We start from the raw sequence: 259,197 nt of genomic DNA, 5'->3' as shown, positions 1-259,197 counted from the left end.
GGTGCAGCATCTGACACGCTCTGGATGCCCAGGCCCTTCCTTGGGAGCTGGAGAGTGAGGATGGACAGTAGGGACTGTCCCTGGCCAGCAGCCCAGGGCGATCCTCGTGTATGAGGGCGGCAGGGCTACACACTGCTCTCTATTCATTTTAGTCTTGACGCACCGTGGGATTTTAGATACATTTTTGCTGCTAGATGATAACTGCAGATACCTCATTTCTCCTTTCCACTCTCCCTCTTGGGAGAGGTACAAGCCACCCAGGACAGCTGGTGGAGCCCGCCGCCGGATGGGACCTCTTCTCCTCTGGCCGTCTCCAGACTGACCCCGTGAGTGCCTCCCCTCAGTTCAGCCACTGTCTTCTCGCACTCCACCCCATGCGGCAGCCTCTTTCCTGCTTCCTCTCCCTGTCTTTCTCCATTCTGAACACTGCAGCTGGGATATAATTTGCATCCTGTAACGTCCAGAACTGAGTTACGTGTCCCAAGACACTGCCACACAGGAGTCTCGTTAAGTTCCAGGGTCAGGGTGTAAAGTCATGCCTGGGATAAAAATGGAGCGTAATAAAAATTCCTCTCCAAAACCCCGAGGAAGGTACCTTGCTGATCGCGAGGCCCAGTGCTTCTGCTTCCTGCCCGTGTGGGAACAGGTCTCAGTTTTCTTTGGGTGAGCCCCAGGAGAAGTGATGGACCTGCAATTCGGGCTGTGTTGTGCAAACAGCAGGTGTCAGACTCACACTCAGGCGAGCCACTCACTTTTGAAGAGGTCCTGGGGACGTGAGACAGGCCACAGGAGCAGCAGGGGCTTGAGCTCACCTCAGGCCCTTCTCCTGGCTGCTCAGCGGATGGAGGGACAGGCGTTGTTTAGTCGCCAAGTCGTGTCTGACTCTCTTTGACTCCATGGACTGTGGCACACTAGGTCTCCCTGTCCCTCACCATCTCCTGGAGTTTGCCCAAGTTCATGTCTGTTGAATTGGTGATGCTATCCAACCATCTCATCCTCTGGACCCAAATAACTTAAAATTGCTTTCCTCATCTTTTTTTTCCCTCCCTAACTTTTTCAGACAAATACCACTGTGTTTGCTTAAATGAAATATGTGTGTAATACCAGATTTCTGTACCCACCCCCCGAAGCCAGCACAGCTGTACACTGCATCACAGTTCCCTCTTCCTATTTGTCTTTTTGCTAGACTGTGAGCTCCGTGAGAGCAGGGCCATATCTGGCTTGTTCATCGGGGTCCCCCATCCGGGTTCCATGCCTGGCACCTGGCAGTTCCCCCCAACACAAGGCTGACTGTGTAAATCCCCAGCTTCACAAGGGACAGCTCCATTCTCTGAAGGCCTGGCCCTGTCTTCCAGGCCAGTCCTCATGGTTCTGCCTTGTACATGCAACACATAATGTTTTGTTTTCCCCTCTAGCAGCCTCTGAAGAGCAGGCATCTTCATGTTCTGATCTCCGTTCCTCTTACCAGGTCACTCCAGAGTGATGCCTAAAGAGTGTTTGGGAAAATGAATAAATTGTGGAAACCCAACCAAGCTCTGGCGTTTTTGTCTGGCAGGCTGGTCTGCTTCTAGCCAAGACTTGTTTTTCAGTCGCCCAGTTGTGTCCGACTCTTTGTGAGTCCATGAGCTGCAGCATGCCAGGCCTCCCTGTCCCTCACCACCTTTTGGAGTTCACCCAAGTCCAGACTACTGGATTCAAAAAAGGGGAACGTTATCCACAAGTGCATAAATTGCACTCTCGTAAGAATCTCATTAAGGAGGTCTCCGTGAAATTCAAATCTTAATGATCTGGCTATATATGAGCTGAAGCTTCCCTGGCTTTATATAGAATTTGCTGAAGAGTCATGTAGCTAGTCTAGAATATTTTTTAGAAAGCATTCATTTGCATCGAGGACTTCAGGAAGGGAAGCGGGTAGGTGGAAGAGAGGCCTCAAAGAGACAGCTCGGCCACTTCTTAGCATCCGCTCCAAGGGGTAAGGAAGTGACGGTAGCCCAGAGGGCACAGAGAAACAACTCATTCCTGTCTACGGTCTTTTTGCCAACAGTAGCCTTCCTGCCATCAGGCTGGGCAGTTTTAAGAGTTACAGTGAAATGCTAACAGGCAGTTTGGATGAAGGTTAACAGAAAATGACAGCTTCACAGATTAATTAATTGCTGCCCAAATAAGTTGATGTATAAGTCTTTACTTTTAAATCTAACATAACAAGAAGTAAACTAGAAGTGAACCCACTTTTTTTCTTTTTAAGAACTAAAAGGACAGAATGTCTTAGATCTTGAGAACAGCATACTGGCTTCAGGGCAGACTATTGTTGTGTAATCTGACAAGCAATAATGTAGAACTTTTCTTACATGTTTATAAAATAAATCTTAAATACTGTAGCTTTTTTTTTTTTAATGAAATTCTATGAATGTTTCACAGAGCTTTGATGTTCTTGGGAGCAGTTAGGGAAACGCTCGCTCAACAACTTATTTCAAATAGTTATGAGGCATTGCAGTGGGCTTTTTTGCTCTGCTACAAACAACTAGGGTGTGGGTGGTCTTTAACACACCACAGTAAGCACTCAGCCTTGCGGTTCTTAGCTGGTTTTGTTAGAGCGATTCTAGAGGCCCTTTCTGGAGGACAGTCTTCAGTAGTTGACGTTCTGTGTTACCTCAGACTGTCTGTCACCCCCGCCCTCAAGTGTTGGTTAGTCAGAGCAAGAGAGCACACCATTGAAAGGAGAGGTGACACGGCCTTCCCGTCCCTTCCTGGGGCCTTCGTGGGTTTAATGCGTCAGCTCTCTTCATTGGCAAGGGCTCCTCAGAGGACCCGTGCGTTCCAGGGGGCAGCCAGCCCCTTTTGCTCAGGTAGAATGTCTTCTGAGGGACGGTCAAATAGGGTGGCAGCTGGGGCTGGGCCTGGGGCCCTGGGGCCTCATTCTGGCTCATCTACAAGCTGGAAAAGACCAAGCAAGTCCCGTTACTTCTCAGGACCTCCGTGTCCCTGTCTGTCAGATGACAGGCTTGACGGGGACGTCTCTAGGTTTCCTTCTAGTGCTAATGTGAGTTCTAGGATCTTTGCTGAGCTTTCCCAAGGAGCATCTGGAGTGGAAGTTGGACAGGAAGGAGTTGGGGACAAGCAGCAGACATTACTTGGCCGACAGAGTTGCATCTAGTCAAAGCTATGGTTTTTCCAGTAGTCATGTACGGATGTGAGAGTTGGATCATAAAGAAAGCTGAGTGCCGAAGAACTGATACTTTTGAACTGTGATGTTGAAGAATCACTCAGACTGCAAGGAGATCAAACCAGTCAATCCTAAAGGAAATCAGTCTTGAATATTGGAAGGACTGATGCTGAAGCTGAAGCTAGAATACTTTGGCCATCTGATGTGAAGAACTGCCTAACTGGAAAAGACCCTGATGCTGAGAAAGATTGAAGGCAGAAGGAGAAGGGGGTGACAGAGGATGAGATAGTTGGATGTCATCACTGACTCAATGGACATGAGTTTGAGCAAGCTCCGGGAGATGGTGAAGGACAGGGGAGCCTGGCATGCTGCAGTCCATGAGGTCACAAAGAGTTGGACGCGACAGAGCAACAACAAGATGCCTAAGCCCTTGGATCCTTGGTTCCATGACCCAGTGCAACAGCACCACCCACCCCCGCCCGCCCAGCCCCAGTTATGGGGCTTGTTCCCTTTCACCAGCACACACACACAGATGTTTTAATAAGGGAGATTTTTTAGGAGGTAGCCCATGTCTTAGTCAGCTCAGGCTGCTGTAACAAAATACCATGGACTGGGTGGCTTAAATAACAAATTTATTTTCTCAGATATTGGAAGTAGAAGATCAGGGTGCCAGCAGTTGGATTCTCAGGAAGCCTCTCTTCCTGGCTGGCAGACAGCATCTCTCTGTGGGCTCATGTGGCCTCTCCTTGGCACATGAACTTGGAGAGAGAGATGTCTCTTGCTCTTCTAAGACCTCCAAGCCTATTGGATTAGGGCCCTACTAAAGGCTCTGTCTCTAAATGCAGTGACCTTGGGGGTTGTGGCTTCAACATACAAATATGGGAGGGGTGACCCAGTTCTGTCCATGGCATCCAGGAATGCAAGGATCCCAGTGTCTGTGTGGAATGAAGTCCCTGCTTTTTAAAGGCTCACGGACTGGGAGGAGTTTAGACCCATGGGTCTGGAGGCAGTAGGGTTTGTAGTCGTTCAGAATCCTGGATCTGGAGGAAAACAGTTTTGTTTGAATCCCAGATTGGCCACTTATTAGCATGTGAGAGAGAGAGAGAGTGTGTGTGTGTGTTCAGTCACTCAGTTGTGTCCGACTCCTTGTGACCCCATGGACTGTAGCCCCCCAGGCTCCTCTGTCCATGGGATCTCCCAGGCAAGAATACTGGAGCAGGCTGCCATTTCCTATTGCAGGGGATCTTCCTGACCCAGGGATCAAACCTGTATCTCTTGCCCCTCCTTCGTTGGCAGGTGGATTCTTTACCCCTGGCACCATATATGATCTGGAACAAATTACTTAGCATCTCACTGAGCCAGCATCCTGATCTGTAAAATCAGGATAACCGAGCAGGGTGGCTGTGAGGGTCAGACGGGGGCTTGTGTGGAAGGCCCCTGGCTCTGAGCCTGTGCCCGCCCTGGACACTAAGTCAGTGGGAGTGATTACGACTGCTTTCCAGTCTTCCCGGTGCCCCTGTGCCAACTCTGCTCTCTGCTGCAGTGCTGCCTCTGGCCTCAGTAACATCCTCGCTCTTCCAGATGTCCTCTTCCTAGCGTCCTAGGACTCAGAGGTAATGAGTCATTAGAAATGCTGCATCTGGGGGCGATGGCCCAAGACTATGGGGACAGCCCCCCACCCCTGGTGAGTGTGGACAGCATGCTTTTTACTCGCTCGCCAGACAGATCATCAGTCCTTTTACCCTGTGCTAAACACGTGTCCTCTATCCTCTAACTTTAAACTTCTTACTGTGATATAATTTAACAGTCACAGAATAGTTTTGAGGGTAGAACAAAGCTCTTTTCTTCCTCCCCTCTTTCCCCCATTAGCCCTTATCCCCCCCAACCATGAACTATTTGAGAGTTATTTGCATACATGTGTAACTTTACCCTCTAAATATTTTAGTATACATTTTCTAAGAACAAGGACTTTCCTTCATATGACCACAGTCATGTTACCAGATTCAGAAATTGTGTAATTTTATTCCCCGGTGGCTCAGACACGGTAAAGAATCTGCCTGCAATGCTAGAGACCCAAGTTCAATCCCTGGGTCGGGAAGATCCCCTGGAGAAGGGAATGGCAACCCACTCTAGTATTCTTGCCTGGAGAATCCCATGAACAGAGGAGCCTGGCAGGCTACAGTCCACGGGGTCGCAAAGAGTTGGACACAACTGAGTGACTAACACACACACATCTAACAATACGGTAATATCTAATCTGTGGTTCATGTTTCAGTTTTGTCAACTGTCCCAATAATGTTTGTTTAAAGCAATTTTCTTCTGATACTGGGAGTCAATTCAGGATCACACACTGCACTTGATATCCTCTCTTTAGTCTCCTGTAGCCTGGAACAATTCCCTTGCCTTTGTTTGCCTTTTATGATAAGGTCATTTTTGAACAGTTCAGTCCAGTTATGTTATAGAATGCCCCTCAAGTTGGTCCCTTAACATTTGTTTAAAGTAAAATGTACTTCAGAAACCATTTTCACATTTCTTTAAGATAAGTAAGTAGTTCCTGAATGCCTTGCACTAGGCTCTGTGAGTTGGAAGCATGATATAGCCTGGCTGTGCCTTGGGACCTGAAGTCTGGGTTTGTGGGCAGTTACTGTCAGAAGGACTGGAAGGGCCCCTCCATGCTCATGACTAGCCGTCTGCTGTGTAGGCACCCACAAGCTTGGAAAACGCATCTCAGAAGGATGCAGGCCAAGTCAGCATTCTGGAAGACTCCAAAGATGCAGAAAATGGCTCCGCGCCTGTTTCAGCATCCTCTCATCAACTTTGCCCAGCCTCCTGAGGCGTCCCAAAGTTCACACTCCCAACCAAAGGCCTCATTCTCTTGGAAGCCTCCAGTGGGCACAGTTCTGGGTTCCAGCCTGTCCCTAATTCTGCTCCGTTCTGTGGCCTGGGCCTGCTCTCTCCCTCTCTGGGCCAGTGGTGGGAGAGGAGCCCCTCCTTGCTCTGCCAGGCGCCCCTGGAGCCGGGGACAGGGAGGGAGAGAGGTGCCGAGCCCGGAGTGTGGGAAGACAGCCAGGACCCCGGCCCATGACAGGGTTAAGCCACCGTGGGACAATCTTCCTTGTGACCGGGCGGATGACTCATCAGACCCAGAGCTTTGCTTTCGAAGCTGTTTAACCTCTCCATCGGGTGGTATGTCGTGTGGAAAACGGTGAATCGTAATCTCAACAACCGTGTAACATCCGGGAACTGTCTTGCTAGGTAGAGGCATTTTGTCAGAAAACGCAAGCAATGTAAGACTGTTATATGACCTTAGTCATTACAGAGCTTTAGCCAAGCAGGCTTTCATCATGAGAAACAAGATAAAATTGATTTTCATCTAGTCATTGAGTCAACACCATTGTCTGCTGTGGGTTTAAGTTTCCTTTTTTAATATGTATTTGTTTGTATTTAATATGTATTTATTTGGCTGTTCCAGGTCTTAGTTGCAGCATGCAGGATCTTCATTGTGGCATATGGAATCTAGTTCCCTGATCAGGGATCGAATGCCCCCTGCATTGAGAGCATCGAATCTTAGCCACTGGACCACCAGGGCATCCCATCTGCCCTGTTTTAACCTTTATAATAACACTGCAAAGTGCTCTTCCTGGGGATGCAGGCATCCACGTGAGAGAGACATTTTGATTGTAAATGAATTATAATGAAATAAAATTGAAAATTCAGTTCCTCAGTGACTGGGGACATTTAAAGGACACAGTAACCACAGTTGGACTGTGTAGGTCTAGACACTGATCGCTGGACTCCGTGGGACAGCGCTGCTTGGCACAGCCAACCAACTGGGAAGCAAAGGTGCGGGAGAGACTTCTGTGACAGACGTGGGCACACATGGAAAATCTGACAGATCGTGAAGTTGGCATTTATATGCAACTGCAGGCTGTTGGCAGTGCAGTTCTCTGGGCTTCTGGGCTTAGTCAGAGATGTGCTAAAAGATGCGTGGAATTTCACTTCTGTTCTGGTAGCCCAGATATCTGTTAGGTTAGTTCCACACCATGATACTGTAGTCAGGATATAAAGAGAATGCAGCTGTGGATTAAGAATCCCCCTGCCAATGCAGGGGGCATGGGTTCAATCCCTGGTCCAGGAAGATCCCACAGTGCCACAGGGCAACTAAACCCACCCGCCACAACTACTGAGCCTGTGCCCTAGAGCCGGAGAGTCGCAAATAGTGAGCTCCCATGCCGTAACTACTGACGCTGGCATGCCCGTGCTCATGCTCACATACGGAGCCCGTGCCCCGTAATAGGAGAAGCCACGGCAAGGGGAACTCCGCGCACTAAAACTAGAGAGTAGCCCCCGCTCGCTGCAACCAGAGAAGACCTAGCACAAAAAATAAATAAAATTATTTTTTAAATTAAAAAAAAAAAAATGAAGAGAATGCAGCCAAGGCTGAACGGAGGCAGTGATTCAGTCAGTGCCCCGGGTCTTTGCCTTCACCTGGCCCTCCGCAGTCTCAGGACCTTGAGTGTGGAGGCGGGTTTCTAGCTGTGGGGGTGCTTCCTGTGGGAGGGACCCCGGGCCAGGCTCTGGGGTTGAGGTGGGTGGTGGGTGATGGAGCAGGGCAAGGGGGCTGGGCCTCGTCCACGAGGATGCTGAACAACACACCGCTGGATTCATGCTGCTCCTGTACCTCAAATACCTGCTCCTGACGTCATCCGGCCCTGTCCCCAGGCCAGACCTCGGCTCCCAGTTCCACAAAAGTGGTAGAGGTGGGGCAGGGCTGGCAGGTGTCTCTGGGCTCCCAGGACCCAACCCTCCTCTGCTGAGGAAGCCACGCAGCCCGTCTGTCTGTGGTCCTGGCCTGTGGGTGTGCCTCTGTCCCCGCCTCCTGCCTGCCGAGCCCAGGAGCCCAGGAGGGAAGCTGAGCCCTCGAGGCCCCGGCCGTTGCGTGCGCTCCCGCCAGGATGTGGCTCCTCCACTCTCTGCTCTGCGTGACCAGTAAGTCGGCCTCACCCCTCGGCCCCCACGGGACTGCCGTGTCCTCAGCTCGGCCTGTCCGTTTGTGTGTCTGGTGGGGCTCAGAGCCCGAGGTTAGAGAAGAGGTGGGGCCTGCCCCCCCCCCCGGGGGACGCTTTTGCTCGGCGGGTGAGACCCCCCGGGGCTGGGAAGGGCCCCTGAGGCTCCCTGTGACTTTGGACTCCTGGGGCTCTGCCTCCTGTTCCTCCTGCCACCTCCCCTCCCCATCGTCCCCTTCCCCTCAACCAGGCAGCCCCTCGGGTCTGTGCCACGCTTCTCCTCAAGAGTGTGCAAGCCCACCCGCCCAGCAGAGCCCCCTGCTCTTACACAGGAAGGGTTTAGCTGAGGAGGGGGTAAGGACCCTGTGAGCAGGTGAACGCTGATGAGAGATGATGAGAGATGGTGGGCTGTGGGGTGGAGGACGAATGCAAGGGGTGGGGGGCGCTGCTTCCTGTTCTGACGTTAAGGCCCTATGAGAGCCTGTGTGGGGGAGGGGGCGCTTCCTCTCCACACTGCCTAGGGGGTCCCTTGCTGGCCTTTAAAATGCCCGTGGAAGCCCCTGGGAGCAAGCCAAGCCAGGAGCCCTCACCCACCTTCCAGGCCCTAGGGAGGAGAAAAAGCGTGGTCAGCGAGCCCTGCTGGGGGCCGGGGGCGGGGGCCGGGGGGCTGCTCAGATCAAGCCCAAGGTCAGGTGGTCCTGCTTGGGGATCTGATAGGACTGCTGGGAGCCTCCTGTGCTGGTCAGAAGCTTGATGGAAGAATAAGACTGGGTTATCAGGCAGATGTAACTTCAAGGGTCCTGGGAGCTATTCTCCCTAAGGATGGATGGGGGCCGCCAAGTAGGCCAGACAGTGGCTGAGAGCTGAGGCCAGGCTGGGAGGGGGCTCAGAATTACTATTAGCACCCACCACAGGGCCAGGCCACCCAAGAGGCCGGCCAAATGTGCACCAGCAAAGCGTTCATTTCTGGACTCTTTTTAATATTTGATTATTTTTAAAAAATCAAAATAGTTATCATGGAAAGATCAAAACTGTTGAACTTCCTTTTCCTTATTTTACAGTTTAGACTTCCCTTTATTTTCAGTTACATGTGGTGTGTGGAGAAGGTCTCATGCTTCTTTGATCTTGCATCACCAAGCGTGTCCATAGATAACGTTTAGACGAGACCCTGGTCCACTCCCTCCCAGTGTGGAAGAGGTGACTGAGGCCCAGACAGGGGGAGTGACTGGCCATAGTTACAAGCAAGTGCTGGTGGAAACGAGGCTTGAGCCCAGGCCTCTGCCTGCCTCCCGGCTCTAGAAGCTCCAGATACCCATGGCCTGGGACACCAACCCTGGTGTCACTCCGGGCTTCTGCTCGCCTCTCCTATAGCCTCTGGAAAGATCAGTTGTCACCCCAGCACCTTTTTCGGCAATGTCAAGTCACATGAGGTTTACAAAACCCCTTCTGAGGTCAAGGCACCCCCCAGGTGGATGGACAGCAGAGAGCAAGATGGAGCAGGGTTGCAATGAGACCCCTGAGCCCGCTGCTTGGCTATGCTGTGGGCCAGGGACGAGAGCAGGGCCCCAGCAGCACCAGTGTGAGTGGCAGAAATGGAGCCGTGACAGTTCTGCTCCAAGAGTGAGGTCCTGAGACTTAGGGGTGTACTAATCAGGAAGAGCTTCCTGGAGGAGGTGAGACTGGGGCTGAGTCTTAAGAGCTGGAGAGAGTCTGAGAAAGTGACAAGGAGAGGCCAAGGGAGGGCATAGGAACCCCTCAGACTGTGAGCCCAGGCCCTGCATCCTGGCTGCACCGCCCTAGGCTGGAGAGAATCCCGACTGTTCCTGGTCTGACCTTCCACCCTTCCCACCGTGGCAAAGCCCTGGAGCTGTTCCTTGCAGCCTGCTACCCCTGGGTCAGTCTTCACCCTGACTCATTCAGTGACCACAGCCACTCACTTCTCCTCCCAGGCTCCTAGAGATTGCATCTACATAGCTCGGGTGAAGAAGGGAACTCTGCTATGGGTCTATAAAACTTTACAGTGGTACAGGAACCAGAAGTTCAGGGCTGGCTTTGCTGTTGTATCAACTTCAGGCTGGAGCCTGGGGGCCGTCTGGGTCCTGCTGGGGGAATCAGGGAGGTGTCAGACCTGGCTCTGCCTGAGGCGCAACCCCAGACAGTATGGCAAGTCTGTGATGGAAAACCTCAGCCACTGAGGGTGGAGGACTGTAGTGTTCCAGGTGGCCCGTAGGATGGGGGAGGTCCTTAGCAAGTGCAGACAGGTGGTGGGGGAGGAAGGGAGGTTCTCTGCAGGAGAAGCAGTATGGACAGAGACCCCTGTGTGAGGATCCTATTTAAGGAGACACAGGGTGAGATCTGAGTGGGGACCAGAGGGCTGTCTGCCCTGATGTTGCCTGCCCCCCACAGCCAGGCCACCCTGGGCCCTAGAGGGAAGCAGGCCACACGCACACCATGACCCTCTGTCCCCAGCTGGAGGGCCCACTAAGGACACCTTCAGGCACCACATGGGGATGGGGAAAGTGTCCCCTGGCAGAGGGGTAAGACAAATGCAGTGTGCATGGGCAGGCCAGGTGTGGAAGGCAGGCCACTCGGGAGCCAGACACCTCTGACCTCCTCTGGGAGGCTGGTTTTCGGGGAGTGTAGACAGGGGCCATGCAGGTGGCCAGGGTGGTGGTGGAGAGTATGGAGGACCCAGAATGCTAGGCTAAGGGAGCTCCTGCTTCACCCTGAGGGCAAGGGGAAGCCCAGTAGGCCCCAAGCCCAAAGGTGACCATGAGACTTGCCTGTTGTGTAGAAGGCAGTGTCCTGGAGGAAAGGGAGGCAGAGAGGCCCATGAAGAGGCAGTTGCCGAGGTCCAGTCCAGAGGACTTGGGGCAGGAGGGTGTGGGGAGGAGGAGACACTTATGGGGAAGATTTAGTAGGAAAATCCACGAGCACTTTGCGTGGAACCCAGCCCAGTCTCCTCCAGACCTGCTGGCCGTGGTCACTGGGTAGCCTGTGAAGGGAGTCGGAGGGCAGGTGTGAGGTTTGGGGCTGAGATGATGAGGCTCAACTTTAAGGGCCCAGGTGGGTGAGTGCAGGGTGAGCCGCCCCATGGGACAGGCAACCTGCAGACCTTTCTGCGTGCTCTTGGCTGGGCATCAGTACAACTGAGTCTAGTCCTAGTTCTATGGCCCGGCTTCTTGCTTAACTTGGGGAAACCATGCCCCCCAGGTTCAGTTTGCTAGGCTGGGAAACGTACTTTAAGAATGTGGATTTAGACGACCCAGTGTGATAGGGGAGAGAGGGGGCTGGTGGGGGGCCGTGGGGCTGGCAGGATGCAGCAGGGTCTGACTCAGCAGGCCCATGTGGCTGAGGCAGCCTGGGGAGGCGGCCCTGTGGGTGGTGTGGTGACAGACTCTGGGTTCAGCCGGGCTCTCATCCCTGACAGCACTGGAGGGGGGCTTGACTCTCAGAGAACACGGCGGGCCCTCTGTGGTTAGAACACTGACATCAGCGCCCACCTCGGAGCCTTCGGTATGTCAGGCCCTGCACACGGCATCGCCCCGCTGGGGCACCCGGTCCCACACCGCAGCTGAGAAGACGGCAGTGAGGTGACCGCAGGTCCTTTAGGGACTCCGTGGCAAAGCGGGCACTGTTTTCCTCCGGGGCTCGTGCTCGTTTCTCTGAGTCTAGGGGGGAAGTGGGAAGGGTTGGGGGGTCCCTGATGGATGCACAGTCTGGGAAAGAGACTGTAGCAGCGGCTGGGGGGCAGAGTCTGCTCCGGCAAGGCAACCCACGCCTGGTGGACCCCAGGCACCCGCTGTCCTTCTGAGAGAGCTCAGTGGACCCGTTCACACACCTACACACACACACACACACACATGTGTGTGTGTGTGTTGTCAGCTCAGTGGACCCAGTGACACCCTAGTACGCACACACACACACACAGCCTACACAATTGTGCATGTTCTCAGCTCAGTGGACCCACTGACACATCTACACACACACACACACACACACACACACGCACATATTCTCATTGACCTAATTACCAGCTCGTTAACCCAGAGCTCTGCCCCAGTTCTCAGCTGCTGGCACAACAGGGAGCCTGGTCTCTATTTACACCAACACCCTTGTCCCCAGGGCCTCCAGCTGTTACTGAGGACCTTAGAATGAGGCAGACCTGGGCCCCAGACACAAATTTCAATTTGCTGATGGGCCACAAAGCAATCCCCTGACCTCTCTGAGCCCCAGCACCTGTGTATGGTGCCTGGAAGAGAGCAGGTGGGCCAGGAAGGCGGCCGTGAGGGTTGTCTCCTCCCCTCTCCCACCCCTCAGAGATTTTGAGCCAAGACCCTTCAGTTAAAGCAAAAAATGGGGGTGCAGGGGTGGAGATCAGAAATCTCTGGCCCTATCTGATGTTTCTAATCTGGGCCTGGCACTGTGTCAAGTGGGGCTTTGTGGTTGGGGGTGTCATGGATGACAGATCAGATTACTGTCTGGGGGAAACAAAGTTCTTCGCAGATCACTCTGACCCAGACAGGATTTAGTCAGAGCCAGACAGAGACAGCCCAGGATGCTGAGGGGGTTCAGAGACCAGAAGGGCATTCTGGTCAAGAGTCTAGTTGGCTCCTGGGGCAGGGAGTGCCTGAACAGGGCCCCAGAGGATGGGGCAGAGCTGGGAGAGTGATGAAGAAGGCACATGAGGCAGAGGGAGCCGCCCGTGCAAAGGCCCTGTGGTGGGAGATGTGCAGAGGGTACCTAGGAGCTGGAGAACGGAGCAGGCAGAGGGGATACTGGGCTGGGCAGGGAGATATCACGGATGTCCGGGAAGGAAAGCAGACTAGACTTGTCACAGGGGTTTCCATTCATGTCTGTGAGTCACACAGATGGTAAAAAGGGGAAAGAAGGCCTTCCACGCACTCCTTGTAAGAAGTGGGTAGTTCTCACTTCACTCTTTAGTTGTTTTTTTTTTTTTTAATCTGTCCCATTATTTTAAAACAAGTTTTATTTTAGCACATGATATATTTTTATGAGTCACCACCCATCATTCTCGGCAAGGCAGAGGTATAAAGGGAAAGCAATAAAGTACAGATTTTGTGTTAGGCTCAGGGAAGAGGAATGAGAATTGAAAGGTGAGAGCAGACACTTCCCCTTAGAGGGAGCCTGCGCCTTCAGGGTTTGTAAGATTGGTTTTTAACAGTCCAAGCGTGTACAGAAATGAAGAAAATGAGGGGACTTCCCTGGTGGTCCAGGGGTTAAGACTCTGCACTTCCACTCCAGGGGGCACGGGTTCAATCCCTGGTTGGGGAAATAAGATCCCATATGCTGAGTGGTGCGGCCAAAAGAAAAGAAAATGATATTAGTAAACCCAATATGCCCATCACCCAGATGACACAGCTATCAAGATCTTGTCACACCTGCTGCATTGATTTCACCTGTCATCTTTTTGTTTGCTTTACCAAAGTATGTTAAAGCCTTGATGCTCACAGTTTGGTCTGGGGACCAGGTGCAGCCTGGCATCACTTAACCAGTCTATTAGACTGGGATCTCAGCCCCACTCCCTCACGTCCTGAATCAGAACCTGTATTTTAAGAAGATACTTGGGTGATCTGTTTGCACTTTCATGTTTCGGAAGCTTTATTTGAAGGAAAATCCCCACCATCAGTCATTTTACCCTCAAATGCTTCAATATGAGTTTTTAAAGTCCAGGGGATATCCTCTTAGAGTTGCAATGTTCACATCACCTAACAAAATGAACAGTAATTCTTTGTTAACGTCTAATGTTGTTGCTCAGTTGCTAAGCCGTGTCTGACTCTTTGTGACACCATGAACCGCGGCACGCTAGACTCCCCTGCTTTTCACTGTCTCCCGGAGTTTGTTCAAATTCATGTCCATTGAGTCAGTGATGCCATCTAACTCTCTCATCGTCTGCCGCCTCCTTCTCCTTTTGCTAATACTCAGCTTGTATTAGAATCTGCCCGACTGTCTCCACATGTCTATTTTTAACAGTTGATGAGTTCAGATCAAGAACCTAACAAGGCCCAGACATCATGTGTGGTTGCTATGCCTTTCTTAGTCTAGAGGGGCCCCCTTGCTCATTTGGGCGTCTGTGTGTCTTTTTCAAATCTTTGCTTTACTGAAGAGCTTGGACGCTTGTCCTGCAGAACAAATCCTCATGAAATATTTGCGTGTTTGCTTCCTCTCTGAGTGATTTATCCTTCAATCCCCTGTATTTCCTGAACCTTGGAAGTTAGGGCTAATGCCTTCATTAAATGCAGGTTTAATTTTTTTTGACGAGCACACTTTATACCAGCCGTCCCCAGCCTTTTTGGCACCAGGGACTGGTTTCATGGAGGACAACTTTTCCATGGACAGTTGGGGTGAGGGGATGTTTTCAGGATGACTCAAGCACATTGCATTTATTGTGCACTTTACTTCTACTATTATCACATCAGCTCCACCTCAGATCATCAGCATTAGATCCTGCAAGTTAGAGACCCCTAGTCGAAAAGATCAGGAGGATTTTGCCATTCTTCCTGCATTTCTCTTGCTCCTTTTTTTGGTTTACCTTTGCTGAGGTATTTTAAAGACTTGCTTCTTGCTGTGGTCTGATGACTGGCAGCCTGGACATCACATGGGAGCTGTTAGAAACGCAGATTCTTGGGCCCCAGCATTCTTCCTGGGAGCCACACTAGGAGGCACCCACGCCTGGGGGACCCACTCTTAGGGGCGCTAAGATGAACTAGTGGGCTGGGGGTGTCAGTCTAAGTGTGAAGTGCTCTATCAAACTTTCATCCAACTAGTTTCGTCCATTGATGATTGTGGCCTGAATTAACTGTTGTATTTCATTATGACTTGCAAAATTGTATGCTTTTTTTGTTTTTGACTGCATTACATGTGGAATCTTAGTTCCCCAACCAGGGATTGAACTTGTGCCCCTGCACTGAAAACTTGGAGTCTTAACTCCAAATTAAGACTTAAATCCAAATCCACTGGATTGCCAGGGAGGTTCTGTAAAATTCTGTTTTTATGATTCTATTATTCCTTCCCCATTTGTTAGTAATGATTCTTCCTTAAAGAACTTTTTCTCACCAACTAAGACTGTTTGGTGACCCTGAAATGTAGCGCATACAGGAAAGGCAAGAAGATTGTTTAATACTTTCCCTTTAATAGTCGATTTTCAGAGTTAGGGGACAATGACCTCATTACTCCCAATGGTGAACAATGTAGTGTTTTGATTTCTTTTGTTTTTGTTTCCTCTTGGACACAACTTGGCGACTGAACAGCAGCAACAACTGTCTTTTAAGTGTCATTAAGAATCCCTGGATTTTTTATGTATTAAATGTGTTTCAGACACTTGCAATTATTATTGTTTTTTAAATTGAACTATAGTTGATTTACAATATTGAGTTAATTTCAGGTCTACAGCAAAATGATTCCATTATGTTGGGTTGGCCAAAATTCTTTCAGGTTTTTCTATAAGACATTACACATATACATTCTTTTTCGTTATAGGTTATCACAATATACTGAATATATATATGGTTCCCTGTGCTATACAATAAATCCTTGTTGTTTATCTATTTTATTTATGTATGTGTGCTTCATTCATGTCCGACTCTTTGCAACCCTATGGACTGTAGCCTTCCAGGCTCTTCTGTTAATGGGATTCGCCAGGCAGGAATACTGGAATATAGCAGTGTATTAATCCCGAACTCCTAATTTATTCCTTCCCACCCCTGTGATTATTATTTTTTAAGGTAGGCTGTTTTTTGAAGACACACACAAAAACGAACAAAGTCAGAGCAGTGAATTTTCAAATTAAATCAAAGCCACATGCTGATACCCATTTCAAGAAACAGAACATTACCAACATCCATGAACACCTCCTATGACCCCCCAGTCATGACTTTACCCCCAGGGTAACCACCCTCCTGACTTCTAATATCATGGATTAGTTTGCCTGTTTTGAACTTCACTTAAATGAAATTATACGACATGTTCTGTTCTGTCCCCAGCGTTTTTCACCTGACATTGTGTTTATAGATCTACCCGCCTTGTCGCCAGTTATTGTTGCAGATCACTCTGACCCAGACAGGATTATACCTGTAGGGTATTCCACTGGTGAATATACTGCGGCTTGTTGGTGGATATGTGGGTTGTTTGGGGTTATTATGAAAAGCGAGGCTGTGAACATTCTTGTACATGTCTTTTCATGAATTCATGAACATATTTCTATTGGATTTATGCCTCAGGGTAGAATCACTGAGTCATGAGTTATGCATATACTCAGCTGTATTTGATAACAGCCAAACGATTTTCTAAAGGGCTTGTACAAATTTACACCCCCACCAGCACTATGTGACTATTCTAATGGCTGTACATTATTGTTAACACTTGCTATTATCTTTTTCGGTTTAGCTATTCTGGTGGTTACGTAGTGGTATTTTTACCAAAAGAGCGTGTGTGAGGTCTGGCTGCTCGCTGCTCAAAAGCCAATAAACAGGCCAAGTAGGTGGAAAGGAAAGTTTGCTTTGTTTCAGATGCCAGTAGCTGGAGGGTGGGGGGAGGTGGATGTCTGTCCAAAGTCCGATCCCCACCCCATCCCCGGCCACCAGTGGGGCAAGAGCTTTTACAGACAGAAGGACGGGGTGCTGGGGGCGGCTACATGCAGAAACCGCACAGTCAGCTCGATGGTCACCTTCAGATGGGTCATCGGTGGTCTGACCAGTGACGTCTTGATTGTTTTAGGTACAGTTAATCTTCAGTTCCAGGGTCCATTTGTTCCCATTTCCTTGTGGCCAGTTCTTGGAATTGTGGCAGGAGTTGTCCTGGGTACAGTCTGGTCATCATGTACATCATGTCCATCGTAACTCCTCTGCCTGCTGTATCTAGAAGACAGCTCACAGGACACGGCTCAGAGTATTACCCACAGCCCTTGAGAAAGAATTAAAGGTCCTTGACTACGCTTAATGACTACGTTATTATTGTCTAGTCTCCTTTGACAGTTTCCCTTTGATTTTGCATTTCTCACTTCTCAATAAAACTTATTCTTTGACTAAACTTTTCCACAGACAAAAAAGGCAGGCAGAGGTGTCAGGGTGGGGGGCAAGGAGCCGTAAGATCTTGCTTTGTTTCAGCATCACATAACCTCAGTTTGCCTTTCTGTGAAGTCTAATGATGACTTCTCATATGATTCCTGGCCATTTGAATAGTCTCTTTTGTGAAACGTCCTTTTCTCTGTTAGCTTACATGCCTTTTTCATATTGATTTGTAGGAACTCTTCACAGATTCTGATATAAATCTTCTGTCAGATGCTTTTGTTGCAAACATCTCCTCTCTCTCTCTGGCTTGCCTCGCTACTCTTCTGATTAACAGTTCTTAAGTCTAATGAAGTTCAGCTTATCAATGCTTTTCTTTATAGCTAGTGTTTTTTTTTGTGATCTGTTTAAAAAGTATCTGTCTACCCTGAGGTTCTTTGTTTTCTCTTAAAAGCTTTCTTATTTCACTTTTCATATTTAGATATATGGTCCATCTAAACCCACATTTAAATCTTCAGTTCATCAGGAATTGACTTTTTGTGTCTAACATAAGTCAAGATTAATTTTTTTCATTGTTGATATCCAAGTGACTCAGCACTATTTATTTAAAAGATCATTCTTTCACCACTGTTCCTTACTGTCACCTTTGTCCTAAATTAAGTGACCATATGTTTTTGGACTCTCTGTTTTATTGATCTATTTGTCTATCCTTATGCCAATATAAATCTGTTTTAATAACTGTAAGTTTATAATAATCTTGATAAATGATAAATCCAAAAATTATATTCTTCTTCTTCAAGAGTACCTGACTATTCTTGTCTATTATGTTTCTTTCTTTCTCTCTTTTTTAAACGTCAGTTCTTTCTTTTTTAAAAAATTAATTTATTTCTTAATTGGAGGAAAATTGCTTTATAGTGTTGTGTTGGTTTCTGCCATAGAACTCGAATCAGTCATAATTATATTGTTCTTTGCATTTTCACATAAATTTTTTAAATGGCTTGCTAACATCTCCGCCCTCCCCACAATAATTTGCTGGAATTCTTTTTAACTAATCAATTTTATTTTCTTTATTTATTTGGCTGCCTTTATTTGGGCTATGAACTGTAGCCATCAGTTCCCTCTGTCCATGGGATTCTCCAGGCAAACAGACTAGAGTGTGTTGGCTTGCCCTCCTCCAGGGGGTCTTCCTGACCCAGGGATCGAACCTGCATCTCTTTCATGTCTTCTGCATTGGCAGGTGGGTTCTTTAAAATTACCGCCACCTGGGAAGCCCTAAGTTGTATGTCTTAGGCTCTGTTCTGATGTAGTCTTTTCTTTCATATTGGTAATTTCTATGTTCTCTCTCTCTCTCTTTTTTTCTTCTTTAATCAGTGTTGCTAGAGGTTTATCAGTTTTATTACTCTTTCTAAAAACCAAGCTTTGATTTTCTCTATGTAGGTTAGTTTTCTATTTCCTTGATATACTCATATCTTTTTTCCTCCTGTATTCTCTCTGAGTTTGATTTGCTTTTCGTTTAGCTTTTTGAGATGGAATATTAGATAACTAGTTTTCAGTTTTTCTTTCTTTTTTTTTAACATATGCATATAATGCTGTATGAAATGTTTCCTCTAAGCACTTCTTTAACTGTATCACATAAGTTTTGATTTGTCCTATCTTAATTCTCATTCAGTTTGAAATATTTTAAAGTCTCCATTTTTGACCTTACATTATTTAGAAGTACATTGCTTATTTTCCAAGAAGTTCAGATTTTTCTTGCTTTCTTTTTGTTATTGATTTTTAGTTTAATTCTACTATAGTCAGAGAACATACTCTGGATTATGTAAATCCATTGAATCTTACTGAGGTTTATTTTATGACCTGGCACACTTATGGTCAATTTTGATATTTTATGTGTACTTGAAAAAAATGTTTACTTTGCCATTGTTGGCTATAATATTCTGTTAGTCAGTTATATCAAGTTTGTTAATTGTGTTGTTCAGATCTTCTAAATACTTACTGGGTTTGGTTTTTGCTTTTTTTTTTTGGTCTGCTCTTATACCTAATATGAAAGACTTGTTAAATCTTTTAGTTCAATCAATTTTTGCTTTATATAGTTTGAAGTAATGTTATTGGAGACATACATATTTTAAATTGTTATATCTTCCTTAGGGAGTGAAGAACCACATAGTCGTAAGTTTTGTATTTCTTTCTCTTCTTTAGTTGAAAGAATAGTTTATACCTATCTGTTGCTTAAGGATTTTACTTGGTTCCTAAAATCTCTACTGCCAAGTGAAAAGCCATCAATCGGGGGAAAAAAAAAACTTCCATCAATTTTTCAAAGGAAAAATTGTGATGCATTCCAGCCACCCCAATATCTGAATAACTTTTAATGATGGAAAAATTTATAAATTTACAAACAAAACAAGTGTATATTAAAAACCCAATCATTTGAATATAAAATTACAATTTACAGATACAACTTATTGTAATGAAGGTTTGCTGTCCTCATTTAGAGGAGGAAATGAAGACTTAGGGGTGGGTGGTGGAGGATGGGTGTGAGGGGGTCATTACTGAAAAAGTACATTTTCCTTTCTGTACCATTTCTTTATTGTTTTTTAACTTTTGGGGGACCCATGGCCATCTTACATTCAAACTCCCTTTAAAAATAAAGTCACAGAGAAATATTTTGAGGCCAAAATAAATACTAAACCTTAAAATCACTTCAAGACACATGCAAGTATCTTGTGCACTCAGTAGCCTGTAGCGTCATAGAAGATACTATCTCTTCAGCATATCAATGGGCATGCATATACAAAACAAAGTATTTGAGGTTTACCCAAACATTGCAAGCAATGCAGACTTGTTTCCTATGATATTGTTGGGCTAGAAACTCTCATGTAAGTAAGTTGGTGCATATGTTTTTGCCTGAAAATGTAATGTCAGAATACACTTCCTTATAGCATGTTTATTTGGTGTATTCAGGGGTGAAAAAAATCATCGTATCAATGTAAAAAAAAGGAATGTCCTTTTTCTAAGTGGCATAGCTGGGAGCGCCCTGGCAGTCCAGTGGTTAGGACTTGGTGCTTTAGCTGCCAGGTCCTGGATTCAGTCGCTGGTTGAAAACTAAGATCCTGCAAGCTGTGGGGTGTGGCCAAAGCAAAAAAAAAAAAATGAGCGAAACTCGAGAAGTGGCATAGCTTGTCAAGAGCCATTGTGACAAAAAGTTGTTAACTGAGCAGTATTTGAACAGATAAGTCTATAGACTGAGCTTCACTTTGCCTTTTTTCCCCATGCAAACATATATTGTAATTTTAAGCAGTGGCATAGCACGGCCAAACTATGCTTTTGAAAATTCTTTCTGACTACTGGTATGGAAAGGATGTACCTGGAGGGACAAATCTGGAAAGAGAAAGTCAGGAGATGAATGAATGTGTCCAAGCAGGAGAAAGTGAGGTCAATGGGGCAGAACTGAGTGCCTGAGGACACCAAATTGCATGTGAGAATTCTGAGAATGAAAAAGTGGTATTTCAAACCTATGGGAATAATATAAGCTATTTGAGAAGGAATGCTGGGACAGTTTCATTTGGGGGGAAGAAAAATTAAAGCTGGATATATGCAAAAATAAAATCTAGGCAATTTCATGGCGGTCCAGTGGTTAGGACACTGTATCTTGACTACAGGGGATATGGGTTTGAACCTTGGTCAGGGAACTAAGATCCCACAAGCTTCATGGTGCAGCCAAAAGAAAAAAGTCTAGATGAATCAAAGATGTAAGCACAAAAAAATGAAACAAATAACATACTGGAGAAAATAAGAGTGAATTAAAAAAAAAAAATCTCTGGTGGGAAAGCATGACCCAAAGCTCAAGTGACACAGGACAAATAATTTGACTACATAATAAACGTAGGTTTGGGAAAAAATAAAAGGAAGTCGAACAAATAGCTAAGTAACACATTGACAATTTCTTTTGGAAAAAAAAGCTCTTGTATATTAAATAAGAAAACTTCCCTGGTGGTCCAGTGCTTAGGACTCCAAACTTCTACTGTGGGGGTGCGGATTCAATCCCTGGTCAGGGAACTAAAGATCCCACATGCCACGTTGTATAGCCAAAAGAACGAAAAAGAAAACAATGAAGATCTCTTTAAGATGGGTAGTGTATATGAATAGACAGAAAACAACTTATAATAAGAAGCTTGACTTCACTCCTAATTAAAAAGTAGTTTTGGAAGAAAATGATGAGATACTCTTTTAAAACAAGGATGAAGAGGTCTGCACAGTCAGCTCAAGCAATGCTTGAGGGACTATTGTGGGAAATAGGCCTTCCATTTTGTTGTTGGAGCACAAATTGGCACAGCCTCTTTGGGGAGCAATCTATCCATATCAATTCTGCCTCCCCAAGTTTTCCCCCCCAAATTTTTAGTGAAGAATTTCCAAACATACAGAAAAGTTGAAAAACTTGTGCAATGGACAACCACATATGACAGACTTGACAATGTACAGATTTTACAATATATACATTTTTGTATATCACATATATGTAAAATATGTGATAGTGCAAATACAACAAAATGTTGACAATTGTAATTAATGTATATAGAAACATTTATTTATATCCATCTCTATATAAATTAGCATCCATATATATATCCAGCTATCCACCCATCAAGCTGTCTTACATTTTGATGTCTTTCAAAGTAAATTGTAGGCATTAGCACAGTTTATCCCTAAACATTTTAGCATACCTGTTAACTAGAATTCAATATTTGCTTATGGTTCTTTTTTTTTATGGTAAAAGTTACATAGTGAGCCACACAAATTTTAAGTGGATCATTTGATGTATTTTTGACAAATGCGTGTTTTTGTAATCCAAATGCCTATAGAGATGTAGGCTATTTCCAATACCCCAAAAATCTCTCTGCCCCTTTGCAGTTAATTCCCACCCTCACTCTCACTACTCCAGGCAATATTTTTTGCTACAGTTTTTTAATATTTATTTTCCTCTATTTATTCATTTCAGCTGTGCCTGGTCTTAGTTGCAGCACATGGGATCTTTAGTTTTGGGGACTCTTAGTTCAGCATGCGGGATCTAGTTCCCTGATCAAGGATTGAACCTGGGTTCCCTGCATTGGGAACTCAGAGTCTTAGCCAGCTGGGGAAGATTCACCCATCTTGTTGTGCATGTCGACTGTCTGTTTCTTTTTACTTCTGAATAGTATTCCATTGTCTGAAAATATCCATTCCCCAACAGATGGTCATTTGGGTTGCTCCAGTTTGGGACTGTTAGAAATAGGTATTTTTGAGGATGTATCTTTTCTCTTGGGTCAATTGATGGAGACGTATGTAGACAGAATGTATGCAGGTCCTCTCCACTGGGTCCATAGCCTATTTTAACTTTGGTACCTGACACAGTGATGAGCATGTGCTCCGAGGCAGGTACAGAAAGTGAACAGTGGGAGGTATGAGAAGGTGGGAAGTGCTCTGGGACAGAACCAAGGAAGGCCTCCTGGAGGAGGGGGCCTTGGTACCAACATAGCTTGGTTTAGTAGGAGGGTCAGGGGTTCTGGGTCAGACATACCTGCATCCCAGTCCTAATCCTATGGAAAAAGACCCTTGGTTGATGAGCGGGGGTTGGGGCGTGGGGGACTTCCCTGACTGTCCCTGGTTAAGACTCTGCCCTTCCACGGCAAGGAGCACTAATTTGATCCCTGGTCAGGGAACTAAGAACTTGTATGCTGCAAGGAATGGCCAAAAGGAAAAAAAAAAGAAGACCTTCTGGAGGAGGGAGCCTTGGTAGAGACACAGCTTGGTTTAGCTGGAGGATCAAGGGCTCTGGGTTAAATGTGCCTGTGTTCCAGTCATTCTTATGAAAAAAAAAAAAAAAAAAAAAAATCCCTGGGAGTCCTGCTTTTTCCATTTGTAAAGTGGGGATAGTAGCATGGCAGGAGGTGACGGAATAACGATGCCTCTCCTGTTCATTGTTCTTTCCTCCTCAGGCCTGGCTCCCCTGGCCGCCTTCAATGTGGACGTGGTCCGGACCTGGGTGACTCCCGAGGGCGGTGACCTCTATGTGCTGAGCTCCCTTCTGCATCAGGACTCCAGCAGCAAGCAGACCTGGTGAGCGGGTGGGGGTTGGGCAGTGAGGACCGAAGGGTCCTCGGAGAGCTGGAGAAGGCCCCAGTCAAGGCTGCGGCAGCCTGCTCCACAGCTTGGGAGAACCCCTTTCAGAGGGGCGTGCAGGGGAGAGGCCGTGAGCCCAGGGGCAGTCCTTGCAGGCTGGCCCCTCACCTCACCCTGGCCTCTCCTGGGGTGGAGGAGGGGGAGATTAACAACCTCTCTTAAAATACAGTTTATCAAGGCTCTTTTGTCTCTTACAAAAGTAACACATGCTCAATATAGAAATTTTGGGCAGTGACAAAAAATATTTTTTAAAATGGAAATTATGAGGCAGGCGGGCATAGTGGTTACGGGCGAGGCAGGCTGTGGGTCTGGCCGCCGTGGTTGGGTGACAGCTTCGCTCTGTATTTATAGCAAGACACTCAACCGCCCGCCTCAGTTTCTCATCTCTGCAGTGGGGGTGATATTTTCCTACTTCAAAGCAAAGACTGTTTGAGTTAATGCACATTAAGGGTTTGACACAATTTATGGCCAAGTTTAAGATCAATACACATCACTTTGTATTTTAAACATATCATCCATACCCACCCAGTAGATAAGCGAAACATTTTGTCTGACAAACATTCTGTTGGCCAGGATGTGGTGAAGGAGGAACTTGTGGAAATGAGAGTTGGTATCATCCCCCTGGGAGAATCATTTTGCTGTATCATGAAGGTCTGAGGATGCACATGGCCTTTGACTTGGGGATTCCACCCCTAGATACCAACCCCGGGGATAATCTCAGGTACTCATAGAGGTATTGATTGTGACGCTGTTTTGAAATAAGCATCGTCGGAAAGTGAAAGAAATAAGGTGTGAATCATCTAATGTGATACCAAAAGCTGGTAAAATGAATGAATCAAGTGCAATGGTTATGAACTGAGTCAATCTCGAAACATATTGTAAAATGGAGAAGGCAGGTTGTAGAATGATTTATACCATGGCCCTTCACTCCACAAGCATTTATTTATTTTAAAAATATTTATGTATTTGGCTGTGCCGGCCCTTAGTTGCAGCATGTGGGGTTTCTGCTTGGAGCATGGGATCTAGTTCTCTGATGGGGGATTGAAACCAGGCCCCCTGCATTGGGAGTGTGGACCCACTGGACCACCAAAGTCCTTCCGCAAGCATTCATAAAGAGCACCTACTGTGTGCCAGGCCCTGAGGGTACAGTGGTGAACAAAGCAGACACAAATCCTTATGCTCAAGGGAGATAGACAATAAGCAAGTAGATCAGATGTAGATTCTATCAGCTGGAGGTAATGGTGGTGTGTAGAGACATGTCTGGTTTTAGAAGTTTTGCAGTGAAGGGTCACCACACACCCTCCAATGTCCCCTGTTGTTGCCAAGATGACATTTAAAGCTGCTTTATCTTGAGACCAGGGTTCACTCAAGGTTCCTGTGTTGCCTGTCATTGTTGTTCCTCTTTATCTACAGTAGCCCCTCCTCTCCCTGTCTTGTTCGTGATGGTCACAGGGCTCTTCCTGTGTTTGCTCCAAGGCCCAGCTGCCCCTGGCTGGTTCCCTAACCCCTCATCCCCACCTCAGTTGCTTTTCTTCTGGTCAGTGGTCCAGGGTTTCCTGCCCACCCAACACAGCTGAGCCATGAGCCCAGGGTCCAGACGGCTTTTGGGGCAGAGTCACTCAGGGGGTCGGACTTGGTGGAGCTCTGTTTGGTGGAGGATGGGTGGGCAGTGATGGCCCCTGAGGCAGCCTCATAGCCCTGAACTTGGGCCATGACCACACCAGCTAAGCAGTCTCGGACCCCCTGCTTGGTTTCCTCATTGTCCAGTGAAGAGGCTGGTGACTGTTAGATTTAAGTGGTGAGGGCAGGGCCCATTCACTCATTCATTCATTCGGCAGTAATTATGGGGCATCTGCTCAGGGCCAGGTAAAGCCTGGGGCATAAGAGAGAGGAGACACAGTCCCTGCCCCCAGGAAGCTCCTAGGCTCTTGTGGGAAAAAGACCCATTGGTCAATTACAGGAGGAAGGATAGCTGCTCTGTGGGGATGTGCAGGGCTCTTTGGTGACATGGAGCCACATGTGTCCTTCAGTCAGAGGATATGCAATGTCACTGAGACGTAGGGGCTGAGTAGGAATTAGAAGGCATAGGAGAGGGAGTCAGCATAGAGCTGGGCGTCAGGGCTGAGAGCAGCTTGGGCAGAAGTCTGGAAGCCAGCCTGAGCAAGTCAGGGAGCTGGGAAGTCGTTGGCTGCTGAGGCCGAGCACAATGAGAATTGGATGGAGGAAGTGGGCTGTGCTCCATCCCCCTGCACGAAAGGTGTGGGGAGCCAGAAGGGCTTGAAGCAGGGAGGGCGGTGAGAAGGTTGTTAGGAATGTTCTGGCTGCAGGAAGGTGAATTAAAGGTAAGCATTGCTGTGTTTTGTTCTGATGAAGTTCTGCTGCTGCATTGTTGCACAGAAAACTGCACCTGGCATCAGCCTGCCGCTCAGCGAATGTTCACGAAGTGAGCCACCCATATAAGTCACGTCCATACAAGAGGCTGCCCCCCACAAGCCCCCTACAGCCATGCGCTCCCTACCAGGCACATCCTGGGAAAGAGTTAACCCCTGTCCCCACGTGCCCTCCCCCGCCCTCCCCCCTTCCCCGTCTCCATAGACTGGCTTTGCCTGTTCTTGAACTTATCATTAACAAGGCATATGGTCAGGCTTCTCTCCCTCAACACCCAGTCTAGGAATTTCATCAGTGTTGCCTGCGGCAGTGGTACCCATTGTCATTGCTAGAGTTTTCCCGTGTGGGAACAGTGCTGATGAGAGGTGTTCTGGCAGTTTCCTTGGGCTATGACAACCAGCACAGCTCTGCATTTTCTTTCACTGGGCATCTTTTTTTATCAGGCACCGGAGCGCCCAGCTGTGGAATTGCTAGATCATGGCTTCTGCACTGGGTCAGCGTTCAGTTTTAACAAAGTTTGCAGTGCATGACATTCTGATTGCTCCCCCAGCTCATCAAGGTCAAGGCTGGGTTTCAGCCCGAGTTATCAGTGACTGTCTTCTGCCCAGCCCCCCTCCCACCAGTACTCCAGCAGAGCCCTCACCACACCCACTTCAGGCCCAATAGACTTTAACCCCCTTCTCTCAGAAGCTGAGCCGAAAGCCCACAGTGGAGGAGGGGTCTTTGAAGTTCCCAGAGCAGAAGGCTCTGAGCCACCCACCCACCCCAGGGCTGGAGGAAGAGCCCTCTTGGGCTCAAGAAAACCTCCGCAAACACCTGCTAGAGCAGAGAGGGGCTCAAAGGTTTGAACATGCAGGGGAGGAGGATGTGGTGGGAGGCACTTCTGGGTTTCAAACCTTGGAGCCTGAGACCATGGGCTGCTCACAGGACAGGAAATACATTTCTTGCTGTCTGGGCCACAGAGGAACCAGCTGGGGTCCCTGGGCAAGGATGACGCGTCCCCCTTTCCTTCATGTCATTTCTCTGTAAGATGTAACAGCCAGAGCTGGCAGCATCATGGACTTAGCTTCTGCAGCTGGTGGTATGGAACATAAAATAAGGCCTTCCCCTGGGAAGTATGGGAATAGATTCTGAGTGAGAGATGGATGAAGGCAGGAGATGGGCTGCATTCAGCCCAGGTGTAATAGGGTCCCTGGGGCTATTAGCTGATGGTGAATTCAGTTACAGTTTAGTTTGCCAGTCCCTCGGTAGATAAACCTGGAGATCAAGAGACCACCCACCATGGAGGGGCTGGTTAAAGGGGTGAGCAGCAGAAGCAGCTCAGACTGGGCCCCAGGCCATGGCATTGCATGACTGTGATATGAAAGGCAACCTTGGGTTCTGCAGTGTGCAACCTGTGCAACTGTACATGGTAGTTCAACCAGAACTCACAGTCTAAGTGGGAACAAAAGTCAGGGATAAGTGTAGGTGTCCAGGAGTGAGGGCTTCCTAGAAGGCTTGGAAGGGGTCAAGGTGCTTCTTCTTTTGGGAAGTCTTCTTGAGGAGCTGGTTTTTAGGAAGACTGTTCTGCAGGGAAAGGAGGTGAAAGGCACTGCAAGCGGAATTAACAGCTTGAGCCAAGGCCTAAAGGAGGAAAGAGACCTGAGGCTATTCCAGGCCTGCACCTACACCTTAAAATGTGGTCTGGGTTAGAGCCCAGTTCTGAGCCCACCTTTGTGGGGGAGCAGAGAATAAGGTGCTGGGCCCAGGGCTGAGGCTTGGGCTGGGCAGGGTCTGAGAAAGAAGCAAGGTTGCTGAGCAGGCAAGCTAATTTGGGGGCTCGGATTTAAGCCCACAGAGCTGAGCTTCACACTGCCCTCCTCAACCTCACTCTACACTGGCCCGCTCACCTGCTGCCTGGACGGTCATTCAATCATCACTCAACAAATATTTACCAAGCCCCTGCTCTGCACCACATTCCAGCCGCCTTAAATAATACAACAAACAAGATAGACAAGATCATTGGGGAACTTATCATCTAGGGGGAGAGAGAGATAATAAACAGTAAACAAGTGAACAGGACGCCATCAAACAGGGACAAGTTCTGGGAAGGGAATGAATGGGCTGATGAAAAGCAGAGAAACTGGGTTGTAATGTGAGGCTGGTTGGAGAAAGCATTTGTGACAGTTAAGTGAGGCCAAGGAATGAGAATGGGCCGGGCTTGGGAGAGGAGGGGACAGCAAGGCAGAAGGCCCAAGCCGGCAAAGAGCTGGGGGCAGCCTAGGAACTGCAGCCAGCCAGTGTGGAGCTAGAGCTTGAGGAGCGAAGGAGCTGGAGGCGAGTGTCAGGGTTGGGGAAGGTGCTAGAGGGTGCAAGGCCCTGTTGGCTGCAGCGAGGAGTATGGACAGACTGTCTAAGGGCATGGGAGGTTGTTGATGTAGGGGAGTGATGTGGTGTAATTTACAAGACTGAATTTAAAAAAAGAAATAAGTTAGGAGGTTATTACTACACACCAGGCGAGATGATGGTGGCAGGGGAAACAGAAGAGATGTTCTCTAGGTATAATTTGGAGGAAAAACCAGTAGGGTTTACTGATGCACTTGATGGAGGGGATGAGTGAAAAAAATGAAGCAAGGGTGCCCCCCAGGCCTCGGAGTCCAGAACGTGGTGGTCAGGGGTGACATGCATATGTGGCGGGGAGATGGAAAGGTTTAGTTCAGGCTCAGGAGGACAAGACCATAGTTCTGTTTTGGACATTCTAAATTTGAGAGACCTGTTAGACAATGGGCAGTAGGTAATTTATTACTTTCCTAGGGCTGCTATAACAAAGTCACCACAAACGTGGGACTTGCCTGGTGCTCTAGTGATTAAGAATCCGCCTTCCAGTGCAGGGGACAAGGGTTTAATCCCTGATCAGGGAACTAAGATCCCACATGCTGCGGGGCAACTAAACCTGTGTGCTGCGTCTACTGAGCCTGCGAGCCACGCTAGTGAGTCCGTGTTCGGTAACAAAAGATACGGCATATAGCAACTAAGACCCGACACAGCCAAAATAAATATGTTAAAAATTCACAACAAACTTAAGTGGCTTAGAACAGGACACATTGGTACAGAAACCACAGTCCAGTGGTTAAGACTCTGCCTCTCCAATGCAGGGGGCACAGGTTTGACCCCTGGTCAGGGAACTAAGATCCCATGTGCTCTGTGGCCAAAAAGAATAAAAAACAAAAAATAAATTTATTATCTTAAAGTTTTGGAGGTCAGAGTTCTTCACGGGTCTTACTGAACTAAAATCAAGGAGTTAGCAGGGCTTTATTCCTTTAGGGGCTCAAGAGGAGAATCTGTACCCTCACTTCTTTTACTTCAAGGGACTGCCTGCATCCCTTGGCTTGTGGCCCCCTCCTCCATCTTTAAGGCCAGCAGTGCCTCCCTCTGATAAGGACCCTTGTGATTACATTGCTATGTATGCTTAGTCGCCCAGTCATGTACAATTCTTGGCAATGCTTTGGGCTGTAGTCCACCAGTCTCCTCTGTTCATGGGATTTTTCAGGCAAAAATACTGGAATGGACTGCCGTTTTCCTCCTCTAGGGGATCTTTCCGACTCTCAGATTGAACCTGAATCTCCTATGTCTCCCGCATTGCAGGCGAATTCTTTACCTGCTGAGCCATTGGGAAAGCCTGATTACATTGGGCCTACCCACATAATCCAGGATAAACTCCCCGTCACAAAATCCTTAACTTAATCACATCTACAAAGTGCCTTTTGCCATAAAAAGGTAGCTTATTTGTGGGCTCTGGGGATTAGTACGTGGACTTCTCTGGGAGTGGTAGGGTCATTATTCTATTTTATTATAGCTATGCTGAGCTGGCTTTTTTTTCTTCTTTTTTCCAAGGATGAAGCTAATTTTTATTTATTCTTATTTTTATTATGTTTTGGCTGTGCCACAGCATGTGGTATCTTAGTTCCCTGACCAGGGATTGAACCCTCACTCCTTGCATTGAAAGTACAGAGTCTTAACCATTGGACTGTCAGGGAAGTCCTTCATTTGGCTTCTGGTGGAGGAATCCTAGCATTGCACATATAAAGATGGAAATGTCAGCATTTGTAGGTGTACTGAAGCCAGCGACTGCAGGGGATCAATAGGGAGAGTGTGTAGTGAGGCATACAGGGACCCACCCAGCCCAGGTGACATTTAGAAGTCAGATAGCAAAGGAACAAGCCAAGGATTGGGAGAAGGAATAGTGAGGGAGGTCAGGGGAAATCCAGAAGAAAGTGGTTTAAGGGGGAGATGGTCCCTTAAGTCCAGGGCTGCTGAGAGGTTGAGGAAGACGAGGACAGAAGGTGTCCCTTGGACTTGGCAATATGGGAACCACCGCTGACCTTGACAGGAGCCCTATCGGGATGGAAATCAGCTTGGGATAAGCTGGGGAGGGCACACACACAGTATAGATTTTATTATCCTGTCAACCATGAAAGATAAAGTGAATATCTTTCATAACTTCCTAAAATGTCAAGTAACAAGAGGTGAGGAAGTGGCAACACAACCTTGTTTCTGGCCCCCAACCCACCGTAGCTCATCATGACCTGTCTGAGTGTGTGGTTCCCTTTCATAAAGCCCTCTGTGGCTTCCCACTGCCCTTGGTGTAAAACCTTGGACTTGCTTCCCTGTCACCCTTCCCCAATGCCACCTACTCACAGCCCTTAAGACAGAGAGACGTCCCTGTCGTGGGGCAGCTCTTATCCTCCCTGAGTGGCATGGACCCTAAGAATATTTAGGCTGACACTCTCTGTGTCTCTCTGGGCTCTGGGTTGGGGGCAGAGTTGGCCATTGGGAATCACGTCTCCTGAGGCTGCCTTAACCAAGCCGAGGTGCCCAGAACTTCCAGTTCTGACCAGTCCCCGGGAGAGGGGGCACTAGAACGTTCTTCTCAGGAAGCATGGTCACTGAAGCCAGGTGGGGGCAGCCCCCTCCCCCGCCCCAGCAGCCACTAGGAAGCCAGCACTGCTTGCAACAGAAACAACTGTGCTTCTGGTGGCTTCCTGGAGCCCCATCCCCACCACCACCATCAAAGAGCGGAGAGTCTTTATTTACCACCAGTATCACCCCATGTCTGTCAGGGTGGGCCAGCAGGCAGAGACGGGAGGTATTTAGCCATTGCCTGCTAGAAACCGTGTGAAGGTTAAAGCCCGTGCCTCCCTTGAAATGCAGATCCACTGTCCCGGGCCGGGAGCCTGCCTGCCTGTCCTGGTCTGGTCTTTTCCATGGTTTCCCAGATGGGGAGCCTGTGGGTCTGTGGGCCTGGAACGGAAGGACCGAGCCCGCGCAGTGGGGAGAAGACAGGGGATCACTGACAAGCTCGATGCTTTGCTCAGGCTCCTGGTCACCAGCCCCAGAACCAGCCGGACAGCAAAGCCCCTGCATCAGTGTTCTCTCACCCAGGATGAGCTCCAGTGCCAACCAGTAGGTGAGTCAGCCCCCACCCCGGGGAATGCTCCCAGGACCTCCTTTCTGGGAATCCCACTCAACCAGGCCAATCATTCCAGCCCCGGCCCCACCTAACCCGGTCCCTCCACCATAGACTCCAGCACAACAAGCCTTCCACCCTGGAGCCCAGTCCCATCCCTACCCAACCCTAACCCCTAACCCATCTTTAACAGACCCAATTCTAACAATGAAAATGAAATCCAAAACGTATGGAGTGTTCACCATGTCGCCTGACACTCTGTTACATGCTTCGTGTACTTTTAATTCTCAAAACCACAGCCTTTTACAGAAGAGGAAGCTACAGTTCAGAGGAGGCCTCTGGCTTCCAGTATGACTAACGTCACATATCTGGGTAGTACCAAAGATGCGAACCCAACTCCACTTGATTCCAAAACCCAACCTACCCCAGCTCATTGCACCTCAGTGGGACCCAACCCTTCTCCCTCCCATCTAACTGCGGCCATCCTGTCGTCCAGCGTGCTGTTGTTCAGTCGCTAAGTTGTGTCTGACTCTTTGCAGCCCCATGGACTGCAGCATGCCAGGCTTCCCTGTCCATCACCATCTCCCGGAGCGTGCTCAAACTCATGTTCACTGAGTTGGTGATGCCACCCAACCATCCCATCATCTTTCATCCCTTTCTCCTCCCACCTTCAATCTTCCCCAGCATCAGGGTCTTTCCCAATGCATGGGGCCTGCCATATATTAAGTGATCAATAATGCTGTTTGAATGAACAAAGGAATGGACCTCATTCACTCGTTGACCAAATACTCCCCATCCCACCCAGTCCAGATGAAGGCCCATCTTTGCTGACGACCACTCAGCCGTGTGGGGTGGAGTCCTAGACTGTGTGGGAGGCCCTGTGTTGAACAGCCTCCATCTCTGCCTCAGAAGGGACATGGTCCAGCGTGGTGGCTGAGTGACCCGTGACTCAAATATGAGAGTCTACTGAGGTCCACAGTGGGGAGGGAGGGGAAGGAGCTACACTTCTGCCCCTGGGGTTGTGGGGCAATAAGATTCCCTGGGGACAGGACCTGGAGAGGGGAGGGTTCATCAGACTCTATGGCCAGTCCCTCAGCCTCTTGCCCTCCTCTCCATGCGACACACACATGCCAGCTACAGCTTCTCTGCCTGCCTGCCCACCAGCCCAGGGTCCCCTGAGGACCAGCAGCAGCTCTCAGTGTTTCTGGATCCCTATCACCATCTGTCGCAGGCCAAGCATAGAGCAGACATCGTGGGGCACATGTGGAATGAGACACCGAATGAGCCTGGGGGAGAGGCTTGTCCTTGAAGGCTCCCCCATCCAGCTTCTAGAGGCTGCTCTGAGTGGCGAGCTGGTCCTCATGGGGCCTTGACCAAGATGCCCCTGTGGCCGCCACCTTGGCCCCTAGGTTGCCTCCCAGCATCCTTACCCCCTTACCTGGGCTTCACTGTTTCAGAGCACGTCCCCGCTCCAAAGGGGAGGTACCAGGGAGTGACGGCTGTCCGGAACCACCACGGTGTTTTGGTGAGTGTGTGTGGCATAGGGGATGGAGGGCCTCAGGGAGCTGGTGGTGACCCTTGTGGTTGACCCCTGTGGATACTAGCCCTGGCTGATGTGTTATTCTCAGGGCTGAGCCCCGCTATATCATTGATCAACCCCAGGGCTGATGGTGGCTCTGACCTGGATACACTGTGTGACCCAGCACACTGACGCTGGCACTGACTCCTCCTCCCCCTGGGGAGGGGTGAACAGGCTGTTCTGTGGCCCCTGCCTGGTTGAGGCTCTGGGTTCTGCATGGGGGTGTGGGTGTGGCCTGAGTCAGGGGTGACCCAGGCTTTCCCCTTCTTTTTTCCACCCTTCTACCAGGTCTGCATTCAAGTGCCAACCCGGCAGCCCCACAGCCTCAGCTCAGAGCTCACAGGCAACTGCACCCTGCTGGCCCCTGACCTCCGTCCCCGGGCCCAGGTCTATTTCTCCAACCTTGGTAAGGACTGGACCTGCAGTGGCCTTGGACAGCTCTGAGGGCTCTCCTGGGGTCTGCAAGAAGAGGCACCAGCCTGTGGTAGATGCAGAGGGACACAGGGGCCTGGAGAGGGCAGGGCAGCCTTGGGCCCCCCGTGAAGGGAACCAGGGAGAGCTGAGTGAGGGCTGGCCTGGAGGTGAACCAGGAAGCCATCTGACTCTGAGCTCTTCCATGTGGACTTTTTAAAGAAAAATTTCTGGATCCCAACACCACTGTGGATGCTGGAGACTGCTCCAGGTACAAAAAAGGCAGCACAGAGAACACAGCCAGGAGGCGACGGGATGTGAAGTTGGAAGAGGAGGAAGAGGAGGAAGAGGCAGCTGGTGAGAAGAGGCAGATCTGGGCTGCTCCCAGAGGCTATCAGAGCTGACCCCCTAGGCTAGCGACCTCCAGGGGTGAGCTGTGCCTTTTCCAAGAGGTGGGGAGCAGTGACTGGATTATGCAGGCTTGACCAGTCCCAGCTCTGTCTCCCCCCATCTTACAGATGGGGAAACTGAGGCCCAGGGAGCAGGGGTGCTGGGAGAGACTCACACAGCATCAGAGCCTGAGCAGGTTCTGGCTCTCTCTGCCTCTGAGACAAAGGCTTCACTCTTGGGAGTGGCACTTGAGTCCTCCCTGAACTGAGCCTTCAGGGCTTGATTGGGTGGGTGCCCTTCAGAGCAGGGAGAGCTGCCCTCACTCCAAACGCCACACCCACTCCTAACCTGCTCCCTGTCTTGGCCCAGGCACTGAGATCGCCATTGTCCTGGATGGCTCAGGAAGCATTGAACCCCCAGACTTCCAGAAAGCCAAAGATTTCATCTACAACATGATGACGAACTTTTACCAGAAGTGCTTTGAGGTGGGCTTCCCTTAGAGCTGGATTCACACAACTTCTGGGTTGTCTACCACCATTGTGAACAAACTGCTTCAAAACATCCACCAAGGATATGTTCTCCTTCTGTGGGTCGGCTATTCAGTTTGGGCTCAGCTGGGTGGTTCTTCTGCTGTTCTTACTTGGAGTTAATTCCTGCAAATGCAGACACCTGCTTGACTGGACCCTAAATTGCCTTCACTTTTCCGGGCCATGTGTCTATAACAGCCCAGCCCAACTCTTTCATGGCAAGCACTTTCCAATCCTCTGATTGCATCACATTTGCTGATGTCCATTGGCCAAAGCAAGTCACCACAGCCTATCCTGGAGTCAATGTGGAAGAGGGGGCTACACAGGGACGTAGATTCAGGGAGAAGCCCATGATTCACCAGGAGCCATTACTATCACACCTTTCTCCACCCCTACTGGCTTAGAGGTTCCCCTCTGCCTGAGCATCTCCTCCTGCCCAGAGACTAGGAGGAATGAGTGGATTCTTCCACTTCTTCCAGGGGGAGCCATCTAAAGGGTGGGGGTAGCCTTGAGCAGCTTTGCCAAACTCCTCCCCTCTTGGCCCCTGCCCTGCAGTGCAGATTTGCCGTGGTGCAATATGGAGAAGTCATCCAGACCGAGCTTGACCTTCTGGACAGCCAAGACATTACAGCCTCCTTGGACAGAGTCAAGAATATCACTCAAGTGAAAAAAGTCACCAAGACTGCCTCTGCCATGCAGCACGTCCTGTGAGTTATCTGTAGACCTACTGGCTGCCAGCCTGTGGCCCTGCCCAGAGGCTCTGAGACATCCTGCTTGGAGAAGGTGGCTGGACAGGCTATGTAGAGGACAGGGTCAGGGTTAAGGCTCTTCCTTGGCTAAAAGGGAACTGTGAGGTCTTCCAATCCAGCCTTGGCTGATGGATGATACCCCAGGACAGTCCTCCAAAAATTCTTCCAAAGACTTCTCCTGTGAGCAGCAGTGGGGCACAGCGCTTACCAGAGGAGTGAGTGGGCAGGCTCCCTGGCTTCAATCCCAGCTCCAGTTTGCACTCATGAGACTTTGGGCAAGCTGTTTAACTTCTTTGTGCTTCAACTGCTTCACATTAAAAATGAGAATCATAGGGAATTCCCTGGTGGTCCACTGATTAGGATTCTGCACTTTCACCGCTGAGGTCCAGGTTCAATCCCTGTTTGGGGAACTAAAATCCTACAAGCTGCGAGGGGTGGCCAAATAATAATAATTGTACTTGCCTTATAGGAATTTTGAGGATAAATGGGTTAAAATATGTTCAGTGCTAGGTTTTCCCTGCTGATTCAATGGTTAAGACTGTGCACTTCCAATGCAGAGAGCATAGGTTCAATCCCTAGTTGGGGAACTAAGATCCCACAGGGTGCGACCAAAAAATATATATATATATGATTCTTAACACAGTGACTGGCACATACGTGCTATGTAAATCTTAGCTGCTGTAATTAATATCATTATTAGTTTGACATACACACAAGGAATAGACTCCAGTGCTGTCTTCTGGTGTCACCTGTCTGTTGGGAGCAGGTGAGGGCTAAGAACACCTGCGCTGTGGTCTTACCTCCGTACCTGTGCTGCTGTGTACCCAGGGACATCACCACCCCTCTTTGGGGCTCTGTTCTCCTGGGAGGGCTCCTTAATCCTCTTTGATTCTAAAACAAGCCAGTGAATAAAACCTCCCCAGGGCTCAGTCAACTGTCTGGCAAAGTTCTCTCCCTTTCCCCCTCCCCGACCTAGAGATAACATCTTCACACCAAACCGAGGCTCGAGAGCAAAGGCATCCAAGGTCATGTTGGTGCTCACTGATGGGGATATCTTCCAGGACCCCCTCAACCTCACGACTGTCATCAATTCCCCAAAGATGCGTGGTGTTGAGCGCTTTGCCATTGGGGTAAGAGCCAGAAGCTGGGGATATCTCGTGACTCTGTACAGCCTGAGGCAGTGAGGAGCCAGGGTTCCTCAAAGGGCATCAGAAAGCAGCTTACCCAAACCCTGCTCCAGTCACAAACACCAACTTCTCTCAGCCCCTGTGTCCCATGCTCCCCACACCCCCAATCCCACTCAGGGTCTTCCCCCAGATGGCTCATTTCCCACTGGAGGTCACAGCTTACTCTCCCAGAAGGTATGGGGAGAGCACTGGATACCCTGGGAGCCCTGGGAGGGAAGGTTCCTGGAGGAGCTGGTGCAGAGCTGAGTCTCGGAGGACAAAAGGAGCCACTGACCTAGTGCCCGGGGAAGGCTGGAAGGACTGCAGGCACAGGAGACAGCGTGAGCGGAGGTGGGGGGCCCTGGTGTGCTCAGGAACATACAGGTAGTGTGTGGGGAAGCAAGGTGACGGGAAAGAAGGAAGCAGGTGATGGGGGGCCCTGAAGGCCAGACGGAGGGGCTCAGCTCTCTCCCTGGGCCTTGAGACCACTCACAGTGCTGGCCCAGTGACCTGGGGCCTCTGTGCAGGTGGGAGAAGCATTTAATAAAAGTAAAGCGTACAATGAGCTGAAGCTGATCGCCTCGGACCCTGATGAGGATCATGCCTTCAAGGTGACCAACTACATGGCTCTGGATGGGCTGTTGAACAGACTGCAGGAGAGCATCATTCGCGTGGAAGGTGAGGCTCCAGGGCCCTGGCCACCCTGTGGCGGCCCCCTTGGCATTCAGCAGGAGGCTCAAGGCCCGCCCTCCAGCCGCATCCCCATCTTCCCTCCGTGTAGCACTCTGGCAACTCCCCTCACCTCTCTGAGCCTCAGCTGTTCCATCTCTAAAAATGCAACAACTGACAGGGGGAAAGATGGGGGGAAGGAATAGTTAGGGAGTTTGGGATTGACGGGTACACACAGCTATATTTAAAATGGATAACCAACAAGGACTTACTTACTGTATAGCACATGGAACTCTGCTCAGTGTTATGTGGTAGCTGGGATGGGAGAAGGGTTTGGGGGAGGAGAATGGATACATGTATATGTATGGTTGAATTCCTTCACTGTCCACCTGGAACTATCACAACGCTGTTAATTGGCCATACTCCAATATAAAATGGAAGTGTTAGTCGCTCAGTTGTGTCCGACTCTTTACAACCCCATGGACTGTATAGCCTGCCAGGCTCCTCTGTCCTTGGAATTCTCCAGGCAAGAATACTGGAGTGGGTAGCCATTCCCTTCTCCAGGGGAATCTTCCTGACCCAACGATCGAACCCAGGTCTCCCGCATTGCAGGTGGATTCTTTACCATCTGAGCCACCAGGGAAGCCCCCAATATAAAATAACAAGTTTAAAAAATCAACATAAAAAGGTAACAATAGTCCCAACCATTCTCGGCACTCCCAAATTCTGTGAAGCTCTGATGAGAAGCTCTTTCTGTGCTGGAAGAAGGGTGGCTGGGGAATGGTTCCTGTTCCCAGAAGCTCACCAGGGAAGCCCCCAATATAAAATAACAAGTTTAAAATATCAACATAAAAATGAGAAGCTCTTTCTGTGCTGGAAGAAGGGTGGCTGGGGAATGGTTCCTGTTCCCAGGAGCCACCAGGGAAGCCCCCAATATAAAATAACAAGTTTAAAAAATCAACATAAAAAGGTAACAATAGTCCCAACCATTCTCGGCACTCCCAAATTCTGTGAAGCTCTGATGAGAAGCTCTTTCTGTGCTGGAAGAAGGGTGGCTGGGGAATGGTTCCTGTTCCCAGGAGCTCACAGATGAGGAAACTGAGGCCCAGGAAGAGGAAGGAACAGCCCAGCCTACTTTGCCAGCAGCTATTAAAGCAGGCCCCTTGATCTCCACCCTGACTTGGTTTTTCCCTTCGCCTTGACTCACAGCAGGCTCACTGGGCTTCTTGGCTTTCAGGCACAGTTGGAGATGCCCTCCACTACCAGCTGGCGCAGGTTGGGTTCAGCGCCCAGATCCTGGATGAGGTATGTGGCTGATGGGGCACCAGGGACTCCTAGGAACTCAGGGTCTCCCCTGCCCCCACCTGGCTTACAGGGTCCTCCTGGAGTGAGGCATCTGAAGGAGCCGTTTTAGGACAAAGGAAAACACTTCTGTGTGCTCACCCTAACCTGGACCTGTGTGGTCAAGGAGAGAGTGACCCTGTTTATAACGGAGTCATTCCGTCCTGTGCTCAAGGGTTAAGCAGCTCACTTAACACAGATTGGGAACCCCCAGGCCTGGGTGGGTTTGCCCAGCAAGCCGGCTACTTCTTCTCACTGGAGGCCCTGTTCCCCACTGATGGCGTGGGATACAGGCTGTGAGGACACGGTCCACGAGTGTGGTAGGAGCATGGTTAGCATGTCACTCAGCACAAATGAGCCTTGGGCGCCAGGCCCAGATGTGCAGCCTTGGGGGAGATAAGCCCCATTTTGCTGAGCCATACTTGTTTAATGTGGGCTTCCCAGGTGGCTCAGTGGTAAAGAATCTGCCTCCAATGCAGGAGACACGGGTTCAGTCCCTGAGTTGGGAAGATCCCCGGAATAGAAAGTGGCAACCCACCCACTTCAGTATTCTTGCCTGGGAAATCCCATGGACAGAGAAGCCTGGCGGGCTGCAATCCATAGGATCACGGGAAGAGTCTGATGTGACTGAATACACATGCACGCCCTTTTTTAACACTCAACATCTGGGACCCCAGGTTGGATTTCTGTGCCAGGGGCTGCTGGTACTGGAGGGACAGCTGCCCTGGTGTAATCCTGGGTACAAGGCCGACACCCAGCGTTTTCCTCTCACCTTCCTCCTGCGTCTCTGGGCGGGTGGGCACTGATCTCCACCACCCCCTCCCCCAATCCCCTGCAAGGTTAGCTGTGCTGGCAGGTAGAACCGCGGCCACCTTGGCTGGCCCTGAGTCCCTCCCGCTCAGATGGCCTCCAACCCTGCTCCCCTGCAGAAGCAGGTGCTGCTCGGAACCGTAGGGGCCTTTGATTGGTCCGGGGGCGCACTGCTCTATAACACACACAGCTGTAACAGCAGCTTCCTGAACCAGACAGCAGTGGACACCAAGTCTGCGCAGTATGCCTACCTGGGTGAGGGCGGGGCCCGGAGGCTGGCTGGGAGGGGCGGGGCCCAGAGGCTGCCTGAGAGGGGCGGGGCCCGGAGCCTGCTTGGGAGGGGCGGGACCCGGAGGCTGCCTGAGAGGGGCGGGGCCCGGAGGCTGCCTGGGTGAGGGCGGGGCCCGGAGCCTGCTTGGGAGGGAGCGGGGCCCGGAGGCTACCTGGGAGGGGGCGGGGTCCGGAGCCTGCCTGGGTGAGGGGCGGGGCCCGGAGGCTATCTGGGAGGGGCGGGGCCCGGAGGCTGCCTGGGTGGGGGCGGGGCCCGGAGGCTGCCTGGGTCGGGGCGGGGCCCGGAGGCTGCCTGGGAGGGGCGGGGCCCGGAGGCTGCCTGGGTGAGGGAGGGGCCCGGAGCCTGCTTGGGAGGGAGCGGGGCCGGGAGGCTACCTGGGAGGGGGCGGGGTCCGGAGCCTGCCTGGGTGAGGGGCGGGGCCCGGAGGCTACCTGGGAGGGGCGGGGCCCGGAGGCTGCCTGGGTCGGGGCGGGGCCCGGAGGCTGCCGGGGTGAGGGGCGGGGCCCGGAGGCTACCTGGGTGGAGGCGGGACTTGAGTAGGGACGCAGGCTGTGGTAGGGTTCCTGGTTGTTCATATGGACGAGGGATGGACCCTGATGCTGGTACCAAAGTGCCAGGTCCTGGGCCGCTGCCTAGGGAGGCGGGGCCTCTCCATTAGTAATAGTGGTGAGTGAACCTTCACCCGGTCCTCAGTCTTCATATACTGCGTTTGTGATGAACGTGGGTGGTGCACGTGTGTGGAGAGCATTTTGAGTGAGGCTGTATGTGTGGTAATGTGTGTATATCACTTCTGTGTGGCGGAGCACATGGGTAAGTGGGAGCCACCACTGATGATTTTTAAGAGGATGAGATAGTGTCTCCAGTTTTGCCCCGCTGCCCAAGCTACTTGGAAGGCCTGACTGGGAAGGTGGGGAAGAGTGGCCTGGTGGGAGGTCCCGATCACAATGCCACCACCCCACCCCGCAGGTTACTCAGTGGCCGTGCTGCACAAGGAGAGTGGCCTCTCCTATCTGGCGGGGGCCCCACGGCACAAGCAGCGGGGGGCTGTGTTTGAGCTCCAGAATGTGGGCAGAGAGACCAACAACTTCGTGCCAGTGCTGGAGGGCGAGCAGGTACCTGTTGGAGAAGGAACCCCCTCGCCACCATTATTATCGATGGGGATCCAAAGACTCCAGAGGGAAAGGAGTGGGCTCCAGGGCACACAGCAGGTGGGGGACCCCGTCTGAGCAGAACTCAGCCTCAGCCCCGGCTCTGTGTGCCTGAGTGCCAGCTGGTTTTCCCCATCGTGGGGGATCCAGCTGTGTTCACTCAGCCTCCTTTGTTATTCCGGTGAACATGCTGACCTGGTCTGACCCAAATCTGATGGTCCAGGAAGAACACGAGCAGGGGTCTAGACTTGCCGAGGGGTCTGGTGGTGGTGGTGGCAGTGGGGGTGGGGGGGGTCCCTGGCACTCCCCATAAGCTGCAATCCCCCTGGCCTGTAGTTGGGATCCTATTTTGGCTCCGAGCTGTGCCCTGTGGATGTCGACATGGATGGCATCACAGACTTGCTGCTGGTGGCGGCCCCGTTTTACCACATTCAAGGAGAGGAGGGCAGAGTCTACATGTACCGTGTGAACAAGCAGGTTAGAGATCTCCGTCTTCACAAGGTGGCTGAGGCTGTGGCCGCTCAGCCTGGGGCTGAGGTGACAGAGGCTGGAGGCGCCCTGGCCCTGCCTGGCACTGGAGGGCGGTGATGGGGAGCTCAGGGTGGATGCCTGCCTGGTGGGGTGGCTGCTCCCCTCCATCCCCTCCCCCTCTTTCTTATTTTCCCCACCCCACCATCTCATGTTGATGATGATGACATTCCACATAGCTGCACAGTTGACAAAGCATGTTTTATTTGTGATCTCACTTGTTTCTCATAGTAACTGTGGGAGGTGGCTGTCACTCCCATTTTACAGATGAGGAAGCTGAGGCTCAGTGATGTTTGAGACTTTCCCCAGTTTACAGAGCCAGTGTGTGATGGAGCCAAGCCAAGAAGCCAGGCCTCCTGATCACCAGTCCAGTACCCCAATTGTGGGAGCAGAGGGGCGAAGCTCTGGGTCCTGGACTGCAAGGCAGCAGGACCCCAGCTTCACCATTCACTCACTGTGTAAACTTGGGAAGGTCTCTTGCCTTTTCTGAGCCTCAGACTCCTGGCTGGAGAGTCAGAATCAATGAGTCTTTGAGCCTGCCTCCCAGGGTGGCAGTGGGGTGGGACCTCACTGCCTCCCTGTCTTGAGGGCTGAGCTGCCTCTCTGCCTTACAGAATGGCTCCTTCTCCTTGGCACGCATGCTGACTGGGCACCCCAGGCTAACTTATGCCCGATTTGGCTTTGCCATGGCGACAGTGGGGGATATCAGTCAGGATAAGCTCACAGACGTGGCCACTGGGGCCCCCCTGGAGGACTTTGAGGCAGACGATGGTGCAGGCTTTGGCAGTGTGTACATCTACAATGGACGTGCTACCAACCAGCTGAATGACCTCTCTCCCAACCAGCCACAGGTGACCTCTTGCCTCTACTCTGGGACTTTGATCTTCCCCAGATATGAGGGCCTGAGACCCGAGCCAGCTCCTGTCCTAAGTGTCAGGCAGGTCCCAGGGGGTTGAGACAGCCCAGGGGGGACAGAAGTCACTGGGAGGTTCTCACCTCCGCATCCTTCCAGTGGGGCTAGAGGTTGTGGCAATATCTATCTTCTTTCCTGAACTCTGACTGTCTCCTTCTTTGGCATTCCTGACCTTGGACCTGCCCCAGATCCTCTTTCCTCTCTCTGTCCCTTCTCTGGCTCCTGTCCCCACACTGCCCCCCGCCCCACCCCATTGCATAACCCTCACCCCCCTGGACTCCATTGCCAAATTCCACACTATATCTTTTATGGGCACTGCCACCCACCTCCAGCTGCAGTTTCTCTCCAAGCTTCAGTCCTGTGTGTCCAGCTGCTCCTGAGCCTCTCCCCTGAATGGCCTCCCGCATCTCACTCCCAGGATGCCCCACTGAAAGCACCCTCTTCCCTGATACCTGCTGCTCCTCTGGGCCTCATCCCTCCACTGCTCACAGCAGAAACCTGGGCTAATCATAGACCCCCAGCTCAGCCTGTCAGCCTCCACGTCCTAAAGATCTCACCATCTTCCAAATCCAGCCCCTCCTGTCCATCCCCATCACCTACACCCTGACTCCTGTTTCCTCCCCATCTTCCGCCCTGTGTCTACAGTGGGGTTCTGAAATGTAATTCTGTAGGCACACCCCAGCCCCACATCAGGCCTCCTGGCACCCAGTCTCCCCTTTCCCACTGCTCTGACCCCTGACTGACCCCCTGCTCTCCTTACCCTCTCGGTCAAGCCCCAACCCCTTCAAGCCTCTGTTCCAATGCCACTTCCCCTGGGAGAAACTTACTTTTTCTTCCAGTGCCTCAGTGTCCCTGGAGCGGGCCAATCTGTTGACTGAATAAAACTAAAGGAAACCCCTTCCCTCCCCGACACCCTGTGTTTCTCCCCCACAGAGGATCAGAGCCTCCGCAGTGGCCCCAGGACTCCAGTACTTCGGCACATCTGTGGCCGGTGGCTTAGATTTCAATGGCGATGGCCTTGCTGACATCACCGTGGGTGCGCTGGGCCGGGCGACTGTACTCCGGTAGGAGTCTGCCCTGCCTTCTGGGCAGCTTCACCCCGTTGCCCTGCCCTAAATGACCCCAAGAAGACACCAGGCACTGATGGGAGGGAGTGAATGCGCTGTTTAAGAGCATTGGCTCTGTCGAACTGGGTTTGAACCTCAGCTTGCACTTAGGTGTGTCCTTGGGCAGAATCTCTAAGTCCCAGTTTTCTCATCTATAAATGGGAATAACAATGCACCTGCTTCACAGTAGCCTCTAGTCTCTATTACCTTATCCTATTTTATTTTTAACATACCTTTTCCTGCACAGAGGATTTTCCTGTTGTTTCTTGTTTATTTGCCAGTTGCCTGTTTTCTCACCAGAGCCAGGCTTGTCTCTTTCTCTGCTATGTTCTGAGGACTCAGAAGAGCACTTGGCATATGAGAGATGATCAGTAAATATTCATTGAATGAATGAAAGAGCCAGACACCGATCCAGAAGTTCTGTGGTCACTTCTCATGTGCCCCTTTGCTGTCTTACGTAGCTCAAGACCTGTGGTTTATCTGAAGGTGTCCATGAACTTCACTCCCAAGGCACTGCCCATTGGCTTCAGCAGCAGTGTGAATGCGTCTTTGTGTTTTGAAATCAACTCTACAACCCTAGCTGCTGAATCAGGTAACAGGCAGTCTAGCTGAACCTGTCCAGTGCTGTGGTCACTCCTTGTTGACTTCAGTGGGGGAGGGGACAGAGAAAGAGGGCTGGGTAGGGCTGGGGTGTTATGAAATCCCTCTATAAGATTTTAGTTCCTTTGACCTGTTGTTGTTCAGTTGCTAAGTCGTATCCGACTCTTTTTTGACCCCATGGGCTGCAGCACGCCAGGCTTCCCTGTCCTTGACCATCTCCTGGAGTTTGCTCAGATTCATGTCCATTGAGTCGGTGATGCTATCTAATCATCTCATTCACTGCTGCCCCTTTCTTCTCCTGCCCTCAATCTTTCCTGGCATCAGGGTCTTTTCCAATGAGTCAGTCCTTTGCATCAGGTGGCCAAAGTATTGGAACTTCAGCTTCAGCAACAGTCCTTCCAATGAATATTCAGGGTTGCTTTCCTTTAGGATTGACTGGTTTGATCTCCTTGCAGTCCAAGGGACTCTCGAGTTTTCTCCAACAGCACATTTTGAAAGCATCAGTTCTTTGGTGCTCCTTTGACTTTAGCTTCAGTTTAATGGGAACCGCCCCAGAAAAGGGTGACCTGTTGTTAAGTCCACATTCTGAAGGAGTCTTTCTGACCCTCTTGGGAAGAGGGGCATTGAATCCCGTCCTCGGGTTGAAGGGTTGGGTTTCTGAAAGAAGACTTGGAAAAAAGGCAGGCACCTCTCCATCTCCAGCTACTGTGCCCACGCCTGTGTGTGTGTGGTGTCTCTCCTCTTTCTCTCTGATTACATCTTCTCCCCTTCCCTCCCTCCGCCTTCTCTCTAGACCAGGGGGACTGGATAATCTACTGGAGGCCTGGCTTCCCTTCCCATCCCCTTAGCTGGTGCTGGTTGGGAGACCTTCTGGAAGGCAGAGGGTAGGCATGACTTTCACAGCCCAGGTACTTACTGCCAACCCAAGGGGTCTCCTCCAGCACAAACCCTCAGCAACAGTCCCCAGGGCTTCGTCTCTCAGTCACCATCCCCGAGAAGTCACTCTACTTCCTGCAGGTCAGAAAGCGCGCTCCCAGGTGGCCTGGCTTTCCCAAAGGAGTCCAGGGTCAAGTCTGATCATTAGAAAAGGGCAGCCCGGTCGTTTCCAGCTGTACCGGCTGAAAGTTTGGGGCCACGGAGCCTGAACAGCATCTGCTGGGAGGTCGTATGACACTGGGCAGGTGTCCTTCACTCTCTGCGCTTGGCGTTTTGCTTTGTTTAATATTTATTTATTTTATATATTGTTGGCTGTGCTGGGTTTTCGTTGCCATGTGGCTTTTCTCTAGTTGCAGCGAGTGGGGACGATCCTCTAGTTGTGGTGTGTGGCCTTCCCATCGTGGTGGCTTCTCCTGTTGCAGAGCACAGGCTTCGGGGCACTCAGACTTGGCTCAATAGTTGTACCACAAAGGCTTAGTTGCTCCACAGCATGTGGGATCCTCCTGGACCAGGATTGAACCCCTGTCTCCTGCATTGGCAGGCAGATTCTCTATGACTGAACCACCAGGGAAGCTGGGGCCCCCGTTTTTGTTCTCTACAGTTAGGGTGTTGGCCCAGGTAATCCACAAGGTTCTTCCAGCTCAGCTATCTTCAGCTTTTACTCTATGGTCTTTCTCTCTCCCTTCCTTGAATCTTTCCTCCTCCATATTTCCCCCCTCAATCGCAGCTTCCTCCCTAAAAGCCCTCTTCCCAAAGGGAAGACTGACTTAGCCCTGAGGATGTTCAGCCCCACGTTTGGGTCTGGGGCACTGAGGGACCCTAACCAGGGGACAGAAGACATGAGAAAAGTAACTTTGAAATGAAGAAGGAACTGGGGAAAGTGCCTGTGTGGGGGACACCAGTCAGGAGGGGCTCACGGGGGGCCCTCAGTCTAGAGTTTGACCTCCCTGGCTCAATCAGAAAGATCTGATCTTCATTCCCAGGCCTTGGTGGGACCTCTCTGAACTTCACACTGGACGTGGATGTGGTGAAGCCGAGGAAACGGCTGCAGCATTCAGACAAGAGGATGGATCAGAGCTCCCTTAGGGAGTTGGGCAGGGGGCCCCGTCTCTGTGAGTCCTTCTCGCTCATCCCCACAGACGGACAGGTGAGTGGAGGAGTTTCCAAGAGTCCAGAGGGGTCTGTTTGTACTCTTTTTTTTAGGGTTGCTTTGTTTCATTGTTTTTTTTTTTAAATTTTATTTTATACTGGAGTATAGTTGATTAACAGGGGTATCACAGTGCTAAAGAATGCGCCGCCAATGCAGGAGAGGCAGGAGATATGGGTTCCATCCCTGGGTCATTGGAAAGATCCCTTGGAGAAGGAAGTGGCAACCCACTCCAGTATTCTTGCCTTGTGAATCCCATGGACAGAGGAGCCTGGGAGCTAGAGTCCATGGGGTTTGCAAAGAGTCAGACACGACTGAGCATGCACTCATAGTTGGTTAACAGGGTTGTTTTAGTTTCAGGTGTATAGCAAAATGATTCAGTTGTACATACACATATATCTGTTCTTTTTCAAGTTCTTTTCCCATTTAGATTATTGCAGACTATTAAGCAGAGTTCCCTGTGCTGTGCTATATAGTAGGTCCTTGTTGGTTATCTATTTTATTTTATTTTGGCCATGCCACGTGGCATGTGGGATCTTAGTTCCCTGACCAGGGATCGAACCTGTGTCCCTTGCAATGAAAACTGGGAGTCTTAACCACTGGACTGCCAGGGAAGTTCCCAGAGGGGGTCTGTACTGTTGGGAAAAGAACTGAGATGCATGGAGTGAAGTACAGGGATCCATACACACAAATGAGGCAACTAAAACAACCATAATAGATCAAGAATCACATGATGGTGTGGGAGATGGGGGTTATGTTACAAGAAAACCAAGTTAAAGCAATCTACAGAGATTGAACACTAAGTAAATCTCTGAGTTTCCTAGAAACTGGACAAAAAGGGAAATCCTCTGATTGCTGCCATTTTCCTTGCTAATACATTGGGAATAACAGAGTTCCCTCTCACATCTGATAACAACGGTGGGGCAGAAGGCCCTTATGTGAGACAACATCAGAAAACCTGAGTGAGGCAAAGTAGAAATAGAAAGACAAAAGTTGTTATTTACAAAAGTTTACTCCTGATAAGGTGCCTAGAAACCTAGGAAAAGTGTATTTGTCAGGACTCAGAGTCTGCCAGCACCCAAAACTGTGGACCTCAAAGGATCATGTATTCCAATAAACTCATAAACTATGCTTCAGACCACACATCTGTTCCAACATCAGTTCTGGTTGTTAAATGGATTAAGACTTCTAGCAAGTCTGTGACTTCCTTAAAGATAAGCATAGCTACCTTTTCCAGCCAAGACTCTTGCTCACCTATTCTCAGGTGTTCAAAGCTCCCGCCTGGAGAAAAGTCTCAATAAACAAAGAGAATGGCAAGTGGCATCCCAGGCCATCTCCTGGTCTTCAGGGTTCTTTTGTTTGTTTGTGTTGGCTGTGCACCACGTGTGATCTTAGTCCCCCCACCAGGAACTGAACCCATGACCCTTGCACTGGAAGCACGGACTCTTAACCATGGGACCTCCAGGGAAGTTCTGGTCTACAGTTTTTATTTTTCTAATATGTCCTCTGTGCCACTTCAAGAAAGATCTTTGTAAACATAGCTGAGACCATGACTCTTCCTCTTTTTGGCACCCCTTTGTTCTCTAAGTCCAAGCTGGAGTTTAACTCCTGCTGGCCAGAACCCCTCTGTGACTAGGGCAGGAACCATAAGAAGTTAGGCCTGAGGCCATGGCAGATCAGGGGAGGTTTTCCCAGTGCTCTTGGCAGCCTGGCCTACTTGGAAGAGGCTTAGGACTCCTAGCTTAACCCCTTTCATTCTTTAATATTGGGACCACATCAAAGTTAAAAGTATTCTCTTTGTCATCTTCTCCCCCACGTCCAACTCCAACCTCGAATTCCTTGGTGACTGCAGCTGTGTCAGGAGGACTGCTTCTCCAACATCACTGTCAAGGTCAGCTACCACCTCCAGACCCCTGAGGGCCAGATGGACCAACCCCAACCAATCCTGGACTTCTATGCTGAGCCCTCCGCCATCTTCCAGGTGACTTGGCTAGGACCAGACTCCCCCAGGTGCCACCCCTGTAAAAGTCCCTGCTCCCTTATCTCCAAAGAATATTTAAGTTGGGAGGGTCTTCAGACAATGTTTAGGACCATCCCTGCACAGATGGGGATAATAGAGCTCCTGAGATGGTGTTAATTTGCTTAGGACCTCACTGGTGGGTAATACGGGTCTCCAAATGACTCCCAAGGCTGGTTCTTTTCTGTTCACAAAAGGTGCCTGCTACATATTTAATGAAGCATATGGATACTTGGCACAGGTCTCTGATAATGGTGTGGTAGAAGGCCTGTGTGGGGACTGGACTGGAGCCCATCTGCCCCGTACACAGAAAGTCACACTGGGGCTATCTCCCTTTGTAATTAATAAGTATATTATGAGGAGATGCTTTGAGATTACATTTGCGTGTGCTTAGTCACTCAGTTGTGTCCTACGCTTCGTGACCCCATGGACTATAGCCTGCCAGGCGCCTCTGTCCGTGGGATTTTTTCAGATAAGAATACTGGAGTGGGTTGCCATGCCCTCCTCCAGGGGATCTTTCTGACTCAGGGATCAGGAAACTGCATCTCCTGTGTCTTCTGTATTGCAGGTGGATTCTTGACTTGCTGACCTATGATGTATCCTGTTTAACATCCATTCAGGATTCTTATCTTAATCAATGATTACTTTGATGCTTCAACAAAGAGATTAAAAAAAAAAAATTATCTGACTGTGGAAATGGGTGAGGGGAAATTATTTGGTGTTTAGGCACATAGATGGGCTTACCAGGTGGCACAGTGGTAAAGAATCTGCTTGCCAGTGCAAGAGATGCAAGAGATGTGGGTTCAATTCCTGGGTTGGGAAGATCCCCTGGAGAAGGAAATAGCATCCCACTCTGGTATTCTTGCCTGGAGAATCCCATGGACAGAGGAGCCTGGCAGGCTATAGTCCATGGGGTCACAGAGTCAGACACGACTGAGCAGCAGCAGCAGCAAGCACAGAGATATTTCCAGAGAATGAGCTCTAGCCGGGAGCTTTTAATCCTACTGAAAGAGAACAAGCGGCTTGGCTATATTAAAAGCAAAACTTAAAAAAAAAAAAAAACCCTCAGTTGTTGACCCAGTCAGATAGAGCCCCAAGCTCTGACTAATGCAATCTGCATCTCCCTTCTCTGGGCAGTGTAAATTTTCTTTCTTGCTCTGGGCTCTCACTCTAGCTCCAATCATGGAAACAGTCCTTGTGTAAAGCTACTGTGATGGTCTCTGGCTGCTGGGAAGATAAATGCAGTGATTCCCTAGGTAGGGAGCTGGCTGTGTCTCCTTCATAATAAAAAATAGACCTGCTCCTTTAGAAAATGTGACTTTGCAACCTGAGCTGGAGCTTTTCAATCTTACCTGGATCTTTTGGGCCCACTGTGATTTCTGAATTTGTTTGGTGTAGGCAAGACTGCAAGGGGGAATATTTAACCTACAGAGAAGACTAGCCATGGGGGTAGAAGAGCTCACGGGACTGAACCTTGACAATATTCGGTTAGGTACCCACCCCCCCAAATTAGTCCCCTGCTGTTCCCGCTCTGCTTAGGAGAACTAAGGAGGCTTTTCTTCATATGGTTTCACCTACCCCCAAATGTTCAGAGTAGTGAGCTGTGAGTGTTGCTACTTAATTAACATAATATGCAAGTGACAGCTACTCCTGCCATTTCACAAAGGTCACCCTGTTTTTGACCTTGGCCAGTGACCTGATGCATGGTACCTGTGTGGTGGGACCAGCACACCCCACGCCTGACAAATCCAGGAACGGCACAGTCACACCTCTCACAGCCACGTGGACACAACCTCAGCCTGTCAGCCTCACCCGCACTTCTCAGAGTCAGCGGAAGGGACACACATGTCCTAGGGAGAAGATCACGAAGCAAGGCCTCTGGGGACAGCGGGCTCCCTGGGCTGACGCTGCCCCCCTCTGTCTGCTTACAGCTGCCCTACGAGAAGAACTGCAAGAATAAGCTGTTCTGCGTCGCGGAGTTAGAGCTGGCCACCACCATCTCCCAGTGAGTTGAATCCAGTCGTCAAGGTTTCTGCAGTTAACTCTCCTCCTGAAGGCTTACCGGGCAAACCCCTCACCAGGATCACTCACTTCCTCCTCTTTTCCCTCGTAGCCCACAAAGGGCTTTTGCACTAATTGTATCATTGCTTCCCCAGCCACCCAATGAGGGAGGCAAGACAGATTTGTATTCTTATGTTATGAATTTGGGAAGAGTCAGTAGTTGCAGGCCTGCATGAGATCCCATGATCATTGGATGGACTTACACCCAGATTTCTTTCCATAACCCACTGTCCCTCACCCCTAGGACCCCCTCACTTAGAGATAACCTCTTCCCTGGCTCACCACTTAACCAAATTACTTAATTCATGACATACTTAGGGAGCATCTCCTCTATGCCCAGCACTCTAGGTGCTGGGAGATACAGGAAGTCCCTCCTTCACTTTCACAATTTTGCTTACGGAGAGAAGATAATATGTAAGTCAACTTTGTGTTGAAAAGATGTACTATGAAGAAAAAGAAGACAGGGAAGGTGGGAAGGAAGTGCCAGGGATGAGGTTGGGGTTGCGGTTTCAAACAGTGGTCCGGAAATCGCTCATGGAGAAGGTGATGTTTGGGTTCATGGAAGAGCAGGTGGAGGAATGAACTCTGTGGGTGTCGGAAGGGAGCGCACCCGTCAGTGCCCTGAGCTGGGCGCTTGGAGGTGGGAGGAAGAGGCCAGGACACCAGAGTGAGTGGAGGGGGCTGCTATTCAGTGGCTAAGTCTTGTCTGACTCTTTGTGACCCCATGAACTGAAGCATGCCAGGCTTCTCTGTTCTTCACTATCTCCCGGAGGTTGCTCAAACTCATATCCATTGAATCGATGCCGTGTGAGGGGAGGAAAAATCACATGTGGCTCCATTTGCATGAGGACTTTTACTGTGAGCCGGGAAGTCAGAGGAATGACATGACCATGCACTTTCAGAGAATCATTCTTTTTGTGGGGTGGGGGGAGCTGCTCTCCCCCCCACATAGCTGTCTTTGTTCCTGCGCTGGGGCTCTCTAGTTCCCCTGCACCATGTGGGATCTTACTTAGTTCCCCGACTAGGGGCCAAACCCACGTCACCTGCATTGGAAGGTGGATTCTTAACCACTGGACCACCAGGGAAGTCCCAATAGGATCATTCTTGCTGCTACGTTGAGAACAGACTGTAGGAGCAGAGGTGGAGGCAGGGCGATAGTAGGGAGCTATTGTGATAACTCGGGTGAGAAGTGATATGACTTGGGCCAGAGTGGTAGCAATGAAGGTGGTTATATTTTGCAGTTAGAGCCCGCAGGATTGGATGACAAATTGGATGTGGGGAGTGAGAGAGGGGGGCCTAAGAAGTCTTTCAGGGTTCCAGCCCGAGCATCCAGAACTGTGCAGTCCAACACAATAGCCTCTGGTCACATGTGGTTATTTAAATTGAAATGGATTAAAATTAAAGAAGATTTTAGTTCCTTAGTTGCCCTAAGCACATCTCACATGCTCAATATCCACATATGGCTAGTGGTTTTGAGCAGCACAGATATATAATAGGTCATTTCCATTACTTCAGAAGTTCTATTGGAACATGCTGAATTCTAGAATGATGCTGATGCCAAGAACTGAATTGGGAAAGCTTTTGGAAGAATGGTTTTGGAAGGCAAGGTGGGGAGGAGAGGTCATGAGCTTGGTAATTTTTTAAAATTGATTTTTATTGGAGTATAGTTGCTATACATTGTTGTGTTAGTTTCTACTCTACAGCAAAGTGACTCAGCTATACAAATACACGTATCTCCTCTTTTTTGGATTTCCCTCCCATTTGCCTTGTAATTGTCTATCATTTCTGTTGTTATTATGATTTGTTGTTGTTTAGTCGCTAAGTCGTGTCTGAATCTTTTGCAACCCCATGGACTGTAGCCCGCCAGGTTCCTCTGTCCATGCGATTTCCCAGGCATGAATATTGGAGTGGGTTGCATGAGTTTGGTTTTGGACATGTGGTGGTCTTAAAATGCCCCTTACCCCCACACCGAGTGCTGTGTGCGGAACATGGCACTGATGGCTGGTTGGCTGAGTTGGCATCTCTGAAGAAGAGCTCTGTTCTGAATCCTGAGAAACCTTTTCATAGACACTTGCAGGACTTGTGTTTCAGATGTGGATAGCTTAGCACTGCCCGTCTCAGTCATGGAGGAGCCAAGTGAAGGCTTTTGAGTGCTTTGGAATCCAGCCTAACAAGATTTGTTTCTAACAGGGAATTCATTACAGCCCCTAAAGCCCTCCCAGTCAAGTCCTTGTGGAATAGACTGTGAAACAGCTGGCCCTACATCACCCCCTAGTGTCCACAGCTGGCAGTCTCCCCTTTTTTTCCAAAGTATTGAGCCTAATCCTCAGCATCCAAATGCCTCAGTGGTTTGACCTTTTTTGTGGACGTGAATCTCCTGAAGAATCTAAGGTAAACTACAGACATTTGTCTTTAGAAGATCACACTTACAAACATAAAGCGTTTGCATTCAGGGAACTCTGAAACTGTCCCTGGACCTTGAGTTAAGAATCCCTGGTACATATTCCAGTGACTCTCAGATCTCTCTGCTGAGCTCTGAGACAGGACACCCAACTGACATTTCAATGTCGCTGCCTCCCTGTCCTCTGAGAACTTCTCATCATGTCCCCGGCTGAGCTCTGAGCCAGGACACCCAACTGACATTTCAATGTCGTTGCCTCCCTGTCCTCTGAGAACTTCTCATCATGTCCCGGACTGAGCTCATCTGGTCAGTTTCCACCCTCTGGTCTCCCACTGTGTTCTCTCCATCACGACTAGCCCCACTGGGTCATCTAAGCTGGAAACTCTGAAACTGAAACTCAGGACACATCCTCGATCCTCTTTTTTTAAAAAAAAGTTTTTTAGATTTTGGCCATGCTCATGGCATGTAGGATCCTAGTTCCCTGATCAGGGATTGAACCGACACTCTCTGTACTGGAAGCACTGGGCCTTAACCATTGAACTGGCAGAGGAATCCCCAACTCCTGTCTCTTTTGTGCTCTGCTTGCAAGCATGGCCTTATCACCCTCCCCGTCGCCACGACTACTGTCTCATTTCAGGTCTGTGTCATCTCCCAGATGAATCCCCACACAGGCTCTGTGACTGCCGGCTATCCTCCTCAGCTGTGATAAAAAAACAAAAATGACTCAATAAGACACAGGTCATATTACTCCCCAGAGCTGCACATTCTATTTTAAGACCTTTCAGATGGTTAGAAAGTTTCCTTCGTATTGTTAATGTGTTTCCCTGTAGATCTCAATTACTGAGAGTGGTTGTACACTCCAGGACCCCAGGATGCCTCAGCATGAAGGAAGCCCTCACCCGTCCCCACATCTTCTCTTCTCCATGCTGAACAGGCTCATGTCTTAACTCACAGCCTGTAACCTGCAAGGGCCAGGGGGATTTTGTGGTGGGAAAGCTGAGGCCAAGGCAGGGGTGGGGGGCAGCATCTGTCCCCCGCATGCTGTTTCTCTTGCGTTGAGTTTCTGGCACAAAGTCCCCCATAAATGTACGTGGAATGGATGAATTTATGTCTCAAAGTTCATTGCCTGGGGTCACAGTGAATTGGTGGTAGAAAGAGGATTTAGATCTGATTCTCCCAACTCCCTTTCAGGGCTGTTGGACCTCAGGCATGTGAGTGAGCCTCCCCTGCCTTCTGTTCCCTTCACTGCAGCACAGAGAGTAACCATACAAGTTCAGAGTTATCACCAGGATTAGCAGAGAGTGTGAGACATTTAACACAGTCCCCAACACACGGCAAATACTAAATAAATGGTCATGTCACACAGCAACTGAGGTGGGTATGGAAGTCCAGGTGCTTGCTTCTGTTGTGGGGAAGAAGATCTAGGCTAAATGTATCCTTTAGGCAATTTATCTAAGAAGTTAAGAAGGTGCTGTTGCATGGCACTGAGGTTTTCACAGATTAAATAAACTGGTAACATTTATCTCTTTGGCTGCCCTGTGCAGGCAGGAATTGGTGGTGGGTCTCACAAAAGAGCTGACCATGAACATTGGCCTGACTAACTCTGGGGAAGATTCCTACATGACAAGAGTGGCTTTGAATTTCCCCAGAAACCTGCAGTTTAAGAGGATACAGAAGGTAACTATGATAACAGTTTTGGAACCACATGGCTCATGACTTTCCCTTCCCGCATCTCTGCTTGGTTATGGAAACCTCCTAACTCTGCCTCCTGCCTCATCCTCGTTCATCCAATAAATGATAATTAACTAGACAAATCCCCTCTAATCCAACAATAAGCCATGGATCCAGTCATATCATTCTCTGCCTTAAACATCAATGGTGCTATTTTGCCACCCAATCAGTCCTTCTGCCTGCAGTCTTTCTTAACTAGAGTTCTGAGAGAGAAATAATCTATAATAAATTAGCTTGACTGGAAAGTAAAAGTCTGCTCCGCCTTTCATCAGCCTGGGAGCACAGACTCAAAGCCAGCTGCAAGATACCAGAAAACAGTATTTCTCCCAAGGACACCCTGCAGCTGTAAAGTATTGTAACACTGAAATATTTTGCTCTCTAAAATCATAGGCAGTCAGAAACTTTGCTGTTTGAAGTTATATCTGTAATTATGAAACCATCTTACTGTTGCCTGGAGAATCTAAACTGTTTTGACAAAGAGAAGCATTCTCATTTTCCATCTGAGACTTGAAACTTCAGATAAAATGTTTCTCTACACAGCTTTTCACATTCACCTGAATGGATTCCAAGAAAATGGCTCTTTGGGTCCACTTTGCAGCCCAGAATTGATGTTGAGTGGCCCTTTTACACATAACCCTCGCTTTTTCTTTTTTCCCATATGGACCATTTTTAGTCTTTATGGAATTTGTTACAATATTGCTTCTGTTTCATGTTTTGGTTGTTTGCCTGCAAGGCATGTGAGATCTTGGCTCCCTGACCAGGGATCAAACCTGCACCCCCTGCATCTGAAGGCAAAATCTTAACCACTGGACCATGAGGGAAGTCCCATCCCTGCTTTATTTTGAGCCTATAAAACACTGCTTTGTTTATATTTCCCCAAATTCTAACTTTCCCCAGAATCTTTTAATAACTATCTTTTCCTTTGTTTGGTGAGATACACCACAGTGCAGTTTTCCTCACTCTAATGAGTCAACAAACCTGGCTTTGTCTTACACGGGTGTGTCCCTGGTGGTTTGAGGCTGTTTGAGCTAGGATAGCACCCATTACATGCCATGATCTCCTAAGCATCTAGAAAGGAACTAGACCCACCATCCTTGGGAGAATTAAAAAAACAGTGGTCGCTCAGTCATTTTCCATATTCAGTGGTCCAGATGAGGAAGCATGGCTGAAAAAGGCTGTGTGGCAATGCAGGGGGCCTTCCATTGGTCCAAGGTTCAGTTCAACTGTCTCCTTCCCCAGGAAGACTGATTCCTCCTGGTTGGACCTCATCTTTCTCTACTGCTTGTTTCTGTGCTGCTCTCCCAGAACCCCTCCTGAGGCCTTGTGTTTAAATTTGTCACCTATCTGGTACTGAGCCCTTCTGCCCAACTTGTGGAGACGAGGACAAAGACTGGCTTATTTGCATCCCCAGCTCCTAGCAGGGTGTCTGGCATGTTGTTGTGAGGAAACTGAACCTTTTCTTTTTTTTTTGCCTTTTCAAAACCACTTCTGTGTTAACAGCCTCCTTCTCCAGACATTCAGTGCGGTGACCCTAAGCCAACTGCTTCTTTCCTGGTCATGAACTGCAAGATTGGTCACCCCGTCCTCAAGAGATCATCTGTGAGTCTTTTTCTTTTTTTTTCTATTTATTTGGCTGCTCTGGGTCTTAGTTGTGGCATGCAGGATCTTTTAGTTGCAGCACTTGGGATCTAGTTCCCTGACCAGGGATGGAATCCTGGCCCCCTGCATTGGGAGCTCAGAGTCTTAGCCACTGGACCACCAGGGAAGACCTATGAGTCTGTTTTGATTAGCTGACTCTTCTCAGTCCCCTAGGGCTGGTGTTTTCTACTTCCCAGGCTCATTAGAATCTCCCGGTTGCAGTGTCCACACTTTCCTTGACTATATCGTCATTTGTAACAGCGTAAAGCTGCCCAGTGTGCTCTGGAAGTAGGGAGCAGTGGAGGTGAGGGTACAGTCACTGAGACAAGGTTGGCTCACCCCGGTACAGCAGAGGGAAGCTGGGGGTGGTCTGGAAGGTTATTAGCCCTGAGGGAAGGCCTTGACCTGCTACTGATGATCTCTGTGCTGCGGGAGACCTCTCAAGAGGCTTCCTTGGCTGTAAAAGGGGAATAGTGCTGTCTGCCCTGCTCACCCCATCCTGACACTGTGTTATGTGGAATAAAAGGAACTTGAAGCATGCTGTGCTATAGAAGCATGGAGTATTGAATTACATTTTCCAGGTCTGTTTAGTTAATAGGAAGCAGTTTGAATTGTGAGTGGTATAAATGGGAATCAATCCACTTTTTTTTTTGTTTAACTAGGCAAACTTTTCGTTAGTTTGGCAGCTGGAGGAGAGTGTCTTTCCAAACAGGACAGCCGACATCACTGTGATGGTCACCAAGTAAGTCATCCCTGGGTCAAGGGAGCCTGGGCTGTGGTCTTGCAAGAAGGCTCCCTCCCACGCGTGTGCGTGAGCTATGACTCCTCACTGCCCCAGAAGGGAAGCCTCAGGGAGCCCCAGGAAGGCACCTGTGTCCCCACAGTGACCTGGCTTTCCCTTGTTATCAGAGATACTTAAAATATTCCTTTATTGACAAAGTAAAACTATGGTATAGTCTGGCAGACTGAGTTTTGCACTGGAGTGCTCATTTTGGTTCATCTAACCTCAGAGATCCTCTGTCTTCTGCAAAACCTCTATGTTTGGGGTAAGGTGGGGTACACAGTTGGTAAAGTTCTCAAACAGGGGTGATTCTACTCCCAGGCGCAGTATCTGAAGGCATTTTTGATTGGCATGAATTTGGTGGGGGGTGTTATTGACATCTAGGGGGTAGAGACCTGGGATGTTAACATCCTACAATATATAGGACAGCCACTCATAAAGACTTTCCTGGCGCTATATGTCAATATTGTCAAGGCTGAGAAACACTGTCTTTTTGGGCACACCGTGCAACACGCAGGATCTTAGTTCCCCGACCAGGAATTGGAACTCATGCCCCCTGCATTGGTAGCGTGGAGTCTTAACCACTGGACTGGCAGAGAAGTCCTGGAGAAACCCTTTTAAAATCAGTGTTTCTCCACGTCTGGTCTTCCAGCAAGTCTTCTGCACTCGGTTTATCTCCGAGTCTTTTCTATCTGACCCCCAGTGATCCTGGGGAGCCAAGGTAAGCAGCCATGTATACAAAGCAGGGGTGCTATAAACTGACACTCTTATTTCCTAGTTCCAATGAAAGAAGGTCTTTGGTCAATAAAACTCACAGCCTTCAAATCAAACATGCCTTCATTGCGGTTCTTCCCAAGTAAGTACTTCCGGGGGGCCCCACACCTGTGGGACAGCTTCAGGCATTTTGTGGGTGGGTCTAGTGGTCAGGGTGGATGTGGGCATTGCCCTTCCCTGAGAGGAGGCTGCTTAGAACCCAGGCTCCCATTGATCTCTAGGGCACTAACTGTTAGGTCCTAGAAACCTTGTGGCTGTAATCAAAGGAGGAACAGTGCCAATAGGTCTTGATACCAAAGGGAACTGATGGGATGCTAAGGAGGGAAGAGAGGACTTAAGGGATTGGGAAGAAAGGAAGAGAAAAAGTAAGGCCCCCCTGAGGAATGATACAGACACAGAAGCAGCCTGAAGAGACCGAATTCAAATATTCTAACCTGATTCCAACTGCCCCACCACTGCTCAACATTTTGCTATTCAACATTGATCTCTCTTAAGAATCAGGGGCCCTTTTAGTGTATCCAATTGATAGCACTAAGATTTATTTAAAATGAGAAAGGGGCCCTGAGGCCTAACCCATGTCCTCTCAACTGCAGACCCTCAGTGACGTACATGAACATAAACCAGGGGTCTTCCCACCACAAAGAGTTCCTCTTCAACGTAAGTGCTCTGCTTATCATCGCAAAGCCAACAGGTGGGAAAACAACACCAGCCGTGACTTTCTGCTTGGATTTTACCTTGTAGATACATGGGGAGAACCTCTTTGGAGCCGAGTTCCAGCTGCAAATTTGTGTTCCAGTTAAATTACGAGGTCTCCAGTTCCTAACAGTGACGAACCTGACCAAGACTCAGGTACATAGAGGCGGTTCTATATCACGATCACATCTCTTTCCAGAGTGACTATGGATTCGCAAAGGTATAAAAACTAGAACTCTAGAAAAAGATGAGTTAACCTCGGAATGCATTTTAGGAGTAAATTACCCAAGTCATATTCATAAGGAATATTAACTATTCAGCCCAAACTGACATTTCAATTTTTCTTCCCTTGATGAAAAAAGTAAGCAAAATTCAACCTTTTTAGTAGCCACGGACACATTTATTTTCCTTTTGAAAATTATGGATAAATTCTGCTTCTCTGTGATCAGCAAATGAGACTGATAAACACGTGGCACTTCTCCCTATAAATCGTCTACCATCTTCTCTTCCTCGTCTCCCAGTCTGTACGCCCGGGACTCTGCTCTGGTACAGCCTCTTTGCTCTTGGTTGACTCATCTGTAATGTGGTTCCCAAAGCCAGCCTTATGACACCTACAGCAACAGGCTCTTAGCAGTGTGACAGCTGAGGCCTTGGGTGTTCCTGATTTTCCTTTTTTCTGTTCAGGTTACACAAAGTGTCAAAGCTCAAAAAGGAAACTGTGGAAAGAAATTTACAAAATGAAGTCTGCTGACAGAAAAAGGGCTTTTCAGTTGTAAACGGTGTTCTCACATATAGTTTATTTTTAAAGAATATTTGTTAAGTTTAAAAATTTCAATTCCAACTTGGAGACAAAATTCTTGTTTGAACAGCTGATTGGAAACTTGTAAGAGCAGGAATCCCACCCTGCTGTGGGGACAAAGGTTAAAAACAGAATCAGGGGCTTCCAGTCCCACGCCCTCTCCTTTGGGGTGGTCGGAACCCACGGCTTACTGAAATAGACTGTGCTGGCAGAGCAGGTCCGTGGCAGAGCTGAAGTTCAGCATAGTCTGATAGAAATGCTGGATCTGTTTCTTCATTCGCTTCAAGGCTGGGGTGTTATGTTTGGACTTGAAGGTCATCTGATTCAGGATCTTATCTGTGAGGTAATGTAGCCAGAGCACGTTGTTATATGGGTGATATTCACCCCAGCAGTTGTTGTTTTCTTTCCTCATCAGCCTGTAGATCTCAAACTGGTAGTCACCTTCTCCCATAAACAGGTCCTCGTCCCTGGAGATGTCACAGAAAACCACAATCCCATCCCGCTCCAAGCGGGACAGGGTGTAGTCGATGATGTTGACTTGCAGCCCTCGGGTGGGGATGGAGCTCGTCTTTCCGTTGAGGGTGTAGTGGAGCTCTTTGAGGCTGGTCTTCTTTAAGAGCACGTTCCCCCAGTGCAAGTCTCGGTGCTCAAAGTGCAGAGAGGCCTCGGCCACGGCAAGGGAGGCAGTGATCTGGTGCAGAATGCTCTTGGCAGTGGCAATGGAGGACAGCTTCTTTCTCATTTGCTCTAGGTCGATCCCTCCAAACTCAAATTCCAGCACGATGAAGAGCTGGTCTTCCCCAAAAAAGTCAGGCCGGTCGTTTGCAGACCCTTTGGTTGAGTGATAGTGATCCCAGGCTTGGAGGAGCAAGGGAGGGTAAGAACCTTGAACACAGTGTACCGAGTTCAGCCCAATGAAGCCTTCTGTGCGGTTGCATGCCTCATCAGACAAGAGGCTCAGCTCTTTGGAGATGATGATTTCTGGCAGGATTTCCTCAAAAGTTTTCTGGTGAGCTCCATTGACTAAGTCCTGTCCTTCGATAGCAATGATTTTTAGGGCCACAGGTGTGTGGTTAGCAACTGTTTGAAACACTTCGCCAAACACCCCTTCTCCGATCTTCTCACAGCATTCTAGTTTTTCTTTGGAGAGGTAGTCGCTGAAGGGGATGGGACCCACCTGATTGCATTCCCCATAAAGCTTTTCTGCATCACATGTCTTTTTGTCTGTGACCTGCTGTGTCTTTAAGGGGGTTAGCAAATACATAGAGGAGGAGTGCCAGGGGGACAGAGCACAGCTTGTTCTGTTCCCAACAGGGTGGTGTGAATATTCTGACATGAGGGACTCAGACAGAGAACTGGCCAGGGTGTTGCAGCTGCACACTTCAGACACAGCTGTCACGATCTTCTTCTTGTGGAAACTGAAAGAGGCTCTGGTTTTGGTCCAAGAGCAGGCATTCTGTAAACGAGTCAGGTCCTGGGTGACACAAGAATCGTCTTCCATCTTTTGGCCTTTTGTAACCTGGCGGTGATGGAGGAGGGAGGTTTCTGCTGTCCCTTGATGCTTCCTTTTTCGGCTTAGCCTGGTTCTCTCAGGCCAGTTGCTTTTCCCAGGTGCGATTCTGCCCTTGCACCCACGGGCCTCCTCGTATTCTATCTGGACAGACTCTTGAGACTCAATCTCTTGACAAGAGTCCTGGTCTGTGGACCTCTTCTTACACCTGCCTGATAAACCTGGGCTCTCCAGCCTCCTCCCCACCAGTTCCCTGTCATGGCAAAACTCCTGCAAATTCTTCCCATCTGTCCCAAGCTCAGAATCCTCAGGATTTCCTGAGTCCAAAAAGCTAAAGAGAGCTGACCTGAGGCTGGCCTGGGCTTGGTGGGCCAACCTGGTGAGCCTGCCTCCTCCTATCGCTGCGTCCTGGGAACAGGGGAGGGGTGCCTGGTCCAGGGAGGCTTCTGGGAGATGGAAGTTGCTCGGAGCTTCTGAGGCTGCATCCAGAAAGGTGGAAGGGTCGGTACAGATGCTGTCTTCTGGCGCAGGGAACCCGGGGCCGGGAGAGGCCGGAGAGCTGAACAGGGAGGCACTGGTGCCCAGCTCGCCGCCGTCCCTGGGCTGGCCGCACACACTGATGTCCGGGCTCAGGCAGCCCGGGTTGCCGTTGGGAAAGGATGGCGCTCCTAGAGGGCCGCAGGGGGTGCTGCACTTCTGCGGGCACCGCGGTCGCAGCCTCAGGCGTCTCGGGGTCGCGATCTGACTCGGCCGGCCCTTGGCGAGTCGGGCGCCAGCGCGCCTCCTCCGCTGACCCACCGGGCTGCCGGGGAAGTCGGGGTCGTCAGGATCGTCGGAGACGACAGACTGCGAGGGGCCGCCACTGCTGGCGTCACTGCTACTGCTGCTGAAGAAACGCTTCCGGTCCTGCGGCGGGAACCACTGTACGGCTGCCAGGCCCGGCCGCCGCCGCGGCCCCCCGCCGCCGGCTGCCCCGTACGTTCGGAAGAGCCCACTCGCGGGTAGCGGGAGTGACGCCGCCATGACCGGCACCCGCCAGGCAGTTCAAATGCTAACACCGCGAGACTTCCTCGAGACGCGGATGCGCCTGCCCGCCGGGTCCTAGCGCGCGGCCGTCTCCGCAATCACGAAGGATCTCGCGAGAAGTGGGAGGGGGCGGGTAGCTATGGCGGTTTGGCTTTTTCATTGTGTTGCAGGGATAGACTGGGATGGTTGTCGTTTCAGGCCCACACCGTGTGCACTCAGGCTCACAAGGACGCTTGTGGGAGCGATCTGGTTCAGGTGAGCGCAGTCATCCCAAAGACCGGAGAGAGGGGGTTAATGGGGGAGAGAGGAGGGCCTGAAGCGGCTGACGTGAGACGCCGGGATTGTACTTTGCCGAGGTTTCCCCTGAAAGCACAGGCCGAGCGTTTCTGAGGCGCCCCTTAGCCTCTTCTCCGGCTCACGTTTGCCAGGGTTGCGGCTTTGCTGGAACCAAATGAGGGCAGAAACTGCTCACACCCTTTATTCCTCAACCTTGAGGTTGTCTGTGTGCTAAGTGTTAAAATTCCCAGCTTTTCCATCCCATAAAGAGATCGTGCTAATAAACACTCATCCTCTTCCAGCATGTGGAAGAATGGCATTCAGTGAGCTGTAAGGTCACCTCGGATAAAGAAAATGTAACCGTGGCTGCAGAGCTCTCCTTGAATCAGGCAAAGCAGGTACTTAAGATTTGATTAATCCTCGTTTCTCGGGCATCTTCCCTGGAAACGATAATATTAATAGCATCTCCAAATATAACGTGTCCAAAACAGGTCTGTCGATCCACCTTCTGCTCCAGCCTGTTGCTTCCCCAGTCTCTCAGGGTAACTAACTAGGGTAACTTACCAGTTGCTTGCGTGCTCAGGGGTGTCCGACTCTGCGTTCCGGCGGACTGCAGCCCACCAGGCTCCTCTGTCCATGGGATTATTCTGACAGGAATACTGGAGTGGGTTGCCATTTCCTCCTCCAGGGGATCTTCCCGAACCAGGGATGGACCCAGCATTGGCAGGCGGAGTTTTTACCTCTGAGCCGTCTGGGATGCCCTTACACTGCTGTCTTACTGGGAACTCTAGGAATTCCTTTTGGCGACTACTTTTCCTTAAAAAAAAAAAAAAAATTTTTTTTTAAATTATTTACTTATTTGGCTGCACCAGGTCTTAGTTGTGGCTTGCAGGATCTAGTTTCCTGACCAGGGATCCAACCCGTGTTCCCTGAATTGGCAGCTCCCAGTCTTAGCCACTGGACCACCAGGGAAGTCCGAACTCCTTTTTCTTACATCCCCTTATCTGTTCCAGCAGCAAACTCTGTCATTCTACCCCATCACCATCCCCAAATATATTCTGAATCCATTCACTTCTGTCCATCTCCACTGCTCCTGTTGTGCAGGTCACCACCTCTTGCTGGATTCCCTGCGGTAGCTTCCTCCCTGCTTTTCTTGCCTGTGCTTTTGCCATGCCCTCCACAGACATTCTTCATGGAACAGCTATCTTTTAAAAGCAAACACTATGCCACTTCTCTGCTTTAAAAAGAAAAAACTGTATACACTTAGACTGAAATTTGTCTTTTTCAGTGGTGCCGCAGACCCTATATCTGGTCTCTGCTTACTTCTCCATCTCCTAATACTTTCCTCTTCCCTGCTTCTTAGACTCCAGCTTGCCGATATTGTTCTAGCCACTGGACCTTTGTACTTGCTGTTCCTTCTGCATGAGATGGCTTTTCTCCTAGATCTTCATGTGTGTGCTTTCTTCTTCTTTTTTTTTTTTTTTGCTTTCTTCTTATATTTAATTCACATGTTACCTTCTTAGTGAGACTTTCCCTGATCACTCATTCAAAAGTAGGAACTAAAAGTCAAGTTTAACCTCTTGTGATGATCCAGGTGAGAATGATGGGATCTGAGCTGAAGAAGTAGCAGTGAGGATGGAGGAAAGGACAGGTGTAAGAGAGACTGAAAAAAAAAAAAAAGAATCATCAAGAAGTGACTTGGGGATGGGAGTGTGGTGTGAGGTAAAGGGTAAGGGAAAGGAAGTTGAGGTTTAACTAGGTTTCTGGCTTGGGAAACTTAGTGGTTGCTGAGGCCATTCATTAGACATGAGGAATACTGGAGAAGGAACACATTTAAAGGGAAAGATGAGAGGGGAGGGGTGGTTTCCCTGGCAGTCCAGTGGTTAAGACTTTGCCCTCCAGTGCAGGGGGTATAGGTTCGATCCCTAGTTGGGGAACTAAGATCCTACATGCCTTTCGACCAAAAAACAGAAACGTAAGGAATGATGCTGTCCAGGAATTGTAAGTCCATTTTTTTTAGAAGTCTATTTTAAATCAACTATACTCCAATTTTAAAAAAAGTTGACTCCAAAAAATAAAGGTACAGTAGGTCCATGTCTAAAATATGTTTAATTTTTTTTCTCCCCCATCTTATAGTTACTAAGAGATGTGACTGAGCTGCAGATCCTTGGTGAAATATCTTTCAACACATCTCTGTATGAGGGACTCAACACAGAGAACCACAGAACTAAGGTAATCCCCGGCTGTTTTCTGGTTTTCTGGGTGTTGTCCTAGCAACCTGTGCCTGGTTTTAGTGCCCCTGTACAAACAGGCACTTGCTATTGCCCTCTTCCTGTTTCAGTCGTATCACCTCTGCTCTTGACTCTGCAACCAGCTGTCTCCATGACCTTGAGTTACTCAGCTTCTGCCTAAGTTTTTCTGTGTCTGAAATGAAGCAACTGAGTAAGAGGCCTAAGCAGAGGAAGTCTCGGTTGTTATAACTAGGCTGGAATCAACACCTATGTATACTTTGATTTGAAAAAATTTTTTTAAATTTCCTAGTTGAGAATTTTTTTTTATTATATGTATTAACTTGCTTCCTAGTGTGTGATACCAGTGTTTAGTTACAGGGTCCTACGGTTACAATACTCATGAGCGCAGAATTCTCTCATAAGTCTTAAACTAAGTCCTGGAACCCTTGGATTCATTTTGCAGAGGTTTTACATGTGACTGCAAGTCAGACTGACCTTTGTGATCTGTGGGCTGAAGACTGTGTGTGCCCCGCCGGGGCTGTCGTTCTTGTTGACACTCGCCTAGGCGGCTGCTGGCGCTAAAAATGGTCCATCTGTGATCTCTTTAGTGAAGCCTGAGTGTCAGAGGGTGAGAGTGGATCGCTCGCATTAGCTCCTCTGATTTCCTCCCTGGAGGAGCGGAAAGGCACAGTTCTCTAGACATGTCAGAAATAACATTTCTGTTTATTTTTGAGTGTGTCTGATACAGAAAATGATGTGGAAGAAAGAGAAGTGTCCCCATTATATCATTGCACAGATTAAAAAAAAAACAGAAAAGCAAGAAAATCCAAGTCTTATGCAAAGATCCCAAATGAAAAATAGTGATTCCTTCACTCCCTGTCTCTCACACCCTGGATTCCCTCCTCCCCAAGGGAGTTCCTGTTAACAGTGTCTTATATGCACATTCTTAAGTCATTTATTTACGTATAAATGTTCCCCCTTTACTTAACTGATGCTTTTATGTACAGTCCCCATGATGATTTTCCTTTTTTAAAATTCAGTACCCAAAGTTTTAAGTGCATTTCAGCTGCAAAGAAAAAAAATCCTCCTGCTAACATGCCTTAAAGGCCTCTTGTGTTTATCTGGGGATGGAGGCAGACCAGTGTCAGTGGCCAGGCTACTTCGACTCTTGGGCTCTCCTGACTATGTGCTGGTGATGCCTTCCCTTGTGGCTGGCCCAAAGGAGCCACCTCTCCCAGCGGTACATTTTCACATGGCAGAATACAGAATAGGAAGCCAAGAAGTCAGTAGCAAAAGGAGTTTTTCTTCATACGCCTTCCCTTTTCTTTCTTTTTCTCTTTTTCAGGCCACATGCACGTGGCATGCGGGCTCTTAGTTCCCCCACCAGGGATTGAACCCGTGCCAGGTTCAGACTCTCTGTCTCACACACACACAACCAGAAGGTCACAGTCTCCTGGCGAACTTCTAGATAGGAGACCAGAATAGTTTGTATAAAGTATTTTGGTTATCAGATCGCTTTCCTGTCCTCTGGTTTACCCCTCCCCCCACCCCACCTCCAGTTTTTGCTCTCTTTGTTTTTTGGAGATTCTGTTGCTATATCTGCTCAGAGATTCTTTCCTCACCATGTCCAGTCTACTGATGAGTGCATCGAAGGCATGTTCCTGTCACAGCAGCTTTTCATCTCTGGTGTTTCTTTCTGGTTCTTTCTTAGGGTCTCCATCTCTCTGCTTACACTGCCTGTCCGCTCTTTGTTCTTGTGTGTCTGTTCTATCCTTTGGAGCCCTTAGCGTATTCATTGTGGTGGTTTTAAATTGCCAGTCTGATAATTCCGACCTTCTTGCCATATCTAGTTCTGGTGCTTACTCTCTCTCTTCAAATTTTGTTTTTTTGCCTTCTGGTATACCTGGTAATTTTCTTTTGATAGCTAGAAATGCTGTACCAGGTAAAAGGAACTTCTGTCGACAGACCTTCATTAATGTGTGAGATGTGGGGGAGGGGAGGTGCTCTGTGGTTTTGTGATTAGGTCTCAGTCTTTTAATGAGCCTGGGCCTCTGGCCTGTGAACTTCCTCACCATTTCTGTGTTTTTCAACCCCCTTAGGTGGGACAGGATGGCTAGAGTGGGCTTGAGTTGGGCACTTCCATTCCCCCAGAACAGTTAGGCTCTCATTATATCCAGCAGGTTAGGCCAGGGTTAACTAGTTTCCCCTGAGCCCAGTCGTTGTTCAGATCAGAGTTCTTTGGCTTATTTCAGAGTGGTTCCTTACCCCCCCCCCCCCCCCCCCCCGCCAGAAGTGTGAAGGGTTTTTTCTCCAGCACTGACTGTGGGAACCTGGTCTAGCTCCTGGAGTAAACCTCACCCCAGTGGCTGGGTTCCCTGGAGTTTGTAGCACGAGAGTCATCACTGTTGTGCTTAGAGCAGTCCATCAGTTGCAGTTCAGGACTTCCTTCCCTGGCGGTGGGGAGCCTCTGTCTCTGTGTCCATCTGTCTGTCTGTCCCTCTGCTCTTGGTGGCAGCAGGTCTGCCTGGTGTCCTCCCCTCTCTTAGGGATCCAAGAAAAGTTGTTGATTTTCCAGTCTGGTCACCTTTTCCCTTGTTAGCATGGAGTGGTGACTTCCAAGCCCCTTGCATGTGGAACCAGAAACTGGAAATCTCATTAGATAATTTTAAGTACTCCATCAGGAAAGGTTTAGCTTTTTGCTTTACTGTTGTCAGTCTTGATCAATACACGGTATGTTGCCAAGTTCTCATATTTTGCTTCTTAAAATAATGTGGAATTTTTACCTCATTTTGCTTCACCTGACTTACAGGGTGATCTCTGTTTTGTTGCAGATCACTGTCATCCTGCTGAAAGATGAGGAGGCGTATTCTCTGTTTCTCATCATTAAAAGCAGTGTCGGGGGCCTTCTGGTTTTGATCGTGATTATAGTTATTCTAGTCAAGGTCAGTTCCCCCCACGTTCATGAAGGTTCTGGTGTTGGACAGAATTCTGCTTAGAGAGCCAGCCCCTGACCTCGAACAGTTACCCTAGCCTTGTGACCCCTTTTCCTTCTTCCTTCAGCCACACACCTGTTGAGGCAAATGAATCAAGACAGCTTCTGTCTGAAAAAGATCAAGATCTAATTGAAGAATTGGCATACAGAGATATTTTCCTAAAAGGGACCTGATGTTCCTTTCCTATTTAAATCCTTTCCTTTCCTTCCCCTGATTTAATGTTCAAACTCTTTCACTGCTATTCAAGGCATCTAATGTCTGCCTGTACTCTCTCCACCCTCGAGTCTTGCTTTTTTTCCTCAATACACTGAACTGAAAAGCTTTGTGTCTCTGTTTGCAGTGAGGCTCTCTATACCCGCCTCCCAAGCCCTTTCCTTCTTAACTTGCTCTCGCTCTTCCCTTAAAACTCAGCCCAGAGATTCCTGAGTCCTCTGAACTGACCTTTATGCTTTTCTCTTGAACTGCCCTCTAGAAACCCTTCCAAGAAGCAGTGGTTATACTGTGTTGTCATTATTTCTCTTCTCACTAGATTGTGAGCTTCTTGATGTGTAGGGAGGCTGTACTTGAACTCTTTCTCTCTTTTACATAAATAGATCCAGTACAGCTGAAACTGTAGTACTTAGCAGAATTAGTTGAATTAAAAAGGTGAAAGTGGGGTAGGGGTTCAGAGGAAGGTGGAAAACCACTTTTGACTGGGGACCGAACACAGAATGCTTGTGGGAAGGCAGTATTTAAGATGGGTCTCGAAGGATTGGATCATCTGGGGCGACTCAGAAGAAGCAGAGGAGCACTGGGGATATTTGGCAACGAAAAGATAAATGGTTTTCTAAAGCAGGTGGGTAGCTGAGGCCTGTAATTGGTCTTTCCTCCCTTTGTTTTAGTGTGGCTTTTTTAAAAGAAAATACAGAGAGCTGAACTTGGAGAGCATAAGAAAGGACCAGCTAAAATCAGAGTCTGCTGGAACAAGATAGTTAGGAGCAGCTTCTTCATTCATCCGGAGAGAGTATCAGCCAGTCCTGAAGCTTCTAGAGACCGGGTGTTGTACAGACGACCTTCCCTTTAGGATGACCAAGTGCGGAATGTAACAAGTTGTTCGTGGAGTGTTTTTTAACCATACGTTGTCCCCAAAGTGCCTGTGCATTGTGCAGAAAAGAAACCTGGGAAACATTTGGTGGTAAATAAAGTTAAACTGTTTTCTTTACAGAAGTGCCTTTAATATGCAAATATGATATACTTTGTGATCCTCCCCCCCGCCCCACCCCAGAGGAGGTTATACAGCATCTCCCAGGCTTACTTGCCTAAGAGCACTTTTTTCATGCCATTTCTATTAACATCTTCCAAAATAGTCTTCCATGAAGTACATCTTTGTGGGGGACAGTGGTCAGAAGCAGTTCCTAGTCTGGCATTTTTATGATCGAAGGATGCAGTCTGTTATTTCAAGTTAGGCCACGAAAAAGCACCCCCCAGAACAAAAGTAAAAAGTAGAAAAACAGGGTACCCAAACAGGAACAAGGAGAGGAGACCAGGACTTTGTTCTGCAGTGTCTGCTTAACTTCCTGTGCGGGTCCTCGCCGGGCTTCCTGCTGAGTGACTTGCTCAGGGGACCTTCGTGTCTCAGTGAGAGACATGCTTGTCCACAGGGGGAGGTGGAACCTGGCCTGGGAGTTGGGGGCACCGAGATTAGGGCCTTATTACAGGTTGACTTTGCTCTTTGTATCCTTATTTCATTTATATGCCCCATGCTGTTAAAACTTGACCGCATCTCTCCACTCTCAATCATGCAGTGGCACAGTCTTTGTTTTCATGGGTGATAAATATCATTGCAAACAAGCGAAGCAGGAGTATATAATGTAGAAAGCAATCCTGTGATCTCTCTGTGTTCTTTATCTAATTCAAGTGCTTTCATTATTTCTTTTTGTTTGTCTTTGGCCAAGCTGTGAGGCTTATGGGATTGCAGTTCCCCAACCAGGGATTAGATCCTCACAGTGAAAGGGCTGAGTCCTAACTAAGGGCCACCAGGGAATTCCCTGGACTCTTTCTTCATAGCTTTTCCATTGACTTCAAAGTCCTGTCTGCACATAATGGTAATTTGGAGTCTTTCTGATATTTATACTTTTTCTCATCCTTATTTCTCTAACTAGGACTTATGGGGGTCTAAGACATTACCTCTGTGCCTGACTTTTTAAAAAAATAATTTTTTTTTTTTCCACTGTGCTGAATCTTTGTTGCTGCGTGTGGGCTTTCTCTAGTTGCAGCTAGCAGGGACTACTCTCTAGTTGTAGTGCACATGCTTCTTATTGCTTTGGCTTCTCTTGTTGCAGGGCACAGGCCCTAGGGCACGAAGGCTTCAGAGTCGCAGCTCATGGGCTGTAGAGTAGGGGCTCAGTAGTTGTGGCACATGGGTTTAGTTACCCCTTAGCATGTGGGATCTTTCTGGACCAGGGATTGAACCAGTGTCCTTTGCATTACAAGACAGATTCTTAACCACTGAAGTCCTGACATAACTTTTATATGTACTGGGAAACCAAAACTCTGTATGACTCACTTGATTGTGATATTTGCTTTGTCATAGTATCTGGAACCAAACTTGCACTGTCTCTGAGATATGCCTTTGAAGGAAAAGAAAGAAGTAAATTTGCTTAGATATTTCTCTGTTGTGTGTCCAGGTTTTCATTATTACAGGTAACTTGCAGTCTCTGCTTTTATACTTGTTCATTGCAAATAAGATCTCACTGTGTTTGTAACAGTCAAGTCTTAAATTGACTGCCTATAAGCTATTGACTGACTGGGCCATGATTGGATTAGACCAATGTCCTGCTCAGGAGACTTCATAAGGGATCAGTCCCTGAGGAGGAAGAGACTGAAATGGAGACATGGTTGCATTTGTATAAATTCCTGAGCTGTGACTTGGGCTGCAACCTTGTCTTTCTTCCAAAAGATGCCTGTCAAGTGCCAAACCTTTCCCATTTCCTGTTCACCCTCCTCTGCCTGGGAGCAGGACATGCCAGAGCTTACACAGATCCAAGGACAGTGGGTCATGCCACAGGGCCACTGTCCTGGCCAGAAAAGGACTGAGAAGGGGCCAGCTGGACACTAGCATGGGAGAGGTGCCCCTCCAGTTTCTGTTTTCATTTCCCCAATACAGGCCTGTGAGTGCTCATTCAGATAACCTTGTTCTCTTACGATAACATCTGAACTTTGAATTTGATCGTTGGAGGGATGAAATAAGCAGATGTGAAGAAGTGAAAGTGAAAGTTGCTCAGTCATGTCCCACTCTTTGCAACCCCAAGGACTATACAGTCCATGGAATTCTCCAGGCTAGAATACTGGAGCGGGTAGCCTTTCCCATCTCCTGGGGATCTTCCCAACTCAGGGATCAATCTGTAATAAATTGGTCAAACTTTTTAGGCCCAGTTAGATTTTTATTCCATTCGGCCAAGCCCAGTAGTCTAAAATGATTTGTGCTAGTGTGTTATTTCATGCATTTTCTCTAATATCCATACAAGCAGGGATATTTGGTTAAGATCAGGGTTTAGGTATTTTGGGGTCTCCTAGCCCTAATTATTGGGTTTCCCTGGTGGCTCAGAGGGTAAAGCATCTGCCTGCAATGTGGGAGACCCGGGTTCAATCCCTGTGTTGGGAAGATCCCCTGGAGAAGGAAATGGCAACCCACTCCAGTATTCTTGCCTGGAGAATCCCATGGACAGAGCAGCCTGGTAGGCTACAGTCCACGGGGTTGCAAAGAGTCGGACACGACTGAGCGTCTTCACTTCACTTCAGCCCTAATTATTACCTTGTAATAGTGCCAGAATTTTACTGTTACTTTAAGAACAGCTCCAGTATATGGAATCAAGGGACTCTTAGTTACTCCAGGAAGAGCAGTTGTTCAACTCTCAAGGGTTCAGAAGGTAGCTGGATGCACCTAAAGAGACAGTTAGCCCAACTCCAGTTGACTTCATTTTGATCAGTGGAAGGACATTTCAAAAACTACATAAGTATCAATATTACTAAATGTATATTCATTCTCATAGTAAGATCAGAGTGAGAAGTGAAACTTGGCCTTAGTCGCGACCTCACCCCATCTTGTGCCCCTCCTTAGAGGATGAGGTGAGCTGGTCTGGCATGTATCTTCCAGGCCATATTCTGTGCTTTTGTAATATTCACATGTACATATATACAGGAACATAGGTTTTTGGGGTTTGGGTGTGTTTTACAAACAAATAGGATCATAGCTTCTACCAGTTGTGCTTATTTGTGACCATTTGTCAGAGATAAAACACTGATGCTGGATGCAGGGTTTCGGGGTGCTAATAAGAGGCAGTACCTTGGGTTAGCATGTCTTTGGGGAATCAGTAACTTAAATTTGTACAGCTCATTGCAATTTGTAAAGAAGCCCTTTCAGCTTTTTCCGAAAGTGGACTTAAGCACATTTTGGTAATTGCCGCACAATGCCAAATAGCTTTCTGGAAGGACTGAACCGTACTACCTGGTTAATAGGCAGCATGAACATACTTGAGATCTCTGTTTCACTATACTGTTTAATGGGTATATAATCATGGCTTTCCTTTCCTTTTTTTTTTTAAATTTTGGCAAGCTCATCTATTTTGCCATAAAATGAGATGACCTTCCCCCCAACTCCCTGCGTTTATGCTCTACTTTTTCTCTCTTGTCCAGTTAAAAGGTAGCCCTGGTGTTTCCTCATTAGCTCTGTCTGAATTGCATTGCCTTGTGGGATAGAAGAGGTGCATTTTTTCCTCTAGATTTCAAAGCCTCTGGGCAAGTACAGGTGATCCGACTTAGAATCTGAGAGCAGTGTGCTCTCCAGAATGGGGGAACTGAGTTTCATAGATCCTTGGTGGGCATGAGGAAGACGTAGTATCACTGGAGGTCTGTCTAAAGGAAGAGCTCTTCCCATTTATCAATACCATAGAGAAGACAGGACCACTGTGCCAGCCTCCAGGAAAGCCAGCTGGAAGCTCTGCTCCCTGTCCCTGCACCCCAGGAGAGGAGTCTAGGTCTGGCTGGTCCACTCCTGGGACCCTATAACCTGCCGCAGTACTGAGTTGTGGGGTTACTGAAGGTGAACTCTCTGGGGAGGCCTCTTCTGTCCCAGGCCTGGAGAGGGGGCCTGGGCCAGCCCTGCCCAGAGTGCTGGCGGATGTTCTGAGCTCTTGGCCTTGGGTTCCTGAGTCTGACTAGTGTTCTATTCTGCAGTAATTTTTCCTCTCTCTAGAACTAAGGTCTGAGATTAAAGTTGGACTGCTGAAGGGGGAGAAAACACCACTGGCCCACTTTGGTTCTGCAAACCTTTTAGATTTCCTAGACTAGGAAAGGCTACCAGTCTTAACTCCTGGGTTCTGCACTGGGGCTTGGGGTCCTTTGCCTCTGAGATGAAGAACTCATTGTATTGTAGCAAGGTAAAGACACTCAGACCTCTAGGTCAGAGGTTTCTGACTTTTTTGTGTGTCACAGACTCCTTTGGCGATCTGGTGAAGCCTAGGGACGCCTTCTCGGATTATTTCCCAACCTTTTACTATGAAAAATTCTCAAACGTACAGAAAAAATTTTACACCGAACACCTGGCTTGTTCATTAACATCTTACTATGCCTGCTTTATCACATATTTTTCCAGCTATCAATCCACCAGCTTGTTTTTTTATTCTATTTTTAGTTTTTCTTTCTCTTTTTTAAAAAAAAACATGGAGTGCTTTACAATTATGTGTGTATCCTTGTGCATGGGTCATGTTAATCTCTGTATCATCCAATTTTAGTAAATGTGCTCCTGAAGCAGCACAGCTTGTTTTTAAATATATAACAGTTTATAAAGAACCAGTTATATTGAAACACAGTGATCAAAATATTTTAAAAATTTTGTATCTCCATACATGTGTTCTTGATTAATGCATTAAATGCATTAAAGCAACAGGTCTGATAACTGTGCTACTTTCGAAGTAGTGATGAGCTTAAAATGTTTTTTAAGGCATACCTATAATGTGATTGGAAAATATCTATAATTTCTTTTAATATTAAGATACAGGTACTGCCAAAAAACAAAAAAAGATACAGGTACTACCAAACTCCTGTTGTCTGCATTTGTAAATGAAGGAAATGTTAGATTTCAGATGAACAGTAGTAAAAATAAATGTGGAACACTATCCACCCAGCTTCACAGGCCTCCTCCGTATATTCTGGTCCACTTAATAAGAACATCTGTTCTACCCCAGGCTCTGTACTTTGACAGCTCATCTCATAGTCACTCCAGGCCCCATTAGCTGTTTCATGGAGGAGGAAACAACTTGCCTGAGGCCTTAAAACTAGTTTAAGGAAGAACCTCCAGGTCTAATGTTTTTCCACAAAAGCTTCATTACAGATGGGCAAGGCATAGGTTGGCGGAGTGGAGGTTTACAGGCTTTGCTGGGGAAGAGGCACAGGTGGATTTCAGCTCTTCAAGTTCCCAGGCTGCAGGTGGGATGCTGAAGGTGCTGCTGCTCTGGTCCTGGGAATCAGCGTTTCCGGCAAGCTCTCTGAGTGATCTCTGATGCAAGAGCCACGCCCTGTGAGACACTAGTTAGATCAGAGTTTGTTCATCTGATTACACTTTGTCAATGGGTAGCACAAACTCGGAGTCTTGATGACTAAGAAGTTGCTTCAGGAGACAAATTTAACATAATGCTCTAGCAGAATGATCTCTGTTGAAATCTTGAAGAATATACACTCAAAATAAAGGCTTACTCACTGTACTCTTGACACTTCAAATGTGCAGGCTAATGGGTAGAGGCAGGATGATCAGGAATCAACCTTCCTGAGCAGAGGCCCTCTCTCCCTCCCCCACCCTCCCACTTCTCTCCCGGATGATCATCTATCTCATTATAGGCAGGTGGGGCAGAAGTGGTAAAGCCTTTCCTGCCCTCACAGCCCTACAGGACAGATGAGATAGCACTCAGCTGTAACTCCTGGAAGAATAGATCCTGTCCTTTGGGAATTCAGAGAAAGAGAAGGATCCAGGAAGCCTTTGTGAAGGAGACAGACGCCTGTAATCAGAACCTTGAAGCCACGGGGTGCTGAGGAGAGACCGGCCTGAGCAAAGGCCCGGGGGTTGGAAAGTGCAGGATGTGATGAAACTGTCAGTCAACCCCCCTGAAGCTGGTGTGCTTAACGGGCTTGTCAGGCCAGAAAGGCAGGCGGGGACAGTGACTGCAATAAAAAGGAAGAGCCTAGGAAGGATTGAGCGCAGGAGCTGCGGAAGCCACACCCACTCTCAGGGTTCACAGGAGGATGTCCCACTTGCTGTGGGTTCATCACTACAGTCCTGGGAACTCAGGGCGAGAGAGGAGGGGATGGACCAGGGTGACTGCATGCAGGTTGTGGGGAAACCCCTGCAGGGAGCAGGAGCAGCAGCGAGATCAGCTTTCTCTACCATGTACCATGTTCGAGCTGGCGTTACTTAGAAGGTTTGGTTGACTTGAGTTTGAACCTTTGTCCTTTTCAATACCAAGTGGACCGGCATTTGACAGTTTATTCTTTTTTCAGTTTATTAAGTGCCACCTCAGTGGAGTTTTTCCCCAGGTCACATTCTGAGAACTGAGTAATGAGGAATAACCCATTAATTACAACAGGTCACCAGGCTGCTGATGGACTTGGAAATGCTTCCCACAGAGACGGGCTTCCTTCTTCCTGTTGACTCTTTGAAGCAACATGAATAATATATCTGCTGTTTCTTAAATGGACCACTAATGTCTATTAATGGAATGTGTTTATCACAACAGGACTCTCCAGAGCAAAAGAAGAATTAAAGGATAAACTGCTTTGTGAAACCCTTTCCATGCCGCCATGCCTTTCCCACTCTTGTCCCTCCCAGGTCATCCAGCATCCTTCAGGCTCCGAAGCAAGGGCTCTCCTTGCCTTGCGATGACTTCCTTTTGTGTCCTGAGACAGATTGAGATCTCCTGTCTCAGCCCTTGGCTTGAGCCCTCCTCTCCTCTGGGATGGGAAATGAAACCTTGTTTGTTAGGTATAAGTAACCTCTCCTCCAAAGACCAGATTGTTCTATGCAGTTTGTGTTTCCTCTTGTGCTTCCTTTAATTTTTTGGAGAATACATTCTGAGTTTATTTTACAATTCCCCATCACTTCACTGCAGTTACCTTAAATTATCCGAGACAGCCTTACGAACCAGGTGAGACTGGTCAGTCCCTTCACGGCCAGTTCCTTTCTTTTAGGTGGACGACACTCGTTACAATGAAGCATGATGTGGATGATTTGGGGGGAGGAGAAAGGGGTGTTGACTATTCACCCTGACCGCTGACTTAACCATTTGCTAAGCTGATAAACATTCAAACAGTAATGGTGGCGAAGATCATTTGAACAGGGTGCCTGGTGAGATGGGTTTAGGTAGAGACTGGAAAAACCATCACTCAAAGACAGCAGGCAGTTTTCACTCAAGTGGCTGAATTCATCTTGGTTTTGGAAGTATCCCTGAACTTGGACTTCTAGTAATGCCAATGCAAAAAGCAAAGACCCCTTCTCCTGCTTGGGGTACAATGGGGATTAGATCTGAACTTGGGGTGGTGAGCCAGCCCCAGCCACAGTGGAGTTAGATTGCAGATACTTGGGTTTGCAGCTCAAGGGAAGTATTTTTCACGTTGTTTTGACCTTGGCCCACAGGAAGAAATGTATTACACGTCATAATGTCATAGGCACACACATACTTCAAACAGAAGTTTCACAAAACTGTCTACCCATACTTCCTTAAACACACTCTGATGTTTTTTTTTTGTGTGTGTGTGAATATGCTGGTTGGAACCCAGGAAATTGCTATCATGACCCACTAATGGGTCTGGATTTAGCTTAAGAAGCTGTGAGGGTGCCCACAAGGGACAGTCTGGCCCCAGCTCTGAGAAGAGCCCTTTCCCCTCTGGATGTCCTTCGCGTCGTCTCTAAAGTCTCTAGAGAGTTCTGTCAGAAACTGCAGCCTGGCCTTGGCTGGGCCATGGAGAGATCAGGAGGGGCTGCCCACATTGGAGGGCAAATGAGCAGGCTGTCAGAGAGCCTGAGAGCCATGTGAGGGAGGGCTAAGGAAGAGGCTGGCAGGAGAGGGAGGGAGTACACGATGCGTCCTCAGTCATGTCTGACTCTTCGAGACAACATGGCTCCTCTGTCCATGGGATTTTCCAGGCAAGAATACTGGAGTGGGTTGCCATTTCCTCTCCAGGGGACCTTCCCAGCCCAGGGATCGAACCCACGTCTCCTGCATCTCCCGCAGAGGCAGACGGATTCTTTACCACTGCACCAGCTGAGAGGCCCTGAGGGAGGGAGGGAGGCCTGGTGACAATTCCTAAGCCTTTCTGCCAGGATGATGTCAACTTCCAAAATCCCCAGTCATAATGCAGCAGCTGGAATCCTCTTTGGGTTTGAAAAAATCAGGCCTGAATTCACTCAACAAACATTGACTTATTTTATGGCAGGCACAACGTGGGGTGCAGAGATGCCTAAAGGCAAGGTCCCTGTCCTCCTGGAATTTATGGCCTTAGAGGGGGACACAGGCAATAAGTAAATGAGTGATAGGGCCTCTAAGGGAATAAGAAGGGGTAATGGGATAGAAAGTAGTTGGGGTGGAGGCTGCTTTAGTGAGTGGTAATAAGAACAGGCTTTTTTTTTTTTTAAAGGAACTGGCATTTGAGTTGAAACTGATGAACAGATGCAAAAATCTGCTTCCGAAATGGCAGTTTGAGAGCAAAACACAGATTCCCAGGCCCCATCCTAGTTCTAAGGGAATGACAATATTAGGTGCAGGGCCCAGGAATTTGCATTTTTCTTCCAAATGATGCCCAGGCTCACTAAAACTGGAGACCTGCTGCCCTGGGGCGTTTACTTTGAGAGAAGATCACACCTAGTGAACTTTAGGGTCCCTTCCAACTTCTGACTCCCAGAGCCTGTGGTTCAGGGAAGGGACTTCTCATTGGTGTGTGAGAGCCAGGCCAGGGAGAGGGGCAGGTCAGACTGCAGGATGGTAATGCCTGAGATGCAGAAAACAAAGCGTTCACAGCCCAACACACACATGCACTCGAAGCCCGCCCAGGACCCCGAGGCTCTCTCTGAGGCCGCCCCATGGTCCAAACCTGATCTTTTCAGAGGTGTTCTCATCTCCGCTCGCACCACCTCTAATTTAATTTCACGTGTTGTGAGGGTGACAGATTTAGCAGCTTAGATTAGGTCCCCGCTCTTGCCTTGGGAACATTTCAAACAGTTGGCACCCGCCCTCTCTCCAGGCATATTTTAAGATCCCAGGCCTCGGTTGCCTGTCTCCCCGCCCCCACGCCACGCCACCCCACCCCTCCCCTCCTCCCTATCTTGGCCCCCAACTGCCTGGGAGTGCGGGGTTTAAACCGGCCGCAGTTGCTGCAGTAGGAACACGCACCTCGTTCCAGCCGACGCGGTAGCCGAGGGTCTGACAAGTCTAGTCTCCCCCAGCTTGCTCTTTATCCCGCCCGCCCGCACTTCCTGTGCTGTAGGTTCCCCCCCACCCCCGCCCCGGGGGCCTCAGTTTCCCCGTCTGTTCAGGAGGAGGAACCCCCGGGGTTTCTTTGGGGGGCGGAGAGAGCGGGGTTTGCTTCCAGGGAAGCCCCTCTCAGCGCGTCCCACCCGCGCGGCCATCACCCGGAGGGCCGCCGCAGAGCAGGGCGGGCGGCGGCCTGGCGCTGTCACCGTCAGGGGAGGAAGCGGCAAGGTCGCGGTCCGAGGTCCCCGCCTGGCCTCCGGCGGAGCCGCTGCAGCCTCGCCGGCAGCCGGCCCCCGCGCGTTAAGCCGTGCACCCGGCGGCCGCGGGGCCCACGCTGGGGGCCGGGCGGGCGGGGGCAGCTCCATGCGCCACACGTGCGGCCGCGCGATCGCCGGCCAGGTGAGCCGGAGCCATGGGGCAGGCAGGCTGCAAGGGGCTCTACCAGTCGCTCTTCGACTACAAGACGGAGAAGTACGTCATCGCCAAGAACAAGAAGGTGGGCCTGCTCTACCGGCTGCTGCAGGTCTCCATCCTGACCTACCTGGTGGTGTGAGTTCTCTGGGGGCTTTGGGGAGCGGGCAGGGTCCGCTGGGGGCGGCAGCGGTGGCCTCCGGAGCTTGGGAATTGGTGTGTGGGCGCCTGGGGTGCCCTGTGACTGGGGTCTGGGACTGCTTCTGGAGGGGGCCCTTCTGGTACCCGTGGGTGTAAGGGTAGGGGCTAAGGAAGGAGGCCTCCACTCCCCCACCGGCTCAGGAGGTGATGAGATGCGCCAGGGGTCCTGGGTCCTCCCATTTCTCAGGCTTTCCGTGGTCAGCTCCTTCCTCAGGGCTGGGGCCCCAGCGTTAGGGCTTTGGGCAGAGGGTGAGGATGCAGGGGGCTGGGCTTCAGCTGTCCCTGCCGCCTCCCTGGGCCTGGTCTGGACTGGCCCAGGCCCTGGGTAGGTTATTTATAATCACTGAGATCAGTGCCAGGCTTGGGGCTGGGGCAACTCATGAGCCTGGCGTGTCCCTGCTGGTCAGCTCGCCCCACCCGGGACTGGCCTCTCTGGTATCCAGCCGGGGCCGGGGGTCCTGCCGGGATCCCTGGATCCTCCCTGGCACCCACCTCTCCTGCCCCGCAGGAGCCGGCACCATCAGCTGAGAGGGCAGCTCCTTGGGGTCAGCCAGGGGTTCAGAGCCCTCGCCCCCAAGCAGGGAGGGGACAGGTGGAGAGGAAATGACACCAGAGAGCTGCGATGCGGATGCGTCTCTTTTACTCCCTCAGCAACTGCTGTGGAGTCCCTCCCACTTTTTGCCCCTTTGGGAGGGCAGCCCTGACCTCACCTTGCTCCCACTGGAGGGCTTCATCCCTGAGGCATCTGGCTGTCTCCGCCTGAAGGCTTTTCCTTGGTGTTGCTCCTCAGCCAGGGGTCTCTTTCACACCTGGCTTCTCACAGGCTCCTCCCCAGAAATCCCACAGTGTAATTACATGCTCTTTCAGGGGATCATTTTGTTTAGTGTCTGTGCTGACTCCCTGCCATTCTGAGCGCCCTGAGGATCCTGGTTGGTGCCTGCTGTACAGAGAACTCTTCCTGGCACCCCGGATGGGCAGGGCGTCCTGCGGGACCTCCGGAAGGCGGTTTCCTGCCCTCTGCTTGCCTCAATGTTTCCAATTTTATGGAAGGGGCTCTAACTCTAACAATCTCTAACTAGCAGTAACATCAGTAATAAGTTGATGTGTTGTGTTCATTGAACTTCTCCTCTGTGCCTGGTACTCACTGTACTAAGCAATTTACATGTCCCATCTTATTAAAATATATATATATATATTTATATTTTGATTAATTTGTACTTACAGAAAAGTTCTAAGAGTACTACAGACTTTTTTTAATGCCTTTCACCCCGATTCCCCCAAATGTTAACGTACTTCATTTGTGTTGTCCTTACCTGTTTCTCTATGTGTGTATGTGTATATATGTGCAGTTTTTTCTGTTGAGTAGGTTGCAGGCATGAAAATTTAGAAATTAACACCGAAATAATATTATCACCTAAGCAATAGACCTTCTGTAAATTGTCCCCTAAGTTACCTTTATAGGAAAAGAAAATCTGATACCATGCCTTGTATTCAGTTGTCATATCTCCTTTACTCTGGAATCACTCCCGAGTCTGTATCTATGACTCTGACGTTTTTTAGAGTACAGGATCTTTTTAAAACCATTTTTAAACCCACTCCAGTATTCTTGCCTGGAAAAGTCCATGGACAGAGGAGCCTGGCGGGCTGCAGTCCATGGGGTTACATGACTGAGCATGTGTGCACAAGGGTGGAGGGAGATGGGTTGGTAGCAATAAAGTGGTAGGACTGAAAAAAAAAAAAAAAGAAACAACCATTTTTAAATTGAGGTAAAATTCATATAGCATGTAATTCATGATTTTAGCCATTTTAAGTTATATAGTTCAGTGGTTTTTAGCACATCCACAGTGTTGTACAGCCAGCACCATTGTCTAGTTCTAGGCTGTTTCCATCACCCTCAAAATAGATTGTATCTATTTACAAGCCATTGCAATTCTCCCCTACCCCCATCCCTTGGCAACCACTTAATCTACTTTTTGTCTCTCTAGATTTGCCCATTCTGGACTTTTCATATAAATCAAATCATTACAACATGTGGCCTTTTTTGTCTGGCTTCTTTCACTTAGCATCATGTTTTCAAGGTTTATCCATGTTGTAGCCTGTGTTAATGAATCATTCCAAGGGCTGAATAATATCTCATTGTATGCAGACACCACATTTGTTTATGCATTCATCTGTTGGACATTTGGATTGTTTTTACTTTCTGCCTATTATGAATAATGCTGCCAAGAACATTCACGTGTCAGTTTTTGTGTGGATATACATTTTCCATTGTCTTGGGTACATACTTGGGAATGGAATTGCTGGGTCACATGGTGACCTTTTGAGCGTCTATCCAGCTGCTTTCCACAGCACCTGTACAGCTGTACATTCCCGCTGGCAAGTCCCGGTTTCTCTGCATCCTCACCAACACTTGTTATTTTCCATTTTTTGGACTACAGCCATCTTATTGGGTGTGAAGTACTGTCTCATTGTGGTTTCTATTTGCATTTCCCTAATGACTAAAGATGTTAAGCATCTTTTCAGGGGCATATTGGCCATTTGAGTGTCTTTCTTGGAGAAATGTCTATTCACATCCTTGGGTGCTAAGTTGCTTTAGTTGTGTCTGACTCTTTGAGACCCTATGCACCATGGCCTGCCAGGCTCCTCTGTCCATGGGATTCTCCAGGCAAGAATACTGGAGTGGGTTGCCATTTCCTTCTCCAGAGGATCTTCCCAATTCATATCCTTAACTCATATTTAAACTGGATTATTTGTCTTTTTTACCATTGAGTTGTAAGACTTTGTATATTCTGGGTACTAGACCCTCATCAGATATGTGACTCACAAATATTTTCTCCCATTCTATGGGTTGTCTTTTCACTTTGTTGATAGTGTCCTTTGATGCACAAAAAAAGTTCTTAATTTTGATCAAGTCCATTATTTTTCTCTATTTTTTTCCATTTGTTGCTTGTGTTTTGGGTGTCAGAGTATAGAATTTTTAAAAAAGATTGTTTCTTTACTTTTGGCTGCCCTGGGTCTTCACTGCTGCACACAGGCTGCTCCCTAGTTGTGGTGCACAGGCCTCTTATTGCGGTGGCTTCTGCTGTGGCGCTCAGGCTCTAGGCCATTGTGGTGCTTGGGCCTGGTTGCCCCGTGGCACGCAGGGTCCTCCTGGACCTGGGATTGAACCGGCGTCTCTTGTATTGCAAGGCAGATTCTTAACAACTGGACCACCAGGGAAGCCCCAGAGTGTAGGATTTTGCGCTTTAGTTTTGTAGAGTCCCCTCAGTTTGGATCTGTCTGAGGTCTCCTCGTGATTAGTTCTAGGTTGTACCCCATGCCCCTTAGTTGGAGGGAGGTGCCGTTAGCCCTGTGTTGACCCCCGGAGTTCACTGGCTCGCCCGAGGTCATGTGACAAGTTGGGGTGGGCGGGCTGCAGGGCAGCAGCAGCCTCTTCCTCCTGGGGCCGCTTGTCTCCTCCACTGTTTGCAGGGCTGGCTTTCAGGCAGCGGTGGGAGTTGTGACTCCTGCCCAGGAAGGGTGGAGCCCCAAGCCTGCCCCCTCTGCACTCTGGGGGCCTGGGGAGACCTCCTGAGGACAACGCGAGGCTGATGACCACCTGCTTGCCCCTCCCTGCAGTTGGGTGTTCCTGGTGAAGAAGTGTTACCAAGATACCGACACATCCCTGCAGAGCAGCATCATCACCAAAGTCAAGGGCGTGACTTTCACCAACACCTCGGAGCTGGGGGAGCGGCTCTGGGATGTTGCTGACTACGTCATCCCACCCCAGGTCTGAGCCCCACCCAGCACAGGGGGACCCAGCTGGCAGGGTCTGGCTCTGGATGGATCATGTGGGAAGCTGCTTGGGGACTCAGGGGCCTCCACTCACTGTCTTCCTTGGCCTGTGATGGCTGCAAGGTTTGCAGACAGACTCTGCCCAGGTCCTTCCCCCCGCACCAAGCCCCTATACTCCTTGACTGTGCCTTACGGGGCTGCTCTGTTTGCAACAAACCCTGAGCTTCTTGAGACCAACTGGGACCCAGAGACTTTCCATGTCCATGTGAGTCAGAAGGTCTGACAACAAAAGCCCCAACTTTATATTGGCCACTGCCCCTGGCAGCAGTTCCCTGGCCTGATCACAGTTCCCGGGGCCAGGGCTGGGCTGTCTCCTCACTGCCTCTTCTCTCTCTCCTTCTAGAGCTCAGGTTGGACCCTGGGGGCTGAGGTCAGCATGGTTTGGGGTTGTGGGCATGAAAGAGACCCATCTAAGGATACCTGCTCAGGGACTCCAAGGCCAGTGGGCACGTGGGTGGGATCCACTGATTTTGTGGACCCAGCGTTTGCAGTACCCATGCAGAGGCCCTACCACCTGCCAGGCAGCTCTGGGAAGGAGGGACCCCAGACAACAGGAAGGGGCTCCTCAACCCCTTCTGGTTTCTCAGGGAGAGAACGTCTTCTTTGTAATCACCAACCTGGTCGTGACCCCCAACCAGCGGCAGGAAACCTGTGCTGAGGTGCGTTTTGGTCCTGAGAGCAGGGTGTGGGGATGGGAGAGGTGCAGGCAGTGTTTGGGGTCCACCTCTCTACTGAAGCAGGGGCTTCTACCCCTCCCAGGGCCCCTGGGGGAATGTGTGTACCGGTGTGCATACCTGCATGATTCGGGGGAGAAGCAGGTTCCCAAGGCATGTGTGGCCCCAGGCAGGGAGGAGCCCCTGTCCTCCCCCTGGGGTGGGATCTGGCTCTGAGAAGGGGTACCCCTGCCCAGGCACCCTCTCTCTTGGCAGAGTGCAAGCGTTCCCGATGCCCTGTGCTACGAGGACAGCGACTGCCCTCCTGGGGAGCCTGTTGCGGCTGGAAATGGTGAGGCCTGGAGCGGCCGGGGCTGGGGGTTGGGGAGGGGCTGGAGCCGGGAGGTTCCTGGCACCGTCCTTGTCCCCCTGCCTCTGCAGGAGTGAGGACGGGCCGCTGCCTGCGGGAGGGGAGCGCACAGAAGGGCACCTGTGAGATCTTCGCCTGGTGCCCGGTGGAGACAATGTCCAGGCCGACGTGAGTGGCTATAACCTCGGGACCCTGAGGAGTCACCCAGTCCTGGGCAGTGGGTCCCAGCCTGATGGTGGAGACACGTCCACTCAGAGTCCTCATTTTGGGGGGAGGAGCCGGGACAGCCCACAAAGGCCCAACGACCACTCCAACATGACTGAATTAACTGTCCTTTGCAAAGGCTTCAGGGCACCCAGGGGCAGGCAGTCTTCAGCCTCAGCATGGAGCAGGCAGGGCCCCCTGAATAGGCCGTCCTGCCTTTGTTTTCAGGAAGCCACTTCTGGGCGAAGCTAAAGACTTCACTGTTTACATAAAGAACTTCATTCGTTTCCCCAAATTCAACTTCTCCAAGTACGTGGGCCTGTGTGCATGGTGTGTACGTGACGCTGTGTGTGAATGAATCACTGGACATTGAGGGGGCACCCTTTCCTCTGCTGTGGCGGCAGGGCTCTTACTGAAGGATGTTGGGGTGGAGGAAGTAATCAGGACCAGGGTAGGGGCTAAGTCAAGGGCTCATCCGGGCTGGGCAAGGGGTCCGGTGACTCCTGGGTCAGGCCCAGTTTCTGGCCTGGGAACAGCAAGTCTCACCTTTATTCCCCTGGCTCTTCATGGCCTCCACCCAGGACCAATGTGCTGGACACCACAGACAGAACTTTCCTGAAGTCCTGTAAGTTTAGCCCCAAGAACCCCTACTGTCCCATCTTCCGACTGGGCTCCGTGGTCAGCTGGACGGGGAGCAACTTCCAGGAGATAGCGGTGCAGGTGGGTGGTATGTGCTCAGGGAGCCCTCCCCAAGGGCCGAGGGCTGTGGGCTTGGACTCTGCAATGAGGAGGGATGTGGAGGAGGACCCATGGGGGGAGCCGGCCCTGCAGTAACCTGCCCAGGGACCTGTGCTCTCAGCATTGGCTGTGATGCACAGTCAGCCGTGCTGCACTTGCTGAGGGGCACACTCGCACCTGTGTTTGGTTCTACGTCCTCGGGGCATCAGCTGAGACCAAGCCAGGAGCCCCCATGGCACCCTGGCTCTGCTTTGAGCGGCCAGTGCCACAGTAGGGGCTCGCTCCGGTCATTCCCTTCTCCCTGGGGTGTGGAGCGGGAGATGTGGGCTGTGGGTCATGCATTTGTCTCAGCCACTCCAGAGGTGTGAACCCTGGGCCTTCCACCATCCTCCCGGAAGGATGCTGCAGTGGAGCTGAGCCCTTACCCGAGCTCTCCATGAAGAGCTGGCCTGTGACTTCTGTCCACCTCCAGAAAGTTCTGTGTCTTGATTCATGTCTCTTTTGCATCAAGGGCGGTGTGATAGGAATTCAGATTGAATGGGACTGTGATCTTGATAAAGCGCCTTCTGAATGTTACCCTCGCTATTACTTTAACCGTCTGGACAACAGATTTTCAGGAAACTCTATCTCTTCTGGGTACAACTTCAGGTAACTGGGGCTAAGCCTGCCACATTATGACCCTGTCCACATTTCCTGTCCTTCCCTGGGTGCCAGCGCTATGATATCCCTTCCTGGGGGTGGGTGTCAGAGTGGGAGGTGCAGGGAGGCAGCCAGGGTGCCTCTGGGAAAGGAGAAGGATCTGTCACGGCTCTGGACTTGCCCTGGAGCGGAGGGCTGGGTCAGGTCCATCAGTGCCTGGTGGCCCCAGGTTGGTCCAGCAGTGGTGGGAAAGCCTTCACCCTTTGGGGACTGTCTGGCAAGAACTTCGAAGATCTGAACGAACCTTTAATGTCACATAGCAAGAGGGTCTCCAGTCTTTCCTGGGGTTGCTGAGAGCCAGGGTGCCGGGGTGGGTGGAGGCAGCCGAAGGCCCAGGCAGGCTGAGCCGTGTCTCCCCCAGGTTTGCCAAGTACTACCGAGACGCAGCCGGGGTGGAGTTCCGCACGCTGTTTAAAGCCTACGGGATCCGCTTCGATGTGATGGTGAATGGCAAGGTGTGTGGGTGAGGCTCCCCTTCTGGGAGGGTGGGCCATGCCGGGGGTGTCCCGGCTGGCTCTGGTGGAGTCCCTGGGGGTCCCGCTGTGCCTCACCCTACCTTGTCTCCCTGCTTCAGGCTGGCAAGTTCAATATCATCCCCACGATCATCAACGTGGGCTCAGGGGTGGCACTCATGGGAGTGGTGAGTACTTCTCCCCTCCCCCTTGACCCTCTGAGAGCACCGCAGCGGGAGGGGGCACTGCCCAGGGGAGAGAGCTGTCCCAGCGCTCCAGAAGGAATCAGAGCTGGGGAGATCAGTGCGGGATGGGGCTGAAGAGGACTTCCTGGGATTTCACACTCCTCTGGCAGCCCCCGGGTGTCAGCGCCTGCCTGGGATTCTCTTTCCAGAGCTAGAGAGGCTTCTGCCTGTGGCTCGGCAGCTGGGGGTTCTCCAGGATCCTCCGCAGCCTTGTCTCCACTTCCACTAAAATGAGGCAGCTCTGGCAATATACAGGGCTTCTCAGCCATGGCCCTGTTTATATTTTGGGCCAGATAACTTTTTTTGTGGGGTGATCGTGTGCGTTGTAGAGTGTTTAACAGCATCCCCAGCCTCTCCCCATGAGTTGTCAAAAGCAACTTCCCCCACAGTTGTGCCGGCCAAAAATGTCTGCAGCCATTGCCAGACTGCCACGAGTTGTGATTCACAGGGACTAAAAAGATGAGAGGCAGGCAAGTTGGGCTGTAGTCCTTCCTCAGGTCTGTTCCGAACTTCAGCTGGGCAGAGGGGCCACGTGAGGGGAAGCAGCACTGGCGGGCAGGGAAAGGGTTATTCCTGATCTTTCATGCCCCTTTGTTTTTTTCCTGAAAGTGTTTTAAAAACAAGGGAGTTATCGGTGAGTGGCTTGCATCCACCCCAGCGAGCCCCTTGTTGAGGTTTCTGGCAGCTTTGTCCCTGGTTCCTCTGCCTGGGAGGTCACAACAGCTCCCCTGGAGGCTTCCAGGAGGACCTAGGACTGACTTTTTATTGAGATCAGAAACACCATGTCCTATAACAGGACTCAGGGAGGCCATGCTCCTGAGAGATGAGTCAGTGGATGAAAGTGGGCTCCAAGTGACTCCTCTTTAACTGCAGACAATATTGTTGGGGAGCCTGTATGTGTGCACATGTAGAGAGGGGCCATGTTCAGGCCTCTTTCTTATGATGTGCATATATCAGAACATGGGGATCTGGGACATACCTGTGGACTGAGGGTAACGGGAAAAGTGGCAGAGGCTGGGTGGGGGTGGGAGGAGTGTTCTCTATGGAACAATGAATTGATAACCCTTTTGACATCTGGAGGGGGGAAGAAAAGGTGTGCAGTGCCCAGGGTCAGAGAACCAGGTTCACCTGTGGGACTGTCCATCAGTCCTCTCCCACCCCCTCCGCTGTGCTCTGGGTGCAGTTGCCCTCTGGTGGAGGAGACCGGTATTTGCACCATCCGGTCTGGTCTGAAGAGCTCATGTTCAGGTGTCAGTGGGTCTGCTGGGTTAGCTCAGGCCTCCTCCTCTTTCCTTGACCACTGCAGTGGTGTCCTTGCTCAGATACCCTCCAATCCATGTGACTACTAGAGGGATGTTCCCACAATGCTGCATTTCTGTGTCCTGCCCGGGTTCCCAGGCATGACAAGCTGGTTCTTTGCTGAGCTTTTTTTCCTTGTCTTAAATAAAATCCAATTCAGACTCAAGACTCAGCCCAGAGGACCCTCCCAGACCGAGTAAAGTTCCATCTTCTCTCTGCTTCTCTTCCCATGATGGGACAGTCGCTCATCATTTACATGCTTGTCTCCTGCACCCGGGGAGGGGGGGTCCCCCAAGGGTGTCATTGTCTTCCCTTTCACTGGTGAGCGCTTAGCAAACACTGGCTGAAGATGTGGTTCCAAGGGGTCCAGGTAGTGCGGGGGTGCTTGGCCTGACAGATCAGATGGACCACAGGCTGACTGGCTGCACCGTGGGCCAGCTTTGTGGCCTTGGACAAAGGAGCCTCTGAGCTCAGCGCCCTCATCTATTGGTGTCAAGTGGCCCGGCGCACTGAGTCAGGGACCTCTGCTCTTTTACAGGGGTCTTTCTTCTGTGACCTGGTACTCATCTACTTCATCAAAAAGAGCCACTTTTATCGAGACAAGAAATACGAGGAAGTGAGGTCAGTTATGCTTCCTCCCAGTGGCCCAAGGGGAGCCCACTAGGTCAGCGTTTCCCTCCATGACTCAGAACCCTGACCCTGGTTTTCTGTTGACGTCTGTGGGGCAGAGGCAGGGCTGAATGCCGGGAGCTGTCTTGGAAGGGCTGGGGAAGGTGGAATGTTCTGAGTACCGGCTCTACAGAACTGGATTCTGCTTCGGAGCAGCCAGCAGAAGAGAAGGCCACCAAAGGCCACGGGAAGGAGACCTGGTTTCCAGGCCTCCTTGGGCCTCAGTCTCTCTGTGAGACAGGAGTGTTGGTTTACACAGAGTGTCTTCCAGCACCTGTAATTTTAGGATTCTTGGACTTGGTGGTCCTGGTGGGCTGGGGCTGAGGGAGGCTGGAGTGGCAGAAGGAGGAAAAATAAATGGAGCCCCCCGCCACCCGCTCTGGAGGCCTATTTCCAGGCTCCCTTGGGCAGTGGGCTTGGTGGGGTTTGTGTGTGTGTTCAGAAGAGCGGACCACAGTTTGAGTGGGAAGTCCTGAGGGCTGGGCGGACAGGAAGGGGCAAGGGGCTGTGGCCCAGGCCTTGGGGAAGGCTTTCTGGAGGAGTGGGATGGGAATGCAGCTGGTGGGCTCAGGACAGGCACTGGGTGCTCCCTCAGCCCCGCCACACCCTGGGATGGGACAGGGGGCCAGCCTGCCTCCTCTGCCTGGACTGACCCCAGCCCTGGTTCTCAGGCTGAGCCCTGAGCCCTGACTGCACCTGCCACCCTGCAGAGCTGCTGGAGGAAGAGGGGTGGCCCCTGCAGGGCAAGTGGCACGCCAGTCCCGGGAGGGGGTCATGCCCAGGGCCCACGGGCCAGGGTAACAGGTCATGTCCTGCCCAGGGACCTAGAGGTCCTCGCCCAAATGGCAGAGTCCTCACAGCAGAGCGTGGCCCCGGACGCAGCGGGGCTGGCGGAGCAGCCAGAGGTGCAGGATGAAGGCGGCGCCCAGGAGAATGGCTGTGTGTGTGGGCAGCTCCTCCAGCCTGCCAGGTGAGCGGCTGCTCAGCCAAGGGCCACGAAGGAGGCCCGTGGAGACGGCCCAGCTGCCACCGCACTCCCTGCTCCGGGTGACCTGGCCACAAGGCAGGGTGCCGGGGACCTCACAGAGCCCATCCAAGCTGGACTCTGGGAGGAGGGGTGCTGGTGGTTGGCGCTTTAGCTCCTCCACGATCCCCATCATCCCCCAACACCCCTGAGTGACCACAAACCTGTCTGCCTGCTATGCTGTCCCAGCGTTACAACAGTAATGTACTAACATTCACTCAGGCTTTCTCTGCTGGGCACTGCGCTGAGCCCTGTGAACTCATTTCAGCAACCTAACGAGATGGACACTAAGAGCCCCTGTTTTACTAATGAGGAAAGTCAGACACAGAAAGCTCAAGTAACTTGCTTCAGTCACACGGCTAATAAATGGCAGAGTTGGGACTTGAACCTGGGCAGCATGCTCCTAGAATCCAGCCCTTCTCCATCAAGTTATTTGACCTTACTGAGCCCTTCCTTCCTCTACTCCTGTCAGAGCTGCCTCCCCTGAGCTCCTCTGATGTGGACATTCTGGAGCTGCCCGAGCCTCAGGATGGCGGTGGCTCTGTTGACAGGTGGCCTGCAGGCCGCCCTGCCCTGGAACACGGCCCCGGGTAGCCTGGCAAGGGAGGCAGCCCTGGGGCCTGCTTTGCTTCTGCCTCACTACTGCGCCTGGCCCTTTCTGGGCTCATTTACCCTTTGATCTAGGGGTGCTGGGCACAGGGGCCCCTCTGGCTCAGTGAGTAGGTTTCCCTGACTCTCCTCTTGTCAACTGTGTCAGAGGGGTTCACTGACCCGGGCTGGGTACCATCTGCCTTGCGCGTTCATTCTCTGCTGACTCAGTGACTGGCAGCCTCCAGCGGGGAGTTGAGCGTGGGCAGGGGGAGAGAGAGAAGTGAGCCAGGACGAGAGGGGAGGCACACAGAGAGAGGTGAGCCAGGACGAGAGGGGAGGCACGCAGGGAGAGGAGTGGGGAGAGAGAGGTGAGCCAGGACAGAGGGGAGGCACGCAGGGAGAGGAGTGGGGAGAGACAGAGGGAGAGAGAGAGGTGAGCCAGGACGAGGAGGGGGGAGGCACGCAGAGAGAGAGGTGAGCCAGGACGAGAGGGGAGGCACGCAGGGAGAGGAGTGGGGAGAGAGAGGTGAGCCAGGACAGAGGGGAGGCACGCAGGGAGAGGAGTGGGGAGAGAGAGGTGAGCCAGGACAGAGGGGAGGCACGCAGGGAGAGGAGTGGGGAGAGAGAGGTGAGCCAGGACAGAGGGGAGGCACGCAGGGAGAGGAGTGGGGAGAGACAGAGGGAGAGAGAGAGGTGAGCCAGGACGAGAGGAGGGGGGAGGCACGCAGAGAGAGAGGTGAGCCAGGACGAGAGGGGAGGCACGCAGGGAGAGGAGTGGGGAGAGACAGGGGGAGAGAGAGAGGTGAGCCAGGACGAGAGGGGGGGGGGGAGGCACGCAGAGAGAGAGGTGAGCCAGGACGAGAGGAGGGGGGGGAGGCACGCAGAGAGAGAGGTGAGCCAGGACGAGAGGGGAGGCACGCAGGGAGAGGAGTGGGGAGAGAGAGGTGAGCCAGGACAGAGGGGAGGCACGCAGGGAGAGGAGTGGGGAGAGACAGAGGGAGAGGCCGGGGGACCTGCCGGGCAGGCCTGTGCCAGCAGCCCTCCCACACGCTTCCTGAGCGGACTGCCACTTCCTAGGTGCTCGCCTGAGCTCCTTCACGTGCGGGAGGGAAGACTGGTTGCCTTGCTGGTCTTGGCAAGCCTCAACTGTTGCTGTGGGTTGGGGGGGGCAGTGCTCAGGAGGGCCCCCCACCCGGAGGAGGTTGCCGCTCATTGCTGGTCCAGCTCCAGAGGCCTCAGCCCGAGCATCTCTGGTGCCTGGGCTGCAGCCAGGAACCCCGCAGACTGCACTCTATGCCAGTCCTCACTGCCTGCAGCGCTGCCTGCCCGAAGCGTCTGCGGGCCGAGTCTGCCCTCAGGGAGACCATCCCTGCCCCAGCCGTCCTGTGTGCCCCCACCCGCCCACACAGGTCTGGCCACCAGGGGAACGGAAAGGTGAATGTGGAGCAGCTGCAGAGCCTGCAGACCGTGGAGGCGTAGCCAGAGGCGTTGGCTGAGAGCAGATTTGGGAGCAGAACTGTCCACACCTCTGAAGTGGGAAGAGTCCCGTCATCGTCCATATGGGACCGGGCTTCCAGGGACAGCACCTCTCCTGAACTTTGGGATCTTGCTACAAGCTTCTTGTTATGTGTGTGGGGAGAGGGGCCTCCCAGTGGGCATAGTGGCTCATGCAGAAGAGGCCCTAAAGCACATTCAGTTACCCATTCATCCATGTGGTAAACAGTTTTTGATGCCGGCTGTGGGCTGGGCCCGTCCAAAAGATGCTTGAATGGGACACTGACCCGGCCCTCAGAGGGGAGCACTCATCTAATCCCCTTCAGAGCCGACGGACATGACAGCTAGGCCCCACACTCTGGCCTGCCTCCAGCCACTAGCTGAGACCTGCACCATTAGCTCTAAAATCCTCAGAGCAATTGATGGCTCCTCAGAGAAGGACCTTGGCCAACACCCAAGTGGACATTTGGCCTTGCCCCTAGGGCTGAAATTTAAAGGTGGCCATGGAGGCAACTGGGAAAGGACTAAAGTGCTGGACCTGTGAGGAGGCAGCCGGCCATGAGGGGAGGAGGAGAGCCTCCGGAAGCCAGGGGACAGTGTCTCATCCTGATAGGAGATGCAATTGCCTGTGTGGTTGGGCTCTTGCTGTTCTGTGGAGCTTGTGTTTCCTTGCTTGGCTTCCCTTCCTCTCTCTGAGGCCCCATCTGAAGGGATAATGAGATGATGGATGGTGCTCAATGTCAAGTGGAAACAGTTTAAGTAAGTTGGTCCTTGACCCCCTCCCTCAGTCGCTGTAAAGCACTGCTACTCAATGCGTGGTCCGTGGACCTGCAGCACTGGCATCACCTAGGTGCTTGTTAGAAATGCAGTCTCAGGCCTTTCCCTCATCCCCCCAAATCAGAACCTGCATTTCAACAGGATTCCCAGGTGATTCATGTGCACGTGAAAGTTTGAGAAACAGTGCTTGAGGAGATATGCAAGGCCTGGTTCTGAAAAGGCCCGCTTTGGCAGGTGGTGTCAATTTTCGGGTCACACTGACACTCAAGTTACCTCGAGACCAAGCAGATTCCCTCCTTCCCTGCCCTGTGAAAGTGACATTATGCTCAATTCATTCAAACTATTTTGAGTAGGTCATACGTAAATGATTCAAAACTTAAGAGGTACAGAGGAACAGAAGTGAAAAGCTTCTCTTCCACCCGTTCCCCGAGGAAACCTGTGCTACCAATTCCAAGAGGCTCACCTGTCTTGCTGAGAATCCACTGGGTTACTCAGGAAACGAACATTGCCGCCTGCAGTCAGACCAGGTCTCTGCTGTCGGATGTGATGGAATGTGCTGGGCTGAGAAGCCCCTGCGTGAGGGGAAGGGCCTAGAGCTCCACCACTGTTGCTGGAACCACCGGGCGGCCAGGGCCTGCGGCGCTGCCTGTGCCCCCGCGAGCCCCGATGCTGTCTGAGCACCTGCCCTGCCTCCAGGGAGCATCCTCTCTGTGAGGACCCTGGCTCTCCTCTGCCCAGAGCAGGCACTTAGCCCCCTTCCCCTGCGGTCTTTGACGAGAGGGTCAGAGGGGCGTGGTCCCCAGAACAGGACCCCTTGGAGAACAAGCAGCTCCTCCCCCTGGGCTTCCAGGCGACCTGTCAGTAAGCCCAAACTGCTGCTCTGACAAGAAAGAGAAACGCAGGTGATCTGCTGTGGTGTCTCCTTCCTCTCTAAGGCAAACCCTTGGATTTGATAACACAGCATGTTACCTTTATGTCTGGAAGGGATCAAAGGGCAGGGGTCCCAGCCACTTAGAAGTTGGTCTGGTTTCATTTAACCTGTTTTTGGAATCGCTTGGCAGCAGCCACATAATTTGCAGACAGTTGTGCTATTTGTTTTATATTGGAATGGAAATGTCTCCCTACAGTTATTCATCCAGTCAGTAAATATTTATTGAGTACCTCTTGTGTCACGTGTTGGTCTAAATGCTGATGACAGTGGCAAGCGGCACAGAAACGGTCCTGCTCTCAGGTGCTCAGTGTCTAGGGGTCACACATCAGTTACAAACAGGATGGGATGCTTCGAGAGTCCTCAGTGAGGCGTGGCCAGATTTCCACAAGGAAGTGACGTGAGTTGAGATCTGAAAGGTTAGTGGCAGTCTAACTAGGTGATGGGGAGCATCCAGGTCAGGGAACCACACACAGAAAAGACATAAGGAGGACTTAACGAGGAACTGGATGAACAGTGTGCCTGGAACAGCTTCTGTGACGCTTTCATCAAGTGGGCATGCATTACTTTTAAGGGTTACCCCTTTAAACCTCCTGCCATAGACGACTTGTTTCTTCAATCCAGCAAAACCTTCCTGGTGGCTTCCCCACTACATCAGGGGCCCCATGCACAGATGGCCCAGTGACCCCCATCACAGCTTCTGGATAGTCACACATAGCCAGTTCCCTGGCTTTTGCACAGTTCTTCCCCCCCGCCCCCTGCATAATCTTGACCCCGAAGGGGAAAGAAGAGGAGCAGGAATCTGAGCACTTTTCAAACTTGGGAAAGCCCCTTTCCCTCTGCGCAGGAAGATGACCACGCCAGCCTCTCAGGATCTGTCCATGCTAACATCTCAGTATCACAGGAATTGTCTATGGTTATGTTCAAGCCTTGGCCTAAAAGCCATCTGCCTGACAATCAGACTTATTCCATGCCTTTGGAGTACCATGATGCTGGCCAACAGGAAAGTTTTAAATTAAGTGCTATTAGTGTGACATGATGGGGACCGGCCACTGAAAGAGTGAGTGCCCTTTACTCCTGACGCGGGGTCATCAGGACTGATCCGTCATGGATGCCTTTCTGTGGCCCCCCCACAACCCAACTCCATCAGTTCCTCTCTCAGGGGCTAGCTGCCGCTCTGGGGACCAGTCATAAACGGAGACTGTGACTTCCTCCAGGTGTCTCTGAGTGCCCTGGGAAGTCCTTACATCACCCCACGTGGAAAGGCATCTTGGATGTCTGGTCTACTTGGTTCCAACCTGCCCCTCTCCTCCCCTAGTGGTACAACTTTCCTCAGAGCATATTCTCCAGGGGAGTCAAGAATGCTCTCTACAAAAGACACCTTTCTTCCAGCTCTCTCTCCTTAGGCCCATTCACAGAATTAAAGCGGGGAGGATGGCAAGCACTTTCTGGGTCCTGCCCAATACATGCATTCTCTGACATTTTAATTTGGCTACAAGACAATTTAAAAGGTGTTAACTTTAAATGTACTCTTTTTTTATCTTTCATATTTTCACAGACATCCCATGTTTTAGAGGAAAACATAAAGACATGACCAAAAGAGGCAGACACAAGAAACACTTAGTGAGCAACATATTACCTTCCTTACTGTCTTTGCAAAGAAATTCAAATTAAAGTAAGGAAACTTCTTAAATGCGCTAACGTTAAAGGTCCAGGAAGGCACTGATAAAACTGGTACTTAGCATTTAGAATCAGGTTTTTAGCTTCTGCTCTAGTAGATTAAACTTCCTCAAAATAATACAGACATGCACTTTTATTTTTTTATAAAAGTGAGCATCTCAAACAATCTTCCTGCCTAGCAATAGAGGAAAGGTTAAGTAAATCAGATCACTGATTTACTCACCAGTAGGACTCACTCTACTTCTCCCTTACTCGGTGTCAGGACCGACCCCTCCCCACTGAGAGTTCAGAGGTGGTCACTGGAAGACGCAGGCAAAGCTATCGCCTCAGCCACTTCTTAGCTTCATGTGAAAGCATCTGGTACAGAACCCAAATGGGATTCAGGAGGCCTGTGCCTCCGCTGTTGGTCACAGGCCACCTATTATCTGTAAAAGGGGACTTGGCTTCAAGTTTTCAGATCCCCTTCTGATCAAAAACTGATTCTTTTTCTTAAAGTCCCAATCTGATCACATCACTTCTAACTAAAACGTTCAAAGGCTCCCCCTTCATATGTTAGTATAAAGGTCAAACTGTAATTGAGCAAGACCCTATGTGGCCTTCCCAGGACAGACTGTCCGCTACCTGCCTCCCGTCTGTAGCAGCTTCTGCCTCTGAGCCTTCCCTGAGTTCCAAAGAATTAATTTAATCAGAGAAGTGAGAAAATGCAGAAAGAAATGAAAACCATCAAGGAAGACAAAATAACAATAGGCCAATGATAAGTCCAGGACCTTCAGATCCTTCCCAGGGACTATAGATAATATTTTGAGCCATGTTTTTTGAGCTGTTTAGCAGATACTGGAACCCTCACCAGGGGGAAGTTAACTGCATGCTGCCCACAAGCACGCAGACCCCAGATGGGTTAGAACCATTTGGTTGATGGTGTCGACTCCTGGTCACTTCGAGAGCAACCAATCAGAAGAATGTCCTCAAGTTAATTACACACCCTGAAACCCTCTCCTTCACCCTATCTCAAAAAACCTCTCCCTGAAAGCTGAAAGTTTTAGGCCTTTTGAGCACTAGCTGCCTGGTCTCCTTGCTTTTTGCCTGTGATAAACACTGCTACCCGGTGTCAGCAGATTAGCTGCATTGTGCATGGGTGGACCCAAGTTTGGTTTGAAAGCAGAACTCCCCACTGCAGCCTACCTCACAGCCTCTTAACTTCAGACCCAGGTCAAAGTCCTTCCTTCCCAATCGCCCTCACACATGCACTTTCTTGCACGTAACCCCCTTCTTCACAATTTTGAGTCTCAATTGTAATGTTATTTCTTCAAGGAAGCTACCCAATTCCGCCCCCACCCCCAATAATCTGGACTAGGTTTGGGGCTCCTCTGTACTCTCTTCATAGTTCTTATCATAATCTATTTGTGATATCAGGTAGCAGTCCTGGTGAGTACAGTGGTAAGAGCATCCCCATCTATTGGGCGGGAGACTGGTGATGATTCCCCCACAGGGAGGCAACACACACAGTGATAAAGAATCTGCCTGCTAATGCAGGAGTCGCAAGAGACCTGGGTTCGACCCCTGCATCAGGAAGATCCCCTGGAGAAGGAAACAGCAACCTGCTTCACTATTCTTGCCTGGAAAATTCCATGAATAGAGGAGCCTGGTGGACCACAGCCCATGGGGCTGCAAAGAGGGGTACATGACTGAGGAACTCAGCACCTGGTAACTGAATTACAAGTGTAAAGTAACAAGTGTAAAAGGTACAAGGTACAATGCCTGGCATATTTGTTGTTGCTAAGTCGATTCTTCTGAGACCCCACAGACTGTAGCTTGACCTGCTCTTCTGTCCATGTAGGGAACACTTAATATTCACTGTTACTAGTTCTCAGGATGTTAACGGTAAGTTCTCTCCTTGTTTAGGTCCTCCTATCCTCTCTCTTGGAGAAGAAAATGGCAACCTACTCCAGTACTCTTGCTTGGAAAAGCCCATGGACAGAGGAGCCTGGTAGGGTACAGTCCACAGGGTCGCAAAGAGTCGGACACGACTGAGCGACTTCACTTCACTTCATCCTCTCTCTGGGTGGCCTATGCGTAAATGTAAGGAATCAAGATAGAAAGCTGAGGCCCAGTCCCAGTTCTCCCGGATTCTGCACCCCTGACAGCCAGGGGCTATGCGACAAGGGAGGGAAAAAACTCCACAAAGGGTCTCACGCTTCATTTAATCTGAAGAACTGTACAGGCTCTTCGTCTTCAGATATAAATTATTTATAACGTTACAGAACAAGCAGCGATTCCAACAATTTAAAAACTAGGTAAATCTACCCGGTGTTAATTTCTGGCAACAGTCCTCCCGATCTGTTTTTTTTTAAAAAAGTCATCCCTGCCCCCGTTTCAGTAGACGTGCACCATGCCGTAGAGAAATGTCCAGAACAGGACGTAGGTGAAGAGGCCTCCGATGAGGCCCCCTGTAAAGAGAGGTCTTCGCGACTTAAAATATTTGTTCCACCTCCTTCCCGCCTTGAGAATTAAAAGCAGGGAGAGCAAGATGGAGGCGAGCAGGTAGAAGATGAAGCCGTAGAGGCCGGTGAGGCCGAGGATGCCGGCCGTGGCCCCCGACAGAGCCGACACCGAGGTCCGGCAGTAATCCAGGACGGCGGCGTTGCCCCGCACAGCGGCCTCGCTGATGAACGGCGGCCCTTCCCGCTTGGCCACCACAGCGGCCATCGCACCCTCCCGGGCTCAGCCTGATTTCTCGTGGAGCAACGCGGGGCTGTGGAGAGAACCAAGTTACAAGTGGCGCCCAGAGCATGGCGAGTTTGGGTTCACGCCGCCCCTCCCCCTGGGGCCGCCGAGACCCCGCACCCCTCGATCGAAAGACGCTAAGAAGGTTGAGAGCTCGGGGTCCCGGCGGTACATCTACATTTCCCGCCCAGACTCGCTCAGTTACCTGGAACCCAGCCGCGGACGCGGTCACTCGACGTTCCCTCAGAAAGCCTCGGGTATGGATCCCCGCGACGCCATCTTGCGCTGGAGGATGCTGGGACAGCCCAGGCTGCGCAGGCGCCTGGACCCCGTGCCAGCCTTCCGACTCATGCGCAGTGGTAGCCCCGCGTACGCTCCACCGTCCCCTGATTTTCTGCGCACACGCCGTGACTTCCGAAAGCCGAACAGCGCTCCGGTCGGTGATTGGCCGGAGACTTCATAACTATTCATAAGGGGGCGGGCCTGGTTGGGCCGCCTTTGTTAACCGAGAGAGGGCGCGGCCGCGGGTATTTTCGCTGAGGGCTTCTCTAAGCTACGCTTGGCTACCAGATTGGGGTCGAGATGTCCTACGTCCCGGGCCAGCCTGTCACCGCCGTGGTGGTGAGTGCGCTCGCGCGGGCTCCTCCTCGTCTTGGCTTCCCCCCACTTTGCAGATAGGTAAACTGACACCCCAAACAGGTTGACAGAGCGTCGAGCGGGGCTCTTGCAAACTTGCAGCCAGAGCTCCGATTCCCACTCTACCTGAGCCGAGCCACGGTCTTCCCCAGCCATGCAACAGAAGTGCCTGGGACCCAGAAACCTCCTGAAGAGCCAGAATCCAGGCCAGACCCCGCGTATTACCGCCGCCGCGTTGGACTTTTCTCAGCCAGCCGGGGGCAGGGAAGATTGTGGAGAAAGGCTCCGGCTGTGGAAGTCTAGGAAAGCGCCTCTTTCCTGGATCTGTGTCCCCAGCTGGGCAGCTGCGAGGGGCGGGCGCCGACCCCGACGTCTGAGTCGCAGCCTCTGGAATGAGGAAGTGCTTCCTCCGCTCTAGCCGGCGCCGCCGCCCAGAGGGAGGCTTGGGGGTGGAGGTGGCCGGGGCCAGCGTAGCAGCCAGACCCTCACCCCTCCTGTGCAGGCTTTCCTACTCGGACCCACCGCCGCCCGGGCCAGAGTGAAGGTTCATGCAACGGGCTCGATCCTGATCGATCTTTCTCTGGATTCCCAGCCCTTGGGGCAAAGTCCAGGCCCCCTAGCTGGCACCTGGGGCCTGAGGAGAACTTTTGGGGTCCGCTCAGACCCTACTCTCCTCCCTTGGCTTGTCTCGGGTGCCAAGTACCATTAGAATAGGTAAAGGCAGGCGGGGACATTAGAGCCAGATATTAAAGCCACAGCCGAATGGGACCTGCAGGCCCCACTCTGTGGCTGAGGTGGGGAAACTGAGACCTAGAGAGAAGTCTGGTCATGCCTAGTTGTGCAAAGAAGCCCTCAGAAAGGAACCAGGTCGCTGAGAAGAAATGCCTTCTGGGCAGGGAACGGGTTGGGTGGAAGTCCCGGTGCTGGTGACTCCTGCAGTCAGGTGGTGTGACCAGGGAGCCACTGATAAAGCTGACATTTGAGGGTGAGCTTAGAGCACCAGCTCCAGCCTGGGCTGGACCTGTTGACAGCAGTCCTCAGCTTCACCTTGGCTGCACCAGCCTGCTTCTTCCAGCTCTCTAGCTGCCCTAAAGAGAAGGGGTCAAGTTTGCTCCTTAGTTGGCAAAAAAAAAAAATGGGTGCAGGTGGGGAACCAGAGAGGGGCAGTAACCTGCCTGACCTCGCCCAGCAAATCAGTGACAGTACCTTATCTCCCAGTCTTAGAGCCTGTACTTTTTTCTGACCTTGGAGTGTGTCAAAGGTGTGCAAAGGTGTTTGTCAGAGGAGGTGGAGGCGGGGCCGGAGGAGCGCACACGTTTGGGCACGAGGACGTAGGTCCAGTGGGCTGCAGGTGTCATGCTTCCTACAACCCCTCTCTCACATATCATGGCTGGTCCCCGGGCCTTCCTTAAAGCTTTAGGACCTTGACCTTCCAATTCTTCTCATACTAGGAACATGTCTGAACACAGTGGGTGGGGTCTGGCCTCTCCCTCTTGTGTCTTGGATCGAGGATGGGGTGGAAGAAGCTCCTCCCTACCCCGTGCCCTCTCCCATGTAGTGAACATTTTGGCTTCTCCTCTGAACTCTGGCTTCGTAGGCTGGTCTGCTTTCTGGACCCCTGCCTGGAGCGCTCCTGGCTCTCCAGCTCAACATGCTCCTTCCCCTCTGGGGTCCCCATCTGGGAGGTGGTTGTGTTCAGCCAGGCCAGGTGGCCGGCCCGGTGCTTCCCTTGATGCTTTTCTGCCACAAGTAGACTGGAGTCTGTTTTTCATTTTATTTTAAATTTGGCTGTGCCTGGTCTTAGTTGCAACATGTGGGCTCTTAATTGTGACCTGCAGGATCTAGTTTCCTGACCAGGTACCAAACCTGGACCCCCTGCATTGAGAGTGAGGAGTTTTAACCACTGGGCCACCAGCGAAGTCCCTGGAATCTGTGGATCTCTTTCTTAGTGGCTCATGTCCCCTGGCCTCCATATCCCACCTTGGTGAGACATCTGTTCCCCTTCTGCCTGAGTGGTCGTTCTAGCGTCAAATCTGACTACGATCTACCATCACCCAGCCCTCCCCAACTCCTAAGAGCTCCAGTGGGCCCAGAATCAAGATCAGGTGGCCAAACTCCTGGTCAGTCCCAAGGCCTGGTGCAAATGGTACCTCCCTCTGAAGCCCCTCTGGTCCAGATCCAGTCACCTTTTGCTTTGTTTTTTTTCTCTTTCTGTTAAGACTCAACTTTGGAGGTGGGGCTGTCTGGTTTGGCTCCCAGCATCTGGTGACCGGAGGTGCCTGCTGAGGACTTTGAAAGAAGCTTGGCACAGATGGGAACTCCCAACCTTAGAGTATGGTGGGAGAGCTCTAGATCCCTCCTCTGCCTCCTGCACTGCACAAGTCAGGGCCTGAGGCTTAGGGAGATGCCCCCTCCCTCCTGTCCTCCTCAGCCTTCTTGATCTGGGCTCAGCCTCATTTCACCTCCCAGTTCCGGTTCTGCACTGTACACTCTGGTCTCGTGGACATGTATCCACAGCACCTTCAAGCCTCTGCTACTGTTCCTTTGGCCAGGACAACCCTTCCTCCTTTCTGTGCAAGTCCAGTCTCTGCTTTTCCCGAGCATCTCCTGGCTTGCCCTGGACAGGGCTGGCTCAGCAATCTGAACTGGCTCAGGCAGGTGCCTGAATTTTCTTTTTTCAGGGCCTGACCACTCCTGCCCTGTGTGGTTCCTCCCTTAGGACACAGGAGCCCATCCAGAGCAGCCACAGCAGCCTGGCTTTTGGGCCAGGAGGGGCTTAACATGTGTGAGGAAGGCTGGTGCCTGAGGCAGAGGAAGCTGGGAGAGGTTAGGACGGAGAGTTGTGGGGGTGACTGGTGTGTCTGAGTTCTGAGTCTCAACCCCCCAGCCTCCCAGCCTGGTGACCAGCTAGATTCCTGCAAGAGGCCCTGGGTCCTGCCCCCAGGGCATGGCTCCGAGCCTACCCAGCCGCCTGAGGCTGCTGCAGGGGTCACAGACCCCATTTGCTCTCCATACCCACTCATCCCCAACTCGTTTTTTTAATCTTTGCCAGCAAAGAGTTGAAATTCACAAGCTGCGTCAAGGTGAGAACTTAATTCTGGGCTTCAGCATTGGAGGTGGAATTGACCAGGATCCCTCCCAGAACCCTTTCTCAGAAGATAAGACGGACAAGGTGAGCTGGACTAGGATCTGGGGACCTCTCTGTGGGGCACAGAGGCCTGAGACAGTGGGCTCTTTGCTTCCTGGGCCTTTGCAGAAGGAGCAGACCTCATCTCTCAAATGGTCCTCTTTTAAGAAGGTCCAAGAAAAAAAAAAAAAAGGAAGGTCCAAGAAATGATCTGGTGGGAGTAAGTAGGGATGGGGTGGGGGGAGAATAGGCCTCCCAGCACTAGGAAGGCCTGCTCAGACGGAGCCCAGGTGGCCAGCAGGGGTTGGAGTGTCTGTGGGGCTTCCCTACTTCCCCCTTGGCTGTCTTAGCATGGGCTGAGTGTGGGATAGATGGCTAGGAGTATGCTCTACTGGGCTTTGCTCTATGGCTGGGAGGCCAGTCCAGTGACCCCAGGGATTGACGTGGGCTGCCTCTTCCCAGGGCATTTACGTCACACGGGTATCCGAAGGAGGCCCCGCGGAAATTGCTGGGCTGCAGATCGGGGACAAGATCATGCAGGTAACCAGTGTCCCGAAGGAGGAAAACAAGGCTTGGGCTGGAGGGTGTAAAGCCCTCGGGGGTGGTGGGGCTGCCCCTGCCTACCTCCCTGGGCACCTGGGAGATGCACCGAAGTAGTTTAGAAGCCTGTGCTGGATCCCTCTTGTGTGTGTGTGTGCATGTGCCCAGCCCAGGGACATCAGCTTGGGCGACCCAGGCCCCCCAGAGCCTGTCCTGTTTTCAGACCCCAGAAAGCAGTGACCTGAAGCGGGCTGTGTTCTCTCCCTGGGCCAGGTGAACGGCTGGGACATGACCATGGTCACACACGACCAGGCCCGGAAGCGCCTCACCAAGCGCTCGGAGGAGGTGGTGCGTCTGCTGGTGACACGGCAGTCGCTGCAGAAGGCCGTCCAGCAGTCCATGCTGTCCTAGCAGCTGCCAGGGTCCCTGACTCGAGCCTGGCCGCCCTTTGTACAGTGACACCACGTCCATGCTCTGTCTGTCTCTCGTCCTGGCTTCTGCTCATTGCTGGATCCCTGCTCAGAAGGGCAAGAGCAGATCCCTGGCCCGGCCTGATCCCCTCTCCCACCACTGGCCCAAGGCTCTGGGACCATCTCTTCCCCTTGGATGCTGAGGACTGGTAACAGGGCCTGGAGCCGAGTCACAGTCAGTCTGCAGTGACCAGTCTCAGCCCTCAGCCCCTGCTGCCTAGCCACAGTAGTGCCCAGGCCATCAGGGGCCCCACTTTCTGATAGCACCTCGTAGCTGAGATGCACAGGGCTTGGCCCTGCCCCCGTTTCTCAGCTCCGCAATGTCTGTGCCCCATGCTTTCCCCTGCATTCCTTAGAGGGGACTCGATTCACTGCCAGAGACACTACGATGGTCTGCCTGGATGGAAGCCACGCAGGCTCTTAAGTCACCCATTTCACCCCCACTCCCCAAGGGGCGCTGGCCTCCCCCAGGGTTCACCTGCTTACAGGATTTAGACGAGGGTAACATTTCAGGGCAGTTTTCAGGATTGCCATTTTTCTCTATGCCTGTGGGTTTAACTTTTATATTTTTTTAATCACAGCTTTGATACAAAGTGTTTTTTATCTCACTCTTTAGAGGTGCCAGTTCAACTTTGGAATTTAAGCTTACTAATTCACACGTGGGAGCTACTCTTAGTGAGGGCACTGGCCTGACTTTGGTTACTGTGGAAATGGGGCAGTGGGAAGCTGCCCTGCATCCTGTGCCCAATAAACAGTGCTGGAATTCATTCATCAGGGGTCTTTGCTGAGACAGTGGGGAGGGCTACTTGGTGAACTGTCAGAGGGCTTTGGCCATGGATGAAGCCCATCTATTCCCAAACCCACTGATGCTGTACTGGGCCAGGGCTGCTCTGTGGGAATGTCTGAGAGTCCCTTCACTGGAACTGGACCAGGGAGACCCCCACTACCCTTGTGTAACCTAGCCTCAGCTCTCATTGGCAAGGGGCCTCATGGACACCAAGGACAGACATATATCCCATAAGACATTAGAGAACTCATTTTATCCATGCCAGGGACACAGGCTGTGGTTTGATGGGATGGGAGTGAGCTGGGGGGCACTGTGCCCTCTGCCTGGCCCAGGACTGGTTGCAATACTGGCTCTGGGAGTTGCTGCCACTCATGGACCCACCTAGCCCAGGCAAGTCAGATTTTTGCAATCTCCCATCTTTAAAGAGTGTTACCCAACCACACGCTGGGTGGCCCAAATAAATCAGGCATGTGGGCTTGGTCAGGCTGCACTTTCTGCTTTAGAGAAACAAGTTCCTAAATTCCTTGATACTTAGTATGGCAGGCTAGAGGAAGAATCTGGAAGATTTATCACCCCCCTCCCCTGCCTCTTCTCCCACATACCCTTAAAGAACGCATCCAGCCCTTGCTTATGGCCACACAGCTGGACTGCCATGCCCTTGGTCATGCAGATGGTCCCTCTGGGACCAGCCTGGCCCTGAGCATCCAACAGTGCCACCCAGCAGGGCTCCCCGGTGACACACCAGGTTGGCACACAGCCATTTCGGGATCGGTGAACTTCAAAATGCCACGCGTTTCTATACAGTGGAATGACAGGCCGTCTCCCTGAGCCCTAAGGACTTGGTTCAGAAGCCAACACACCTGCCTCCTGCATCTGGCAAATGCTCAGTGTGCAGAGAGGAAACGAACCAGGTTTAATTGAGGACAGAAGCCCCTCGTTCATCTCATGGATCGACAAGCTCGAGGCATGGACAAGGCACATCCACCTCCCCTCCTGCCACAGGCAGGACGACTGCTTGGGGTGGGAAGGGAGGGGCTCTGGGGTCAGGCGGGGCCCACAAGGAGTGTGTGAGGTGGTCTCAAGTCCTTTGAGGCTCTGGAACAGCCACAAGTTGGTGAGTCTCAGGTCGGAGTCTGGGAAAGTGAGGGAAGGGGGCTGCTCTCACCACTTGGCAGGTCTAACATGCCTCTAAGGCACAGACTGGTGTGTGTCTATGTGTGTATGTGTGTGTCCTGTCCTCCAAACTCGGTAAGGAGCGCGTGTGGGGCCCGAATATGGGAAAGTGGAGGTAGGCAGAGGCAGAAGAAAGTAAGCCACTCACTTCCAAAGCATCCCTCTGAAAAATTCCAAATGGCTCGTTAGTGTGATAAAGATCCGGAGAGAGCTGGATGTGAGCTCGGTTCCGAACCAACCTGTTGGGCACCTCAAGGCTTGGAAATACTGGTTCTTTACAAGAGCCTGGCTGGGGCCACCTGGATGTAGGATGAGTGTCCGCACAGGGAGTGCTCAGAGAACGCAGCCTTCAGAGGAGGCGCCCCAAGGCCTAACCCCAAAGTCCTAGCCCCTCTGCCACCAACACCAGCATCTCCGGGTCTATCGGGCACAACACTGGCTGCTCTGTCTCTGAACACAGCAGTGGCAGCAAGGCTCCCTTGACTCTCCCAGCTGCCAGGTCAGTCCTTCAAGCCGCTCCCAGAAACACTGGTTGCTTGGGTGGTGGGGCAAGGCCTTCAGCTCCAAGCTCAGTGCTCAGTCCTGCCTGGGACGGCTGCCAGAAGCCCTGTGTGCTGCCTGAAGCCTTAAAGAAAACAGAGATGCGGCATCAAGATGCAGGAGGGCCAGGCGCCAGACTGGAAAGGCCCGGGGCAACAGACCTCTGGGGAGACCAGGAGGGGCCGCCAGCTGTCAATCTCTGCACACAGTCTAGGTGCCTATCCCAGAGGGAGGGTCCTCCCTGGCCTGGGAGAGTCCAGGATGAAGGCAGGCTGGTTCAAGTTTAAGGCATCTGGCCTTGAGGAAGAGAGTGCTTCTCCGCATGGAGCCAGCCCAGCTCTCCAGACCGCTTCTCCAGCCTTCCTGATGGAAACTTCCCCACCAGGGCCTGGGCCTGGGCTCTTTCCACTGGTTCCCGGGGAGCTAGTTCAGCTGGTCATACCCTGGTTTCTTTCTGTACAAGCAGAAGTGCTGGATGAAGAAGACAACATCGAAGATGATGGAGAAGATGCCGAGGCCAAATTTGGTTGGGTCTCCGAAGATCAGTGTCCACTGGTCTGTAAACAGCCAGAGGGGATGGGATGGGTTGTGGTTTTAGGTTGGCCGCTGCTCAAACAGCACGCGGGGCTCCATGGTGGAGTGGGGGTTCCCTCCTCTGCCCAGGAAACCACAAATTCTCTAGCTGCCAAATCCCCTAGGCAAGGGACTTCCCCGGTCAGTTCAGTGATTAAGAAGCCACCTTCCAATGCAGGGAATGTGGATTCAACCCCTGGTTAGGGAACTAAGATCACAGTCTGCCAGGCTCCTCTTTGTCCATGGGATTTCCCAGGCAAGAATACTGGAGTGGGTGACCATTTCCTCCTCCAGGGGGTCGTCCCCACCCAGGGATCAAACCCAGGGCTCCTACAATGCGGGCTGATATTTTATCATTGCCCCACCTGGGAAGGCCACAAACGGACAGCCAAGTAAATTTAGAAATGCCCCCTCCCTGAACCTCACCCAGGAGCCTGGGACTGGCTAGGATTCCAGAGTGGGGGAGGGGTGGTTCCCAGGAAGCCCCGCCCCCACCGCCCGGCACCTCCAGCCATCCAGGTGGGCGGCAGCCTGCTGGCTGACTCACCGTTGTTGTAGGACTGCAGGAACATCTGGAGGAGGCTGAAGCTGCCCCCAGTGAAGTCCAGAAGCACGTTGCCAATGCTCCAGCCCTCGGTGCTTTTGTAGTGAAAGTTCATGTAGGCCTGGGCCAGACAGACAGAGGGCAGTGAGGGGGCTGAGTGGCGGCCTCTTGCACCCTGTGACTATGTCCAAACAAGAGTGGCTCTCATGCCTCCCACTCCTGTTTGGACCTCAGCCCCCAAAACACAATGACCTTTGGACTCGGAGCTGCAGGCACAGTCTGGGCGGGTCCTGGAGTCTCCTCTGTGAGCCAAGCGGACAGAGCTCTCCTCTCCCCCTCCCAAACTCCCCACTCCAGCCAGGGGGATGGGGGGAGGAAGAGGGGTGTGTGTGGATGCTCTCTCTCCATCTTCATCCTTCTGTATATCCTGGCTTTCAGGCAACTCTGATTTGTTTCTTCTCACCTTCAAATGGAGATTCTCCCCAAACTCAGCCAGGACTTCATGTTGGGCTTATGAACACAGCCTGGGAGGTCTGATGACCTAGTTTGGAATCCCAGCTCCACCATGGGAGCTGTGTTACCTTGGGAGAGTGACTTGAATTCTCCTAGCCTTAGTTTTCCCACCTATAGCGTGGACTTCACTCCTTCCCCAGCCCTGCTGAGGCTCTAGGGCTTCCACCTTGGGCTTCCCAGGTCCAGTCCACTTGGACATCACTCCTCTTCCAGGTCCTCTCCCAGCAGCCACCTGTCAGGCCCCCTTCTTGGCCTCTCCCACTAACCTTCATGCTTGCTGCCACCTCTCCAGTCCCGGATGGTCCCAGACATCTCCAACTCAGGCTCCTGCCTCGCAGGTTTCCCAGGCCCAAGCCTTCCCACACTCAGGACTGAGGCCCTACTTCCCCCAGGCCCTTCCCCTACTCTGAAGCCTCCTTCCCAAGCCCCCTGGGCCCCGATCCCACCTTCCTAGCTTCACACTGCTCCACCAGCAAGGCCTCCTCCGACAGTGCCTTTGTGCAGAATGCACTGGCCCGGAGTGGCCCCTCCCCCAGTCCATGGAACTGAGTCCTGCTGATCCTTAAGGGTATGGCTCTGTTTCCATGCCCTCCAGGGGACTGGCCCTGACTCTGGCCAAAACGTTCTCCTTCTTGAGTCCCTGGAACAAAAGGTTCCCTGTGCTGGGGAAGCGAGTTAAATGAGGCCCCAGATTCATGAGTAGAGCCTGTGGTTGTCAGTTCTTTCATACCTGAACTGGTTCTAGGCCATTCTGGCTGTGGCGGAAGCTGTGTGTGACTCTCAGTCCCTGACTCTGAGTAGGACTGTCTTGAGCACTCGAGGGAGGGTGTGAGGGCCCACAGGGAGGACCCTGGGTGCTGGTGGGCTGCCTCCTCCCAGCTCATCTCCCCAGTATCCTCAGGGACATCAGTTGATGGTCATGGGCAGCGGTGGTAGGGCGGTGGGCAAGATTGAAGTCATCAGAAAGGTGGCAGAGGAGAGAGACGAGAGTGATCTACATGACCCCTGACTCTCAGAGCTGAGCGTGAGTCAGAGAAGTGCCACCAACTTCCCCATGGGATTCCTGGGCCCGGGAAAGAGCAGGCAGAGGTCACAGCTGGCTTGGTGTGATGTCCCACTCCTGCTGGGCTCGCTGGCCTCCTCCTAGTAGCTTTCCAACCCATATCTCCTCGCCCCAGTCAGAAGCTGCCCCCAAGAGATCCGTGTCCCTCTCATGCTAACAGCGGGCAGACCTCAGAGGTACCTGTGGAAAATACTTGACCAGCGTCACTGCCAGCTTGATGTAGGAGAAGCAGAAGAGAAACTGCAGCCAGGTGGTTGCCCCGACCGCAGCCATGATCAGGGCGATGAGCGTGAAGAGCCAGGAGAGGACCAGGAAGCTGATGGCTGGCCAGGACACACGCTGGGTGCCTCGCTGGGGATCAGAAGCAGGGCGGGGGGTAAGGGAGGGACATGGGTGGGGTGGGGGTGGGGTGCGGAGAGCCCAGTACCACCCACACCTTGTCACTATCAGAGCCTCTGGTTCCATCCTTCTTGGACTTAGCAGAGCCCTTTTGCTTCTTGCTTGCATGCTGCAGAACTGGGTCCCTCTCAGAACCCACCAGCAGTGAGGGATGCAAGGACCTGGCCCCCAACACGTTGGAGGCCTGGCACTTCACCCCAGCCCAGGCTCCTTCGGCCACCCGAGGGAGCCTGCTCAACTCTGGAATCTCTCCCCCACCTGTGTACCATTCCCCAAAGCAGGCCTCCCTCATATAACTTTCTCAGCAAAGGGTAAAAAAATCCAGAAGGTTCGTGAAGGTCGGGGCCGAGCAACCCTGGCTGACCTTGCAGGTGGGAAGAGAACTCCTCAGGGGAAGTGGTGTACCCACAGGGCAGTGAAAGAGAACAGTGACATCAGCGATGCCCTGAAACACGCACTAACACCGTTCTTCCCTGCTGAGACAGTGGATGGTGGTCCTCCAGCGACATAGCTGTGCCCAGGCTCCCAGCTCGGCCCTCCAGGGCCCCCCTCCTGTTCCCTCCACAGCCATCCTGGCCACACCCACCTGCTCACGGTTCCTCTAGCTGCACCCTGGGCTTCACAGGTCTGTCCCCCTGCAGGGGTGGTCCACCCTGGCCCTCTTCCCCGTCACCACGGAACATTATTCATCCCATGGACCACAATTCAGCGCCCTCCATCCCCCTCCTCCCTGCTGAGTCGTGGGGCCCACAAACTGCCCGTGTTCTCCCTGCCTGCTCAGCTCTCAGCCTGCTGGGTCGTCACTGCCTCCCTCTGTGTCCCTCACCGCAGACCTGGGGGCGCCCGAGGGTTTGGGCTCACAGGGCCCAGCATGGGGTCTGGTCTATGACCCAGGAAGCAGATGTGAGTGGACGGACACATTTCCCTTCTGGGGGCTTCCGTGTCTTGTGGAAAAGGGCAGGTGGGGGCTCGGGCGGCACAGGCTGCAGCAGGGGCCGGGGTCGCCGCTCACCTCATACAGGAGGCATTGCGCTATGACGACCAGGGTGAGGGCGACCGCGTGCAGGCTGAAGAAGACGTCATTACTGTCCACGGGGTTCACGCCGTTGGGGTATTTGAGAAGAAACTGCTCCTGGGTGGGGGTGGGGAGAAGCTGGGGGGTGAGGGGCAGCCTGGCCACCGGCCAGCTTGGTAGGACTGCGGGGGCGGGCAGGACTGTACCTTGATGGAGGATACCCAGAAGAGGCCGATGTTGAACACGCTGTAGGCCACGAACCCCATCAGGTTGAGGGCCACAAAGTCGAAGCTCAGACCCACGACACTGGGGGAGAGGGGTGGGGAGACAAAGCAGGGTGGGGGGTGAGACTGGGGGCCGCTGGGGCCTGGAGGGCACAGAGCTCCCAGCACCTCGGGAGGAGGGCCTGGCTCCCCAAGGAGAGCACAGTCCTCAGTCCCTCTCCACGCCCACCCCATGCCATCTGACCCCCTCCTCCTCCTGGGACTGTCTGGAGGCCTCCGGCAGAGATGAAGTGCCTCCCACCAGCTCAGCAGCCCCTCAGAGGCCCATGTGCCTTGTTGGCCTCATGCCTGAAGCCTGGGTCTTTAAAATCAAGGTGGGCCAACTTTCTTCTCCAACTTGACACGAACTCCCCCAGGGCTGCAGGGACCAGGAGCACAGCGGCTGTGGGTGAACCCCCCTACCTAGCCCCTTCTCCATCTCAACTGAGAAGCCCCATTTGGTTGCTTTCAGAGAGTGGGGCTGAACTGGGCAAGAGACCAAATGCCCAGCACTGCAGCTCTTACGTGGGCTCTTAGAACTTTCACATCAGACCCCTTTTAAGAAAGGGCAGGGATGCTCGCTTCGGCAGCACATACACTAATGAGAGAACAGCATCGAAACATGTATATTATCAAGTGTGAAACAGATCGCCAGCCCAGGTTGGATGCATGAGACAAGTGCTCGAGGCTGGAGCACTGAGATGACCCAGAGGGATGGGATGGGGAGGGAGATGGGAGGGGGGTTCAGGATGGGGAACACATGTAAATCCATGGCTGATTCATGTCAATGTATGGCAAAAACTACTACAATACTGTAAAGTAATTAGCCTCCAATTAATAAAAATAAATGGAAAAAAAAAAAAAAAGGGCAGGGGCTTCCCTGGTAGTACAGTGGATGAGGATCTGCCGGCCAATACAGGGGACATGGATTCGATCCCTGGTCCAGGAAGATTCCACATGCCAAGGAGTGACTAAGCTCATGTGCCACAACTGCTGAAGACAGTTCTAGAGCCTGTGCTCAGCAACAGGAGAAGCCTGAGCACTAAAACAGAGTAGCTCCCACTTGCTGCAAACAGAGAGAAGCCCATGTGCAGCAACAAAGACCCAGTGCAACCAAAATAAATAAAATAAAATAAAAAAGGCAGGGGTGGGTAGGAAGACAGAAGAGCAGAGGGATAGGTCGGAACCCAGGCTGCCTACAGCTTCATTGGAATGCTCCTCCTACTGGCCCCAGGTGAACCTGCTTGTAAAGCTCCGTGGGTTACCTTTTCCGCCTCCAGTTGGTGATCACCTGAGGGTAGAAGGAGACTGACCAGGCCACAAAGTAGATCCAGCCGATCACCTGGTTGATGATGCTGACGACATTGCTGTGGATCACCAAGAAGCGTATCCTTGGGCTAGAGAGGACATGGGGACCGGGATGAGCTGGGGCTGGGTGTCTGGAGGAAACCCCTCACACTGGCACCGGCTCCCTTCTCATCCTTTAGGGCCCACACCGGCGGAGGCCAACCTACCTGGTCTGGTTGGAGTGATTTCCATGCAGATAAGCGGTAACTTGTCCAACACTTTGAGATGTCACTCGAAAAGAGGTATTTGTTGTTCCGGGAGGCACCACTACCTGTTAGAAAACTGAATCAGGTCCAGAGCCCCGTAGTTATTGGGATCTTAGTGAACGTCCAGTTCCAAGCTATTTGCTAGGGAATGGAGGGACAGGTCACACAAGCCCCTGCCTTCTAGGAGCTTCCTAATAGGAGGGAGAAATATTGGGCCAATCAGCTAACCGGAATTCCCCCTACTCCAGTGTTAGACTTTATGAGCAGAAGGGCCCTCCCCTGGCTTATTTCTGAGGGAAGGTGGGAGAGCTCTCTTCCTCTCACTAGGTATTTTATTTTGGACAAGTTATTTGAGCTCTGATCTCAGTTGACCTCAGTTTGCTCATCTGTAAAAGGGAATAACACAAGAGTCTACCTTACAGGGTTGCTCTGAACGACGTGATGTCCATAAAGCTTATGGCACCGACACAGCAAGTGGTGAACTGTTTACCATCACTACTACCCTACGATGACTGCTATTAACTCGACTTCCTTTACTGTGGATGGCTTTTCCAGATCCACAGAGGGATGTGTGCCCCACGCCCAGCCTGGCTGCCAAGAGACAAACCAGAAGAGGTGCAACACATCAGACACTGCAGGGAGAACACCTTTACTCTCATTTCTGTCCAATCTTCATCGAAAGCTCTGCTCGGCCTGCCTGTAGTATCTGACCTCCCCATCATGCCTCCTGCTGCTCTCGACTTCTGAGTGAGGCAGCGAGCAGGATGAGACCTTCACTGGATCACACTGTCCCCCTACTCCCATCTCTCTGTTCCCTGGATTGTGCCCGGGCCCCACCTTCCACCCATGTCGTGGGCACCATGAAGATGTGGCTCACTGGCTTGCAGTGGCTTCTTCAGGGACCCTTGAACATGTCTTTCGGCTCATAACCCCTGAAATCAGGGGGCTTTGGTAGGACAGTTGAAATGGTGCAAGTGGCTGCTGCAAAGCCTGGGATCCAATTTGTGGCCAGTGTGTTGTGAGCTTCATTTTCATGAAGCATACTGCTCTTGGCTCTTTTATTTTCCTGTCTTCATCAATTCTTACTTTTAGCAGGTTTTGCTGGCAACATTGTTTGTCTGTTTCTAAGTGGCCACCAAGTCCCTTCTGGAACTAGGCATCTGCCCTGTATCTGATCATGTGTCAATACTGTTGGCTTGCTCAGGGGCTCAGAGCATATTTGCAGCCTATTTCTACAACCACTCAGGGCCTCCTGCTGAGCCTCAGGGCTACCGCTTCATTCCTGTGTTTATCTTCTTTCCTGTGTTTATCTTCTTTCCTGTGTTTTTTCCCTCCCTACTGATTTTTTTTTTTTAAACTAAGTTGACTGGTAATTGGCTCAAATCCTCATAAGGTGGAAGCAGTGTTTATTAAAAGATTAATGTATAAAGGCTATAAATAGTTATTATTATTATGCCAGACAGCCTCTGGCACTGGTTTTTCCAGACACTCAACCAATGGAATCCCAAAAGGGAGCTTTGCAAACTTTAATGTGGACTCAAATCACCTGGGGACTCTTACTCATATGCAGATTTTTAATCAGTAGGTCTGTGATGGGGCATTTCTGAAAGGTTCAAAGGGGGAAAGGTAGATTAGGAGTCTGGGATTAACATGCACACAGTATTGTATTATATATAAAATATATAACCAACCAGGGCCTACTGTATAACACAGGGAACTATATTCAATATTTTGTAATAACCTATAAGGGAAAAGGATCTGAAAAAGAATATATATAAGAGAATATATCTTTGTGTGTATATATAACAATCACTTTGCTGTACATATACCTGAAACTAGCACAACATTGTAAATCAACTATACTTCCATTAAAAATAAAATTAAAAAAAAGTTTTAGAGCAGAGACAATGCTGCTGACCCATGGATGCTCTTTGAGGAGCAAGGTCTTAAAAAAAACCATCTTAAGAATTTCTTCTACATTCTCAGAATCATTTCTGCCTCATATTTTTTGCCATCATTTTAATAATTCCATCTTGATGCATAAAACATCCATTGTCAAAGAGACTAACAAAGCCCCAAATCAGAGATTTCTAGAATAACAAGTCAGGGGCAGCCCCCGGTATAAAAACAAGGTGGCCTACTTCCACAAGCACTTAGTCAAAATGTGGTTTGTTATCTAGTCATTTTCTACCCATTCTGTTAAGATTCATTACTTACTTCATCAGGGAGCTGAAGGATAGTAACGTTTTTTGAACGAAATGTGATTTCAAAAGTTATCACCAAGGTTGCATTTAAAGGGCACCTGTGGAGGACACAAATCTGGTTACTGCTGAGAAGCTGGACTCCTTGAGGTCTCAACCCACCCTCTGGATTTTGTGGTGGGCCTGGCATATCTCAGGCAATTAGGGTGACTTAGGGCTATGTGCTTAGCCCTGGGAGCTGGAGAGGTGGGGTCCCTTTGCCCAAGTGAGAACACAGCTAATGGGAAATAGTCTGTGAATGTCACACGAGGTGTTCAGAGGCCGACAGGACCATGGCATTTGCCCTCCTGGGAAAGACTTCCGAGAAGGGCCAGGCAGCGTCCCCAGAAAGTGGTGAGACATGTCTGAGTGGGAACAGCCTGTGGGGCTCAAGTCTGGGCTGAGGCCTGGAGTTAATCTGGAAGGGGGTGGGAAGCTGCTCAAGGATTCTGTGCTAAGGGGGATGATGTGTTCTATTTACAAGGTGTCAGTGTGCAGAAGTGGCAGCATCTGGGGATGGGATGCAGGTCTGTTAGGACGCCTTGGTCCCAAAGCTCTGGTTTAAGATCAGACATCCTAGGAGAGGTGAGGAAAAGGGAGAAGGGTAAAGAGGGGAAAAAAAAAAAACAACAACTAGGGTTCCAGATCTTCATCTCGGGGCATCCTCACGGTTGGGGGGCACAAGCTGGGGAAAGCAGGGAAGGGTAAGGAGGAGGTGGGTTCTCTGGCACAATCTGGACTAGGTGGGCACCCTTGTGTGGGAACCAGCAGAGGGCAGCTGGAGAGACTCTCAGATGAGGCTGACTGGGAGCACTGCACAGTGGGATACACCCAAGGGAGCTGGCTGTCATCTGAGAAAGTGCTGCCAAGTGACTCAGCTCCTTCTCCCAACCTCCAATCAGTCAGTTCAGTCACTCAGTCATGTCCAACTCTTTGAGACCCCATGGACTGCAGCATACCAGGCCTCCCTGTCCATCACCAACTCCTGGAGCTTACTCAAACTTATGTCCATTGAGTAGGTGATGCCATCCAACCATCTCATCCTCGATTGTCCCCTTCTCCTCCTGACTTTAATCTTCCCCAGCATCAGGGTCTTTTCCAATGAGTCCATTCTTCACATTAGGTGGCCAAAGTATTGGAGCTTCAGCTTCAGCATCAGTCCTTCCAATTAATATTCAGGGCTGATTTCCTTTAGGATGGACTGGTTGGATCTCCTTGCAATCCAAGGGACTCTCAAGAGTCTTCTCCAACACCACAGTTCAAAAGCATCAATTCTTCGGTGCTCAGCTTTCTTTATAGTCCAACTCTCACATCCATACATGACTACTGGAAAAACAATAGCTTTGACTAGATGGACCCTTGTTAGCAAAGTAATGTCTCTGCTTTTTAATGTGCTGTCTAGGTTGGTCATAGCTTTTCTTCCAAGGAGCAAGCATCTTTTAATTTCATGGCTGCAGTCACCATCTGCAGTGATTTTGGAGCCCAAGAAAATAAAGTCTGTCACTGTTTTGATTGTTTCCCCATCTATTTGCCATGAAGTGATGGGACTGAATGCCATGATCTTCATTTTCTGAATGTTGAGTTTTAAGCCAACTTTTTCATTCTCCTCTTTCACTTTCATCAAGAGGCCCTTTAATTCTTCTTCACTGTCTGCCATAAAGGTGGTGTCATCTGTGTATATGAGGTTATTGATATTTCTCCCGGCAATCTTGATCCCAGCTTGTGCTTCATCCAACCTGGCATTTCACATGATGTACTTTGCATATAAGTTAAATAAGCAGGGTGACAATATACAGCCTTGACATACTCCTTTCCTGATTTGGAACCAGTCTGTTGCTCCATGTTCAGTTCTAACTGTTGCTTCCTGACCTCCAGATTTCTCAGGAGGCAGTCAGGTGGTCTTGTATTTCCATCTCTTTAAGAATTTTTCAGAGTTTGTTGTGATCCACACAGTCAAAGGTTTTGGCATAGTCAATAAAGCAGAAGTAGATGTTTTTCTGGAACTCTCTTGCTTTTTCAGGGATCCAACAGATGTTGGCAACTTGATCTCTGGATCCTCTGCCTTTTCTAAATCCAGCTTGAACATCTGGAAGTTCACGGTTCACATACTGTTGAAGCCTGTCTTGGAGAATTTTGAGCATTGCTTTGCTAGCGTGAGAGATGAGTGCAATTGTGCAGCAGTTTGAACATTCTTTGGCATTGCCTTTCTTTGGGATTGGAATGAAAACTGACCTTTTCCAGTCCTGTGGCCAACGCTGAGTTTTCCAGATTTGCTGGCATATTGATTGCAGCACTTTCACAGCATCATCTTTTAGGATTTGAAATAGCTCAACTGGAATTCCATCACCTCCACTAGCAATCTTCAGGACTCTCTTCAAATATTTAGAGCCCTGCAAAGGACTGCTTTGAAGTCCAGCATCAACTGCTGGTCACTCAAGGAGCTAAGAAAAAGGCTCATGTGTCTTCCCCCTCCCACCAGAAACAAGGTTTCATCAGTTGTTGGGGGGAGAGAGAGACCTTGGGACCTCGATCTGCAGCCCAGGGCCGCTGTCTTTCCCTGGCTTGTCTTACTGTGAAGAGGCAAGGGCATCACACTTAAAATATGAATATAGTGAGCAGGGGTCAGCCCTGACCCAGCTGTGGGGCAAAAGGGCTGGGCTGAGGACAGAGCTGGGCCTGGGAAACTTACGGGAGGGAGATGCTGACGCTGGTGGAGCTTCCGTTTTCCAGCTTCACGATGGGAGGTACAGAGAAGTCAACTGTTGACTCTGAAACAACCCAGATCAGTAACATGAGTCATTATGACTGCGAGCTCAGGCCCACGAGACACTGGGAGGAGGGGCCCTGACACTTGAACTTATGCTTCATAACCACCTCTACCCCCTAGGTGAAGATTCCTGAGGTTCTAAGAAGCTAAGTATGTGACTGACTGGGAAATGCCCTCTTTATGCACTTTCTCCTTCTGCTGCCAGAGACAGAGGGAGACACAGGCCTGACCAGGAGATGCTGAAGCTTATTCCTCCCCCACAGATGAGCTCTAATGGTCTGCAGGAGTCACCCAGAAATAGAAACCACGGAGCCCAAAAATTGGTCACAAAGGAATTCAGCCACAATCTGGGACTAGAACACGTGGGCTTAAACCACCTCTTCAGATGGAAAGCACAAGGGTTTCCTCTGTTCGTGGAGCTAAAACGGCTCTGCAGAACCAGTCCTGCCCCTTCCTGTAGTTTCAGAGAGACACCTGTGGCCCAGTTAACTTGTTTCTAAAGAACTGCCTTTGGTTCCCTGTAAAAGCCCAGCTCCACCCCATTCACTGATCCCCTTCTGGAGGCTGACCCTGCTGGGGACTTGGGGGAGACTGATGAACAACACAAGAGTTTCACTATGGGAGATTTCTTCTTGGCATTAAGATGTTAGCTCAGGAGGAGGTAGACAGACAGGCCTCTGGGGTGAAGGAGGAAGCAGGTCTGGGAGGCCAAACACTCCAGGGCAATTTGGGCACAGGAGTTACCACGGTCTTTTGGACTCTTCCTGGGTTCTCCAGGCAGCCCCGCCCCGTCCCTGCCCCCACCGCAGGTGTGTCTACTTCACTTCCCTCACCTGGGGGGCTTCAGGGTGACTCACAGCCTAAGGTGTGATTGTGAATCTAGACTGAGCCGGGAATGGGGCCCACAGGGCAAAGCAGGTGCTCCATTTGAGGAACAAGGTTCCTTCCAGGGGCGGTGGCTGCAGGTGAGGCCCAGGTCTTCCCCTCCCCAGACCCCTCAAAGGCAGAAGATGAAGAAATGAAATTTTAGATGCTCAGGTTGGGAAGGAATTTAAAAGTTCCCTAATTTGACCTCCACTGTCTGAGCTCCTTCTCAATACTCCTTCCTGGCAGTTTCTCTTCCTCTGGTTGGACACCTGGGCCAGTGGCAGAGTCGGGGAGGGAGATGGGGAAGAGGCAGGGAAAAGGAAGAGTAAACTCATCTCCCACAAGGGAACTGGCCAGCTTGAAACTCACACTCTGGGGCCTGGCTCTGGGCCCTCTCAGACTCTATTTGAGTCACCTTCTCCCTGCCAGCCCCACATGTGGATGCAGATACAGGCTCTGTCCTCAAAGGACATCTTTTAGCCCAAGATGGGAGGCAGTTAGGAAGCTGGCATCATATAGTATCCTAGAAAAGCACGTTTTAGAGTCTGCCCTGGGGCAGAAGGCTCTGGATACCACATTGAGAGCGCTGAATCCTAACCACTAGACCACCAGGGAAGGTTGGATACCACATTGAAATAATCAAATGAGACTCCCTGAAGGCTCCTCCAAGAGCCTTTGCTTTTTAAAAACAAATCCTCATTGGCATCTCTCCCACTCCACACCGGCCACTGCCGCTCTCTAATTACTACACCAGTGAGAGGTGGGCAACGTGACGCCTACTGCAGACAGAAGAAAGCAGAGAATCCCAAGGGGGGAAGTGTGGTGTCCACACAGCTCAGAAATGGTAGAGGCAGGATGCAAACCTAGGGCGGCTTCCGGTCCAGGGCTCAGGTCCTTGCCAGTAGGTGGCAGCACTTCCAGATTCCGCCCACAGCCGGCAGGGGCGAAAACCACCACCGGTGAGTGAGCTCACCGTAGGTCCTCCCTGCTGTTCAGTCACTCAGTCCTGTCTGACTCTTTGCAACCTCATGGACTGCAGCACGCCAGGCTTCCCTGGCCTTCACCATCTCCTGGAGTTTGTTCAAAATCATGTCCACTGAGTCAATGATGACATCCAGCCATCTTATCCTGTCACCCCCTTCTCCTGCCCTCAATCTTCCCCAGCATCAGTCTTTTCCATTGAGTCAGCTTCCTGACCACTCCCCAAAGCAAAGACAGGCAGGGCAGAATGAAGTCAGAAGCCCAATTCTAGCTTCTTGATTTTATGGTGGTTTCTGACTTTTCCTTTATGACATTTAGGAAAAAAGACTCAGTGACACAATGCAGCAGGGGTCCCAGTCTCATTACTTTGTGGCTGTGTGACTTTGGGAGAGACTTCTACCCTCTCTGGGCCTGTTAGCCCTCTGTATAATCTAGTAGCAGCAGCTGAATTTTTTCTTCTTTCTGAGGGCAATGAATTAGCATGACTAATGGAACTTTATTTAAAGCAAGCCAAGGTGCATGCGTGCATACTTTTGGGCCTTAGTCCCAGAGAATATGACCCAGCAGGTCTGGAGTTGGGTCTCTGGCATCCATACTGAAGAACACCGGGCTCCACGGTGTTCTTTCTTTCTTGGAAGAAACCTCTTCTTTCTCGGAAATTGCTTCCCCACAAGCAATTCCCAACAAGTCACACCTTCCCCACAAGGTGTGACTGCAAAGTAACATGACTGATTGTTTAACAAACCTGGAAGAGCTGATCAGATGACCAGTGTTTGCTCAGAGACTCAAGAGCCCAAATGACTAGCAGTGGAACCACTGTGCGTAGCTCTTGGCAAGCTTCGGCAAGGGTTTGCATAGTTTGTGCAAGGTTAATTTGGAAACTTTGGTTGGGGGTTTTAAGATGTATTTGATTTTTTTTTTTTTTTGGCCACACTGTGAAGCTCATGGTATCTTAGTTCTCCAACTGGGTACTGAACCCAGGCACCTGGCTGTGAAAGCATGGAGTCCTAACCACCAGGGAACTCCCAAGATGGACTATTTAAAAAATTATTTTCATTTATTTTTTGGCCTCATTGAGTGGCATGCAGGATCTTAGTCCCCCAACCAGAGATCGAACCCATGCCCCCTGTAATGGAAGTGTGGATTCTTAACCACTGAGCTGCCAGGGAAGTCCCTGTATTTGATTTTTGACAACAGCCAGGTGATCAAAATAATGGGTTTGGTGTCCTTGGAGGATTTACACAGCTTTCACGGAAAGAATTTCAGCAATGTTTGGGCAATAGAAAATTGATGGTATGATACAGGCCTTTAAAGGGCCCCGCCCTAAGGTCACGCCTCACAAGGATACATAAACCCTGATATGTTTTCCAACAACCAGCCCAGATTCTGTAAGGCCCCTAGCCCTGCTGAGCCCAGTTCCTCTGTCTTTCTCTAAGGGAAGGGCTCTGTACTCTTACCAGGGGATGCTGGGCAGGCTCCTCAGGTGTTTTTGCTTGGCAGAACCGGGTAACAAGGTGGCCACCTCAGCTGCTTCTGCAGCATCTCCCAGGACCCATAAGTCCCTCTGTGAGGTCCATGGGGTGGAACACAAGCTCTTCTCTACAGACATTATCCCAGACTTTTGGAGCTCCACAGTTTGACATTGGTGGTACAGAAAAGGGAAGAGGGCCCCCAGGGCAGAAGGTCAATTATCTGTGAACCATCTGGCTCCCTGTAAAACTCCTGGACTCCAGACCTTGGTCTGTTCTGCTACCTGGGTGGCCACCTAGCCAAGGGGCAGGTGGACACATGCTGTCTGGATGGTCCCGAACCTTTGGCTGCAAACAATTAAGGAGGCTACTTCCTCCATTTCCCTCACAGCTGATAACCCATTTCTAGACTTACCACATTTCTCTATGAGCTGCAGGGGGAAAAGGATAAAAATAACCAGCCACCTCCTTATCATGTTCCTCGATTTCAATGAACTAGGAAGAAACACAAAGAGCAAGAGAAGTTCAGGTTAAAGTTGGATCTGCCTAGCAACAAGTGGACAACAAGTCACCTGGTACCATGCATGGACAGTTCATAAAGGACTTTCACTTCACACCTGTGACCTCACGGGCTCTGCATCACCAGCTTGGAGAAGAGGACCCCAGAGAGGATCTGTCTTTCTTTGATATGTGGGGAAATGGGCTCTGAGAGGCTCAGTGGGTTGTGTAAGGCCCTACCCTGAGGAAGTGGACAAATGCTGAATTTTTCCCTCTTCAACTGTTTTGTGCAACCTAGACAACAGAAAGAAAGATGCAGCTGTATTGGCTGGGGGTTCTTTTATTTTTCAGAAGATATTAAAACTGTAGTCAGATATTTGACTCCATGAACCTTTAAACTTTAAGGAAAATTTTTTTCTTTAAATAGCTTTATTTATTTATTTTTGGCTGTGCTGGGACTTCGCTGCTAGTTGCAGTGAGCGGGAGCTACTCTCTTGTTGCGGGGTGCGGGCTTCTCATTGTGGTGGCTTTTCTTGTTGTGGAGAACAGATTCTAGGGTGAGAGGGCTTTGGTAGTTGCACCATGTGGGCTCAACAGTTTCAGTTCTTGAGCTCTAGGGCACAGGCTCAATAGCTGTGGTGCATGGGCTTAGTTGCTCTGCAGCATGTGGGGTCTTCCCGGATCAGGGATCAAACCCCTGTCTCCTGCATTGGCAGGCGAATTCTTTACCACTGAGCCCCCAGGGGAGCCCCAAACCTTAAGGAAATCAACTTTATTTCCTGTCCTGGGAGAAGCGTCTATAGGTTAATGCCACCAACAGACCCTTGATTAGGACTGTTTCATTTGACAGGTGTCACTTTTCTGGGACCAGCAGGGATCACTGACAAAGGGGACCTGGTGTGGAACAAACCCCAGATCAGTCCTGGAGCAGTTTATTAGTTAAGTGAAGATGGGTTGCTGTGTACCCATAACCCCCACGCATGAGAGGTGAACCAAAGGTCAAGATGGGGCAGATCAGCGTAAATATCCATAACTTGGTTTCTACATGCTGCTTCAGTGTACAGAACCTTCCACACCCATCTCCCCACTCTCTGGCCTCCTCTGGGCACCTTGTCCTTGGCCCTGTATCCCCATGCTCCCTTCTCCTCTGCTTTCTGTACCCTGACCTGCAGGAAATTGCTCTCTGGTCTACGTGGAATGACACCCCCACACCCCCACCCAACCTTTTCTTGCCACTTTCTGCTCTCCACACCTGCTGATGTCCTCAAGCTCAGGGTTTAGTCTGTTTCCCAGGGCAGATTCTGCATTTTCTTTGAGGACTCAGACGTGCAGAATCAGGCCTAACTGGCTCCTCCTTCATTCCACAGGAGTGGAATGTAGACTGAGGACCTCAAACTCTTGGACAACAAAAGTTCCTTGCTCCCAAAGGCTGACACATGTGGGAGGAAAGACATCAGGAGAGAGAGAGACCTTGAGAGATATGTGGCTGATTAAAATGTTTGAAAAAGATCAAGTTAATAATTACACAAAAACTCGTGTCTTCCAAATGCTACAAAGTATAAACGGAGAATCTCATCATGATAGGCTCTGTGTGACATGCCGCTCTTCCTATGTGAGTTCTATATTCCAGGCCTCCCCCAGATGCCACCTGCTTCAAGAAGTCTCCCACTCCCAATCCCCTCCCCGGGGCTTCCTGGGGTCAAGGGTCTCCTGAGGCAGCTCCACTTGGGCAGGTATCTGGTTAATCCTGTCGCCTGTTCCACCATCTGGAACTCCCTAGATCGTCTTCTCTTGGAGAAGTAATACAGAGAGTGACAAGGAATGTGTGTCCTAAAGAGTGACTGCACAGGTTTGAAGCCGAGCTCCCCATTTATTAGTTGGGCTACTTTGGGGCGTTACTTGACCTCCTCAAGCTCCAATTTCCTAAAGTGAAAACGGACAGTGGAAACTAAATCACAGGATGTAGATGAAAAATGAAGCACGATTTGTGGCCCCTTCATGCATGCATGCATGCGCGTTCACAGCTGTGTCTGACTCTTTGCCACCCCCATGGACTGTCTGTAGCCCGCCTGGCTCCTCTGTCCATGGGATTTCCCAGGCAAGAATACTGGAGTGGGTTGCCATTTCCTCCTCCAGGGGATCTTCCCCACCCAGGGACTGAACCCATACTTCCTGCATCTCCTGCAGTGGCAGGTGGATTCTTTACCACCAGCCACCTGGGAAGTCCATAGCCCTTTTATAAGCAGTATTAGCAATTTCAAGAGGGAGAGGCTGGTAAGAAAAAACGGTTGAGAAACAATGCTCTTAAGTATTGATAAATACAACCCTTGTTGAGGGCACTTAGCAAGCTCTCACAAGGCATACGTTGTTATTTTCCTCAATATTGTTGAAAGAGGCAGGGTCCAGTAGTCCTCGCTTCCTCCAGACTGAAAGCCTCGGAGAGCGGAGTCGGGTTTCGTTAGCCCCACTCGCCTTGGAACCCAGGCCGGTGCTCAGCACCTCAAAAAGAGTTCCTGAAGTGGTCTGTCCTCTCAGTGTCTCCCCTCTGGAAAGCCATCTGCAAACTGCCACCGGATTCAAGCGACAACTAAGCAGAAGGCGGGGAAAGAGCGCTAACCTGCACTGGAACGGAGCCTCCCAAACCACCTTGGCAGCCCGGTGTCCCCTGCCTCCGCTCGCTACTACCAGAGCCCTTCAACCCGGGGGCTGTCCGGTGCCGAGAGGCCGGGACTGGTGGGCGGTGAAGGAACCCTGGCGCGGCTGAGGGAGGCTGGATGCGCGGCAGGCTGCCCAGTTGACTTGCTGTGTCTCTGGACCTCAGCGGGTCCGCCTGGGAAATGAGGCGGGGAAGGCGGGGGAGGCTGTCTGGGCCGCGTCGGCTCTCACCTGAGGTCCTCTAGGCTCAGGGCACTCATCAGATAGAACGCGGCAGTCTTCTCGGACTGTACCCGCTTCCCGGGGCCGACTTGACATACTGTGGGGCTGGCCAGAAGTCACCTGACCCGAGCCGCCTGATTCGCGGACTACGGGCCTCGGCGCGATGCAACCTGGGAGCTGTAGTTTCCCCGGTTCGCAGTGCGACACCGGGGGGTTGGTAAGAAGCGGAGGGGCTCAGGCAACTTGGCAGGGTATATGGGAGGGCTAAGTCACTGTTAGGGCCACAGGGGCTCTCGAATCTTCTAGGGCCTGTCCGGGAACTCCGAGATACTTTGGAGAGCGAAGCTGAAGCCTCGGCCAACATTGCACACCCTGCCTTGCGGGGCGGGGCCTCTAGGTCCTGTCTTCCCCGCGGATCCGCCTATAATTGGGGCCCGTCGTGTGAGTGCGCGGAACTCAGCCCTCCTCAACCAATGGGAAGGCGAGAATTCTGTGTGTTGGGCGAGGCTGGAAAGATTGGGAGGCGAGGGCCCGCCTCGGCGCCTAGGTCCAGGGTGAAGGGTGCTGGCGCGGACGCTGTCATGGCTGCACGATCTGTCACTCTCGGCATCGACCTGGGCACCACGTCTGTGAAGGCGGCCCTGGTGGAGGCCGCGCCCGGCGACCCTTCCGAGTTCGTGGTACTGGCGAGCTGTGCCCGGGCTGCTCGGGCCGAGACGGCGGCCCAGAGCGCGGCGGCGGGGCCCCAGGTGAGGCAGCTCCCTGGGGCCGCGCCGCCTCCAGGAGCCTCCGGACACCCTCTCCCTCCTCGATGAAGTCTCCCTGACTGCTCCAGCCTGCCTGATTTCTGCCTGCCTGATCTCTGCCTGCCTGATGCAACTCCCTCGATTCCATAGCTCTCTTCCCAGGAGCTTTCCCACCTGCTGGCACCGATCTGCCCACTCTCGGGCCTTCTTTGGGAGCCTTGCCCTCGGCGCTAGATCCCCGTGCTCTCTGCCCTTCACCTTCTGTACGCTGACCTGTGGGAAAATTGCTCTCCTGCATATGGAGTGATCGCAGGCCGCCTTCTCATTCTTGTGGCTCTCTGCTCCTCACATCTGCCTCCTGTCCTCAAATTCAGGATTCACTTTGTTTCCTAGGGCAGTGTCTCTGTTTTCCTTGAGAAATCAGATGCAAAACCAGGTGTAACCTGCCCCTGTCTCATCCCACAGGTATAGATTGTGGGTGGAGGAACTCAAACATTTGGCTAGCAAAAGTCCCTTGACCCCAAAGGCTGAGAGAGCTTGGAGGAAAGACATTAGGACAGGTCGACATTGAGAAGTTCAGATTGATATTTCTACACAAAAACTAGTGTCTTGTGAAAGCTACGAGACAGAAATTGAGAATTTCACCACAGCAGGCTCAGTTGTAAGAGGTGGGTTCAGAAAGGATGTTAATCCTCAGAGATGGAGTCCATTCATTCCCTGAAAAAGGTAGCTCAATGTTCAATTTATTGATAATAGAAATTAATATCAAGGAACTTTCTTTGTAACCTCATGACTTTCTGGATCTCTGCTTGTTCTTATAATTGAAATAGATAACCTCTATGGCCACTTCCGGCCACAGACCTCGATTTTCTGAGCCAAACTCCATTCCCAAGAACTTTGTTTTTCACAAGCTCTTGCTACATAACTGGGCTCAGTTCTTTAGGGTTCACACTCCATCTTTTTTTTTTTTTTGGCTGCACTTTGCATCATGTTGGATCTTAGTTCTCCAACCAGGGATCAAACCCAGGCCCTCCTCAGTGAAAGCATAGAGTTCTAACCACAGGGCTGCCAGGAAAGTCCCCAGAGTCCATCTGGCTCAGAAGCACTTCAGAGGATAAAGATTTCAGGATCACATTTTCACAGAGTCTTTCAAAATTAATTTGGTTGGAGCATCAGGGCATTTTAGAATCGTTATCTCACTTCATGGACCTTGACGTGGAGGCAGCATCAGCTTGGACCCCGTCAGTGTAGCAGAGCAGCAGAGCCAAGATTCCAGGAAGTGGGTTTTAGGCAGTGCCCTTTTTCTCTTGAGATAGTGCCACATCTTGGCTGTAGACACAGGGCCACATTCCCTGCTTCCTCCAGTGTTCAGCATGCTGTTCTCTGTTTACAGGCACACGCAGTGCTCCACACCTGCTAAGGAGGGGTTTAGGAGATGTTCATAACAGCCTCCTCCCTTGCATCCTCCACATGTGTGTTGCACTCTGGGACAAACAGCACTATTGTAATTTCACCTGGAGCAGGATTTCTCAACCTTGGCACTGTTGATACTCGATGGCTGGATGATTCTTTGTTGTGAGGGGCTGTCCTGTACGTTGTAGGTTGTTTAATAGCATCCCTGGCCTCTAACCCATTGCATGCTGGTAGAACTGCCCCCCCCCCCAGTTGCAACACCCCCAAATATCTCCATATTGCCACATGCCCTCAGGGGACAAAAATCACCCCTGGAGTAAGAATTACTGACCTATAGAAATACCTGATGGTTCTGTTCCATCCTCCTGTCCACATTTCTCACTCTTTAGAAACATTGTGTACTCCATGGCCAAATTTGGCAACTATGTGGAAGGTCAGACTTTTAGCTCTTTGCAAATTTAAAATAGCAGGATTTTTGAGGGAAACTCTGTCTACCCCCTTTTCTTTGGCTGTGCTGCACAGCTTGTGGGATCTTAGTTCCCAGACCAGGGATCAAACCCAGGCCCACGGCAGGAAAAGTGCCGAGTCCTAACCTCTGAAATGCCAGGAAATTCCCTCTGCAACCCTTTCTGTGCTATTAATTTTTCCTTCCTGGGTCTCCATTTCCCCATCTGTAAAAGGAGTGGGGAGGAGGAGGGTTGAATGAGTTCTTAAGCTCTTTTTTTCCAATCTGAAGTTCTAGGATTTGATCTAGATTTAGACAACGTGATATTTTGAACCAAGGAATGGGGGCAGCACCTGTCTTGTTACACTGTGGGTGTACCCATTGTCTGTCCAAGAATTACTCCCCCATCACACTCACCACTAAAACTTGCTGTACACTGACTGTCTCCTTGTCTTCACTCCATTCAGCCTGTTCCCCTCCTCCGCTGTCCCCATCCACACAGCTCACCCACTTTGGGCCATATAGAGAACAGCTTCTCTGTTCTGGGTTCGTAGAGAACTGACGGCCACGTGGGAACTCTGTAAACCATCACTGTCCGATGGAAATGTGAGCCTCATGTAGTTTTCAATTTTCTGGCAGCCACATTAAAAAAACAGTAAAAAGGAACCCTGAAATTAATTTTCATTGCCTATTTTATTTAACCCAATGTATCCAAATGTATCATTTCAATATGTAATAGTATGAAATTATTAATGAGAGATTGTGCTTTATTTTTTCCTACTAAATCTGAAATCTGGTGTGTAGTTTTTGATGTGGACTAGCCTTGTGTGGCTAATCACTGCTGGGTTGGACACGGCAGGTGTAAACAAATGTCTCTTCCCTGCCTCCTTCTTCCTTTGCCTGCTGTCTTAGTTCTTCCCTCCTGGGGGATCATGCTGATCTATGCAGTTCCTCTCTGCCCAGTTAGTTCTCCTGTAGTCTCTTCTGCATAAAAAGTCTTGTTAGGAGACTTCCCTGGCAGTCCAGTGGTTAAGACTCCAGGCTTCCATTGCAGGAGGCACGAGTTTGATCTCTGGTCTGAGAAATAAGATCCCCCGTGCCGAGTTCAGTTCAGTTCAGTTGCTCAGTCATGTCCGACTCTTTGTGACTCCATGGACTGCAGCATGCCAGGCTTCCCTGTCCATCACTGACTCCTAGAATTTGCTCAAACTCATGTTCATTGAGTTGGTGATACCATCCAGCCATCTCACTCTCTATCATCCCCTTCTTCTCCTGCCTTCAATCTTTCCCAGCATCAGGGTCTTTCCTAAGGAGTCAGTTCTGTGAATCATGTGACCAAAGTATTGGAGTTTCAGCTTCAGCATCAGTCCTTCCAATGAATATTCAGGATTGATTTTCTTTAGGATTGACTAGTTAATTGACCACACCATGCCGAGTGGTTCGGTGGTCCAAAAAAAGAGCCTTGTTAGGATGTGGGGCTGCCTCCTCAAGAAAATGCTCTGTTCTCCCTGCTCATTCTTTCCCCCATCCTACCCCTCCTCACCTTCCTTCTTTCTAATCCTTTGGTCATATCTGTTTGGAGCCAAGAACTGCCACAGCCCAAGGCCAGCTGACAGATGAAGCGTTTGCTCCAAGGAGGGGAGGCCTGCAATGCCCCTGGAGCAAATTCTGGCCCCTCAGCACATTTAGGAAATGCCTGCCTGAATGTGATCGGAAGCCACCACTAGCGCCTGTTGTCAGTGCTTTAGACCAGGAAGGCTTTCTTCTCTTTCTTTTTGAAAATAAGTTACAAGTGTTTTTATTTAAAATTTATTTATTTATTTATTTGTCTGCACCAGGTCTTGGTTGTGGCATGAGGGATCTTCAGTTGTAGCATGCAAATTCTTAGCTGTGGCAAATGCGATAGAGTTCCTTGACTAGATCTCGAACCTGAGCCCCTGGCATTGGGAGCTCGGAGTCTTAGCCATTGGACCACCAGGGAAGTTCCTAAGAAACCTCTCTTGTCTATGTCTTTCCTGCTGTGTTCCATCCTTTTCCTACCCCAGCGTTCTATATACCTTGCCTTATTTCTCCTTGCAGCACATCTTTCTTGTGTTTTCCTTTCCTCCTGGACTATAGGGCTTCCCTGGTAGCTTAGCTGGTAAAGAATCCACCTGAAATGCAGGAGACCCCAGTTCGATTCCTGGGTCCAGAAGACCCCCTGAAGAAGGGATAGGCTACCGACTCCAGTATTCTCGGGCTTCTCTGGTGGCTCAGTTGGTAAAGAATCCGCCTGCGATGCCGGAGACCTGGGTATGATCCCTGCATTGGGAAGATTCCCTGGAGGAGGGCATGCAATCCTCTACAGTATTCCTGCCTGGAGAATCCCCATGGACAGAGGAGCCTGGCGGACTACAGGCCATGAGGTTGCGAAGAATCAGACACGACTGAGTGATTAAGCTCAGCACACAGCACAACTGGACTGTAAGTGCCTGTAGGGCAGGGCAGCGCTTTTCTCAGCTCAGACTGTTCCACAGCAGGGGGCAGAGCCCGGCCATTGGTTGATCTTGAGCTGCAGCGGCTCCTCATCAGTAAGTGAAGCTGCTCAGTCGTGTCTGACTCTGAGACCCCACGGATTGTAATCCATCAGGCTCCTCCTTCCATGGAATTTCCCAGGCAAGAATGCTGGAGTGGGTTGTCATTTCCTTCTCCAGGGGATCTTCCTGACCCAGGGATCAAACCCGGGTCAAGCCCTCCCTCATCAGTAAAGGGAGGAGTAGAACCTTGCCCGCCACATTCCTGCTCCAGGAGGAGATGGTGGAGACCCCTCAGGCCCACATCTCACCCCTGAGGCCCAGTCAGCAGGTCCTGGAAGTGACCTCAGGGGAATTAGCTAGGCAGCCCCCACGCAGGAAGTCCCTGCCGCCTCTGCCCTCCTCTCCTCCCTTGTGTGCCTCTGCCCAGCCTGTCCTATTCTGTTTCCAGGGGCAAGAACAGGATGTGAGGAGAATCATCCAGGCCCTCCACGAGTGTCTCGCTGCCCTTCCCCGGGAGCAGCTCCGGAAGGTCTGTGGCATCGGCGTGTCAGGGCAGATGCATGGAGTCATGTTTTGGAAAACAGGCCAAGGTATGCTGGGCTTGGGGGCAATCATGTTCTGTTAACAGTCACCCTGTGGGCATGGGTTCTATCCCTGTTCTGGGACTAAGATCCCACATGCCTCCAGGACAAAAAAAAACCCCAGTGTTAAACAGAAGCAATATTGTAACAAGTTCAATGTTGTTGTTGTTTAGTTGCTCAGTCATGTCCAACTCTTTTGCAACCCCATGGACTGTAGCCTGCCAGGCTCCTCTGTCCATGGAATTCTCCAGGCAAGTATTCCGGAGTGGGTAGCCATTTCCTCTTCTAGGGGATCTTCCCAACCCAGGGATCGAACCCGCATCTCCAGCATTACAGGCAGATTCTTTATCACTGAACCACCAGGGAAGCCCTATAAAGACTTTAATAATGGTCCACATTGAAACAAAACAAAGCAAAAGCAGTCACCCTGTGATCTTCGATGGCCTCAGCCTGTGGCGCGGCTTAAAGCAGGAATTTGGTTCCCTGGCCAGAGACTGAAGTCGGTGAGGCAGTGAGAGAGCTGAATCCTAGCCCCTAGACCCATAGCCCGTGACAAGGTGCTGGCCTGTCAGCTTTGTAGAAAGGAATTTCCCCAAAGATACAAAACGCAGTGAAACAAGCAAATTGCTTGTTAGGAGGAAAAAGGGTATGTGTGGATAGATGCACGGGTGGGCTCAGGGAAAGAGTTGTGCCCCCGTGGTAGTTTGAATCACTTATATGGGGCATTTCTTCTGGGTTTCCTCTGGCTGCTAATCATCTTGCTTTGCCATGTTTAGTTTATCTCAGGGTCCTCCTCTGTGTGCGTGCGCATCTCTTAGTCAAGATGCATTCTAGGGAAGAGGCCTATGGGAAGGTTGACATCACCTACTATGGGGTGGCACTCCCTCCCTTTTTGACCCCCGAGGAGCCTTTTTACGCATGTGTAACTGGGAATGTCTCCTTGACCTCAGGAACAAGAAATATGCGGTCTCTCTCTTTCTTTTTTGGCTACAAGGCATGTGGGGTTGTGGGATCTTAGTTCCCAGACCTTAGTTCCCATCGGTCAAACCCATGCCCCCTGCATTGGAAGCATGGAGTCTGAACCACTGGATTGTCAGGGAAGTCTCGGTCTCTTATTAATCTTTTATCTGAACAGGGTGCAACTCCCCTTCGCTCCTGCTATTATCTTCATCTTGGAGTGTCTGTCCACAGGGGACAAACTCCAGCTGCTCAGCCTGGGGCTCATCTATCTTCTGCCTCACCAGTAACCAGAAACGTGCCGTCAAAGACTCTCTGTGAAGGGTCAGGCTGTCCTCTTGGGTTTTGTGAGCATCCTGTCCTGTTCAAAGATGAAATAAAGTGAACTGTCCACTCACACATTATACATGAACAGGGAGAGGGTGAAGAGTGAATCCCTTCTGATTCTCTGTTGGATTCAGTCGAGAGGATTTTTCATAGCTTTCTCTTTCTTTGTACGGGTATCTTGGAACATCAGTGCCGACACCAAGAGATTAGTGTAGCTTCAGATGTCAAGACACAGAGGAAATTTTTCTGCATTTGAGCATAGTTTTTGTTTTTTAACATCATCACAGATATTTGTGAATTTTCAGTTCCATGTCCTTTTCATGGGCACTGTTGCTAAGCATTATTTAATTGGTTATTTATTTCAAAAGTTCTGCCACAGTGTAGATGTGGGTGGCTTGTTCTCTTTGGCCTCCAGGAGGGGAATTAAGCCAGAAAAACAGCAATGAGCACTTTGCATGCCAGGTGCAGAGCTTAGGGTGTTACCTGTGTGATCTCATCGAATTTTCCCAACACCCTTATGACATAGGTGACATTATTGTCCCTCTTGAGCAGATGAGAAGTGGAGGTTCAGAGAGATTATAAAATAATATGCTCAGGGTCATATGACAGCAAGTGGTGACTCCAGCTTTCAAACCCAAGTCTGTCTGACTTCAGACACTGAACTTTGAAAGGTCTCTGGGAAGACCAGAGCCACAGAAGCTCAACGAAGGGAGGAACAGCCCAACAGAATGTCCAAGGAAGGAAGGATCATGCTCCTGTAGGAAGTGGTGAGCTTCTGTTATGGCAAGCATGAAAAAAATTTTTTAAAAATTCTAAAATGTTCGGGGCTTCCCTGGTGGCTCAGTGGTAAAGAATCCACCTGCCAATGCAGAAGACATGGTTTTGATCCCTGGTCTGGGGAGATCCCACATGCTGCCCAACAATTATACCTGTGCACCCCAACTACTGAGCCTGTGCTTTAGAGGCTGGAGGCCCCAACTTCTGAGCCCACTCCCCTAGAGCCTGTGCTTCTGCAACAAGAGAAGCCACCCCAACGAGAAGCCCACACACTGCATCGAAGAGTAACCCCCGCTCTCCGCATCTAGAGAAAAGCCCGTGAAGTAGTGGGTAGCCTTTCCCTTCTCCAGGGAATCTCCCCAACCCAGAAATTGAACCAGGGTATCCTGCATTGCAGGCAGATTCTTTACCAACTGAGCTATCAGGGAAACCTCGATGAAGACCCAGCACAGCCATAAATAAATAAATAAAATTATATATATATATAAAAGTTCTACATAGACATAAAAGTAGGGAGAACAATGTTGTTATGAACCAACACACACCCATCACCCAGCTTCAAAAATATCAACGTTTTACTGCAGGTGTTTTAAGCAGAGGATGGTGGCTACTGGGGGAGGGGTGGTAGTTAAGGAGATCTGAACGTGGGATTCACCCCTCCTTTGCCTGGAGGATCAGCAATTCTGATTCCCCTAGGCCAAGTGAGTGGCGACCTGCTTTTGAGCAGCTTGATGGGGGTCTGGTGATGCAGCCTTTGATCAGTCCCCAGGATAGGCCTGGGTAAGTGCAGAAGCCAGCCCAGGCTCTCCCCCTCCTCTTCTCTCATTGTCTGCCCATCGTCAGACCAGCAGGGCCCACAGGGGCTGCTTGGCTCCGATCAGTAGCAAGAGCCAAAGGCCGGTCAGGGTGTTAGTGCTGACCTCTCGGGGAGAGTCTGGGTTGTAAAAGCTTTTTAAACTCCTTAATTTTGCATTAATGAGAATAAACATCCTTTTAATACTAAAACCCTTCCCAGAGAGGACAGCAGAGATCTAATGATTGTGGTCTGGTCACACGCCTTCCCTTCTGCCCATCTCCTGGACTCTGTAACAACCACACAAACCATTATCCATATGGGCGGAGAGAGCTTCTTAATATTTCATGGAGCCCGCCTGCCCACCTACTTGGTTTGGTTTCTGTTTATGGGGAGGAGGAGAGCCACCATTTGAACCATGATGATAACCCGCTTAGCGGAGCAAGTGAAATCCTATTTGAGATCAAGTCGTTCTGCTTTTAACAGTGGCCATAATTTGGTTTGATTTCAGAATCTGCAATACTTGAGGCTCCATGCTGGGCCCCACAGGAGACATAGGAATGGGGATTCAGCCCTCCTCTGCCAGGGCTCACTCAAGGCGGTCAGCACAGACGGACACCAGCAACCCGAGCAGAGAGCTAAGTGCCTCCATGAGGGCACAGGCGAGCCCATTGGAGGAGAGGAGAGGGAGTGACTAGTGTCTTTTGAGAGGCCTGTGGTTATGCCAGTTTCCACATTCCATATTCAGGCTCAGTAATGGCAGGAGACAAGTGGGGATCATAAAACCAAGCTAAAAGGCCAGCAGCAGGCAGGGAGAACATTTTCACTAGTGTATAGTAGACAAAGGATGAAGCTGGGGGCCTATGAAGAATGAGTAACAAAGAAAGGACCAATGGCCCTGTGGACTAATGGGCAAAGGAAACCAATAGGCAGATGCTAGAAGAGAAAGTACAAATAGCTAATAAGCACTTGAAAAGATGCTCAGTGTCACTATTAATTAGGGAAATGCAGATGAAAATGACAGTGAGAAATCATTTTTCTACTCATTGGATTATAAGAAATCAGTTTGAGAATGTCAAGAGTTGGCAAAGGGAGTGGAAAATTGGTTTTTTAAAATACTGTTCCTGGGAGTTTCCCTGGACACCGGTTTGATCCCTGATCTGGGAAGATCCCACATACCTCCCAGCAAGTGAGTCCGTGAGCCAGAGCTGTTGAGCCTGTGCTCTAGAGCTCTTACCACACGTATGTTGTAAGGCTAATGTGTAGATTAAATAAACTAATATTTTGAAAGTGCTTTGAACAATCCCTGGTACATGGTAAAAACTCTGTTTTATAACACAGACAAAATAAAAATGATAGTCCTAGAAGTTTTTTAAAAAGGGTCAAAAGAGTTTTGGAAGCAGATAAAAGGGTTGAAAAAAAAAAACAGCTGCAGATGTCCAGTTTTAGTGTAGGGGTTAGACTCCCTGTTTTAAGCAGAAATGTGGCTTTGAGGGTAGATTACCCTAAGGGGGGCCATCCCATTGCCCGCTTACCCCTATTTTCCAGGTGAAACTTAAAAAGGTTCAGGTACATACATTTGTGACCACTTCCCTGCTCTACTTCTTTTTCTGTTTTTAAAAATAACTTTTATTGGAGAGTAGTTGATTTACAACGCAGCAAAGTAAATCAGTGATCCATATACCTATACCACTCTTTTCTGGATTCTTTTCCCATATAGACAATTACAGAGTTTTGAGTGGAGTTCCCTGAGCTATACAGTAGGTCCTTATTAGTTATCTATTTTTTAAAAATAAAAATCTTGTTTATTTGTTTGGCTGCCCTGGGTCTTTGTTGTGACATGCAGGATCTCTGATCTTCATTGTGGCATGCGGAATCTTTTTTTTTTTTTTTGTCTAAAAGACAATTCACTGTACACATTTTATTTACAGTTTTGTACACTGTCTTAATATGAATGTGACCGCTTTTCTACTTGAGCCAATTTTTTAACCAAAGCAAAATAACCTAAGTAATACAAAGTGTTAAAATACAGCATAAAGATACAAAAACAGAATACTAATTCTAATTAGGAATGTAATTATGATGTTACCTTTTTTATAATCCACAATTAAGTTTAGGAAATCACACAAACATAGATCACTGATTTGAATGAAATGCATAAATTTGTAGCAAAGCGTTGTAGTTTAAGTTACAAAAAAAAAAATTACCAAAGAATGCACAAAATAAATGTTTATTCCACCTTTGTGTCATATTCCTGGATCCTTCACCAATGTTACATGAGAAAGAAAAACTAAAGCAAAACAAATGAAAAACTGAAATCAGAATCACTGATGTTATCAAGTAGGGAAACAAATTAAAATCTAGCAGCCATCAGCAAGAGTACAGTACAGATAATGCTGTAAAAAGAAACAAAGAAAATTGCCAGAAAACCGTATGCATCATACTCTTTCAAACCAGCAAAATATGCTCCTGCATACAATGGAACGTAAACAAAATCATTCTCTTGTAAGGTATAGAAATGCAAGTTCTTCTTTTTTTTTTAATATTGTAGATGGGTCAAATATGTTTGTAATGGTTATTTCTATTAAGCTATTACAGAGTGGGCCAGGAACACATTTATGGATTCTGGGGATGATGTGTATTGTAATTCTTTGATTGGGATAATGGACAATCTAGCCAAAAAAGAAAATATGAACACAGAAGTACAAGACAAAGGTGAATGAGACTTCTCTCATATCTTAGCAACATTTAGATGGAAATGAAATTTAAATGCAGTCCACTCTGCTTTTGAAGAGGCTTTGGTTCAGCTCCCAAATCTCGATTGCTTGATGAAGTCTCCTATGAGAATACTCAGAAGGTGTCTTCTTAAACAACAAACCTATTTTTAGTGGTGGAGCCATTCTTAGTAGCTGTGTCTGCATGGGACTGATAACCAATCACTATCTTTGGAGGAAGTCCTAACCTTTCCTTGTATACCCTCCCTATATGTGTGACAGCTTCTCTGTTTTCACATTCAGTAGTCCATACTGCTATTTTATCACCTTTAGCTCTACCGTTAACAACAGCTCCACATACATCATCACTGTAGTCATCAAAATATTCTCCAATAAGGCACAGCAGTGTCTCTGGCCAAACACGATCGAGGTCACTTCCTCTCTGCTGTTTGTTCAGTGTAATTAGCTATCGTCCTCCTCGTTTGTTTTTCTCATCTTCCCACATAGGCTCAATACCATCCTTAAAAAGTGAGTAGTCACAGCCAGGCATTAAATTACTAGACAACTGGATATGGTTGTAAAGAGCCCAAAAGTCTTCAACAGTATCAAACTTAGAGATCGATCGAAGGTTTGCTTGCCAAGTTTTGCTTTTATCATTTTTAAAAAACCAGAGTGCCCATCTGTTCTGTAAAGGGTGTTTAACATAGCGTTCTGGGTTAGCAACCTCCTGATTAGATTCTGTTTTCTCTTCCTCTGTAGGCGGGGGATTCGGAGTGGGAGTGGTTTCCGGTTCCACAGTCGCCATCTTAGATCGATCTGCTATGCGGAAACTTTAATTCCGCATGTGGGATCTAGTTCCCTGACCAGGGATCGAACCCAGGCCCCCTGCTTTGGGAGCATGGAGTCTTAGCCACTGGACCACCAGGGAAGTCCCCAGTTATCGGTTTTATATATAATAGTTTGTATTTGTCCATCCTGACCTCCCAATTTATCCCTTCCCTTCCTCCTCTGTAACTATATTTGTTTTCCCCATCTGTGACTCTATTTCTGTTTTGTAAATAAGTTCATGGGTACCATTTTTGTTTTTTAGATCCCACATATAAGGGCTGTCATATGATACTTGTCCTTCTGTGCCTGACTGACTTCACTCACTGTAACCATCTCTAGGTACATCCACTCCCTGCTCTTCCGGGTCCTGTCCAGGACCCGTGTGTGTGAATAAAGCATTGTCACGGGTGATGAAGTCCGTCCTGTAAGGTCACTAGCAGGGTCGTCTCAAGGACATGCTGCTGCCCATCAGTGGCCCTATTCTCCTTTTTTTGTCATCTTCCTTCCAGGCTGTGCATGGACAGAGGCAGGGACCGCCCCTGTGTTTGAGCCTAGAGCTGTGAGCCACCTGGTCACATGGCAGGACGGCCGGTGTAGCAGCGAGTTCCTGGCTTCTCTGCCGCAGCCGGAATCCCATCTCAGCGTGGCCACGGGGTTTGGCTGTGCAACCATCTTCTGGCTTTTGAAAAATAGGTAAGGACGACTGTTCTTTGAATCAATGATGGATTTTCAGGGGAATGAGAGCAGCTAGCTGATGGCTCAGTGGGTAAAGAATCCACCTGCAGTGTAGGAGGCACAGGAGACGTGGGTTTGATCCCTGAGTCAGGGAAGATCCCCTGGAGAAGGACATAGCAACCCAGTCCAGCATTCTTGCCTGGAAAATCCCATGGACAGAGGACCCTTGAGGGCTACAGTCCATGGGGTTGCAAAGAGTCAGACACAGCTGAGCCCAAGCACTATGATTTTGATGCAGGAGAGTGGCTAGGGAGCTGTACCTCTAGCCGGTCATCATCACTCCACACTGGACTGTCCCTTAGTGAGCGTGGCCCTGTACAGGATACAGTCTCAAGACCTAGACTTGGAACCACTGCTTCTTCATTTTGCAGAGGGGGCTTGTTGGTTATCCGATTCTAACCCAGAGGGGAAAAGAAGGGGCCAGAGAGGGTAAGGGAGTTGCCAATGGTCACATGATGGGTTCATAGTGGGGTCAGGACTGCTCAGAATGGTTGATGTCCTGCTTTCCCAGGCATGATGTGTCCTCCTATGAATACCCTCCCCTAAGGCTGACTCCGGCCAGCTTGGCGTGGAGGCGTTTGGAGGTCCTCACCTTGGGAAGTTCAGCTGTGGGATTCTGGTTGCTGCCCAGTTATGCCATGTCTAGTCCACACCGCCCTCAGTTAGCTGCGACTCATGCCTTTCAATCAATATTAAACCACGCTGAATTGTTTTGGGTATGACAAACAGCCCGGACTTCCTCAAGTCCTACGATACAGCTGGCACCATCCATGACTATGTGGTTGCCATGCTGTGCGGCTTGGCGAGACCCTTGATGTCCGACCAGAATGCTGCTAGCTGGGGCTATTTCAACACCAGGAGCCAAAGCTGGAACTTGGAGATGTGAGTATAACCTTACAGGCTGGCTTGAGGCTGAAAGGTAGAATCTCTGAAGCGGGAGCTTCAGTGGGGCGTTCCCATCTGGGGATAGTGGAGGATGCCATGAGGCCAAGAATCAGGTTCCAACAGACCCCAGTCTGTCCAGCCCCTGGGCGTGGGTGGGCCTGACCATAAAGTGAAGTCTTTGGGGAGGGGTGCTGCCACCACGCCACACTCTCCTGCTCCTCCACTGTTGCCCGGGCCTGGGGTGCCCTCCCCGGTTCTTCCTGAATCCCGGACCCAGCCCGTAGATGCTAAACGACAACTTTCATTTTTAAATACATTTTATCTCATTTTTTTTTTTAACTTTCTATTCTATATGGGAGTGTAGTTGATTAACAATGTTGTGTTAATTTCAGGTGTGCAACAAAGTGATTCAGTTATACAAAAACATGTATCTGCTTTTTTTTTTCAAATTATTTTCCCATTTAGGTTGTTACGTAACATTGAGCAGAGTTCTCTGTGCTGTGCAGTAGGTCCTTGTTGGCTTTCCATTTTATTTTATTTATTTTTTGAAGTAGAAAAGGATAGCTTTATTGCTTTGTCAGGCAAAGGGGTACACGGCAGGCTCCTGACCGTGAAAATTGTGTGTCCCTCAGTTATCCATTTTAAAAATAACAGTGTGTACATGTCCATCCCAAACTCCCTAACTATCTCTCCCCACCACCGTTTTATATATATATATATATTATGACACAAACCTCTAAAAGCATTTCATTTATTTATTTTTTAATCTTTAATTCCTTTTAATAATGGTTTGTATGCATAGAGTTGTACATCTTTTACTAAATTTATCGTAGGTATTTGACTGTTTTTGATAATATTTTAAATGCATTTTCTTTTTTAAAATTAATTTTTATTATAATATATTTAAAAGTAGGGTTAAGAAATGGAAGGAGTAGGCTTGAGGGATACCTTTTAAGTTCTTTTGAAACAATCATTTGCCTTTTCAGGTCCAGAGGTCCATAAATTCACTTCCTCCAGGCCCCAAATTCTGAGCTCTGTAATAAAACAAAAAGCGCCTGGTAGTTCAGGTAAAGGACTTTCTAGCATGTTTTATGAAATTGACAGCCCCATGTTCACTAACCCTGAGTGGTGACTACGTTTGGTATTCAGGAGACTGATGGGTTTGACTTTGGTTTGGCCTGTGCTAACCAACTGTGACTTGGCTCTAAAACTCTGACTGCCCCCCTCTGCAGAGTGTTTGTGCGCCCCTCAAACACAGGAGGGCAGATGCCGATCTGCTTCTTAGCCAATCCTTTCTGATCACCTCTGCTTAAACTGGTTATGTTCTTCCTTGGAAGGCCCATCCCAAACTCTTAAAAAACTCAAGACATCTCATGGTTTTAAAAAAAGGCGAAAGGGCCCTCTGTACACTGGATTCTGCCCTCTCTCCTTGAACGTGTGTCGCAGGGCACTTTTCTTTGCTCAGTTTCCTGGAAGCAACAGGAGACGGAAGACCCAGCACCAGGTAGATAGGCTGTCCACTTTCGATTTGCAGACTGGCGGCCGCTGGCTTTCCCGTCCAGCTGCTCCCAGACGTAGCGGAGCCTGGCAGCGTGGCAGGAAGAACTTCGCAGGCCTGGTTTGAGATCCCAAGGGGGACGCAGGTGGGCGTGGCCTTGGGTGATTTGCAGGCCTCCGTCTATTCCTGCATGGCCCAAAAGACCGATGCTGGTAAGTCTTTCTTTGGTTCTCTCCTCAGACTCTACCGGGGACTCATAAGCCTCAGCTCTGTGTGAGGGTCCGAGGGGCACACATAACCAGCCATCTCAGTGTCCTCTTGACCGTTGTCCTGCAAGCATGAAAAATACCTTCGGGACTTCCCTGGTGGTCCAGTGGTTAAGACTCAGTGCGCCCAATACAGGGGGCCCAGGTTTGATCCCTGATCAGGGAACTAGATCCTGCATGTTGCAACTAAGAGCCCACAGGCCGCAATACAGTCCAATAAAAAACAAAAGAAACAAACAAAAAACCCCACCATCATCCCTACAGGTGAAGCCCCTGCCCAGGGAGCTTATCATCTAGCAGAACACGCTCAGCCCTGAGCACGGCCAGTGCCTTTCTTTTCTAGGGCCAGGTGAGGAAAATGACTCTCTCTAGTTGGCTGGTTTCTGTGTGTCTCCATGACCAAGGAAACGTATGAGTAGATGAGGGTTTTTGTTACTGTGTGTGTGTCAATGAAAGTTCTCTTGGATCTGATTAGAAGTGCAAATATTCCTGTATTTGGTGTGAGAGAATCACAGAGAGGTGGAGGCTGCCCTTCAGGGCAGAGGGGTTGGCAAAGTTTTCCTGTAAAGGGCCAGGTAGTAAATATTTCAGGCTTTGTGGGCCATTTAGTTTCTGCCACAACTACTTAACTGCTGTTGGGGCAGAAAAGCAGCCTTAGCTAATGCATAAGTGAGTGGGTGTAGCTGTGTTCCAATAAAACTTTATTTATAGAGGCTGAAATGTGAATTTCATAAAATTTTCATGTCTCATGAAATAGTCTTCTCCTTTTCATTTCTTTTCAAGCATTTAAAAAGGTAAGAATATCCCACCGGAGTTGTAAAAGGGTGCAGTCCATCCTAAAGCAGATCAGTCCTAGGTGTTCACTGGAAGGACTGATGTTGAAGATTAAACTCCAATACTTTGGCCATCTGATGTGAAGAGTTGATTCATTTGAAAAGACCCTGATGCTGGGAAAGATTGAGGGCTGGAGAAGGGGATGACAGAGGATGAGATGGTTGGATGGCATCACCAACTCAATGGACATGGGTTTGGGTAGACTCCGGCAGTTGGTGATGGACAGGGAGGCCTGGTGTGCTGCAGTTCACGGGGTCGCAAAGAGTCAGACATGACTGAGTGACTGAACTGAACTGAACTTTGGAAAACAGTCTGACAGTTCTCCGAAAGTTAAGCATGGAATTACCATGACCCACAATTCCACTCCTTGGTGTATACTCAAGGGCTTTGAAAACACGTGTCCACACAAAAACTTGTACACAATTTTTCCTCATAGCCATATTCATAATAGCCAAAAGTCAGAAACAACCCAAATGTTCATCAACTGATAAATGAATTTTTTAAATGTGGTATATCCACAGAGATAACATGTTACAACATGGGAAGGAAAGTGAAAGGCCACATAGTGTATGATTCTATTCCTGGGAAATGTCCAGAATTGAATAGGCAAATTCATGGAGACAGAAAGAGGATTCATGGTTGTCAAGGACTGGGAGTGCGGGTTGATTGCTAACCTGTAAGGGATTTCTTTCCAGAGTGGTAAAAATGTCCTAAAATTAGATCACAGTGATGTTTACCTGTGTATATACTATATACAGTGTATATAGTGAATATACTAGAAAGCACAGAACTGTACACTTGAAAAGGGTATATTTTATGGTGAATTTATTTGAATTATAATACATCACAATAAACTTATCATTAAAAATGATATATATACAAAAGCCACTCTTAGCTCCTAGGCCATATAAAAACATATGGCCAGGCTGGATATTGTCTGGGGGCTGTCATTTGCCCCTTCTGGGGTAGAGTAGACCTTGGACTTTGGGCCTGCCTGCCCCAGCAAGGTGGTTGCAGACTGTGTGTTTCATTTGATCCTCAAGGCAACCAGGCTGAGTGGGCCCACTTTGAGAGCCCATTTGTTATCAAGGGCCTTATTATCAAGGGGAACAGAGAATTCATTCATCGTACTTGGGTTTTCTTTGTCATCACATCTTTTTTCCTCCATCAGTTGGAACTATTACAATTCAAACTTTAGTTTAAAAACTGATCAGTAGTATCCTTTGTTGTTGTTGTTGTTGTTTAGTTGCTAAGTCATATCTGATTCTTTGCAACCCCATGGACTGTAGCCCTCCAGGGTCCTCTGTCCATGGGATTCTCCAGGCAAGGGTACTGGAGTGGGTGGTTCCATTTTTTTCTCCATGGGCTCTTCCTGACCCAGGGATAGAACCTGTGTTTCTTATGTCTCCTGTATTGGCAGGCAGGCTTTTCTTTTTTTTAACCACTAGTGCCACCTGGGAAGTCCAGTTGATTTATTTCAATTAGTCTCTGCCTCCTGAAAGGAGGAGTATCCAGAAATTTGTGACATACTTCCCCAGCCCCATTGTGACTTGTGGCCTCTGAGTTAGCCCAACAGGCCTAACTTCTGCTTTCCTCGGACCCCAGTTCTCAACATCAGCACCTCAGTTCAGCTGGTAGCCTCCATGCCTTCAGGATTCCAGCCAGCACAGACTCCAGACCCCGCAGCCCCAGTTGCCTACTTCCCGTACTTTGACAGGACTTACCTGGCTGTGGCAGCGTCACTCAATGGGGGCAACGTGCTGGCCACGTTTGTCCACATGCTGGTCCAGTGGATGGCGGATCTAGGTAAGGGTGGCCCACTCAGGGGTGTGTTCTCTGCTTGTCCCTTCTGTGTGGCAGTGTCCTGGTGCTGAATGTGCAATAAGCTTCTAGATTCATCTTTCAGACTCAAACAGGTTCTGGCACATTCCTTCCTTCTGTACGGATCTGAGCTGGCAGCCTTCTTTACTCTCATCTTCTGAGCTGCCATTGCCTACTGTCTTTTGAGAGTACTACTTCTAACCTTGACTGCAGAATATCCTGATAATTTGCCCGCTCTCTCTCGCCCCACTGGGTTACTTTCTAGGTCAATAAGCCTCGGGGTCCCATGTATTTGAGATTTGCCTTATTTCTTTTTTTCCTTATTTATTTGGCTGCATTGGGTCTTAGTTGCAGCACATGGGAGTTAAATGTGTTACTGATGAGACTCTACAGTGGCTTTTGGTTGGAGGTTCTCAGCACTGGAAATACTGTCCTACTCAGAAATGCTGAGTATTTGACTTAGGGAAGGGGGAGCCTGAGCATGGGATTTTGTAAAAGTTCCTCAGGTGGGACTTCCTTGGTGGTCCAGTGTCTGAGACTCTGCACTCCCAATGCAGGGGACCCAGGTTCAATCCCTGGTCAGGGAATTAGATCCCACATGCTGTCATAACTAAGAGTTTGCATGTCATAACAAAGATTGAAGATCCCACGTGCTGCAACTAAAACCGGGCACAGCCAAATAAGTGAATAAAATATATTTTTAAAAGTTCCCCAGGTGATTCTGATGCTCTCACGTGGTGGTAAGCACTGATCTAGAACCTTCTACTCAAAAAGCATGGTCCTCAGGCCAGCTGCACTGGCTTCCTCTGGGAGCTGATGACAAATGCAGAAGCTGGGGCCCCATCCCAGGCACAGTGAGCCAGAAGCTGTGTTTTAATAAGATCCTTGAGTGATTCAGAACTCCAAGCTCTGGTCTAGACTGGTGGTTCTCAACCTTTGCCGAGGGGCAGGCTAGACTGTGGTCCTGGGATTTCTCTGACACCGCTAATAAGTCTAATAGTAGCTGTGATGATACTTACTGATCAGTGTATGCATTTGGCCCACTTGGGACCAAGCATCCCACAGCTGTGGGATGGTTAGGACTCACACAGCATACAAGATCTCTCCCTGAAGGCTGGGTTGGGGTGGGCAGTAACAGAGCTGGCTGGGGTCTGGGGCTGAGCACAGTCAGCCAGACTGTGTGAGTTCTGAGCCAGGAAGCAGCCCTCTACAGTGAGGAGGGGCAGCAAGTCAACCCATTCCTGCCCCCCTGGGAACTCTATAGCCTGCAGCGAGGGGGTGCCTGAACTCACACAGACCTTCTCTGTCCCTGGCAGGCCTGGAGGTTGAAGAATCCATGGTGTACTCATGCATGATCCAGGCAGCTGCCCAGCAGAGAGACACCTGCCTGACCATCACTCCAACAGTGCTGGGCGAGAGGCATCTGCCGGACCAGCTGGCCTCAGTGACCGGAATCTCCTCCTCTGACCTCTCCCTGGGGCATGTGACCCGGGCCCTGTGCAGAGGCATCATTCAGAACCTGCATTCAATGCTTCCATTTCAGCAGCTCCGGGAGTGGGGCGTGGAGCGGGTGATTGGCAGTGGGAGTGCGCTGTCCAGGAACGAAGTGCTGAAGCAGGAGGTGCAGAGGGCATTCCCTCTGCCGGTGTCCTACGGACAGGATGTAGACGCAGCTGTGGGGGCCGCTCTGGTCATGCTCCAGAGAAGCCTTAGCCAGCAGAAATCCTAGCACATTTGTTGGCCAGAGTACTGTTGCAAATTTTTTCTAATTAACGTCCCTGACCCGATCTTGGGGGTCACCCTTTTCCTGGACAGCTCTGTGGGCAGTTTTTAAGCAATGCTTGTTCTTGGGGCCTCAAGAGTCAGCCTTTGGGGCACACACTCATAATGCAGCCAGGAATCATCAACCAGATCCCAAATCAGTGCCTTCTGAAAGAAACTCACCTGAGAGCTGGTTGCAAATGTAAATGTGAGAGAGAGAAAGAAAGAAGGAAGGAAAGAGAAAGAGAGAAGGAAAAGGGATGGTAACCCAGCATCTTGGTCAACAGGGTCACCTGTGATTCATCTGTAGACAAAATAAATGTGGGCTTCAGACACCAAATATAGTCTGGTGGCTGTGGGCTCCAACTAAGAACACCCCATTCTATGTTCTCACAACACAGCTGGTTGAAGGCACAGAAGAGGGAAGGAAAGGTGGATGATGCGACCAGCAAGGGGGACAGATGCTGTATAGCCCCACCATTCAGGCATATTGTTCCCAAGAGTCTGGCCAGGCAGCAGAAAGACCCTTGTCTAGGAGTGTGTCTGTGCAGCAGTGTGTTTTTGCCCCTGCACATCCCCAGGAGGCCTTCCAAGGGGAGGGATGCAGCTGTATGTGCTCCTGCCAGAGAGAAAGCAGAGAGAACCCGTTGTCCTGATGCCCCAGGCTGGCGCTGCTGCAGAACTGGGTCTGGGAGGTTGGACATGGCTCTGGGAATCCCATGCATGGGCTCTGTCCCATGCAAAGCCCTGCCTGCCCCACAGTTCTACTGAGACAAGCAGCTGGGGATCACTCAGGAAAGTCATGGAATTTTTCTCTCGGCCAGAATGAGTCAACACCATCATTTTGAGAGAGAAGGCACTTTGGGATGTACCAAAGGATAGCAAAAAGCCCTGTCCATCGGGAGGAGGACGTCAGGGAGGCAGCCTGTCTTGCATTCCCAGAATTCTTGGGGTGGACACTGTAAATATAGGATCAGGAGCTGGATAGGTGTCCTGCAAAGCACTGAAACTCTCTTTCCCCTTTCTGCATGTCCACTGTATCTCTCAGGGCTGAGCCTTGCACAGTCCAAGCTTGTTAGCTAGCAGTTCTGCTGCTGTTTGTCTTGCCAGTGGCCTGGAGCCTCTGCAGCAGTTTGGGTACAGCTTCTGCGGCTTCATTTCCCAGTCTGAAGTAATAAACCACTCACTTCTGCTCCCATGCTTAGGAGGTACCAGCCTGAGCCTCAGCTGAGGAACTGGGTCATTAGCGCTGTTTTCCAACATCCTGATCTTAAACGCAAAGTAGGCTTGGACTTCCCCACCTGATTTGTTTCAGTCAGTGAAACATCAGCAGAAGTGATAGCATATGGTGAACGATGTTGGATTCGTGATCTCTGAAGAAGATTTATTTTCAGGACCAGGGACCAGGCTTGATCACTTAAGAGATTTTGTATAGCAGAGTTTTATTACAGTGAAAAGGGACAGAGAAATCTTCTGAAATAGACATCAGAAGGGGGATGGAGAGTTCCCCCCTTGCTAGTCTTAGGAAGAGAGTTATATACTTTTTAGTTGGTTATTGCAGTAAACCAAAAGAATGTCTCAAGTTTGTAGACCCACTCCCACAATACACATTTTAAGATAACAAGATTAGAACTAACAATAGAAAGATCTTACCAGACCCATTCCCATAATACACATTTTAAGATGACAGGATTAGTCCGAAGGTTCTCAAGAAGGAGAAGTATGTCCTCAAGCAGGATACATTGTTGCCATATTGGTACAGAGTCCTACATTGGTACAGAATTTAAGGGAAAATATATCCTTGAGCAAGATGAGTTGTTTTATTGTGTAATCATCAGCTCTGGGCTTAAAGAAAAAAGCATTTTTTTTCTCCTCCTTGAGAACTCCAGACCCCTACCTCAAGAGCCCTAGGCCCCTTTTCCTCCTCAGGGGCCCCAGACTTATCAACCTACCTAGGAATTGACTCTCTCATTCCCCTCTTTTCTTTTAGGAGAATTATATTGCCAAGGGAAAGGGGCATCATTTTCATCCCATGACCACTTCCTGCTGTTGAGGAGCATCATCCCTAAATTGTTGAGGCAACATATTCTCCTAACTCTCATATTGAGGGTCTCTGACCCAGGGGCCTCAAGTAACAGTTGGAGGAGGTTGTGGCACTTGTAGGAGCTTGAACAACCATTTGTAACCTAAAAGCTTTCCGATGGCTAGAAACAAACCCCATTTTACAGTTACAGATGTAAGGCAAAAGAGTAATTAAACCAAATTAAAACATAATCAAAATTAAAAGTAACATTATGTCCATAGTTAAGGTACAATATGTTATACCAGTCCATCTTAGGATCATTAGATATCATCAGATCAAGTAGAGCATCACATATGATTGTTGTCGGTGAAGGTATTTGCAGAGTTGAAGAACGTCCTTTCCCTGAAGTAGAGAAACCCACCGTGGGAAGGCTTCAATTGATGAGGATGTTGAAAAGCTGAAACCTGAGTCACATGGTTAATTCTAAAGCTTCAGGATATATGACAATATCTGTGTGCAAAAACAGTCTGTCATAGAGACAGTTCCTTCTTGGGGCAGTTCAAGCCCTCATTAAAGCTATGGGTAAAACTTTAAACCAACTGTCTTGTGTTTCCTGAGTTAGCTTACACAGATGCCTCTTAATAATGTCATTAGCCTTTTCAACTTTTTCTGAAGATTGGGGTCTCCAGGAACAGTGTAGGTGATATTCTATTCCTAGAACTTTCGACACCCCTTGACTTACAGCAGCTTTAAAGGTGGACCATTGCCACTCTGAACTTTAGAGTTTAAGATCCCACTTACACCATGAGTAAGATTTCACCCATTCCTTAACCTCGGGCTTTAGGGGACACTGCTTTTGACGTGGAAATAAGTGAGGGTTGTTGAGCTTGATAACAATAGGAACAGTATTTTGTGCTTGACTCAGTTTTTTCATCAGCCCAAACTTTTACATTTTGTTCAGTTAAAAAGAGAGGGTTCCATATTCATGAAAACAGAGGTCTGGACCCGGAAGGGGTGGGGGAGACTCTGGCACAATGAGAAAACAGCAGAGAGTCCCAGTTTCAGCTTAAGGGACAATTGAAATAATAATGTTTGGCTCATCCAGACAGTCCCATTATGGTAGTGGATCAGGAGGAAAGTGGGCCAGGGGCTTCAGTGAGCACAGAGAGAGTTGCCCCAGTGTCCAAAAGAAAACTGACTGATTGGTTCCCCACAGTTTATTAATACCTGGGGCTCCTCAGGTGTTATTAGGACAGGGACTTGTGTGGGGATCCCTGGGCACCTTCAGTCTTGATTGTCCTGAGAGTCTGACCCCTGGGGCGTATGCCTCAGAGGGCAATCTCTTCTCAGGTGTGGTCCTTTACAGACCGGACATGGACCTGAGGGGCTGCTTAGATGCCTGAAGGCAATCCCGCTTAAGATGCCCCTCCTTTCCACAGTAATAACAAGCCTGTCCCTTTTCACCTGGGTTCCTCTGGGCATTTTTCTCAGGCTGTTTCAGAGTGGATCTAACAGCCATTGTTGGGGCTTCAGTCTTTTGCCTGGTTCTTTTTTTCCTCCTTGTATTCTCTACCATAATATATCATCTGAGCCAGCTGCAACAGCTCTTTCTAAAGACTGATTTGGTCCAAATGCCTATTTTAATAGCTTGCAGCAGATATTTGGAGCTGAGTGAGAAATGTATCTTTTAAGATTATTCCTTCTTCTGCATTTTCAGGATCAACATCAGTAAACTTTCAGAGAACCTCCCATAGTCTATCTAGGAAATTTACCAGGAATTTCCTTCTCTCCCTGTTCTATGTCAGCCAACTTAGCATAGTCTAAAGTCCTAGCACACCCTCGCTTGAGTCCTTCAAGAAATGGTGAGTCACAAAGGGATAAACAGCAACCAAGATGTCCCTTCTGAGTGTCACCACGCCAGTATATGTGATAGCAAAAGGGTTGGCCAGTGAGGAAAAAGTGATGTTTGTTCTCAAGCTACTAGGACCAATCCTTCCAGGTCATTTCCACAGATTCCACAAAAGGAGTATCTAGGGAATTGATAGAGAAGCAATCAGAGAGTCTTCTCTGGTCTGCTAAGAGCTAGCACTACCAATAGAAGAAGCCCATTGCACTTCCAATATGACCAGATCCTGCAATTCCTGGTCTGGGTCCTCATGGTCACCAGCAATGCTTCTATCCACATAGATTGGAGGCAAAGCCGTGACAGACTCACTTTCAGGTTGCTGGCCCCTGAGGCAGGCAGCCAAGAGAGTGACCTCTAGCCTGAGAAACAATTCTGGAGCTAGAGCTCTGCCTTGCCCTGAAACTGCTGCTGGAGCTAGAGTTCCGCCTCATTCCTGAATGTGCCTCCCAGCAAGTTTGGGGTTCCCCATGACTACCAAGCTTAGGGTCCAAGTAAAAGTACACTGTGATGGCATGGATTACAGGTCCCTTGAAAGCCTATGGTCTGACAGGTTAGGTTAATAGTTCTAATTCCCCACAAAATTATGAAGTGGTCAAAGAGACCAGGAAAAGTTGACCGAGAAAAGGAAAGTTCGGTACACACACTTCGCCCATTTCTGGTCACTCCCCTCTCAGGGAGGTTGGGTGTCTCTTTGCATTGGCAGGTCGGTAAAAACCCCCAACACGGCTCCCCTTTTGGGGGCTGCCTTCAGTCATTATGAGGCACCGCAAAACCACAGAGCAGGGCTCATCACTTACTTCACGCAGGGCGTGTCATTCATTCATACAAACACACCATGGAGTTAGTCAAGTAGAGCAGAAAACGTGTATACTGAGAAAGCAGAGAGGATAGAGCTCTGAGTGTTCTTACCTTGTCCTGAAGATCCCGGACGAGCCCCCAAGATGATAGCTGAACAATGCTGGATTCACGATCTCCGAAGAAGAAGAGTTAGCTTCGGGACGAGGGACCAGGCTTGATTACTCAAGAGTTTTGTATAGCAGAGTTTTATTACAGTGAAAAGGGACAGAGAAATCTTCACTGACATAGACATCAGAAGGGGGATGGAGAGTGCCCCCCAGCTAGTCTTATCAAGGCCTTATATACTGTTACCAGATCCACTCCCACAACATACATCTTAAATTAACAAGATTAGAACTAACAACATATAGGTCTCACCAGACCCACTCCCATCATATACATTTCAAGATGACAGGGTCAGTCAGAAGGTTCTTGTTAAGGAGAAACATGTCCTCGAGGAGGATACATTGTTATATTGACTAAGACAAAGCAATGTAGAAAAAAACATTTATCCTTTTCTCCTTGAGAGCCCCATACCCCTTTCTCCTTTTCAAGGGCTCTGGAACATTTTCTCCTCCTCAGGGACCCCAGACTTCTTATAAACCTGCCTAGGAATTGACTCTTTCAGAAGTGTGTCACTTCCAGGCAGAAGCCCTTTGGAGCAAGTGTTGAGATTTGCCACACTCCCTTCCCTTTGCTGTAAGTGACCCCAGGTGTCCCAGAGAGGAGGCTCTGCTGGCGTGGGTCCCATGTTGAGGGCAATGTGGTGTAGAGCCCTCACCCAGTGAGTGACTTGAGGTGTGACCAGGAAATAAACCTTTGACGTTTGATATTGCTGGGATTTGGGGGCTGTTTGTTACCACAGCTTCACTTAATTTTTCCTGACCGCTACAGCCATGGTAGAGACTGTGCCTGGAAAGTCAACAGCATAGACCCAGATGAATCGTCTACTCAGCGCTGGGGGTTCTATCAGGCACAGTGATGTGTTGTTGAATTCCCATCACTAGAGAATGAAATAAATGCCATAACAGGTTTACCCACATGCCAGGAAGGAGGAGCAATTCATTCTTCATATAAGAAACATGGAACTAAACCTCAGAGAGTTTCAGTCCATTGATACCAACACCAGTTAGTGTTAGAGTGCCTGTGATGGACTGGAAGCTAATCTAGACTCTACTTGTTTGAACTCATTTGATTGTCATGATAATCCTAGAAGGTGGGTATATTATCCCTGTTTCACAGATGATGAAACCGAGACACAAAAAGTTAAGTAACTCACCTAAGATCACAACGCTAGGATTCCAAACCCAGAGCCCACTTTCTTCAGCATTCTAGGCAGCGAGATCTGGCTAGGGAAATGTATTTATGTCCAAGTGATCGGCCTGACCAGGGCGTGATGAATTGTCTGGTGTCACCTGGTTGTAGGGCAAATGCAAGGGTGTCGTGGGAGTGGTGGCTAGGAATGTTGGTAAAGGTGGTGGATGCTGGACTGAGGGTTTGGACTTTTTCCTTGTAGGCAGCGGGGGGGAGGGGGGTGATTGGGGCTTCTCGGGCTTTGGGAAAATAGTCAGCAGCATGGACTCTGAATTGGAGGCTGAGTGTTACAGGACGTGGGTCCCAGTTAGAGGGGCCAAGAAAACAGCCTGTGAGAGACGGGGAGTCCGGAACCAGCCAGGGGCAGAGGAGTGAACACCAGCTCTCCCGCTGCTCACCTCCCTTCCCAGGGCCACACACCTCCCCCACCTGGCTCCTTTGGCCTCTGGCTACATGCACATGACATTTATGTGTCTTTCATATTCCCTGTATTTTTTTTTTTTTTCCTCAAGAAAGCCCCTTGGTGGCAGGGTCCTTATTAGGTGTTCTCTGCCTTCTCCTCCTCCTGCATCTGAAGTTGGGCTGATGCCCACCTCACAGGGCAGAGCCCTATGCCTTGTCTGATGTCACTGCTGCAATCCCCCTGCAGCGTATGTGTCACTGGTGACGACTGTATCCAGGGCTTCCCTAGTGGCTCAGGTCGTAAGTAATCTGCCTGCAATACAGGAGACCCAGGTTCAATCCCTGGGTCAGGAAGATCCCCTGGAGGGGAGCATGGCAACCCATTCCAGTATTCTTGCCCTGGAAATCCCATGGACAGAGGAGCCTGGTGGCCTAGAGTCCATGGGGTCACAAAGAGCTGGACATGTGTGAGCAACTAGCACACACACACCCACCCACCCACACACACACACACACACACACACACACGACTGCCTCTAGGACACAGCTCAGTGTTTGCTCTTGGCATGACCTCTTGGCCCCTGGCTTTGGTCGGTTACAGGGAGCCCCACCCTGTAAGCCTCAGAGAGAGCCTAGCAGGTCTCCCTCCTTATCCATCCCAACCTCCTGGAGGGCACAGACATCTTATTCTCCCTCTTCACCGCTCTGGGCTCACAAAGTGAGCTTCAGGAAGGCAGGTCGGTTAAGCCCGACTGCTTCTCAGGCATGATTAGATGAACAGGCTACATCTCCAAACTGAGAGGTTCTTGGTCTAGAGATAATCATTGTGTGACTCATGAAACATTAAGGAAATCTTGTTGTTTTTTTTTTTTTCACCAGAAAACAATTAGTCACCACCTCAAGCTAATGGCCGGATGCAGCTTAGCAGTCAGCAGATGCAGGCTGAAATAATGAGATGTACAACCCCCAGGGCCGCCCAGAGCTGTACCAGCTCACAGAGCCCATTCACATGCCTATCCCCACTAATCCCCAGCAAAAGCCCGGAAAGCAGGCCGGGCAGGTGCTCTCACCTGTTTTGTGGCTGAAGAAGCAGGCCTGGAGCTTCAGCTACCGCCTAAGTTCATGGAGCTGGTGTCTGGCGAAGCCGGGCCTCTTCCCTCCTGCCTCCATTCTCTTCCTGCATCCCTGACCCTCCAGCCGCTGCTTCCCGCTTCTCGCTCTGCTCTGGCTGCTCCCCAGGGCCCCAGGTCTGCAGGGCAGGGCTCAGTTGCAGGGAGCCAAGAGGGTGTCTGCTCCCTCCCCAGCTCAGATGGCCAGCTCCAGCTGTGTCTGCAGCACACAGACCCCTCTCACAGATCCTCATCCTCCATGGGAGCTGACTCACGCGGGTCCCTGGGGACACTCACACATCAGCCAAATGCAGAAAAAAGGTCATTTTCTTCCTGGTTTGCTGTTTTCCCTCTGGATCTGGGACCCTGAAGCCATTCAAAATTTGGGAGGCAAGATTTATGAAAATCAGGATGAGATTTAGAAATCTCAGGGCAAGATTTAGAAAGCTTGAGACAAGACTAGTAGTGTCATCACTGTCCTTGGGTGTTACAGGCACCTACAGTAGTGCCTTCCCTAGTCTTTCTGGGCAGGGTCTACCACCTGCTTCCCACCTGGCTCTTCTCAAGGTGCCAGGCTGACAGGTCTGGACTTTAGCAATCAGGCTGTTTTAGCACAGTGGAGGTTGCTTATTTTTAGCTGTGCCAGAAAGTCTGGGTTCAAATCTGAGAGGAACCCAGGTGAATGAAGAAAATATATTAGTCTCCCATTGCCAGGGTCTCCCATTGACAGGGAAGCCTGGCATGCTGCAGTCCATGGGGTCGCAAAGAGTCAGACACGACTGAGCCACTGAACTGCCAGGGTCAGTGTGCCCCATGGTGGTAATGTAGACAGAGAACTTTGGCCATTAAGGATGCCGGTAATTTTAGCCTAGGCCACGCCAGACTTGGCTCAACCACGTGCTGTGAGACCTCCAGCACTTTTCTGTGCTGCCTCTGGTCCCCATCAGACTGGAACTTGGAGGGGGCGCCCTTACAAAAACGTGATCTACTTACAAGGAGTTTTAATGGATACATCATTACATAGATCCAAGAACACTGTGTTTCAAATAATGACTCAGAAACCACACTAATGGTGGCAAGGCTCAGTCCTGAGGTCTTGTTCCAGTGCTGTTTTATGAGCTTCAGTGGAACCACTCCGGGAAGGCGCTGTTCGGATAAAGCCAAGCCAGCATGCACCTTTGGGAAAGGAATGGAGCTAGGCTTGGAGAAGGGAAACGGATGCCAGAGACTGTCTCTCCCTGGAGCCACTGAAATCTGCAAAGTCAGATACAAACATCAGAGAAGTTAGAGCCCAGTACAAGTTTTAGGAAGCTCCAGGTGAGACAGTTGTCACTGTCCTTGGGCAGTTTGCATGGCCTGTCTGCTCTTTATTGCTTCATCTGTCAAGTGAGCACAAAGTTGTATTCACCTCATGAAATTTTGCAAGGATCAGATGAGATAGTGCATATAAATTGCTTATCCCAGTGCCAGGCACTCTGCCTGCCTTTATTGTTGGCACTGTGACCAAAAGCACCAATAGTTCCAGGAAAGCATCCTTTGGAGGAGGTGGGATTTGAATGATAGAATCTCAGCATCTATAGGTCTCACCTGCCACCTGGGTCCAATGGGATGGGTCTTGAGCAGAGGGACGGCAGGCACCGTTAGTGTGGCTGTGGAGGAGGTGTGTCTAGGTGATAGGAGGGGTGGTCCACAGTGGGGGAGGGCACTGGGGCTGTGAACTCAGGGTGCCAGGTGGAGGGGTGGGGCCTTGTTGGGTAAGGGGGCAAGATCAGGATGATGTTTAATGTTTTTCGTCGGCACCATGTGGCCTGTGGGATCTTAGTTTCCTGACCAGGGATTGAACCTGAGTCTCCTGCATTGGAGTGCAGACTTTTAACCACTGGACCGTCAGGGAAGTCCCATCCATTCATTTTTAGATGTTCTGCCTTAGCCCAGACAGCACAGGCAGAGGAGGAGAGGACGAACTTGCTGGGCTTGGGGGCCAGAAGGAGGATGGTGGGTTTTCAGGCAGGAGCGTGGAGGGAAGGGGACGTGGGGGGTGGGGGAGTGGAGGCCACCTCGGGAGGTGCTGAGGGGAAGGAGCTCAGGGAGGCAGGGACGGAGCTCGGGGGAGAGGGCTGGGCTGGACCCCCGGGTGAAGCAGTCGCTGTCTTGGGAATGTCAGATGGGTTCTTGGAGGGGTGAGAATCTCAGAGGAGGAGGAGGTAAGGGTCCCTGTGTGGAAAGAAGGGCTTGGCGACCTGAGAGCAAGGAGATGGAGAAGGAGCTGTCAGGGAAGGAAGGGAAGGGCCAGGATTTCTCCTGCATCTCTCGGAGCATGCACAGTACCACGTAGACTCCAGGATGTCAGCTGTCAGTACCTCTGTTGCGAAGAGAACACCTTTAGTGATGTGTGCTATCCTCACCGGAGGCAGAAATCACTTTGGAGACTAAGGGGCGGTCGAGGAGTAACCCTTTCCCTCCCCACCCCCCTTTCCTGAACATTGCTCCTGGGCTGGCCAGTGTTCTCAGCACCTCTCCCAGGTATGTCCCACCTGCGCCCGGGGGCTGCCCGCGGCTGGGCCCCCAGCTGGGCCCAGGCTGTGTGTGAGCCAGGGCTGTACCTCATCCAGTGTCCGCACATCACGGTCTCCATACTGAAGTGTATTTAATTCTCTTGATCTGTACATTTAAAAGTGATTAAAATGGTAACTTATGTTGTACATGTCTTATCACAATTTTCAAAGAAAAGAATGAATTCCAAGTTTCAGTTTTTAAAAATTTTTATTGGAGTACAGTTGACTTACAATGTTGTGTTAGCTTCCTGCTATAGGGCAAAGTCAATCAGTTATATATACATACATACATGTTGATTTATTTATTTATTCATGTATTTAATTTTTTTGTCTGCACCATGTGGCATGTGGGATCTTAGTTCCCTGACCAGGGATTGAATTTGCATTTCCTGCACTGGAAGTGCAGACTCTTAACCACTGGACTATCAAGGAAGTCCCATCCATTCTTTTTTAGATTCTATTCCCATGTAGGTCATTAACTAGTATTGAGTAGAGTTCTTTGTGCTATATTGTAGGTCCTTATTAGCTCCAAGTTTCTTTTAAATTGAAGTTAAAATGGCATCTATCAAATGACATATATGAAAAAGTATGCAAGCAAGGGACATGGCATGGCATAGTGGAATGGGCCCAGCTTCCTTACCCAACCACCAGTGTGACCTGGGCAGTCATTTAACTGCCAGAGGTCACAGATTTCTCATCTGTAACATGGGTATGACAGGCTCCACCCTCCTGCCGTGCAGGGCTGTGGGTTGGTAAGAGCTCTTGGTAAACTGTAGAGAGTCATGCAGGACCATGTGGTGTCTGTGCTTCCATCCTGACTCAGGGGTCAGAGCTTTTTGCCATGGACTAAACTTTGCGTGAGCATTCTGTCGTGTCTGACTCTTTATGACCCCATAGACTGTAGCCCTCCAGGCTCTTCTGTCCATGGGATTCTCCAGGCAAGAATACTTCAGTGGGTTGCCATTTCCTACTCCAGGGGGACTTGCCAACCCAGGAACTGAACCCACGTCTCCTGCATTGTCAGGCAGATTCTTTACCACTGTGCCACCTGGGAAGCCCTAGTGAATCTCATACAACCTTATAAGGTATGCACCTGGAAAGACTTTGAGGTTTTCCTCAGGCAGTTTCTGGAAGGGAATTAAGCCCTATTGGACATAATGAATTTTTTCCTGTTCCTTTAGGGTCATACTGGGAAACATTAGAAAATAAACCCTCATCATTTTCGGTGTTCTGGGGTTCCAGGAGGAACCCCAGTTGAGAAAGGCTGGACCTGACAGACCCAGAAGTGCCCTGCTGCCATTCTTACCCCAGATTGGGCGCACGGAGAATGAGAGGCCCTTGAGAGGCAGGGACTGGCTCTGGGTCACTCAGGGTTGGTGGCAAAGGCAGCACCCAAAACCAGGAGGTCCCTGATTGGCAGGTCAGGATTGTGTGGTGGGTGACATGACCCTTTCCTTTCCTTCCGCATTTGGGAAATGCAGCGGTGTTGGAGCCCTGGCTTTGAGATCTCTGGTCACGCTGTTTGTTGAGCTGTTACCCCAGACCGCCCTGTCTGCCAGGCTAGTGGGTCTGGGATGCCCAAGCACCTCCCTCCTTCCTTGAGAGCTGAAGTCACCAGCTCTGGCTGGTTCTGGGCTGCGTGTGGCTGAGAGCCCTGTGGCCCTGGCATGGTTGGAGGAGGGGCAGCGGCTAAGTGGTTTCTGAAAAAAGGGCAAAAATGATGGGAAAGGCTTTGGGATCCTCTGGGAATCGGAGCCTCGGCAACAGCAGCTGCTACTGTTGCTGGAAACATTTTCCTTGAGTGTCAGAGTGCACCCGCAGCCCGTCCCTGCCAGTCAGAGCAGCCGTGAACCGGGGAGGGGCCGAGGACCCTCACGGAGGCCGGGCAGGGGCGGCTCTTCTCGCCACACCAGTTCAGCTCTCCCTTGGAGCAGAGCAGCCTTCAAGCTAGCCGCACCTGCCGGGTCTGGGGTGTGCCTGCGTCCAGCTGGTGAGTCCCTTTTGTAGTGGGATGGCCAATGCAGACATTTGCTTTCAGAAATGGCGCAGTGAGTCGTCTAAAGCTGGGCTGTGCCTTTTCTAGCTGTGTAACTATGGGTCCTTCAATGAGCCTCTCGGCGCCTCATCTGAAAACTGGGGGTAATAACAGTGGCTTCCTCAAAGGCCGTGGTGCACTTGGCTTGCCTAGTTGTGAGCACTTGGTAAGTGACGATGGAGGCCGCTATTATCTGTGCCGGGGGCATCCTGGGGCCAAGAGGCTTTGGCTGCAGCAGAGACTGGCAGTTGGTTTGTGGCTGGAGGATTCAGTGTGTAGTCCTCTCTGGAGTGAAGGAATTCTGGGCCAGGAGAAAGGAGCCCTGGATTCTTGTCTCACCTCTGTTTTTGATTGGGTTCCTCCGCTCTTCATCCATGGGTTGCAAAGTCCCCAGCTCTGCATCCCTTCTTCGGAGATGCTCAGGTAGGATACTGGGATGAGCATGATCAGGGTTGGGCCCTGGACTGGCTCCCAAAAGCCTGCAGGGTGGCCAGATGCAGATGGGTGCTTTGGGCAGAGAGGTGACAGGGAGACCTGTATCCCAGGATGTCTCACCTGGACTGGGGAGAGAGGAAGGGAGGCTTGTCCCAGCTGGTAGGCAGTGTCCTTCCTGGCTCTGGAGTTGAGAAAGACCCTGAGACCAAACCAGGTCTTTGTTGGGAGGGTCATTTTCTCAAGACCACCCTTAAGTCCAGATGGGTGAGTTTGTGAATCTTGTGTTAAACAGAACCACCATCTCCATCAAACACCCCTAAGTCATGGAAATTCCCCCATCTCTGTAGCATGTTTGACTCTGACAGGGGCATGGCTCTGGGGCTCCCCTGCTGGGCACACCCCAGGCCTGGCAGTGCGAAATATCTTGTCCCTGTTCACCTTCTTAAGTGTTGCATCGGCCACTCAGTCATGTCTGACTCTTTGTGACCCCATGGACTGTAGGCTGCCAAGCTCATCTGTCCATGGGATTCTCCAGGCAAGAATACTGGAGTGGGTTGCCATTTCCTATTCAAGGGGATCTTCTCAACCCAGGGATCAAATCCATGTCTCCTGAATGGCAGGTGAATTCTTTACCATCTGGGTCACCAGAGAAGCCCGTTCACTCTCCTAGTCTGGAGCAATTGACCCTTTAGTCCCTGTCCCACCCTCTGTCCAGGGAGAAGCTTGGTTTCGAGTAGGGAATCAGTGCAGCACTGCAGGGCAGATTCAGAGTTTGTTGACTGACTGACTGGGAGCACTGTGTGGGCTGCTTCATACTTACCGCGTTTGGTTAGATCAGGACCTGTCAGAGAAACAGGCAAAGCTGCAGAAAAGAACGTCATTGAAAGGTTTGTGGTGGCTTCTGCTAACGGGTGCTCTCTTGCTGTGTTGTTAAAGCTGCTGGTTGGGGAGCAGGTCTATTCCTGGTTCTATAGCCAATCTTGTCCAAGGGGAAACATTCCTGGGAGACCCAGACCTGGCATATGGCCTGGGCCTTATTTGTTTTGAGGTTTTCAGCTTCATAGAATGCTTGTTTTGAGCAGGAGGGTGCTACAGAATTGGGGTTGCTGAGTGGAAGAGCATTGTTCCCACCTGCCTGGTCCCAGGGATGGGTGGACCAGGTTTGATTGGCCTCTGGGTCTTAGTGTGAAGTCTGGGGCTGAGTTTAATGGCTGAGAAAGAGTCCTGAGCCTTTGGGAAGGGTGGTAGAGTGCTGAAGAGGCTCTGGGGCCAGGGATCAAATCCAGGTTCCACCTTTTCCTAACTGTGCGTACCTCGGGTGGGTCATATAATTGCTCTGTGCCTCAGTTCCCTCATCTGTAAAGCATTTAGTTCTTAGAGATGTGAGAATAAAGTGAGTGAGTGCATATGAAGGGTTAGAGCAGTGCTTTCCTTTGCATAGCACACGCTCAAAGCATCAACTACTCTTATTCTCAGTAGCCTCCTGCGCCCTTTAGTTGCCAATAGGCTCCCCCAAACTACGAACAGGTCTTGATGGGAAGTTGTCTCCTGGGAGCACAGATTGTGCCCTGTGTCCCTGCTTCTGAAGCTTCTCATGGCTTCCTGCCATCAGAGCAATAATGCCCACATCCTGCTCCTTGGCATTCAAGGCCGACAGCCATCTGGTTCTGATCCCACTGGCTTCTTCTTCATCACTTACTCTGGGGCTCCTCATCCTCTCCCCTAGTCCCAGCCCAGCCTCGTTTCACTTCCAGGCCCAGCTCATCTGGATGCTGTCTTCGGCACTCCGGGCCCTCCTGTGGTTCCCCTTGCCCCAGCCAGCCTCTGGTTTCTGTCTCTGATGGGGTCTTGGTCCTCTCTGTGGCCGCAGCACTGGGCTGGCCACCCGGTAGGGTCAGTGGGTGAAGGCTGAGTGACGGGATGCATGCGTGGGTGTTGGTTGGAAGTGGGGCTTTGTGTGGCCAGGCATGCTTCCTGCAGCAAGGTTTCTACCTGATGGATGAATCAGAGAAAGACTCAGGCCCTTCTGAATGCAAAACAGGCAGGAGGGGAAAGGAGCCAACAGTCAGCATCTGTCCTGCTTGCAGGTTGTGAAATGGTGAGACTGCCTTTTTTTTTTTCCTGCGTGAATCTGTGCATCAGATCACAGCTGATCTATTGGCGCAGTCCAGCCATGTGCTCTGAGTTTTCACTGCCTGAACTTTCACTTGACCATGCAGGCTGAAGAAGCCTTCCATTCCTTCAGTGGCTGTTTTTCCAGAATCCAGCCGCTGCTGGAACATAAATCTCTCTAACTTCGGGAGCTAGAAGGATCTGTATCTGACCTCGCTCATTTCCCAGCACAGCTTTTTCACATAAAGAGATGAATCAGGCAAGCTTGCTGCCCAGGAGTTCACAGGGCCGGGGGGAGAGCGACGGGTAGAAATTGCTAGACTGCAGGTTCGTGGTGCTTGGGGGGTCATGAGGATGGATGAAAGGAGCTGGGCCACCCTGGAGGGGGAGGGAGCATCATCAGTGCAGAGTTAGGGGGCGTGAGGAAGTGGCATCAGTGGGGAGGTGGCATCTGAGAGGTGATAGGGTTTGGACAAGAGGAGAAGAAGGAAAAAGCACTGCATGTGTAGGCACCATGGAGGTCAAGGCCCCTGAGATGTGGGACATCACTGGGTACTAGGGAGTGACAACGCCCATCTGGGAAGGGATGAGTCACAGAAGAGGTTAGGGAGTAGAGAACTGTAGCAACACAAGTTTACAGCCACAGGTGCTGGCACCAGCTCCCACTATAACTCCAGGGCTTCAGATGTCCAAGGCCCATCAGCCCCGGATCACTTAAAGTCTAAACATTCAGTCCCAGTTCAGTTCAGTTCAGTCACTCAGTTGTGTCTGACTCTTTGAGACCCCATGGACTGCAGCACGCCAGGCTTCCCCGTCCATCACCAACTCCTGGGGTTCCCTCAAACTTATGTCCATTGAGTTGGTGATGCTATCCAACCATCTCATCCTGTCATCCCCTTCTCCTTTTGCCTTCAATCTTTCCCAGTATCAGGGTCTTTTCCAATGAGTCAGTTCTTCGCATCAGGTGGCCAAAGTATTGGAGTTTCAACTTCAGCATCAGTCCTTCCAATGAATATTCAGGACTGATTTCCTTTAGGATGGACTGGTTGGATCTCCTTGCTGTCCAATGGACTCTCAAGAGTCTTCTCCAACACCACAGTTTGAAAGCATCAGTTCTTTGGTGCTCAGCTTTCTTTATAGTTCAACTCTCACAGCCGTATATGACTACTGGAAAAACAATAGCTTTGACTAGACAGACCTCTGTTGGCAAAGTAATGTCTCTGCTTTTTAATATGCTGTCTAGGTTGGTCATAGCTTTTCTTCCAAGGAGCAAGCGTCTTTTAATTTCATGGCTGCAGTCACCATCTGCAGTGATTTTGAAGCCCAAGAAAATAAAGTCTGCCACTGTTTCCACTGTTTCCCCATCTATTTGCCATGAAGTGATGGGACCAGATGCCATGATCTTACTTTTCTGAATGTTGAGCTTTAAGCCAGCTATTTCACTCTCTTCTTTCACTTTCATCAAGAGGCTCTTTAGTTCCTCTTCACTTTTTGCCATAAGGGTGGTGTCATCTGCATATATGAGGTTATTGATATTTCTCCTGGCAATCTTGATTCCAGCTTGTGCTTCATCCAGCCTGGCATTTCGCATGATGTACACTGCATATAAGTTAAATAAGCAGGGTGACAATATATAGCCTTGACGTACTCCTTTCCCAGTTTGGAACCAGTTTGTTGTCCTGTGTCTGGTTTTAAATGTTGCTTCTCGACCTGCATACCAATTTCTCAGGAGGCAGGTAAGGTAATCTGGTATTCCCATCTCTTTAAGAATTTTCCAGTTTGTTGTGATCTACACAGTCAAAAGCTTTAGCATAATCAATAAAGCAGAAGTAGATGTTTTTCTGGAACTCTCTTGCTTTTTCTATGATCCAACAGATGTTGGCAATTTGATCTCTGGTTCTTCTGCCTTTTCTAAATCCAGTTTGAACATCTGGAAGTTCTTGGTTTATGTACTGTTGAAGTCTAGCTTGGAGAATTTTGAGCATTACTTTGCTAGCATGTGTGATGAGTGCAATTGTGGGGTAGTTTGAAAATTCTTTGGCATTGCCCTTCTTTAGGATTGGAATGAAAACTGACCATTTCCAGTCCTGTGATCACTGCTGAGTTTTCCAAATTTGCTGGCATATTGAGTGCAACACTTTTAACAGCATCATCTTTTAGGATTTGAAATAGCTCAACTGGAATTCCATCACCTCCACTAGCTTTGTTCATAGTGATGCTTCCTAAGGCCCACTTGACTTTGCATTCCAGGATGTCTGGCTCTAGGTGAGTGATCAAACCATCATGGTTATCTGGGTCATGAAGATCTTTTTGGTATAGTTCTTCTGTGTATTCTTCCCACTTCTCCTTAATATCTTCTGTTTCTGTTAGGTCCATACCATTTCTATCCTTTATTGTGCCCATTTTTGCATGAAATATTCCCTTGGTATCTCTAATTTTCTTGATGAGATCTCTAGTCTTTCCCATTCTGTTGTTTTCCTCTATTTCTTTGTATTGATCACTGAGGAAGGCTTTCTTATCTCTCCTTGCTATTCTTTGGAACTCTGCATTCAGATGGGTATATCTTTCCTTTTCTCATTTGCCTTTAGCTTCTCTTCTTTTCTCAGCTATGTGTAAGGACTCCTCAGACAACCATTTTGCCTTTTTGCATTTCTTTTTCTTGGGGATGGTCTTGATCACGGCCTCCTGTACAATGTCATGAACCTCTGTCCATAGTTCAGCCCCAGGATGCTTCAAATGTACTAATTTTACAAAATAACAAAAAGTGCAAAAAACTCCCTACACACTCAACAGTTCCAGCAGCCAGGTCAAAGAGCAAAGGCAGGCAAGTGCATGACTGGTGGCAGGGACACGCGGCACCCGAGGGACCATGCAGTGTGGGCACTGTGGAGTGTGAGTGTTGGTCTCCGCCAGCCACCTTGTTCCTGGGAATGCAAACTGCTTGGCTCTTTGGGGCTGAGCCATCTTCATCGCTGAGTTCCTTCCCAAATGCATAGCCAGCAATAAACTCTCCTTCCGGTTTCCCCTATTCTGATCTTGGGGGAGTCAGGGCAGTGGTTAGCATCCCCATTCTACAGATGAGGCAACTGAGGCCCAGAGAAGATGAGTGATCCATCCATCCTGGTGGATCCAAGTTGGGGGCTCTTCCATCTCTGGAGGCTGATGGACAGGGGTCTGCTAGGTTTGCTCCCCACTGGGGCCTCTGGGGTGGGAGTTACTACACCCTGAAAGCTTTCTTTCTGGAAGGCTGGGAGCAGCAGCTGTTGGACTTCTGGGGGTTCCTGCTTCACAGGGGCCTTTGCAACAAGTGCAGTGGGGGCCAGGGTCATGCAGTCCTCCAGCTGGGAACAAGCCTGATCTTTGTGGCTGCTCACAGGCTGCCTCCTGGGCCATGGAGAATCTGGCACGGATGAAGAAATGGGGGAGCTCAGAATCACAGGAATCTCAGGACCTGCCTCAAGAGGACTCCTGCCCAGACCCCCTAGATGGAGACCCTAACTCCAGGCCAGCTCCAACCAAGCCCCACAGCTTCCCCACGGCCAAGAGCCGCAGCCGGCTCTTTGGCAAGGGTGACTCGGAGGACACATCCCTCATGGACTGCTCTTACGAGGAAGGCCAGCTGGCATCCTGCCCAGCCATCACCATCAGCCCTGTAGTCATCATCCAGAGGCCTGGGGACGGCCCCACCTGTGTCAGGTAAGCTGCATGTGAAGCCCCACCTCCCTTTCCACCAGGAGCCTAACTGGCCCAGCTGGCTGAGATCCCAGCCATGGAGACTCCACGTGGTACTTGAGTTTATGGGCAGAAGGTCGTAGAGCTGGGGAGCCGAGGGGGCCTCCAGAGGTCGCCTGGTCCAGCGTCTGTACTCACAGAAGCTACAGGACGTGTGGCCTCACATGCTGGCATGTATGCTGATCCTAGCTGTTGACTGATCTCTGGGTCCAGTCTTTGAAGGCGCACCAGCCTCAATCATGTAGACTTCAAGTTGGAAAGCTCAAGGGCAAGACGCTCTTAAACAGAGTACAAGACCGCTCCATTGAGCATTCAGAAACCTCCCACCACCTCCAAGGCAGGACAGGGGCTCCCCCAGGCTGGCTGACTCCCGGGGCCCTGTGAGGAAGCTCTTTCACTTAGCTGAACCCCTGTCCCCAACCGCCTCCAGGCGGGCAGAGAAGAGTGAGTGGCCTGGGTGTTGCAGGCAGTAGTGGCTGCAAAGATTTTCTAGCTGATGCCTACAGACAGAATGGAGGTACATGTGCCCCACTGTTCCCTGTTACAACCTGGACCAGCTCTGAAGGTCTCAAGGCCAAGGGGAGACCAGAATATGAGACAAAGTTGTTCTCTGGTCCACAGGCAGCTGTCCCAGGACTCCGCTGCCACTGAGAACCTCAAGCTCTATGATCGCAGGAAGATCTTTGAAGCAGTCGCTCAGAATAACTGTGAGGAGCTGGAGAGCCTGTTGCTCTTCCTGCAGAAGAGCAAGAAGCATCTTATGGACAGCGAGTTCAAAGGTGGCCCCGAGGCCGTCGGGTTCCCGGGAGGCGCCTCCCTGAAGCGCCTGCTCTGACCCCCTCTTTGTCTTGCAGACCCAGAGACAGGGAAGACCTGTCTGCTGAAAGCCATGCTCAACCTGCACAATGGGCAGAACGACACCATCCCCCTGCTCCTGGAGATTGCCCGGCAGACAGACAGCCTGAAGGAGTTCGTCAACGCCAGCTACACGGACAGCTACTACAAGGGTGAGGTGGCTGGGGCCAGCATGGCTCTGCCCACAGGATCTCCTGGAGCAAGGGGGCACCCTCACACCCCGAAAAGTCTCTGAGCCCCTTACTCCCTTTCCCAACCACTGAATCAGGATCTCCTGGTCCTGGGGGTTCCCTGCCTCTCCTACCTCTGGCTTGCTGCTCCTTGCTCTTTGGCAATTTTGAGTCCTTCAGCTCCCAGTCTGGTGTTCCCTGTTCCTACTCCTGCTCAGGGACTCCTTGGGCATCTTTAGGGGACCCTGGTTTCCTCTGTTGGGGGAGTCATCCCACACATTCTGTCCAGGCCCTCCCTCAGCACCTGGCCAGTCACCCCCTCAGGACTACCAGCCCCAAGCCAAGAGCATGCATCCCTCACAGGCCAGACGGCGCTGCACATAGCCATTGAGAGGCGGAACATGGCGCTGGTGACCCTCCTGGTGGAGAACGGGGCCGATGTCCAGGCTGCGGCCAACGGGGACTTCTTTAAGAAAACCAAAGGGCGGCCTGGCTTCTATTTTGGTAGGGAGACCATGTGGTAGACACTTAGCATCTTGGAAGTTTGGGGTGGAGACAGAGGGAGTTGGAGGCCGGGTGGTGCAAGGGCCAAGCCAGTCTCTTTCCAGGGAGGCCCACCGTGTGCCTGTGGTTGGCTGCAGGTGAGCTGCCCCTCTCCCTGGCCGCGTGCACCAACCAGCTGGGCGTCGTGAAGTTCCTGCTGCAGAACTCCTGGCAGCCAGCCGACATCAGCGCCAGGGACTCAGTGGGCAACACGGTTCTGCACGCGCTGGTGGAGGTGGCCGACAACACGGCGGACAACACCAAGTTCGTGACGAGCATGTACAATGAGATTCTGATCCTGGGGGCCAAGATTCACCCTACGCTGAAGCTGGAGGAGCTCACCAACAAGAAGGGGCTGACGCCGCTGGCTCTGGCCGCCAAGAGTGGGAAGATCGGGGTAGGGATGGGGGTGGGGTCATGCCTGAGCAGAGGATGCTGTGGGAGGGGGTCTGCCTGCCTTCCTGAACTTCTGGCATCAGAAGAAGCTGCCACATCAGCCTGTAGGGGTTAGAAGGGTGGGGGGCATTAAAGTAAGCCAGAGGAATTGTGAGGTGCTGAGCAGAAGCCAGCAGCACACATATGGCCAGTTCTTTTCTCTTTCCTATACTATTTTTTTTTTTAACTTTTTATTTTGTATTGGAGTATAGCCAATTAGGGCTTCCCAGGTGGTGCTAGCAGTAAAGAACCTGTCTGCCAATGCAGGAAACAAGAGACATGGGTTCGATCCCTGAGTTGGGAAGATCCCTTGGAGGAGGGCATGGCAACCCACTCCAGTATTCCTGCCTGGAGAATACCATGGACAGAGGAACCTGGCGAGCTGTAGTCCATGGGATCGAGAAGAGCTAGACACGATGGAAGCAACTCAGCACACAAGCATGCATAGCCAATTAATAAACAGGGATAGTTTCAGCTGAACGGTGAAGGGACTGAGCTGTGCATAAACACGTGTGCATTATCCCCCAAAATCCCCTCCCATCCAGGCTGCCCACATGTGGCCATTTCTGATTTTCAACTCTGAGCATCACCAACAAGCCATGGGGTGAGGGTGGGTTGAGCCGAGAGTGAAATGGAAAGAGAAATTGTTGGTGTTTCTCCATGGAAGATAGGACTTCTAGGTGGTAGGGAGTCCTAATGGGGTAGGACAAGCTCCCAAGTCCGTGATGATGTCAGGCCATGAAAGGCTGAAGGTGGGGCTGGGCAGCTGGGAATTGGGGGTGAGGTGGGAGTTTCTCAGTACCAGGGGATTCTGGGAGCTGGTCCCTGCCCACACTGAGTCTCTTAGGATGAGAAGCCTGGCTTTATAACTTTGGTTGTATTTCTTGAATTTTCTTTATTTCCTTTGGGCTTGAGGTTTTCTAGAGGGGACCACTGCAGTCCTTCACTGAGAACAGGGGGGCCAGATGTGATCAGGTGATAGGTCTGAGGCATTGGGCAGCTTGATCTAGAAGGCAGTTAAGAGATTGCTGAATGTGGGTGGGGACCCTCTTGGGGCTTGGGCAGGGTCTTCAACGGACTTGGAAGCAGAATTATTCTTGGAACAGAGCTAGTGGCCCGGTGGGGATGCAGCCTGTGCAGGGCCTCAGGCTGGCCTCTAACAGGTTCTTGTGTCCCTGGGGCAGGTCTTGGCTTATATTCTCCAGAGGGAGATCCAGGAGCCTGAGTGCAGGCACCTGTCCAGGAAGTTCACCGAGTGGGCTTACGGGCCCGTGCACTCCTCACTCTACGACCTGTCCTGTATCGACACCTGTGAGAAGAACTCGGTGCTGGAGGTGATCGCCTACAGTAGCAGCGAGACCCCTGTGAGTGGACCGGGGCCGGGACCCAGCTTCCGGTCTCACTGCAGGGAGGGCTTCCGGTCTCACTGCAACCCAGCCCCCTCTCCAGCCCCTGGTCTGACTCTGCCTGTCCTCCCATCACCTGCTACCTGGGGCTTGTACCCTGCCGCCTCACCTCCCCATTTATTCCCACTGAATGTCTTCCTGTATCATACACTCAATGCATGATAATATTACAATAAAACTTTAACATTTCAAAAGTACATAGACAGGAATCTTCCATTTATACCACACGAAAACATGTAGCTTCATTTTGTTTATATAAATGGGATCATACTATATATAGTACAGAACAACCATTTTTTTTTCAGTTAATAGCATGTCTTATAGACAGTTTTATATCACCACATATAGGTCTACTTTATTTTTAAAAAAATGACTGCAAATATGGGGCTTCCCAGATGGCTCAGTGGTAAAGAATCTGCCTGCCAATGCAGGAGATGTGGGTTCGATCCCTGGGTTGGGAAGATCCCTTGGAGAAGGCAATGGCAACCGACTCCAGTATTCTTTTCTGGGAAATCCATAGACTGAGGAGCCTGGTGGGCTACAGTCCATGGGGTCACAAAAAAGTTGGGTACAACTCAGCAACTAAAGAGGAGCAGTAGCACTTTAAGTATAGGGATGGGGGGGGGAGTAAATATCCATAGGAGGACATTTGAGTTATTTCCAGCTTTTTCCTACTACATGCTGCAGGTTGTTTGGCATGGGCTTGAGAATTTTTCTATGAAGGACACCTGGAATTGGAATTGCTAAATCAGAATACATGTCCTCCAAAAAGATTGCATGAATGCACTTGCCTACCATCAGGAGGTACACATCTACCCAAATCCTTGCCAACCTGGGTATTACCTTCCTTTTTTTTTTCCAAAACTAGTTTGAGTCCATGGAGCCCAAACAGCTATTTCATTGATGTCTTATAATTCTTGTTTTCTTGATTGCTGTGAGGTTGAGAATTTTTTCATATGTTTTCAACCATTTGTATTTCTTTGGTAGAATAGGAACATTCATTATCCTTTGCCATCTCTTCTACTGGACTATTTGCCTCATCCTTTTAGTATGTAGAGGCTCTTGTTATAAAATGAATTGGTCCTTTCTCTGCTGCACATGTTTCAGATGTTTTATTTTCTCCTAGTCTCCTAGTCTCTTACAAAATTCATTTGCATCATTTGGGTCCATCTTAGAGTCACTAGTCCAATTACACCTCTTCTTCACTGCTTCACTGCACAACAGGGGTTACACAACTAGAGGGTGGACCATTCAAGGAGCGTGCTGGTCCAGACCTGCGACCCTCTGCTGCTGCTCAGGCCAAGGGTGTGGTCATTCAGAGAGTGGGTATGAAGAGTCCCTGGGGCTGAAGGGGGCCTGCAAGGCGGACCTTACTGGGAGGAGTGGGCCTCACCTCTCTTTGCTTCCCGTAGAATCGCCATGACATGCTCTTGGTGGAGCCACTGAACCGCCTCCTGCAGGACAAGTGGGACAGATTCGTCAAGCGCATCTTCTATTTCAACTTCTTCGTCTACTGCTTGTATATGATCATCTTTACCACGGTCGCCTACTACAGACCTGTGGGAGGCCGGGTGCGCCTGAGGCTCGGCCCTCAAGGGGGAAGAGGGGAGGGGATGAGTGTTCCTAGAGGGCCCCGAGACCCCGGACCCCGGCGGGGCCCAGGAGACATGGAAGGGTCGCCTGCAGATCTTCTGTTCCCTAGCTCAGTCTTCCTTCTCCTGGTTGTCCTGCACCTGCTTCGTGTTCTCAGCCCCTTCTTCGGCCCCCTTGATCTGAGATGCTGAGCCCATGGTCGCTGAGGTCCTGACTGTAGAGGGGGTGAACTAGGCTGGAGAGGATGCAGGAATTAGGGGGCTGGAAGCAGCTCTCCACTCGGCTGGGTGTCTTCAGGGTTGTGGGTGGTGCAAGCCCTGAGCACATTGCCAACTCTCTCTCCTGCCTGCTTTTCTTCATTCATTCACACATGATTCATTCCCTGGACACAGACTTTGAGCACTTCTTCTAAGCCAGGCCCTGGACCATGCATCAGATCAACCTAAGATCAGACTTTTCCTGCTATCAGAAGCCATAGGCTACCTCAAGTTTCTTAACTGAGTCCTTCATTCAATATCCCAGCACTTAACTTGCTGCCTTTATTTCCAGGGTGCCTTGCTTATAAATTTGGTTGAAAAATTCAACTTCCTAGTTAGGTGGAATCTGATTTCTACATCTATTAAGGCCATCTAGTGAGTTTACTTTATTTATTTATATTTTTGGCCTCGCTGAATGCAAATGAGATCTTAGTTCCCCAATCAGGGATTGGACCTTCATTCTCTATAGTGGAAGCACAGGTTCTTAATCACTGGGCTGCCAGGGTTGACTTTAAGAGGAAAGAGAAATGTGCTAATGAAACGAGCTAGTGAACTAGTGCTTATGAAATATGGATGGTAGGCTGAAAGGAAACCCACTCTAGAAAACTTGACTGAAAGACAAGGACAACACACACATGCATATTGTGTGACCGCACTCCTTTCAGCATCTGAGGGAAACCTCGACAGTCCTGGGAGAGCAGGGCTTCATCACAGGCTGTGGGAACAGCAGGAAGCACATGGCAATGTGTCTGTAAGGGGGCTTCCAGCTATGCCAGCACTGTCCTCCTCGCCAGGCAGAGCTCTAGACTAGAGCATCATCCCAGAGACAGCACAGGACATCAAGGATGCTCCTCTCACCACCTGGAGGCTTTCCTCTTACCACTTGGGAATCAGGTCCTGTCTCCTTGCAGGTGTCCCCATAGTAATGCATTGTCTTTGTTTGGGTCTCTCCTGATGCAGACTAAGCCTCTCCGGAAAGGGCTGGGTCTTAATCACAAGGCTTTGCACCTGGTAAATGTTGGTTGAATGAATGAATGAGTGAGTGAGTGAGTGGAATCATTAATCTCTTTGTCCTTTGCAGCCTCCCTTTAAGCCGAAACACACTGTAGCGGACTATTTCCGAGTCACTGGAGAGATTATTTCTGTGGCAGGTGGTATCTACTTTTTTTTCCGAGGGGTAAGCATTCCTTCCCACACTGTGAGTTTCCATTATCACCTAAACAAAAAACCAAGAGACTCATTCAGTGCTCACCACTGTTTTAAAAACCTTTTTATATTGTATTGGGGGTGTATCTGATTAACAATGTGAGAGTTTCAGGTGAATAGGGAAGAGATTCAGCCATCCATATACATGTATCCATTCTCCCCCGAACTCCCCTCCCATCCAGGCTGCCGCATAACATTGAGCAGAGTTCCCTGTGCTATACAGTAGGTCGCTATTGTTTATCCATTTTAAATATAGCAGTGGCTCCCCCACTTTTTAATTCATCAACCATGTAATGGCCCTGCTTGAGAAACTTAGAGATGCATAGGTTAAGATGAGGACCCTCAGGCATTTACGGCTGGGGAGGGGGTACTGTTATGCCCAGTGTATCCCCCTGCAGACGCAGGTCAGTCACACTTGAAGACAGGCAGTCAGGGCTGTCCACTGAGTGTAATATTTAATTACAGAGGTAGAGTGCAAGTCTCTTTAAGAGACAGGACAGTGACTGGTAGCTGTTTAATTAATTGAAACAGTCCAATAAAGCTCAGAATAATGAAATATGTATATACTGGAACCATTTTATTATTTATTTTTAAAAGACCCCCCTTTTTTTTGGCCACGCCATGTGGCTTGCGGGATGTTAGTTCCCTGACCGGGGATCAAACCTGTGTCCCCTGCAGTGGAAGCATAAAGTCCTAACCACTGGACCACCAGGGAAGTCCCCGGAATCATTTTAACTAAAATCCCCAAACATGCATATTCCTGGGCCATTCTTCGAATACATGTGAGACCACTGTTTCATGTACAAAGGATTCTGAATGCAGAATTTGAGATTATTATGATTTTTTCCCCTTAATCTTTTTGATCTAAGCCACACCCTGTTTTTTAGTAACTCACCTTTAAGGAGTCTTTCCTAATCATTGGACTCCGCCTTCACAGAAACAACCATATTTATTTTCACATTCATGGTTTATATTATTGTAAAATACGAAACTGCAGTAGCAAGTGCAGTGGGTAAAAAAGCATTCTTGGTAAACAGGATTAACCACTGGGAGGGCATGGAATGTGTGAGTGTCCTGGAGAGGAGCATTCACCATGGGCATCAGGCAAAATGTTTTCAGAGAGTGAAGAGCACTGGTTTATCCGCTGAGTTCAGTGGAGGCTGGTTAAAGAACTTTTACTTTAATTCAAACTTAGTTAGAAAAAGCACAAATTAGAAAGGAGGGGAAAAAAATCGCCCAATCCCATCTTTCAAGCATGGCAATTGATACTATTTTGGTGGTTTTCCTTCCCATCTTAACTTCTAGATACAGTTGTAATTTTACTCTATTTAATAAAATTCTCCTGACGGAGTCATACAACATTACCTCATTAGCCTGACCCAGGCTGTTCCACTGTCTTCATTATCTTTGTTTTGCTGCACTTCCATGGTACATCAAGGTGCTGTTTAGAAAACATTCTGGTTGCTCAGTGTTTAACCTTTCCTGAGATCTTATTCTCTGTTTATCTGCAGATTCAGTATTTCCTGCAAAGGCGGCCGTCACTGAAGACCTTGTTTGTGGACAGCTATAGTGAGATGCTTTTGTAAGTGATACTGACTCTTATGCCTCTGTAGCAGACAGCATCTTTTGGCCATGAGACCTGGGATGACAGCAGTCAGCTCGTTCTCACTCATTCTCTCACATACACTGGGCTTGGAACCTAGTAGGGCTTCACAAACATGTTGAATGAATGATGGAAGGCACCCAGTAAACCTTTGCTGGGTGAGTGAATACCGAGAGTCCACTCTGCACCAAGTATGTTCCAGGTACTAGGGAATGACCAACCTGTTCCCCAGCCTCCTGTGGTCTACAGTCAGAGTTAGATGTACCCTTGTTCGTCTTTTCCATCTTTTTATCCATCTATCTGGGAAGGGATCATTGAGCAGACCCTGTCTGGGATTACCCAGGTGTCCTCTAAGCCTGTCCAGGCCTCTGATAGGCAGCCAGCACCTGACTGAGGAGCAGAAAGGACACCTTCCCTGGCTCTGCTCCTGAGTTTGAGGATGTGATCTGCAGACTCCACCTGTGGTTTTTTGGGAGCGCACAGCCTGTTCTCACGGGCCTAGGCCTCCTAGATTCTCTGAGGTCCGTGAGGTTACTGTTCCCAGGAACTGGATAGGGAGGTAGTTGGAGCTAAAGCCCTGTTTTTCAGCCTGTTTTCTTTGTTGCTTTTAGATTCCTTTTCTTTTTTTCCTAATTGCTCCTCCCATGAAATCGCTTACCACAGATATACTGTATATCTGTTTATGTACTGTATTTATTTATTTATTTACTTTTGGTTGCGTTGGGTCCTGCTGCGTTCAGGCTTTCTCTAGTTGCAGCGAGCAGGGGCTACTCTCTAGCTGTGGTGCAAGGTCTCTCATTATAGTGGTTTCTCTTGTGGCAGAGCACAGGCTCTAGGCGTGTGGGCTTCAGTAGTTGCAGCACACGTGCTTAGTTGCCCCGTGGCATCTGGGATCTAGTTCCCTGACCAGCGATCGAACCCCTGAGCCTGCATTGGCAGGTGGATTCTTAACTATTGGACCACCAGGGAAGTATTGTCTTTATATCTGTGGATTGTGTGTGAAGAGAATAAGATTTTGCACATCCACCCCTCCTCTTATCCCCCCACTGGCACCCGGAACTGATTTTTGCCTCTTTGGGACAATATCAGTCCCACTGAGACTCATGAGCTAAAGGAGGTAGGATGGCCATCCCCTCTCCCACCTCCCCCTGTGGCCTTTGAGGGGAGGTTCTGGCATCTTGGGGCTTCCCAGGTGGCGCAAGTGGTAAAGAACCCACCTGCCAATGCAGGAGATGTAAGAGACGCATGTTTGATTGCTGGGTCGGGAAGATTCCCCTGGAGGAGGACATAGCAACTCACTCCAGTATTCTTGCCTGGGGAACCCCCATGGACAGAAGAGCCTGGTGGGCTACAGAGCTGAACGTGTTCTCAAAGAGCTGAACACGACTAAAGGGACCTAACATGCATGCACGCCAGGCATCTGGGCTCTTGTCTGTGAGGGCGCGGCTGTGGACAGGGCCTGCTGTCCCTCCTCCTCAGCTTCATGCAGTCGCTGTTCATGCTGGCGACCGTGGTGTTGTACTTCTGCCGCTGCAAGGAGTACGTGGCCTCCATGGTGTTCTCCCTGGCCATGGGCTGGACCAACATGCTCTACTACACCCGCGGCTTCCAGCAGATGGGCATCTATGCCGTCATGATCGAGAAGGTGGGTGCCAGTGCCCCAGGGCTCCTCCGCAGAGCCTGATTACCTCCAAGGGGTGTGGGACCCGGCCCCACAAACTCCATCCATCCTCTCTGCATTGTCTGGGAAGGTCCTGCTTTAAGACCCACTTTCCCAGAGAATTCCCCAACAATCAGGCAATCTGGCCTTGACCCAGGGTTGGGGGCTCCCTTGAAACTTGACCCCCACCCCCCACCTGCCAGGCTCCCTCTCCCACCAGAAAAAGGCCAATGTGGGGCACTGTGGTAAGTCCCTCATGACTCTTGAGCTGAAAACCACCGAAGCAAACCTAGCTGTCTGTCCTCTGATACCACTTGGGCTCAAGAAAGACCCCCCAGGCTGACACAGCCCTAGCACTTGCCTTGGCCTCTCCTGGGCCTGGAGGAGGGTCTGACAAGGCCACTCTCTCCTGCAGATGATCCTCAGAGACCTGTGTCGCTTCATGTTTGTTTACGTCGTGTTCCTGTTCGGGTTTTCCACAGGTAACCGGTGTGGTCAGGGCTGGTGGGAGGCCAGGGCTCCTGCTGACCTCGGCTTCCTGAGGACTCTGCAGGGTTGTGTGGGGAGAGGCCCACTGGGGTGTGTGTCTGCAGGTGACAGAGCAGATGGACAAGGAGCACACTGAAATAATAGTAGTAGGAGAACCTGGAAATTGATTCATAAAAGATTTTAGGTCACTTTAGAGGTGTAAAGTGCTGCTTGCCTGTGGTATAGTTGCATCTTGACTCAAAAAAGTTTTTTTAATTGATTTGTTTTAATTGGAGGAGAATTACTTTATAGTATTGTGATGGTTTTTGCCATATATCAGTATGAATTGGCCATAGACTTACATGTGTCCCCGCCCTCCTGAACCTCCCTCCCCACCCTAGTCACAAGATGTCTGTACTCTTTGCCCAGATTCCCCTACTTGTTTTACCACATTTAAAAAGTCACTTTCTCTTCCCACTACACACACATACACACACCACACACACGTACACACACCACACACACGTACATAGTGTAAGCTTAGTCGCTCAGTCGTGTCCGACTCTGCGACCCCATGGACTGTAGCCCACCAGGCTCCTCGGTTCATGGGGATTCTTCAGGCAAGGATACTCGAGTGGGTTGCCATGCCCTCTTCCAGGTAATCTTCCCAACCCAGGGATCAAACCCAAGTGTCCTGCATTGCAGGCAGATTCTTTACCGTCTAAGCCACAAGGAAAGACCAAGAATAATGAACTGGGCATCCTATCCCTTCTCCAGGGGATCTTTCCAACCTAGGAATCAAACTGGGGTCTCCTGCATTGCAGGCGGATACATACTACACTGTACTTATAAAAAAAGACAGAATTGCAGATATGATCAGTCCTTTACCACTAAATACTTCAGCGTGTATTTCCTGAAAATGAGAACATTCTCTTGCATAAACACAGCATAATGATCAAAACCAGGAAATTAACATCAATACTGGACTATTAGCTAATCTTCCAGCCTTCTTCAGATTTCACTAATTGTCCTAATAATGTCTTTTATAGAAAGGAAAATCCCAGATAACACATTACATTCACTTGTCAAGCCTGTTTAGTCTCCTTCACTCTGGAGCAGTTTCCTTAATCTTTCCTTCTCTTTTGTGACCTTCACATTTTTATTGAGTAAACGGCAGTTTTTTTAGTGTCTCTTGGTTCGGGTCTGGCTGAGGTTCCTTTGGCTTCCCTGGTGGCTCAGAGGTTAAAGTGTCTGCCTGCAATGCAGGAGACCTGGGTTTGATCCCTGGGTCAGGAAGATCCCCTGGAGGAGGACATGGCAACCCACTCCAGTATTCTTGCCTGGAGAATCCCATGGACAGAGGATGCCCATTATGTCCCTTCACAGTTAGATTCAGGTGCGCATTTTTGGTCAAAATATCAAGGAAGGAATGTATGTTTTCCTTATATCAAGTGTCCCATGATGTCTGTCTGTCCCTTTCTAATGCTAACTTTGTGGTTTTTTAAATTAATTCCTTTATTTTGGGCTGTGCTGGGTCTTCATTGCTACACACGGGCTCTCTCTAGTTGCAACGAGCAGATTATGACGAACTGATAGTTCTGAAGAAGTGCAGTCCCTTTAAATTCACACAAAGACGCCACATGGCCTAGCCAGAGTTCCTGCTGTGGACCCTCTTGGGGAGGTGGGTGGGCGGGTTGGGGACCCTGGGGTCTTAGGCTTCCATCTGGCCACACGTTCCCCGTGCCCTCCAGCGGTGGTGACACTGATTGAGGATGGAAAGAATGACTCTGTGCCGGCTGAGTCGTCACCACACAGGTGGCGAGGGCCTGGCTGCCGGTCGGCCCACAGCTCCTACAACAGCCTGTACTCCACGTGTCTGGAGCTGTTCAAGTTCACCATCGGCATGGGGGACCTGGAGTTCACCGAGAACTATGACTTCAAGGCTGTCTTCATCATCCTGTTGCTGGCCTACGTGATTCTCACGTACATCCTCCTGCTCAACATGCTGATCGCCCTCATGGGCGAGACGGTCAACAAGATCGCTCAAGAGAGCAAGAACATCTGGAAGCTGCAGGTGGGTTGCAGCACCAGGGGGTCAGCTGCTCTGGCTGCTGCTCAACACAGCTGGGTGCATGGGAGACACTTTGGGGAGGGGGCAGACAGCCCAGCCAGACCGGGGGCTCGGGCAGCAGCCTCCCCCTCCGTTGTCTCCCCTCTGGCTCCCCCCACAGGGATGCTTGCCCGGGGTCTCCAGCGGGTGTTCGTAAACTCCATGTCTATGGAGCTGGGCAGTCCCTGGGAGGAGGAGACAGAGGCTTCAGCCCCATGGGGTGCCTGTCGCAGAGGATCTCGGTGTCGATTGGGAACCAGAAGCCAGACTCTGGGAGCAGCTAAGATGGGATGGGCCCTGAGAGCTGTATTTTTTTTTTTTTTTTTGGACTGTGCCGGGTCTTAGTTGCTGCACACAGCATGCAGGCTGTTAGTTGTGGCATGTGGGATCTAGTTCCCTGACCAGGGATTGAACCTGGACCACACGAATTGAGAGCGCAGAGTCTTAGCCACTGGACCACTAAGGAAGTCGCCTGACAACTGCATTTTTGAGCTGCCTAGTCCACCTCTGCCTTCCCAACTAATAATAAAAGCATCATTCTTACTAAGTAGCACTGGCTCTACACCAGGTACTGTTCTAAGTGTCTTACTTACAAGCCGTCTTTAATCCTATAACACTGCTATTGAGAGGGCACTCTCACTATCCCCGATTTTGGATGAAGGCACTGGTTTCCCAGGTGGTGCAGTGGTAAAGAATCCACCTGCCAGTGCAGGAGATGGAGGAGATGTGGGTTCGATCCCTGGGTCGGGAAGATCTCCTGGAGTAGGAAATGGCAACCCACTCCAGCATTCTTGCCTGGAGAATCCCATGGACAGAGGAACCTGGCGGGCTATATGGGGGACCCCATGGGGGTTGCAAAAAGGGTCAGACACGACTTAGTGACTAAACAACAATAACAATAACAGAGGCACGGAGAAGTTAGCTATCTGTCTCCAAGGCAACCAGTAAGCAGCCCAGCCAGGACTCAGCCCTGGGAAGTCTCACCCTCGAGGCTCTGCTCATAAGTGCTACATTATGTTGCCCTTTGTTGAGCTCCTCTGGGAAGGGTCTGGGGTTGGCTGCGTCTGTGCAGGTCTGAGCGCCATCCACGGAGTGTGCACCTATTGGGCTGTGAAGACCAAGCCTGGTGTGGAGGGTACTAGACATCCATCCTGGAGGCACAGGGACCCGAGAGACCCTGAAGACACTGATCTTGGCACGGGCAGCCGGGGTGGCCCCTGGATGATCCCTCCACCCTCTGCCTTTCGTGTCTTCCTGCAGAGAGCCATCACCATCCTAGACACGGAGAAGAGCTTCCTCAAGTGTATGCGGAAGGCCTTTCGCTCAGGCAAGCTGCTGCAGGTGGGGTACACACCTGATGGCAAGGATGACTACAGGTGGTGTTTCAGGTAATTTCTGAGGCAGGGATCAAAGCTTGGGGGATTCGGGGCTCAGCTGAGGATATGGGGACCCAGCCAGAGCTAGCTATGAGGACAGAGATCTGCCTCGGTGCTCACCTGTGGGCGTGGGGACCCACCCAGAACCAGCTGTAGGTACAAGGGCCATTCTGGGGCTTAGCATTAACCTGGGGGAACCACCTAGAGTCACCTGTGGGAACAAAAGCCTTCCTTAGGGTCTCTTGGGACCAGTCATGGTCCCCTGTACCCACAGCCAACCCCAGGGCAGCCAGCTATAGGTACAGGGGCTGCCCTGGGGTTGGCTGTGGGTACAGGGGACCCATCATAGATTCCAAACTGTGGGACCCACCTAGCCATCAGAGTCAGAACAAGGAATCCAGTCTTTAAAGTCCCTGGGCCCTAAGGTGTAGTCAGAGGACACATCTTCAGAGGTGGTGTCCAAAAGGCAGGCCCCCTCCTCCCCGGAATTCCCTGGGAGTTCAAGTGGTTGGGACTCTGTTCTTGCTGCCGCGGGCCCAGATTCCATCCCTAGTCAGGAAACTAAGATCCCGTAAACTGCTTGGTGTGGCCGGCTTCCCAGGTGGCGCTAGTGGTAAAGAACCTGCCTGCCAAGGCAGGAAACACCAGACACGTGGGTTTGGCCTCTGGGTCGGGAGGATCCTCTGGAGGAGGGTTTGGCAACAGCTCCAGTATTCTTGCCTGGAGAATCCCATGGACGGAGGAGCCTGGTGAGCTACCGTCCACTGGCTTGAGAAGAGTCGGACATTGACTTAGCACGTACGCCCTTGGCAAAAGCAAACACAAAAGGCAGGCCCCTCCGGGCCCTCCTCTTACCAGCTGTGTCTCCCCGCCTTGGTCTGCGCCCTGGTCTGCTGGGGCGCTGGGACCGCGGGTCTGTGGACCGCTAGCTCCCTGCTGCCCCATCTCCTCCCCCTGCAGGGTGGACGAGGTGAACTGGACCACCTGGAACACCAACGTGGGCATCATCAACGAAGACCCGGGCAACTGTGAGGGCATCAAACGCACCCTGAGCTTCTCCCTGCGGTCAAGCCGAGGTAAGGCGCAAGAGGAAGGGGGGCAGGTGAAGCCTGGGGGCCCCCACCCCCTGGAGCAGCCTCAGGGGTCAGCCACCCGCACACTCGGTCACAGGCGCTCACGCATGCCTGCACAGCCCACAGCTCCACGGCCCCGTACCTGCTGGCTCTGCCAGGGACCCTGGTCATCAGTGGCCCAGGGGAGGCTGTCAGCCCACATCCAGCCTCCTGTGAGCTGCCCTGTCTCCTCCCTCCCGATTCTCACTCCCAGCGTCTGCACTCAGCAACGCGAGGCTTACGGACACAAACGGGGACCCTCACCTGGCTCACAGGCAGGCAGGCAGGCAGAGGAGGGAAGAGTTGGGAGCAGAGGAGCCCTGTGGAAAACCACCACCAGAAACCAGCCCTTTAACCCGTTAACGGTAAACGTTTTAAGAGTAGACATGAAATGAAAGGTCCAGGGGAAGATACTCACCTAAAAGTGAGGCAAACCTAGTCTCTTACATTGGACATGTTTTGAGTTATAATTACAACCCTGCACTAATTCTTTTAGCTTTTTAAAAAAAATTGTGATAAAATATATATAACATGAAATTTGCCATTTTAACCATTTTTTTTCAAAGCATACAGTTTGGTGGTATTGATTATATCCACGATGTTGGGTAAGCATCACCCTTATCTATTTCCTAAACGTTTTCAAGATTCCAAACAGACATTCTGTACCATTCAACAATTAATCCCATTTCCCCCTCCTCCCAGTTCCTAGTAACCTCTAACCTACTTTCTGTCTCTAGGAGTTTTCCTATTCTGAGTACTTCATATGAGAGGAATTACACAATGCTTGTCCTTTTGTGTCTGACTCAATAGCTCTCCATTGTATGTGTATACTGTATTTTATTTATCCATTCATCTGTTCACTGACATTAGAATTGTTTCCATCTTTTTGACTGGTGTGAATAATGCTGTGAACGCTAGTGTACAAGATTCTTCTTGATTTTCTGCTTTTCAGTCTTTGGGATGGTAGTGGAATTGCAGGATATATGTTAATTTTATGTTTAACTTTTTTGAGGAACTGCCAAACTGTTTTCCAAAGCGGTTGAATCATTTTACCTTCCCACCAGCAATGTACCAGGGTTCCACATCCTCACCTACAACTTGTTATTTCCTGTTTTTGTTTTGATTATAGCCATCCTAACATGTGTGAAGTAGTTTCTCACTGATTTCCATTTCCATCACGACTAATGATTTTGAACATCTTTTCATGTGCTTCAGTTCAGTTCAGTCACTTATTTGCGACTGATATTTATAGATATTCCTTGGAGGAATGCCTATTCAAGCTCTTTGCCCACTAAAAAAAAATTTTTTTTAATTGTTGAGTTATAGGAGTTCTTTGTATCTGCCAAATGTAATAATTTATCGGATATATAATTTGCCAATATCTTTTCTATGCTGTGAATTGCCCCTTGATGTACAAAAGCTTTTATTTTGATGAAGCCCAATGTATCTATATTTAAAAATTAATTAACTGGAGAATAATTGCTTTACAATATTGTGTTAGTTTCTGCCATATAACAGTGAGGATCAGCTATCAGTACACACCCAATTGATCTATTATTTTCTTTGGTTACTTGTTCTTTTGGTGTTACATCCAAGAAATCACTGTCAAATCCAGTCCGATGTCAGGAAGATTGTTTCCTCTGGCTTGTTTTTTTCTTTTAGAGAGTTTTCTAATTTTAGCTCCCTACCATTTTTTCTATATCTTTTCTTTTTTAAAAATTAATTTTTAAATTTTAATTGGAGGATAATTGCTTTCCAGTGTGGTGTTGGTTTGTGCCGTACACCACCACCAATCAGCCATAAGTATACGTATATTCTTTCCCTCTTGCGCCTCCTTCCTACCCACTTCCTACCATTTTTTAGTTGCCTTTTTCTTGAGTCAGCATGTTCTTGGTTTCTGAAAACCTTGGGCTGTTTCCCAGAGTTCTGACTATGTTGGTTCTAAAGTTTCTGCCTTTAAAAAAATGTTTTTGTGGCAGCATGCATGTTTGGAGCTGTCTACTTTGCCATTTTGCTGATGTCGCTAATTTTGTTTTTATTGTTGCTAATTCTTAAATGAACAAAGAATGAATCAAATGTTGATAGTTTTTTTTTTCTTTTTTTGGTTCATTGGGGGAAAGGCATGATTTTTCAGGCAAACTTGCCTGATAACATGATACTGCAGGTTTTAGATTTGCTATTGCTTCATAGTGAAGCTCATTTTTTTCTATTTTACAAACTTAAAAAAAATGTCCTTTATTAAGATGCAATTTGCATTCAATAAAATGCACACATTTTATGCATACACTTTGATAAGTTTTGACAATTCTCTGGAGGAAGAAATGGCAACCCACTCCAGTATTCTTGCCTGGGAAATCCCATGGACAGAGGAGCCTGGAGGGCTACAGTCCATGGGGTCTCAAAGAATTGGACAGGACGTAGCAATTAACCACCACCACACACTCAGGCAACCACTGCCTCACTCAAGACACAGACTGTTTCCATCACCCCAGAAAGGCCTTCATGCCCCTTAGTGGTCAATTCCACCCTCCTCATCCCAGGTAACTACCTAATTTCAATCACTATAGATCAGCTTTTGTTTACCTGAAAATGTTAATTCCCTCTTCATGTTTGAAGGATATTTTCCCAGATACAGAATTCTAGGTTAATAGGTTTTTGTTACTTTTTAATTGTATATCTTAATTTAATTTTTTTAAAATTATTTTTTGGCTGTGCCACAGGGCGTATGGGATCTTAGTTCCTCAACCAGGGATTGAACCCATACCCCCTGCAGTGGAAGCCCAGAGTCTTAACAACTGCACCTCCAGGGAAGTCCCCTTTGGTTGTTGGTTTTAATTTCAGTACTTAAACTATGATTTTCCGCTGTCTTCTGGCCTCTGTTGTTTCTGATGAAAAATCACCCATTATTTGCACTGCTATAGTGCGTCTGTACTGCGTCTCCCTTCACTCCCTCAACTGCTTTCAAAGTATTCTCTTCATCTTTGGTTTTCAGCAGTTTGACTAAAATGTGCTTAGGCGTGCTTTTCTTTGGTTTTATCTTGCTTGTGGTTTGTGGAGATTCTTGGATCTGTACATCAATATGTTTCATCAAATTTTGGAGACTATATACACTTTGCTTTATTTTCCCTATGTTCTTGTTTTACAGGCACGTTGGACCATTTGATATTGTCCTGTGGGCTTCTGAGACTTTGTTCATTTTCCCTCAAGTTTGATCATTTCTACTAATCTGTCTCCAAGTTCATTGACCCTTTCCTTAGTCATTTCCAAACTGCTATTAAGCCTATCCAGTGAATGGACTATTTAGTTCTGGAATTTCTATTTGATTCTTTTAAAAAATAGTTTCCATTTCTCTCCTGGGTTTCCTTAGCTGTTCCTTCATTAAGATTATGTTTTCCTGGAACTTGACTCCATTCTTCCAATGCAAGAAACACAGGCTTGATCTCTGTTTAGGAACTAGGATCCCAAATGTTGCATGATTTGACCAGGAAAAAAAAAAAGAAAGATTGCTTTCATTTGGTTCTTTGAATGTATTTATAATAGCTGCTTTTGATTCTCCACCTACTAAATCTGCTAAATCCAACATTTGGGCCATCTTGGGGTTAGTTTCTATTGACTGGTGTTTTCTTGACTGTGAGTCACATTTTCCTGTTTCTTGTATGTCTAGTAACTTTTAATTGTATACTGGGCATTGTAATAATATGTTGTAGAGACTTTTGATTGAATTTTCATTCTAGCTGGCAGTTCAGTTACTGATGAATCACTTTGAACTTGTGTGTGTTTAGCTTTAACATTTAATCATGGTAAATCTGTGGAAATGTCAAGGTGTTTACCAATCCCATCAAACTTGTGGGACTCAACCTCCAGACTCTTTCCACTGTGGATCTTGTCAGCGCTTGACTTTAGGTTTTTGTAAGGTGGGTCTCTCTCTCTCTCTTTTTTTTTCTTTTTGTTCTTGGCTGAGCTTCTGGGCAGGTAGGATCTTAGTTCCCTGACCAGGGGTCAAACCCATGCCCCCTGCATTGGAAGTATGGAATCTTAACCACTAGACCTCCAGGGAAGTTAAGGTGGGTCATGAGTAGACCTTAATCTAGTGTGTATAGAATAGATAGGGCATTTCTGGTATTTTAGCTTGATCTTCGGAGTAGAAAAAGGGTGTAAGGAGGCCCCTCCCCTGGTTGGGCTGGATCTCCAATATCCTTCAGTACTGTTCAGATTCTGATGTTTCTGTCCCACTTTCAACCCCACAACAGTCACTCTCAGATAAGATTGTGCAAGTATACTAACTCTGAGCCAAGGACTTGAAGGGAACCCCGTCCCAAAGACTTCTGGACCTCTACCCCACAGCTCCCTTCTTCCTCTCCTCCTGCACCCTGTCCCAGGGATTCTAGCTGCTTTAGCTGCTCAAAACTCTGCCCTCTTCTTCCTTAGCTCAGAGGCACTTCCACACTCTGCTGAGACTCCAGCTCATGGCACTGTAGTCTGAGAACTTGTCCCTAAACAGTACTTTAGGGCGATCACGGGGTTCACCTTGTGAATTTCACTTCTCTCAGCAATTGCAGCTTCTCAGTCTGTGGTCTTATGCCTGAAGACATTTGCTGCATGTATTTTGTCCTGTTTTACAGTTGTTTACAGCAGGATAGCTGGCCATCAGAGCTAGATGTGGAAATCTATTTTATTAAGAGGCTTTCTTTTGGAAAACTACTCAAGGGCTTCATCAGTTTTCCCAAGGGCCTCCTTCAGTCCTCTATACTTCCCGCTGCCCACCCCGAGTTTCATTAGAAGCATTACCTGTGTCATGTCAGAATACTTATTGATGCTCTCTTTTCCAGTTGTTAACTGGTCCAGCTTCACCACAGAGCCATTCAGAGATGGCTTTGCATGTGATATGAGCAGTTTTCTGACATTGCTCTTATTGATTTCATGAAACCACCACCTTTGACAAGATTTGCTGTTTTGCTTTGCAGTTGTGTTTGCATGACATTGCTGACTGCTTACAGCATTGGTCATTCACTGTGCTATTAATAAAGCCATTGGCCCAGTGGCAGGGATACACACACAACTCATGTTACTTGGGGTGCGGCTTGGAGATGGTTAGAGGTTCCCTGGTTTCACACATATGATTAATTAGGGAGCATTTCCTGAAGATTTTGCTTTCCTAAACAACTTTGTAACAGTGGAAACTCGTAATGAATAGTGAGATCATTTAATAACGAGGAACTCTCCCCACCCACTTAGCCCATGTGATTGGGAAGGGGTGGGGGAATGCATCAGAGAAAGGGCAGGGGAGATAGTGGTCAGTGGCTGAGCCAGGGAGAGCATGTGAGGGGGGTCTCGGCATCAGGACTGAGGGAAGCAGGCGCTAGGAGCCCCACGCCTTCTTTGAGGGCCCAGGAACTGGAGCTGGGCCAAATAGTCTCTGAGGTTGAGTATCCCCAAACAGCCAGACAGCCAGGCAGGAAGGAGGTGTCTCAATGAGCACCTGGCCTGTCTCCCCATGGAGCCCCCCTGCTTCTATGCCTTCCCTAAAACCTCCTCCAGCCATCTACTTGGTATCAGACGGGGCTTGGGGAGCAGGCCAGGGTCAGCCTGTGGGCCCAGGGGAAACCCAGGACCTGGAGAATTCAGCTGGGCCCAGCTTCCCATATTCCTGATGCCTTTGAGACGTGGCCAGGACAGGACACCAGCGGAGGGGAATGAACTGTGGCCTGAGGGTAGAAGGTGTGATTTAGGCTGGTATTCTAGAGAGATCAGACCCGAGAGGGCCAGCCGAAGGGCTTGGCTGACGGGGGCTCTGGCAAGTGGGAGGAGAGCTTGTATAGCTGTCGCTCTCGGCTGTCACTTCTCTGAGGGTCACCCTGCGGGGGGCGGGGGGCGGCTGGAGATCCCAATGATGGTGACAATGGGGTCCTCCTCAGGGCCTTCCTGGGATTTCAGGCCACACATGAGAGCCCACGTCAAGGCCCAGTGTCATATGGTTCCCTTGGCATTGTTCCCAATCCGCTGTGCACTGGTGGGGTCTGGGCCCCAGATCCTGACTCTCTGGCTGTGTCCATCCCCCTGCAGCTGATCTGGTGTGGAGCCGCTCCAGGGGCAGCCCCAGTGCCGCTCTCCCTCCCACGTGGGCAGGGAGGAAACAGAGGCTGAGAGTAGCAAGCCCCGGACTCTCCTGGGGCCACAAGCAAGTCAGGGTGGAGTGGAGGAGAGGAATTTAGGAGCTGCCTGAGCTGAGGCTCCTGGAGCAGCTGAGGGAAGAGGAAACGGCCCCCATCCCTGTGTCCTGGAAGCACTGAGGTGCCTACACCCCACTTTATCTAGAGGGTGGTAATGCCAAAAAACTCTTTGGTCACTTTGCTGCCTCCAAGGCAGTATTAGACTTCCCTGGTGGCTCAGCGGTAAAGAATCCATGCAATGCAGGAGACACAGGTTCCATCCCTGGGTCAGGAAGATCCCCTGGAGAAGGAAATGGCAATCCACTCCAGTATTTTTGCCTGGCAAATCCCGTGGACAGAGGAGCCTAGTGGGCTACAGTCCATGAGGTCGTTAAGAGTCAGATACGACCAAAGCGACTAAACAACAACAAAGGCAGTAATAGTGTTTCATCATCATTCAGTTGCAGGGAGGAACTGGAAGAACTTTGCCCTGGTTCCCCTCTTAAGAGATGCAAGCACTCGAGAAAGGCACCCTGCCCAGCCTGAAGAAGTTCACCTGAGGCACTTCGCAGGGTCCCTCAAGCCCGAAGATGCTGAGATCATCAAAGATTCTGCTGCTTTAGGGGAGAAGTGAGGGGCTGCACAGGGTGCTCTCCACCCCATGGGCCTTGGGTACCCCACTGCCACTGGTGATGGGCAGGTAGGGGCCTCTAGGGATGTCTCAGCAGCCTGCCCTCCAGCGTCGCCTCCCAGCCTTTACTGGACCACATGGGACAAGCTGTAGGAGGTGTTGCTGGATGCCCAGGAAGAGTCATCCAATCTTCGCTGTCCCCAACTGCATCTCCGAAGACAAAAGGATCTCGCTTTCTAGTGTTAACTGACTTTATCAAACACACCAATGAGAAGTCTCCACATGCACGTATGCAATGCCCCTTCGATTTTCTATTCCTGGGAGGGAAAGGCAGCGAACCCCAGGGAAACACCTTAGAGAACAAAATGCTTCCTTTGAGATAAAATGCTGAAGCACCTGTCTATATCGTGCTTAGTATCTCCTCTGTCCAGAGTGGTCTGGGATGGTGATGGTCGCTCAGTTGGAGAAGGTGGGGGAACCTGGCCCCCTTCCCAGCTCTGCCAGAATCAGGTGTTTCTGGAGTGACTCCCTCCTTCTATGTAATGCATCATAGTTCCAAAAATATGAGGTCTACTGCTGTTCAAATAAAAGTATGGGACCATGTCCCAAAACCATGTGGCAAGAATTTTTTTTTACTAATCTTCCATCTATGGTGGCCATAGTCCCTGCTTTCCTGCAGTGGTACCTATTTCCATCTCCACTCAACTTGCCATCCATCAGATAAATACATTAATAAACATATATGTCATATCAAGTGTGAACTTCGTGTCAGTCATTGGGCCAGTGTAGCTCTTTGGTTCCATGTGGTCTGTGTGTGCATGTGTGTGTGTACCCATGTGCATGCATGTACAACCCTGTATGTCTAGGACCCTCTGGTCACGCTTTAGTTGTTACCTCTGGGTGAGGGCACTCCTCCTACCATAGTTAGCAAACTGTGGGCCATGGGCCAAATTGGGCCTTCCACCTGTTTCAGTAAACTTTAAAAAATTTTTTTTGGCCAGTGCCCTGCAGCACGTGGGACCCTAGTTCCCTGACCAGGGATCAAACCCATATTCCTTGCTTTGAAAACATGGAGTCTTAACCACTGGAGCACTGGAGAAGTTCTTAAACAAACTTTTATTAGCAAGCAATGCAGCCATTCATTTATATACCATCTCTGGCCATTGTGCCAACATGCAGAGCTGAGCGGTTGCAAGAGACTGAATAGCCTGAAAATAGCTGCAAAGCTGGGCCTTTCTGGAAAATTTTGAGGACCTTTGTATTATGGACTAGAACTTAAGAAGGAATGATCTAGAAAAGCACTCTTGTCCCAGACACCAATGGGTTCTGTTATGTCTGTGGAGTGTGGAATGAGCTGCCCAGTCATGAACTTGTTGCGTGTTGGTCCACAAGATGAAGGATGACATTAGCTGAGCCCAGGCTTCGGTCCTTTTGTGAGAGGTCTACCCAGAGGGAACACTGGGTCACCCTCCTCCAAATTCTGCAGCAGCACGTGCACCTCCACACCCAAGCCCAGTAGAGGAGCCTGGATCTGGTTGATGAAGGGGCTGGGCGTGAAGGGAGCCTTGGCCAGACCACGGCAAATGAGCTCAGTGGAGGAATACTGCTGACTAGAACTTGTGGAGTATTTATAGAAAGTGCTGCATGTTCATTATCCTTTAAGCCTCCTAACAGCCCATGAAGATTTATTATTACCTCCATTTTATAGATGAGAAAACTGAGGCTGGGACTGTTAGTAAGATTACATAGCCAGTAAACAGCAATGCCTGGGTCTGACCCCAGGCAAATCAGATTCCAAAGCTCAAACTTGACTGTGATGCTAGGCTGAGTGGCAGAGAACCAGCTGGGGCATGCCAGCCTATCCCTGGGTAGGAAGGGAGATGTGCGGGCTTCTGCTTTCTGGTTCAGTTTGGGAATCCTTGCTTTACTTGTAGGCCTTCCTCAGAAAACATGTAGATGTCAGATGTTTTTAAATTTCTGCAAACTGGATCAACTTTCAAACTTACTTCTAGAGGGATCTTGTGCGTGCTCTTTTGTAAAAATGAATGATTACAACCTTTTGTGTGAACCTGCATTGTTTAAAGGAGGACACACCTGCAACCAGACTGATCTTTTTGCATCTGTTGCTGTCTCTTGATCTCTCTCTCTATTCCCATGTCCCCTGCTCTCCATCACTCGGAGATAGCATGAGTCACCACTGAGAATCCCCCACGGGCAGGCTGCTCAGCTCTGCTAGCCCAGGGACAGTTGTGGCTGCGAGGACACAGACAGACCCTCTACTGACCTTCAGGTGGGTCCGCTCAGGCCTGAGGCTGCTGATGGAGGTCTCCTTGGCTCCTGATCCCCCTCTCCCTCCTCACTGCACCAAGTGGGGCATTTCCCAGAACAGGCCAAGAGGTCTGTCTCTCCCTGGCTGCACCTACCCCCACAGAGATCCCCTTCTCCCTTCTCCTTCCTGGAGAAGGGGATACTTGCAAGCCCACAGCCTGGGCCTGATGTCTGCAGGGCTTGGAAGATGTGGGGAGGAGAGGAGTCTGCTCAACACCCACCTGGTGTGTCCCCCTTAGGGGTCAGGGCTGACTCAGTGCCCTGGGGCCACTCAGTGGCTGAAGCCAGACTTGGCAGAGCATTTCTGATACCTCCCTGAGTTTAGACGTTCCCCAAGGTTGTCACCACTCCTTGAATGTGCCCAAGTCCCTTGCCTCCAAGTCTCTGCTCCATGATTCTTCCCGTTTAGACTGTCCTGACACCATTAGGTGTCTTTTCAGTACCATGGTCCTTTATGTCTCAGCACAGAAAAAAATTCAGCTAGAGGCAAAGTGATAGATAAGAAGTGATTTATTAGAATAGGAGGCTTCTGAGGTTTACAAACTGGTAGGCGAGAGATGCCATGCCCCGAGAACTTAGTGGGCTACAGTTTTATAATCAAAGGAAAAGTAGGGAGGAGGAGAAGAACTTCTTTGTCTTTCTTGAGTAGACATCCTGCTTCCATCATCAGCTCCTCTTCCAGGTTGAGCAGGGGAATTTTCTTGTTCCTACATGGTCAAGCTAGGCCCACAAATTATTGTTTTCTATGTGTACAGAGAGCATGTCCTAGAAATCACGAACTTGCTGAGCTCACTGGGCAGGACGTGGGGCTCATGCCACCATTATTTTATTGTTTGGGGGCATGTCTCATGCTTCTGTTGCATGGTTTTGTTGCTAAGCAAGCCTTCTCGGTTTTGTGGTTAAGCAAACCTTTCTTGAGTAATCACTGACTTACAGGGGTCTCCCATATTTTTTCTACCTACAGTCCCCTAGTGGGATTAACTATTTAATCACAAGTGTGTGCTCAGTTGCGGTCGTGTCCAACTCTTGGCAAACCCATGGACTGTAGCCCACCAGGCTCCTTTGTCCACGGAATTTTCCAGGCAAGAGTACTGGAGGGGATTGCCATGTCCTCCTCCAGGGTATCTTCCCAACCCAGGGATCAAACCCACGTCTCTCGAGTCTCCTGCATTGGCAGGCAGATCCTTTACCACTGTGCCACCAGGGAAGTGATTTAATCACCTACTTTGTCCTTTTACTCTGTCCCTATCACTCCCTCCTTCCACGTCCAACCCAAAAATTCTTCACTGAATCCCTCCCCCAGCCCCCATTAGAGGCACTTACTCCTCCTGGGTAGCCTGAGTCCTCTTTGTCCTCTAACCTGTTTGGTGGGGTTAGGTTTCCTACCCGAGCCTGGCTGCCTTGTGGCTCACAGGTCCTTGAGTGTGGAGACCACTTTCCCCAGTTCTGAACCCTTCACTGGGCCCTGGCTTCCTGCCTCGCCTCCCACTGTGGGCTCCCATGATGTGTTGGATTAAATGGGATTGAATGCAGACCAGCCCCTGCTCCACAGACAGCAGAGGGGGCTCCCCTTTCTCCAGGCCGGGCATACTGCTTGCCTTTGGGAGGGAGGTAGGGGCCATTTTAGAAAGGCTGGTCTTTGAGAAAATGTGCTAACACACACGGCAAAATGCAAATACTGCAGTTGGGCAACAGCTTCACCCTTAGGGCTTGGAAGCAGTCAGGGAGGAACAGGCTGGGAGGGGTGGGGGCTGAGTCAGGAGGGGCAATTACTGGAGTAATAGAGAACAGACTGTGTTTGATCTAAGATGGGGCTTTAATGGAGTTTCAGGGAGTGATGAAGTTAGGATGTGTGCCTGGGCTGTGTGCTCACGTGTGTGTACGCACGTGTGTGTGCATTTGCTCAGTTTTGTCTGACTCCTTGTAACCCCTTAGACTGTAGCACGCCATGTCCTCTGTCCTTGGAATTTTCCAGGCAAGAATACTGGAGTTAGTTGCCATTTCCTACTCCAGGGGATTTTCCTGACCCAGGAATCAAACCCATGTCTCTTGTGTCTCCTGCATTAGGAGGCAGATTCTTTACCACTGGGTCACCTGGGAAGCTTTGGGGCCCCCTTGACTTAAACTGTAGAAGCGGCCCCCTCTTCACTCACACCTGAAGCTTGTCAGCCACGGATCCAGGTTTTCTGCGTCTTACTGGCCACAGGTCCTGCTGTCCCATGGTCAGAATCTTGACCTGCCTCCTGCCTCTGCCCAGGCCTGGCAGGCTGTGTTGATGAAAGATGGAGGGCCTTGTTCCCATGGCACCCAAGGAAGTCTCTGCCACATGGGTCACTGGCGCCGTCCCTGTCAGTAGAGACTTCCTGCTCCATCCCAGTCCTGACTCGCCTGTGGGAACAGGTGTGTAATTCCTGAGTGATGCAGAGACCATCAGGGCTGTCCCAGCCCTGCTCCACCCTCTTCACAGCTGTGGCCTGGGCGAGGAGGGAGGGTTCAGAGTCTACTCTGATGCTCTGGCCTTGGAAACAGGTCGCCTGGCAGTTGAATGCAGGATAAAATAGTAACAGTTCATAGCTGTCATTGTTTATAGAGTTCTTTCTGTGCTCTGGTCCTTGTTCTAGCCCTTTCTATGTGCTGTTGCATGTAAGTCCTGTGGTACCTCTGCAAGGTAGGTTTATTATGCACATTTCACAATGGAGAAATGGAGTCTCATGAGAAATGACTTGCCCAAGGTCATACAGTCTAGGGGTGAAGCTGTCTGACACCCAGGTCTGTGGTGCATAATTTCCGCTGGGAAGCATTGAATGGAGACTTCTTCTGTCTCCAAGGGGACTTGATCCCAGGTTTTGAAGGACGGAAACCAAGCCTTGGAGGTGGCCACTGTGGGGTCAATGGGCCAGCCCTTGGTGGTGGCCTTGCCTCCCAGGTTGGCCCTGAGCACTCAGTTCATTTGGCCTTCCTACCAGCAGCATCTCTGACTTCTCACAGCATCCTTGGGAAGTAAATGTGATGAGGGTCGTGATGTGAGGCATCAAATACCAGAGAAGAGTTGGACCAGACCCTTAGTCTTGGTACCTGGCATCTCCCTGTCTTCTCCTGGGTTGGGGTGAGGCTGCCCTGTGGGCGTGGGGGTGACTCAGGCCGTGCACGTGGGTGGTGGGCTGGCGCTGTAGCTGTGGCTGGTGGGCGTGGCCTGCCTGGCACCAAGGGCAGGTGACCCAGCCAGTTCTACCTCTGACACCTCATTCCAGCCATCCCTCTGACGACGATGAGAGCCTCTCGCCACCTCGGCTGTAGTCCCGCCGACGGGCCCGGGGCCCCAGACATGCGGTGATCTGAGAACAAGGCAGCCACTGCCACACCTGGACTTCACCAGATGAGTCTTTGCCGCACAGGTATCGAGTGCTCCCCAGGTCCCGGGGGCCCAGAGCGAGGACATCAGGGGTCCCTCGGGGCCATGCCTGCCCTTTGCTGATTGGTCTCAGCTGGAACTGGGAGAAAGCTTGGGCCTCTAGCAGGGGAGGCAAAGTTGGACGTGAGCTCTTGGCCCCCTTGGAGTGTGTCAGAGAACAGGCTCTGATGGAACTGGGCACCTCTCACCGAGGTTTTGAGGTCTCAGGGAGGGAGGAAACTCATAGCTGCCCAGAGCAGAAGTGAGGCTCCTGATACCTCTAGCAGGCCCTGGGGATGTGAACTCCAGGGCAGCAGTGTGAGGGGATCTCAGGATGGGATGAGAAGGCCCAGAGCCTGAGAGGGATGGGGCCCAGGTGTCTCATAAGGGCTGAGCCAGCAAGCCCTGGATGGAGGTGGGCCCTGTGGCCTTGGGCCTGCACCATCTCCCAGGAAAGGCCATTCCAGCCTGTGCCGGGGCTTGGGAGGCACTTCCCAGGTGAGGAAGCCCAATCCCTGAGACAGGGAGGGCCAGGCCCGTGAGAGAGTCCAGCAGGTGAGAACACAGGTTTACGAGGTGACTCAGACAGCTAATTATAGCTGCTGCAGTCTCCCCAGCCTCAGTTCTCCTGACCCTCTCCTGCTCGGGTAGGGACGGCCCTACACTCACTGGCCAGGGCAGAGAAGACGGAGCAGCCAGAGGTCATAGGTGAGAGACATAGGAGACCCTTTAGCCCATTTCTCAGAAGGGAAAACAGTCTCAGGGAGGGATAAGGGACTTGCCCTCCATTCCTCTCTTCCAGGGTTGGCCCAGCCCAGCCTTTAGCCCCATCTGTCCACAGGTCGCCTTGGGCTGATGGAGGTGGTATGACTGTGGATATGGCCGGGGACCTGGTGCTGACGGGTCTTTCTGAATGGAATGCCTGAGGCCCCCCCTTGGAGCTCCCCGCCTCGAGGTGCCTGCACTCCAGAGCTGATGCCCCCTGCCCCCGCCGCCCCCCATGCCTCTCCTCTCCCAGGGCTGCTCATGTGTGGTTGGGGGGTGGGGCAGTAATGAGGCTCTCTCATTTCTAAACCTCACTACAGTCTGAACCAGGTTACTGGGGCGATGCACAGCACTTTCAGATAATAACTAGAATTATGACTGAACACTTTACCAGGACACATCAGAATTCCATATAATCTCTAGAATATCTGCATCAGCAGTAACCTGGTTGCTTTAAGCTTGCCTTCTTAAGTCTTTCTGCCATTTTAGATAGCTATGGTTTCACTCTGATGCCTCTGCAAAAATGCCTCCCCTTCAAGAAGATTTATAAAAGGGACTTTTGGAGCAGTGCAAGTAATTCTAATGGGAAACCTGATGGCTTCATAAAGCTGTTAATGAAAAGGATGAATTACAGTGGATTGAGTGAACTGGTAGATGTGGTTATAATTTTATGGTTTCTATCTTAAAAAATACTGGTTTAAATCTGCTTTCCAGGGGTAAGGAAGATCTTCCCCTTAAACTGATTAATCGCTGTTTTAATTTGTTTTCAAATTTGTTTGCGCCTTGTGCCTCCCTGCTGTTCTATGTCTTTGTCAGTGTCACTAGATCCATTACTGATATCTTGTCTAATTTATAAGGTTGTGGTCTCTTACAATACCCAGTCTGTAACCAGGCCTCCAACGTATATGGCTAAAAATACAACATAAAATCATTGTAATAGTGTAATTCTATGTATCAGGTTTCCTTGGTGGCTCAGATGGTAAAGAATCTGCCTACAATGCCGGAAACCTGGGTTCCATCTATGGGCTGGGAAGATCCCCTGGAGAAGGGAATGGTAACCCACTGCAATATCCCTGCCTGGAGAATTCCATGGACAGAAGAGCCTGGTGGGCTACAGTTCATGGGGCTGCAAAGAGTTGGATGTGATTGAGTGACTAACACTAATACACACAGTCTGAACACAGCACAATCCAGACGCCTCCTCCAGAGAGCTCTCCTATGTGGGTCAGGATCACCAATGGCCCCCCTCCACCCAGATGGGCTCTTCTTAAAGAAATCACCCACTCTGGCCTCTCCATGTCTCTGAGGGTGGCTCAAGCTAACTGCAGAGTCACCTCCTGTCCTTTCCCCTGTCCGCCTCTTCCTCTATGGCCAAGCCACCATCCTCATCCAGCTGGCCCCTGTGGGAGCCTCCCCCTGGCCTCTGGTCTCCTCTATCTCCCTCTCGCTGTCTCCTATAGGACCCAGATCCCTCTCACGTCCCCCCCTGCCCTCAGGTTCAGCCACATTCCTGCTGCTGTTCCAGGCCCAACACGCTCTCGAGCCTCTTAACTGCCCACGGGTCCAGTCACACCAGCTCCTTGTCCCTTGCTGAACTTTCTTGACCCCTGGTCTTTGCTCAGGCTATCCCCTCTGCCTGGACAGTCCTCCCCCGCCACACAGAAACCTCTAAGTTCCTTTCAGTTTCCTTGGAAGACATATCAGTTCCTCTTTCTAGTACTCCCTCCACCCCAACATAGGGTCCAGCCCCTATGAGCATCAGTAAGACAGGTCTAGCTGAGCAGGGTGAGGCTCAGCTGCTCCCTCCAATGGACAGGTAGTCACGAGGCTGGTTACACTCAGCTTTGGGCAGGGGAGAAAGATGCTCTCCGTGTTAGCAGAAGAGAGCACCAGGTGTATGAGAAATTAAAAGACTAGAGAGATCTGGGCTGTGTTACTAGGAGCATCGTGTCTAGAATAAAGGAGGTAACAGTCCTGCTCTGTCAAGGAGCATTCTGAACACAGATCCTGAGACACTTAAAAAGCAGAGTTAATTCTCAGGAATCTACCTGGAGATGGGTGGGGGCTGGGGCAGATGACTGGAGAGAGGTCAAGGGCATGGTGGTCTCTACCTGGAAGCTCTGATGGGCGCTCCTAGGACCCTCAGGAGCAGGGGTGCTGAAGCAGCGAGCAAGAGAAACTGCAGGGACAGTCTATGCTCAGTTGTGTTAGTCACTCAGTCATGTCCGACTGTTTGTGACCCCATGGACTGTAGCCTGCCAGGCTTCTCCATCTATGGGATTTCCCAGGCAAGAATACTGAAGTGGGTTGCCATACCCTTCTCCAGGGCCTCTTCCTGATCCAGGGATCAAACCTGGGTCTCCTGCACTGCAGGCAGACTCTTTACCATCTGAGCCACCAGGGACATCAAACCTATGCAGGGTTGGCAGCCTGGAAAGATAGAACGAGGTCCCCATCCTAGCAGGTATGAACAGGGGCCACATGGTCTGAAAACCCCCCTGAAGCTCCTCCCTGTCCCCTCAGTCTGAGCATCTGCACTGCAATTGTGTTCCAGCCATGAACGCCCACCCCAAGGAGATGGTGCCCCTCACAGGCAGAAGAGCCACCATTCCCTTTGTGAACCCTGTCATCTTGCAGGAGAAGAGGCCGTCAGAGATCACCCCCACCAAGAAGAGGTAGGGCCAGGAGGTTCGGGCCTGGATGCTGCGGTGAGAGGCACGGGAGGGGCCTGGCACCCACTTCAGGGAGCCCTTGCTGGGGGTGGACCTGAGATTCCATTCTCGTCTCATCAGGGGTGCCCTGGTGCCCAGCCAGGTATAAGTGGGGGTGTATGTGTGTGTAGGGGGCAGCCCTGCACACTCTGGGGCTGAGCTGGAGAGGTCAGTACAACTGGAGGGACTGGGGCACTGAGGCAGAAACATTCAGAAAGGCTTCTGGGGAGGCAGGGAGTTGCTGGAAGTCATCTTGAGACAAGGAGCTGAAAAGTGCGTTGAAATTCCAGGTTATCAGGGGCTCCCTCCTGGGTACATTTTCCATGTCCACTGGGGAGCTTTCATAGCCACTGGGTGCCCAGTAAGGTAATTCAAGCTCTCCAACTCCACCTGTGTAAGGGGGACACCAGTCCATAGAGTGATGGTTAATTGCAATTGTGCTGACAAGGTGCTTGGCAGAGAACTTGTTGGCCCAATGGTGTTTTATTGCCTTGAACTTTGTCTTCATTGTCGTTATTGTCATTGTCACTCCCCAGGCCCCCTGGGAATGGGGCAGGGCTGGGACAGTTATGATCACTTCCCAGGTGAGAACATGGAAGAGGTGGGAGCAGACAAAGTACTTTTCTGGGGTCATAGCTGGCCTCTGAGCTGCCCCCATTGCAGTCCCCCACCCCCTCAGCTGACTCGGTGCCCTTCAGCCTGAGTAGTGGCTCAGACAGTAAAGAATCTGCTTGCAATGTGGGAGACCAGGATTCGATCCCTGAGTCAGGAAGATCCTGTGGAGAAGGGCATGGCAACCCACTCCAGTATTCTTGGGCTTCCCTGGTAGCTCAGCCGGTAAAGAATCCACCTGCAGTGCGGGAGACCTGGGTTTGATCCCTGGGTCAGGAAGATCCCCTGGAGGAGGGCATGGCGACCCACTCCAGCATTGCTGCCTGGAGAATCCCATGGGCAGAGGAGGCTGGCCGGCTACAGTCCATGGGGTTGCAGACTGAGCGACTGACACTCTCACTTTCAACCTGAGTGCCCTCCCTCACCCCAGCTCTGCTTCCCTTGGACCCGGGTGGGCCCTGGGTCTAGCATGGCCTATTTGCCCCACCTCCTTTACCCCGTCCCAGGCCTGTCTTTGGCCGAGGTGAGTTTGGTGCTTTCTCTTCTGTTGGTTTGAGTGATAATTGCTGAGACCCGCCTCTGCTCACAGTCTGGATGGTGAGGGGGCCCCAGCGAGAATGCGGGGAGTGGCCTGGAGAGAGGGTGGGCTGGGCCCGAGGAGGGGCGGGTTGTTCTGATTCTGTGGGTACTTTGTAGAAGAGCTGGTGTTACCGTGGATGATGGCAGGTGGATAGGAAGGGAAAGAACATCCCAGGCAGGGCTTGGGGCAGGAACCAGGGAGGAGTCCCATGTGGCTAAAGTGCTGGGTAGGCGGGGGGATGAGCCCCTCTGAGGCTGGGTCTTGGCTGTCTGTTGAGATTGGATATCTTGGGGCAGTGGGGAGCTATGGAGGGCTTTTGTGTGAGAGGGAGGGCATGGCAAGATTTGCATTGTGGAAATGATACTCTTGGAGAAGGAAATGGCAACCCACTCCAGTATTCTTGCCTGGAGAATCCCTGGGACAGAGGAGCCTGGTGGGCTGCTGTCTATGGGGTTGCACCAAGTCGGACATGACTGAAGCGACTTACAGCAGCAGCAATGATACTCTGGGTGATCTGTGGGGATGATGGATCAGAGGGGAGTCTGTTGTGATTGTTGCCCAGGTGATAGGTGGTGAGTCTGGTGGTGAGAAATGGTGAAGCAGGCAGGGATCAAAGAGGTATTAGCACCATGGAGTATCAGCTATGGGAGTGGAGGGAGAAGGAGGACTGAGAGACATTACCAATCCTGATGGGGGGGACCCAGATGGATGACAGGGCTGTCTCTGACATCAATACTTCAAGGAGCAGGAGCAAGGTCAGGAGGAAAGAGCCAAGTTCAGGTGTGAAATGTTGGCTGAGAGGTACTAGAGGCACATTCAGGTAGAAACTCCAATCTGGAGCATAAGAGAGAAGACTGGGTGGACATGGAGATCAGACAGGTGTCAGAGGCCTGTGGGGGAAGCCTGTTTCTGGAGAGGCTTGCTTGAGTAGAAGCAGAGATATCTGGGTTTTGGGTTTTTTTTTCCTCATGGCAAATGGGATCTCGGTTCCCCAATCAGGGATCGAACACCCATCCCCTGCATTAAGCACAGAGTCTTAACCCCTGGACTGCCAGGGAAGTCCTAGAGCAGAGATATCTTTGAACTAAGCTTCCTGCCTCCCTTCCCTCTTCCCTCCCCTCTCACTTTCCCAGGGGAGGTTTGGACCTCAGGGAAGGACTGAGGACAGCGTTCTAGGAAAATCCCAGATTCTTCATGCAGTCAGACTGCCCTTCTGGGCCCAGCCTGGTTCATGAACTTAGTTCCAGGGTTAGCTCTGCCCGTGACCCCTGCCCAGCCAAGGACCTGGTGTGAGGTGTGACCTTGGTCTTCTGAATAGGTGATCCCTTCTCCTTCCCAAGGCTTTTTGAGGGCCCTCACGTGCCTACTTCTCCCCAGACCCCATAGATTTAGGCATCTCCCTCAGAACTGAGTATAGGACTCAGGTTTACAAAGAAAAAGAAAATTAAATATTATATATAAATAAAGACGGCAGTTCTGACTGCTAAGGAAATATGTACTAATGGTGAAATTGGAGGCACCAAAAACTCCAGATTTGAGGGAAATTTTTGGACCTGGAGTTTTTCCTGAAGCATCATGCGCCTCTCTGTGAGAGGCTGCTGAGGCTCCTGTCCCCTGGGATACAGGATACAGGCCTTGCCCAGGGATACAGGCACAGGCCAAAGGCTGTAGATGCTCTGGCCCTGAAGCTCAGAGCCCTTGGGCTCTCCATGGGACAAAGTAGGAGAGATAAGTTCCTCCCCAGCCCAGGGGTTGCCTAGGGATCGTTCTCTGCCTTCAAAGGAACAGAAATGCAGGAGAAAGGATGCAGGGCTGTCTGCCTACCTGTGTTAACGACACACGGGCGGTGGTTCCTTTTGGGCTGGGTCAAAGATAGGAGTAAACAAAGAGCACCTGCTACAGGTCAGGAGCCAGGATGTCACTTGGCCAAGACCTTGACATCTGCTCACGCTAGTGGATGAGATACAGCACGTGCAGGGGCAGGCAGGGCAGATGTGGGACAGGCCGTCCCAGGAGTTAGCTCCTGACCCACAGCTGGGTACTTTCCAGCTCAACTCTCATTATCCTCCTTCCCAGACACTGAAGACCTCCTTTCTCAGTCACAGCCTTCATCTTCCTGTTGAGGGAAGCAACCTCCCACAGTTTACAGTTTAAGGTTGTGTTGGTCTGTTTCCTTATTGGTCTCTCCATCTGTCCACCTGTTTATCCAGCCAAGTATTCATTCCTCATCCATCCATCCATCTATTCATCCTTCCCACTATCTGTCATCTACCTACCTATTTAACCATCCACTCATCTGTCCAACCAGTCATTCTTTTTTCTATGCATTTATCTTTTACCTATTCATCCTTACACTCATCCATTGTTAGGTCTTCTGAGTGTCACGATCAGGGCTGGGTTCTAGAGACTTAGGATGCTGCAACTGTAGTTCCCGCCACTGAAGAGCTTAACAGCCGAAAGACAGTGTGTCATTGTCTAGAGCAAGGAAAGCAATGGCTTCACTGTGCTATAACCTGGTCTCTTCTTACCAACCCACTGGAACAGGAGCTTTGCAAGGGGAGGCATTTTTGTCTACTTGTTCATCACAGTGTTCCCCAGCTCCTAAAATAGTGCTTGGCACATTGTATGTGTAAATGTTTGTTAGTAAATGCACTACTGAGCCCAGAGAGGTAAGGTGGGATGGAGGATAGGGCAGGGGCTGGATCAATTGGGGAAAGAGCTGCTGGTGTGAGGGTCATCAGGCTAACGGAGACAGTTAGCACATCTCAGCCAGGATGTTTTGGGACTGAGTTGCTAGCGGATGTGTCTGTAGTGGCTGGGTCAAAGCTACCATAGTGGTGTGGGGAAAACTTTGGGGTGACAGTTCTGGGGGACTGCAGGGGTGCAGAGGAAGGTGATCGATTGCACAGGATGGTCTCTGATGCCCATTTCAGTTGGACGGTCCATAAGGAGACAGTTCTGGAGCAGCGCTGCTCCTGAGTTCAGGCCTTAGGGAGCATCTAGCCCAGTCTCTGTAGGTGAAGACACTTGACCCAGAGAAAATGAGTGACTACCTGGGGTCACACAACTGGAGTGGCAGAGGCAGCCTAGAACCCTGGCCTTAGGCCCTCAACTAGGGGTTTGCTCCTCTCTTTTGGAAGAATGATTTGATTTTAGGTCAAGTCAGAAGGTTCCTTTTGATGGGCAGGAGACAGGAAGGTGGGGGCCAATGTATCAGTGAGCCCTGCCCTCACGTCATTTATGCCCCATTTCTGGACTAGCTCTGAGCCTTCCAGGCTTGTCTGGGCCTAACTGGGAGCGAGCACTCAGCGAGGTGGGCACCCTTGGCAGCGGGGCTGCAGGACACACAGGTGAACAAGCCCTGCCCTAGCTCTAATGGGCTTGTTTGGGTGTCCCCCCGCTCCTCCAGTGCACACTTCTTCCTGGAGATAGAAGGGTTCGAGCCCAACCCCACGGTGGCCAAGACCTCTCCCCCCATCTTCTCCAAGCCCATGGACTCCAACATCCGGCAATGGTGAGTGCTCCAGCCCTGGGCTCCAGCGGGCAGGCAGGGACTCGCCCTGGGCCACACAGTCAGGCCTGGCTGTGGCATGCTACCACTGCCCATTTAAAAACTGGTCCCTCCCCACTCCCTTCCAGTGTCTCCGGCAACTGTGATGACATGGATTCCCCACAATCTCCTCAGGATGACGTGACAGAGACCCCGTCCAATCCCAACAGTCCCAGGTGAGCCGGGCTCTCCCCCTCCTCCCACTGTGCCCCCAGCAGTGCTAGGAGGGCAGGCACCAGGACTCTGCAGAAGAAAGAGGCCGCCACTGCTGGGCACTGCGACGAATGTCTGGGCCAATGGCAGTGGCATGTAGGTCATTTTTTTGGGGGAGGGAAGGAGTATTATATTTTATAAAAGTAATATCCATTCATCATAAAACACCAGAATAACAGCATGCAACAGAATGAGAACTTAATGCAATGCCATATACTTAAACTAAAAATACATGCATGCAACCATCAAACATCAATGTGCGTTTTGCAAGAACACACACACACACACACACACACACACACAGAAGGATTACGCAGCAATGTGTTTCTACAGCTGTTTCTACAAAATAGTGTTTCCATTTTGAGTGTGGGGGTAGGGAGAGAGATATTTGAATATATTAAAAATATTCAAACAACACAAAATATGGAAGTGCAGTTTCTCTTTCTGTGATCTCGTGCTTTCGAGGTCAGCACAATGAATGGTTAGGTGCTATCTTTCCAGATCATTTCTATGTGGAACCAGAGATACAGTTTGCTAAAACGTGATTGCCTTTAGATTAGAAGGGGAGCAGCACACAAATCCCCCTCCTCCTTCCCCCAGCACTAAGGGAGGGGATGTCAGGTATTGTGATGGGCATGTGCAGATGTAAAGGCTGGGGCAACGCCCTTTGGGCACAGCCTGTGAGCACAGTGGCTCTATTGGAGGAAGGTGAGATCCTGCAGAGGGGCGGTGCATGTGTGGTGAGCTGGAAACATTTTCTGGCCTCAGCGCAAACCTGGCCAAGGAAGAGCAAAGGCGCAAAAAGAAGCGGCTGAAGAAACGCATCTTCACGGCGGTGTCGGAGGGCTGCGTGGAGGAGCTGCTGGAGCTGCTGGGGGAGCTGCAGGAGCTTTGCAAGCGGCGCCGCAGCGTGGACGTGCCTGGTCAGTGCCCGCCCCTGGCCCAGGGCTCAGGGCTGGGGATCCTTCTCGGCCCCTGCCGTCCACCTCCCTCCATCCCTCCACCCCTCACCCTGCCCTCCAGCCTCAAAAGCTGGGCTGGCGACTTTGAACCTGATTCCGAGGGCAATGGGGAGCCATGGAAGGGCTTAGACAGGTGGTGGTCATGGTCTGGCTACTCAGCAGAGGATGGGGGTAAATCCGGAGATGGCCGCTGTTCAGGCAGAGCTGGGACCCCAGCAGCAGGCCTGGGAGACGGAGAACAGCTCTTCGTGGACTCAAAGACATGAGGACTGAATCCAGGGCGGTGCCACTTGGACTTGGGAGACTTGGTGGCTGGTGGGGCCTGAGCCGTCTTGGGGACCAGGGAAGCAGTGAGTTAAAGGAAGGCAGATAGCTCTCTGTGTAAGCAGCCAGGGTTAGGGGTGGTGGGCTTGAGATTTCTGAGGTGGGCAATGGGAAGTCAGGCAGTGGGACTGCCCCCTACCAGGGAGATGGTGCAGAAGGCCGAGAGCAAAAGGTCTTGGAGGAGGAAGAACTGGACAGGAAAGAGGGAGGGGAGGAGCTTGGGGCAGGGAGCTCAGCGGAGGGCCTGGGCAGGGTCTTGCGGTCTGGGGCTGCAGCCCCCACAATCCAGTCTCCCCTCCTCCGGGCTGGGAGGGCCAAGGGCAGCTGGGGCCCCACTGTACTGCGGCTCCATCCTGCCCTCCTGCCTGCAGACTTCCTCATGCACAAGCTGACGGCCTTGGACACGGGGAAGACCTGCCTGATGAAGGCCTTGTTAAACATCAACCCCAACACCAAGGAGATGGTGCGGATCCTTCTTGCCTTTGCTGAGGAAAATGACATCCTAGACAGGTTCATCAACGCTGAGTACACGGAGGAGGCCTATGAAGGTACTTGCCTATGGGGGTGCGGATCATGCCACACACAAGCACTGCTGTTTCTGAAGCCCAAAGCACTTAACATGGTGCCCAGTACCTTCCTTCATTCTACAAACAATCTTGAGCACTGACCATGTGCCGGGCCGTGCTTTTGGCCCTGGAGCACAGGATTGAACAAGACAGATGCAGCTTGTTGGCTCTAAATAAGGTATTTTCAAAACTGATGGAAAATGTATGAAAAGGAAAATTAAAAAAAAAAAAGAAAAGATAATGTCATCAAAAGTGATTGGGGATGGGCAACTTTAGTGTGGGCAGTCAGAGAGCACCCGAAGCCAGCATGATAAGGATCCAGGACAAAGCAAGGGCGAAAGCCCAAGATAGGACTGAATTTGACACAGCTGAGTGATGGCAAGAAGGCTGGAGATGAGGCTAGAGAGCTGGGCAGGGCTAACACATGGCAACTAGTAGTATTGTCATCATCATCAACATTTTTTTCAAAAAAATATGTCATAGGCACCATGTCTAAAATATAAGACACTCCATTTAAAAAAACATTTATTTTTATTGCTCCTGGTCTTAGTTGCATCACATGGGAAATTTAGTTGTGGTATGTGAGGTCTTTAGTTGTGGTCTAAGTGGGATCTAGTTCCCCCACCAAGGATTGAACCCAGGCCCCCTGAACTGGGAGCATAAAATCTTAGCCACTGGACTACTAGGGAAGTCAAATCATCGTTATCACTATTACAACCCCATGTGGGTCTCGATTTTATGGCTTCTCTCTGAGGTGGGCTGGAGAGGGGTCAGTGAGACCAAACTTGGGATGTTTCCTGCTCAGGAAATCCATTGTGAATTATCAGTAAGGTGTGTCTTTGATTTTTTGGAGTCAATAGACATCCTGTTAGGATCTTATGATATACTTGTGACAAAAATGACTGGCCCAAGAATAACTGGATGTCATTTTGCTGATATGTCATGGGTGCTAAACATGTCAGTTTTTGCAGGTGGGAATCTGGCTTGGGAACTTAACTTTTCTCATGGGAAAGAGTAATTTTATTTATATTTATCTATTTATGTGTGTGTGTGTGTGTGTGTGTGTGTGTGTGTGTGTGTGTTATAATTACTATTATTGGTTTTTGCCAGTCTGGTGGGTGAAAAGTGTTAAATCATTAAGTTCAAAATTTCATCTTCCTGATTACCACGATTCCAAATATCTTTCATTTTCTGTATTGGCTGTGTGTGTTTTCTTCTCTGTGAGGTACTTGTTGATAATCTTTTCTCAGTTTTCTTTTAGGCTGCTTGTCTTTTTATTGATTTCTAGCAGCTCTTAATTCATTATGGACTCTTAAAAACACATTGACACTTTTATACATCTTAAATATTTCCCCCAGTCTATCACTTGTTTCACTTTCTTTAAGATGTCTTTTGAAACACAGAAATGTGTTTAATTTTTATACAAACAAATTGTTTAATTTTTATGTAAGCAAATATGTCAGTTTTTTCCTTTATGGTTTCTGCATTTTGGATTTTGCTTAAGAAGGTTTTCCCTGCAAAAAGTCACAATATTGTAAAGTAATTATCCTCCAATTAAAATAAATAAAGTTTAGTTTACAAACAATTTGCCAGTTTTTAAAAACGCTTAGTTTTTTAATCCACCAGGCTTTATTTTTATGTATGGCATGATGGCAGCTCTTTGGAAAATGCTATTTCTGGTAGAAAGCTCTGAGACCTCCCCACCCCCCAGGCTTCTGGTCCCCTCTGTCTGGAGGTTCTCTAGGCTCCACAAGCAGGGTCAATGTCCCCCTGCCCTCCCCTGCTTCTTCTCCCCTGTTCTCTTTCTTAATCATCAGGGCACTGTGCACCCAGCACCCAGGCTAGATGCCTGGATCTTGCCTGAGGCACGCCTCCTCCAAACCCCACAGACCATCCTGAGGACTCTCCTTCCTAAGGATCTTTGGGTGCACCGGATGGACAGCTCTTCACATGTCTGGGCTCCTTTTAACACATCTTCCAATTTTGCAGCCAGAGTGATCTGAAACACATATGAACAAACCCCAAACTTCGGTCATGTCACGTCCCTGCTTCGGTGCCTCCTATGCCTTCCTGTAGTCTTTAAGATCAAGTTCTAACCTCTTTTTTAAAAAATATGTAATATTTATTTATTTGACTGCCTGAGGTCTTAGTTGCAGCATTTGGGATCTAGTCCCCTGACCAGGGGTTAAGCCCCGGTCCCATGCACTGGTAGCATGGAGTCAGTCACCAGACCACTGGTGAAGTCCCTGAAGTTCTAACCTCTTATCCTGAGTTAGGAGGCTTTGAGTCGGCCCCATTCAGCCTGGCTACAGGCTGATCCTGATCCCAGCTGAGAGGCCACTTCTGGGAAGCATCCCAGTCCTCCAGGTTGTGTTAAGAGCACCTCTGGGTACCACAGCCCCTGTACTGCCCCAATCATAGGACTTAATTCTCAGGGAGACTGTGAGCTTCCAGAGGACAAGAATTAAAACTATAGTCCTGTCCCGTCGTGTCCCCATTGGAGCACAAAACAGATGTTCCAAGGATAATCCTTGCTTCCAGGCAAGAGTGAATGAAGCAAAGAAGGAAGTTAGGACTCTTGTAGCTGGGCGCCGCAGACCAGACAGGCAGCTAGTATTTCTCCATGGTTACATGGAGGGTACAGAGGCTAGGGAAGGGAACGGCCAGAGAGGGTGTGGTACCCCGGGTCCCAGCCGCTGAGCGCCCCTCACCCACCCCGTCCGGTCCACAGGGCAGACGGCGCTGAACATCGCCATCGAGCGGCGACAAGGAGATATCACCGCGGTGCTCATCGCGGCCGGGGCCGATGTCAACGCCCACGCCAAGGGGGTCTTCTTCAACCCCAAGTACCAGCACGAAGGCTTCTACTTTGGTGGGTGCGCCCCTGCCCGGGCTGGGGTCCAGGGTCTGGGGTCCGGGGTCCGGGGTTCGGGAGGGGGCGGAGGGCGGGGTGGGGCTCCTTCCCTAAGAAGGGTGCTAGCAGACTGAGGGCTGGAGACCCCACTGCCAGCCTCTGCCTGCTGGGTTGTGTGGGAGGACCCTGGAGGACAGAGCTGTAACCAGGGAGGCGGCAGGGGCTGATGTATCCGAATGGGACCACCAGGCTGGACCAGAGAGGAAGCCGAGGCGTCCTGGGGAAGATGGGGAGCCTGCATTCCAGAAGTGTCCCCTGGGGGTCTTAGAGGGGACAAAGCCATTCACCTGAGCAGCCCTCTGCAGGGAGCCAGGACCAGGAGGGAGGGCAAGGAGAGAACCTCAGTTTAAACCCTATTTGATGGGAGAGGAGACAGGTTCTGAGAAGGGAAATGGCTTGTCCCAGTGTAGCAAGGAGCCGATGTAGGCATTCAGGCTATCAGCTCTGGCTTCTGTTCCCTGTGTCTAGTGCCTCTCAGGACTGCAACAGGGAGTAAAAAGCGAGAAGATGAAAATTCCCTGGCTAACACTGTAGGGAGTCCAAAAACAATTGGGGTTAGGCTGTGTTGTGTTAAGTCGTTCAGTTGTGTCCAACCCTCTGTGACCCATGGACTGTAGCCCGCCAGGCTCCTCTGTCCAAGGGATTCTCCAGGCAAGAATACTGGAGTGGGTTGCCATTCCCTTCTCCAAGGGATCTTCCCAACCTAAGGATGGAACCTGGGTCTCCTGCTTTGCAGGCAGATTCTCTACCATCTGAGCCACCAGGGAAGCCTTATCCCAGATGAAAAATAAAATTTTTAAAATATGTAATTTAGATACAATGAAGTTACTCATTTTAATGTAGAGTTCTGTTCATTTCCACAAATGCATACAGTTGTGTAACCACCACTGTGATCAGGACAGGGAACAAAGAGTTTCATCCCACCAAAAAATTTCCAAGTACAACTTTGTAGTTAACTCCTCTTCCTAGAAGGCCCTGATTGATGGCCATGGATCTGTTTTCTCTTCTGGGTGTTTTTTGTTTTTATTACTGATTTTAACCTGCAGGACTAGTTAGCCTACAGGACTAGATGGGTCTGGGCAGCCTCTGGTCAGACCTGGGTGGGAAACCTTCATCAGGTGAGATGAGGAGAGGGGACAGGATGGAGACTGGCAGGGAAACAGCATGAGACCCAATGTTCAGCCCTGATTCTGTTCCCCGCTTTGCTGTGTGACCATCTGTGAATCACTTGCCTTCTCTTTTCTCAATAAACATTTGTCATTTACTATATACACCAGGCATTGTTCTAGGTATTTGAAATATATCTGTAAACAGAACCAAGATGTCTACCCTCATGGAAATTCCATTCTAGATGGGAGAGAGACCATCAGTGATAAACGTGATGACTAAGAATGTTATGTAATAGGTTAGAAAACAGTAAGTGCTGTTGAAAAAAATAAACAGTAAGTCAAGGGGAGGGCTTCCCACGGGGCTCAGTGGTAAAGAATCCACCTGCCAATGCAGGAGATGCAGGTTCAGTCCCTGGAGAAGATCCCCTGGAGGAGGACATGGCAACCCACTCCAGTATTCCCACCTGGAGAATCCCATGGACAGGGGAGCCTGGTGGGCTCAGCCCATGCAGTCTAGAAGAGTCGGACATGACTGAGCACAGCATGGCAAAGCGAAGCAAGGGAAGGTGATCAGGGGTTCCGGGGCAGGAAGGCAGTGGGTTTCAATTTTAAACAGGGCAGTTAGGGTGATTCATTGAACAGGTGATGTTTGAGCAAAGACAGAGGTAGTGAGGGAGGAAGTGATGCAGCAGAAGGAACAGCACACCTGGCAGAGGGAACAGAATGTGCAAAGGCCCTGAAGTAGAAAAGCACCTGTGTGTGCTGGGGAGGGGGGCGGGGAAAGGAAAAAGGCCTCTGTGGCTGGAGGGGCGTGAGTAGGGAGGGAGTGGAGGGGATGATGTCAGAAGGTGTAGAGCCTTGTAAGCTGTTGTTGGAACCTGAGCTTTTGTTCTGGGTGAGACAAGCCTTTTGTGTTAACAAGATCAGTCCAGCTGCTGTGCTGAGGATAGGGTTAGAGGGCCAGGGTGGTAGCAGGGAGACTCATTAGGAGGTTGAAGCAATGATCCAACTTCAGTCTCCCACTCCCACTCCCACTGAGATGGTCAGGAGAAGCGCCAGTCCTAGACCTTGGCGATCACCGCGATCTAAGGTCTGGATCTTAGATCTTGACTAAGATCTAAGTCAAGATCTGGCCCAGGAGAGGACCGAGCCGCTGTGCCCCCCTCCCCCAGGCGAGACACCCCTGGCGCTGGCAGCCTGTACCAACCAGCCCGAGATTGTGCAGATGCTGATGGAGAACGAGCAGACGGACATCGCCTCGCAGGACTCACGGGGAAACAACATCCTCCATGCCCTGGTGACCGTGGCCGAGGACTTCAAGACGCAGAACGACTTTGTCAAGCGCATGTACGACATGATCCTGCTGAGGAGCGGCACGTGGGAGCTAGAGACCATGCGCAACAACGACGGGCTCACACCCCTGCAGCTGGCTGCCAAGATGGGCAAGGCCGAGGTGGGCGAGCTGGCAGCAGGCGGGAGGGCAGCAGGCACGCTCCCCCGGGGGCCCTTCTGAGTGGCCAAGCACACAGAGTCTTGGCCAGGCAGCTCGGGGGCCCACCCTCAGGACTTCAGGCCCTGACACTCTGGGTTTCTGTCTCCTGTCCTGGGACCCCATCATCTGGGCACAGTGGCAGAGCCTTAGGGCTGTGGCGATGCAAGCTCTGGCCAAGGATTCCTATGTGGCGAGGCAACCACGCGGAGGCTGAGTGTCTGACCCTCAGAGCCTTCAGCCTCTTGTGAGGACGGGAGGCACAGAATGTCTGCTCTGCATACAGAGCTAATGTGCTGCTGCTCCCCAACTCTGGGGACACCCAGCCTGTCTGTCCAGTTGAAACATGGAGCCAAGTCCCCAGTGGAGGACGCAGTGGCTGGTGGCCATTAGTGCCCTTGAGATGTGGGCCAAGGAACTCAGGTGAACTGGGAACCTTGGTGAAGACTCAGCTGGGGAGGGCTCTAGTTTCTCCAAGTGGCTGGAGCCGTGGCTTGGTCCGATTTCCAGGGCAGGACTCAGGTTGGGGCTGGGGTCATAGCAGAGCCTCTTCTGCCTTCATATCTTGAGCCCTGGGAGGGGACCAAGGCTTTGGGGAGGCTGCAAGGGGGTGCTGCGTGGGGGTGGGGGCGTGGGGGAGGGGCTGTTGAGCAGCCCTGGTGGCACAGCTGTGCCAGCCTCAGGGCGGCTGCTGAGGGAGGCGCTGCCCCGAGGGCCTTGGGTCCCGTCCCAGTGCTCAGGGCTGGTGCCCACAAGGGACCTTTTCATTCTCTGCGGGAGGAGCGGGGAGGGAGAACAGCTTGGACAAAGGAGCAATTGTGTGTATGCCTGCCTCCCCGGTCTCCTGCCCACCCCAAGGACACAGCTTCCTGGGGGCTTTGAGGAGGGTCATTGTGCTTGCCAAGCTGGAACTTTCTCCAAGGACCGCTGTGGCATGTGAGGTCCCTGGGGAGAGCCCAAGATGAAGCTTCCTGCATGCAGCCTGGCCCCATGACCCCCTGGTTTCCTGAAGGAAAATATATCCTTCCTGTACCCCAACCACTCCTTGTCAGTCTTGGGGAGTCCCCCGCACCCTTCCCGCTCCCCTTCTCTCCTTCACTCACTGTTCTTTGGACATCTTTCTGGACGCTGCTCAAGTTGGTCACTGTGCTGGGAATAGAGATGCTTAGGACATGCTTAGGACACAGTCCCTGTCCTTGGATTCTTCTAGGCTGGGGTGCAGGAAGGGGAGATGTGCCCTCTCCCCAGAAGCTCCCTGCCTGGTCTGTAGAGACTAGGCTCTCATGTGAGATGACGTGGGGATCCCATTGGGTCACATGAGATCAGGGCCCTGACATTGTCTTCCCCATCGGGACTCTCTTCTGGGGCCTTGGGTTGGTGCTCCAGAAAGTCCTGCCACATCTTGTGGTCCCCAGGGCTTGCTTTGGGGAACTAGTAAGCTCTCCATCTTGCTTCCACTTTGGGACCACCCAGGAAGCTTTACAACATGCAGATGACTGGGTGTCCCCACCCTCAGAGATCTGGATTGAATTAGTCGGTAGTGTGGGAATTTTAAATGTGACCCAATAACTCTGACATTCAGCAGAGAGCGAGGCTAGCTGACCTAGGTTTCATGAGTCTCTCTGAAAAAGCCTGGTGGCTTCCTGTGTGTTAGTTGCTCAGTCATATCTGACTCTGCGACCCTGTGGACTATAGCCCACCAGGCTCTCTGTGCATGGTATTCTGCAGGCAAGAATACTGGAGTGGGCAGCCATACCCTTCTTTGAGGGATCTTCCCGACCCAGGGATCGAACCTCCTGGATTGCAGGCAGATTCTTCTACTGTCTGAGCCACCAGGGAAGCCCTGGTGCTTCTTAATTTTTCAAAAAATTTAATTTTTTAATCTTTTGACTGCGCCATGCAGCATGTGGGCCCTTAGTTCCCTGACCAGGGATCAAACCCATGCCCCTGTGTTGGAAGCTCAGAGTCTTAAACACCAGATTGCCCAGGAATTCCCAAGGTTGGTGTCTTGCATCACTCCCTGACTGGCCAGAGCAGTGAGCCTCAACTGGCAGGGTCTTGACTAGGAATGGGATCTGAAAGTTGGAGAAACTTCTAACTCAAGTTCAGGTCAAACAGAAATTGCTTCTCAAAATGGTCAGTTCCTAGATTCTTCCCTGACCAGACTCCCCAGCTGGTGGAAGGATCTGTGAGCTGATTGTGCAACTCTCTGAAGTCTGCAAAGAGCCTTCACCCCTTTGTCTCTGGTATTCACAGTCTCTGGTGCAATGTGCAGGTCAGCAATCCTTGTGCTCATTCCACAGATAAAGCGGGGCCCCGGGGTCACAGCAACAGGCGCTCAGCCAGGCTCTCATGGGAGACTCTTTCCAGGCCCTGTCTGTTGTGGGGGTGGGGGGCCCAGCTGTGCTGGCCCCGGGCCCTGTCCACTGGCTGACAGTTGTTCCTCTTCCTGTCCCCAGATCCTGAAGTACATTCTCAGCCGTGAGATCAAGGACAAGCGGCTCAGGAGCCTGTCCAGGAAGTTCACCGACTGGGCATACGGGCCTGTGTCATCCTCGCTCTATGACCTCACCAACGTGGACACCACGACCGACAACTCGGTGCTGGAGATCATCGTCTACAACACCAACATCGACGTGGGTCTCCCGGCTGGGCTGGGGAAGGGCAGGGGGCGGCAGGCTGGGCCTCAGGCTAGGGTCCCTGGGATATCCCATGCTACTCGCTGGACGTGTCTGCTGCCCCCGTTCCTTAGCTTCAGTGGGTGGGGCAGGTGCTGGGGACACCTGTTCCCAGCTGACCCTGTGGAGGGGTCTCCTGGCCCCCTAATCCTGGGCAGGGTGGGGGTGGGGGTGTAGATCTTCTCCATCTTGTTTCCCCCCAACTCCTCTTATTGTTTGAGCTTAGAATCCCCTCTTTCCTAAACCTGGCCTCAAATGGGGGTCAGGGAGTGTACAGTTGGAGCAATCAGGGAGGTCTTTCTGGAGGAGGCAAGGTAGGGAGGTCAGTGAAGCTGAAGGAGGAAAGAAAGGATCAGCAGTGGGAAGTTTTTGGCTCTTGGGGGAACAGAGGCAACACATCTTTTACGTTTTACCGAGACTCGTCCTCCCAGCGCCTGCCTTGCTTGGGGTCTCCCTGGCTTCTCACAGCAGCCTGACTGGTAGGGCAGGGATTGAAATCAGTTTAATGGAAGAGGACAATGAGACCCAGAAAGGGTCAAGGGTTTTCCAAGGGTCACACAGTGAAGGGGGGCCCAGGAGGGGCCAGAACCCCAGTTGTGGCCCTGGTCCCACTTCTAGCCCTCACTCCCCACTGTGCGTCAGATCCTCTTGCCAAAAGCACCGGGCTCCTGTGGCGCTTGGCTATGCCTGGTTGCACTGGGGCGTCAGGAGCTGGAAATTACCCTCCCAACATTTCCAGCCAAACCAGTTCATTGGCCCCTTCTGCCGGGGGCACTGCTGACTCAGCGTTCCCTTTGAAATGAGGGCCCTTTGAAAATGGTCCCTCCCTCCCTCTCATCGCCATGGTGACCGGTGCTGTTCTATGCCCAGAACCGGCATGAGATGTTGACCCTGGAGCCCCTGCACACGCTGCTGCATATGAAGTGGAAGAAGTTCGCCAAGTACATGTTCTTCCTATCCTTCTGCTTCTATTTCTTCTACAACATCACCCTGACCCTCGTCTCTTACTACCGCCCCCGGGAGGAGGAGGTGTGTTGGGCCCCTGGAAGTGGGGGATGAGGTGGTTAGAGCTGCAGGAGATGGGATCCACCCCACGTGCATATGGGGAAACCAAGGCCCAGAGAAGCCAAGAGATTTGCGTGGGGTCCCCCAATTGTCACGCTTTACAGTGTCTTGGACATAGACTACGTCTCCAAGGCTGAGTGGAGTTCAACCCTGGGTGCTTAGTCCCAGGCGGACCCCTGCTGAGGGAGGCTCAGGGAATTAGGAGCCCCAGGCCCTGCCCAGGCTCCAGGTCTCAATCTGGAGCTCATTGGGTGTTTCTGCTGTGGGAGGAAATGCGAGGAGGTGGAGGTCACTTGGAGAAACTTTCCCACCAATCTGAGACTCAGTTTCCTGTCCAGTCACATGAGGCACAGAGTCTTGGCTTTGACTGTGTGGTGGGGCCCTGTGAGTGTCCGGATACAGATGGGACAGGCAGATGCCAAGAGGTATGAGGAAGTTGTTAGCATGGATTGAATCATGCTTCTCACCGTAGAATTCTGGGTTCCCACTGTGGGTGGGGTAGGCAGGGGCTGGGGGCTGCCCTTCTGCACTGGCCCTTACAGAGAACAGGCTTCATGCTGGCCTCTGGTCCAGCTCGAGGGCCCGGCATGCGTATGTGCATGGTCGTCCCAGAGGGGGCACTACCCCTGCCTTCCTCACTCCGCATCCTGCACCTATCCATTCCTCTCCCTTCCTCCATAGGCCCTGCCACACCCTTTGGCCCTCACGCACAAGATGGGGTGGCTGCAGCTCTTAGGAAGGATGTTTGTGCTCATCTGGGCCATGTTCATTTCTGTGAAAGAGGTGAGTGGGTCACTGAGCGCTCCTGGTCTGGCCTGCGAGGCAAGCGGGGGGCAGCAAGCTCTGTCAGCTACTACTGCTGGGGTACTTTGGGGACTCATTTCCTCTTTAATTTTAGATTTACATAAATAAGCAGGCTTATCCTACCTACTTCATGTATCTATCCCTCCATCCATCTGTCCTTCTCCCTGCCATTTATCTGCACTCCCAGCCACTCAGTGTCCCTCCCTCTTCCCCTCCATCCATCCAATCACCTGTCATCTCTCATCCATGCAACTGCTCATTCATCCATTCAGACACCCACCTATTGTCCTTCCATCCTTCATCCAACTGTCTTTCTGTTTGTCAGTTGATCCATTCATCCATCCAATTGATGAATCAGCAGATATATTCTGAACACCTTCAACATGTGGGGACCTGGGGGAGCTGATAGGGATGGAGGGAGTCTGCCCTCTTTGAGGTTATCGTCTGGTAGAGATTTCAGATGGACACAAATACCCAAGACTGTAAGATAGACTGTGAAAATCTCTGGTAGGGATTTCAGATGGACACAAATACCCAAGACTGTAAGATAGACTGTGAAAATCTCTGGTAGGGATTTCAGATGGACACAAATACTCAAGAGTGTAAGATAGACTGTGAAAAGAGCCTGATGTTGGGGTCAGACCCGTGTTTAGAAGAGAGATGACTTTTATTTGGGGATAGGGGGAGGTTAGGAAGACTGGAAGGTAGAGATGTCACTTACTGTGGTAGGGTGGGGTTGGCATGAGGACACTGGGGAGAAGGTGTTATAGGGCAGGTGTGGGGAGCAGCGTACAAAAGCTCAGAGGCTGGGAAGCTAGGCCATGCTTGGGGAATGGCAGGTGACTGTGTGGTCCTGCTGCTTTGTGGGTTCTGGAGTGACAATGGGGATAAAAGTAAGAGATGTAAGAAGATCAGGGGGAGCAGCCACTCTTACCCTGGGGTTGGCTCTGTCCCCCAGGCACCAGTCCCTTTCCATATCCCTCATTTGGGCTCTGGTTGGGCCTTCACATGTTCCCCTGGTCCCTGAGTCTCAGTCCTGGGGAAACGCCCCCTTCCCCATGTCCTCCAGTGAGGGGCACTAAGAGGGGGCAGCTTTTCTTTCCTTTCTGGCCGCAGGGCATCGCAATCTTCCTGCTGAGACCGTCAGATCTCCAGTCCATTCTCTCAGATGCCTGGTTTCACTTTGTCTTGTAAGTAGGTCTGTCCCCTTGGTCACCACCTCACAGACAGGACTGAAGTCCTGTATGAGGGCTGCCATGTCCCTCCTCAATGGCCACCCTACTGTGTCACCCTGTCCCAGTCCTTATGCCAAGGCACGTGGCCAGGGACCTCCTCTCCCTTCTGTTGAGAGAGGCACAGAGGGGAGGACCAGAGAATGCTGGGACAGTGCCCAGCATCTGGTCGCAGGGAGAGCTGACTACAGCCTGCCCCAGAGCCCCAGGGAGCAGGCAGCATAGAGGAAGCATGTGTACATTTTAAGGAAGGGACATTCCAGGCCAGTTCCTCCCAGCTGCTGTCTTGGACCCTGGCAGATCAGGGCTGGAAGGGACTTGAGAAATCACCATGTCTGATCTCATGAAACTGAGACATAGAGCAGGGAAGTGAATCACTGAGTCACGCGGAGCTTCGGGCATGTCAAAGCCAGCCCAGTGTCCCAGTCATCCTCACCCCAAGCTAGTGTGGGGTCAACTACTGTAGACCCCAGTCAGAAAGCCCAGCTCAGCAGCTTCTCTGAATGAGGTCATGTGCAGCTGATGTCAGAGGATTACGTAACCCTGTCTCTATAAATAACAGAAGGCTGATTCAGCATCGTGGCCACATGAATAGAACAGGATCTGCGGCTTGGGGTGAAGCATGTTGGGCTCCAGGGTTCTGTGGACCCCACCAAAGTCCCTCTTCTGAGCCTTTGGGTGGGTCTATAGCACCTTGAATCTTGACCTGATGTTTCCAAATACCTATTTATTAATAGCTGTCTTATTAAGTAGGCATGTGCCTTCCAGAAGTATGAACCGAGTTCTCCATCCCTGTGGGCGGGGCGCCCCGACACTGCAGTGAATGAATAGGCCAGGTGCAGTACTGCCTATGGTGCAAGTCACATGTGAGCCTGGCACCTTCGAGAAAGTGTGACGATCCCAGGGAAAAATCCATTTGTCCCGCCGCTGGCTTTGGTGCAGATGAAAGGCCATGTCCAGCTCATCTGCTTCTCTTGTTTTCTTCGTATGGAGGAAGGTGTTTGACCTGCTTCCTCACTTCAGCGCTAAATACACAGCGCAGTTTGCTTTTCACTGCACAAAATCGAGGTTGACTGTGTCCCAACTTTAACTAGTTAGTTATTTCATAATCGCGGAGACTGCCTGATGCTATAAGCAGGAGAGGGTTTCTATCCAGATGTCTGCCTAACTGATGACAATGTTTAGGAGTAGGTTTCGATCTTGTATGTTTGGTATGTATTGTACTTTAAATTTTTTAAATTGTGGTTTAATGCACGTAATATGAAAGTTAAACCGCCTTAACCATTTTTAAGTTCAGTGCTGTTAGCTACGTTTGCATTAGTGTGCAATCTCCTTTTAGCATATCTATTACATGGCATGCCTTGTAGTTTTTAAAAAGACTTCTCAAAGTAGGTTATGGGGGACTTCTGTTATGATTGACATTTGAGTATACATGTTGTCAGCTTTGTCATTTTGATTAAAAATGGCATCTTTCACTGCCTCCTTTGTCTACTCCAGAGTTCCCCAATCTCTGTGGGAATCAGAAATCACATGGGTGATTTAAAAAACATCCAGCCTCCTGGCAAGCACCCTGGGCCATCTGAACCAAAATCTATTGGGCCCTGGGGAACTCTATCTTTAAAAAGTCCTTGTCAACTGCAACCAGCCCTGACTTGCATCTGGCAATGCAGTCTGCAAGGCTGGGTTTTAGACATGGTCCAGCTCATCTGGGGCAGCCTTGGCTGTCTCTTCGGTACCACCCACCAGGGTCATTGTTCAGGGCTTAAGGGAGGTTGGAGGGTTTGGACATCACTGCCCTGATGCCGAGGAGAAGTAAGTAAGGCCCTTGTTTCCTGTGTCTCCTGAACAGTTTTGCCCAAGCTGTGCTTGTGATACTGTCTGTCTTCTTGTACTTGTTTGCCTACAAAGAGTACCTCGCCTGCCTCGTGCTGGCCATGGCCCTGGGCTGGGCGAACATGCTCTACTACACTCGGGGGTTCCAGTCCATGGGCATGTACAGCGTCATGATCCAGAAGGTGCGTTGGGGATACTGAGCCTCAGAGATGGGCAGGGAGGGGCCCCTCAGGGAAGGCCCACTCTTCAGATGGGGAAACTGAGGTCTGGAGAGGAAAAGAGACTCACCCAAGGGACAGGCCACTGATCTTTCTCTCAAATATCATGGTCTCCCTTTGCCCTTGCTCAGGGTCTTGGAGGGAAAATATGCATATATAATGTATATACATGTAGATAGGCTTATTATAGATGTTTACCATATAAATGATGGTGTAGCATACAAGTTACAAATAATAATAAAATATACAATACTTTTTTGTTGTAAATTCCACATGGCTAGTCGAGTCTCACTGAATAATTTGTTGATTTTAGTTTAACTGGTATCTGTTGCCAACCTATGGTTGCAGTTGACAAGTGAGCATTGTGCCAATATAAATGTTGCCTGAAAATTTCCTTTGCTTTTTAAAAATAATTAATTAAAATATTTTGGGGGGCTACCCTGGGTTTTGTTGCTGTGCATGGACTTTCTCTAGTTGCAGCAAGTGGGAGCTACTCTCTAGCTGTGGTGTGAGGGCTCCTCAATGTGGTGGCTTTTCTTGTGGAGCACCAGCTCTAGGGCACACGGGCTTCAGTGGTTGAGGTACGTGGGCTCAGCAGTTGCGGCTCATGGGCTCTAGAGCATGGGCTCAGTCGTTCTGTTGCACAGGCTTAGTCGCTCCATGGCATGTGGGATCTTCCAGGATCAGGGATCGAACCTGTGTCCTCTGCACCCTCTGGCAGGTGGATTCCTATCCACTGTACCAGCAGGGAAGTCCTTTCCTTTGCTTTAAGGAGTAAGATGAAAAGGAAACAATGAATACGTGTTGAAATTGCATTTGTTTGTCAATGATCCTGAGACACTTATTTGCTGAATTGAATAATAGTTTTCAAATACTAGAAGAATATTTCATCAGTGTTTTTGTACTATTCACAATATAATAGCCACAGAGAGGATACATTTTTAAAGTTTTATCTGCCTTAACATTTTTTCCATCATTGTCTTAAGTCCAGATCTAGACAATCAACAATCTCTGACTTGTAGCTTTCACCAGTTTCTATGGTATAAATCTATGGTGTAAATCACCCACCATGGCTGATTTGTAGTTACCAACATGAATACAGAATTGGGAAAGGAAGCACAGTAAAGCATCATTATATACTGTTTCCAACATATGGCTACAATAGATGTAAATAGCCTTAAAATTCTAGGTAATTGTTAGGACTTCCCTAGCAGTCCAATGGTTAAGACTCTGGGCTTTCACTGCGGAGGACGTTTCAATCTCTGGTAGGGAAACTAAGATCCTGCAAGCCACAAGGAAGGCCAAAAAAGGAAAAAAAAAAAAAGCCTAAATAATTGTAAAATGTAGTAAAGTCACTTGGAAGTGATGTTTTGACTGCTTATTATCTTTGTTTCTAATGTAATTTATTTAATTATGTTTACACAATCCAATTCTTAGTCATGGCTTGTTTAGCAACCAGCTCAGGAAATTCACGAGAGTGTGACAGTCAGCTCTTGTGAGCTGGTGTGAGCTGGCCCCAGCACATGGCCACTTCCAGGAAGAGTGAGGATTCTCAGTGTGAGATTCTGTGAGGAGAGGGGCTGATGTGCAGCCTTTATCAGCAAGGACAGAAACAGACTGCATTCTAGGAGGGGGGAGGGTGGAGAAGACAAATAGAAGAGTCTTTCTGGAACAGGTGGGCCCAGTGCTGAGCTGTGGAGGGAGCGTCGGGAGGATCCGGGGAGGGTCATGGAAGAGTGGCCCGAGTGAATGAGGGCATGGTTGGGGTGCAAACCTGGGAGAGGGTGGGAAGCTGGAGATCAATCTGTAGCGAATATGTCCTCAAACCTTACCCTTGAATCGTGTTTCTTTCTTTGTAGGTCATTTTGCATGATGTTCTGAAGTTCTTGTTTGTATATATCGTGTTCTTACTTGGATTTGGAGTAGGTAAATGATTTACAAATAATAGCAACTGCCACATTTGTAAAGCCCTTTATATAGACGTTAACATGACGGAGCATGCAGGAGCCTCAGCAACAATTATATCGGTCACCAGTGGAATGCTCACCATGATCAGCATTTCCCAACAATTATCTACATGAAGAGCTGGCTCATTGGAAAAGACCCTAGTGCTGGGAAGGATTGAGGGCAAGAGGAGAAGTGGGTGGCAGAGGATGAGATGTTTAGATAACATCACTGACTTAATGGACATGAGTTTGAGCAAACCCCAGGAGATAGCGAAGGACAGGGAAGCCTGGCATGCTGAAGTTCATGGGGTCACAAAGAGTCAGACACAACTTAGCAACTGAGCAACAACAACAATGATTATCTCTTTACTTCTCACAATGTATTGACCAAGGCAGGAGTCATCATCATCTCTGATCATAAGAGAACTGAGGCTTAGAGACTCCAGGATTTGACCAGGTCGCTTTTATCCAACCACACTGTGTGGTATGCCTCCCACCTTAACATCCATCTTATGTGTCCCTCGCAGCTTCAGATAGGTTTGGCAGGTGTTTTTGGCCCAAACTGACAGATACGGAAGCTAAAGTTTGCAGAAATGTGATTGACGGTCTTTGAAAAATAGGAGTAGAGTAATGCATTGAGGTAACCTCTTTTGGCCTTCCATGTCATGTTACTGTCATAGATTGCTTCAGATATATCTGTGAGAGCCTCTGGTCTTCTCGGGACCAGGGATGGGAAACCCTCTTTAAAACCTCTCTGTTTACAACAGAGGGAAAAGCACAACCTGATTTTGTTTCTAACCTCTGCATAAAGAGATATGATTTTGTTTTCCCAAGCCAGTTCTTTTCCCCAGTTATCACTGGCATTTGAAACTAGGCAGCTCATTGGATCTGCCTGGTACCCTTTCTGGGTCCCAGTTTGCTTATTCATTTGCTCCTTCACTTGCTTGTTTATTCATCCATCCATTTCCTCACTGATTAATTTGATCATCCATCCATCCATCCATCCATCCGTCCATCTGTTCATTAATGAGCCACTGCTGTAGTGCATTGGGAAGAAGAGATGAAAGAGTCCGAGGCTGTGACCAGAGATCGTGCCACACAGCATTAGAAGGAAACTCAGGACCTGCCAGTCTTGGGAGAGACAACCCAGGCTACTGGAAGTTGGGAGTTCCAAGCCTGGTTGAGGAGCCAGGGACACACAGATTATAGATTATAATTATCTACTCTGCAAGCCCTTGATTGGTCAAGGGCTGAACGGTGGGGTAGAGAAGGGAGAGAAGAGTTCGGGCTTTGTTAGGCAGAAAGGCCTTTCTGCAGTCAGTCAGGGCAGAACACCAGCCTGATGAGGCTTCCAGAGGTACTGAGGCTGGAGATGTGATTTCAATAACCAGAGAGAAAAAGACAGCAGTGTGCATGTGTGCATGTGTGTCCATGTGTGCATGTGTGCACGTGCAGGTATGTTCACCGAGCAATTAACCGGACAGAGAGGCTGCAGAGAAGAACACCCTGTTATGTCCTCACAGCTCTGGCCTCACTGATAGAGAAGTGCCCCAAGAGCCATGAGAACTGCAGCTCCTACGGCAGCTTCAGCGACGCGGTGCTGGAACTCTTCAAGCTCACCATAGGCCTGGGTGACCTGAACATCCAGCAGAACTCCAAGTACCCCATCCTCTTCCTGTTCCTGCTCATCACCTACGTCATCCTCACCTTTGTCCTCCTCCTCAACATGCTCATAGCCCTGATGGGGGAGACAGTGGAGAACGTCTCCAAGGAGAGCGAGCGCATCTGGCGCCTACAGGTGAGCCTGGCAGAGTCCCCTCTGGGGGGAGCCTGTCATGGGGACTCAGCTCAGCACATGGAACCAGTGGATCTAGGCTGGGGCCTGGAGACCTGCACAAGCTCCCTCTGCTTGGCCAGGTTCGAGGAAGGGAGGCTCCTGGAGTAAAGGGTCCAAGGGGTGTGGCTGAGCAATGGCAGGTGGGAGAGGAACTCAGGCTTATAGCTGCGCTCTGCTTAGAGACAATGATATGTGGCTGTTCAAATGTGACCTTAGGTTGCATTAAGAGGAGTATAGGGCATAGGACAATGGAGGTGACAATTCTGCTTCCCTCCAATACTCCTTATATGCTGTGGGCCTTACACACTGGGGACACTAACCCACAGAATGGTCCAGGCATGGGAGAGGCCTGGCAACCATGCCTCACAACAGACAGTGTCAAAACTGGGTTGAAGAAGGTGAGAATTCCTTCTTGCAGAGCTACTTGGGAAAGAGGGAGCAGCTTTCTTCTGTGATCCCAGAGGCAGAAATGGGACATATGGGGAACAAGAGAGAGAAAAGTTTTGATCTGATACAAGGAAGTTACTAATTGTTAGGGCCTTCTTAATGGATTGTCAATAATATTCAGGGGAGATTAGACAAATTATGGTTGGGAAAATTGCTGAGGGGATTCCTAGCCTGAGATGGAATAGGGCTGTGTGATGTCTGAACCTCCTTTCACCACAGGAGCTCAGAATCCTACCTTTCAGTTAGGAAACTCTGGACTCCCATAAACATAGTTTATGTGATGTTTAAAATAACTTTAACACCTTTCCCAAACTTACCTGGCTTTCTCTTTCATTTTTTAAAGTCTTTGTTGAATTTGTTACAATATTGCTTCTGTATTATGTGGTTTTTTTTGGCCTTGAGGCCTGTGGGATCTTAATTCCCCAAACCAGGGATTGAACCCACACTCCTGCATTGGAAGGTGAAGTCTTAACCACTGGACCATCGGGGAAGGCCCTGGGTTTTTGAGTTCTGTAGGTTAGCCACATCCTCAGGATCTATGCATTAAGTAGGCATTCTGTGCAGGTGGAGTGGGCTGTTTGGTGGTGTGTGTGTGTTCTTGTGTGTGCGAGTTCTTGTCTGTGTGTGTACGTGTGTGGGCACACCCACACTCGCGTGGCGCCTCGGCGCTGGCTCCTTGGTGACGCTCTTAGGCTCCTTTGTGTTTGCAGAGAGCCAGGACCATCTTGGAGTTTGAGAAGATACTGCCAGAGTGGCTGAGGAGCAGATTCCGGATGGGGGAGCTGTGTAAAGTGGCAGAGGACGACTTCCGGCTGTGTTTGCGGTAACAGAGGGAGGAGGGCCCTATGCTGGTGCTCTTCGGGTGGGTGAAGAGGCACGCGGTGTGACCGTTAGCGAAGCGGTGCTGCCATGCCATTTGCTTGTTGGACCATGGCCTCCTCAGAATATGGAGTTTGCTTGTTTGGGGTCGCTGGCCCTGGGACAGGCTTCCTGAGCCTCAGAAGGGAGAGGAGGGAGACTCTGCCCTTCTGGGGCTGCCTCTGTGGCTTTTCCCTGCCCAGTACCTGCCTTAGAAGAGATCTGCCAGCCTGGCACCCTTTGTCCTTCTGTCTCCCCTGTGTGGGTTCACAGGGGACCACTTATGTCTCTCTGAGCTCCTGGGTCCCATATCCTGGGAGGAGACTGATCCTGGAGGCCTGGGAAGGTGGGCACTTGGGCAGGTTTCAAGCTCCAGTAACACTGATATGAACACACAAGTCAGGAGTCTTCCTGATCCCCGTGGAGGACACCCCAAATGCGGTGCTAGTATGTTTGTGTTTCATGAAGTGCGCTTGGGGAATAGTGAGAATGATTATCACACCCTCAGGATCAACGAGGTGAAGTGGACTGAATGGAAAACTCATGTCTCCTTCCTCAATGAAGATCCGGGGCCCGGGAGACGGACAGGTACTCCTGCTGTCAGGAAGCATGATGCCCCTCCTGCCTGACCATGTGACCCTAGGGGACCCTGATTTTCCCCATCTGTAAAATGGGGGAGGAGGGTTGAACTAATCCCTTCCAGCTCTTTCATTTCATAACCTGAGTTGGAAACATTTCTGAAAGTCAAGTGGTGGGCCAAGACCGACCTGGAGGCACAACTTACAGAGTGCTGTATTTGTAAAATAGTGTTTTGTCTTTAAAGCAGATTTCAACAAAATCCAAGATTCTTCCAGGAGCAACAGCAAAACCACCCTCAACGCATTTGAGGAAATAGATGAATTTCCGGAAACTTCAGTGTAAAAGCAGGACTCAGAGCTCACATGTGTGTGGGCCATCTGATGCTGGAGCCTGGGTGCTGGACTTGGCGCTTCGTGCTTTACAGAGTGATGGAGCCTGGCTCCGCCTGCAGAGACGAGGAACGCACCCTCATGCTGAGCGGGTGACTGAACCAAAGGGCAGTTGTCAGTTTGTCTGAGTGGGAAACACCCTGGAGTTTGTTATTCAGCAAAGAGCTTGTAAAAACCTATGGCCAGCGTTCCTGAGCCTGGGAGTTCCAGGAGCCCTGAATCCTGGGTGAAGCTCCTGTGTTTACCAACTGCAGGTCAACTTGGCTGGAAGAGAGGATGGCAGGGCAGGGGCAGGGGCCCAAGGAGCACAGGGAGGAGTCTTTCTTCTCCCAATGTCTTGACAATGTCTTGTCAGTGTCTTGACAGCCCCTAGCCCCAGCCTTAATATTCTACCATCTCCCCTACTGTGACTGGATCTCCTGAATTTAAGGGCCCCTTGACCCCATCATTCTATGTACAGGGGACTGAGCTGAGCCTGGTATCCTGGGGTCAGAGGGGAATGAGCTTCTGGAATCTTCAGGGAGCAGGAAAACACCCTCAGAATAAGTGGCCTTGGTACTCAAGGCTTAGACTGTCTCCTAACTGAGAGATGATTCTAGAAGTGTAATTAACACAGGGTTTTTCTTTTCAGTAGAGAAAGAACATTTCAGTTTTAAATGAAAATTACTTCAAATGAAGTGTGTGATTTTAAAAGCTGAGAAATAGATTTTAGGATTTGGGGGTTGGACGTAAGTATTATATACTTGGCCTCAAGGTGGCCAGAACAAGGACAAAAAGATTTTCTTTACATACTTAAAACTACATGAGACATGCCAGGCAGGGCCTGCGATCTGGGTGAAAGATCTTGGCTGGTTTCCTTGTCCCAGCCCTGGCACAGTGCGGGCTTCCAAGCTGGGATAGTGGCTTCGTCTGAAACAGAAATAGCAGCTGCTCTATTTATATGGTCTTGAATCTCAGAGGTTACTCTTACACATTAGTATTTTTCATTGGAGGAATTTTATAGAATATTTGAAACGCTCTGGTATTCAATATTTTTTTTAACTGTGAATTTTGAAGCAGAGGAGAAGGCGTCTGAAGAGGAGCCAAGACGTGGGGCTTAGTTTTAGATTCTCATCCTCTGATTTTCTTCCCTGAAATTACTCAGTTTGGGGGACAGAGATGAAGTGGAGAGAGTAGAAATGTTCCAGGTTATTGGAGCCTCAAGTGTGTTGGTCCATCAGTCGTGTCCATATCTTTGTGACTCCATGGACTGTAGCCTGCCAGGCTCCTCTGGTCATGGGATTCTCTAGGCAAGAATATTGGAGTGGGTAGCCATTCCCTTCTCCAGAGGATCTACCTGACCCAGAGAATGAACCCGGGTCTCCTGTATTGCAGGGGGATTCTTTACCATCTGAGCCCGTAAAGAAGTCCTATTGGAACCTAAACAACCGGAAAATCCACTCTGACTCAGTTATCTGGTAAAAGATTCGTGTGGGGAATTTAATGGTTTTTTTGAGTATAGTTGCATTACAAGTTGTGTTAGTTTCTCCCGTGCAACAATGTGAATCAGCCATGAATATACATATATCCCCTCCCTCTTGAAACTCCTTCCTGCCCCCACCCCCACATCCCACCCCTTTAGGTCATCACAGTCCTGTGGGATTTTTGAGGTGAAATTTTAACGATATTAACCGTGAACTTTCATTTTAAATGGCACAAAATCATTCAGCTTTTAGATAACTTGGCTGTTGGTTAGTTAATCTGACTAGATGCAAACTAAGGAGTGTGGGCCACGCAGTCCACTCCTGGCCCATTTCTCTGCTGTGTGCACCAGCTTACCTGGGTGGGCAGAATCTTGGCCCGTGTGTCCCTGATGGGCTGGGTCAGGGTCAGATGAGTCAAAGAGGCAGCCCTGCAATCTGCAGCAGCCCCTGCACTCTCAGATGACCCAGGGAGCTGCCCAATGCTCCAAGCTGTAGTGATCAGACCAGGTTCAGGTGTGAGCAGGGGAGGAAGGGGCTAGGCATGTTTCTTGCAGAAGGGAAGATTTAGGGGGATTATCACAGAGGCAGGAGGACCAGATGTGTTGTAGATGAACAGAACTAGTGCCCAAAAGTTGGAAGCTTCAGGGAAAACGCTTATGGTTCAATGTAGTCCAACAACTTCTTCAGATGTTATGTTTTGTTTCTTTTTAAATTTTTTTGGCCACACCCCCCAGAGCATTTGCAACCCACACTCCCTGCATTGGAAGCGTGGGGTTTTAAACACTGGACCTCCAGGGAAGTTGTGATACTGGGGATATTTAAGCAGAAGCTGGTTGAGCATATATTAGGGATATTGTTAAAGATCATCATCAGATGAACTTGAAGCTCCTTTTAGCCTGGAGGGTAGCATCCTGTTATCTGGAATTACCTTCTTGCCTTTATCCTGAACAGACAGATGTCTTGGTTTGAAGGGCAGCAACTCAGATCCATGGCTCCACACTCTACTCTGGGCAGCTGGGAATTCAGAATTGTTTTGGTTTGGGTATGCGTGGATAAAACTGTGTAACTCTTCACTTCCCACTTGAGCAAAAGCTGGGAGGTTAGACAGACAGAAGTCAATAACTGGATCTTTGTTTTCTTATGCATATGGAGGCCTGTCTATGGATCTGGATGGAATTTGTTGGCAGGACCATTTTCTATACAGAATCTTCCTCCTGACAGTGGTGTCCCCCAAAGGCTTTTATCCTAGATGGTCTCAACCTAGGCAGATTTACCAAGGAAGGTGATGAGTCAGAGCATTGGTTTAAAAGGACCAGTTCTCTTATTTCACACCTGGAGACCAAAGCTCTGAAACGAAAGTGGACTTGTTCAAAGTCATGTAGGAGATTGTATCAGAGCTGCTGAAGCTGGAATGTTCTGATTCTGGACCACAGATGTCCTTCTGTGATATTTTAGTTTTTTGGCACAGTTCTTTGGTAAATTTGATTCTGCCTTTGTGGTTGGCATGTATCAGGGGATTAGGTTTTTGCTCAGATAATTCATGCTGGCAGTCTGCATTGTCCCTGTGATCCCTATGATGGGTTTTTAAATTCAAATGTATGCATACAGATGTGCACAAAACCACACATACACACACTGCACCACACTGAATCCATAGGTGTATCAGAATATCTTAAGTGATTCACATTTCACTAATTTAAGGGGAAAGCATTTTCCAACAATGGAATCTCACATGTTCAGATAATAGTTGTGGCTGGAAATTTTCCTTTAGCTAAATTCTGCCTCAGGAAGAATCCATTATTCTAGAAATTAAGTTATGTATCTGTTTGGAGTAAAAAAGGTGCTTACCTTCCTCCCTGGGTGGGGGAATGGGATAAGGAGTTCAAGGCTGTACTGTGAAGTCACTAAGCTCTTAGAGGGCTCCTGCCCTGGAGCCCAGTGTTACTGACCTTCTTTTCCTTCCACAAGGCCTGGTGGGCTAAGTCCTTTGGCTCTGGGTAGGGGCCATATAGATGGACCGTCATGTGGGCCTGTAAGCCATACTTGATCTCTGCATCGATTTACCTTTTTTTTTAAACTGTGATCTTGGTCCCAAACATAGAGGATTGTTACCTTGTTCTCACTGAATGTGCCTAATCTTTGCAAATTCCATTTACATCCTTATTTTTAGTGTTATGTGTGTGTGAACCTCTATGTGCAAGAGAGAAGTCATAAATGGAGTAAGAACATTTTAGTGTCATTGAAGAAATATTTTAATGATTTCTAATAAATATTTATTTTGCCTTGTTATGATCATGTTTTATCTTTGTCTTAGGAGGGCCACTATGATGACTGAAATCTTAGGGTGTTGCTTAACATGAGTGGATAAAGGAAAGGCCACTTTTTGGACTTAAAAGAATCAATTATTGGTCCCAGCTCAGCATGCTAAGACATACCACCTTTGTGCAAATGTGTACATCTCAAAGTACATCACATCCAGTACTCCATCTAAACCACTCAATAACTGGGAGGAATTTGAGTAAAACGAGACTTAGAGATTTGAAGCGACATGAGCAACGAGTCACAGCCTGAAAATGTTACAGGTTCAGGTCATGTGACCTCAAGCAGGGGGGTCCATCCATCATGCTTGCTGGCTCTTCACTTCGCATGCATATGAACTCATGGCTCCACTTGGAGACCAGGAAGTAGAACTCCCTCCTATTTACCTCACAGAACCTTTATGAGGAGGCAATAAGGGAATGGATAGGAAAGAGCTGATATTATTACTATCATTATTGCCCAATGTATATGTACATGCATTTTTTCATTCTTTTGAGTTATTTTGAAAGAATGGCAGTTCTCAACTTGAATGCCAAGATGCTGCTGTGTCTTGAAGGGTTGTAGAACTTGCAAACAATTTATTAATAAGCAATGTGCTCCATTTGGTCAATTACTTCATCCAAACGATTCCCAAAATAACACCCTTCACTGGGCTATATTTTCTTGACTGGCAAGGAAATGGGAGTTGTACATAATCCACATGCTAGTTCAAACAGGCTTCAGTCTATAATCTAGGAATGTGCCATCCATGGGAACATTCTGGGTAGATGGATAGAGAAAGTGTGGGTGCCCCTGTCATAGGATGTATTCTGAAAGTGGGATGCCTAGGTCAGTGAGGATGAAGTTTTATGACTTTTGATATCATGAAAAATTACCTTCCAAAATATATTTTGCAATTTTTTCAGCCTTTGAGATTGTACAATTACCTATTTATAAAGTGCTTTCATTCATATTGGTTATCTTAATCCACAATTCTGTAGATGGTTTGATGAGTATTCTATTGTCATTCAATAGAACAGAGAAAATTGAGACTTGGGGAATTTGAGACTTGGAGAGAGAGAGAATGGCAGGTTGATGTCACAGCACTTTTTCGTGGGCCAAGGATCCAGGTTTTCTGAGGTGTGCTGGTACATGCTAGTCCAGTAGTGTCAATGAGCTTGTATAACGGGGTGGGTTAGCCTACCCTGTGTCACATTAAAACAAATTTGTCTGGTTGCACTGGGTCTTAGTTGTGGTACACAGGGATCTTTTAGATGTAGCATGTGGGATCTAGTTCCTAGATCAGGGATCAAACTGGGGTCCCCTGCATTGGGAGTGTGGAGTCTTAGCCACTGGACCACTAAGGAAGTCCTTGAACCACATTTAAGAATAAGTATCAGGACTTCCCTGATGGTGGTCCAGTGGTTGAGGATCTGCCTTCTGGTGCAGGGGATACAGATTTGATCCCTGGTTAGGGAACTAAGATCCCACATGCCCTGGGGCAGCTGAACCTGTGCACCATAGATGGAGAGAAGCAAAGACCCCAAGGTAGTAGGGTGAACTTGAGGATGGAGAAGTCTTCGAGGCCAAATTGCTAGGAACAGGGCTGGAGAGGCAGGCAGAGGCCAGAGCGCACAGGACTCGTCCAGCTGTGGGGGAGGCGTTGAGATTTCATATTGAGGGTTAGGGGAACCATTTACAGGTTTCACACAAGGATATTACTGGATATGAACATTTCCTTTTCCCCTCATAGGGTTACAGACTTAAAAGGGTGTATTTTTCCACCTGCCATCATTTGGGACATACTAACAATCTGGAGTGTGGAATGAGAGATTCCCCCCCGAGAGTGAAGGAGATACTCGGGAAGTGACTGGGAAAGACGGGAAGAAGGCAAAGAGAAGGCAGAGACACTGGTGGAACATGAAGACGTTTCAGTAGAGAAGGAATGTTTGAGCACACTCATTTACTCAGCTAAACTCACAGGACGCTTACTAGACTGCAGGTACTGAAAAAGACACTGGTAATATCCTCGAGGTGGGCCAGAAGCAGAGAGGGGCAGAGGGGCAAGTCAAGAGAGATTTTATAGGTGAAATGAGAACTGAGTTGCATTTTGAAGAAAAAATAGGAATTCAATAAGGTGAGGTCTGGTGTGGGTGTCAGGGATGGAGGAAGAGAAGGGAAGGAAGGAAATTCTAGGTGGAAGGGCCAGACTCTGCAAAGACACACAGGAATAAAACAACACACAGCCACCTGGAACAGAGAAGAGCTAGAGGCAGATGAGTCTAGAGAGGTTGTGGGGAGGGTGGGACAGATCATAAAGGGCTTTTTGTGTTAGGAATTTCAACTTGAATAATTTATTATTCTGTGCCAGGCACTGTGGTAAGTACTTGTATGCATTAGCCCACTTAATCCTCACAACAATCTCATGAAAGGGACACTATTATTATGAACATTCCTATTTTATAAACGGTAAAACCGAGTCTGTAGACTGTTAGAAATAGTCAAAATGAAATTGAAAAGTGGCTAAAGTCACACAGCAATATGTTATAGATTAAAAAAAATAACATCTAATCAGAAACTCTAAAGACTATAAATATTGAGTCAGAGAAAATTAGGCTTGATAGAAAGAATCCATACAAAAACTGAAACCACAGTGGCCTAAACTGCACATTGTAAATTTTGTAACTAACTAAAATTTGATGGGAAAATAAAGTATTTTTCCCAAAGTATATATATGGAAAAATTGACCTAGAAAAATTGAACTTGTGCATAGGACACAGTGGGAAAAGGAAGCTTGGTAAAGCTTGTTATATACAAAAGCCAATTGATACAAAAAATTTTTTTTTACTAAAGAATTCAGAAAGAGGAGAGTCTATTCCAAAGAAAATAATTTTGGTAAAGTGCAAAAATAAATGCTGAAAGTTTCAAAGCAGTTTAATTGTGTGCTATAGAGCACTGAATATGGAAGGAAATTGGCTTAATGGGATTTGTTTTATAATCTTAATGAAATTTTATATAATCTTAATGAAATTATAGATATAGACATATACATGTTACAGATAATGACAATATTAGTATGATTTTGTAAATATATTTGAAACTGTAAACATGGGTACCTTGGGGTCCAAATCATGGGATAAAATGTTCTTTACTTGGCTGCCATGGCCTAAGAAAGGGGGGAGGGGAGGCTCTTGCAAGGATTGGAGAGGGAGGGAGGTGGAAAATTAGAGCAAGGACCTTTGAGGAGAAGAATCTTGAGAGTGGGGGATTTGGGCATTTAGGACAGGAGGGAATGTCTTAAACGAATGCATTTGTGAAACAGAGATGGGTTTGGGCCGCATTTCTACTAGTGTCCACTGCCCTCAGCTCTGTCTTTACCACCTACACTGCTGGAGCCCAAAGACTTTCTTATACATTGGTTAGGAAGAAGGACAAATGAGTTCTTTCAAAGTAAGAAGGGACAGCCAGGAAGGACATGCCTTGCAAGTTGGGAAAGAACATGAGCTTCTGGGGGAGTTTGTGAGAGGTCTGAAAGAGGCTCCTGGCTTCCTGGGGTCAGCACAGAACAAGTGGGTGTGCCCGAGCACGAAGCTTTGTGATGCTTTGTGTGGGTGACTCTCAGTGGACAAAGGACTATTCAGAGTTTCTTGATTTATTCATAATGTCACCTTTACAATCAACCCCCATTTCTCATTCACATTTCACCGTCATAAGAGCATTTAAAAAATCTACATATATCACAACTGCTGCTGATTGACTTTAATACTTTAATTTAGCATTAATTCAAATGTGAAAAATTTAAAATAGCGAGCCTGTGCTATTAGTTTCTAGTAGTATTTTTACATTACTTAAAAGCATACAATATTTAACTCTATACTCAAGTTAATAGTTTTTTGTATATAGTATCTGTGCTGCGCTGTACTGAGTCACTCAGTTGTGTCCGATCCTGCAATCCCATGGACTATTTTGATGTTAAAATTTGAATTGTAAGGCTGTTTATTAAGAATGCTAAACTATCAAAGTGTAAGGTATATAAAGCTATAGAGAAATAAGAAATGCACTTCTTTGAATAGGCTACATACATAAAGTATGATATCTTTAAAAGACATTCATTAATACATTCATTCATTCAAGAAATTTACCTGAATGTCCACTGTGTGCAAGCCACCAGGCTAGGAGCCGTGGAAATGATGATGAGTAAGGCACAATCCTGCTCTTCAGGAGCTTATAAACTAGTAGAATTTTTCAAGGTACTCTCTAACAATGAGCTACAAGTGGTTTCTAATGTAGAGAGGAGCGAATACTTTTTGCATTGAGTGTTAGTTTAGTTGTCTTTGCAAAAGCTTCTTTCTTCTCATAATATGCGGCCTCATTTACAAAAACTGGGTACACGGTTTGGTCTCCGCCCAATGAAATGGTCTTTCCATCAAGAGTTAAAAACACAGGATCCTCAGGGTGCAAGGGTTTCCAATCTTGATCCTTTCAGGAAACAACATAAATAAATTACATTTGGTTTTTTTCCTACTTTACAAATTGTATAATGGAAAAGAATATGAAAAAGGACATACATGTATATATCTCTCTATATATATTAATATATATAACTGAATCACTTTGCTGTAGACCAGAAACTAACACAACATTGTAAATCAACTACATGTAGTAGTAGTGTTAGTTGCTTAGCCGTGTCTGACTCTTTGCGACCCCACGGACTGTAGCCCACCAGGCTCCTCTGTCCATGGGATTTTCCAGGCAAGAATACTGGAGTGGGTTGCCATTCCCTTCTCCAGAGGATCTTCCAGACCCAGGGATCAAACCAGGTCTCCTGCATTGCAGGCAGATTCTTTATAGTATGACCTACAGGGAAGTCCCGTCAAAAAATCAACTATACTTCAATAAAAAACAAATTTAAAAATTCTTATGTCAGGCTCTAGACAACCAAAATGACAGCACTATCTCCTTTTAAAAGAGACAAGTTAGAGGTATGTGACTAAACTGAGATTCAGCAGTTTGTTTTGGCAGCAGTTTTAAGAGTTCCCCTTTTTATTTTTATAACTGACACATGATTACAGCCTGCTTTGGTATCAAGTTCACCTTGAATGTTGCTGAAGAGGTTTATAGTATCAAAAACCAAAACTACATGTACATGTTGTTAAGTGCAAATTTTATCTCTTGCTAGTTGAAGTTAAATTCCACTCAGCAAAATTTAGGAAATATTCATTAAGAGTCTTCTGTATATAGACATTCTACTGCTGGGGATAAAAAATGAGTGACCTTGTGCCTGCATGCTAGATGGCTCTATTCTGGTGGGGATTGGTGGGAGAAGGTGGGGATGGGCTGGGAAAAGCCTGGGAAAAGCACAAGATAGGTGAATATTTCCTATATGTGTTCCCACATTATGATAACAACTGAATCATTTAAGAGGTTCGAAATCTTTATCTTTCTGTCTTTTAAAACACTGCCTCAGGCTCCTTCAAGTTTCCACCTGGATCCCACTAAGGCACAAAGCTGGATCTGCTCCACTAGTCTGTATTTTGGGGCAGGCTGTTTTATTAAGTTGTAAGTCTGAGTGAATATCATTAGGGTCATTAAATAGCAGTTTGAACTGGATCAGTGGTTTCCCACTCTAATTACCCCGGCCAAGAAGATCAGATTATCCCAGAGAGGGGACCTGGCGTTGTTATTTTCTAAAAGGTGCTGTAGGCAATGTGCCTCCAGGGTTGAATGTACCAGGCTAGACAATCCATTGGTTCTCTTCCATTTCTGAGGTCTGCTAGTGTGTGGGGAGATGGATGTTTTAGATTTTTAGAATCTTTGCTCTTCTCTGCTTTTACCTCTGCCTCTTCCAGATTTAAACTTCCTATTCTTTCCTATGAGCCTTTTCTTCCCCTTCATTACACCATTATTGATCAAACCAGACAAAGAGCAGAGAGATACTGGGGTCTTGAGGGGTCAGGGGAAAAAGGCGGAAAACATTCCAAAGGAGGAGGTTCTGATTGCTTTGCTCTTTTACAGTAGTGATCACAGGGAGGTGGTAGCAGCGTGGCCAACTGCAAAGAGGCTTCGTTCTGGATCTGCCATCAATAACTACGGGACTGTGGGAAGGATCTAATTTCTGAGCCTCCATTTTCTTATATTAAAATAGATATAATAATTCTTACCCATTGCACTTAAAGCAGGAATTTCATGTTCTCTGACCTCCATCCACACCTCATTATTCTGTTATAGCATCTGGTTATCTTCAAGACCACAGTTTAGACTTTAGTATATCTAGACTATAAGTTCCACGTGAATATAAACCATATTCATTGATGTACAGCACAGGATTTGTAGAGCCAGCACAGGATTTACTCCATAAATATTTACTCAGCAATGATCTGAATACCTTATCTAGACTGCAGTGTTTTTGAGAACATCTACTGAGGAACTCACATATGTAAAATGTTTAATGGACTGTTAAGTGTTAGTCGCTCATTCATGTCCAACTCTTTGCAACCCCATGGACTGTAGCCAGCCAGGCTCCTCTGTCCATGGGCAAGAACACTGGAGTTGGTAGCCATTTCCTTCTCTAGGGCATCTTGCCAGACCAGGGACTGAACCAGGGTTTCCTGCATTGCAAGCAGATTCTTTACTGTCTGAGTCACCATGGACTGTAAAGTTCTACTCAAAGCTGCGAGCACGCTCAGCTGTGTCCGACTCTTTGCAAACCCATGGACTGTAGCCTGCCAGGCTTCTCTGTCCATGAGATTTCCCTGGCAAGAATACTAGAGTGGGTTGCCATTTTCTCTTCCAGGGGATCTTCCCAACCCAGAGATTGAACCCATATCTCCTGTGTCTCCTGCATTGGCAGGTGGATTCTTTACCACTGAGTCACCTGGGAATCCCTCCACTCAAAGGTAGGGCATCATTATTTTGAATATTTAGAAGAAGTAGTAACAATTACCTGCAGTTTAGGGTGGATAACAGCAGCAATTTCTCCACTTTCATTCCTGGGATAATCAACTTTCTCCATTATTTTATAGACTTCAATAGCACAGGGAGGAAATTCTTTTCCTGTGGCAAAATAAATAAATAAATAAATATAAATAGCAACTAAAAAACAAAACAAAACAAAAAATTCCTGATAAAAGGGAAGTTGATACTTAAAAAAGGAAGAACAACCAAAAACTGAAAACAGACAGTTACAGGGAGAGCACAGCATCTTTTTTGCTTTTAAACCATTTTATTGTGAGATTTAACACTCAGAAAGTACATAAAACACAATTTCACCCAGAAGTGAAATTGCTGGGATCATATGGTAATCCTATTTTTAATTTTTTGAGGAACTTCTATGCTGTTTTCCATAGAGGTTGCAACGACTTAAGATTCCCACCAGTAGTACACAAGAGTTCCCTTTTCTCCATATCTTCACGTAACTTACTTCTTGTTTTTTGATAATAGCCATTCTAAAAGGAGCAAGGTGATATCTTATTATGGCTTTTTATAATTTATTTTATTTTTTAATGTTTTATTGGAGTATAGTTGCCTTTCAATGTTGTGTTTCTGCTGCACAATGAAGTGAATCAGCTATACACATACAAATAACCCTGGTCCCTTAGCACTCTCTCCCACCCCACTGCCCCATCTGGCCTATCTAGGTCACCAGAGAGCTCTGAGCTGAGCTCCCTGAGCTATACCATAGGCTCCCACTAGCTATCTGTTTTACACATGGTAGTGTACATACATCAATCCCCATCTCCCATTTCATCCTACCCCCTTCCCCTCTCATTGTGGTTTTGATTTTAATTTCCCTGGTGACTAATGATGTAGAACATTTTTTCATGTGTCTGTTGGCCATCTGTATGTCTTCTCTGGAAAAATGTCTATTCAGATCTTCTGCTCATTTTTAAATATATATATATATATATATATATATATATATTTACTATTGGGTTGTATGGGTTCTTTATATATTTTGAATATTAGTGCCTTATCAGATATGTAATTTGCAAGTATTTTCTCCCATTCAGTAGATTGTATTTTCACTCTGTTGATGGTTTCCTTTGCTGGGCAGAAGCTTTTAGTCTGACGTAGTCTCATTTATTTTTGCCTTTGTTGCTTCTAATTTTGGTGTCAGATTCAAAAAATTGCCAAGACCTATACCTATTTCAGGAAGCTCACTGCCTATGTTTTCTTCTATACGTTTTATAGCTTCAGTTCTTATGTTCAAGTCTTTAATCCATTTTGAGTTAATTTTTGTGTATGGTCTTTAAGATAGTGGTCATTTCACTCTTCCACACATAGCTGTCCAATTTCCCCAATACTCCTTATTGAAGAGACTGCCCCTTCTCCACTGTAGATTCTTTGCTCCTTTGTTGTATATTAATTGACCATATATACACGGGTTCATTTCTGGGCTCTCCACTCCATTCCATTGATCTGTGTGCCTGTTTTTATGCCAACACTATATGGCTTAATTACAACAGCTTTGTAATATGAAGTGGGGGGCTTCAGCTGGTAAAGAATCCACCTACAATGTGGGAGACCTGGGTTCAATCCCTGGGTTGGGAAGATCCCCTGGAGAAGGGAAAGGCTACACACTCCAGTATTCTGGCCTGGAGAATTCCATGGATTGTATAGTCCAAGGGGGTCACAAAGAGACAGACACGACTGAGTGACTTTCACTTTGAAGTCAGAAGTGTGATGCCTCTGGCTTTGTTCCTCTTTCTCGAGATTGCTTTGGCTATTCAGGGTCTTATATGGCTCCGTAAAATTTTAGTTAAGGATGTTCCCAACAACACTAAACCAAAGGAAGTTCTCGAATGGTTCCTACCAGCACAGGGTCCACAAGTACACAGAGGTAGGACAGAGGTGGAAAGCAGAACTTACAAAGTCAGTGCAGGGGAGAGAGAGGCTAGGAATGAGAGTCAGGACACCTGTGCTCCAATCTCCCAGCTGTGTCAACTTGAGCAAGATGCTTAACTTCTTGATGCGCACTTTCTTTACCTGTCAGATGAAGGTTTCACATCAGTTTATCTTGGAGGGCCCCTTCCAGCTCTGACATCCTGTGATTGTGTAACTTCAGGAGGACGTTCAGCAGGTTAGATGACTTCACCATTGTGCTCCTCCTCTTAACTAAGTATGTTAAACATCTGGGCAGCTCTTGAACAGTGAGATATTGGAATATAGCCAGTCTGCTCATAGTGGAGTCAAACTTACAATGCTGCAGCAACATTAAACAACCCAGTGCCCAGAAACTTGGAAAAGGGGTAGTTTATGTTTATACTAGGCACCCTCTGAATAAACAGGATGAACTTTCATCCAGCATAGAGCCCACAGTGTGCTATGGTTGCAATCCAAAGGAAAAATCTTCCTTTCCCCTTAGTGCAGAAAGTGCAGCCAGGGTGGAATTCAGATACCCTGCCATCACTTCTGTACCAGTTTGCTTCTGCTGCTTAATATGTTATGCCAGAACTTTGTGGCATAAAACAACCCTCTAGTTTAGCTCATGACTCTGTGGTTTGGTTGGGCAGTCCCTCTGGTCTAGGCTGGACCGGCTGATTTCTAATCGGCTTGCTCATGCATTGTGGTGAGCTGGCAGGTCAGCAGGGTGCTGGATGATCTAAGATGACTTTGCTCTCATATCTGGGCATTTGATGGGTCCTCAGCTGGAGCTGCAGAACTACTGGCTGGGAGGTCTCAGTCTTCAGCCTCATGGTCTTGTATCATCCAGCAGGCTAGGTGAACTGATTCACAAAATGACAGTGGAAGGTTCCTAAGAGCTTCGAGACAGCAAGCCCCAAAGTGCAAGTTCTTTTCAAATCTCTTCTGTGGTATAAGACATGTTGGATCTGGCCAAGCTAGATCCAGGGTGCAGGAAAATAGACTCTATCTCTAGCTAGGACATGAAAGCAGGGAAGGGAAGAATTTGTGGCCATTTTTACAATTTACCAAATTTTCCAAGATGAAGACGGAAACATCAGATGTCATTTCTTTAAACCAGAAGGTCCATTGGGAGGAAAGAAGAAAGTGGTAGAACACAAAGGAACATGTTTTTGCTACTTAGAATCTCAAAGCTGGAACGACTCTCAAATGCTTAACTTCCACTGATGCTTGAGTATCCTGTGTATTTTTCTGGCTAAGTGGTCATCTTGCTCTTGCTTGAACAGCCTCACAAAGTATGGTCTGCTCCACTGTTGGTCAGCTTTGTTAATCAGAAATTTCTGTCCTTAGATAACATTATTGCACAGATTCTATTCTGCCCTCCAAGTCACAGAAAACTTGTCTAATTCCTTTCCAATATAACACTTCTGAAACTCTAAAATAAAATTGGCCTTAAGACTCCTTTTTGCCAGCCTAAGTGCCTTTAATTTTATCAACCAGCACTCAAATATTGTCACATACATGAGGATACATGTGAATGTACTCTATAAACCGAACTTCTATGTGCATCCTTGGAATTATTTTTATTATGGTTTTCAAACTCTTCAACATTCTCAATCATCTCCTTAGTTAACCTCTACTATAAGATGTTTCTCCTGAAGTATGTATTCAGAATTTATTCACAGGTCTCCAAGCGTTTATCCAAGGCAGAAAAGAGATTATTTTCCCAATCTAATGGGAGAAAATGGTTTTGTATTTTAATTTGCATTTCTCTGACTACTAGTGATATTGGACATCTTTTCATCTGTTTACTGGACATCTGTATTTCTTGGTATTTCTTTGCTTTTTAAAATGGACATTAATAGGAAAACGAGGATTTCATTTGTGAAACTTTATTTGGTAGCTGCTTTTCTTGAATGTGTCTATACTGGTCATTGAAGAATGGCTGAGATGATTAATTTTTTTTTAAAAAACAACAATATCACAAACGTGGCAAATTTGACCTAGGTCCCATTGGTATTTCAATATTTAGTGGTTTAAGTCATTATGTGTACTCCATCTCATCTTCCTTTCCTGATTTATTTGCACACACACAAGCTAACAAAGAAACAATTTCTGCCTACTACTTACCTTCATTGAAATTATGTATAAAATCAAGAGCATGTTTAATCATTTTTCTCATTTGATCTAGAATATCAGCTCTCAGAACCCCCTGAGGCTGGGGACCAACTTCTATACCTAGGTATAGAAGAGGAGATAGTCACATTTACATGTGTTAGTATATAAGACTGAGCATTTTCATAATCAAGATCTAGAATCACATCATTAAAAATGTTTAAAAAGGCAGACCATGTAGCATAATGGAAAATATGTGAGACATAATATTAGGCAATAAATAAAGCAGAACGTTTACAAGTTACACGCATGGTAAATAAAGACTGGGAGAGAACATAAGAAAATCAAAGAGTTGTGTTATAGTAGTCAGGTCTTGTGGGTCTTTTTTTCTCTAAATTTCTTTCAATGTTGTCAAAATTTTTAAAAATCATAATATAGTAAAAGGAGCAGACTTTATATTGACAAAATAATAAGCGACCACAAGGAGAAACTGTCATAGACACAGCTTGTAGGAGAAAACACATCTATTTAGTAATAGAAAGCTAAACTAAACAAGCCATGGATTTAAGTCAAACGGCAATCTATGTGATCCTGGAGCAATATTCTTGCTTTTAACATAACAACCCAACCTGCCATGATAGTCAATGGTTTTCATTTTCTGTGGAAAAAATCTGTGTTCATTTCTTCTCATCCCAATAAAATTAATTCCCATACCATCAGGTCTACTTCCTGTGGCTGTCAAGCATTGTTCCATAAATCTACAAAATATTTTTCTCTAAACTACTTATCTAGTCCTTTCCTTCCTGTCCAAGTCTCCCACACTGTTATCATTACAATCATCACCTTATTCATTTATAAAACTATTTACCAATATAACATCATCCAATCCTTTCCATCAATTCATATACATTCTTTTCCACCTATCCTGTTTTCATGCACTTCTGTTATTTCTCCATACACAAAATCTTACTGTATTCTCTTTTAGCTTCATTTTTCACTTTTGTGTTTAGCTTTTCTGGATATGTTTGGGCATATATTTATTTATTTATTTTTTTTGGCCACACTACATGCAGGATCTTAATTCCCCAACCAGGGATCAAACCCAGGCACTCTGCAGTAGAAGGGCAGAGTCTCAACCACTGAATCACCAGGGAAGTCCCTGAATCTATTTTTAAGAGCCAAATATATCAATAGATATTCGTTCTAACTAAGAGCAACACTGCCCATAAATGAAATAAAGCAAGGACTGGAAATCTTATGCTTTATTTAGTGTCATAGATCTTTATCCTTTATTTTTAAGCACTTGATTTGTTTCAAATAATTACCTACACTTGGTCATTTAGCTTGCCTCAACTGATCCCTTGACTATGCACCAAAATCATCAAAAGCAAATAACCAAGATAACTTTAAATCTACTTCTAAGTTGTGTTGCTGTTGTTCAGTCGCTAAGTCATGTCCAACTCTTTGTGACCCCATGGACTGCAGGACAACAGCAATCTTAAGGATTACAGTGTGGTCTGCAAACAATTATGCTAGTACGTCACTCAGGAATGAGAATGGAATGTAGAAAAAAGAGACTGTTGGAGAAGGTGTATGACAGTGCAAGCCTGTGTGCTGGAAGTTACCAAAAGGTAAAGACAAATTCACAGATCAGTAACTGACAGAGCATACAAGTGAATGGATAAGAAACACAGGTTATCAGAGACTCTACTTCAAAGCAGCTGCTAAAGAGGGATGCTGGGAGAGAATTTTCCATGAGTCTTCTGTATTTCTGCAAGTCTTGCCAGCAAGATACTGACTGCCTTGGCTCCAGATTATTGTTTTAAGAATTTTGTACAGTGAATACCCTTCGAAGATAGGGCTGGTGTCTTGCCTGAGCAAAAAGCAGGTTGCTTACTACACATATAAAAGACTCAAATTCCTTTAGCTCAGGGCTTCTTTCTGGAATGTAGAAAGTTGGTCAATGAAAGTGAGGAAATCTGATATAGTTAGAGACAGCCTGGGGATAGTTTGCTTATTACTTGACAATTATAAGCCATAATGATAAGCAAAGTAGCTGCAAATAGTCTTTAAATTAGTTTTCTCAGAGTTTTCGTCTCAGACATATTTTGTTTAGCTGTGACAGTGGGAAATGTGACTTACCAACAGGATACTTGGCTATAGAACGAGTGGTTGCATATTTGAGAGAAGGATGCTCAATGAGGTAAACATAGCAGGGTAATGGAGCCAAAGACATCTGAAAAGAATATAAAACATGTTCTTATTATGTAAAGACCATATGCCTTGTTCTCTTTGCTGTCAGAGTCAATAATGCCTTCAGTATGTTTAACTTCATCAACTAAGATAGTAAGACAACTTTATGACACACATTCTAAACTCCAACTACATATAAAGTTGGATTATATGTAACTTTCTGTATAAAATGTACATTAAACAATTCTCCAGAACCATGAACAAAGTATATGAATAAATTCTTCTTCTGAATGGCTTTCGTTGTTTTTGTTTTCATCACTGGTTACACTGAGTATTTAGCTTACTATGGGTCTCTTAAAGAATTCTGTTTCTACCCTTGTGGCAAGGTCTCTACAGATGGCAAGTAACACCCCCACTTATCGAGTAATTCAAGACAGGCCTCTTGGTTTTGATGACAATGGCAGCATACAAAGTATTCAGCTCTCCCTTCAATGAGCAACAAAGATACTGCATTATGATTTCCTACCAGAACTACTATCTAGTCAATGTCACTAATTCAAGGAAACAAAAATAATAGTTAATCCTTACTATCTGCTAAAAGCACTCAGCTAAATGCATTAAGTTTTTTTTTTTCTTATGTAAGGCTTATAATGGTCATATGGGGTAGCTGTTGTTATTATGCCAATTTTATAAAACAAGGAAAGCAAGGAAGTTGATTATCTTGTTCAAGGTTAGCAAGTGAGAAAATCGGGATTTGAACCCAGGTACTGGCTATATGGGTCACATACTTTTCATTAAATCATACTAGCTCATACTAGCTCTCTGGAACGAAGGCTATCCATTACATAGAAATAATCATACAGTTTATTATTTGTGTTTTGCTTGACAGTTATTTTCTAGCAGTTTTTCTTGTTATAGGCACTGGACTGCTGATTTTTTCATCTTATAGATTTCTGAGCCTTAAGATGATTAGCTATATGAAGTACCGAAAGATCAGATGTTTGTTGGGGTATACGAATCAAACGGAGACAAAGACAGGGCTAAAGACAGTCAATCTTTTTATCATTGGTCTTTAGTCAACATTAAATGACTATCTTTTAAACTTCTTAAAACTGTAATTGAGCCACTTCAACCACTTCAACAGTTTGGTATTAATTTTACTGAAAAACCCATGATTACTGTCATAGTCTTAATAAAAGATTTAAAATTTTATAGATACAATGATTCATATGTTCTATTATTTTTTCATTATATTTATTATTTTGCTCATTTCTTCTCCTTTTCTTCTGCCTGTCACTGCTGCTTCTATTGTGGTGCTCCCCTCAGTCCCCCATTTCTCTTGGACTCTCCCTCCTCACCCTTTTCTGGTTGTTTCAACATCTATAACCAACTTAAAATTACAGGTCCTAGGCTAATTTGTAAATTAATAACATCGACATTACCTTAATATAATGAAACATCTGAATTAAAAAGTCATTCCTGGAATCTTCAAGAATAAGAGTGCACCCCATGTTAGAAGTAGTGTTGTGAAGGTCAAAAATAATGTCATAGGAATCTTCACTATCTTTTGGACCAAATAAATGATTTATTTCTTGAGCCTTTCTCACTTCATATGGCAAATCCTCTGACTTTTTTTTGCTGTTATTAGCAGAAAGAAAAAGATTAACAACACCTGTAGCTAAGATAACATAAAAATACAATGAGAACACAGTATATAAGAAACTTGGCACCAAACCTTTAATATGAAAAACCTCTGAGGGAAGGGGAACTTTATTTGAAAATTTTATAAATGAAAAATTACATTTTACCCTCTGTTTGATTCCAAGTAATGTTGCATTGACATGCTTGCAAATAATAGTTCATTTATGTGGCTGGTCACAGGAAGGATATTTCAAACAATTTATCATTTGACTTCAACTCTGAATGAAATTCATCCATTAATTTAATCAAGAGTCCCTTAGTAGTTAAGTGTACTGGGCTATAAAGAAGCTAGACCACCAAATGCACCTATAATTTTTTTACACTCTAGCTAATTCTAGTGCACAAGAATAGTCAAACTTAGGAGCTCACATCATCTTATTAAGGATTCTTAAGTGATTCTAGGACCCACTAGTGGTCCAGGGTCAAGGTTTACAGAGAAGAGTCTGGGAACCCTGCGATAATGCAAAACATTGCAGGTATATGCACATATGCATCATAGGATGAGGGTTGATATTTTTTATTGAATTCTCAAATGAGTCTCTACCTGCTCTCCCCCACCTCCAAGCTCAATGGTTAGGATACATTTTTTCTTAATGTACATGATAATTTAAATTTATTTTTCTCATGAAAGCGTTCAACAACATTTCTCTATAATTCCATTTATTTCTATCCTCTGACTATTTTTGTTAGCATCTTCAAAAGACCTACAGTTTGCACCTGAGTAATTCTTGCCCGGAATGCAATCAAGAAGTTAGAGCAGCAGTTTTTCAACTATGAAGAAAAGCAATGAAGACAAAAGCTGCATATTAAGGCTAGTGCAGTGGGAAGACTGGGGCTTCCCTAGTAGCTCAGCTGGTACAGAATCCACCTGCAATGAAGGAGACCCCAGTTCGATTCCTGGGTTGGGTCCCCTGTAGAAAGGATAGGCTACCCACTCCAGTATTCTTGGACTTCCCTGATAGCTCAGATGGTAAAGAATCTGCCTGCAATGTGGGAGACCTGGGTTCGATCTCTGGGTTGGGAAGATCCTCTGGAGGAAGGCATGGCAACCCACTCCAGTATTCTTGCCTTGAGAATCCCCATGGACAGAGGAGCATGGAGGGCTACAGTCTGTGGGATCGCAAAGAGTCGGACACTGAGCAACTAAGCACAGCACAGTGAGAAGACAGAAGTCTGTGGCCTTTATGATATCACTGAGCCACTGTATCTGCCTGGACTGCCTACCTCTGGACTTCTTATTTGTGGGAAAAAAAAACCCTTATTTGTTTAAGTCATTGTTTTCAGATTTCTATTATAAGCAACCAGATTGTTCCTAAAGGCTACATGTGTATGTGTGTGCGGGCTAAGTCGCTTCAGACGTGTTCTTTGTGACCCTACGGACTGTAGCCCTCCAGGCTCCTCTGTCCAGAGGATTCTTCAAGCAAGAATACTGGAGTGGGTTGCCATGCCCTCCTCCAGGGGATCTTCCCAAACCAGGGATCAAACCTGCATCTCTTATGTCTCCTTCATTTGCAGGCGAGTTCTTTACCACGGATCCCCTGGTGGCTCAGTCAGAAGAGTCTGCCTGCAATGCGGGAGACCTGGGTTTAATCCCTGGATAGGGAAGATCCCCTGGAGGAGGAAATGGCTACCCACTCCAGTATTCTTGCCTGGAGAATTCCATGGACAGAGGAGCCTGGTGGGCTGCAGCCCACGGGGTCACAAAGAGTTGGACATGACTGAGTGACTAACACTTTCTTTACCACTAGGACCACCTGGAAAGCCCAAAAGCTACAAATGCACTTTAAAAGTTAATTAATGCCACAACTCCATAAGTTCCTCCCTCCTTGCCATAACTGATTTGCTTCTCCTTCTCCCCCATGTGAGTAAATGCCACCACCAGCTACTCAGGTGCTCAGAGTCAAGAAATGATGTCCTGAAAGATAATAAACTCTATTCAGTATTTGAATAATTGAAAGATTTAGTAACCCACTAGATGTAGGGAATAAAGAATGTGGAAAGTTCTAAGATGATTTCCACAAGTGATTTAGTGGGTAATGGTGACATCACTGAGATGAGGAATATAGGAAAAGCAGCACAGTTTAGGAGGAGGATGGGAGAAGGTAAGTGACTAATCTATCCCATAAGTTTCCATAAACACCCTGAAAAAAACCTGTCCGGCCTCTGATAAGTGTTAAATATAATAAGTAGAAAGTGAGTTTAATTTAAAAGACTAGTCTCATTGAAATGCAAGCCACTGAGTGGTCATAATAAGAAAACTCAATCTAGTCCATTTCAGAGTTATTTGGCAAGTTAACATGCCAACTAAAAGTTATTCTTCAACTAATCCTTAGTGGTAATGTAAGAGTTAGTTAATAGCTATTTTAGTTGAATAGATAAACCTTAATCGTGTTGACATAATCTCAGTCATGAATATAAAGCATGTTTGAATTTAAAATTTATGTTAGTAAAAATATGGTTTGATATGTAAGCTATGACTAATGTATAATTGCCCCAGAAAATGTATTCCATAAAGTGAGGCAAATTTGTATAAATATAGTAACCATCTCTTGATCTGTGGTGAGATTAAAGTAACTCTTTAAACTCAAAACAGGATTTAATAGAAAATAAGTATATAAAACAGTGCTATATTAGTTGTTGCTGGGCATGACTTATATCTTAGCTTGTCATCTGTTAGCTCATTGAGAGCAGAAACCATTCTGTACATAACTTTGTATTCCCACAGTATCTGGCACAGTGCCCCATGAAGAGTAGGTATTTAAAAATATTTTTATGTAAATGAAAGAAGTGGTAAAAAGCTTAGACGCCTATATATCTACAGGAGTAGCTACCATGATGTAAACAAAGGCAAAAATAATAAGGACATAGAGCATTATGATTGTATACCCTATATGTAATGTATCATCAGCTATAATTTAAATTCAGAAAATCCAGGTCTCAGGGACCCACTACTTAAAGTAGTACATGTACTCCTCAGATCACAAAGCAGTCTAATGTTTTCTTATGATGGTTATTTATTCACGCTTTCATTAAACAAACATTAACTGAAACATTACATTTTTCTTAACTAGAATTTCATGCACTACCAAAACATAGTTGCAAAAAACACAGTAGTGAATCACCTAGAAAGCTAAAAAATAGGTATCTAAGCATAGCAGTCAAATATTAATTTAATGCAAAAGACTTATTAAATCTGTTTCTTTAAAGACATGATTTAAAAATAAAAACTTTTCTTATTCGTTGTCCTAGTCTAGATAGAATATATTTTTAAAAATAAATCAGTTAAGAAGTGTCTGACATTTAAAAAGTTTATAAAAGAGTACATGAATGTCCAGTTCAGGTAATTAATTCATCATATAGTATGACTAAAAGTGAAAGTGACCTTATTCACAATAGCGATTCTGTGTATGAACATGAATATCATATGTATATACATGTGCTTTCACACATACTACTTTTCACATACACACACAAACACACGTGTGCATGTGCACACATACAACACAAAATATAGTCTTACCCAAGATTTTCAGGGTCAAAAACTCGATTCAGGTCACAGTCAATATATCTGGTGCACTTCTTCACTGCTCTTGGGTTGGTAATAAATGGTTTTACCTCCAGCCCTGTTCTCTGAATCTCAGTGCCGTTCTCCAGCCAGTGCTTAACTAGAAATATTCCTGTTAGTTCATTCCCATGAGTTCCTCCAAAGATAGCCACCTTTTTTATAGGGTCTTCAGCAACGTGACAAGAAGTCATTTTTGTCAAGTAGGTTTATCTGATTTCGGCAATTCAGAAGAGAGGAGATCAAAGAAAACTTAATTTCTTAAGCAAGGTTTAGAAATTTAAATCTAAATGAGACTTTAACCTAAGTGCAAAGTACAGACTTCTCTTGAGTGGAGTATATTTTAATTTTCTGTTACAAGTTCTGAGCTCTGTTTATTATGGGGATACTCCCTTCTTTAGCCCTGCCCTTTACCATATTTGGGTTAAAATATGCAGAGATCAACTAGAGATGCAGCTGTTTACTTTAACTTCTAACTCCCTCAAATGGTCGGTAGACCTAAATGCAATAAGTTAGCATCTCACACTTAAGCGAAACTTTTGCTTTCTCTTTAGCCAGAATGTTTTCTACCAGTGTTTTCATGATTATTTGTGGTAGTAAAAATAGATTACACTTTTCTTATCCTCAAAAATATAAAATAAAAGACTGGCCCATAGTATGCATCTTATTATTCAATATTTATATTTCTGCTTAAAATCATTTCTTCTCTGAAATGAGTTTAGGCCCTATTTATCTTCTGAGGGAATCTGAATTTCAGCTCTATAAACAGCCAATGGCAGATCCTCAGAGAACTCCTCTGGAACCACTATCCTTTCTTTTTTTTAATTTTCAGTACATTAAATTTATTCATAAAAAATCCTTAAAAATGTACACTTTTTCCTTTTTAACATAGTAAAACATAAAACCCTCAACTGAACTGACATTTATAATTCAAAATCAAATTAAGAGATTAAATACTTAAGAATCTTTTAAAAATATAAAGTTACATGCAATTTTGTAGAACTGACATAAAAATGGGAGAATATTCCTTCATTCCTAAAAAGAAAATATGTCCAGTAGAAGCTGTGAAGATGCTTGGGTACACAATTTCTTCAGTTTCAGTACCAAAGCCTGTCTTTGCGTATCTAAGAACTTTACGCATGTGAACGGCTTCTTACAACAGCAGGATGGACTGGCTGGCGCTACCCCCCTCCCATTACAGTGTAGTATTATAACACTGACCTTTGGCCTCCAACCAGCATAGTACATAGTTTGTGAGTGTTGATTAAAGATACTCACTTTGACTCAGAACCTTAGGACTTTTCAGGAATTGAGCCTCTTCAGAACCCATGACTGTAAATCTCACCTGCCTCATTTTTGGGGCATCATTTGCGCTTTGGAAAGGACGGCCAACCCACTCAGGTGCCACAGGCCCATCTGCTGGATGAGTGGTCAAGCTGAGCAGGTCATGGTTTCCCTTACAACATTTAAGACGCTTCAACACATCAGTTATCAGTGTGTAGAACTAGTAAGGCATCAAATAAGCCACCACGGAAGTAGGAGGAGTGACAATGACAGGGAGTGAGCCGTGTGCAATCCAGCACCCACTTGGCAAGTGCTCACTGGCAACACTGGAGTGAGCGGACAGATGCAAGTCTCAGTCAGCCTGTGCTCAGACTGGAACACGTTACCACTGTATAACTTTAGGCAAAGTTACCACCGGCTCTGCACCTTCATACACAGTGTGCAGTATAAACTATGGGGACTTCTTGTGATAAAGAACCTAGAATTCTAAACAGTGAATTAAAATACTGAACCTACTACCATATTTTATTGACTATGCCAAAGCTTTTGACTGTGCGGATCACAATAAACTGTGGAAAATTCTGAAAGAGATGGGAATACCAGACCACCTGACCTGCCTCCTGAGAAATCTGTATGCAGGTCAGGAAGCAAAAGTTAAAACTGGACATGGAACAACAGACTGGTTCCAAATAGGAAAAGGAGTACGTCAAGGCTGTATATTGTCACCCTGCTTATTTAACTTATACGCAGAGTACATCATGAGAAACACTGGGCTGGAGGAAGCACAAGCTGGAATCAAGATTGCCAGGAGAAATATCAATAACTTCAGATATGCAGATGACACCACCCTTATGGCAGAAAGTGAAGAAGAATTAAAGAGCCTCTTGATGAAAGTGAAAGAGAAGAGTGAAAAGGCTGGCTTAAAGCTCAATTTCAGAAAACTAAGATCATGGCATCTGGTCCCATCACTTCATGGGAAATAGATGGGGAAACAGTGGAAACAGTGGCTGACTTAATTTTTCTGGGCTCCAAAATCACTGCAGATGGCGACTGCAGCCATGAAATTAAAAGACGCTTGCTCCTTGGAAGAAAAGCAATGACCAACCTAGACAGCATATTAAAAGGCAGAGACATTACTTTGCCAACAAAGGTCTGTCTAGTCAAGGCTATGGTTTTTCCAGTGGTCATGTATAGATGTGAGAGTTGGACTATAAAGAAAGCTGACCGCCGAAGAATTGATGCTTTTGAACTGTGGCGTTGGAGAAGACTCTTAAGAGTTCCTTGCATTGCAAAGGGATCCAACCAGTCTATCCTAAAGGAGATCAGTCCTGGGTGTTCACCGGAAGGACTGATGTTGAAGCTGAAACTCCGATACTTTGGCCACCTGATGTGAAGAGCTGACTCATTTGAAAAGACCCTGATGCTGGGAAAGATTGAGGGCAGGAGGAGAAGGGGATGACAGAGGATGAGATGGTTGGATGGCATCACCAACTCAATGGACATGGGTTTGGGTGGACTCCGGGAGTTGGTGATGGCCAGGGATGCCTGGCGTGCTGCGGTTCATGGGGTCGCAAAGAGTCAGACATGACTGACTGAACTGAACTGAACTGAATTACCATATTATTAAGCTGACTCATGTAATTTTTTGGAGATTATAAATCACACTGGGTTTTTTTTTATCCTTTCTTTCAGAAAGCTTTCTAATGGTTAGAGACACAAGAACCAAATCAAAGATCACTGGGTCTTAAAAAGTTACTTTGAAACATAACTTTTTTGGGAAACAGGCTTTAATTTCTTTCTCATGAAGTTATTAGTAATTCCATGTCAACTTTCTTAGGGATCTTCCTCACTTTTTGCCTGAATACTAAAAGACAAACAACCATTAGTAATGTTCAAGACACTGTAATGCCTGAAAATGTCTTGAGACATGCTCTATATACTAACCAGATTATACGAGTTTATACAGACACAGCCTAATTTACTAGCAGCAGAGACTCTCCACTGGAATGTGTTATTCAAGAAGGGGTCTTATTAGGGGAAACTATGCAGAATACTGTACTAAGATGATTACATTCTTTTGGAGAAATGAGTCTGAGCCATATCCGATTTGATTTCATGCTCAATCACCCAGAAAGTCAAATATGTTCAAGTACTGAAAACATTATGTACTAGTAATGGGAAATCGTTCAGAAGGAGTACAACAAGAGTGATTCCTTACAACTACAGAGTAGTTTAATTTAAAACGTTTTTTGCCATCTGTTTTCTCAGTTTATTCACATATCCACTTGAGGCGATAGGAAGGGTTAGCAATTGACATCCCCAGTGCAGTGGTAAGAGAAAAAAAGACTAATTTGGTTAAGTTGCCGAGTTTCCAGGAGAAAACCAGGCCTGAGATCCAAGTTTTCTGAATCCAAGTCCAGTGTTTTTCACAGAACAATAGGGTGTTCCCTGTTATTTTTGGCTTTCCCCAAAATTCTAATTTTGCTCTTTCCAAATTCACATAAACAGTCACAACAGTGTGCTCAGGAAACAAACAAGCTTACAAACAAAACACATGATGGAAATATAAAATGTGAATGCTTTAAAATAGTTAATAACCCAATATCCGTTTTCTTCCTTTAAGAGATTATAATGCAGAGACCCAGAGAAAGCATGACAATAAAATTAAAATGCACACATTGAAATTACTGTTCTAATTTCAGAAAAAAACCCTGTAGCTTTTGGTTTTCTGTCCACATCCATGTACACTGAACACTTCAGTGCAGAGATGCAGAAAACAAGCATAAATGTAAACAGATGACGATCGTATTATTTAGTTACTTTGGTTTCAAGAACAGTAACTATGGTAAATTATTAACATTCGATTATGCTTTGTTTCTCTTCTGCCAATTTCTGGTTAGTTCTGTCCTTTGCCCTAGTCTCTCTGGAAATGCTGCTTCAGCTATCTACTTGTAGCTGGCACAAATGACTTGCAATTGAGGCTTGTTTTATGGAATTTTAACAGATCAACACTCTGAAGCACATCTAACATTCATAAAGTTTCCTTTACATGTCAAAATGAATAACTTTTTTTGAGAGTTAATGAATTGTAGTAATTCTGTCCTATACTTACCTTGTATATTGTGTACAGAGTTTGTCTTCTGTGGAAAGCTTTATTAGAAAAAAAAGGAGAGCATTTCCTTAGAACTAGAGCAACAGAGGCTTTTCATACTCTTATACCAAGTTAACTTCCGAAAGATTTTTAACTCCCTGTTTCCCAAAGCACTCTAAATATCTGAACCTGAGAAATTTTTCTGAACTACAAATTTTTATTAGTCTAGTTCTTTTTGAGAAATTCAGAGAACTGATAGTATACAAACTGAGACTCTTTTTAGCTGTCACTATCTCACAATGAGGTGGAATATTTATCATCTGGTCTCAATCTACCTCTAATCCTATCTCCTAATATTCTCTTTGACCTATTCTTCAAAGAAATATATCTCATGGTCTCATACTCTTGTGAAGTGAAAGGCACTCAGTCTGAAAGGCTTCCCTGATAGCTCAGGTGGTAAAGAATCCACCTGCAACGTGGGAGACCCCATTTTGATCCCTGGGTTGGGAAGATCCCCTGGAGAAGGGAATGGCTACCACTCCAGTATTCTGGCCTAGAGAATTCCATGGACTGTATATACAGTCCACAGGTTTGCAAAGAGTTGGAAGGAGTCCTAAGAAGGACTTTACTAACAACCTTCTGTTCATCTCTGGGCCCCTCTGCACTTCTTCCCTTCATCTCCCTTAGTCTCCAAATGGTCAGAAGACAGGGTAACAGCAAAACATGGTCTTTGAACCCAGAGAGAAGTAGAATTCTTATTCCTGGCTTCCAGTAAGTACTCAATAAATGGCAGCCACTGTTATTAAAAAGGGCTAACATTTACTGATCATTTACTGTGTGTCAGAACTGTTCACTTTCTCTTTTAATATCTTCAGGGTAATTAAGTAAGTATTATTATTGCTATTTTACTGAGGCAGGAAATGTAGGTTTAGAGGGGGTAACTTGTCCAACAAGATAAAAGGACCAGAGAGGGGCAGTCCAATAGCTGAGGGCCAGAGCCTGGGTCACTGCGCCTTCCCTTTGTTCTCTGGGGTCCCGGATCTCTAAGGCATGTGCTGTTTCCCTTCTCAAGCTTGTGCAGCACTGGCCCTGCCTTCCTGAACCGGGCTGTCTTCAAACCCAGGCCTCAGCTCTCACAGCCTCCTGGCGACTCCAGTGTCCCATCTGCTTGACCTTACTCTGAAACTCTGCCAGACCAAGCAAGACCCCTCTGACCTGGCTTTGAGGTCTATGGCCCTTGAGTTATTCTATTCTAGGCACACTCCAGGGAGCCACCAGCATCTCACAAACTGATGTCTAGAACTTAAAAAATGACCTCGGGGTGTGGGAACGGGGTTCGGTGACCAGCCCTGGGCCCAACTTCCAGACGAAGCTGGGGTGAAGACTGGCTGAGCACCACAGGCAACTAGAAAAGGCTTGTCCCTCTATTGGCGAAAATCTAAAGAGGCAGAGCCTTCCCTATGCCGCGTACCCCACAGTGTGAGAATGCAAGGAGAGGCGCGTTCATGTTTCCTTGCTCGAGTTTCTCCCTCCGTGTCCACTGAAGTGATGACGCCACGTTAGCGCGCACCCAGGTGGTAGCCTCTGCGCCTGCGCCGAAGGGGGCGTGGCAAGGTGCGCATGCGCACAGAGGGACTTTCGAGTCTTTTTGGAGGCGGAAAGGAGGTTGGCGGTTGTTGACTGGAGGCTGGGCGACCGTTGACAGAGGGCGGGAACCTGAAGGTTAAAGTTATGCGTCGTGTTAGTGGGAGGGCCAAGCAGAGAAAGCCCTAGTTACCAAACTGCCACCCTCCCGAGTCAGGAGAGATTGTTGGAGGAGAACATGAGCCCTGGCTGGAGCTTTGTGTTTTTCTCCATGAGGCGCCCAAGTAGGCCCGATGGCCTCGATCTGAGGCAGCGGTTTTGGGGGCGGGTGTGTGCATGTGTGTTTGCGCATTGAACAAACTTTCTGCCCATTTGTCACCACCTGCCTTAATATAATTAGGGTCCTGTTGTAAGCTGGGGTAGGGAACACCTCAGGGTCTTCTGCCCCTGGGGCCAGTGGTCTACGGGAGGATGTGGCGCTTTTGTTATGCCTAAGTCTCAGAAACCGTAGTAGCCCTTGCTGTCCCCTTTTAGTTTCAGGTGTGTTGCGTTGGTATTTCTGGGCTAAGAAAAGGTCGCTTAACTTCTGTTTCCTAGAATGGTGTCAGGAATATTCTCTAATGGGCCTGCTATATCCAGGTTCAAGGCCAAGCTGTGGAAGCAAAGCTGAGGCAATCCCTAACCTCATGTTTCCCAAGCTTTATTTCCAAAAATGATAATTGATACTGTTTACCCCAGTATGATTTGCATTATTACTCAGTGGTGTTCATGTCTCTGTCTCATGGGGTCTCTTCTGCTCTTGGGAGCAGAAGTGATCTTACTTCGGTTTAAATCTTAATTTTTCACAAAATAGGCAAGTATGTATTAAAGTGAGATTGAAATATAAGAGGCTGGACATGGAAAAAAATTACAAAAGAAATCCTGTGGTAAAAGGAAAAAAAAAAAAAGATCTTGTTTCACTTGGAATTACAGAAACAGAGTTGAAACTTATCATTACAGTTATTATAGATATTAAGTGAGGCCTTAGTCTTTGGTATTGTATAATCCAGAGATCTCAAACTAATGACTAAAGCACATGATCTGCATGGTGTTTTAAAGTGAGACAACACATTCTCACGTGGCTAGTTCAATTGTGTATGTTTCCTCCCTGGCCTTGTAAGCATGTTTGCCAATATTGTGGTCCCTTTTCCTCTATGTACATCTCGTTCAGAATTATTCTCACGTTGGGGCCTTGATTCTGAAGTAAATTACATAGACTCTGTGAAAATTCACATGTGTTTAGGAAACAAGATTATAGCCACCCTAGTCTTAACTTCAAACTAATTTGAAAAAATGTGTCATGTTGTAAATTGTTACCTGGAAAGAGAAAGACTCTGTAGGGTGTTTATCAGGTTGGTAATAGCTTTAAACCGTAATTTCAGTAATTACTAGACTGAGCACTTGATTTTGTCATTGATACAATATGAGGTATAAATTTCTTTCTTTGAAGGTTTAGTCAGACAACTTCATGTTGTAAGGTTGGAGCGCTGGAGAATAAAAATTAGAGACTTTGATATTGAAAGAAATGAAGAGAAACCTAAATGAAAATCCAACTCGGAGTACAGCAGGTATTGACTGACTTTTACTTTTAAAATTTCTGTACTTTGTATGTAGCATATATACAAATTATATATATACATATATATATATATATATAACCTATATAGATAAAACTTTGTGTGTGTATATATATATATATATAGTTTGTATAGCATATAGATACAACACTTTGGAAGGAACTTTTAAAAATAATGAACAGATAGTCTAGCCTCTTTTTAGGTCGAAGGAAATAAGACAAAACACTTATTGGCTTAGGTTTAAGTAAAATCAGGCTTTTCTGGATTTGCTCTTGTGTTCTTTTTATAAACCCATATGATTGATTTGTTTTGTGCTTTAAGCTGAAGATAAATTAATAATCTCCTAATTTTTATTTGTGACTTATTTGAGATATTTATGTGCCAGGGAGATTGGATATATTACCGTCTAAGTCGTTCTCAAGAATGATCCATAGAAAATATATATTACAGACCCCTGGAGTTCTTGGTGAAATTGCAAAGTTTTGACTTCCAAAGCAAATCTACTGAAATAAAATTTATGAGAGTGGGGTCTAGGAACTGACATGCTAATTACAGATAAATCTTAGTCAAACTAAAGTGAAAGAACCATGGCCTTAAAGGGTCTGCTACTATAGTCAGAGAGTGATTAGGATTTTGGAAAGCATGGGTCAAATTTTGGTTCTCCTTTACCTGTATTGTACTCAAAGGGTTCCTTCCAGTTGATAAGCAAGCACAGGAGAGAAGTAAAGAAAGCAAAAAGTGGGTTTGGCAAGGGTTGGGGGATGAGGAAGGAGATGCGAATTACTGCTAAATAAGAGGAATTAAGGTGATGGTAACATAGAACAAGAAAGGATTTTTTAGAGAGATAAGTCTATTTTGGATCTTTAAAAGAATATAAAAATAAATCAAAATCTATATAAATATATCTGTAATAAATATAAAAGTAACATAGAAATAGACAAATTCAAATAGTATATTATTACATACTAATAATTATTCTATAACTAGATCTGATTATTTGCCTATTGTGTACTAATTTTTTGGTACTTTCAATTTAGGCTGTTTGCCTGTACCATTGTTCAATCAGAAAAAGAGGAATAGACAGCCATTAACATCCAATCCACTTCAAAATGATCCAGGTATCAGTAATGCTTCTGACAGTTATGATTTCCCTCCTCTACCATCAGGTAAGAAAATAAAGTGAAAATTCTCAGAAAATAAGAAAGAGGATTATAGAAAATGGCAATTTCTACTGTATTATAATGGAAACAGAAAGAAAGTGTATTTTTTTCTTCTTTCCACTATCCAGTTATAGGAATTACTTGGCTCTTTCTGAGCATTCCAGTACAACAGTTAGAGTTTCCTTGTTTACAAGGGTGACTTAGCATTTAAATGGGATATCTTAAATCTGGAGCCTTTCTTCTAGTGAAGTAGTAACCTATATTGGAAAGAGTTTTTTTTTTTTTTTTTCTATTACAAAACACAGATATTGTGACTTAAACATTTGGTGGTAAAGAATGGAGAAACTTAAGTTGCTTCAGGAATAAGGATATGAATGGGAACACAGGAAAAATGGAAGAAAATAGAACTTAAGAAGGTAGAAGCCAAGGAATTTCTTGTGCTTGACCCTAGTCTTTTTTTCTCTTTGTAATTTTTGCCTTATTTCGTTTGTTGACTTTTCACTGTTTCATCCATCTGGCTTCCTTTTAGTGTCCACTGGTATGTGAACTAAGTTGCCTTTGCTGGGTGTTAACATAGCCTTTTAGTTCTAGTTCTCAGAACCCATCATTGGCTGCCCTCTGTTTCTCTTGATTCAAATTCTAGAGACAGCAAGCCTTGCTTCAACTCATGTTTTTAAATGAGGTCACTGAAATAATTTTTTTAAATTTATTTATTTTAATTGGAGGCTAATTACTTTACAGTATTGTAGTGGTTTTTGCCATACACTGACATGAATCAGCCATGGGTGTACATGTGTTCCTCATCCTGAACCCCACTCCCACCTCCCTCCCTATCCCATCCCTCAGGGTCATCCCAGTGCACCAGCCCTGAGCACACTGTCTCATGCATTGAACCTGGACTGGCGATCTATTTCACATATGATAATATACATGTTTCAATGCCATTCTCTCAAATCATCCCACCCTCGCCTTCTCCCACATAGTCCAAAAGTCTGTTATTTACATCTGTGTCTCTTTAGCTGTCTTGCATATAGGTGCATTGTTACCATCTTTCTAGATTCCATATATATGTGTTAATAAACTGTGTTGGTATTTTTCTTTTTTTCTTTTTTTTTCCCCTGTGTTGGTATTTTTCTTTCTGACTTACTTTACTCTGTATAATAGGCTCTAGTTTCATCTACCTCATTAGAACTGCTTCAGATGCATTCTTTTTGATAGCCAAGTAATATTCCATTGTGTATATGTACCACAGCTTTCTTACCCATTCATCTCCTGACAGACATCTAGGTTGCTTCCTTGCCTGGCTACTGTAAACAGTGCTGCAGTGAACATTGGAGTACACGTGTCTCTTTCAATTCTGGTTTCCTCGGTGCGTGTACCCAACAGTGGGATTGCTGGGTCGTATGGCAGTTCTATTTCTAGTTTTTTAAGGAATCTCCACACTGTTCTCTGTAGTGGCTGTACTAGTTTCCATTCCCACCAACTGTGTAAGAGGGTTCCCTTTTCTCCGCACCCTCTGCAGCATATTTTGTTTATAGACTTTTTGATAGCAGCCATTCTGACCAGCATGAGATGGTACCTCATTGTGGTTATGATTCGCATTTCTCTGATAATGAGTGATGTTGAGCATCTTTTCATGTGTTTGTTAGCCATCTGTATGTCTTCTTTGGAGAAATGTCTGTTTAGTTCTTTGGCCCATTTTTTGATTGGGTCATTTATTTTTCTGGAATTGAGCTGCAGGAGCTGCTTGTATATTTTGAGATTAATTCTTTGTCAGTTGCTTTGTTTGCTATTGTTTTCTCCCATTCTGAAGTCTGTCTTTTCACCTTATGGTTTCCTTCATTATGCAAAAGCTTTTAAGTTTAATTAGGTCCTATTTGTTTATTTTTGCTTTTATTTCCATTACTCTGGGAGATGAGTCATAGAGGATTCTGCTGTGATTTATGTCAGAAATTGTTTTGCCTATGTTTTCCTCTAGGAGTTTTATAGTTTCTGGTCTTACATTTAGACCTTTAATCCATTTTGATGTTAGTGTTAGAGAGTAGTGTTAGAGAGTGTTCTAGTTTCATTCTTTAATTTAACCTTATGGTTAGGCCTCTCATCTCTGAAATAATTAGCTGTGGTGGTTTGGCCTGGGAGGTCTTAATGTTTACTTACTTTTTACTTCTCTTTGGAAGAAGGCATGGACAGTCAGATATTCTGAAATATACTTGGTACCTGCTGGTTATATACCTTTACATTTTGTGGGACCACACTTAAAAAGCTTTAACAGGATTTTCTGCAACTAGAATTTTAAAATCCTTTAATACATATATATATCAGTACTTATTAATTTCATCCAGTGTGCAACAATAGACCTTAATCTAGCTTTAAATCTATAGTTATTTTGTTTTCTTCCACATTTGAGGAACTGAAAGTTTGAATTTCATATTATTCTCATTTTTATAGATAAAAGGTTAAAAAATTCTTGTGGATATGGAAAAGTGGGCCTTTATCTGGTCATCTGCTATTTAAAAAAAATTCTCTTCTATTTAAAATATTTTATAAGTGTGAATGACAGATGATCTAAATATAACCATTTAATGACAGATGATCTAAAATAACCATTTGAGTTGTTCCATAGGCAAATGTGCATAATCCTGAAGTACCGAACTTTTCAAGCTCTGACCAGGATTACTATCTGTCAGAGATACAACAAAATATCTTATCGTGGGTAAGAGAGAGGACTAGATCAGTGTTTTCCAATTTTTTTTCTTGATCCATTAGTAGTTTAGGAAATAACCAATCTTTTAAAAAAATAAATAGAATTGAATAGAGTAAAATAGAAAATGTCAGAGTGTATATACATAGTAAGTAAGAAAAAGAAAGGATGGTAAAATTGCTATATTCTCTCTCAAACACACACAGGCACACACATGCACACACACACGCGCATGCTATGTGTGTATATTTTCTGGGTTTTGATGTATTTCTTGCTGTGGGTTGGGATTAAGAAACATTGATTACACTGAAATTTGTATTACAAAGTGTAAGATACTTTACTAGGATTGACTGTGGAAGATATACAGATTAAATACCTTGCTTGGAATACAATGGGAAAGGGATATATCTAAAAAAATTAGTAAGACAGACTGACTAATTCCACAACAAAGTACTTTTAAAGAACATGTCCACATATTCAACTTTTTTTCTCCTTCAGGCTTTCAGTTGCCTCCCCCACATATTAATTAAATATGAAAGAATTATTTTCCCCCAAATGCTACCTAACTTACCCTTACCTGTGTTACTTATATCTTTTGAGATTGGGCCTGGGAAGCTGTGAATCCGGAGTTGCCTCCTTTAACAAAAACAGTGAACATGGGGTATGTGAAAAAAATGTGTACCAATAAATGCATGTGTCTGTTACTGACTGATGTTAGTCTTCTATGTATATTTTATATTTCTCAATTGGGGAACAAATTATTAATAGTTAATAAGACATATTTCCTTGAAAGGCAAATACCACATTCAGTTTCTCATCCCCTGAGAAGTGAAAATTCTGTGTCTAAACCTATTCAATCAAATGCTGAGAGAAGCAAGAGTGATTGGAGGTGAGTCTACTTAAGACTTTTCTTATTCTGTTTCTTCTTCTCCTTCCCATCTCCTTTACTCCCTTTTCTCCTCCTCTATCTTTTCCTCCTTTCTTAAACAGAATTGACATTTAGGAAATTTCTATACTGAATCACTAACTATAGTGATATTAGCTGTGTTTTATGAAAGAAGAGAAAATGCCATATAAAACTTTAAAAATAGGCAAATTTGGCAGTGATTATATTTCCAAAGAATACTTCATGTTGTAATGAAATTTCTGTAAATATTTATCATCGTGAATTTATGATTTTGTCATTAATGTCTAATTGACAATAGGTAAAGAGTCAAGAATAACTGTACCTAAATGTTGGATATATTTAGAAACTGAGAACCAAATAGAATGCTCAATCTTACCCTAGTAAGATAGTCAGCTCCAAGGTAAATAGGATGGAAATAAGAAAGAAAGATGGAGCATGAAATGCTCTGTTAAGATGGTGAGGGCACTTGTCAGAGGTATCCAAGTTTAATGTCTAAATAATGCGAAAAAAAATGAATAGATAGAAAAAGGACATGGATCATTTTTTAGGTTGGACTTTAGTATTCTTGGGTAAGTGGTAACTACTGAAATAGTTTTGGATTATTTTCCTTAACAAGATTGTGTTGCATTGTTTGCCCTCTTGTGGTACTTGTGGTATTTTTTAGGAAAATTATTCAGAAATAAATATTTGTGACTTAGGTTAGTTTTTCCCTGTGGAACTTTTACCTAGCCTGCTCTGAAATTATACTTTTAATTTTAGCATCATTAACATCATGTTCTGATTGGCTGGTACAACTCACTTAGGTTAATGTAGCTAGTAAAATGCTGAAACAAATTAATAAGTAAGACTTTTAAGCTACTCAGTAAAAGTACAAAATTTCTAATCAGACAGCTGTCCACCCTGCCTATATCTATTTTCTTTGTGATTTAAAATCACTGACAAGCCATAGTTTAACTTTTCAAAAATTTATTTTGTAGAAAATTTAAAAATAAATATATAAAAAAGGAAGCAAACATCCTCAAAATCTTACTATGCTGAAAAAAATCTTTCTACTCATATATTCTTGTATAGTTTAAAAATAAATTCTTTGGCACTTGACTTTGAGTTGGGTTCTCTGGGTTTTGGATTGTCAGTAACTTGCTATGTGACTTTGGCAAATTACTTCCTCCTTAAGACTCCATTTCCTCACCTGAAAAGAGAGGCTTAATATATTCTAGGGTTGCTGTGATGTTGTGTTTAGAATTTCTAACTGGTCAGTAGTTGCAAAATAGTACAAATTACCATATAAATGAAGATTAAATAATTCATTAATAATTTTCTTTTAATTAAGAAAAAGTATATAGAAACAAAACTGATACCAAATTTTTAAAATACTATTACAGCTACAGAGATGGCAACAAAAATACTAGTTTAAAAACTTGGAATAAAAATGATTTTAAGCCTCAGTGCAAAAGAAGAAATCTAATGACAAATAATGGAATAAATTCCAGTCCAATGAATTTGGGAGCTCAACAGCAGAGACAATTAAGAGTATCTGAATCTACTAACTTACCTAGCCAAAGAGAAAGTGAAGCACTCAGACAAGCAAAGTCGTCAGAAATACCTGGCTCCACAATGAGAAGTCTAGACAAAAACAGCACATTGCAGGCGTTTAAGCCCAATTTTCAACAAAATCAATTTAAGAAAAAAATGTTCGATGGTTTTCAAGAAGTAAACACCCTCAAGGTAAACTTTTCAATATTGTTTGCATTTTTGTATTTCAATTAAAAAATGTGAGATAAGTATTTAGAAAGTTTACAGAGATAAGAGCATTTGAAATCACTCCCTTGCATACATTACTGAATTAGCACAAATAGCAAGTTCTATTGATAGGAGTAGATGAATGTTTTTTTCCAATATATTTTCTTAAAGGTTGTGAATGGCTGCTCTGTAAATAAATGTAATGTTGGTGTGCCCATGAGAGGAAGTGAGCTCAGGGTCTTCCTACTCCACCATCTTAGCCATCCTACTCTCTCAGTTGATTTTTAAAAATGCCAGAACTTTCCTATCTCAAGGCCTTTACACTCACTATTCCCTTATTCCTCAGTCAACAACCTATTTAAAATAATAATCTGTGTGTCTTGTTATGCTTTTATCCTGTTTTTTAAAATGCACAGAATATATTAATTTCTGACATTCTATTATATATTTATTAATCTTCTGAATCCCCTATTAGACTGTAAAATCTGTGAAGGTAGATAGGTTGTCTACCTTCAGTATTGTTTCCTTGTTAGCCATGTCTAGCACATGGTAGGTACCAATAATTGCTTTTGGAATGAATAAATAAATGTGTCTGGATTTCCTCAGAGTGTGAGCACGTTAGGGAAAGAAATTGTATTTGACTTACCTGTGTTTGTCACAGAATTGGCACACGATGCTTTAAAAATACTTAAAGAATCAACAAATGAATGAGTAAATGAATGCTTGTGTAAAATAAAAGATAAAAAGAAAAAAATCTTCTTAATTATCTCCAAATGTATTCTAGTCTCTTCTCCTTTATAAAGTACTAATGATACTTTTAATTTAGGGGAGTAACTGTACTAAAATTTTCAGTAGTTCTTTTTTACATATTTTACATAGTATTTTAACATATATTACACTTTTGCCTATTATAAGGACCTAGAATCTTTACATAGAAAGTGAATGAATATGATGAAAAAAATTACAGGTTTTTCTACTGCTGTGTTTTTATTTTTTCAGAAGGAAACTTCATCATATCAGTTAAAGCTTAGGGAAAAAGATAATTCTTTAAGAATTATATCTGCAGTTATTGAAAGCATGAAGTACTGGCGTGAACATGCACAGAAAACTGTACTTCTTTTTGAAATATTAGGTAGGTGTACTACTTCAAAAATACTTCAGTAATATTTGGACAATCGTTTTGAACGATTAATAGGAATACCTAGGGGATCTTAAAGAAAAATAAAACTTTACAAAAGGAGATTGTGGTTTTTTAGGATTTTCTTCAGTTCCTGTGTCTTCATTGATTTGTGTGACTTAAGATGAACTTGGTTATTCATGGTAGTAGTATTCTAATTTGTAATGTTAAAACTGGAAAGATTCTAGCTCAACCCTTGAAGTAGGTGAGAAAATGAGGCAAATAATTAAAATAGACTTGACTAAAAATCATAAAGTTAGCAGTAAAAATAGATCTAGGCACCAAGTCTCCTTATTCTCAAAGTATTCTTTCTACTATATTACCCTAAATCCAATAGCAATTTCTATGTAAGTTAAATTATAAATTATATATCCTAAAAGAACATTTGTGAAGAATCCTTGATTGATATGAGTAAACACCCAATTAACTTATCCCTACAGTTTTCTGAATTAATATTCAAAAGGGAGGAGAGTTTTATAGAATGTTTCTGGAATTTAATTTTACTTAGAATAAAGAAATAAACAACAAGTAGAGATTCAAAACATTTCTTTCCATAGTTTAAATATTCAATTTAATTTAAATTATGAAATATTTTAAGCATACAGAAAAGTTCAGAGACTATAATAAATAGCCACATATCTATCTTATAGATACCTTTGAACACCCCATCTGTTTTTATTCTTCTCTAGAGACAGTCACTGTGGTATCTTTCCTTTCCATGCTTTTACAATTTTGCTCTGTACGTCTGATTTCATAAATTTATATGTGTGTATTTACTGTTGTTGTGTGTTTTATACTGTAGAGTTTACATTTTCATCTGGCATTATGTTTTTGAGATTTAACCATCTTTCTGTCCTGTCACAGTGTTAGCTTCATTCTGAGGCTCCAATATGGTCTTTCCAGCAGCTTCTGACTCTTCCCTTATGATATTAAGAGGATTATCAAAGTTCTCTATACCATACATTCTTCTTTACACCACATCGTCACATTCTTTGATAGTTTCTTCTGGTTGCTCTTTTCCAGAAACTAGCAAATGACTGTTTGCATATTAATGTTTCTGACTGGGCAGCAAGGCGCTCACTGTCACTCTGAACTCTGTGTCTGGGGAAGGGGCTATACTGACTGGCTTACATTAGTCTCAGGTCACTCCCGGGTCTGGGGGTGGGGACACATCCAATCCAAATCATACAGCTAAGAATGGCATAGGGGAAATTTCCTAAAGGAAAATCTGGATATTATTAGGGGAAATGGAGACTGACCTCAAAACAAGAAGTGTTTACTATCAATACCTAATAGATGGCTATTAAAGGAATAAATAGTGGTCTCATTTGATAGTGATTTCTTAAGATTAAGCTTGAATTGTCATTTGAATTTTTTTTTTATTTGTCATTTGAATTTTATAGATGAAACAAATTTGGAAGAGGTTAAAGTTTTTACAGTTTAGTAAGTTGAAGAACTGAGACTCAATTGCATGACTTCTGATTCTAATTCAGTGTTTTTTCTTCATTAATTCACGATGTTTATTTGTTATACGTGTGTATTTAATATGTGGACTTCCTGGTGACTCAGACAGTAAAGAATCTGCCTGCAATGCAGGAGACCTGGGTTCAATCCCTGGATTGAAATATGCCCTGGAGAAGGAAATGGCAATCCACTCCAGTGTTCTTGCCTGGAGAATTCCATGGACAGAGGAGCCTGGCGGGCTACAGTCTGTGGGGTCGCAAAGAGTTGGACATGACTGAGCAACTAACACACACACTTCGGTGTGTAGTATGTAGTAGATTGGTCTGAGGATTTAACCACTGCATCAAACACATTCACAAAACTTCAGGGACTTCCTGGTGGTCCAGGGTTAAGACACAGTTCTTCCGCTGTACGGGCACAGGTTTAGTCCTTGGTCAAGGACCTAGGATCCCGCATGCTACACAGCGTGGCCAAAAAATAGAAAGATAAAAACAAACAAACAAAATAAAACAAAAAAAAACAAGAAAGTTTCAGATGGCCAGTTATTGTCAGTTATATAAATTTTGTTATATAATCAGTTCCCGAGTTGGAGAGGGCCAGAAATTTTGTTTTCCTTAGAATAAAATGGTTTCAGAATATCTTTCCCTTTTAAAATGCTTTCTTATTATTGTATCAGTAAAGCTATGAGAGATTGGTATGGAAATAGTTATTTAAATATCAACTTCTCGTTGTTAAATTTTATTTGCGTTTTACCAGCACTGATTTTCCCCCCCTCTATTTCAATGTTGCTTAGCTGTTCTCGATTCAGCTGTTACACCTGGCCGATACTGTTCAAAGACTTTTCTTATGAGAGATGGGAAACATACTCTGCCATGTGTATTTTATGAAATAGTGAGTATTTGTTTTAAGTATTCTTTGCAAAGCCTATGCCAACAAAACTTAGAAATGCAGGCTATAATTCCACTGTAGCAGAAATTCTGTTTACTAGTAGTACTTTTGACATTTTGTTTGGTTAAATTCTGATGTTAAAATTGCTTATTTGCTCAACTGATGTGAAGAGCTTACTATGTTACAGGGGCTATGCTAGATGCAGGGGATTCAAGTGGAATTTAAGTGGTAACTGGCCCTTTCTCTCAAAGAGTTTATAATCTCAGGTAGAGGGACAGATACATAAATGTTACACTGTATATAATAAGTGGTATGACAGACATGTGTGCAGGGTTCTATAGAAGTAGATAGGATAGGTCAGATCAGGGAAAGCTTTTTGAAGAATGTAGTAACCTATCCGACCTTAGATATATAAGGTCTAATAAATTAAGCCAAAGTGTTGGAAATTAGGGGAAGAGGTGAGAGGAATACATTCTAAACTGAGGGAGCAGCTCCTGTAAAGACATGAAGCACTGATAGAGCCTAGATTGTTCAGGAAACTGCAAACAGTTTACAGTTACCAGAGTATGCAGTTAGTAAGTGACAGGGTAAGGGTAGTCGTTTTGAACCTGGGGGATGGCAGGAACAGTGGGCTGGGATGTAGGGAAGAGGCTTGGTAACAAAGGAGAATGGAAACCTTGTAAGACTTACATACTTTGTAAAACAGTTTGGTATTAAATCTGAAATTGAGCTTAATTCTGAAATCTCACTTGGATTCCAGTTTTTACCCCACCATTCACTAGCTTTATGACCTTGAGTGAGCTGCTTAAACTTCCTGTGCATTAGTTTTCTAATCAGTAAATTGAGACTAATTCCCACTTTGAAAGATTGTTTTGGATATTAGGTTATAGAATATCTGAATGCATAGCATCTAGCACATAGCAGATGATAAGAAATAGTAATTGCATGTTATTTTTAGAATCTTAGATGCTTATTATTTTTCTCTAGTCTAAATTTTAAAAGATTTTTATTAAAGTATGTCATATACAGAAAAGCTGTACAATTCTATGAAGTTACCACAGAAGTGAACCGAGTTACCAAGGTTAAGAAATAGAACATTGCTTTCACCCTATGTATCCTTGTGCCTGTTCTCATTCACTACCTGTTTTCTGCATTAAAGTAACCACTATGGTGACATTTAATATAAGTTAATTCTGCCTGTTTTTGAACTTTCTGTAAATAGTATCATATGATTTGTCTGATTTTATGTCTGATCTCTTTCACTCAGTGAAATGTTGTAAGATTCATCTATGTTGTTGCATGTAGCTAAAGTTCATTTATTTATGTGTCTATGTGATATGAATATAGCACAATTTGATTTTCTATTCTACTGTTCCTGGATGTCTTGGTGGTTTCCAGTTTTTTTTGTTATTATGAATAATACTCTGTGAACATTCTTGTTGTGCACATGCATGCCTTTCTATTGTGTATATACCTAGAAATAAAATTGCTGAATTGTAGTGCCTGTGTATGTTCTACATGGAGTTATTGCCAAAGAAATTTCCAGAGGGTTATAAGAGTTTATGAACTCAATCAACATAGGAGAGTTGTAGTTTTTCTTCATTCTTATCAACATTTAGTACTGTCAGTCTTTTTTAATTTAGCCATTCCAGTGGGTCAGTTTAGTGCTATCTCATTTCTTTTTTTTTTTTTTTTTTGTGCAATAAAGTTTTATTAAAGTATAAAGGAGATAGAGAAAGCTTCTGACATAGACATCAGAAGGGGGTAGAAAGAGTACCCCCTTGCTAGTGTTAGCAATGGAGTTATATACTCTCCAATGAATCCAAAGAATGTCTGGAGGTTGTAAAGACCTCACCAGACCTACTCCCATAATTTACATTTTAAGATAACAGAGTTGGCCAGAAGGTTTAATCCAAAGACTGTCCTCAGGCAGGATACATCCTTGTAAAGACCAGACCTACTCCCATAATTTATGTTTTAAGATAACAGAATTGGCCAGAAGGTTTAATCCAAAGACTGTCCTCAGGCAGGATACATTATTGTTGTATAATCCTAAGGAATGTAGAGGAAAAAAGTAAAAAAGTTTGTCCTTTCTTCCTCCTTGAATATTCCAGACCTCTCTCTCCTTGGGTACTATCTCATTTCTCTCCAGTTCCCTGATGACTAATTGAGGTTCAGCACTTTTGATGTTTACTGGCCAGTGAGATACCTTCTTCTGACAAGTCTGTTCAGGTCTCTTATTTTTTTCTATTAAATTATTTGTCTATTGATTTATAGGAGTTTGGAAAAATCTATTCTGAGTGCAAGTTCTTTGTCTATTATATATATTGCAAATCTTCTCATACTCTGTGGTTTGACTGAGAGGTTTTGGAGCTGGCTTGTCTTTTCCTGGCTTATGAGTTCTGTGGACATAGCTCTTTTGAATCTCCCAACCCTAAGCCTGGGGTGGGGGTGGTATGGTTACCAGAATCTCTTTTCTTTGGGGAACCTTGGACTCCATTTTTTTCTCCTAGCCCTATAAGCCCATAGAAGCTCTGTTCAGTTTATTAGACTCTTAAACTGCCTTGATTGTGATCAGCAGTTACCTCAGAGGGGGAAGGTATCCCCAGATATCAGGCCCCATTCTGGACTTCTGTCCTCCCCCCAGTTAGGGTCTCTGCAGTTCCTTACTGCCGTTGGTATCTCTCTGATGTCTGTGAGGATATTTTTAAATAATTATTCCATCCAGCTATTCTGATTGGTTTTAGTGGGAAAGTTGGTCTGAACTAGCTAGTCTGCCATCTACTGAAAGGGGAACTCTGGCAGTCTAATAGAAGTGAGTATTCATGTGCTGTTATATTGGGAATTATTCTGTCTTTTAAGAAACAGCAGCTCACTTGCTTGTAAGAAGCCCTACCCAAATGAAGGTCTTTCTTCTGTAACAGGGCATCCATTTATGCCTATCTATTATGGTCTTATCAGCAGGGGGGCCCTAAATGATATAAGGGAATTACAGCATTTTGTGGTAATTCATATTTAGTTGATCATATTATTAGTTTAAAAAAATTTAAATTCAAATGAAGTCATAATTAACTTTATTGATATTTATTTTTTGAAAAACAGGATCGTGAACTTCCCAGATTGATTAGAGGCCGAGTTCATAGATGTGTTGGAAACTACGACCAGAAAAAGAATATTTTTAAATGTGTTTCTGTCAGACCTGCGTCTGCTTCTGAACAAAAAACTTTCCAAACATTTGTTAAAATTGT

The 259,197-nt window shown here is 48.2% G+C and overlaps 11 protein-coding genes, 1 non-coding gene and 1 pseudogene across 19 annotated transcripts in view; 7 read left to right on the top strand and 6 right to left on the bottom strand.

Annotated features, from left to right (window-relative positions):
* The first annotated feature begins 16,778 nt into the window (after positions 1-16,778).
* Positions 16,779-67,634, top strand: ITGAE (integrin subunit alpha E). The gene is made up of 31 exons (XM_043903418.1): positions 16,779-16,905; positions 23,168-23,288; positions 31,094-31,185; positions 32,643-32,710; positions 33,053-33,170; positions 33,398-33,532; positions 33,935-34,050; positions 34,648-34,799; positions 35,818-35,971; positions 36,535-36,685; positions 37,914-37,981; positions 38,947-39,082; positions 40,086-40,231; positions 40,604-40,744; positions 41,410-41,646; positions 42,642-42,772; positions 43,276-43,406; positions 45,334-45,497; positions 47,350-47,478; positions 49,446-49,519; positions 53,521-53,653; positions 55,208-55,306; positions 56,008-56,087; positions 56,905-56,982; positions 57,494-57,557; positions 57,642-57,749; positions 61,127-61,183; positions 61,507-61,602; positions 63,341-63,436; positions 66,267-66,377; positions 67,310-67,634. Exons 1-31 carry the CDS (start codon positions 16,848-16,850, stop codon positions 67,397-67,399), a joined length of 3,534 nt encoding a protein of 1,177 aa, XP_043759353.1. The 5' UTR covers positions 16,779-16,847; the 3' UTR covers positions 67,400-67,634.
* Positions 57,972-60,954, bottom strand: HASPIN (histone H3 associated protein kinase). The gene has a single exon (XM_043903423.1). It carries the CDS (start codon positions 60,923-60,925, stop codon positions 58,580-58,582), a length of 2,346 nt encoding a protein of 781 aa, XP_043759358.1. The 5' UTR covers positions 60,926-60,954; the 3' UTR covers positions 57,972-58,579.
* Positions 67,635-72,121: 4,487 nt separating the features above from the next.
* LOC122695836 lies at positions 72,122-72,222 on the bottom strand. The gene has a single exon (XR_006341585.1). It is a non-coding gene; the product is annotated as a U6 spliceosomal RNA (small nuclear RNA).
* A 4,974-nt stretch (positions 72,223-77,196) lies between these two features.
* P2RX5 (purinergic receptor P2X 5) lies at positions 77,197-91,745 on the top strand. Of its 3 annotated transcripts, XM_043903428.1 has the most exons (13): positions 77,197-77,473; positions 81,155-81,305; positions 81,958-82,029; positions 82,300-82,375; positions 82,465-82,561; positions 82,826-82,906; positions 83,179-83,317; positions 83,847-83,983; positions 84,396-84,489; positions 84,609-84,674; positions 86,569-86,651; positions 87,520-87,669; positions 89,724-91,745. In XM_043903428.1, the coding sequence occupies exons 1-13, from the start codon at positions 77,337-77,339 to the stop codon at positions 89,791-89,793; spliced, it is 1,353 nt and encodes a 450-aa protein (XP_043759363.1). In that variant the 5' UTR covers positions 77,197-77,336; the 3' UTR covers positions 89,794-91,745. The 3 variants fall into 3 exon arrangements, with proteins under 3 accessions (XP_043759363.1, XP_043759364.1, XP_043759362.1); XM_043903429.1 differs by lacking the exon at positions 87,520-87,669; XM_043903427.1 differs by lacking the exons at positions 87,520-87,669; positions 89,724-91,745 and adding an exon at positions 86,759-87,506.
* A 3,630-nt stretch (positions 91,746-95,375) lies between these two features.
* EMC6 (ER membrane protein complex subunit 6) lies at positions 95,376-96,428 on the bottom strand. The gene is made up of 2 exons (XM_043903436.1): positions 96,123-96,428; positions 95,376-95,945 (listed from the first exon to the last, which is right to left on the bottom strand). The coding sequence occupies exon 2, from the start codon at positions 95,897-95,899 to the stop codon at positions 95,567-95,569; it is 333 nt and encodes a 110-aa protein (XP_043759371.1). The 5' UTR covers positions 95,900-95,945; positions 96,123-96,428; the 3' UTR covers positions 95,376-95,566.
* Positions 96,400-101,457, top strand: TAX1BP3 (Tax1 binding protein 3). Its single transcript, XM_043903435.1, has 4 exons — positions 96,400-96,538; positions 99,606-99,725; positions 100,143-100,220; positions 100,494-101,457. The coding sequence occupies exons 1-4, from the start codon at positions 96,500-96,502 to the stop codon at positions 100,629-100,631; spliced, it is 375 nt and encodes a 124-aa protein (XP_043759370.1). The 5' UTR covers positions 96,400-96,499; the 3' UTR covers positions 100,632-101,457.
* On the bottom strand, positions 96,571-121,004 carry CTNS (cystinosin, lysosomal cystine transporter). Of its 2 annotated transcripts, XM_043903431.1 has the most exons (12): positions 120,822-121,004; positions 117,853-117,932; positions 114,043-114,121; positions 111,331-111,415; positions 109,075-109,178; positions 108,826-108,957; positions 107,504-107,603; positions 107,295-107,414; positions 106,064-106,234; positions 104,311-104,428; positions 103,633-103,747; positions 102,368-103,275 (listed from the first exon to the last, which is right to left on the bottom strand). In XM_043903431.1, the coding sequence occupies exons 1-12, from the start codon at positions 120,848-120,850 to the stop codon at positions 103,227-103,229; spliced, it is 1,182 nt and encodes a 393-aa protein (XP_043759366.1). In that variant the 5' UTR covers positions 120,851-121,004; the 3' UTR covers positions 102,368-103,226. The 2 variants fall into 2 exon arrangements, with proteins under 2 accessions (XP_043759367.1, XP_043759366.1); XM_043903432.1 differs by lacking the exons at positions 102,368-103,275; positions 103,633-103,747 and adding an exon at positions 96,571-97,641.
* Positions 121,005-121,157: 153 nt separating this feature from the next.
* Positions 121,158-143,327, top strand: SHPK (sedoheptulokinase). The gene is made up of 7 exons (XM_043903426.1): positions 121,158-121,561; positions 126,381-126,522; positions 133,419-133,602; positions 134,374-134,526; positions 136,064-136,239; positions 138,733-138,933; positions 140,265-143,327. Exons 1-7 carry the CDS (start codon positions 121,286-121,288, stop codon positions 140,675-140,677), a joined length of 1,545 nt encoding a protein of 514 aa, XP_043759361.1. The 5' UTR covers positions 121,158-121,285; the 3' UTR covers positions 140,678-143,327.
* LOC122694554 lies at positions 131,498-132,922 on the bottom strand (annotated as a pseudogene).
* A 9,263-nt stretch (positions 143,328-152,590) lies between the features above and the next one.
* TRPV1 (transient receptor potential cation channel subfamily V member 1) lies at positions 152,591-181,489 on the top strand. Of its 2 annotated transcripts, XM_043903416.1 has the most exons (16): positions 152,591-152,845; positions 158,814-159,133; positions 159,791-159,948; positions 160,024-160,176; positions 160,558-160,698; positions 160,836-161,134; positions 162,357-162,536; positions 163,991-164,149; positions 165,510-165,605; positions 167,146-167,216; positions 168,717-168,882; positions 169,313-169,379; positions 171,117-171,439; positions 172,736-172,863; positions 173,812-173,927; positions 180,574-181,489. In XM_043903416.1, the coding sequence occupies exons 2-16, from the start codon at positions 158,829-158,831 to the stop codon at positions 180,744-180,746; spliced, it is 2,535 nt and encodes an 844-aa protein (XP_043759351.1). In that variant the 5' UTR covers positions 152,591-152,845; positions 158,814-158,828; the 3' UTR covers positions 180,747-181,489. The 2 variants fall into 2 exon arrangements, with proteins under 2 accessions (XP_043759351.1, XP_043759352.1); XM_043903417.1 differs by lacking the exon at positions 162,357-162,536.
* Positions 181,490-186,334: 4,845 nt separating this feature from the next.
* TRPV3 (transient receptor potential cation channel subfamily V member 3) lies at positions 186,335-219,895 on the top strand. 3 transcript variants are annotated; one of them, XM_043903414.1, is made up of 19 exons: positions 186,375-186,466; positions 187,288-187,417; positions 189,782-189,902; positions 194,540-194,644; positions 194,770-194,856; positions 195,662-195,816; positions 196,551-196,727; positions 199,477-199,617; positions 201,941-202,221; positions 204,717-204,893; positions 205,806-205,964; positions 206,682-206,783; positions 207,921-207,994; positions 209,886-210,051; positions 211,947-212,013; positions 213,557-213,831; positions 215,028-215,140; positions 215,684-215,763; positions 216,002-219,895. In XM_043903414.1, the coding sequence occupies exons 2-19, from the start codon at positions 187,381-187,383 to the stop codon at positions 216,094-216,096; spliced, it is 2,412 nt and encodes an 803-aa protein (XP_043759349.1). In that variant the 5' UTR covers positions 186,375-186,466; positions 187,288-187,380; the 3' UTR covers positions 216,097-219,895. The 3 variants fall into 3 exon arrangements, with proteins under 3 accessions (XP_043759350.1, XP_043759349.1, XP_043759348.1); XM_043903413.1 differs by having other exon boundaries at positions 215,999-219,895; XM_043903415.1 differs by lacking the exon at positions 187,288-187,417 and having other exon boundaries at positions 186,335-186,466; positions 215,999-219,895.
* A 3,656-nt stretch (positions 219,896-223,551) lies between these two features.
* Positions 223,552-238,719, bottom strand: ASPA (aspartoacylase). Of its 2 annotated transcripts, XM_043903411.1 has the most exons (6): positions 238,296-238,717; positions 234,517-234,712; positions 233,024-233,117; positions 230,897-231,004; positions 226,848-226,957; positions 223,552-224,383 (listed from the first exon to the last, which is right to left on the bottom strand). In XM_043903411.1, exons 1-6 carry the CDS (start codon positions 238,529-238,531, stop codon positions 224,186-224,188), a joined length of 942 nt encoding a protein of 313 aa, XP_043759346.1. In that variant the 5' UTR covers positions 238,532-238,717; the 3' UTR covers positions 223,552-224,185. The 2 variants fall into 2 exon arrangements, with proteins under 2 accessions (XP_043759346.1, XP_043759347.1); XM_043903412.1 differs by lacking the exon at positions 230,897-231,004 and having other exon boundaries at positions 238,296-238,719.
* A 5,601-nt stretch (positions 238,720-244,320) lies between these two features.
* The window catches only part of SPATA22 (spermatogenesis associated 22), a 15,058-nt gene continuing 181 nt past the window's right edge, over positions 244,321-259,197 (top strand). Inside the window, exons 1-9 of the mRNA XM_043900922.1 lie at positions 244,321-244,434; positions 245,786-245,903; positions 246,950-247,078; positions 250,374-250,434; positions 250,567-250,662; positions 252,063-252,405; positions 253,420-253,552; positions 255,855-255,952; positions 259,052-259,197. The exon at positions 259,052-259,197 is cut by the window's right edge and continues 181 nt beyond it. Coding sequence (XP_043756857.1) covers positions 245,861-245,903; positions 246,950-247,078; positions 250,374-250,434; positions 250,567-250,662; positions 252,063-252,405; positions 253,420-253,552; positions 255,855-255,952; positions 259,052-259,197 — 1,049 coding nt within the window. The 5' untranslated portion in view covers positions 244,321-244,434; positions 245,786-245,860. The remainder of the gene's footprint in view (positions 244,435-245,785; positions 245,904-246,949; positions 247,079-250,373; positions 250,435-250,566; positions 250,663-252,062; positions 252,406-253,419; positions 253,553-255,854; positions 255,953-259,051) is intronic.

This window comes from Cervus elaphus, chromosome 5 (assembly GCF_910594005.1).
Source record: "Cervus elaphus chromosome 5, mCerEla1.1, whole genome shotgun sequence".
NCBI classification, from domain to species: domain Eukaryota; kingdom Metazoa; phylum Chordata; class Mammalia; order Artiodactyla; family Cervidae; genus Cervus; species Cervus elaphus.
The sequence above is the reverse complement of the archived record's forward strand: the minus strand, read 5'-3'. Positions and strand labels throughout refer to the sequence as shown.

Coding starts and splice junctions, on each gene's coding strand:
- ITGAE (XM_043903418.1), top strand. CDS start 16,848: ATGGTCACCTTCAGATGGGTCATCGGTGGTCTGACCAGTGACGTCTTG. Junction 23,289..31,093: donor TCCAGCAGCAAGCAGACCTG/GTGAGCGGGTGG, acceptor TGCTTTGCTCAG/GCTCCTGGTCACCAGCCCCA. Junction 57,558..57,641: donor ACAAAGAGTTCCTCTTCAAC/GTAAGTGCTCTG, acceptor TTTACCTTGTAG/ATACATGGGGAGAACCTCTT.
- HASPIN (XM_043903423.1), bottom strand. CDS start 60,925: ATGGCGGCGTCACTCCCGCTACCCGCGAGTGGGCTCTTCCGAACGTAC.
- P2RX5 (XM_043903427.1), top strand. CDS start 77,337: ATGGGGCAGGCAGGCTGCAAGGGGCTCTACCAGTCGCTCTTCGACTAC. Junction 82,907..83,178: donor CCCAAATTCAACTTCTCCAA/GTACGTGGGCCT, acceptor GCCTCCACCCAG/GACCAATGTGCTGGACACCA. Junction 84,675..86,568: donor GGGTGGCACTCATGGGAGTG/GTGAGTACTTCT, acceptor GCTCTTTTACAG/GGGTCTTTCTTCTGTGACCT.
- ASPA (XM_043903411.1), bottom strand. CDS start 238,531: ATGACTTCTTGTCACGTTGCTGAAGACCCTATAAAAAAGGTGGCTATC. Junction 231,005..233,023: donor TATAGCCAAGTATCCTGTTG/GTAAGTCACATT, acceptor TTCTATACCTAG/GTATAGAAGTTGGTCCCCAG. Junction 224,384..226,847: donor TTATCCACCCTAAACTGCAG/GTAATTGTTACT, acceptor GTTTCCTGAAAG/GATCAAGATTGGAAACCCTT.
- TAX1BP3 (XM_043903435.1), top strand. CDS start 96,500: ATGTCCTACGTCCCGGGCCAGCCTGTCACCGCCGTGGTG. Junction 96,539..99,605: donor AGCCTGTCACCGCCGTGGTG/GTGAGTGCGCTC, acceptor AATCTTTGCCAG/CAAAGAGTTGAAATTCACAA. Junction 100,221..100,493: donor TCGGGGACAAGATCATGCAG/GTAACCAGTGTC, acceptor TCCCTGGGCCAG/GTGAACGGCTGGGACATGAC.
- CTNS (XM_043903431.1), bottom strand. CDS start 120,850: ATGAGTGCCCTGAGCCTAGAGGACCTCAG. Junction 117,933..120,821: donor CTGAGCCTAGAGGACCTCAG/GTGAGAGCCGAC, acceptor GTTTCTTCCTAG/TTCATTGAAATCGAGGAACA. Junction 103,276..103,632: donor TTGTACAGAAAGAAACCAGG/GTATGACCAGCT, acceptor GTTTTCTTTAAG/GCTTCAGGCAGCACACAGGG.
- EMC6 (XM_043903436.1), bottom strand. CDS start 95,899: ATGGCCGCTGTGGTGGCCAAGCGGGAAGGGCCGCCGTTCATCAGCGAG.
- TRPV3 (XM_043903413.1), top strand. CDS start 187,381: ATGCCTGAGGCCCCCCCTTGGAGCTCCCCGCCTCGAG. Junction 187,418..189,781: donor TTGGAGCTCCCCGCCTCGAG/GTGCCTGCACTC, acceptor ATTGTGTTCCAG/CCATGAACGCCCACCCCAAG. Junction 206,784..207,920: donor TGTTCATTTCTGTGAAAGAG/GTGAGTGGGTCA, acceptor TTCTGGCCGCAG/GGCATCGCAATCTTCCTGCT.
- SHPK (XM_043903426.1), top strand. CDS start 121,286: ATGGGAAGGCGAGAATTCTGTGTGTTGGGCGAGGCTGGAAAGATTGGG. Junction 126,523..133,418: donor GTTTTGGAAAACAGGCCAAG/GTATGCTGGGCT, acceptor TCTTCCTTCCAG/GCTGTGCATGGACAGAGGCA. Junction 133,603..134,373: donor TTCTGGCTTTTGAAAAATAG/GTAAGGACGACT, acceptor TATGACAAACAG/CCCGGACTTCCTCAAGTCCT.
- TRPV1 (XM_043903416.1), top strand. CDS start 158,829: ATGGAGAATCTGGCACGGATGAAGAAATGGGGGAGCTCAGAATCACAG. Junction 160,699..160,835: donor GCGGCCTGGCTTCTATTTTG/GTAGGGAGACCA, acceptor GGTTGGCTGCAG/GTGAGCTGCCCCTCTCCCTG. Junction 165,606..167,145: donor TCTACTTTTTTTTCCGAGGG/GTAAGCATTCCT, acceptor GTTTATCTGCAG/ATTCAGTATTTCCTGCAAAG.